At 37.7% G+C, this 288,358-nt stretch overlaps 1 protein-coding gene across 6 annotated transcripts; it reads left to right on the top strand.

The window, feature by feature from the left end:
- Nucleotides 1-68,014: 68,014 nt before the first annotated feature.
- LOC131048585 (protein ILITYHIA) lies at nt 68,015-280,595 on the top strand. 6 transcript variants are annotated; one of them, XM_057982586.2, is made up of 61 exons: nt 68,015-68,176; nt 68,451-68,601; nt 110,016-110,395; nt 110,674-110,805; nt 111,047-111,428; nt 111,712-111,858; nt 111,969-112,153; nt 112,287-112,413; nt 112,672-112,745; nt 112,907-112,983; nt 113,176-113,212; nt 113,313-113,479; nt 114,069-114,252; nt 146,922-146,999; nt 147,853-147,972; nt 148,097-148,156; nt 150,225-150,350; nt 150,495-150,594; nt 150,699-150,877; nt 179,723-180,025; nt 180,160-180,276; nt 180,407-180,508; nt 180,610-180,759; nt 204,127-204,291; nt 204,387-204,563; nt 212,615-212,737; nt 212,908-212,988; nt 213,101-213,217; nt 213,360-213,532; nt 216,189-216,266; nt 216,403-216,550; nt 233,354-233,476; nt 233,582-233,638; nt 233,737-233,847; nt 233,955-234,146; nt 234,241-234,414; nt 238,247-238,357; nt 238,474-238,543; nt 238,623-238,701; nt 238,827-238,929; nt 239,030-239,200; nt 239,422-239,544; nt 239,641-239,754; nt 243,849-243,955; nt 244,095-244,146; nt 244,282-244,388; nt 244,506-244,565; nt 244,682-244,796; nt 249,193-249,303; nt 249,411-249,548; nt 249,746-249,868; nt 250,023-250,094; nt 268,853-268,965; nt 269,088-269,246; nt 269,366-269,462; nt 269,579-269,764; nt 269,850-270,044; nt 270,219-270,398; nt 270,553-270,685; nt 280,078-280,156; nt 280,307-280,595. In XM_057982586.2, exons 2-61 carry the CDS (start codon nt 68,499-68,501, stop codon nt 280,347-280,349), a joined length of 7,890 nt encoding a protein of 2,629 aa, XP_057838569.2. In that variant the 5' UTR covers nt 68,015-68,176; nt 68,451-68,498; the 3' UTR covers nt 280,350-280,595. The 6 variants fall into 6 exon arrangements, with proteins under 6 accessions (XP_057838569.2, XP_059063971.1, XP_057838572.2 ...); XM_057982589.2 differs by having other exon boundaries at nt 68,022-68,176; nt 68,455-68,601; XM_057982588.2 differs by having other exon boundaries at nt 68,022-68,288; nt 68,455-68,601.
- Nucleotides 280,596-288,358: the final 7,763 nt, after the last annotated feature.

The following is a 288,358-nucleotide window of genomic DNA, read 5'->3' as shown; positions in this document are numbered from 1 at the left end:
TCCTCCACTTACAACCACAATTGAAATAAAGTAATTTATTTTAATTAAATTTTATTCTCCCACACCCAGTTGCATTTTCCTACATCTCCCACTTGCCTCCTAAACCCCCTTCCTAAATTCTTCTAGAACCCATCTAATCCTAATCAATTAGCCTAAGTCCTTCAATTATCCCCTTTCCCTAAATTGGAGGATGTCACTTCTCAAATTTGGAGTAAAGTCTTCCAAAGGCATTAAAGCCTTTATGCCTTAAACAAGCTAACTTGTTGAATACCCCCAAATTTGGAAGGACTCTTACAAATTTGTCCCCAAAGTCTTTCAAACCATTAATGGTTAACTAACCCTTTGTGGCATGGTTAGAGACTTTTTGCCTGGCTCAACCCGCATCTAACCCAGGGATCTCATCAAGCATTCATTGATTTGACCATGGTTATCTCCTTAACCCTTGCACAAGAGTTTACCTCTTGGGTAAAAGCTTTTTCCAATGGATAAGCCTAACCTAACCTTAACCCTTACCTCCTAAGGTAACCATGAGGTCTTCTCAAGCATTTAATGCTTCTTACATCTCCTCTCAAGTAGTCTTATGTTGACAATTGTCACCATTTCATTGGTGAGGAATGTAAACATGGATTGATAACTTTCAATCTTGACCATCCATTGCCTTGATTCTCCTATAAATAGAGCTCTCATCCCTCCATTTTATAATCCAAGTCTTTAGCATCATACTTATACTCATTTTTAGCAAGCATATTAGCCTCTCTTTGGAATAGAAATAAATCTAATAATCATTTTAGAAGCATTTCTATCATCTTAGTTAAATCATATAACTAGTATATCATGTTAGGATAGTATTTTTACTAATCTTGTCATCTTATCATCTAGTTTAGTTCATTTGTTAGAACCATGCATAGCTAGGATGCATTCATACTAAATTTGATCTAAAATATGCCTCATTCTTACATTTGTCATCCCTAAGTCACTTTTCTCAGTAATCTGAGAGCAAAGGTATTGGCTTGAGGGATCTTGTGAGATAGAGAACAATGGAACACCCCTTGGGAAGTTGAGCTATTCCTCATAGCTCCATAACTTGCACCAAGAGTCCCATAGGTGTGTGGGCAAGTCTTTGAATAATTTTCATAATTTTAGTTTCATTCAACCACTTTTCCTGCATACATTTCTGGCACCCACCGTGGGGCATATCCCCATTAATCAAATTGGTTTTTGAATATGACCAACTTTGCAGGTACGCAGGAAATGAGAATCAACACGTAGGGAACATCTCTTAGCGCATCTGGTCTACTGTTTAGCGCATTGGACTCATCTCTTAGCATGTAGGAACCCCTCTTTAGTACATAGCATTTTAAATATTGTTTGTAGCTTTCAGTGCCTGAATTTAACAGCCCCGCGCATCTGGCAAACAGTTCAGCACGTCGGGTCTTTTTGATAGCGCATTGCAGGTTTTCTGTAGCGCATCTAGTGCATTCTATAGAGCATCACAGACAGAAAGCAAGAAATAATTTGTAACAAAAACCTCAAATTAGACTTGTGGAAGTCCACGAAACCATCTTTTTTGCTAACTGATTAACTGGTTTTCTGTAGGTGACTAACTGTTTGATTGCAGGTTGGGAGGTTTATTTTTACTTAAGGATTGAAGTAGTTTAATTTTTTTTTACTAACTTTGCTAAGTTAGTTAAAAATTAAAACTTCTTTCATTTCTTATTTAACTAAAACTGAACTCGCCTTTTACTTTGGATACCTAAAAAGAACAACAACAAAGAATATTGTTTGCTTTCTTAGGAGAAAATCTTCATTTTAGGCATCTAAAAAGAACCAACAAAATTTAATTTTTGCAAAGAGCTTTAAAAAGAACCTCACCATCCTTTGGTGTTTAAAAGGATCAATTTTAATTTTGCAAAGTAAAAGAACCTCACTTGTCAAATTTTATTCCAAGTAAAAGAGGGAAATTCTTCCCCTTTGTAGATTTATTTTTGTTGACCAAAGTCAAAATCTTTGCTTTGTTGACCAGGTTTCTTTTCACTAGATTAGACAATCACTGATTTGGGGCAATAAAATAAACACCATGCTTTTATGGAGCAATATCTCCATGTAGACTTTAACAAATCATTGCAAATAAAATGATAAAAAGAACACTTGTGTGCCTTGCTTCGAAAGTGGAAGGTATATGCTCGCCCCTTAACTGGGTGATCAAAAAGCCAAACTACTCTTACGCTTTCAATGTTTTAAAAGCATTTAAATCCTTTAGCAGGCCTGCCCTCCCGAGGAGTTAACAACTCTTAAAGTCATTCTTTGGTTGGTGTGAGGGGAACAACCTAAGTGGGGAACGACTTTGACGCCAAGTGTTCCAACCCACTATAATCAAAAGTGGAAGGTGACGAAAGTCATTTTCAACAGTTGTGCGCAACAATTAGCCTTCCCCCAGTATCTTTACGATACGTAAAGCCTTTATTCTAAAGGTTGGGAAGCCTCCCGAGGAATTTTATCACTGACGACCGAACAGGAAACCTGATTACGAACCTTAGCATTAGAAACTTTGAGCCGAGTCAGTATCCAGCCATTTGCAATATCATAGTGCAAGGGTGGGGAAGAATCCACCCCCAAGATTACTCACCATATATCTCCCAAGATAACTACTCAATTATGAAGCAATTCACTTTGAGTTAATTTCTAGCAAAAGGCAAAAACATGGGTGCCCCCTATGGGGTGACTAGGTTGTTTGAGCTAACGGAGTATCGAGACTAGTGGGCTATGGTATTATCGATGACCCTTGAATAAAGAGTCTGATTGAATTATATTATTTGTAGCAAAACCTGTTAAAACACTGGGGGTTTGAACACATCCTCGTAGAATATACACTCTTTGATTAGACTAAGCAAAATGGTTATCTCTTTTATGTTGTGTTTTCATGTTATACTTTAGAAAATCATCCATCACAGTTGAGAAAAAATTAAAAATCACAGAAAAACCACCAAGACAAAACAACCAGGGTAGTTTAGCGCGTAAGAGAAACATCTTAGCGCTTTGAAACCATCTTTTAGCACGTGCAAGCTCAACATAGCGCATCAGTTTTGAATTCTAGCTCATAAACAATCCCAACATTCAACAGTTCAAACCTTAGTGCTTGTTGAAAACAGTCTAGCGCGTTGGAGCAACAACTTAGCGTGTTGAGATCAAACATTAGCGCGTTGAGGTCAATATTGATAGCGCATTGGTAGGACATATTAGCGCATAACTTTCAAAAACAAATCAAAGCAAACAATCCAAGTTAGCACGTAAAAAGGGAAGCTTAGCGCGTTGAGATCATTCTCTAGCGCATTGGAGACATTTGATAGTGCATTGGGTTCCTGGCTTAGCGCATAGCCGAAACTGAGAAAATAGAGAGCTAAACAAAAACATTTTTTGAAAATTCTAAAAATAGTTTAGGAAGCCTTTTTTCCTCACTTAGACTCCATCAGACAGAAATTCAAAATCAAAGTATCAAAACTACTCCAAAAGCAAGATTTCCTTAGAATAAAGTTGTCAAAAGCCAAAAACTAGTCAAAGGATTAACACATCTTTCCTATCAGAATCAGGTAACACCATCACACGTATCGAAAGGTCCTCCAATCAAACTGATTTTATTCCAAAAACATACTTGTTTCAAACTCAAAGTTATCAAATCGAGTTTCCATATCGGGAGAGCTCTTATTCCATAACATTTGATGTACTTTATCGTGAGGGGGCATCTAAACCTTCATTTTAATAAAAGTAGACTTAAGTTTCCAAACAAGATATCTCGAATCCAAAACAAATCAAAGGAAATCATTGATCACCCATGCATGACTAATCCTCATATTTTGAGAAGAAAGAGTATTTATCACAACACCAAGCCAAGGAAACAACAACCTAGTTCTCACAAACTTGCTAAAAGGAATAGGTTTCTATACATCAATCACCAACTCTTCAAATCTCATCGAACATTCCTCTGTCATATGCGCTTGTATCTTCAAGAAAAAACCAAGGAATTTGATGAAGAACAATTGAGGAGTAGAGCATTCTATCAAAAAGCGGCATTCAGCCAAAGCTTAAATCACGGAGGAAAAATCAATCTGGCTTTCTTCCTAGACATTTGCATTACTTACAACGTACCTCAAGTAGAGCCGCCAACTCCTGAACAAAACATAGAAGAGGAATTCATTCCCTTCATCATAGAAAGTTTCTATTAGATGCCCGCTATCACTCACTCTCAACGAAACAAACAAAGCGAAACACAACCAGAGTCCAGTATGGGGCGAATATTATCAAATCCCTTTGACTATCCAAATCTAGAAGACACAAAGATCACTGAAGAACTCCTTCAGGAATGCCAAGCAAGTGCCTCATTTCAAACACTTATGGAAAGACTCATAGAGGCTAACAAATAAAAATACCTACTCATGCTTGCAAGCAAAGGAGTTAAAATTCCTGAAGACTTTGATACAAACACTTTCAGAACAAGGTCTCGACTCTATACTTATCAAGAACAACAACGAGAAGAGGACACATGCGACCCTAAGCAAAACATACCTGAGCAAAACATCCCTGAGAAAAACATACCGCTACACACACCATTCCAAACTAGAAACAATAAGAGAGAAGAACTCTTCCCTCGGCAAACAAATGCACCCTTGGTTGCTCTTACACAGCAAATGCAAATACAAGACATGCATTTGTTTTTGCATTTGTTGCAAAAACAAATGCAAGACATGCAACAAGGATCAACAGTACAATATTCCTTGAATGAAATTTTTCCTTATCCTTTTGGCAGAAGGTTAAACATGGTACCTTTTCCCCCAAATTCAGACATTCCCAAATTCGACAAATATGATGGGAAAAGCGTGATAACTCAATCATGAATGGATAGTACTAACCCGGTACTGAGAGGGGGGGTGAATCAGTGCAGACAAAAATACAGTCCTAAACCGGTTTGACAATAGACACTTCAAATGACTGGCAAATAGTGACATCGGTTTGAAACAGAGTGCAATCGGTAAAGCAAAGAATGACTGAAACAAGCATTAACCGGTTACTCACTCGGCTTTTCACTCAACTCAAGACTATACCACCATTTCACCCTTATGCATAAACAAGTAATCTATCATAAGACCATAATAACATCTAGTTCAACATGTTTTATTGACAGGCATAAAACACAGAACCATCATATGCTTGACAGACAATAGCAAAGCATCACACATGACACATATTTTTCACATGGAAACCCAACTGGGAAAAACCACGGTGGGGATGAATACCCACAAGTTGTTTTTGAACTCTTTAGAAGTCCGTTATGTTAGAAGCCTTGTCCGGTTAGAGACATTACAATAGGTTATGCTAGGAACCGATCCTGTTAGGGATCACCCGGTTAAGGGATGGCTAGAATACCCAGTTAAGGGTTAAACCATGTTAAAGGTTACCTTGTTAGAGATTTCAAGAACTCAATAGCTAAAGGATTTCAAACTCAATAGCTTTGAATTACCCTATTAAAGGATTTACAGCAAGCCGGTTAAGGCTCCCCTGTTAAGGGATTTTCCAACTGTTGAGGTGGTTAGAGATCAACAGGTATTACAATGATCTGGTAATAACACTCAATGCCAATGCAGATCCGCTCAAGCTCCTCTTCACCTTTTGCACTTACACTCTACAGGTATCACTTCTCTCCTTTTGGTCTGGCAAGAATCACATATCCCTTCTCTTGGATACACACACGCAACTTTTTCCAACAACCTCAGAAAGAGACACAACATCGACCTTATAGGAAAACAGATAGGTCGGTAGCCTAAACCCTAAACCTGTTAGGTTAAGGAATTCAAATGGTTCCATCCTGACCGTTGAGCACACTACATTAAATGCAGCAGTTCTTGATCCAATCTCAAGACATTCTCCATCGTCCATTTCCATCGATTTTATGGCAGCTGATAACCCATCACACATTATCACCGTTTTACAGACTTCTCACATTCCCGAGGTAGATAGGAACAATCTCCTTCATGCAAGATCCTTCATGCGCACAAGGCTTATGTGGCAACATGATCTGTTCTTTGTTACCATGCTAACTCATCACACAAAGTCACCGATTGAGCCACACAAGGCTTGAAGCACTTAAACTGGAAACCCTGAAGTTGAGACTACCAATCAGTACTCATACAACACTTCCATGTGTCGGTTCCCATAACTATATGTCGGTTCATCATGAACAAACACACCGCTTCACTTTGGCACAAATGTCGGTTCACATTGTTCTACCGGTTCTCTCATATGTCGGTTCTCACTTCTTCAACATATTGAAATCAATGACAACATACAATGTCATTATATCCTCATACCGGTTCACATAATGCCAACAAAGTGATCCACATGACCATGTTCAGGAATCTTGTACCATGAGACTGGAATTTGCCCATGATGACACTTATTTAATGAGATTATTCCCAAGAAGCTTGGGAGGGCAAACAATGGAATGGTTATCCAAAATCACACCTCCTGTCAGATCCTTTGATGAATTAGTCAACAAATTTATCACTCAATATTCCTACAGCATTCAACATGCCATCACCATGCTAGATGTCTACAATACCAAACAGAAGAACAACGAAACATTCATGGTGTTCCTTCAATGTTGGTGATGAATGGTCTCGAGATATCCTCAAGATGTGCCTAAAAAGGAAAAGATAGAAATTTTCAACAATAATTTGAATAGCGAGATGAGTTACTTTCTCAAACTCCAATGCATACCATCTTTTGTCAAATTAATTGAAAATGGCATCCAAGTAGAAGAGGCATGTGTTGGCATTTTTTATGTTTATGTTGTGATTGTCATTGATGGACACACACTTGTATTGAGATTCTCTTTATATGTATGAGTTAGAGTACAACTGGTATTTGTTCCAACCGGTATGTTGTATTATAGTCTTTAGACTATTGATGTTTTGCAGAATGTGTTTCCCAGTCTGAAGAGACATGTTGACCTCAAGCGGTACGAGGGATTAAAGTGGCATAACACATTTCTATCAGTCTTCATTTTTGTCAAACTGGCAACCGACATTTTGCATGAACCGGTAATACTTTGTGATGAGTTACCAGCCACCGATTGTTTGATGGTGCTGACACTGTAGCGATGCTTTTTGTGACGTATTACCCAGTATGTCTAGGTTCATTGAACCTAGGAAATTGTAATGTAATCCTATTGGACCGACATGAAATCAGTTTCCTTTAAAAGGACATCATGTCTAGGGTTTTACGTTGTTGTTATTGTTGTTGTGAAAGTTGATATTGTGGCTAGGGTTTAAGGTGGTTGAGGAGTGGGAGAGATTATGAATATGTAGAAGACTGCAGTAATGCTATAGCACATTAAGAGCGAGCTATCAAGGATCTAACCGAGCAGTCTGTGCTATTAGCTAGATCAAACACTTGTTGATTACTCACATCTTTGACAAGTCTGTAGCCCTTAACCGGGTAGGCCCAAAAGCCTCTTATAAATCCTCTAACAAGGTGGTTCACATCTGTGGATCTAAAATCCTCTAGCAAGGTAGTCTTTAATAGGACTTGTCTCCTAACAGAGATTGAGATTCCTAACAAGATTTGTTCTGGTAAAGAACACTGTAAGACCTTACCTGGTCTGACCTTAACCGGTCTGGTTCCTATTCTACAGATAGTGACTTGTGAGTTCCATCTCACCGTGGTTTTTCCCATTTGGGTTTCCACGTCAAAATATCTTGTGTTATGGTGTATGTGCTTCTATGGGTAAATGCATTATTAGCTATTTGGTTTGCATGTTTGTTAACTTTGTTTGTTAAACTGTTTTACCGGTTTACTGCTAGTCTTGCAAAGTGTTTAAGATAGAAGATTTTTGGCATACTAATTCACCCCCCCTCTTAGTATTCATCAATCGGCATCAGAGCCAACCTTTCTATAAGTTTAACCACTTGGAAAGAGATATGGGGGAATACACATTGAGGGAACTTACCCACTGGCTCACTCAGTCTGAGCAAGCCTATGATGATCTTTTGGTCAAATACAAGGAATCTCAAGCAAAAAGAAGAGAACATGCAAAAAAGCTAATGGAGCTATCTGAAAACAGTTTTTCAGATGAAGCAGACATGGAAGCCCTAATTGCTAAAGTAAATAAGTTGAATGAATCAAACTCCAACCTGAGAAAGGAGTTGGAAGGACTGACTATCCGGATGTGTCAAGAGCTTGAGAACCGGAGAAAAGTTGAAGACCTAGTGAAAGAAAGAGATCATGAGATCTCCAAGCTGAAACAAGAGATAAGTGCCCTAAATGCTCAACTCCATGCAAGCACAATGGAAAAGGAAGACATGCAAGGAGAACTGAACACTGCCATCTCTGAGAATGAAAACCTATTGGAAACAAATGCTGCTATTTCCAAAGAACTCTCTGAGTCAAAGGAAATACTTGCCAAGTTCAGCAAGAGTACTGTCAAGCTAGAGCAAAAGCTTGAATCTGCCAAACCGGTCAAGAATACCAATGGACTTGGTTATTCCAGTCATGAGGAAGGTGAGACCTCTAGTACAAATGCTGGAACATCAAAGAAACAACCGACATCAAAGGATAAAGGTAAGCAAAAGTTTAAACCTATTTGTTTCAACTGTCTTAAAGGACATACTACAAATGTGTGTCGGAGTAAGGCTTACAACAATTTTCCTTATTTTCTAAATGATAAGCCTAGATCCTATAGATTTGATGGTAACTGTTATGCATGCAACAAGTATGGGCATAGAGCATCTGAATGCAAGTCTGTTATGAATAACACTGGAAGATATCCTCAGAGGACCCAAAGAGTTGGTCCCGAACCTTTTGTGAACCGAAATCACAACCGGTTTAATGCCTTCAATCATCAGCCAAGAAGCGGTGGTTATCAAGCGGCAACCAGATGGAGAGAAAATTGTATGATCTGTCATGGTCATTGTCATATTGCTGCAACATGCAGAAGGAAGAATGGAAACATGAACAATGCACCTTGGAGAGCACCTGGATTGGTCTGCTATCACTGCAACAAACTGAGTCACATTGCTAGATTCTGCAGATCAAGAAAGAGCATATCTGATGATATACCAGTCACTCTAGAAGGAAACATTGATGTTGACACTGTTCAAGTAGACATGAACAAAATCTGGAAGGAGAAACTAGCAGTGTTACAAGAGGAACCGGTTTCTGCACCTAGTGTGGAAATCACTGAACCGACAAACTGAGCTTCAGAAAAGCTTAAGGGGGAGCAAACGGCAAAATGTTTCTAACCCCCGGTTTACACCGATAAAAGACCTTAACGGGTATGTTATACCTGTCATCTGGCAGAAGACTGGAAACAGTAAAAAGGCAAATTAGGGTTCACACCCTAATGAAGGAGCATTAATAACGGTAGGTGAGGAATATGTATAAAAGCATTTTACAAATCATTTCTCACTATCAGTTTTCGAGCGAAGAAAAGTTTTTCAAAGAGCAGAGCGACGAAAAGGCGATTTGAATAGAGATTTTGAGAAATTGAGAAACCGCAAAGGAGATTCAAATTCAAACTGGAAACGGCCAAGTGGAGAACTCAAAGCGGTGATTTAGCAACCGACAGAGTGTGAAGTGAAGAAGAATCGGCAAGCCCTAATTTCACGTGTTTCAAAAGGTATTTCTCAAGTTCTTAAGATTTCTACCATGGCTTCCGCATCTCATACCAGTTCTAGTGCATCTGTCGAGTCTGCAAATTTTATTCAACGGAAGTCCAAGTATAATGCCCTATCACAAGTTCTGACTAGTGTGATAGTAGAAGAGGGAATTTCTGACTACATAGATTGCAAAATAAAAGACCTAGGGTCTCTAGCTATCCACACCCAATTAGGTTTATTTTGCGGTAAAGATAAGAAGATCAAACCGGAGTTTAATATTTTGGAGAAGAAAAGGCTCCACAATGCTATTTACTTCCTGGAAGATTTCACAGAAGATCATATAAGGATCATTCTGAGCAGAGTCCATGGTGATAAGATGTACCTAGAAAGAACACATGACATCACACCATAGGCAATTCATGCAGTCACCGGATTCTACAACACAGGGGAAGTGCCAGCCCTAAGAACGGTAAGCAAAACTGAAATGGCCAAGCTCACCGATTCAATGAGCGATTCACGAGGCATGACAGTCAATTCTATCAAGGATGATCTGGTGAAGTATGTGTGTATGGTGATTGGATACCGGATATTCTCAGCCAGTAGGATTAACTTTGTATCTGCTACAGCGGTAAATGCCGCTTACCGAATGATAAAGGAGGATGCATCATTTGATCTGTGCACCGGTATGTAGAGACAACTCCTATTGAATCTAAAGGCGATCAAACAGGATAATGCACTTAGGTTCAAATTTGGACAACTACTAGTTGGGTTGTTCTTCTATTTCCAAGGCTACTTCCCAAGAGTAGGAGATGTTCAGTGGTCTAGTGACCAACCAGTAACCAAGTAAATCAAGGAAAGCATTGAAGCACTTGGAACCGGTTACCCTGTTATTCTGAACAAGTATTTTGATGAGTTTAGAAGGAAGATGAGCCAAAGAGTGAGGATATCAGGTGACATCATCAAGAAATATGAAGATGATATCTGCTTCACCATCCAAGTAGATAAATGCATAATGGAGGTTGTTGAGCCTAGACATGAAGAAGTGGAGCCAATGGGCTATGAGGTGATGTATGATATGCTGGAAGCGTATGCCTCTACCCTTATTGCCTCACTGCTTGAACCTAAGGCAAAGAGAACCAGCACCTACCTAGAGAGGTTAGCACCAGTTGAGGAACCACCAGTAATGAAAGAAAAGGAACTGGTAGTGAAGAAGGCAAAGGCAGTGCCTGCAGCATCTGCACCGGTTACTACTGGAACTCCAAAAGTGACCAAGCGGTCACCAGCCAAGAAAAAACCGGAAGCTGCACAAGCTAAAGTGTTATAGAGAAAGAGGAAGACAAGGAACACCTCTCTAGACTCAGAAGAAACCTTGTCTGAGGAAAAGCCAAAGAAAACACGTCAAGCAAAGAGGAAGACAAAGGATGAACCGGCATCATCTGCACCGATAAATATTGATATCTCCTCCTACAAACCTTTGACACATTGTCAAAGAACTATCAAAAACATTAGGGTAAAAGTATTGAATGATTTAATTGATTATTTTGATGACTTTAATGATGATGAAAAGGAGGTGGTGGAAAAAGAAATAATTCAATATTTATGTATTAATGACTGGTCCCCTTCAAAAATTAGATTTGAAACATCGGATTCTTTGTATAAGTCCTTAGACAATAAATGGCGCATTGCCATAGAGAAGGAACAGGAAATAAGAGAAAAAGTTTTTGCTGAACACTTTCTTGATGTATCAAATTCGGAACTGTTCGATGTAATGAATAAATACAAAGTTCTTTTCTTCATGAGAAGAAGAAGACTCTTGTTACTGGAAGGAAAAGGTAAGGAAGTGCTGAAGGATACACACACTCGTGCTCTAGATGCTCTAAAGATGCATTGAGTGGATGAAGCCAACCGGCAAGCTGAGAAAGAACCGGTTATATCCAAACCGAGTGAAGTACTTGATGATGAAGGAAATCCGATTGATGAACAGGTCGACACTATTGATGTCGATGCCCTGGATGAAGAAGATGTTACCCAGAAGATACCATTTGAGGCAATAGGACAAGAGCAACAGGCTAAATAGGAAGCGGCAAAGGAAGAGGCAAAGAAGAGGAAGAAGGATGAAGAAGAGAAGCGAAAAAAGGAAGAAGAAGAGAAGCAAAAAAAGGAAGAAGAAGAGAAGTGGAAAAAGGAAGAAGAAGAAAAGAAGAAAAAGGATGAAGAGGAGAAGAAGAAGAAGAAGAAGGATGAAGAGGAGAAGAAGAAGAAGGATGAAGAGGAGAAAAAGAAGAAAGATGAAGAGGAGAAGAAGAAGAAGGAAGCAGAGAGGAAGAAGAAGATAAGGAACAGAAGAAGAAGAAGGAAGCATAAAAGAAAAAGGCTGAGGAGGACAAGGAAGCAGAGAAGAGGACAGAAGCGGCAAAGAGCACATAGCTGGAGACTCTGAAGGCAACCGGGAGTCAAGCTAAACCAGCTGATCTCACTAGTCCAATTGATCTCCAGTCTGCAAGTGAAACGGATCTAATGTAGAGCATCAAGGTAGCTCAAGAGCGCCTTGAAATCATTCGACGGAAGAAGGAGCAGGATGTAATCCAAGTAGCTGTGGATACACTTACCGGTTTGATACCTGGTACAAATCTTCCAAACACTGATTCATCACTAGCTAGACTTAAGCTCCTATGCACAGTACTAGATGATCAAGTGCAGAGCCTTGAAGAGGCAGCAGAGGCTAATGTCAAGAAGGAGCATCAAAAAGCTCTTAATATAGCTCTGGTGAAGAAGTTGAATGAGCTCCGGACTGAACTGAAGAAAGGACAAAAGGATATAAGGGATGCTCTAGATAAGGGGAATCTGCTACTCAGCAAAATCTGCCAACCCCATCTGTTCTATGATGATGTGCTAGCTCAGAAGCAAAAACTTGAAAAGGACTTGCAGTCCTACTTGAGCACATTCAAGCCGCCTTATGATTCCTTCACAACTTATGGGCAAACCGTTCACCGGTTTCACATCCAGTTAGCAAAAATGGAGCAAGAGATCAGCACTCGGTCTAGAGATTTGCAAGAGCTACAACTGGTTCTACTCCCACGCTTGCAAATTCTTCAGAAGTGCTATCTGAACCTGGATGCCTTAACTGTTACATAGAAAATGAGCACAATTGATGCCATGGAAGAACAGGTCTCCCAGATGCAGACCGAGCAAGAAGTAGCTACCTCCCTACTTGAGTCCCGGTCTTTGTCAATGAAACAATTCTTGCAAGACTTTAAATCTATTTTTGACAAGTATCATTCCTTGTTGTCATAACCTTTTATTTTTTTAATATATCAAATGAAAACAGGGTTGTTAAGTTGTACTTTGTCATTGTTGGTAAAGGGGGAGAAGAATTCTATTGGGTGAAGTATCTGGTAATCAAATTTTGATTATATGCTCAGTATATCTCAATGTTTATGCTTTTTATGCAAAATTGTTATACATTGTACTGTCAAAGGGATAGTGTATATGCTCAGGGGGAGCAATTTTGCTAATGGCATGATTTTGTTGTAAAACACTTAGATGTCAAAATTTTATTTTCCTAAGTGTTGCCATCAATGCCAAAGGGGGATATTGTTGGCATTTTTTATGTTTATGTTGTGATTGTCATTGATGGACACACACTTGCATTCAGATTCTCTTTATATGTATGAGTTAGAGTACAACCGGTATTTGTTCCAACCGGTATGTTGTATTATAGTCTTTAGACTATTGATGTTTTGCAAAATGTGTTTCCCAGTCTGAAGTGACATGTTGACCCCAAGCAGTACGAGGGATTAAAGTGACATAATACATTTCTACCAGTCTTCATTTTTATCAAACCGGCAACCGACATTTTGCATGAACTGGTAATACTTTGTGATGAGTTACCACCCACCGATTGTTTGACGGTGCCGACACTGTAGCGATGCTTTTTGTGACATATTACCTAGTATGTCCTGGTTCATTAAACCTAGGAAATTGTAATGTAATCCTATTGGACCGACATGAAATCAGTTTCCTTTAAAAGTTGATATTGTGGCTAGGGTTTAAGGTGGTTGAGGAGTGGGAGAGATTATGAATGTGTAGAAGACTGAAGTAATGCTATAGCGCATTAAGAACGAGCTATCAAGGATCTAACCGAGTAGTATGTGCTATTAGCTAGATCAAACACTTGTTGATTACTCACATATTTGACAAGTTTGTAGCCCTTAACCGGGTAGGCCCAAAAGCCTCTTGTAAATCCTCTAACAAGGTGGTTCACATCTGTGGATCTAAAATCCTCTAGCAAGGTAGTCTTTAATAGGACTTGTCTCCTAACAGAGATTGAGATTCCTAACAAGATCTGTTCTGGTAAAGAACACTGTAAGACCTTAGCCAGTCTGACCTTAACTGGTCTGGTTCCTATTCTGTAGATAGTGACTTGTGAGTTCCATCTCACCGTGGTTTTTCCCATTTGGGTTTCCACATCAAAATATCTTGTGTTATGGTGTTTGTGCTTCTATGGGTAAATGCATTATTAGCTATTTGGTTTGCATGTTTGTTAATTGGTTTGTCTGTTAAATTGTTTTACCGGTTTACTGCTAGTCTTGCAAAGTGTTTAAGACGGAAGCTTTTTGGCATACTAATTCACCCCCCCACCCCTCTTAGTATTCATCAACATGTGTCAAGAAAGGAACACTGAAATTCTTCAAAGAAGGAACAAATTCATCCAACTCCTATTAAAATAACCAAAACAACAATAACTTAGACAAATCCAAGTTCTAGACTAGAAACAAAAATATTGGAAATGAAGGAGGAAACGAAGCTAATGATGTGAATTCCAAACAACTAGTGTTAGCTTTATCAGGAAATCCTCAGACTACCAAGAATCAAAAGGGTGCTAACCAAGGTACTAACACTTGTGCACCAACTATCAATCAAGATCATCTTAACACAAACAACACCAACAATTCCCAAAACAATAACACCAATCGAGGACCTAATACAAACTCACGAGGTAACACCAACAACTTTCCAAAACGCATCTACACACCATTAGGATAATCATTGGAGTCCACATTTAGAGAGCTCCTGGAAAACAAAATTATCTCCTTACCCGCAATAAACAACTTTCAATCACAAGTCAAACCACCTTGGTGGAATGACTCACACTTTTGTGATTTTCACCGAAACAAAGGACATCCAACAAATGATTGCATGATGCTGAAAAACATTATTCAAGACATGATTGATAGAGGTGATTTAACAGTCGATGGTCTCAAGACAAATGGTGACCATGGTGCCTTTAAGAATCCTCTTCCAAACTACAACAAGGATGGAGCTTCGACCTCAAATGATACACGTGGAGCTCGTATCAATCACATATATAATAACATCATCAATCATATATCAACCGATGACAATCAAGTAAATGTCATTACAATCAAGGACAAACATGAACATGAATCAATCAATGTAACCACCAGAGCTCAAAAATATGTCTTGAAGGGGCATACGCCAGCAGCAAACACCATACCCAAGATTCAATATGACCTGGTCAGTCAACTGCACAAAACTCCTACTCAAATATCTATACTTGAGTTGCTGAAACTTTCACCAAAACACAAGGACATCTTGGAACAAGCACTATTGGAAAAAAATGTACCCCAGGATCTGGATACTGACAAATTCCAAGCCATGGTGGCTCACATGACAGAGCCTCATAATCTCACTTTTTCTGAATGGGATAATATTTCATTGAGCCGTCCACACAATACTCCACTCCACATTGAAGTCTTGGTCTAAAAACATCGAGTCAAAAGAGTATTAATTCGTGGAGGAGCTGGACTCAATATTTGTACCTTAAAATCTATTCGTGTATTAGGCTTCTTTGAGCAGTCTATTGATCCATGGAAAAAGATCACTATCAAAGCATATGATGATGAAGAAAGATCATCCAAAGGAACAGTGGTGTTGCCAATTCAAGTGGGACCAATACAAAGGGACACTATGTGCCAAGTCTTAGACATACCCCTCACATATAATATCTTATTTGGTCAACCTTGGATACATGAAATGCAAGCAGTACCCTCAACTTATCACCAATGTGTTAAGTTCCCATACAATGGACAAGAAATTTCTATATCAGCAGATCATAACCCTTTTCAACATTGTAATGCTATGGGGGCTGCCCAAGACAGTTTGGTTCCACATAACAAAGAAAAACAAATTTCCTCAACACCAAATCTTCAACAAGAAAAGCCTAAATCTCTATCTATGGATTTCAAATAGAAAATGAAAATCAAAGAACAAGGCATGGGAGAATACTCTTTGAAACCCTTATGTTTAATCACCTTGCTAGCATCGCCTAAATCTCATGGGTTACCTTCAGCATCAACACATCAAATAACACAGCCCATCACCAAGTTTGATGGCAAATTTATTCAACTAGGCACACTAGCACATGAATCAGAGGAAAAGGACATCCTTAGTTGGCTATACAAGGATGAGGAAGAAGACAGAGCAGCTACTATGGAAGTACCTATACCAAAATAGTTGTATGGAAAAGGCTACCTAATCATGCAACAAATGGGATACAATGGCAAAGGACCTATCGGCAAGCGTCAGGAAGGTGTCACTGAACCATTAGATCCTCCTTCACAGTTTTCTAAAGACAAAATAGGATTGGGCTATGAACACACTCTACCCTCAAAGAAGACACCAAGTAAATATCAAAAACCTCAGTGGAAAGCAAAGAAGAAATACACGGAGGATTCATGGCAAGAGGCACTATTTGAATCAACAGAAACAATATGAAAGGAATGTGAATACCAAGAAAAAGAGAAACAACATGCGGAGTCAGCCATTCAAGAGGCATCTTGTGCAGAAGTACATCATGTTCAAGAACCTGTTTCAAACAAAGAAGAATCACCTCCTGATAACATCACTACTCCCCAAGGAGAGACAGTATATGAACAGATGCAAAGAGTAGAAGCGGGATCTGATACGGAATTAGAGAAGACTATCAAATTAGTATCAATCATCAAAGACCTGTTTTCACCCTCCAACATACCGGTCCACAACACTGAAAGAATCTGGGATAATACCTCTAAGACTGATTCAAATGAATATGAATGGGGTAGTTGTTCTAATGCTACTGAAGATATTGATGCAAATGCCAGTCATGCACCCCTTTCTTAAGAAGAACAAGGCACAGAGCCTAGACTACTTGAATTTGGTCCATAGAATATCTATGATGCCAAGGAAAACGAGCAGTGACATTACGAGCAAGTTTACATGAAAGATGATACCATCGAAGACCTTGACAAGATCATTAACTTATTTAATATCCCAACCAACCTTGATGATAACTCCATCCTAACACTTATAGCAGCTGAACTCGACCCACCCAATGACTCTTTACCACTCATCTTTTCTAACCTCATAGATTGGGATGAACTTGAAAATCATGACATGCCAATTTTCCCAAATGATGATTCCATTATCCATTACTTATGTATCGTCAACCCGAAAACAGACTCTACCAGTGAACAAAGTAACGACATCTGCAATCAGGGGAGTGCCAAGTCTCTCAATCGCAAAAATGAACAAAATAAAAGATCTACTACTGAAAACCAGTCGATGGTAGCACTAGATCACAAAAAAAGATAAATAAAGGATGCATCTGCAAGTGAAAACCATTTTGAGGCACCTAAAGATGAGAGACTTGACACTCTTCCTGAACATTATTAGGAGCGATCACCCATATTGATTGAGCACACTCAATCAATCAACATTGGTACAACAGAAGCAACCAAAAACATACACCTAGTGGAATCTTTGACAAAGGCAGAAAAACAAGAGTTTATTAAATTCTTTAAAGAAAAGCAAATCAATTTTGCTTGGTCATACGCAGATATGCCTGGGATTGATCCACATCTAATCATGCATCACTTGTCTATTACTCTGGGAGCTAAGCCAGTTAAGAAAAAATTGAGAAAGATGAATCCACATGTAGCACTCATGGTCAAAGCTGAGTTAAAGAAACTATTAGACGTCGGATTTATTCGACCTATCGACTATACTGAATGGATTTCCAACATTGTGCCAGTTTCAAAACCAGATGGCAGTATAAGGATATGCACCGATTTTAGAGATGTCAACAAAGCCTATCCAAAGGATGACTTTCCTTTGCCCAGTATCGACATAATTGTAGACCTCACGGCAGGCCATGCAATGTTATCACTAATGGATGGTTTTTCTGGCTATAATCAAATCAAGATAGCTCCAGAGGATCAAGATAAAACAACATTTACCTGTCCTTGGGGAACGTATTGTTGGAATGTCATGCTTTTTGGCTTAAAGAATGCTAGGGCAACTTATCAACGAGCAATGACAACAATCTTTCATGACATGATGCATACCTTCATGGAGGACTATGTGGATTATTTACTAGCTAAGTCATTTACCCGAGCAGAACATCTGGGCATCTTAGAGAATTTTTTTGAAAGATTGGAGAAATTTCAAGTCAGGCTCAACCCTAAGAAGTGTGTCTTTGGGGTTACATCAGGCAAGTTATTAGGCTACATAGTCTCAGAAAAAGGCATTGAAGTAGATCCAGCAAAGGTACGAGTCATCATGGAGATGCCACCACCTAAGAACATCAACCAACTTAGATCCTTGTAGGGTCGGCTCCAGTCAATTAGGAAATTCATCGCCCAATTAGCAGATAAAATTCTACCATTCAATCATTTGCTACATAAGAATATACCATTCAGATGGGAAGCCAAATGTGCAGAATCATTCTACCAAATCAAGCAATATCTAATGAGCCCACCAGTTCTGGTACCACCCATAGCAGGGAAGCTACTTATTCTCTACATATCAACAATAAACATATCATTGGGGGCACTATTAGGACAAGAAAATCAAGAAAGAAAAGAAAGAGCTATCTATTACATCAGTATAACTTTGAATGGATATGAGCTCAATTATACATTCATTAAGAAGGCTTGTTTAATTGTAGTATTCGCTTCTCAAAAATTTTGACACTACATGATAGCTCACATAATAAATCTAGTAGCAAAAATTGATCCTCTAAAGTACTTACTCAGCAAAGCAGCTCTCACAGGACGATTGGCTAAATGGGTAATGATTCTCAGCGAATTTGATATCCACTACACAAAGCATGGAGCTATCAAAGGACAAGTGATTGCAGATCAATTAGCTGATGCACCACTACCAGATAAAAAACCAATGGAGATCAAATTTCTAGATAGGGACGTTCTTGCTATTAACACCAAGCAATGGACCCTATACTTTGATGGTTCCTACACTCAACATGGCTCAGGTGTCGACATCTTGTTCATCACCCCTGACGGAAACACCATACCAATATCATATAGGCTCATGTTTCCATGCACAAATAACATTGTTGAATATGAGGCACTGGTTACAAGGATCAAAATGGTCATGGAATGGAGAATCACAGAATTGGAAGTCTACAGAGATTCACAACTAGTCATAAATCAAATCAACAATGACTATCAGACGAAAGATGACAAGTTGCTACCATACAAACGAATAGTGGATGATTTCAAACAATATTTTGTACACATCACCTTCAAGCATATACCAAGGTTGGACAACAGAGTAGCCAATGCAATGGCTACTATTGCTTCACTGCTAGAAATTCCAAAACAACAGAGTCGTTTCGAGTTTCTGGTAGAGCAACTGTTTTTCCCAGCGTGTGACAATTTTGAATCCCATGTTATCTATGCCCTAACTGGTTCAGACTCTCTATTATACGGACCAATATATGACTATCTCAAAACCAATACCCTACCCATTTACCTATCTCGAAATAAAAAACGTAACTTTATCCGGCAAGCCACCCGTTACACTCTAACTGCTGATACTCTTTACCATCGAGGTCTAGATGGTACTCTTCTTCGTTGCCTTGATCGTAACGAATTTGACTTTGCTTTACAAGAGCTTCATGAAGGTATCTATGGCACACATTCAAGTGATCCTACTCTTGCTAAAAAACTTCTAAGAATGGGATATTACTAGTCGACAATGGAAAAGGATTCTTATCATTTTGCAAAGAAATGTCCTAAATGCCAAATCCATGGCAATCTTATACATGCACCAGCATAGGAATTGCAGCCATTCACAACATCCTAGCCTTTTTGCCAGTGGGGACTAGACTTAGTAGGCAAAATACACCCTTCATCTTCAAATGGACACAAGTTCATTATCACTGCAACAGAATATTTTACCAAATGGATTGAAGTGGTCCCCATGACCACAGTGACTGGAAAACAAATTGCCTCTTTCATTCTTAATTATCTGATCTAGAGATATGGCATTCCAAGTTCCATCATCACAGATAATGGATGACCTTTCAAAAACCAGGATGTGTGAGAACTATGTGAACGATTCAAAATCCAACATCATTTCTCTACACCTTACTACCCACAATGGAATGGTCAAGCCGAGGCATCCAACAAAACAATATTGAAAATCCTCAAGAAAACAGTGAATGATGTTGGAAAAGATTGGCACATGCAACTCAATCCAACACTTTGGGCATACAAAACTAGCATTCACACACCTACAGGAGCTATGCCATATTCATTGGTGTATGGATCATAAGTAATTTTACCCCTGGAGGTAGAAATCCCATCTCTCAGAGTATCTTTGAAAGGCCTCATTCCAGATGAAGAGTATCGAGTAAACTAACTGCAAGAGCTAGAACTTCTAGATGAAAAGCGACAACATGCCTATACTCACCTCAAAGCATATCAGCAATGCATGTGCCGAAGCTACAATCACAAGGTCATCCCTAGGATTTTTAAAATTGGTGATCTAGTACTCAAAGAAAATCCCAAAAATCAACAGTGTCGGGAAAAGAAAGGAAAGTTTGAACCTAACTAGTTAAGTCCCTATGCCATCATATCAGCCTATGGATCAGGTGCCTATCAGCTAACAACTTCAGAAGGAGATATGCTCGACGAACCAACTAACAACATCCATTCGAAGAAATACTATACTTGACCAGTCTACTGCGCGGAAAAGTAAAAAAAATAAAAAAAAATACAAAAAAAATAAATCAAAAAATCATAAAAGGCAAATAAAAAGGTGCAATAAAAACAACTGGTGAAAACCTAGCAACAAGCACTATTGTAAGAGGATAGCTCCTCTATCTATCTATACTCTCAAACTTTTATATAACTTTTATATCCACAATCAAGCACTACCGGCCATCTCCCAACACTTTATCAAAATAGCATTATCCAAGACATACTTAACGTAGTCACTATCCTGGTTTATCTGAATATCATTTCATCATATCCCACCATGGCTTGGTAATCCCTGTACATATACATGTCGGGAGGTAAATTTAGCTAGGGGCAACATTGATCAACATTCCATCCTAAGTCAACACTCGCAGCAAACCAGGAAAATCAAATCAACACAAACAAATCAACAATCACGAGAACAATACATTGATACACTTAACAGATTCACAACACATGATGGATGATTTTCTGAACTATAAAATGATTTCATCTTGCATAATGTTTTAACTATTTTTGCACTTGAACTTTTTTGAACTATTGGATCCTCTAAATTTTCTCAATAATGCATCGAGCTAGAGAAAGTAATTGGGACTCCAATATTTTTTAGTTTTCTATCTGTGAAGCGATCACTTGTACTATGCAAATACTTGTCTCGAGACGTGATTCAAAGCATATCACTGAAGACATGGTTCCACTTTGCGCATACAACTGGTTTAATCTTGTCTGTTTATACGCAAGCCACACTCAGGTCATCTTGGTTCAATTATACCTCGACGTTTGTGCCATCTTGCAAAATCAAAAATCATGTAAATTTTTCTCAGGTCATTATGGTTCAATTATACCGTTATGCTTCTATAAATTTTCAGCATATCCCAACAGCTCAATGATGATAAACACAAAGAAAGCAACAACATGTGACTATACATGAATGACAAATGAAAGAATGAGGATGATCAATAAGTTGCATATCATTTACAATTAGTTGCATATCATTTCAAAATTAGTAGCATATCATTATCATACATTTCATTTTCAAGATACATCTCACAACATATCATTATCATACATCTCATTTTCAAGATAATCTCACAGCATATCATTATCATACATCTCATTTTCAAGATGCATCTCACAACATATCACTATCATACATCTCATTTTCAAGATACATCTCACATATCATATATAAAGCATCATCACATCATTATCCATCAAATATCAAATCACGTGCATCTATCTAAATATTACATCATCATCATAGAATCATCAAAAATCATATATAAAGCATCATCCATCAAACACATCACATGTGGATCAAAGAAAACGGTGTCGTGTATATATATATCTCAAAAATGATCAAGTATACAAAATATGTCATGTTAGTCCCAAATACAACAAATGATAAAAATACAATAGAGACAAGGTCTCTCAAGTATGACTATCTCCTAAGGGTGACGGTCTCGCGACAGATGTCCCAGCACCTGGATCTCCAAGTGGATCCTGATGAGTCCGCCCGGTCACACCTCTGCTCTCTATCCTCGAAGTTGTCTGCCTGGATCGACTCGATCTCATCACAGTAAAACTAGGAGCTCTGTGCTCCCTGGGAACCAGATCCTCATACAACCGCTGGTAGTACTCAGCCTCCTTGGTTGTATACTGCATCTCCCTCAAAGTGTCTCTCATCGAGCCACCAGCTGCCGCTCTCTCCAGACTATCTGCCCGAGCCTCCGCTCAACCCAAGCGCTCCAAAACTGTATCATGCTCTGTGGTCAGCTGTGTTATTTGACGTTGATGCGCCAATAACTATGTCTACAAATGTTACATTGACAACTACAGGGATCTAATCTAAGCATCCTCTCAGTGAGTGGGAATCCGAATCTGGAGGGGTACCTGTGTCATGGTACCCCTATCCCTCTCCATGTCCTTGGCAATGGTGGGGGTAGAACATCCTATCTCCTCCTATGAGTAGGCCATCTAAAATCATCCATCCCACCCACCGCTACTATAACCTCCCCTTCTCGCCCACCACCCCCAGCTCCAATCGCCAAACCACCCCTACCTCTATCCTCCACGACCCGTTACACTACTCTCTCAACTCGTATCCCTCTATCCACACCAACTCCACCTCTATCTCCTCTCCTCCCCCGATCTCCTCTCCCTCTATCTCCACACTGACCTCGACCACCTCCTCCACCATCACCATCATCACCTCCTCCACCATCCCCACCTCCCTCATTAAACTCCTCTCCCTCCTCTCTCTGTCTCCCTAGTCTCTCGAGCTGCTCATCCTCATCCTCATCAAAAGTAGGAATCATCTCTGCTGGATCAGATATCCCGGCTACAGCGTGAGCCACAAAAAGCACTACGAACTCCTCAATCATCCCCGCATCCACTACTCCGTAGGCATAGTCCCATATTTGGTCAACTAGGTGCATATACTCCTCAACTGCCACAACGCTATCAATGGTGGGTCCCCACTCTGGCATATCCTGCCTCCATTGAGCATATAAGCATGCTCCATGTGGTATCCCCTGCTGTCGTCCATACTGTCACTGAACTCGGCTGTGCAGGAATCTCTCAATAACAAAGGGCATCTGCCCTATCAAAAACTGAGACATGTAGACATAGGCCATCTCCATCCCATCCTCCTCCCACACCTTGCACTCCATATACGGTCTCTAGACAATCGTATCGATATCATCAAGCACCCTCCTCCAATGCTCTAGTTTTCCCAGCTTACGCTAGACAACTATCCTTGTGTATCCATATGCATAGGCTCGTCCAACTGGCCTATCCCTGTATGCAAGTGGCCTCGTTGCGGGAATGTGCTCCCACGCCCATACCTGTAACAACGTAACCCCAGTTGATAGACTGTTATACCCCAAGTATACCACCTGATGTAAGTCCCTATATAGGTGGGCCAACATAGCAAACCCCCATGCAAACCGGCGACCCTGTGTCACCATATCCTCCAAGACCAACCCCCATCCCACTGCCAGTCCCTTCGACCTACGATCGAGACACAAAAAGCCACCTATGAAACCTGCCAGTACTAATGGTAGAGGGGCATAATCCAAGTCAATAAACTCCTGCCAGGGGATCTCATAACCGCAAATCATATCATCCTGCAGAATCTGGCGAAGGGCCTTTGTCTCGCCCTCCTCAGTCTGCTCGTATGGCAATAGTGCATCTACCATGGGAATTCACAAAATCTGGTAGCAATCCTCAAGTGTCACTGTAACCTCACCTGTCGCCAAATGAAAGGTGTTGGTGTCACTATGCCACCTCTCTGCCAAAGTTGTCAATAAACCCTAGTTAATGATATACCGGGGCATCTCTAACAAAGAGGATAATCCACATCTCTCAATGATGTCCTTGTCTGCCTGTGTTAAGCATGGAATCAAAGACCACGGTCTCAAAAATCGCTCTCATGACTGCACAACCCCAAGCCGCTTCTGTCACAAGCAAAACATGTCCAATATCAGTTCCACTATCATATCAAAAATCCATATCAAAACATTATATTCACATCAACTTGAAACATTGAAAAACAAATCAAGTTTCACATTATATCCAATCCATATCAACATCAGATCATATCAACTTGAAACAATGCAAATCAAATCAGGTTATCTATCAAATCCATATCAACTTGAAAAATAAATCAAGTTTCACATCCATATCAACTTGAAAAACAACTCAAGTTTCACATCCATATCAACATCACATCAACATCAACTTGAAACACTGAAAATCGCATCAAGTTCATATCAAACATCCATATCAAAATCCACATCATATCCAATCCATATCAACATCAGATCATATCAACTTGAAACAATGCAAATCAAATCAAGTTATCTATCAAATCCATATCAACTTGAAAAACAAATCAAATTTCACATCCATATCAAAATTCACATCATATCAAATCCATATCAACACCAGATCAACATCAACTTGAAACATTGAAAAACAAATCAAGTTATCTATCAAATCCATATCACAAATCCATATCAAAACACCATATCGGAATTCATATCAGACATTTTATCAAAACAACACACAGCAGGCACGCAGATCGACTATCGCACCTATCGAGGAAAAATTGGCCGACACCTACTTACCCCAACCTATCTTCATTCATCTCAAAAATCCCTCAACAAATCCTAATTTCCACTACATTTTTTGCCTACGCACTAAGAACTTTTTTCTATGCGCCAAGCTGCTACCTATGCGCTAGCCAAATCCCGCCATGTGCTGTCGACTTTACCCTATGCACTAAAAGTCACCTATGCTCTACCCTGTTCTACCCTAGCGCCACCCCTTTCACCCTATGCACTAGAAAACCTATGCGCTATCCTACTCCACCCTTGCACTGTCGATTTTACCCTACGCTCTAGATTTCACCTATGCACTATCCTATTCTACCCATGTGCAACCCTGTTGACCCTATGTGCTAGGTTTCACCTACGCGCTACCCTTTCCCCCCTAAGTGCTAGCCTGTTAGCCCTCTGCGCTAAAAGTCCTAGATGTGTTATCCTAAACTGTGTATGCGCTACCCAACCCAACCCAGATGCTACCCTAGTTTTTAACACTCGACGCACTACTCTTTTTATCGTATGCTCTAGGGTGCAAACCTTACGCGCTAAACCGTTTTATTTTGCGTTGAAAAATGAAAAACATGACCAAAAATGACAAAACAAAAAGCAAAAAGGGGCAAAAATTGATGCCTTACTGGTGGTCCATACGTGGCAGGCCTCCGATACCGACGAACACGCTCGAATCGATGAGAAGCATGGGGAGCTGACATTTTGTCTTTCTCTCCAAATGTCACTTTCTCCAAAGTCAACAAGCACAAATGATACAAATAAAACCACTTTTTACCTTTTCATAGGGTAAACAGAAATTAGGGTTTAGCGGTGGAACATGTAAATTGCTCATGGTCTCGCTTTTAATCCTAACAAACATAATTATCGGGAGATGAATCAAATTAACGCATTCAACATGGACTAAATTTTAAAATGCGATGCAATTTATCAATAATTATCAAAATCAAATCAAATTTTCAATTTTTTTGATTCATCAAGGGGGCATTATCAACATCATTTATCAAATCTGGAGCATGACATGAACATCTTGATACATGACATCACACTAATCATGATCAAATTTTGATGACACGTCAATTTTCTTTGAATCAACATGTGCACACACGTCACTTCAAAGAGGGGCAAAATGTAGACGTATAAAAATGACCATATTCCTAAATGAATATTTAATGTTCATTTTATTCTCATTCCTCTATTTAGTTAAATCTAATTTAATTAAATCGTCCACATTCCTCTATTTGATTAAATAAATTATTCAATTTATTTATTTAAATTTACTTAAACCTTTTACATCATTTAATTGAATAAATCATTTTATTTAATTAAATCCCTTCTCTACTTTTAATTAAATTTACATTTAATTAAATAGTTCACCCCAAATAAATAAATTTAATTTATTTAATCCTCCACATGCAACCACAATTGAAATAAAACAATTTATTTTAATTAAATTGTATTCTCCCTCACCCACTTGCATTTTCCTACATCTCCCACTTGCCTCCTAAACCCCCTTCCTAAATTCTTCTAGAACCCATCTAATCCTAATCAATTAGCTTAAATCCTTCAATTATCCCCTTTCCCTAAATTTGAGGATGTCACTTCTCAAATTTGGAGTAAAGTCTTCCAAAGGCATTAAAGCCTTTATAACAAGCTAACTTGTTGAATACCCCCAAATTTGGAAGGACTCTTACAAATTTGTCCCCAAAGTCTTTCAAACCATTAATGGTTAACTAACCCTTTGTGGCATGGTTAGAGACTTTTTGCCTAACTCAACCCTCATTTAACCCAAGGGTCTCATCAAGCATTCATTTCTTTGACCATGGTTATCTCTTTAACCCTTGCACAAGAGTTTACCTCTTGGCTAAAAGCTTTATCGAATGGATAACCCTAACCTAACCTTAACCTTTACCTCTTAAGGTAACCATGAGGTCTTCTCAAGCATTTAATGCTTCTTAAATCTCCTCTCAAGAAGTCTTATGTTGACAATTGTCACCATTTCATTGGTGAGGAATGTAAACATGGATTGATAACTTTCAATCCTAACCCTTGATAAGATCCTTCAATCCTGACCATCCATTCCCCTTTTTCTCCTATAAATAGAGCCCTCATCCCTCCATTTTAGAATCCAAGTCTTTAGCATCATACTTATACTCATTTTTAGCAAGCATATTAGCCTCTCTTTGGAATAGAAATAAATCTAATAACCATTTTAGAAGCATTTCTATCATCTTAGTTAAATCATATAACTAGTATATCATGTTAGGATAGTATTTTTACTAATCTTGTCATCTTATCATCTAGTTTAGTTCATTTTTTAGAATCATGCATAGATAGGATGCATTCATACTAAATTTGATCTAAAATATCCCTCATTCTTACATTTGTCATCCCCAAGTCACTTTGCTTAGTAATCTGAGAGAAAAGGTATTGGCTTGAGGGATCTTGTGAGATAGAGAAAAATGGAACAACCCTTGGGAAGTTGAGCTATTCCTCATAGCTCCATAACTTTCACCAAGAGTCCCATTGGTGTGTGGGCAAGTCTTTGAATAATTTTCATAATTTCAGTTTCATTGAACCGCTTTTCCCACATACACTGGGAACTGACTTTGTGCATGTGGAGATGCAATTTTCCTCAATTCATTTACACTTGTTGTAGTAAGCACTCTAACAGTGAGCCCTCCTGCAGTGAGAATTCTTGGCAGTGAGCCATCCTTTGTAAAAATCACCTTAATCGGTGTCACCTTAACTGGTGTTATTATATTGAGAATTAGCATTCTCCATGGTTTTTCCCTTTTTGGGTTTTCCACGTATAAAATTGGGTGTTCCATTTGTGGTTGTGTTTTCTTTTTTGATCTACATTTTCTATTTGATGTTGATGTGCTTAATGAAATTGACATATCTATAAATGGTTTAAGTTTTGTAAGAAAGTTTTAGATTTTGTGGGAATATCAATTCACCCCCCTCTCAATATTCTGGTCTCTTCAACCAATCCAAAAATTGGTATTAGAGCTTTGGTCCCTTGCTTGAAAGCTTAACCACTTGAGGGAGATCCTTGTTGGTTGAATCATGGCACCTATGTGTATGATCAGAGAATTTCAGTTGGATGAAAAATTGCAGACAACTCTTGAATATTTGGAAAGTGTTGAATCAAAGAATGAGGAGTTGAAAGAAAATGTGAAAGTAGTGAATGAATGTATGTAGAAGCTGAGAGAGTAAATCCAGGAATACAATTTGAGGCATAAGGAGGTTAACAATCAGTTGAAGAAGCCAAATGAAACTATTAAAGATCTTATGCAAATGATTGAGGAAAAGAATAAGATAGAAGAATCCTTGAAAGAATTAATCAAGATAAAGACTGAAGCATGTGAAAAGCTAGAGCAAGAAGTGAAGAAGCTAAAGGCAGAGAATAAGGTTCTTGATAGCCTAAAGCTCCTAGAAGAATTGATCAACATGTAGAAAGCTCATTTGGACAAGATTGGACTTGGATTTAAGCTTGGTGTGTGTTCAAATCAGAATGACAAAAGAAAAGAAGTTAAAGAAGAAGCTAAAAAGAAATCAGAAGTAGGCAAGACCTAGAATCAGGATACTAATGCAAGAAGGCCACCAATTTTCCAACCTAATGCACAAAGGTACTCATCTTTTAATGGTTATTTTTTTCAATGCACAACAAATTTAGACATAAGGTTGCAAACTACAGAAGCATTCAGTGTTATATTTGCAAGAGGTTTGGTCATAAAGAAAATCACTATAGAAACCATGTTATGAGTCAGAACCATAATCTGGTTGGAGTAAATAAGATGAATTATAACTTTCATGGATCATAAAGCTAACCAATGCAGATCTGAACTTTTCCAATAAATTCAGTGAAAAGGAACATCAGTTGTTTCGAGCACGAGTAGTCCGTACATTATGCTAATCAATATGGTAATGGAAATATGGAGAAACATGTTGAGAAGAATGTAATGAAGAATGATGGATCAAAGAAAAAAAAATTGTTTGGAGAAAGGAGGTGAACAATGAAAGCGAGCCTGGTATATCGGAAACCAGTGCAGGCACCTCTTCCTCTGGTAACTGAGCATATTGTTTTGGCTCAGGGGGAGTTTTACTTTAAAGAAAAATATTTTATTCTTCCCTATCTAAGTCGATCATGTCGTTGATCTAGCATGACTAAGTTAAAGAAGATATCTGCTATTCAAGAGGTTTTTTTGTGACATCATCAACAAGACATTTCTTGGCGGCAAAACCCTAAAGGAGATTTTTGGCAACATAAGTATCGGTATTTAAATTTATTTTTTCATTGTCATACCATTTGTGCTTGGGAGTATTGTGAATAGTTGAAGAGCATCAGAGCAAGAGAGAAGAGAAAACAATCATGTAAGGCAAGATGATCATTGGAGAATCAAACAACACAAAATTTCAAATTGTGGGAAAGGTATCCCTGGATGAATTTGATCTGGAGTTCAGATTAGGAATGTGGAAAACAGCTTGGGTGATGTACAGTTGTAGAGAATCAAGGAGTTGGAGCACAAAGGACTGAATTTGTGGAAAAAATTTTGATGTTGCAGAAGTAATCAGAGTGATCCTTAGTCATGTGCAAAATGACAGCATCATGTTGGATAAACCCTATCCAATCATGAAGGAGATTATCTTGACTATCATTGGTTTGTGTGACAAAGGAGATGTTCTGGCTAAGAAGTCAATAAAGAACAGAGAGGTGGAAACCCTAACCGATGTAAAGGGTGATCAACGAGCTTTAATCATTGACAAAATCATCAATCCTATTGTGAGGTATGTTGCATACGATATTTCCTATAAGGTATATTTCAGGAATAGGGAAGGTGCAACTTTGGCAATTGTTGTGTATATGACACATATGCTCGTGATGGAAGACAAATAATTTGACTTGTGTGAATTATTAAGGGAACTATTGTTAAAAAATATTAAGATGTCAAAAGAGAAGAATTTTCCCTTCCTATTTGGATCATTGCTTGTTTGAGATAGTCATGTATTGTCTGGGATCCCTTCTGGACAAAGAAAATGTCATATGGGAGTCTGGTGTTTTGGTTGCAAGGAAAATCTTTAGATATCTAAACAGTTTAGACAATAAAGGGGAGGCATGCAATGCATATTTCAAATCTTTTTTGGATATGTGGAGTGTTGGTCTGGTATCCCCCTACTACCAGTTCTGCTAGAAGAGGTTCTTCCTCTGGAAAGAGGAATCTATGAGTGTCTAGAATCAAAGAAAAGAAAGAAGGATAAGAAAGAGAAAGATATTGTAATAATTGAGGATCTGAAATCTCCTATAGCTAAAGGAGAATTGGTTGTTGCTGAGCGGGAAGTAAAGGAATCTGATGATGAATCCAATCTGCTAGAAATGATGTAATCAAGAAAATTGAAAAGATGTGGCTGACTTTTGTTGAGTCGAAAAGAACTCAAAATGTTTTGATTAATAATTCAGTACGAAATAGTATCAAAATTGAAGATATCATAAATATACTTTCAGAGTCCCTGTATGAGGTTGTTAAGGAGAAATTATCTGAGCAATTTTTTGAAGCTGAGGTTTCAGAAGAGAAAGGTGTTGATATGTAGATTTTATTGAAGGATTGTGATGATGTGAAGAAATTCCTATCTATATGCATTGACAAGTTGATAGATTGTATCTGCAGTACAAGCAAAATCTACACGTATTGTATCTCACGACCGACAGTTGCAGTAAATCACAAAGCTAAAATTGTTGCCATTGAAGATAAAGTGAGTTCACTGGATAAATATTTCAATTTTCTAAGTGACAAGGATGGCGAGCAGAGGAAAAGAATAAATTCTCTTCAAGTTGAACTCTTGAATTTGCAGAGACAAAGAGAAGATTTTGTAAGTGTTTTCTGGAAAGTGAAAGAAATTGTTGAGGTAAAATTGGAGCACTTTTCAACTTTGCTTGATAGTGCAGTTGAGTATGAGCTCGAACAGATTTTTCCCATGCTATTGATCTGCTAGTAGAGTGCAAGAGCCTATCAGTTAGCATTAAATTGGTTGTGAATTCTTGGGAGGTTCTTCTTCTGAAACTGAAGGAGAAGTACAAGCTAATCTTTCTGAACAAGAGTAATTGAAAGTTCCCTTGGGTTGGTACTCATTTTTGACATTCTTTTTGTGGTTGGAATATATTCATTTTCTTTCTTTTTCATCAAAGGCACCCTTTGTCCTTGATGTCAAAGGGGGAAAAAAGTGTTTGGAGAAAGGCAGGTTTTTTGGAGTTAAGGAGATATATGAGTTAGGAGGAGTTGTGTGCAGATATGTTTCTTTCTTTTGATATGTTTTGCCATCAATGACAAAGGGGGAGATTATTAGACTTCTGTGAATATTGTCATTGTTGTCATTGATGTCAAATCAATTATCTGGTTTGGTCTGGATGGTATATGTAGATTGTTGGCATTTGGCATTATAACAAACAATAAGAAATTGTTGGCATTTCAATAAGGATATTGAGAAGGTTGTTGATGATTATGGATATAACTGCTTAAGGATGATTTACTGTCTTGATATTATTATTTTGCCATTGATGTCAAGAAATTGATTTTCTAATTCAATATGATGTTGCCATATCTTGAGAAGTGTGATTAGAAGAGTATAAAGATGTCGGTAAAAGACATAGAAAGAATATGATGAATAAGGGGATGAATAAGTTATTAAATGGGCAACTATTACCGAGTCAGACAATGATGAGATCATGATGTTTAGATTGTTTTGACATCATACATATGTTGTAAATTGTAAGGTTAATACTATACTATGTTACCGAGCAAAGAACCTAGTCGGTAAACCCTAAGGTTATCGCTATCAGTTAACAAAGGCGGAATGTCTACCGAGTTGTTACCGAGTTGTAACCGAGCTGTAACAAAATGCATTAAATGTTTACGTGCGTTATTTAATGAAGGAAGCTGATGAACTGGCTATGATTAAATGATTGGTATGTCGTGAATGAAGTTTGTTAATGAATCTATGGCAAAGGAAAATCGGCATGAAGATCTACAGCACAGATTGAACCGCATTACCCTAGCACAAGTTCCAAGAAATGTATGCAAGTTCCTAGGCGGGGTAAAACATTTTTCAGATCGAAGGATACATTGAACCTGGACAAGATTGAAGATCTGATGGCTATGATTGAACATGGGAAATGTGATCAAGGAGATTAAGCGGTTAGCTAATTCTTTATAAATAGTGAACTGTTGATAAATAATGTATGCACAGGGATGCTACATAGTGATTATCGAGCACAGAAGCTTGAAGACCTGTTTTGAATAACAGAGTATAGAGCCTAGCAGATGGACTAGATTAGTTCTATGTCTAGATTGTATTGAGCAAATAAGAATCTGCTTTAGCATTTTAGATGTGAAGTTGCAGATGGATTTTTATTACTGTTATTTTGTGAAGTGACAGAAAATCTCTTAACCGAGTGGACTTAACAGTCTTATTTGTAAAACCCTCTAGCAAGGTGACATTTTGATTGAGTGTTTGAAATCCTTTAACAAGGTCGCCTCTAACAAGGTGAAGATCCTAACAAATTTGAGGGAAATCCCTTAACCGGGTCACATCTAGCAATGTGTTTGTAATATTTAACAGGATTTGCTTTTAACTGAGCATACTCTAGAAGAGTATATTTCTTAGTGGGTCTGAAATCCCACAATGGTTTTTCCCTATTTGGGTTTCCACGTTAAATATGGTGTTATGAGGTTTATGATGTTTATATGCTTTTGAGTTTGCATGTTTAGCAGTTTTGGTTATATTACTGAAGTATATGTTATCGAGGTTGAATCTGATGTTTTTATGGAAGATTAAGTTTGTATGATTCACCCCCCCCCCCCCCCTCTCATCTTGTTGACTATTGGATCTATACTTTCATTAAGTATCAGAACTATCAATTGGTATTAGAGCTTTGGACTCCGGAAGAAAAAGTTTAAAGGTACTTGAGGCAAAGATCCAAAGATGTATAAGAGGGATGCACCCAAGCTGAACAAGTCAAGTTTCTCTACATGGCAAAAAAGGATGAAGCTGCACCTATCAGGAGTTGGATAATATGCTATATATTATCTAGAGAATGATTTCATCACATCGAGCACCTATCCATTGACTATGGAAGAGATAAAGGCAAAGCAAAAACATATCCAAGCAATGATTGAAATAACATCTGCATTGACCAATTCAGAGTTTAATGATCTAGAAGGCTACAATGATGCAAAGGCAATGTAGGACAAGCTCATATCTATATATGGCGGTGATGAACATGTTCAAAGAGAAAAAGTAGACAGTTTAAGAGGACAACTTGAATCTATGAGGATGAATGAAGGTGAGAACATAACTCAGTACAGTACAAGACTAAAGGAGATTGTCAATCAAATCAAAGGAGCAGGTGGAACTATTGAAGAAAAGGATATAACAAGTAAGTTGTTAAGAACCCTTCTACCAACTTATGCAATCAGAGTCTCTACAATCAATGAATTGAGGTCTATACCTAATATGCCAGTTTCTTTAGATGCTACTATTGGTAAGCTACATGCATTTGAGTTAAGTAATTTTGATAATAGTGGATCTTCGGTAAATAAAGTTAAATCTGCATTTAGTTCTTTTCATCTTGATGAATCTAATGATTACAATGAAAGAAAGTATAAGTACTCTGAAGGAGATCATAGTGGAGCAAGTGAAAGATTTCGCAAGAACATGGAAGAAGTACACAAACTATATGAGGAAATTAGAAAGCAAGAAGAGTTTGAAGCACTATTAGCCAGAAGGTTACCAAGAGGCAAAGGTAAGTATAAAGGAAAACTACCTTTGAAATGTTTCAATTGTGATAAAATAGGACATATGGCTTCTAACTGTCCTGACAAATATTCTATTGAAAAAGAGAGATTACCGTGATGACAGACAGAAAGATAATCATTACAGAGGACACCGAGACTTTAGAAGAAGAGATAGAAAGACATGCTTGATAGCTGATGAGGAATCCAACGATGATAAATCAGATGAAACTGATATAGAGGAAGTAGTTTATGTGGCTATCAAAGATGGATCAGATGAAGAAAGGTATGAAGAAAAAGCCCTAATATCTCACATAAATACTAATGATTCTTGGATCATAGATAGTGGATGCTCACATCATATGACAGGAGATAAACACAAGTTTGTTATGTTAGAAGATTATGATGGAGGCTATGTAACATTTGGTAATGATGCACCTTGTCCAGTGAAAGGTAAAGGATCCATAACACTTCTTGACAATGCAAGATGCAATGATGTTTATTGGGTTGAAGGTTTGAAATATAATTTGTTGAGTGTAGCACAGCTAAACAATACAGGTTACTGAATAGAATTTCAGAAAGGAATTGTCAAAGTTCATGACAAGAATGGAAAGTTAGTTGCTACCGGGACACAAACAAAAGGTAATACATTTCATCTTGACTCAACTAGAAACAAATGTCTATATGCAAAGATAGATGATACCTGGTTGTGGCATAAAAGGTTTTGTCATGAAAATTTTGATAATCTAATTAAAATAAGCAAGAAGCACCAAGTAAGAGGTCTACTGAGTCTTGAAAAACCTAAGAATGCTATGTGCCAAGGATGCCAGATGGGTAAGATGACAAGATCAAGCTTTACAAGTAAGTCTTACACTTCTAAGGGAATTTTAGATCTTGTGCACACTGATCTTTGTGGTCCTATGAAAGTTCAAAGTTATTATGGTGATAAATATTTCATATTATTTGTGGATGACTATTCAAGGATGATGTCAGTAATGTTTTTAAAAGAAAAATCAGAAGCTTTTCAAATGTTTAAATGGTACAAGGCAAGAGTTGGAAATGAAACAGGAAGACAACTGAAATGTCTTAGATCAGATAGAGGAGGAGATTTCACACCTAATGAGTTCAACTTATTTTGCAATAATCATGGTATTAAAAGACAAGTCTCTGCACCGAGAACTCCACTACAAAATGGAATAGCTGAGAGAAGAAACAAATCTATTGTGGATTGTGCTAGAACACTGATGATTGAAAAGAAAGTACCACAAACATTTTGGAGAGAAGCAATAAGCACAACAGTTTACACCCTAAACCGAGTACAACTGAAGAAAGGTACTTTGAAGACACCATATGAAATCTAGTATGACAAGAAACCTAATGTAAGTTATTTTAAAATCTTTGGAAGTAGATGTTATGTACACAAAGATGATATAAATGGCAAGTTTGATCAGAAAAGTGAAGAAGGAACATTTCTAGGTTATTCTTCTAGAAGAAAAGCATTTAAATGTCTGATCAAATCATCTAACAAAATAGTAGAAAGTGTAAATGTGAAAATTGATGAATTTGCAGAAAGAAATTATGAAGGAAATTCCAAAGAACCAGAAGACTATGATGAATTTGTTTATGTTCAACCGACAAGCCTTATCGAGAAAACTGTTGAAGGAAATGAAGAAGATATCCAGTTACCGAGTGATGAAGAAGATCATATAGAGCCTACCAAGCCTGTATTAGCCAAGTATGTCAGAAGACATCATGCACCAAGTCAGATTATAGGAGATAAGGATGATCCAGTGATGACAAGGAACAAACTGAGACAAAACACATGTTTGATATCTGAATTTGAACCAAGAATAGTGAAAGAGGCATTTAACAGTTAAGATTGGATAAATGCTATGACAGAAGAGATTGATCAAATCAAGAAGAATGACACGTGGACTCTAATCCCAAGACCAAAGGACAAAAATATAATCGGTACAAAGTGGATTTTCAGAAACAAGCTGAATGAAAAAGGTGAGGTCATTCGAAATAAAGGAAGACTAGTTTGCAAAGGTTATGCTCAAGAAGAAGGAATTGATTATGGTGAAACTTTTGCACCTGTGGCTAGACTTGAAGGAGTAAGAACATTGTTGGCATATGCTGCTTTCAAGAATTTCAAGGTATATCAAATGGATGTCAAATCTGCATTTCTGAATGGTATATTAGAAGAAGTTTTTATTGAACAACCCGAATGATTTGTTGAAGACGAGAGTAAAGATCAGGTATGTAAATTGAACAAAGCTTTATATGGTTTGAAACAAGCACCTAGAGCATGGTATGAAAGATTGCACTATTATTTGATAAAGATTGGTTTTATAAGGACAAGTGAGAATAGCAATATGTACATGAAGAATGATGAAAATGGAATACTGATCTCAGCCATATTTGTTGATGATATATTATTTTGTGGAAATGACTCTTTATGCAAGAACTTTAGAAATGAAATGAGCAAAGAATTTGAGATGTCATTAATCGGTGAGATAAAGTGTTTTATAGGTTTACAGATACTGCAAATGAAAAATGAGATTTTCATTACTCAATCCAAGTACATAAGGAAATCTTGAAGAAATTTGGAATGGGGGATTCAAAACCAGTAAGTACTCCTATGACTACCAACTGTAAATTATCAAAGAATGATGAATCTGCATCTATTGATGAGACACTTTACCGATCCATGATTGGAAAGTTACAATATGTTGTTCACAGCAGACCAGACATTGCACATGCAGTGGGTATAGTTGCAAGATTCTCTGCAGATCCTAAGGAAACACACATGACAACAATCAAAAGAATTTTTAGATACTTGAAAGGCACTGAGGATTATGGCTTAGTATATCAGAAAGGAAATGACTTTGATTTAAAAGTTTATACTGATGTTGATTGGGTAGGCAACATTGATGACAGGAAAAGCACAAGTGGAGGAGCTTTCTTTTTAGGAAAAAGACTAGTGAGTTGGCTTAGCAAGAAATAAGGATGTGTTTCACAGTCAACAACTGAAGCTGAATATGTTGTTGCAGCATTGAATTGTACTAATATAGCATGGATCAAACAACTGTTGGATGGTACAAATGAGAAATTTACCGAGCCAGTAACTATATTCTGTGACAATACTAGTACCATTAACATTTCAAAAAATCTTGTTATGCACTCTAAGACAAAGCACATCTCTATCAAATATCATTATCTTATAGAAGAAGCTCAAGAGAAGAAAGTGGTGTTGGAGTATGTTAGCACAAAGGAGCAAATAGCAGATATCTTCACCAAGCCACTACCAAGGGACACTTTTGAATATCTCAGAAGTAAGTTAGGGGTCCTACCCCTATCTTCCATTCACTGACCGAGTTCGGTGAAAGCATCAATTCGATGACTCTACAGAATATCTTTTAGGAGTTGATGTTGATTTACACACTTTAGGATGTTTTCTAAAGGTGCAGGAAACAATACAGGGAACAAGAACTGAAGACAAAATGCTCTGACCGAGACTAAGTTGACACATTACAACAGGAATTCACTTCATACAAGAAGAAATTATGTTTTAGTTCTTTAATTTTTGGCATTGTTGTCAAAGGGGGAGAAGACTGGAGAAGACTAAAGAAAAGAGAAGATTGAGAAGACTGGAGAAAAGAGGAAGAAGTCTAATGTATGGGGGAGAAGTCTGTTGATAAAAGGAGAGCATTTCAACATCTCAGAATCACAGCAATCTGAATCATACTAGGTCAAATCAATCGGTTTTGCCATCAATGCCAAAGGGGGAGATTGTTGGCATTTGGCATTATAAGAGACAATAAGAAATTGTTGGCATTTCAATAAGGATATTGAGAAGGTTGTTGATGATTATGGATATAACTGCTTAAGGATGATTTACTATCTTGATATTATTATTTTGTCATTGATGTCAAGAAATTGATTTTCTAATTCAGTATGATGTTGCCATATCTTGAGAAGTATGATTAGAAGAGTATAAAGTGTTAGGTCCAATATGGAAATCTAATGTACTGAGAGGGGAGGGGTGAATCAGTACTCCAAAACTTTTCTTTAATAATAACCTTACTGTTATGCATAAACAGAATAGTGCAGTAACATAAAATAAAGTTAAAACAAACAGATAACAATCATACATGATTCACTCCATAACACATATATTTTGGTTACGCAGAAACTCTTGGTTAGAGAGAAAAACTGTGGTGGGGATGGCACCCACAACTTCACTACTGCAATAATAAAGATTTCTCGGTTAGAGCTACATTTAGCTATTTCTGATAGCTTACCCTGTTAGGAGTAACAAGATCTATTAGATCTACCTTGCTAAAGGATTTTACAACATTAATCTGAATGTTGCACCTGGTTAGAGGCTTTACAATTTATAGACTTGGTTAGAGTCTTTTACCCTGTTAAAGGTTTCTCTTTCAACTTCACAATATTACAATAAAATCATTACAAATATCTGCAACTTTACATCTGAAATGTTATAGAAGATTCTATGTGCTCAGAATAAGATTACCTTGCTTATAGCATACCTTGGTAACCCATATTGTAACTCGGTAAACCCTTCTGTTTACTCTGTTCTTCGACTGTTCTTTGAAAATCTTCTCGGTGACCTCTATGTCTCTGTAACAGTCTTCCTTCATACATATATGCACACACACATACATACATCCTTCCCATGCTGTATAAATAGATCTCTTAAAACGGTGATCTAATTCATTGCTTCGATCTTACAAACAAGATTCCTCGAATGAATAACTAAACAAAATATTTCATTGGTTGGATTGACCTCGCAATCATACACAATCTTCTAGTGCAATTTCCAATGTAATAATGGTTAGATGTGCCTTGATCTTGTAACACATTTTCATGTACATGTCTAGGTTCAATGTATATGGTAACACGTTTCACTGGGTGAATATCAACTTGGTGTATATCAACTGGGTGTGTTAACTTTACTGATCGGTAGCCATACAAAGATACTTGATAGACAGCTCGGTGAATACTGCGTTTTGTGACTGCTTTCTTCTGTAACCAACTAGACTGTTCATACCGACTTCTCTATGTGTACAGACTGCATGATTCGGTAATGCTAACCACCTAGAATATATAGTATGACTTTGAATACAAAAACTAATGGCAATTTGATAAGTAGTAACAATCTCCCCTTTTGACATTAGTTGAGATGTTTGACAAAAACTACTTTCAAAGTCATAACTCAAAAATCTATATACATTGCAAAATGACTACACTTGACAATATATACAATAATCAATGAAATAGTATATGCAGATATACTCCCCTTATCATTATTTTGTACATAACTCTGAATTTTGCATGCTCGGTTTTGTTCTGTGCTTGTGTGCTCTGCTTGCTCTATATATTATGCTCGGTATACTCCCCTTGTATACAATACTCAAAACTATATTACCAAAATTGTATCACTCTCCAAATATAGTATTACTCCTCCTTTGTCTGGTATTACTCCCCCTATGTAGTATTATAGTATTACTCCCCCTTTTTGACAAACATCAAAACTTAATTTCCATCTGGGGGTGGTAACTGATCAAAAATAGATTTATACTTGTTCCAGGCATCGGTGAGTGCGACTGAGAGTGCATCCTTTACACTTTCCATTAATGAATTTTGTGCTTGAATATCATCTAATAGTGATATTAAGCCATCAAGAGTGCTTCCCTCTTGTGTAGTTGATAGGCATGTAGCTCTGTTGATCTATTCCTGTACTGATGAGAGATGAGGAAGGAATAATGTCTGAAGGGTCATTATATCCATCCTGATCTTATGCTCTTCATTTCTGAGTTCTAACTATTGAGCCATGAGCTATTGAAGCTTGGTATAAAATTTTTGAACTGAATTAGGCTCAGTGGTCAACTTAGTCGAGAGATCGGTGATCTCTTTCTTAGTTGCATCAGTTTTATTCTTGATATCTTTAATGAATAAGGAAAATGTACAAAGTTTCTAAAATAAATAAAGAATATGCTTGAGCTGAGGGGACAACTCAGCAATGAATTTGACAAGCTTTACTTTTCCAATAGCTAGAGCTTTTTGTACCTCTTCAATCATCTTTGTTGTAAGTTCTTTATCTTTTAGCTTGCTTAAGTACTCAGATGCATCAACTCTAGATGTTTCTATTTGAGTAAGGAGTTCATCCAATTGAATGTGGATGGCTGCATCGGTTGACATTGTTGCTGAAGGTAGCATATTTGTGAGTAGTGTCTTCACCTTCTGTAGTACTTTATTCTTCTTTTCAATGGCCAATTGTTTTTCCTGTTCGGCCTTTGCTTTGCATAGTTCACCGAAATCAAGAAGTGCTTGCCCTTTTAATTTTGAGATATCCACATTGGGAAACACTATCGGTTTAGTTAAATCAACTTTGAAACTATGCTTTCTCACCTTCTTCTCTTTATCTTTGGTCAGTTGTACTAAGACAAGTGCTTGTGAGGCTTGCTGACCCTCAGTAGGTTGCTCGATAGATACAACACTTTGGTTGGTTCCTGTAGCCATTGTAGTGTCCTTGGGTGTCTCGTTACTAGGGGTCTCAGCTGTGACATTTTCTGTGCTTGACGGTGCTTGAGACGTCTGATCTTTAGTTGTATCTTCTGCTGCTTCAGACTTGTGAGCTTCAGTGCCTTGTTCTATATCCTTAGGAGCTTCGGTAGAGACAGGTGGCTTGACCGGCGGATAAGGTCGAACTTGTTCTAAAACAGATTCACTAGATACAAGTTTTGCATAGGTAGTGCCTTCAATCATTTCCTGCTCCAGTGCTTCTTCATCCATGACATCTTCATCAATTTGAATAGTGTCAGTTGGGTCTTGCTTCGTAGCATCAGGACCTTGCTCGGTGACATCAGGATCTTGCTCAGTGACATCAAGAATTTCAACTTGAGATTGTTCACCGACATCCTTTAGTTTGAATATTTCCTGCCACTTGGCTTTTGTCTCATTTTCCACATCAATGTATAGCCCATTCATCAATTTTAAGGCTCTTTGTTTGACAAGAAATTTAGAATTGTATGTTGTCAAATGCTCCTTAATTTCTACTACAGACATATTAGGGAATAGATGGACTAGACTTCTTTCTCTTATTTGTCTCTCTGAGTCCATTGCATATTTCCATCTATTATCAATATGTAAGTATAATTCACTCGGAAGTGACTTTACTAGTTCTAATGGAGCTAGCCGAAACTTTAGAAGTGTGCAGATGACAACTTCTTCAATTTGTCGCTTCTCATCATTATTCCTAGTCTCATACTTAACATATCTAAATCCTACAAATCCACCATATTCTTTAAGATTGGCACAAAAAATTTCAACACTATGAATATTTACCTTCTTGCTTTTTACAATCTGAAATTTGTTCGCATCATCAGATTCTGTATCACTAGACTCTTTTGCCAAAATGAGTCTCCGAGTAGATTTCTTGTAGGTTTTAGTTACCTTGGGTACAGTAACACTCTTTTGTTTCTTACTCAGTGATGCAGCTGATGCTCTGGTGTTGGGTCTCTTTGTTGGTGGAGTTGGTAGGGCCTTTGAAATTTCCTGTTTCTTTCTTTTCAAAACTTTACCCTTAGGCAACTCGGTACTTAATGTTATTGCTGCCTCTTGAGCTTCTGATTCCTCTTTGGTAATGGCAAGAGTGCCTTTGATAGGTGTAGAGGAGGATTCTTCTCTGAATTTCTCGGATAAAACCTTTGTCATTTTTGTAGCTTTTCTTGTAGCCTTGGGTACTACAATGCTCATTTTTACTTTTTCCTTCACCTCTTCATGTGTTCCATATCTTAGTTCGGTAGCATGCCTTGGCAATGATAGATAGGCATCAATTTGTTGTTGTGTTATATCATAGTCAATCTCATAACCCATTGGTGGCAAAGATTGAGTCCTTGGTTCAACAACATTCATATAACAATAATCAGTGTCTACCTCAAAACATATATTATCCTTATATTTCTCTACCAGCTGTGGTGGAATCTGGTACCTGTTGTGCATCTTCTCTTGAAATTTGCTGAAATAGTCATCCATGATATCATTAAAGTTATCTCCTAGTTTCTTGATAAAATCATTGATTTGATGGGTGATAGGTCGGTGTAGCTCCCAAACTACTTTGCCGACTGAGGGAAAGAACTTCTCAAAGTAGAAAAACATGCATACAAGAAGTGAACCAAACTTCAGTGTATTTGCCGAGTTGTTCTTCTTCGGCTTCCTTATTGTGTTCAGGTTCTCAAACAGGTTCCTCAGTAGCACTTCACATAAATCTACTTTCATTCCCTTTTTCACTACTTTCTAGGCTAAGTCAACTGTTGCACATGGTACACTGTTCTCCCTTGCAGATTGGAAGAAACAATAACCAATTACTCTAATTGCAAACTTAAGTTCTGCATCAGTGACATTGTTCAATTTCAGTCCTCGATAATCAGATTCTACTCCAGTTAGACTGATTAGCTCCTTTTGTGATATCATTTTCTGTGCTCGTGCATGATCATAGATAGGATACCCAGTGATCACATGAATGATTTCCTTAGTGATTTTGAATGGTTTCTCCTCTAGCCACATAAAATCATCATGTACTCTGCTCAAGACAAACTTAACACACTGGGGTTTGAACACATGGGGATAGGCTAGGGCTTCAGTTAGTCCCTTGATTTTGATATGCTTGTACTTGCTATCCATTTTGCCATCAGTACAAAGTTAATCATATGTGTCACTAATCTCAACATGACTGAGTTCTTCAACATGGCATTTGGTGAAGAATCTAACATCTTCGACTAACAAGACTCGATCAGGGATGAGTGAAAATGCAGTTTTGTCATCCGGTTCAGAGGTGACTTTGGGAGTCAAAGAATACTTCAACGAGGGCTTCTCCACATTTTTGACAACTACAGGATCTTGGATCTTGGGTGCCATTGTAGGTTTCAGGTAAAATTTAGCAAACTATTCTTAGGGTTTATAAATGACTGACGCTTCACACTCGGTAGATAATAGCAATTTAACAAGATCAGAAACCAGCTTAACAGTGTGAATAGATTTGATGTAAATACCTTGAAATTCGCTCTGAATGAAGTTTGATCGCCTTGATTCGCTCTACTCTGCTCTCTTGAAAACTTGGTGAAAAAATAACCGCGAAAATACCTTTAAGTACTCAAAAATACCTTATTGGGCTCCGTGCAAGTTAGGTCAAAACATTAAATGCACTCGGTTCACCTTTTATTGATTTACTCTTTTTTTTCGTTTTAACCGAGTAACCAAATTTCCTTCATTAACCGACTTGACAGGCTTCCTGTATACACCGACTTGACAGGTTTCCTGTAAAGTACTTTGATAGAATTTCAAACTGACTAATTGCATCTTAACTATGCAGATTTTGAATTTTGTACATAATAGAATAGGAACTGTTATGATTTAACCTTTAGAGAATGCAGTCCCTTCATACCTTTTCTGAGTAATTTGGAATAGGTGCACTTAACTCGGTAAGTAAGGTGGTTTCTTCATCTAACATGATTTCCTTCTTTTTCCAAATCATCTTGAATTTTTCTTTTATCTCTTCAGTGTCTCTTCTAGGTTGATCTCTACAATCTCCAGCTAAATGTCCAACTTTGTGACAATGAAAGCATGCCATACCAAGATTTCTCCATGATCTTCGGTTGTTCATTCCAAACCCTATAAAACAGTTGGCACTAATATATCCATATCTTCCACAACATTCACACCATATCCTTGTATTGTAATCCTATGGTACTACTGCATATTGTCGGTAAGGATCTGTGTGAATTCGGTAACCTCTAGTGTCTGCTCGGTGTGGATACCGCATGTAATTCTTTTGCTTAGACCAACACTTCTTGGTACTATGTCCATATCTATTGCAGTTTCTATAAAACCCTTTGAATTTTGCCTTCTGATAGTTGTTAACAGACTTTGTCCTACATTGATTAGATGTGTGACCATATTTATTACAATTGTAACAATACTCATTGGACTTAGTGATAGTCGGTTGCTTACCTTTTTTGATCTGGCATATGTTGGCATTCTAACCTTGATTTCCACAGTAGTAGCAAATAGGCTTCTTCCTTTTGGTGTTATTCCTGTTTCCAGCTTGCTTTGATGATTCTCCTCTCTCGATAGTATGAATCCCTTTCTCGGTTGATTCTTTTCCTTTGTAACTGAGTCTTGCATCTTTGTTGGGTCTTCTTGTATTCAGTTGCTCATCCAACATCTTTGATGCCTCATAACTCTTCTTCAATGTTTCTTTGGATTTCTTCTATGTTTCAAGTTCACCAGTCAACCTTGATACTTCAAGTTTCAATGCTTGATTCTCATCATTCTTTAGAATTGCTTCATGATGTGCATAACCTAGTTGATCTGTCATATTTTGTTGAATCCTAGTTAACCTTATGATTTCATCATTCTTATCAGATACTAAGACTTCAAGTTGTTGTTTCTCTCTTTGTAGATCTCTTGCTTTATCCTCAGCTGTCCTCAATGCATCTAGATTTTCAGTCATCTGTGTACTAAAATGTTCATTGTTCTCTTTTCATTGCTTTTAGTTGATTAGCCAATGCTTTGTTCTTTTCTTTCAATATTCCAATCATTTCTTCAGTCTCTTCAGATATACTGTTCTTAGATGATGTCTCGATTTGTTCAACTAACTCTTGAGAATCCTGCAAGTCATCAGATAATCTTCTTCTTACTTTCAGAGATTTTTGCATTTGCCTTTGCATGTCTGCAATCACTTGATTTGCATGATCCAGCTCTTCTTGTAGATACACAATCCTCCAAGATTGTTTATAGCCTTCCATTGATAAGATCTTTCTCTTTAGGTAGTTAAACCCTTTTCCAAGATAGAAGCTCTGATACCAATTGTTAGGCCCAATATGGAAAGCTAATGTACTGAGAGGGGAGGGGTGAATCAGTACTCCAAAACTTTTCTTTAATAATAACCTTACTGTTATGCATAAACAGAATAGTTTAGTAACATAAAATAAAGTTAAAACAAACAAATAACAATCATACATGATTCACTCCATAACACATATATTTTGGTTACGCAGAAACTCTTGGTTAGAGAGAAAAACTGCGGTGGGGATGGCACCCACAACTTCACTACTGCAATAATAAAGATTGCTCGGTTAGAGCTACATTTAGTTATTTTTGATAGCTTACCCTGTTAGGAGTAACAAGATATGTTAGATCTACCTTGCTAAAGGATTTTACAACATTAATCTGAATGTTGCACTTGGTTAGAGGCTTTACAATTTATAGACTTGGTTAGAGAGTCTTTTACCCTGTTAAAGGTTTCTCTTTCAACTTCACAATATTACAATAAAATCATTACAAATATCTACAACTTTACATCTAAAATGTTATAGCAGATTCTATGTGCTCGGAATAAGATTACCTTGCTTATAGCATACCTCGGTAACCCATATTGTAACTCGGTAAACCCTTTTGTTTACTCTGTTCTTCGACTGTTCTCTGAAAATCTTCTCGGTGACCTCTGTGTCTCTGTAACAGTCTTCCTTCATACATATATGCACACACACATACATACATCCTTCCCATGATGTATAAATAGATCTCTTAAAATAGTGATCTAATTCATTTCTTCGATCTTACCAACAAGATTCCGCGAATGAATAATTAAACAAAATATTTCATTGGTTGGATTGACCTCGCAATCATACACAATCTTCTAGTGCAATTTCCAATGTAATAATGGTTAGATGTGCCTTGATCTTGTAACATGTTTTCATGTGCATGTTCAGGTTCAATGTATCTGGTAACACGTTTCACTCGGTGAATATCAACTCGATGTGTTAACTTTACTGCTCGGTAGCCATACAAAGATACTCAGTAGACAGCTCGGTGAATACTGCGTTTTGTGACTGCTTTCTTCTGTAACTGACTAGACTGTTCATACCGACTTCTCTATGTGTACCGACTGCATGATTCGGTAATGCTAACCGACTAGAACATATAGTATGACTTTGAATACAAAAACTAATGGCAATTTGATAAGTAGTAACATAAAGATGTCGGTAAAAGACACAGAAAGAATATGATGAATAAGGGGATGAATAAGTTATTCAATGGGCAACTATTACTGAGTCAGACAATGATGAGATCATGATGTTTAAATTGTTTTGATATCATACATATGTTGTAAATTGTAAGGTTAATACTATACTATGTTACCGAGCAAAGAACCTAGTCGGTAAACCCTAAGGTTATCGCTATCAGTTAATGAAGGCGGAATGTCTACCGAGTGAAGTTTAGTATTTATCGAGTTGTTACTAAGTTGTAACCGAGCTGTAATAGAATGCATTAAATGTTTACATGCGTTATTTAATGAAGGAAGCTGATGAGCTGGCTATGATTAAATGATTGGTATGTCGTGAATGAAGTTTGTTAATGAATCTATGGCAAAGGAAAATCGGCACGAAGATCTATAGCGCAGATTGAACCGCATTACCCTAGCACAAGTTCCAAGAAATGTATGCAAGTTCCTAGGCAGGGTAAAACATTTTTCAGATCGAAGGATACATTGAACCTGGACAAGATTGAAGATCTGATGGCTATGATTGATCATGGGAAATATGGTCAAGGAGATCAAGCGGTTAGCTAATTGCTTATAAATAGTGAACTGTTGATAAACAATGTATGCGGGCAAATGTATGCACAGGGATGCTACATAGTGATTACCGAGCACAGAAGCTTGAAGACCTGTTTTGAATAACAGAGTATAGAGCCCAGCAGATGGACTAGATTAGTTCTATGTCTAGATTGTATTGAGCAAATAAGAATCTGCTTTAGCATTTTAGATGTGAAGTTGCAGATAGATTTTTATTACTATTATTTTGTGAGGTGACAAAAAATCTCTTAACCAAGTGGACTTAACAACCTTATTTGTAAAACCCTCTAGCAAGGTGACATTCTAATTGAGTGTTTGAAATCCTTTAACAAGGTCGCCTCTAACAAGGTGAAGATCCTAACAGATCTGAGGGAAATCCCTTAACCGGGTCACATCTAGCAATGTGTTTGTAATCTTTAACATGATTTGCTTTTAACCGAGCATACTCTAGAAGAGTATATTTCTTAGTGGGTCTGAAATCCCACAGTGGTTTTTCCCTATTTGGGTTTCCACGTTAAATTTGGTGTTATGAGGTTTATGATGTTTATATGCTTTTGAGTTTGCATGTTTAGCAATTTTGGTTATATTACTGAAGTATATGTTACCGAGGTTGAATCTGATGTTTTTATGGAAGATTAAGTTTGTATGATTCACCCCCCCTCTCATCTTGTTGACTATTGGATCTGTACTTTCATTAAGTATCAGAACTATCAATTCATTGATGTCAAATCAGTTATTTGGTTTGGTCTGGATGGTATATGTAGATGATATATGTAGTTGATATATATGTATATGCAAATGAGGTGTGTAGTTCTGGTATCGCTGTGGGATATGATGCAGTAAGGTGTAGATAATCTTCTGGAGTCATTTCTGGAAGATCCTCATCTTTGAAATCCTGAGTTATGCTTATTGTGGCCCCAATATCTGTTATGCATTTTGGTATCAGCTATTTCGGTTATGTCAGTTGTATTTTTCATGTCTCGTGGTTTGGTATTTGTGGTATGCGTAGCACTTGTGTTTTGGAGTTTGGAGTTTCTATGCTTGGAGTTTTGTGTTTTTGGATCAATATCTATGGGTCCGATTGACCCCTATCCCATTCCGATAACTAAGGTATATGCATCGGTGAATGAATTGTGTAAAGTAAGGGTGGAGAGATCTTGCAAAGGCCGACTTGGTTATCATGCTTATCTTTAAGGCTTTATTGGATAAAGTGTTGATCTGAGCAGTGTATTACTTGGGTTTGGTCAATACATTATCCCGGTGTGTAAAATTTATGGTATACATGGAAGTGTATGAATGTATGGATGTATGACATGGAATGAGTGGTAAGATGTAGTGTGTGAAGTGTAAGTTATAGATAGCAAAGTAGTTGAAGCAGGGTCAGAGTGTAGATAGTGTTGCAGTAATCCTTTCCCGAATCTGTTGCAAGCAACTGATTTGGAAAAGCATTGCGGTAATCCTTCACCGGATCAGTTGTAGGTAATTGTGGTTAGTAGTACAAAGATATTTCACTGGATCTACTATAGGTTTTGTAAGTTGTAATCTGAGCTTAACCCGGAACTGACTTTATGCATGTGGAGATGCAATTTTCCTCAAATCATTTACACTTGTTGTAGCAAGACCACCAGTAGTAAGCCTTTCTGGGTAGTGAGGCGTCCTACAATGAGCATTCTTGGTGTAGACATATAAAAATGACCATATTCCTAAATAAATATTTAATGTTCATTTTATTCTCATTCCTCTATTTAATTAAGTAAATTATTCAATTTATTTAGTTAAATTCACTTAAGCCCTTTATGTCATTTAATTGAATAAATCATTTTATTTAATTAAAATCCTTCTCTCTACTTTTAATTAAATTCACATTTAATTAAATAGTTTACCCCAATTAAATAAATCTAATTTATTTAAATCCCCAACTTGCAACCAAATTGAAATAAAGCAATTTATTTTAATTAATTCTATTTTCCCTCACCCACTTGCATTTTCCTACATCTTCCACTTGCCTCCTAACCCTATTCCTAATTTCTTCTAGAATCTATCTAATCCTAATCAATTAACCTAAACCCATCCATTATCCCCTTTCCCTAAATTTGAGGAGGTCGCTTCTCAAAATTGGAGTAAAGTCTTCAAAAGGCAGTAAAGCCTTTATCCATTCAACAAGCTAACTTGTTGAATGCCCCCAAATTTGGAAGGACTCTTACAAATTTGTCCCCAAAGTCTTCAAACTATTAATGGTTAACTAATTCTTAGTGGCATGGTTAGAGACTTTCTGCCTAACTTAATCTTCATCTAACCCAAGGGTCTCATCAAGCATTTATTGCTTTGACCATGGTTATTCCTTTAACCTTTGCACAAGAGTTTACCCCTTGGGTAAAAGCTTTATCCAATAAATAACCCTAACCTAACCTTAACCCTTACCTCCTATGGTAACCATGAGGTCTTCTCAAGCATTTAATGCTTCTTACATCTCCTCTCAACCAGCCTTATGTTGACAATTGTCACCATTTCATTGGTGAAAATTGAAAACATGGATTGACAATTTTCAAACTTGACCCTTGATTAACTCTTTCAATCCTGACCATCCATTGCCTTATTTTCACTATAAATAGAGCTCTCATTCCTCTATTTTAAAGGATCCATGCAAGCTTTAGTATCTCATTTATGCTCAATTTTATTAACACATCTAGCTTCTCTTTATTATAGGAACAAATCTAATAAGCATTTTAGACTATTTCCTTTATCATTAGCTTAATTCATAAACTAGTATATCATGTTAGGATGGTATTGCTACTAATCTTGTCATCTTATAATCTAGTTTATTGCATTTGTAGAATCATGCATAGATAGGATGCATTTTCATAGCTAAATCAATCATAAAGCATCCCTCGTTCTTGCATTTGTCATCCCTAAGCCACTTTGCTCAATGATCTGAGAGCAAAGGCATTGGCTTGAGGGACCTTGTGAGATAGAGAACCATGGAACCATCCTTGGTAAGTTGATTCATTCTTCATGACTTCATAACTTGTACCAAGAAGTCCTATGGGTGTGTGGACAAGCCTCTTGGAGTTTCATTTTTCACATTTTAAGCTTTATAGCCCCGCTTTTCCCGCATACACTTGGCAATGAGCCATCCTTTATAAAAATCACCTTAACCGATGTCACCTTAACCGGTGTTATTATATTGAGAATTATCATTCTCCATAGTTTTTCCCTTTTTGGGTTTTCCACATATAAAATCCAGTGTTCCATTTGTGGCTGTGTTTTCTTGTTTAGTCTGCATTTGCTATTTGATGTTGATGTGATTAATGAAATTGACATATTAGTAAATGGTTTAAGTTTTGTAAGAAAGTTTTAGATTTTGCGGGAATACTGATTCACCCCCACCTCTCAGTATTCTGGTCCCTTCAACCAATCCAACATGTTGTGTGCAATTGTGTTTGAGGGGGAGTGCCCCAATGTAAATATTGTATGTATCTCCGACACGCTTAAAAAATTACCTTGGACACCTAGGGTATAATTGGAAAATAATTTACTATTAAGATTATTTAAGATTATTTACATTCATGAAGGAAGTAAAGTTGGAAACTTGGTGGTTATGAATATAATTTAACTAATTTGCAACTTAGGTGCAAGGATTGAGCAATGAAGCACCTTTCATGTTTTTAGTGGGTATATGGGTAATTATTTTGGATGTCTATCTTGCTATATGGGTTATTATTGAATAGAGTTACAAGTAAATGATGTCATCTATTATTAATATGGAGTTGATTTTTCCTATACATGACTCATTGAGAGTTATATTCACTGTTCTATAAAAAAATCTTCATTTGGACATGGGAGTTTTCCATTTTACCATGGTTTGATGGTACATTATCAACAAAATAATTTTGGGTATTCCTCTCCCATTTATCTATAAATTAGAGGCATAAGTCAATATTTTCTATTGGAAATGTTGTCCTTGATCTCAAAGGTTGATGTTGTCTAAGTTGTTAGTTGGATATGTCATCATTGATGATAAAGAGTACATCGATGCATTAATATGTTAAATTCAAAGGTTGACTAGGATGAGATTACTAGGATTATGATAAAAAAAAATCAGGCTTTGCCTCTCAATGTTTTATTGTTCACTATGCTTGTTAGCATTCATTACAAAGAAGCACCAACATGTGACCACATATGAAGTTGTTTTCTTTGCATAAACTTTTTAAGGCTTTCTGGACTTGGCCCTTAAGCCTTCATCATTGGTGTTTTATTATTTTGAGGGAAAACATAATCCCAACCCCCCATAAAGTAGGTTATGACATGTTATTGGCAATCAAGCTTCGACATTTAGATTTAAATCTTAAGTTTCTAAGAAAATATGACAATTTAATGTCCAACCTCCAACCACCAATAAGCTAGCAACAATTGGAGGTCAATCCTTTCAAATAAGGGTTAAGATTGAAGATGTTAAGGTGAACCTTCATGCCTCGACCCTCAAAATTATTTTGGACATTTTTTATTGACTTATTTTCCTAAGGGATACTTATGGAAAAAGGAATGTAAAAGAACTAACTTTGACTCTAATGTGTCTTCACTACTTTGATTTTTCAATTTTGGTACGAGGTATGATAGAACCTTGATCACTGATATCCCAATTTTTACAGTCAATTACTTTTTGATAGCCAATTTAGGGATTTAATAAATATTTTTTTAGATTATCTCTATTTGGCAATCATAAACACTTAATCATTTTGAGGTCAACCTCTCTTTGTAACTAAGTTGCAGTTTGGTATATAAAGGAGAAAGCCTCTGGGTAGTTTGTGAATGTGAAGAAAGTGAAAAAAAATCCAAGATCAATCACATGAACAAAATAGGAATAATATGAATCAAGTTATAGAAGAGCAGAGCAAACCCCTATAATAGAGAATATCTTGTAGAAAGAGTAGAATGGTCATTATTTGTTGAATATGCAATGCTAGAATATGAAACATTATATGTGGATTTTCCAATGGAAGGAACATATACAAGACCAAACACATCAGAATGAATAAGATCCAAGACACCACAAGATTTATGAGAACTCGAGTAAAACTTAATGCAGTTTTTTTTCCATAAATGCAATGCTCACAAAAATCAAAGTCAAGATTACAATGATTCAAACCTTCAAAAAGGTTTTTTTTAAAGATCCTTAGGCCCTTTTATCCAATGTGGCCAAGTCTTTGGTGCCATAACATAGTCTTCTCTACAGGTAACTTTGCTTTAGAAGAAAGAGTACCCTTAGGTACCCAAAAGCCATGTCCATCCACTAAAGGTGAAACCCTCAAATCTTTAGACAAAGTATCCACAGGTCTACTTTTTATGGAATTGCTATTACACTAAATGGTGTATGCCTCTAGCTTATACAAAGTGTTGGAATTGACACCTCTAGCAATCACCATAGAACCCTTAATCATTTTACATCCTGCTTTAGAAAACACTATCTGGACACCTACATCTATTAAATTTGTTTACAAATTATACATTTCGTTTTAATTCAGGGATATGCAATACACCGCCAATCCTTTTTATTCTACCATTGGGAAACCTCATCCTAACTTTACAATGACCAACAATATCTAAATGTGAATCATCATCCAAGTACACCTTACCTCCATTAAATTCCCCATATTTAGAAAACCAATCTTTATTGGAAGTCATATGAAAAGATGCACCTGAGTTAATTAACCATACCTCATTATTGACATCAATAGCCAAAGCTGCAACGAACGCATCACCATCTTCCTTCTCGGACTCAGAATCAGAATCATACTTCTTCTTTTCTTCTTTGAAGTCCTAATAGACGTGTCCTAGTATACCGCAATTCCAACAGGTGACTTTGGCCTTTCTAGGATATTTTGATCTCCCTTTGCACCTAGATTTATTACACTTCTCATTCTTCTTGCCTTTTTCCTTAGGTCTTCCACATACAGTTAGGGCTTCCTTCGAACTAATGGATACCTTCCTCTATATCTCATCACCAAGTAGGGCACCTACAACATTTTTAGACTCCAAAACAATAGAAGTACTATCTATAGCCATGACAAGAGAATCCCACAAATCAAGCAAAGAACTAAGTAAGATCTGTCATTTCTCCTACTCATCCATCTTAACACCAACAGATGCCAATTGATCCACCAACATATTAAATTCTTCTAAGTGGTTTGTAACTCGTCCACCCTCTTCCATTCTCAAGAAATACAATTTCTTCCTCAAGAAAATATGATTCAATAAGGATTTCGCTTGATACATTTCACCAAGCTTAGTCCATGTCTTTTGTGTAGAGTTCTATTCATGGACATTGATCAAAACAAAGTCTGACAAGCATAATTTGATTAGACCCTTAGCATTTCGGTCCATAACATCATACTAAGTAGCCACAGTAGGATCTATAGGTCTTGAGACATTCGTATCAACAACAACCATAGGGGCTTCACTTAGTGAACCTAGGTTATAGCATGTGTTCTCGTGGCATACTAAAGAATCCCCCTATTTTAAAAAAAGATTGCCCCCAAACTCCTTTTTTCTCACCCCCTCCCAATACACAACCTGAATTAAGAGCCCCCCTATTTTCACCAGACATTGTATTTTTCATAGCTCGAATTAAAAACCCCCTTATTTTCACCAATAGAAAATATATTGTACCCTCATTTTTGGGATAATAAACCCCCCAATATGAATGCACATGATAATATTGTCTGTCTAGTGAAGCCCCCGTGACAAGAACCCACAAATCTTGATCTATTTTATCAGATCTTCCATCTTCAGCTTCCACATCTCAAAATTACTTCCATTAAATTTCTCCACCTCTATTCTCTCTAATGAAATTTCCATCTAAAAAACCCTACAACAAGATCAAAAAGTGTATTTTGCACAAGCTCCCACTCAAATATGGATTAGTTCAAAAAACCCAACAATCCACAACTGAAACCAAAAGTGATCAGGCTCTGATACCACTTGTAAGGAAGTTAAGTAGTGGAACTACTTCCTATACTAATCTTGAGAGGAGGGTAATGCAAAATTTTTACAGATCGTTACAATAGCTATAGAAACTTAACATAAATAGACATAATATCATGCATACCACAACACAGTAACACAATGATTTACGTGGGGAAAACCCTTTTGAGAGAAAAAAACCCCACACTCCAAAAGTAGCTCAATATATTATTCAACAATCAATAACATATCAAAGTATACTTGCAAGGAAAGCTCTTCATAAGAGTACCACTAATCAGATACTCAGAGGTAACTCAATAGCCATAAGACTCTTACACACAACCTCTATCTCATGCACCTCATATATAGGATATACAATACAAGAAACCGTCAAACAATATTACAAAACCATGGGCTAAAACATCCCAATAAGGTAGAGCTAACCTATGTCCATTCTAGATGCCCTATGAAGTGTCAAAACACACATCACCACATATTTCCTATTACAGGAGTCCAAACTTCTGGAGGCCATAACTTGTGAACCGGGTGTTCAATTGACAAACCGTTTGATGCACCAAAAAGCTCATGAAGTTCTCTATCACCTCGTAACCCGCTACACTAATTATGCCCCACTTTTCAATGTATTTTAGAGTGTCTAAATTCCTCAAACTTAAATTTAAACCTTTCATTGAACCCTTCGAAAATGGAAACTCTAATATCTTCAAAACGATTTGTGATCTTGCGACAAAATTTACTAGCATGCTTATCGAGCCAATCTGAAACTTTGGGGAGAATTTCACACCATTTCGTGCTTAAACAAAAACTTACTATAAATAGTAACCTCATGTAAATGCAAGGTTGAGACACCATTTTCTCGATAGTGTAGGCTTATTATGCCTAATCTCATATTCTCTAGCCAATTGAGCAAGTAAAATTGAAATGAATTGAATTCCTTAGTTTGTAAGAAATTCTCTTGACACGCAATATCTTGTAAATATTTCCTTATGCAAAAATGTAGCTACCTTTGTATACCTAGTAGTCTTTGGGGCTTTGACTTCCGCCCATTTGGTAAGGTAATTATTACAACCCAGTATATAATATTTGGTGTTAAATGTTGGCTCCATTGGACCAATGAAATCAAGGCCCCATTTATCAAATGGTGAAATAACCATGGGGGCTTCACTTAGTAAACTTGGGTTATAGCACATGAATTCATGGCATACTAAAGAATCCCCCTATTTTCAAAAAATATTTCCCTAAACTCCTTTTTTGTCACCCCCTCCCAATACACATCCCAAATTAATGCCCCCCTAATTTCACCAAATATTGTATTATTTCATTGTCGGAATCAACAACCCCCTATTTTCACTGATAGGCAATATATTGCACCCTCATTTTTGGGATATTAAACCCCCCAATATGAATGTACGTGATATAATATTGCCTAGCCAGTGAAGCCTCCATGGAAATCACCAACTATGTTTATAAAGGCATCTCATCACTCCAAGTTGGTCTACCCATCCTCTGACATTGGTCAAATATTCTGGTGTACTGAGCTACATTTTTTCCTATAGAGGGCCTATAGTACCCTATGTTTAGTATCTTCACTATTGTTCTTTTCATTGTGAAATTTCCACCACAAGGCTAATTATGACAAGCCTTGAGATTATGAAATATTTCATCATCCTTGATAAACTTGTGCATAATATTGTTAGGTCATGTGTAGAATAAACAATTAGTTATCCAGGAATAAAGAAAGTTGTGTGGAACCAATTGTCTTTTCTCCTTTGGTGAGAGGTGTAGAGGAATTTTTCTCACAACTGGATAATTAGGTAAGTCTGCATACCAAGGTATGTGTATTGATAATGCAAGGAGCCTAGATATTTAATATTTTTCCTTAGAGTTGATTAGGAGTAATTCCTGCAAATCTAATAGACTTCATCAAAAGGTAACCGAGAGATATCCCCCACTCCAATGAAATTTAGGGCATCCATGCAATCTTCATTCACTCCTGTTGAAAACACCAACTTGAGAGACTCAAGCAAGAGCTTGTTCTATCTAGACTTCTTCAGAAAAAATTGAAATCTTTCCGTATAATATTCAAGAGGTTCATCCTACTTTTGGTGAAATTATGAAAATGTCTTGTCTTTTCATGTCTCCTCCTCTACAATAAAACTGATACTTTTGTAGAAAATTTTCCTTTATTATGTCCCAGCTAGTGATAGATTTTATCACGTGAAATTACACCTTGTTGGATTAGACATAGCATTCCAATGACACAATGGAAAAGACCATGAAGTGTGGGACCTTGCGTGAGGAGGTTAAATTTTTTAACAAGGTATACTTCCTTTTTGATCTAGGTGCAAGTGTTGAACCAACCCAACACTTGCACTTGCACTTATTTCCAGAGAAAAGAAGATGTAGAAATGAAGTGAAGGTGATACACCAAGATGAAAAATGTCTCTCTTTGCCCCAAAATGGCATAATGAATCGAATAAAAAACTAAAGGGATGTACAATCTTAAGTTGCATCTAGCCTTAAACATGAATATGGAGATTAGTGTTCATGAACATTGAGAGGGAATAAAGTTTTTTTATAGACAACACTTACAAATGAAGCTAACAAAGCATACAAGACAGAGAAAATAGTGAACTATACCCCCATCATGAGGGTAAGATACATACGTTACATACACAAGCCAAAGAATGGTAAGAATGATAATCTTAATTCATTCAAAGGCCAAAGATTGAACTTATAGTTGTAAAGATGCAAGAAAGCTTACAAGTTCGCAAGAGAAATGTTAGAGCATAAGGATACCTCAAAACACAAGGACATAAAATTTTACAATGAGATTGATTAGCCTATAAATAACCATCTCATCGACAAGAAGAAACCTACATGAAAGAGGAAAACCTTAATTTTCACACCAAGATCATTTGTGTACGGAGAACATTAGACAAAAGAGACACAAAGGCAATCATATGAGTTTGATAAAATGTGCTAAGATCCATCATCACGCCTTGACAAGGTGATTTTATTAGAAATCATGCATCTAGAAGCAAATTACCCTCAAAATTTATGGGTAGTGCATGGATATTTTATATGGAGACCATCAAGTAGAAAAAAATGAGTATGGATTTGACCTCCACTTGATAGCTCTTTGCAAAATGCATTAAATGTGTCTGTATAGCTCCATGAATTGAAATGAAGTAGCTAAGAGAGTTGGTGAAGCACGTATGTCAAAGAGTGTCGATCATGCCAAACTGAAGTAGCATCAAGCATCAAAGATCGAACATTAGACTTCAAGGATTTCATTGTTCCAAAGTGTTGAGCAAATATAGGACCCCCAAAGTCTAAAGGTTGAAAGGGAGAAGAAGGAGGCAAGAGATGGATCAATGACCAGGCATCGAGCTTCATCTATAACACCTCCAAAGTTGGAATAATTATAGAGAAAGTTAGACCCTTGACCCCCAAAATACTTGGTAATTGGTAGAAGAATATTAGGCACTGGTCTTCAAGGATGCACTTTAACCTCTTCCGAAGTGGAAGGGTCAATGGGTATCCCTAACTCTCAAAGTTTGAAAGGAAGAGAGTGAGCTAATGACAGGGGATCGAGGTTCATGGTTCGGGCATCACCTTGGCTCTTTCCAAAATGGAAAGAGCTAACGTTACCCAAACCCTTATATGCCTAAAATAAAGGATGAAAATAATGGGGAAGGGATTGGACTTCAAGGATTAGGGGTTCAAGGTAATTGTTTTCATCCTTAAGGAAAATGTTAAAATGAACCACTAATCCTTTAAGTACAAAACACTTAGGCAAATGGGAAAGGAGAAAGTGGGGAATGGGATTTGAGGATTTTCTAGGAAAAATGGAAAGAAGAAAGGTGGAGGCCAAATGTCTAATCCTTGATAGAAAAAACACTTAGGAAAAATTCTTGATTCTCTGAGTTGGGCATTTGATCAACTATGGGTAGAGTGGTCCATTGAACATGTATTCGATCGATTCTCACTAATGGTCCATGAAAATGCCATGAAATACCAATTTTAGCATTTATCCCCAATCCCATAAACCATCTTAAGGCAACATCCTTCAAGGTTGTTAGAAAATACTTAAGTGTATGGGCATTAGCTGTATAATCATAACTATGGAACAAGACATAAAATTCAAATAGAAAGGTACCAAGTTTTTTTTTGTGATTAGTCCATGGAAGTTAGGTAGGGTAGACGGGGGTACATTATTTATGGAAATAATACTTTTCTAGTTAGTAATTGAAAACTGAAAAGTGATTGGTTCCACGAGATTTCCTAGCTCCTCATCAACCATTATATAAAGTTATATAAAGTGTGGCTTTGGTTGTTGTGGATGCTTTTGGTGATTGTGATTCCTTAGAGGATATTAAATCTTTTTTTTTTTTTTTTTGTCTCAATGATATCTTCTTATCTCTTCGTAGATGGAAGGAATCTTCCTAAAGCATTCTTTTGCCATCTTATACAACGAAAGTTTTGAGCTTATGGGTTGTCTTCCTATAGTTGTTCGTGAATGATTAAAGTTTAACTTAAAATCTACCATTCTTAATATTGAAAAACAAAAATGAATTAGTGCAGTATGATTTAGCCTAGTGTTGGATAACTTGTGCTCTTGAAAGAGAGGTCACAAGTTCAAATCCCACAAGGGGGTAGGGTATGTACACCTTATCGGCTTTGGCCCATTACCGATAAAAAAAAACAAATTAAACTAATAAAAACAAATAACGATAAAATAAATCTAAACTTGGAGATCTCCTAAACCTTAGCACCATCCCCAACAATGATGCCAAAAATGACTAACTCTTACTAAGTACAGCAGATTGATGTACATAACTCAATGTATGCAAATCAACAAACCAACTAATCTTTTATCAAGTAACTTATTGGATTGGAAAGCTTCGTTTAATTATTAGCTAGGGATGTTCCTTCTTGGATGATGTTGGCACTTTATGTGTAGCCAAAGGTTCCCTAAGTTATCTATCAATTGCATATAAGAAAAAAACTAAATTCAACAAATTAAATAAAACATAAACAATTCTAAAAATAAACCTATCTACACATAATTGGCTATGGGTGATGCAAACTTAACTATGTTATATCTAGGTACTCATAATCCTAGTTTTATCGATACCATCAATAGATTATATCAATTCAATTCAAGAAGAATAACATAACAATTAATCTATCAAACTAACTTAGCAATTTAACTAACATTAACATTAACAATCTAAACTATAAAGAAGATTAGAATACATCAAATGACCCTTGCTTGAGTGTTGTAACCTTTGATCAAAAACTTGTTCTAACTCAAAATGGCATTAACATTCCTTCTCTATTAAATATTCAAAATGGATACATAATGGGTGTTGTGTCGTAAATTGTAATCCCTTTCAATATTACACTCCCTTTTGGGCCCTTGCTCTAGTGTGTTCTTTCTTATATTATTTCAAGCTAATTTGGGGTTTTATCCTATATTAAATTTCAAGGCACTTTATTCCCCTCTTAATGTTGTTAATCCACAAGAATTTACAAATCCAATATTAGGGCCCTATTATCTCGCTTCACACAAAAGCAAGGCCTATTTTGTTGTCATTATCAATTAGCCACAATGATCGACACGTTTTGGCTAAAATTTTGAGAGATTCACATGTTGGCCTTAACATTAAAAAAGTTTGGTCTTAGTTCGTGGAAATAACTATTGTAAGTCAGCCTAAATGCAAAAATACCTTGAGAACCCTATATAAGTCATCGTCTCTATATCTTTTTGAGATACATCTTTCACATCCACAAGTTTCATTCGAGCACTCAATTATTCATTCCTAAGTAGCTTTGAGTACAAGGAGAATTAAGCTCCAACCTTCAAGTATGTTTTCATGATAGAATTTTTTATGATTTATCATGTATTACATCAATGCTTGGATGACTTGTCTAAAGACCATTGCATCATCAATCAATGGTGTAATCATTTTATTTCAGCGCTTCAATTTGATGTGTCTTTCAAATTTAGCCTCTTCCCTACCAATGGTACACTTTCTTTTCATCATTGTTCTAGTGGAGGTTAACACCTACCTAATGTTTGACTTAGGAAAGCCCCTATAGATCCCAACACCATTTTCCTCTTCTTTTATGCATTTGTAGTCTTAGGAATAGATTTCAAACTCTATTGTAGGTATAGGAACATAGAACAAACTGAGATAGAGGCTACCATACCAAATTCAACAAAAAGGCATGGTCTAGGATGCATAACACCCTATTCTCCCTAGTCTATGGAACCTAATACCATTTTCTACGTAATTTCACCTGAAATTTGACAAAAAACTTTAGTTTGGAGTATCTTAAGACCTTGACCCTTGTATGCACTCAGATACTTGTTAGTATAGGGCTCCTATCCATAATCACCAGCCATTTTGAACCCTAATTTTAGACATGGGTTCCTCTCTACATCTCATTTTAAGTTCTTTTCATTTTAGTTCACTCCCAGTTATGCATTTGTCTATTTATGTTGATTATTGCCAATTTTGCATCATTTAACCTAGTTCTGGCATTTACATATCTAAATCATTATCCAATCATCAATACTAAAAAATGAAAAAATCAATCTCAGTACTCAGCTCTCCGAGAGGACTGAAGTTGGGCATAATTAATTATTCCTCTAGTTTGCATTCTAAGCTTAGATCCCATTTTCGTGCATTGCATTTTGGTTGCATAACTTCTAATATTCATTTTCAAATCTTAATTTTGCAAGAATTTTTTAGAAATTCATTGTATACATTGGTTGAAAGTTTCTTTTAATTGTATCATTATGACATGAGTATATTGTTTGATCATAGTGCATTTGATAAATGGAGTTGTTATCTTCTTTTTCTAGTTCAATTTCAAGTTTTGTCCAAGACATTCATGACATTACATTTTGTTCATATGATGATTGTATACACTTAAAAATTGGCTTGAGATAATTAATTAAATACATGTTATTTAATTAATAATTCCTCTACCTATGAATAAATTCCTTAATTTATTTATATGGTTCATAACATTTATTCCTCTTATCCTAAGATCATTTCCACCTCATCTAAATGATTTGTCCTATTATGCCACATCAACATGCATCTCATAAATTAAATATTCCTAAAATATTTAATTGATCAATTATCCTTAACAAATTCAACAAACTAAATGGACACATGGCACTTGCAACAAAATGAGATTTTAAACATTCCTAAATATTTAATTAATCAAATATCTTTAACAAACTTGGAAGAGACACATGGAATCTTCAACCCACTGAGGACACTTGACCTTCCTCTCTCTTCTCCATCCCCCACATAGCATTTGTTTCCTCTTGAGGGATCAAGATACACTTTTCTCTCCAACTTCCTCATCTCCAACCATTCAATTCCTCAAATCAAATCTGAACCGTCCATCTCTGCCACCTAAGACACGAGCCTTAGAAAATCTATAAATAGGCTCTCATTTGCACAAATCAAGCTCTAACCCATTTTTAGAAGCATTTTTAGTCTAATTCCTTTTAGAAGAATTGTTACACTCATCTCATCATTTTAGAATTAAGTTAGCATAATCACTTTTAGCAAGGAATCATATCAACATAAGAATTTAGCATTTTCAATTCATAGCACAACATCATCATTACCTTAGATCAATATAGAAACATTTTAATATCATATAGATCTTAATTGCATATCATCATAGTTCATTATCATATAGTGTAGGAATGAATTTCTTGCATTTCGAATTAGCACTCATTCTCTAGGTTGTCATTTTGAAAGCCAAGTGCATCATAATCTGAGAGAAAGCATAACTTGAAGAATCCTTGGAGATAGAGAACAATGGGACACTACTAGGAAGGCTGAATTTGTATTTCATTTTCTTAATTTGCTTTTCATAATTTGTCTCATTGACGTGTTTAAGGTTTTGAATAGATTGACATATAATTCCTGCACACAATGATAACTTAGCTCTTCCTTCTAACTATAGATATGCTTTTCCCTCTCCCAAAATTGGTCCCACCCATGAAGAGATTTTGGTGCGAAAAGATAATATTAGCACTTATGTCAAAAATCTCTCTCCTATGGAAGAAGCTTTGAGGAATTCTTGTCCCATTTTTCAAACACTCAAATTTTGATCTTTGGTATTAAACCCAGTGTCTGGCTTATCATTTTGATTTACGAGACCAATTTTCACAACTACGCAGCTCATCATTCATGAGATTTTAATATTTACATATTTATAAATGTATGTTTGAAAAATATTAAAATCTCATTATTTAATGCCTTATCATGAATAGATTCTCTTGGATCATAGTTTTTTCGTCCCCTTTGATGTATGGTCAAAGTTTCAAGTTCGAATTCTTTCCCAATTAAAAGTTATGACACGTCTCTGAAAGGTGGCACAAAGAAGTGAAATGAATTTAAATAAAATTAAATAAATTCACTTATTTAAAATAAAAAATAAAAAATGCTGTGCAATCCAAATTCATAACGGACAAACAGTTGTGATTTTGAAAAATCAAACTCAAAAGACTTATGGGAGGTGACGATGTGCGAAACAAAATCACAACTCACAACTAGTTGTGATTTTGAAAAGTCAAACATTAAGAGGTTGTTAAGTGCAAATTATGAATTCAAAGTGGTTATGCATTGTGAAATCGAAATCCACAACTCTTAACCAATTGTGAGTTTTAAAAAGTGAATGTGATGCAACCATAACCGATGAAACCCCTCAAAAGAGTCAATCGACTTATGTAGCAAGAGAGACACAATGAAAGCAACAAGAAAACATAACAAATTTATATAAACATATCATATTCAAGCCATATAACTTCCGGTAATCATCCAATAATCATTAGATTATCATCAAAGAACATCTGGTACTTAACCGGTTACATGTAGGCTTCAAGCTAGAAACAACCCAACCGTGACTCTAAAAATCAACCAGATCACAACATTTGAATCTCAATCCTTATTCAAATTCCTACTTCCTCTACCCTTACAAATGATTACCTAACACCATATTTATACCTGCTGGAACACATCCGGTCGAGCTCAAAAGATTACATTCACCAATGCAGGAAAATGAAACTTGTAATTAGGTCGGCCCTAAGATTTAAGAAATCTTTCTGAAAAATAACAACCAAGTGATGCGGTTCAGCAGGAATGTCGACCACATGCCAAAGAACATTGGACAAGACCCAAGATGGATCCACACACCAAGAATCACGTTGGTAATGAAGGAAAACCAGCCGGTAAGCACAAGAACTGTCCCGGGAACCCAGGTTCAGCCAACTGGAAGCGATAACTGACCAGAAAAGAACCCAAATGAACTAGAAATCTAGATTCAACCACATGAAACCACCAGGAAACTGCAAACAAGATTTGCCACGAAGAAAAAGCAACTACCGGTACATACCGGTAAGCATATTGAAACTACACAAGGAACTAAATAAGAACAAAATTGAAGGAAATATTTTTGGTTGATGCAAGATTGTTCATCGATCGAGGATGCTCCTGCATTAGAATGCGAGAGGTTAAAGATGGTAAAAATCAAATGCAAGTAAGTTATAAAAGGTAAAAAGTGAATGCAAGGTAAGTTGTGAGTTGAGTTGTGAAATGCATTTTCATAGCTCACAACTAGATTGTGAGTTGTGAATTTTGAAAAGTTGCGTTAACTACTTCAAAATTCAATTGGCGTTTTCAAAGTTAATGTCTCCAACCTTTCTTCGCACCCTCTCTACTATTGATAATGCTCTGGTGGATATGATGCATACATAAAATCTTTGACAAAATCCCTCATGGGATATTACTTCATAGAGTACAATGCACTACTTTTTAAATGTAAAATCTACACAAAATATATTTGATTTGAAAAAGGTTTTCTAAGAAACTTTCAAACAAATGCAATTGACAGGCATTGCCAATGTCCTCCATGCCTGCACAATGTGAAAGCCTTTGAACAGGTTATGGACACATATGAATGCATGGTGGGTATGAGATGTTTGTTAGATGTGGGTATGAGATGTTTGTCATATGTTATAAATAGGAATGCTTAAGTCGATATCTAGGCCAACGATGCATTTAAATTGTTTGACAAAATATCTAAAATAAATGTCTTTGCATAAATATAACAAGGTATATCAAATTCATTGATAAAAGTGCTTAAAGGAAATATGGGAGTATGCTATACAATGAACTTGTTGACTAGGCTTTAGTAACTAACAAGCGAATGCCATTGACATGGGTTTTTTCAAATGTGTAAACCTTCACAAATGCATTAAAGCTTCCAAATAAAATATGGACATCCTCCATTACATATAAACTTTTTTGTTCGTTGTTGTAATTGCAACTGCAACAACATGCATACAAAACGTGGAAGCATAGACAAAGCATGGGAATTGTTTGACATAATTTCTCAAGGGGATACCATCTCATTGGATGCCATGATTGCACGACTTCCACTAAAATGATTAAGTTGAAAGGGCTTTGGGGACTCTCAAGCAAATCCAAATAGACAATTGCAAAGACAAACTACACTAAGTTTACCTGCATCCTCTTTGTATGGAAACTTTGAAATAAGGTGTAACATGCACTAAACTATGCAATGTAAATAACAACTTTGAAAGAGAGAGGAAAGGAAGAACTTGCAATTTTTCTTAATATATATCTAATATTAAGCTAAAACAAAATTTGAATTAAACCAGAAAAATTAAAACAAAATAGAGATCTATTCTACGATCATATATATAAATTGGTACAAATGAAAATTTTATTACTTCTAATTAAAAGAGTAGAGATAATAAGAGATTACATTTTTTTAGATGCACATTTTGATTCTTTTACATAACTTTAACAATGATTGGAGGAGAGAAAATATCATCAAGGCACTTTTCCTCCCAACCATGGACTTACTAGTCCCCCATGTTATATCCAATTAGGTTGGCCCGACCCTTTGTAGGGAGGTAATGAGAAGTTGAGCTCATGCCATTTGAGACTGGTGTATAATCGTACACAACTCCTTAGTCTTCATACACTATAGGCTACCCCTAACTAGTATGACCTCTCATTGGGTCAAATATAACTGGATTATTGAATTGACTAATGCTCTTGAATTGAGCATCACCTTGGCCAAAGACTTTCATTTAGTTGCAATCACGCCAAGTGTGAAGTCAATGTTCCATCCCACTCAACGACAACTTGGGTTTAATAACAAGGTTGTTTTCTAAGAATTCTTGTAATGGATGACTATGTAGCTTTTTTGGTAGCAACGAAAAGCATAATAGAAGTCTAACACTTTTTTTTACTAAATGTTACAGTTTTTAAAGAAATAATTATTCAACCATGCAAATCAATATATCTTTCCCTTTGGAGAATTATCACTTAATGGTCTTATTCTAAATCTTTAGCTAAAAATGGAAGGGGTAAGATAGGCTACCGACAACTAGCTCTCATGTACGCATTGTATTGCATAGGAGCTCAGTATGTTTATTTTTATTTTTTATGTATGTCAATCTGCATAAATGTAGTATAAAAGAGTTGCCATACTTCTATCCAACCTTCTCCATACTTAGGTTTATTTAGTTTCCTCCTCTAGAAGCTGCTCTTTTGTTAATTCTAACTCGGTTACATAGAATCAATGATAACTTCCTTAATTCGCTTTTAGAACAATAAGAAACCAAGAGATAACAATTATGAAATAAGTTTCTTAATTAGCAATGCAAAAATAATATGACTCACTCATATTCAACAAACTATACTTATGATGAATATGCAACATTGAATCTTTGAAAACACTTGATGATGAATGCTTCATGGATGCATGAATACTTTAGGTATGTAACAGATCACGTCTAGGTCTAAATGAATTGATAAGATGTCTTTATACAGGGTTCCCTAGGCAATTTACTAATTAGGTTGACCTATAATAGTCATCTATAGCCCCGAGGATCAAATGTTGGTGGGGAGATATAACACCTACCCCATTTCGAATTGGGGCCCCTTTGAGAGGGACCAAGACATTTTGGGGCACCCTAGGCTAGACTAGGGTGTTCCACAACTTGGTCCTTCTATAAAGAGGACCAAAACAATCAGCCAAGGGGGTCGACATCTCATAGTGGGACCTACCAAATGGTGTACATGACATCAAATTGGATAACTAGGCCTAAACGAAACCAGAGAGAGGATGAGGATAGGACACATTAAAATGGAAGCACAAACATGAGGTGTAAATTAGACCAGTGATAGTTTACGATGCTACAATAATATCTCAATTCTCCGATATGAGAAGGGGTTTACAATGCCAAGGCTTTGATACCATGTTGAAATGATAATGAACCCATAATGAAGCTGCAAAATTCAAAGATCAACCAAGAAAGATGCCTTCTACAAGAGAATGTTTGAATAGGATCTTGCATTCAAATATTGAGAAATGATGTAATATGAATGATATATATTACAATGTACAAGCATCTTGCATATATAAGCAAGGTGTGATGATGTAGGGACAACTTCCCTTGGTGCAATCATTAAATGCATGATGCAAATATTAAATGACTTCATAGGGAAGGGTATTAGATATGATCCCAATTTTGTATGGTAATAAGGTATGTGCTAGTATGATATGAAGTTTGGAATGGAGGAAAATAGAAAGGATTCATAGCATCTAATCACAAATAATTTAAGAAGCAAGATCTAATTTCCTTGTTAAAGTATGCTTGTGGGGATATCAATTTTTTTTTTTAAAGGCAACTACTGTGGCCAAGTTATTATGTTATTTTAAAAGATAAAAACCATGAAGATTGATAAGTGGGCCAGGGCTATATGCAAGAGATGAAGAATTGTATAGAGAGAAGAACACACAAATGAAACAAAATCATAAATATATGGGTAGATAGAAGATTAACTTGAACGAATGTCTAAACCTTAATAAAGATACAAAAAATAAATGAATGAAAAGTTTAAAAGAATGATGTAGAGGGAGAAAATAAGTAAGAAGTTGAGTGTCAAAAAATGCACACACTTGCAATTTCACCTTCACTTTTATATCCGCTTTAATGTTAATTCCCTTATGTTTGTGCAAGCTCATTTTTGCCTTTGCATCAACCTTTACCCCTCAAGATGCTTAGGATCCCTTTTTTGCACCAATTTTGTATTAAACTTGTGATTCTATTGCCTCTTGTCATTTTTGAGCATGACTTGTCTAGACACTAATGACCAGTGCAAACATTTGTGCATCGTCCTAGCATCCCATGACATTTTATTGTTCAAAGATCGTTCGATTGTTTTGTCACTTGTCATCCACCCAAGTTAGTGGAAATGGTTTAGAGTGATTTTGAAATGACTCATTTGCTCTTTATTTCCCTCCTCTTATCACTTTTAGATCTATCTTTCACTTAACACAAACTCTCTTGGATGTTCTCTATTGAATTCTCTTGGCTCACTTGCACTCTTTTGCTCATGCACAACTCTCAATAGCTTGCTACACCACTCTCAAGATCTCACAACATTATCTCATAGCTCTCTTGACTTTGTGAAGCTTTTTTGACAATATCTTTCATATATCTTCAAGTAGTTTGAGATTTATCACATCCCTTATCAAATCATTATTTTCTCTATGTATCTTTATCTATCTCTCTATCTCGTTGCCATGGAGGTGGAAACACCAAAACAAGGTTTTGATTGAGGCAAGAACACCAAAACAAGGATTTGGTTTGATTTCTCTATATGTGTGTAGGTATTTCAAGAGCATTCAATCACACAAAGGTTTGCTTGTGGTTATTTATTTTATTTCTTTCAAGTAATCATTTAAATCTTGTAATTTGATTTAGTCCTTACCTTTTCTATTATGTTTCTCACTTTTAGGTTTTGTAGGTTAGTTGGAGCATTAAGTTAGGTTTTTGCATTCTTTGTGCATCTTTTTGTTTGTGGTCCATACGAGATGATAGTGCTATGCGAGGACTTCCATTCATCACATTGGTGTTCTTGGCCAAGACGCTCAAATTTTGATCAAAGACTTTGTTATTTGTGTTTCCTATTTTTAATATTAAAAAGTTTATTTTATTTATCTATTTATAGATATTTTCAACAATTCTTTTCATTTAAGCATTTTAACTAGTTGAGTATATATGAATGTATGTAGTGAAATTGGCTCTTAAAGGAACACAGTTTCTCTTTTGCAAAGTCACATTTCCTCCATTACAAAAACAACAACAATATATTTTAGAGTTCAACTCGACATATGAACATTGTGAAAAATATTATATAAGGGTTGAAATCAAATGAAGGGGAAATATCCTCATTGAACAATTAAGGACTAGCTTCCATGCGCTCAAATATGAGACATGCAAATATATGACACCTAAAGAAAAATGAGAAGAAAAGATTTGTATTTTTTGAATAGTAGTAATGAAACAATATTTCATTCTTAAATACTCAAGATACAAATATTCTCGAACCAAAGATTAAAGAACATTAAAAATTGATTCCATATTAAAATTATTTAAAAAAACAATTTAAAAAAAAATAAAAAAAATAAAACTCAAATCAACAAAAAAAAGATAGTGTTTTCTAAAAATACTACCTCTCTCATACAAGAATTAGTGATCCAATACACATGAAGATAATTAAAATTAAAATCAATTCATTTCATTTCATGCGCAATAATACTATAAATTTTAAGGGACCCATCGTGCACCCAATAGAGTAACTCGGTATCACAAGGACGCCAGCATAAATGAAGAATTCCTTAAATCCATGGCATGGAGACGCTATAAAATCTTTGGAACAATTAGGTTATTTCATTTCATTTCATTCAAGCGTTCTGGGCAAGCCCTAAAACCTCAAACCTGATACTAACAATTCTCTCCCATGTTGTATTAACACAACACATATCTTATAGACATCAGGTTTTTTAAAAAGAAATTTTCTCCTCATTTGTCACTTTTCTTTTCCGATCTGAAGTATAAGCATTTTAAGATTTACAATTAAATCCACATAAAATCTTCAGTTCGATCTAAGGTAAGTTGAAAATAATCCTCGGCAGCATTTTACAGGATTTAATCTTCAATACGAAGGCCTACAGAACACTTTACTTTTTCAAAGGCATTTTTTTTTTCTTTGTTTTTGTGCAAAACATCTGAAAATCAGTAGGCAATTTGAGTAATAAGTGCATTGTTCTAGGCAGATTGATGCGATTATCTTTGAGGGAGGGAAGAGTAGTCTAGCAGCATGGAGGTTTTGCAGGGTGCAAGCCAGGAGGTTTATACTTCTTCAACTAAGCAGAGAATAGCGGTTTTCCGGGACAGTATCATCCCTCTTCTGGATAAGCTAGGTATTTATTCTCTCGCAATATATGATGTTTTAGTTAAATAGCCAAAGTTTTGTAGATCGTCAAGACAAATAATTAAGCGTTAAGGTAAAAGTTTGTCCCCTGAACAGATGCGTGTCTCAAAAATCTTGGCGTATGGTTTGGATGAGAATTGAATTGTATAACTTGCTTGCTTACTACCAAGTTTCTGCATTTAATTGAAAATCGAGACAGGCATTCAGGGCTAAATTTGTGCACTTGGTTATATACTTCGGTTGCTTTCAGAGGTTTGTGAAAAGTTTTGATAGGATGATGCTGTTTATGTGAACTGATTGATTCTTTCCTAAGTCAAAATGCCAGCCACATCCGCCAAGCTGTATTGGTACGCTCAATCTTTCTGTTAGTATCACATTCCTCTTTAGCCGAGAAGCCAGCAACATCCACCAGACTGCATTACATAATTGAGGGACAGCGGTTGGGGTTTGAACTTGGGTCTTCACTGTCATAATTCTACCACGTGAGCATTAGTTCATAGCCTGAAAGCTCATCCCATCCAATTATGATAGACAGATAAATGCGCTAAATAATTAAATTTGTAAATGAGTAACTAAGACATTTAGTTGAGCCAATTTTTTTTATTGCTATAGGGCTGTTCTTTGTCTGTGAGGTATCTGCCCTTCCTTTATAATTTATAACTGTGTATGGAGAAACACGATGGCCCTGGCCATTCTGTGTTTTAATGGCCCGCGAACACAAAGCACATTGCAAATGGTCACATCTCTTCTGTTTTGATGTTCATTAATTTTTTTGTATGTTCAAGTTCCTTACATGTAACTTTAAATTTCACATGTGAATTAGTATATTTTAATTTTAAGATATGTGTAAGATAAATCGTTCTTAACCAATGGGGGTAAATTGTATATACAATTTTTTGTTGGTAATTTAGTGAGGGTTCTATAGGGGGCCCTCTCCCAAAAATCACATGAAATTTGCTGACAGGAAAAATGGTTAAAATGACCACCAAACAAAATCAAACGATAACAAACATGAAGCCCACAGATCAAAAGCCAACCCTCTGCCACCTGAGACCAGTGGCAACTAACAAGCAAAAGGTTTTTACAGAAAAGGAGGTACAGTATTTGATTTCGACACTGCCAGCAACCGATGCTTGTAGCAGTATTCTCTCCCCAGCTTCAACATTAACTACAACCACTCAAGCTTGATCACCTTTAGCAGGCACAAGGGAACGACCCCTCTGCCGAATTCAGAGCAGGGAATTTGATCCCACAAAAGTTGTCTTTCCTTTTTTTGCTTGAATTAGCCTTTTATCATCCCACATTGGCAGCATGAATAAATTGGAAACATCCAAACAACTCCTAGCATGGGTGCCATCAATTATTTCAAAATCATTTAAAATCCAAGCTAAAAGTTTTGACATCCCGCAACTCATGATACAGTGCTAAAATTTATTTATCGACACTGCTCACATTACACATGTGTGCCAGGGTTCGCTGACTTTAACCAAGCAGCGATGACTGGCCATAAACCATAGCACTAGAGCCAAGTAGAAAAAGCCACCACTAAAGCCACCAACAAATCCTACAGGAACGCCTTTCAAACACAAAGAATCCAATAGGAAGATGAAGGGAATGAAACTGGAATATTGGAAAGCCAAATTTCTGAGGCCGTTAATAGGAATTCACCTACAAAGGACTTATATGTGCCAAAGGGAAATGCATTTAAGCAATCATGACACCATCATAAATCAAGCACAAAAAGAAAGCCTCCACCCCATGACATGTCCCCATTTTGAAATAGGACTTAACAATAAATAATAATAGACATAAAATAATAAAAATATAATTAAAATGTAATTAAGTTAATGAATGGTTAAAAGGCATGGAATGAAGAGTTGTCACTCTCTCAAACATGAGATATAAGAGGGAGCAGAGATCATTTGAAAAGGGATAAGGAAGAGAGAATAAATGAAGCATTGGAATCAAGGAAGGATAAATGGAGGAAGAAAGGAATGGGAATTAGATAAGGTTGTGTCTCTTTCAAAGGGCAAGAATTGTGAAGGGTTGTACTATTTCAAAGGGTGCTAGTTGTGAAAGGTTGTGTCTCTTGCCAAGGGGCAGGCATGATGAAGAGATGTTACCTCTCCCTTACATGTGAAGATATAAAGGGAAGAAGGTTCATTTGAGGAAGAGAGGGAAGGGGGATCAATTTGGAGAATAATATATTATTCTCAAAAGTAGCAATGAAAAGTGGCGACTTAATTGTTATGAAATGTGGTGCCTCAATTCCTATGAAAGGTGGTGGCTCTTCCACCAATAAAATCTATAGCAGAGATCATTTAAAGGAAGGGCAGAAAGAAAGAGGGAATAAAATATAAAGGCATTAAAAGCAGATTTACGAGCAGACCTAAAGCATTGAATGAAATCAGATTGAAAATATTAGTAAATATACAGCAGTTCGAATATACTTGTGGGTTTGGGTATGAGTTCTTTATGCACAGCGTGATGAATATTATCTGCTCATGCATGATTAGTAATATGCTATCGCTTACAGCTGTTTATACTATATATCTGACTGTTAATTACTGTTTATAATATGCTGTATGTTTGTGACTGCTTAGGATTCATTATATATCCTGCTTGATTGTTATATTCAGGCATGATAGGGGAAATGAGGGAAAGGAGGGGAACGGCAATGTGGTGTTCTTCTAAGTATGCCACCTCATGGTGGTGACTGAATGGTCCCATGAGGCCAAGGGTGTACTGCCTTTAGGCTTAGAAGGGATGGGCTTCCAGGGCATCCTATTGTAAATATACCTCAATCCTTTGTCATGGTGGATCAACATACTAAAAAGTACAGTCATAGGAAGTGGAACTGGATGACATGATGAAGGGGAATGGTTATAGGACACCTCACTAGGTACACCACCTCATGTGGATGGCAGGGCCATATGAGGCCAAGAGGAATGACATATCTGCTCTTAGGCCTAGGGTAGAGGATCTCTAAGGCACCTTATCGAGTCACCTTATTCTAGCTTCCCTATGGTTGAATTTCTCCAATAAATTAGAGATTTCTTATGATTAAGTTAATGTTCCTAACCCTAGTAGGATTTTAGGGCAAAAACTAGGGCATTTATAAAAGGGGACATTACACCCCAGGTCACCAATCACAAACAAATAATCATCAAGCTAAAAGCTGTTAAATATATCTCAACCTTCATGAACAGTACAAGGCACATTTTAGGAAATGGCCATCCAAAACTTTTATGGCGGCGTAAAATCATAATGTATAACAATTCTTGGCCAAGCTTCTATTCTGTAACTATGAAGAGTTGGAAAAAATGCCCGATCAATTAGAATATTTAATTGTATTTTAGTCACTTATATTTAGTTCCTTGTTTAATGGTCATTTAGCTTTTTAGCTAATTAGCTTTTAAGCTTTATTTAGCATTTAGCTTTTTCTTTTTAGTTAATTAGTTTTTAAGCTTAATTTAGCGTTTAGCTCTTTAATCTTTTACTTTAACGTTATGCTCTAATTATAGAACATCGTTTTGTAACCTCTATATATACGTGTGTATATCGTTCAATGTAATCATCCGATTATTGAATCATTCATTCAATTTATTTTTCATGGTATCAGAGCATGGAAATTAAAATTTCGAAAATTTTTGTTATTAAAATTTTTCGAAGTTTTTATTGAAGAGATTTTTTTAAAATTTTTTGTTTTTTAAAAAAAAGAGTAGATTCTTTTTCTCTTCCTGGGCAGGTTTTTTTTTTTGCAGGTTGAAATTTTTCCTAGGGTTTCTGCAATTTTTGACTAGGGTTTTGACCCTTTAGTTCAAGTCGAAATTTTATTCTGGCCGGAGATTCTTGGTGGGTTTTTTGAGACCTCAACTGGGTCATCGTCAGATTTTTCTGGGTGCATCGTTTTTCGTGCCTAATTTTTGAGCTGTCGGATCTGCATTCTGTTTTCAGATTCTTGGTGGGTTTTTCGAGAGCTTTTTTGGGTTGGTCTCAAATTTTTTTGGGTGCCTTGTTTTCCGCACCTCAAATTTTGTGCCAGCAAATTTGCCTTGGAATTTAAAAACAGTTCACAATTTCTGCTATTTCTGTGGACGTTGAGATTTTTGCTGTTTTTTGGGCACCATTTATGCTGTTTTAAGTGTGCAGAATTTTAATTTTTGGGTTTCTTCCAAACCTTGAAATTCGTGCCTTGGACTTCGTGCCAGAATTCTCCTATAGGGTTTCAGTTTTTTCAGCAGCAGCTTCTATTCTAATTTAAAAAAAAATCAAATTCTTTTGTCTCTTGCTTTCACTTAGTTGACCTCGATCAACCTCGGTTTCCGTGATGGCATCATTAACCAACATCATGTTGGAACATAGTTAGAAGTTCAACGGCCGCAACTACAACACCTGGAAACATCGTATGCTTACCATCTTTGAGTATCGTTGCCTTGATCAACTTGTTTTGGGCAAGGAATCTCGTCCTACAACAGCAGGTGATGATCAAGACAAACATGATGTGAAGAATCAAGAGGCTGTCATGCTTATCAAACTCTCCGTCACAAATGATCAACTCCCACAGGTGCCTTCAGGTAAAACAACAAAAGAGATTTGGGATCTTTTGAAGGATCTTCATGAAACGTTCGACAAGAGCCGAGCTTTCTTTCTGAAGAATATGTTGTTTTCTATCATGATGGATGAGAAGTCATCTATCCAGGCACATCTTACGAAGATCACGGACATCCGTGATCAGTTAGAAGCTATAGGCCAAACCATGGTGGAAGAGGATATGGTAGTGATCACGCTAAAAAGCCTTCCCAGATCCTACGAGCATTTCATTGATACGTTCAATATCTCCTCTACTAGTGTTGATTTGAAGTTTCCTGATCTTTGCAACAAGCTGCTACAACAGGATCGATGGAAGCAACAATTTGGAAGCAGCGCTAGTTCATCCATTGAACAGGCTTTCACAGCCTCAGCTTCGCATAAGTACAAGGGTAAAGCTCATCCTTCCAGCAGAAAGGACAAGGTCAAGGTCAACCTCAACAGTCTTCCAAAAAGAAGAGCTTACAGTGTTCCTACTGTCATATATATGGCCATTTGGTGAAAGATTGCCGGAAATTGATAGCATCCCAGCAATCCAAATAGGGAGGGTCCAAGCAGAAAGCCAATTCTGCCACACATCTTGATCAGAAGGAATCTACCTTCTATGCGTTCATGGCCCAAACCTCCTCCTTTGATGTTCAATCATCAGCCTGGTACATTGACTTTGGAGTCTCTCGGCATTTCACGCATCGTCGGGATTGGTTTACAGAGTACATGCCTTTCACTGATTCAGTGATCTTTGGTGGAGGCGAAGAGTATACTGTTGTCGGCAAGGGCAACCTTCAGATTTCAACTGGTGGGAGGGATTTAATATTCCTCAATTTATACTTTGTACTTGGTATGAAGCTCAATCTACTGTCAGTCAGTCAGATTATGTAGCATTCACCACAACTGGATGTCGTCTTTGGGTTGCACAAGTGCAGCATTGTTGACAGGGAGACTCGCACTACAGTTGCAGTTGGTATTGAGGATCATGGTCTTTATAGACTTGTTGATTCTACTGGTTCTCAGGAGCTCGCCATGGCAGCTAGGAGTACTTTCCATCAACACTCTTTGACATCAGCGATATGGGCATCTCAATGTCCACTATCTCTCTCAGTTGGTTCGAGAGGATCTAGTTGTAGGATTACCTGAGATTCAAACTCAGAATCATGGAGTTTGCGGAGCGTGTCAAGCAACATAGGACTCCGTTTTCAGATGGAGACGCTTGGAGAGCATCCAAGGTCTTGCAACTCGTTCATGCAGACATCTGTGGTCCCATGAACACTCCATCTGTCACTGGATGCAGGTATTTTCTATTATTTGTTGATGATTTCAGTAGACGCATGTGAGTTTATTTTCTTAAGTAGAAATCAGAGGTGCTCACCATGTTTCAAACGTTTAAGGCCTTAGTGGAAAAAGAGTCTAGCTGTTAGATAGTCACTCTTCGGTTCGACAATGGAGGGGAATTTTGTTCTACAGAGTTCGCCAACTTTTGTGCATCACATGGCATTAAGCATCAGCTTACCACACCTTACACCCCATAGCAGAACGGAGTTGTTGAGCATAGGAACTGTACAGTCACTGAGATGGCTCGGTCTATGTTGGAGCGTAGAAATGTTCCAAAACACTTTTGGGCGGAAGCGGTCTTCATTGCAGTCTACCTTCTGAATCGGTCTCCCACAAAGTCCGTTAAGAAGATGACTCCAGAGGAAGCTTGGTCTGGCAGGAAGCCCAAAATTAGTCATTTGAAAGTTTTTGGCTCTACAACTTATGTTTGGATTCCAGATGCCATGCGCACCAAACTGGATCCAAAGAGTCAGAAATTGATGTTCATCGGCTACAGTGACAACCACAAGGCATATCGGCTAGTTGATATAGACACTAATCACCTCATATTCAATCGAGATGTAGTATTTGATGAAGAAAGAGGGCTTTTTCAGCCTTCCTCTCTTGATTTGAGCACTGAGGATCACCCTCCAAAGGCTGTACATATGGGTGTTCGTCTTCCCTTAGCTCCACCTGATGGGAGGGATTTAGTTGACTCTGAAGTTGTGGGGTCTCCCAGGCATGACATTGCACCCTCTGACTTTCCTCGGGATCTTCTCAATCCACATCCAGAGGAGCTTGCTCCAGATATTCCAAGCACTTCATCTTGCAGTAGATGTTGGTACTTCTACTCTCCGGCCTAAGTGGTGGGCCAAGACCATTGGTGATCTTCATGATGATGAGCTCATTGAGGGTAGATCCGTTAGAGGTAAGAGCCAGCAACACACAATTAATTTTGCTCTTATGGCCAACATTCACAGTATTTATGAGCCTCAAACATATACAGAGGCTAAAGGTGTACCTAAATGGGAAAAGGCTATGGCAATAGAGCAACATAGTCTTCTGAAAAACAACACTTGGGTATTGTCCGATCTTCCTCCAGGAAAGAAGCCCATTGGCTGCAAATGGGTGTTTAAAGTCAAGTATAAAGCTGATGGAAGTCTTGATAAGTACAAGGCTCGGTTGGTGGCAAAAGGGTTTTCACAGAAGGAGGGCATCGACTATGAGGAGACATTTGCTCCCACAGCCAAGATGAGTACCATTAGGCTTGTCCTCGATCTCTCAGCTCAATTTGGATGGAAAGTCCATCAAATGGACGTCAAGAGTGCCTTTCTCAATGGTGATTTGTAGGAAGAAGTTTACATGACGCAACCTCCAGGTTTCAAGGTTGCTGGTAAGGAACACCAGGTATGTAGACTAGTCAAAGCACTCTATGGCCTCAAACAGGCTCCTCGTGCATGGTACATCAAAATTGATAAGTACTTGATTGATCAAGGCTTTTAGAGGAGTCCTTCAGATCCCAATTTGTATGTCAAACATACTAGTGATGATATTTTATTTCTAGTAGTCTATGTTGATGATCTCATCATTACTGGCAATGCAGCACATCTGATCATGTAGGTCAAACAGAATTTGTGTCAGCATTTTGATATGACAGATTTGGGACTTCTCCATTATTGTCTCGGTGTAGAGGTTTGGCAAACTGATAGCCACATATTCATTTCTCAGTCAAAGTATGCCAAGAGCCTACTAGATAAGTTTCGAATGCAAGATTGTAAACTTGCATCTACACCTATGGAGATAGGGCTCAAATTATCAGCCAAATCAGATTCACTTGTAGTGGATGAGTCTTCATTCAGGCAACTAGTGGGCAGCCTCATCTATCTCACCGCCACTAGACCTGACATTAGTTATGTTGTGAGCTATATTTCTCGCTTCATGTCAGCCCCAAAAGTTGAACATTGGGTTGTAGCGAAGTGCTTGCTTAGATATGTAAAGGGCACTCCTGATTTTGGCATTCTGTACAACAGAAGCAAAGATCCTAGGCTGGTTGGTTTCACAGACTTTGATTGGGCAGGTTGTGTTGATGACAGAAAGTCAACTTCTGGGTATGTTTTTAGCTTGGGTGTAGGTGCAGTCACATGGACCAGCAAGAAGCAATAGGCAATAGCTCTTTCCTCGACTGAAGCAGAGTATCGGGGAACTGTTAAGGCAGCATGTGAGGCAATTTGGCTTCGTAGGATGCTTGCAGACATACAAATGTCTCAACTAGGACCTACTCCCTTGTTTTGTGATAATCAAGGGGTTCTAAAATTAGCCAAAAATCCAGTCTTCCATGAGTGGACAAAGCATGTGGAGCTTCATTGTCATTTCATCCGCCAGCATGTTGAAGATGGATCAGTGATACCGCAGTACATTCCTACAGAAGATTAGACTGCAGATATCCTCACCAAGTCCTTGAGCCCGGCAAAGTTTCTCAAATTTAGAGGGCAGCTTGGTGTGATAGATAGCATGACCATTAAGGGAGGGTATTAGAATATTTAATTATATTTTGGTCACCTATATTTAGTTCCTTGTTTAATGGTCATTTAGCTTTTTAGTTAATTAGCTTTTAAGCTTTATTTAGCATTTAGCTTTTTCTTTTTAGTTAATTAGCTTTTAAGTTTTATTTAGCTTTCACGCTTAATTTAGCGTTTAGCTCTTTAATCTTTTACTTTAACGTTATGTTCTAATTATAGAACATTGTCTTGTAACCTCTATATATACGTGTGTATATCGTTCAATGTAATCATCCTATTATTGAATCATTCATTCAATTTATTTATCACGATCAACGACCACATTAGCTAGGAAATCTGCATCTGCTACAAAATTCAGATCTCCATAGCTGTTTGTAAATAAAATAGTATAATTTTATTAAAAGACTTACATGGATCTAACACTTCCTCTAGAAAGCATCGATTCTTCCAACTCAGACAAGATCCCTTATTCAGCCCTTTAATCACAATCATAGGGGTACCTTCCATAATTAGATGGTTGCACCCCAGCTAGAAAGTCAATGGAAAACAGTTTCCCATTCTGCCTCATTATTCAAGTTACTGCCAAGAAATAGGGAACCCTCTTCATAAGGCTACCATCTGATCCCCTAACACTACACCAGCCCCAGCTGAACCTGGAATTACTAAACGTGGAATTACCCCTAGAAGTTCTGTCAAATTAAGCATTAGAAACCCAGCTAGGGATTTCCTTCAGGAAGATTTTTTCTCACAGACTGATTATCAACTACCCTATTAACAGGGGAAATTGTTTATGTAAAGTAATATGAATTATTTTGAATAATTAATATATTATATACACACACACGCATGTGTTTCTTGACTTCAACTTTTTCAGTTCCATTTTCTGTTGCATTGTCACTGCCATCGGGTTCAGCAGTTCTCTTTTTTTTGGTAACATAGCTGGGCAATCTTAATCATTGTACTACATTCCTATTTTATTTAAAATCCAACCATTTTGCCATACCACCTTCTTTTTAACTTTAAACATTCATCAAAACAATTTCTCTGCCATAATCACCAAGGTGCAATTTATTTAGGTTTCGAGAACAGGTCCATGTTGCAATAATTACATCATCTTAGTTCTATGTTTACGACGGATTAAACTAGGTGCTGTATGGGCCCAGAGGTTCGATAACTGGTTTTGTTGAACTAAATTACAGTTATTCACAAACTTGATATCGGTCATCTTCTCTTTAATATGTCTTTGTTTTACCATGGTTCAGCAGTATTCCAAGATCAAGATTGACCCTACATTGGATTGAGCACAAGAAGCACATGTTTACCTATCTGAGCAATAGATTTTGGAATAAGACAAACAATGAGATCTCTAAGATAAAAGTTAAAACTTAGGCCAAACAGTTATTTTTCTTGAAAAATTGAATTGTCATGGCATAGTGAGATTTATAAACCAATTCACAATAATCAAACTTGCAAACAAGCTAGCATGGGAAAAAGATACACAAATAATTAGTTAACAATTATAAAAATTAAATTCAGGTTATTTCAGTTCATGACAAACCCATTTGAAAGGCATGAATGGAGACATGAGTTTATGTAATTTCAAGCACTAAATAGTCAAATACATTAATTTAGTAGAATAGAAATAAATAGGCTTTTGCTTTGAATATCCTATAAGTTTTCTGAATCTGTTCAATCACGTTTAATGGCATTAAATATATCAGTAGGAGTAATAAACGCAGGGCATAAGCTTATGAGTGAGAACACCTTGTCCTTGTTCGCTTAATGCATTATACCTACCGCAAGTCATTATCTCAAAATGTTGGCTCTTCTGTCTTAGCTCATAATCCTCTTTTCTGATGTTGAATCAACCTTGTCCAACTAAATGGTACCAATGTTCCTTCCTTCCATTTGTTCATTGAAAGGTAAAAGATAATAGTGTATAGAATCCAAACCATTTGTCATCTTTCATACCAGGTAATTGCGTTTCTTGGAGCTGTTTGCCCTCTCGGGTGAATACTTAAAGCATAAAGTACGTAATGCAGAATAAGAATGCCATCGATATCAGACAAGTATAAGATATGTTATTCCATTCATAATTCGTCTGTTGCAAGTTACATTATGAAGTATATAAAGATACTGAGGGGGTGCGAGCGCCAACTGTCGCACCGCAACTGCCACCCCTCGGTTGCCAACTAACCAAAACAATTACACATAATTAACTAGTCCTATTCCCGTGTACAATAATGCGGCTAACATCATCCCCCCCAAAATGAAAAGTCGTCTCCAGGCGACTTACAACAACATGGAGAATACATGGAGCTCGCAAAACCCCCCAAAAAAACTAAGGGGGTGCAGAAGGCGTCCCTGATGAAGAAGGTGCTGGTGGTGGTGTAATGGTGGACGCCAAGTGCCCACGGAGCTCATATACCTGCTCCGTCCTCCTCTTCAGATCCCGTTCTGCGACCAATTGCTGCTCCATAGCAGTCTTTACCATATAGGCTGCCTCGAGCACCTTCTTATCCTTCTTGTCCACACTTTCCAGTGCATTGACCAACCGAGTCTCCAACAGCTCCCTCGATGCCCTCTCCTCTTCCAACTGTATCAGCAAGGCAGACTTCTCTGCTACTAAAGTGTCCATCGCTGTCTAGGTCTGTGCCATGCTAGCCTCTAGCTCTCGAAACTTGGTGGTCAACTCCTCCCGAGCTGTTACTGCTGCTACCTTCAAAGCCTCAACTGTGGTTGCCTTCTATTGTGACCTTCGAAGCTCCAGATAACCTTCACGGAAGGCTTGCTCTACCTCTCGCACCAATGACTGCATCCGGGTCTCGCCAACCCCCCTCAGTGAGGCGCCAAGCCTCCAGCATCGTCAAGCTCTCCGTGTCAGGCCACCCGGCACACTCAAAACACCTCTCAAACTTAGCTCGGCATCCGGTGCAGGCAAAGGTCAACAACCCCTCCATCCGCTCAACCATGGTCGCATCGGCTTGGAGCGTGGCAGATGACACAAGCCGCTGTGCTCCCAGAGTCATCTCGGTAATAAACTGCTCCAACTTTGCACCCTGCTGACTTCCCACAGGCACCCCCATAGGCACCCCCTCTGCTTTGTACGGACTGGTGACTACCACCGCAGGGGGTGAGGCAACCCTCTGAACCGCCCTGCTGCTCGGAGAACTCCCTTCCTTGAGATCAATGACATCCAAGGAATACATGGTCCGCCCTGGGGATAAAGTGGCCTCTCCCGCAGGTGCCACGGGTGCCATCTGGTAACGGCTCAACCAGGCAGTGAGGTCATCATGAAGAGTGCCTACTTCCGTTATTGCCTCCTGCATACATCCGGGCAACCCTGGCACATCCTGTCTTGTCACATCCGGCACATCGTGGGCCATGGAAGTCTCTGCACTCGCCAAGGTCTCCACCCGTGGTGGTGTCATCGCTATCGTCACCCGAGGCTGCCCGAAGCTAGGAACTGGTACCGTGGTGACGACACTCACTGTCTCGAACGACCGCGACACTGCCAACTGACAAGTCTCCGATAAGCGGGCTAGTGTAAAGTGGACCTGCACCTGCGACGCTAAAGTCTACCCTACTGTACTTGCTGACTCCACTACCCCCTCTTCAGGCAACTGGCTGCCTCTTCTTCCTGCCAAGCGGAAGCTCCCTCCGCTTACCTGGGACGTGTCTGCCGATTCCTCCCTGCCGCTATCTGCATCCTCCTCAGCCTTGGACTCTTCTGTGTCAGACTCCGTATTGGACATGGCGGCCTTCTTTCTTTTTGTGCCCAAACGTGCCTTCGTGCCATGTGCCAAGACGTCCAAGTGTGACCAATAGAATATGGGCGGCTGGTCTGGTGCAACACGCCCCTACGGCTCCAATGGCTGTGAGCCCAGGGTGATCAGCGTGCGGACTGCGTTGAGGAATAATCCGATGGCGTGATGCTGCATGTAGAACTTTTTGTATTGCAGCGTCATGAACTTGTCCATCCTATCCGCCAATAGTGATGCCCAATCGTATACCACTCCATTGTGCAGCCCGTTCATCAACACTATCTGTGCAATGGCTATGTCCGATGCGTGGTTGGCACCTGTGAGGTGACTCTTCACCACCGACAACAGGCATCGCCATACTCCCTTGGCGAAAAATTGTTTCTTCACCCCCCGACTCTTGCCTGCACTCTTGAGGCTATCTTTTTCTCGTTGGGTAAGGTTATCGTGCAACATCAACTGCAGCAGTGTGGCACGATATTCTGGGGATATTTTTTGTGCAGTGTCTATTTTTTTCCCTTTCACCCCCGGTATGCCAAATACCCTAGTGAACTCGCCTGTCGTGAATGACACTGTTATCCTCTGGTGTTGATAATCAAATACCGACTGGTGGCGATGTTTGTCATAGCTGCCAATCATGGCACGCAAAACCACCTCAAAGTCCTTTATAGAAAAAATTGGCATCTGGACGGCCTAGTGTACCTGTGCCTGGCGAAGGCTTTTCTTTATCAGATCATCCTGAGGTGTCTTCGCCCACCAGTTCCGATAGTCTATTCCATTCAAACCCTCAAACACAATATTATCTGCTGTTACCTCATCTTTGTCTTTTGTCGCCAAGGGTTTTGGCCGATGCTTCTTATTTTTCTGACCGCTGCTCATGGCGAGGCTGCCTGCAATACGCACCCCAGATGGCAACACTCGTTTCCCTGTTTGCCCTCCCTGCAATTTGTCTTCTAATGGCTGCAATCGTTTTCGCCAATCTGCCTTGTTCTTATTTTTGTGTCCATTAGTCTCGGATTAATTCTTTAATCTTGCTTTAAAAACCAAATCCGTCTGCCACTTTTCTAAAAAGAATAGGGTTAAATTAATAACCCCGTGCCTCTTCCCGGATTACTGTAGGCGTACGTTGTTTCCTTGCGCGGTTGGCTGCTAGGCGGTGCGACATGTGCGGGTGTGTGCTTGTGCGGGCATGTGCGGGCTGTGCGGCGTGTGCGGGCTGCGAGTCGTGTGCGAGCGTGTGCGGGCGTCGTTTTTGTTTTATTTTGTCGTTGTGGGGGGTTTTATTGTGCGGTGTCTGGTGACCACCTTCGGTGGCATCCACTGCCGGTGGCCCCACCGTCGGTGTGACCACCGCATGGTGGTTCCACCTTCGGTGGTCCCACCGTACGATGGCCCCACTTTTTTAAAATCCGTATGGCACGTTCATCGTACGGTTTTTCCCTTTGTACGATCGTCGTACGACCCTTTTTTTTTAATTTTAATTTTTTTTATCTATCAAGCATCCTGACTGGATGGTCCAGGCTCCCTCCGTTCGTGGTAAACTTTTAATTTCGACCCGTTGACGGCGTCTGGTATCTCTTCCTCGTTGAGCGTCCACAACTTAATCGCTCCGTTGGTATTGACCTCACGTACCTTGAAGGGCCCTAGTCATCGCACTTTGAATTTCCTAGGTTTGATTTCGTTCCTTCCATTGAATTTCAACACCAACTGCCCAGGAGTAAACTTCATTCGCCGAAGATGCTTGTCGTGCCAAACCTTTCGTCTTTGCTGGGCTGTCTCTGTCGCCCACTGAGCCATCATCCTTCGTTCATGCAATTTGTTCAAAGCGTATAGTCTCTCTCTTTTAGGCTTTCCATGTCGCCAAGTCGATTATCGATGGCGATCTGGAGACTCGGCACCATGAATTCAACTGGCACCACGGCTTCTTGTCCATACATTAGTTGGAAGGGAGTCTGTCCAGTAGTTACCTTGTAAGTTGTTCGGTATGCCCAAAGTACTGACGGTAGGCGCTCCTCCCAGTCATCCTTCTCCACTCCGCAAGACTTATAAATCATCGACATGATTATTTTATTGGTCGCCTCGGCCTGCCCATTCGCCTGCGGATAGTAGGGGCTTGATAAGGAGTGGAAAATTTTGAACTCTGTTGTTAGCAATCGGATTATGTGATTTACAAAATGTCCTCCTCTGTCACTCGTCAGTTGGATTGGAATCCCATACCGCGTAATGATGTGTTCATAGATGAATTTTGCTGTATTGACTGCCGAATTGTCCGGTAAGGCTCGTGCCTCCACCCACTTGGTCAAGTATTCTGTTGCCACTACAATGTATCTGCATCGTCGGGCTCTACTTGGTTTTAATGGTCCGATGAAATCCAATCCCCATCTCTCAAACAGTTCTTGGGCATTCGATGGGTTGAGGGGCATAAAATCCCTCTTTAATGGCCGTCTGGCCCGTTGGCATGTATCACAACTCGTCACCCACTCTCTGGCATCATTATGTAGTGTCGGCCACCACAGTCTTGCCAACAGAACTTTCCTGGCCGTGGTGTCGGGCCCCATGTGTCCACTTGTGGGCCCTTCATGTGCTTCCCTTAGGACGCCCTGAATTTCCTCTTCTAGGACGCATCGCCGTAAGATCTGGTCGGGTCCCATTTTTTACAAGAGGCCATTAATGAGTTGGAATGTCCTGCTCCTCAGTACCAGTTTCCTTCTTTCTCCTGGTGGCATCTCCCTCGGAAACCGTGATGTCGACAAGTATTCCCCCACGCTTGCGTGCTAGGCGGGGAGAACCATGATGCGAAATAAGTGAGCGTCTGGAAAATCTTCATTCACTCCTTCGGCTGGTTCTCTTGACTGGATTCTCGACAGCTGGCCAGCTATCACATGGCTCTTCCCGGGTCTTACGATAATGTTGAATGTAAATTCCTGCAGCAATAGCAGCCATCGACTGATTCGTCCTTGGATAATTGGCTTGTTTACCAGGTACATTAATGCTTGGTGGTCCACATAAAATGTGAACGGGGTGGCCAGCAAGTAATGTCAAAATTTCTGGACGGAGTACACCATCCCGAGGGCTTCCCTTTCCGTGGTGCTATAATTTTTCTCTGCCTTCGACAGGAGTCTGCTTGCAAAGTAGACCGGGTGGTCTAGCCTGTGATCGCCAACCTGCGCCAGTGTGGCCCCTATGGCAAAATTGGATGCGTCAACGTGTACGTGGAACTCTTTGTCCTAGTTAGGATATGTTAGGATTGGCGCACCCACCAACCATGACTTCAGTTCTTGGAAGGCCTCTTCTTGAGCCGTCCCCCATGTGTACCGTTCACCTTTCCTTGTCAGCTTGTCCAAAGGGCAGGATACTCGAGCAAAATTTTTGATAAATCGCTTGTAATACCCTATGTGTCCTAGGAAGGATTTGACTCCCGTGACATCTGTCGGTGCCTCCATTTCCACTATCACCCGAATCTTGTCTGGGTCAGTCTTGAGTCCAGCCTTACACACTATGTGTCCTAACAACTTCCCTTGAGGCACCATGAATTTGCATTTTTTGGGATTGAGTGCTAGGCGAGCTCGCTTGCATCTCTCCATGCATTCGCCAAGTGCGGCCAGATGTGTATCTTGGTTACTGTAGATGGACCAGTCGTCAAGGAACGCCCTGAAGTTCCCTACTGACATCTTTTCAAATATGTGAAGGATTATTCGTTGAAATGTCGCTGGTGCGTTGCATAATCCAAACGGCATTCGATTATACGCGTACACGCCATCCTCCACTATGAAGGTGGTTTTTAATTTGTCCTCTTCGGCAATGGATATCTGGTTATACCCAGAAAATCCATCCATAAATGAATAAATTTCATGACCGACCACTTCTTCCAAGATGCTATCCGTAAATGGTATTGGAAACGGGTCTTTTATGGTGACCGTGTTAAGGCATCTGAAATCCACGCAGATTCGGATCTGGTTTGCCTCCTTTTTAAGGGATATCACTATGGGTGACACCCACTCGCTGGTTTGCACTTTAAAAATAATCCCGGCTTCGAGCATACGTTCAATTTCATCATTCACTCTCGCTGCATAGTTTTTATTCATTCTGTACGGCCTCTTCCGTACAGGTATGGCCCCAGGTATGAGTGAAATTTGGTGTACGCACAGTTCTGGCGGCACCCCTTTGAGGTCCTTATACGTCCAAGCGAATACATCCTTGTATTCCATGAATATTTTAAACGTGGCGGCTTTTAGGACTGGATTCTAGTCGTCGCCAACCAGGATGTTCCTTGGCTCTGCTTCCGTGTCGAGGTTTGTAGATTTTACAGACTCTTCGTACCGGATTGGTTTCGTCATGTCAAACCTGTGCGCTGGTACTTCGTTGACTAGGGCATCTCCTTAGGTGTATTCCTCGTACACTGGCGGAAATTCGTTCTCGTTCGGTTCCTCGTCAACCTGCAACATGTTGCACCCATACAGCAGCTCGTAGTCCTCCATTTGCCAATGGAAGAGCCCATTAAGGGAATCGGTCTCGTCCTCGGAACATCCTTGGATTCCCAGGACGCCTTCCTTGTTCGGTTCCCTTCCGTACTTTCCTCCGTCAACTCCGCCCTCGCTGTCTGATTCCGATTCTGACGCGAGTTCTTCACTCACAAGTTGTGTTTTTAGGTTGATAATAAATTTTCTCTCGACTTTCTCCATTGACAACGTGTTACGCTTCCAGTTTTGATTCACTCTGGCTGCCACCAACCACCCTTTGCCTAGAATGGCGTCGTATCCTTTCTTGGCGAGCAGAATCACCACGAAGTCGAGGACAAATGGTTGTGTCCCGATGGTCACTTGTTGTGCCATGAGCGTTCCAAGGGGTTTGATACCATGTTGATCCACTCCTAGTAAGTTGAAGGTTGACGGCCATAGTGTCGGCTTGCCAAGCTGCTTCCAGGTTTCTTCCGGAAGCACATTCACTCCCGTCCCGCCGTTGACAATAGTGTCAGTCAAAATGGTGCCAAGTATTCCCATTTCTACCATCGCCGGGTGCCGGCCACTGTATAGTGTTGGGACCAATGGGTCTGTTGGTGTTCTGCTGGAAACATCCGTATTTCGGGTTGCTTGACTGTGCGGAGTTACTTGCACCGTACGTAGGAGTGCCGTACGTAATTGCAGCATCGTTTCCAGGAGGTCCTTCATCTTCACAGGTACTTCAATTTGTAGCATTTGCTTCAGGATATTTTCCTCTGCCTCAGAGCGGGAAGTACTTACTGCTTCCTGGGTGCTCCCTTGTGCCAACATTTCCTTAGCCACTTCAGCCTTGGCCTCTAGCACCCGCTGCTTCTCCGTGCGAGGGTTCGAGTATGTGGCCTTCTTTGCTTGTGACCATGTGATTGCCAATACCCGTTCCTCCGTCCTGTCAATGTTGAGCAGGTTCACTCCTGACTTTGGGCAAGTTCCATCATCATGGTCTCCAGGCCCACACCATTTGCATAGTTTTTGTGGAGTTTCTTTTGAGGTGCATTCCCTGGCAAAGTGGCCCCATTGATTGCAGGCTCGGCACTGGATCATTGGCCGTCCCTTTGCATCATATTGGATCCAGCTCCTATTATTATTATTGGTTTTCCCCCCTCGCCTGTTGTTCCGATATCCGCCCGATGATGCACTATTGTTGGCGGTTTGCGAAGTTCTGATGGTCGGCTGCTCTTGCGTGAAGAGAACTTGTTGGCTCCTGGTTTTCATATTGTAGGGACATTCCTTTGTCAAATGTCCCGCAATTTGACAAATGTCGCAGAAAGCCTTCTTGGGGCAGGACCCCTTGGTGTGTCCGTCACTCCTACAGTTGGTACACCACACGTCGTTTTCTTCAGTCTTACTTGTACTCCCCTTCATGGCTTTGAATTCTTTCAGCATTCGTTCCATGTCCTTTTGGAGAGCGTGCACCTTTTTACTCGATTCGCCACTGCTGCTGCTTTCCCCGTCAGAGTCTTCATCATTGTCAGATGAATATTTATTACTTTTCTTCTTCTTTGATGTTTTGTATTCGCTCTCTAGGTCCATCGCCCTATTATAGGCATCGTCATATGACGTCGGGGGTACAATTTTCATCTTTTTTCGTAGGGAGGATTTCAATCCTTCAACGAACCATCGTTTCTTCAATCCCTCTGCTAGTTGGCTTTCCATTTTACCCAACAATTCCTTCAGCCTCCTGCTGTATGCCCGTACTGTCTCCTTGGTACCTTGTTTGGTACTGTATATCTCCGTTACAATTTCATTGTCATCACGGAGCAATCGAAACTCCTCCGTGAATTCCTTCTGTAGATTGGCCCACGTGGCCACTTTTTGCTTATCCACATCGGAGTACCAATCTATGGCAACTCCACGTAACGTGGCTAGGAACTGCTGTACCCAGTCATCCTGGTTTGTCACTCCGTTGACGGACCAAATGGTTTCACATGTACGACAGTGCCGTTAGGCAATTTTTGTTTACTCGCCATCCCGGGTCGTCTTCCTAGGGGCGGCTGTGCCTGTGTCTGTGACCCTGCTGCTTCCTCCGGTGGCGTCGGTGGTGTGTCTTGCGTGGGCGACTGGAGGTACAGTGTTTTGCCTGTCATGTGTGGCACCTACACCGGTACGGTTGCCCTCCCCTTCGCTCTCACCCGTGTCCACTCTTGGTTCTCGTTGGTGATCTTCACTTTGTGGTGTAAGGGATAAGTTTCTAAACTGATCCCGAGTCTCTTCGACTAGATTTCGCTGTAACCTTGTTTCTTCCAGAAACTCTTCGTGGCTCCGCGTCCTACGATGCTCTGGGGACGCGTAGAAATTTCCGTCGGCTTCTGCACCCTCCGTGACACCTCCTTGGTTCCCCTTGGGCCACCCTTCGACAAGTCGTCCTTCGGCAAGTTGCCTCAGCCTCCGTCTACGTTCTACTTGCTGCTCCAGAATCAAGGCCCTCTGCGCGGCCTCCCACTTGTCCGTTTCTGCTTTTTTATTTCTATCTTTATTCAATAGGTTTGGCATTAATTGTTGCACATTTCCATAACTCACAATACATAAATCAAAACACGTCTTTATTAATTCATTTGCTCAAATACAACTCGTGTCAATGACACTTTTATTTGAATATAAAAAGTTCAAGGTTCAATTCCCTCCTGGCCTGGCGCCATCCCATTCCGCTTCCCGTCGATTGTTGTCTTCGTACTGTTGCAGGATTTGTTGGCGTCGCTCTTCCTGGGTAGTCTCCTCCAGGCGAGCTTGTTGTGCCAGCGATGCTTGTGCAAGTAACCGAGGAAGATGGTTCATCAGCCGATTTACTGCCGGGCTCACCTCCAACGCTGTCCACATGGCACTGGGTGAGATTTCCGCCTCCGCCGCCTCTCGTCGGACGTAGGTATGGATGGCTACCTGGAGCAAAATTGAAAATTCTCTTGTTGCCGTATCTTCTCCTGTGTAAAGTTTTGTTCGTGCGTCGTCGGCCTCTGGGTTTATTTCACCAACGGGCAGGCCCATCGTGTCCGTGCGCCATCCGCGTCTTCCATTCCCGAGTACGTCTAGGCAGCGGCGCCAAATGTTTGCCCTCTCGGGTGAATACTTAAAGCATAAAGTACGTAATGCAGAATGAGAATGCCATCAATATCAGACAAGTATAAGATATGTTATTCCATTCATAATTCGTCTGTTGCAAGTTACATTCTGAAGTATATAGAGATACCGAGGGGGTGCGAGCGCCAACCGTCGCACCGCAACTGCCACCCCTCGGTTGCCAACTAACCAAAACAATTACACATAATTAACTAGTCCTATTCCCGTGTACAATAATGCAGCTAACAGGAGCTTGTGAGTTCAAATATTTAGAAATGCTGCATGTTTGGCTCTACACTCTCACAGTAAGGCTGTGGAGCTCAAGATCTTGGCTAGTAGAGTCCTCCCACCATACATTTAGAATATATTTTAGAAAGACGTTAAAGTTAAATTGAAACATTTTGATTTAAGGACTTGAAGGTCTAGGCAAATTGGCAAGCTCTTGTTTCTCTCAAACTTTTCTCATGAGGTCGAATTTTGGCTATAAAATCAAAGTGAATTGAAAAATTTCTTTTGTCCATACAAGACAAAGTGTTAGTGCCAATGAGCATGACTGCTAGGTTGGAACCTAAAAGCATTCATTTAACTTAATGAAAATGACTATGAATGGAAACAATGGAAGTGTTAATAATGCTTAGAGAATCATGATTGAGAAGTATTATTTGTGTGGACTACCATATTAATTAAAGCAAAGTTTTAGGGCTCAGACTCAACAAACCAAAATAGGGCTCAGACTCAAGACTCGGCAAAAAACTTAGGATAGGACATGACAAAGAAGAAAAAACCATAGTTTTACAAAAAAAGAAAGAAATTAATGCATTTAGAGAACATAATAGCCTAATTTGATTATCAGTTTGTCATAATTCAAACATTACACATGTCATATGATCTTCAGACACTAAATATTTGAAATTTTATCATTCATACTCACAGTTTCAAACTTTCAAATGTGTAACACCATCGTAAGTTTATAAATGTTTACATATAATGATATGTCAAAATGAGAAAAACAACCAAATACAATCTACATCTTCCTTTTTCTTCTCCTAATGTAATGCAATTTTTTAGGCCTCATACTAGAAAGTACTACGGTATCTAAATGATGATGAATTGTTTCTTCAAAACTGTCTTCGTCCTCCTCCATTGCAGTTAATTATATTGCTCCTCTCTCCAATTTTGCAAGATTTTCTTTGGTAAGGAGGACATCATCATCATTTTGTTTATTGATAATACATTCACCATATGGATCATTATCATCCAAGTCGATGGACTCATGTGAAATGCCCTCCACTTTTCTAGTTTGAAGGCGAAGGTTGTACCAAACGAAGATAAGATCATTGAGGTGCTGTTGGGTTAACCTATTTCTTGTCTTTGTGTGAATGTTCTCAAATAAGCTTCAATTGCGTTCATCCATAAGCACTGCACGGTAGGGACTAAATACAAAAGACTATCTTTTGAAGATTAGGTTTGCCAACACCATAAATCCCCCACCATAAATCTACAAAAAATCATTTAGAAATATATGAACTAAGTAAAAAATTAAAAAAATATAAGAATTAAGTTTTTATTTTTTTCTTGTAGTCTTGAGCTAAATTTTTTCTCTCTTATCAACTCCTTGAGATGATGAAAAGGGTCTCCCCTTCGCACCCTTGTAGACCTTGAATAGATAAAAATTAAAATTAAATCAAATATAGAAATTTAGTTATTATGTATATAAAATGGATGTTTTTAGATAATCAACATTGCCAAATTCATAAATAAGATCAAGGAATGATTAATCGTTTGGGGAGTGTTGACGTGTATTTTGTACACTGCCTAACACAGAATAAAATACCCAAGGGTACCTTATCCTCTCTTGAATAAAGCCTCTGATTGCTGAAGATGTCGCGAAGAAGGATCAATCAAGGTGACTCCAAGGTTCTGTAATGTAGGGTCTCTATGTGTGGATAAGCACCAGTGGTTGTTGTGAATGCTGTTTCATCAAGGGGCCTTACTTTTCCGTTCAGGAACAGATTTTCCTAAAACTAACAAGTTCTCAAAAGGATCAAAAGGTAGGGTTTGCAAGAGATGAATCCTAATCTAATCCTAAGAATGACTCAATGTAGGCTAGACTTGGCAAGATTCGACCAATTTCAGTATTGCCAAGGAATTACAACTCTACTGAGATTGATGCGATCTTCTAGGGTGATTATTGATTTTCAAATCATCAAGAATCATAGACACTACCATAAAGGTACATGTCAATAGTTCAATAATGACTGAAGGTTAAAGCAATCCAAATATCTCCAGTTGACCACACAAGGCGTCCTTACAATCAGTAAGAAGCTAGTGGTTTGGAACGTGAATCTCACCAAAGATCAAGCTCAACACTTAGTCCTTCAAATTTAAACACTACTTCGACTGAGAATGATTCAAGAAAGTAAACAACCATGAAGATAACCACGAGAATTGCAATAAAACACCATAACTTCAATATTTTATTGATCTCAAAGTCAACATAGACAACAATTGCTTGAAATTCTTTCTTCAATGCTCAATCTTGCTACAAAATAACTTTCTTCTCTCCAAAAGCTCTAATTCTAATTCTAATATCTCCTTTCTAATTACAAAATGAAAATGAATGAGGGTATATATATAGCAACCTCAATTACAATGAACGGCCCAGATCAAAAGAAGATCAAAAGAAGATCAACGGCTGAGATTTTGACACCTAAACCCTAATTAGGGTTTTATTACAAAAAGTTCCCCTTTTACTGAACAATATTAAATGCATAGCCAAATATTTAATTGGCACCAAAAATCTAGGAAACATAGACCAATGATAATTAAGGTGCCACATTATCTATAACAACCTCTCTTCTAGAACCTTGTTCCCTTTCCAATGCTCCTTTTTAGCATATGCAGTGAATCTAGACACAATTCCTTCAATCTCTGCAATAGGAATCTCTGGAAGATTCCTCATTCGTTCCTCCAAGTGGATGATCTGATCAAAAGCCTTGAGAAGAGCTACGTCCCATCCAGGCTCGAGTTCTTTGATTTTCTCAATCAGGAGCATAGTGGCGAACATTTGATCTCTTTGCTCATCTGTGATAACATTCTCATCTTTGCAAAAGATGACCTTGACCTTTTCCTCCAACTCTTGAAGATTCACATCTGTCTCATCCTCAATCCTCTTGCCAAGAATAGAACACAACACCTCAAACACCTTGTCCTGAATCGGATGAATGACCTCCTCAACTTGATTGCATTTCGTACTAATGTCTTCGAAAAGAACTTCCTTCATCTGAAGTAGAGTTGACCACTGGAGTAAATTATGAGCTCCTCCATCCATTATCTTTTCTTGTGCTAAGATCTTCCTTGGTGTTTGCCTGATTACTTGCAGAACAGGAATGATAACATCTCTAGTGCGGGCAAAGGCGGCTACTGTTATCATTAGGTTATGAATGATCTCAAGGACCTGGATAGCTCGATGGGTGGTCTGCATCATTCTTGTCGCGAACTCAATGGCAACGGTATGGGATTTGTCAGTCCAAGAGCTCATAAGCTGGACCAAGCTCTTAACTCTTTCTGCCTCACCAACTGATTCAAGGGGAAGTGCTTGCACAGGAGATACTGCTGGATCCTGACGTCCCAAAGGCTGATTGAAATGGCTAAAGTAGCCTCTCCAAGCATCGACCTCTCGCTCAAGCTTTCTATTCTTTTCCATTTCTTCTCTAAGCTTGTCTTTAAGTGCCTCAAATGAATCAGTGGCCTCATCCAGTGTCTGCTCGGCTGTGAGTGGACCAAGCTCAAATGTTTCTACATCATACTCCTCTGCCAGGATTTCACCTTCATATTTGTCCACTGCTGGTGTAGCTATCTGCAATTTTCTGGACCTTGTCTCATCTCTGATCATCTTGGACATCTTGGTAGCCTTCCTTCTCTCTGTCACTTCCTGAGAATTTCCAACAAGGCTTTCTAAATCAATTACATTATCTTCATCTTCGATCACAATCACCCTCGTTAGCCTCTCCTTTAACCAGTCTGGAATGGCGGACCTTGTCTCTCTAACTTGTATTTCTTTAGGCACTGATCCCTCTTCTCGGAGAGGAGATGTCACTTCGTCATCATTCCTGTCTTCATGTAGCTCATTGACCTGGGGAGATTGACTTGATGAACGTTGAGGTGCTTGCCTTTCTTCATGCTTATCATTCTGAACCATTGATTCCATAGATTCCTCAACTTCAAGTACCCTCTTCTCTTGTCCTTGACTTGTCCTCTTTTCATGTCGAGAAGATGTGCCAGATGAGTGATCTCAATGGGCCTCTTGCTTCTTCTTGGAGGGTTCCCTTTTCTCAGGTCTTTCTTTCCTCTTCACGCTTCTAGGATGAGGATTGCCTTCACTTACGCATCTAGGGTGAGGATTGTCTTCACTTGTGCTCTTAGGATGAGGATTGCCTTCGCTTGTGCTTGCTCCTCCTTCCCCTGGCCTTTCCTCCAAAGTAAAAGTCATCGATGTGTTCTGTTCTGTCAACTTTTGATGTTGTATATCCACCCATCTGCGAGTACATGACAAAACTGGGGCCATCAAAGTTCTCAAGTCTGTAATTTCAGGCTCGTTCCAATCTATCTTCACTGTTTTGTCCTCTCGGTCATAAGATGATTGGAGATGTCTGCCACTGTCCTGGGCTTGATCGGCCACTCTGTAAACTTTGCATTTCCTGATGAGATCTAAAGGTAATCTGGAATGCATCTTTCTTTTCACCTCTAAATCACTTGAGAGATTCATCAGAAAGTCCTCTATCTGAAATTCGTGCTTGTACTTTCTACCAACTGTTTCTTCTATATATCCATAAGGATCAAAATTCTCTCTCAAGGCAAAGGATGAAAATGAATATAAGGCCAACTCTTTCTCTGCATCATCCAAGGCTAGAGCATTAGGACATACCTCAACTGAATTCCCTAGTATGATAGGCACAGGAATTCCATTTCCATGCCTGTGTCTGAATGCCTTTGCATAAGCTGCCAACTGCCTAGTCACCTCCAGTAACACTATTCTGTCTGTCGGATATCTTGGCAACATGTATGGTGGTGAAGTACACCCATGAACTCTAATATATGTAAACTTCTGGAATTGGATAAACCAAGCACCATACCTCTTTACAAGTTCTTGTGCATCTTGAGATATTCGGTTGTGAATCCCACCTTGCAATGCCCTGGTGATGTTCGTCGTGAAGGTATCATTAACTAACTTGTAGTTACTTCCCGGTGGATGATGCAAATGAACGTAAGATTCACAAACTCTGACTTCCCCGGGTCCTCTTCCAATCGCTCCTCTGTGAGGTAGTCCTGCATATTCAAAACTCCTGATCAAGGCATATATGATGTACGAGCTCATGTGGAATGACTTGGTAGCCTTCAGTCTTCTCAACTGCACGTCCAAGCAATGGCTAATAATTCTAGCCCAATGAATTGTTCCTTTCCCTTGAACTATCACTTGGATGAAATAGAACATCCACTTCTCAAAATAGAAGGCTTGAGGAGCCCCTGTAACTCGATTGAGTAAAGTTATCAAATCTCTGTACTCCTCCTGGAAGTCGATCCTATGTGGTGTGTTTGGAATCTTGCTCAGGCGAGGACGACTTTTGAGTAACCAATTCTTATTGATGATGCTTAAGCAGGTGTCTGGATCATCTTCGTACATGGATCTAGCTCCTTCCAAGCTTTTGTAAATCATATCTTTATGTTCTGGCAGATGGAGAGCTTCACTGATAGCCTCTTCTAAAAGGTAAGCCAAAGTGTTTCCTTCCTTAGACACGATTGATCTTGATTGTGGGTCATAATGGCGAGCACACTCGATCATCAGCTCATGGCACTGGACTGCTGGAGGGAAGCCGACCGCCTTGATAATGCCACTTTCAATTATTCTCCTTGCGACAGGTGATGGCTTTCCAATATAAGGGACCTCTCGAAACTTCTTCACACTGAAGTTTCCCAAGTTGGTATCTCCAATGTTGCTCCATTTTGACACGATCTTGGTCTCCAATTCTTCATTCCTTTGATCTTCCTTCATGAGAGCTGGACAACTGGTGGATGCTCCTACCTTTGGGGTCGCCATCTTGATACCTACACAACATTTCATAATGAGCAATATACTTTGCAACGTAGAAATATAGACTAGATTTAAGTTTTAAATTTAGGAAACTTCATGATAAATCTTTGAATTATCATTTCCTAAATATGACTACGTAATTTGAAATCCAAAATTTCAAAATTTGGACAAGGGAGATCTCGCGATACCTCTTCTTGAGAACTAACTCTAAAAAACAATGCAAAATTAAGAAATTCGCTAGGCAAAATGAAGATCGAAGTCTTCTAGCAAATGCGCCTCCTTTATCAACTTAATGGTCTTCCTCACGAGCCTCAACTCCACCACCTTTTGGTCTTTAACGCCTTGAGGAAAATTCGCTCCACCTCTAGCCTCCAACAAAGTTCGCACTCCTTCTTAGACCAGATTTCGCACCTCTATTGCTTCTCCAAATCGCATTTGAATAAATGATCGAATGATGGATTAAAATGCTCCAAAATACCTCCCTTATATAGGCGCTCATCATTGCAATTGCCCATAGGCCGACTTGGAAAGTAAACCAAAATAAATAAAAATTAAATAAGAGAAGAGGCCGACTTTGCAAAAAAACATTAAAATAATATCCCCAAGCGCTCCATTTTTAAATTTAATTTAATAATAATTAAATTTAAATGCCTTTGTAATTAAAGATTTCGATTTTTTAAAAGCATAAATTAATTATCAAATGATATGCGCCCTTATTAAATGCCAACTTAATTAAAATATTCCAAGTTTTAGCGAATTTGGCATTTAATGCAATTTGAAGGATATTGGCGCCTAAGTACGGGAAGAATAAGGGATATCAAACAACATCGCTCTGGTCCCTTGGAGAGGGACAGGAGCGAACTTGTCTTGGCTTTGTATTTCTTGCTTTTTACGTTCAAAGTCTTATCTTGGACGTCCAAAATAGCATTCTTACTTGGAATTTTATTGTGACCTTTGGGAGGAGCTTGTTTTAAAACATTTTCGCCCTGGTCCCTTGGTGAGGGACAGGAGCGATCTTACCTTTTGTCCATGGACTTTGTCTTCCAAATTGCCAATTCATGATGTGAGGTAGGCAACGATCATTATCGCTCGTTCTGTGCATGTCTTGCTTGCTTTCTCAAGGCAAAATTGACCCTCTTAGGATTTTCGCCTTGGTCCTCCAGTGAAGGACAGGAGTGATTTTTGTATTTGTGCTTAAGATAGTTGATTTTTAGGGTTGATTCCTTGTTCATCGTCCTTCGAAGGACATTTTTAACTTTGCATATCCTTGCCTTGACGTGGTTTTGGAAGGGAATGGTTGTTTTTTATGAAATCGCCTTGGTCCTTGAGTGAAGGACAAGAGCGCCTTTTAGTTCTTGGTACAAACCCTTGATCGTGTCATCTTTAAATCACTTTCTAAACGTAGAATATCACTCCGCCTTCCATCTTGAGTCTTTGAAACGAAAGTGGCATTCTAAAATTAGGCATACTTGAAGATTTCGCTCTGGTCCCTTGGTGAGGGACAGGAGCGCCTTAGCCATTTTCATCAAGTCTTGTGGTCTTTGCAACTTCGTCCTTCCTTGTAGCACTTTAAATATCATTGCCATCTTGTGCCTTGGCCTGGATTCGTCTAAATTTAGAGGGGAAGACATGATGATGTGTTTTTCGCCCTGGTCCCTAGGAGAGGGACAAGAGCGCTTTGGCCATCATGAGCTCACTTATGTTTTGCAAACTTTCAAAATTATCTTCAATGGATCGATCATGCCTTCCTTCATTCATGTCAAACTTGAAACTCGCTTTACCTTTGCCCAAAATTTGTCTCTTGAGAAAATCGCTCTGGTCCCTTGGAGAGGGACAGGAGCTTCCTTTTGAAAATCGCTCTGGTCCCTGGGAGAGGGACAGGAGCGCCTATTGCAACTTGGGTCGATTTTCTCCATTGTGGCCCATTCAAGTTATATTCAACGAGCAAAACATACTTCCCTTGTCCTCCTCAAATTGCGAAATCACTTAAATCTTGCAAGGATAATGCAAATTTGGAGTTCAAGCTCCGGTCCTTCTGTGAGGGACAGGAGCGCCTTTTGTCCTCAAGGCCAAAAGTTCAACCTTTCATTGCTAACGACTAAGTCTGGATACTCCATTATGCTTGCTTCATCTTTCCTTGCATCCTTGATGCTCCAGTTCGATCAACCAAGGCCAAAAAATGATCTAAGTAAACCATTTCGCCTTGGTCCTTCAGTGAAGGACAGGAGCGATCTCACCCTAAACCTTAAAAGCTTGTCATTTCTGAGTCTTCAAAATCTTCAAAATCTTCAATTCACGTCCGATCATATCCCCTGGCGACCCTGCGCAAAACAATTAAAACAAGTCAGTAACCAAGATGCACCAAATATCATTTTCGCCTTGGTCCCTGGGAGAGGGACAGGAGCGATTTTACCTCTATAAGCCAAAATATCCAAAATTTAGGTCTTGAATCACTTCACAAGGCATAATTAGGTCATTTCCAAGGCCAGGAATCAGTTATCAAGCCATCAAAAATTTGGTCAAAAATTACCCAGACAAAAAAAATGCACAATTCCATCATTAAAATGCTAACACTTAGACAAATTTGAATGTGCCCTTAAAAACTCTGACTGGACCTATCCTGAGACATACCTGACCTTCTTGACAGGCTCATCCTATTTCAAAATTTGCAACCCTCGGGAGGATGCTCAATAACCTTCAAAAACCTGACTAGACTCGGCCTGAAAATATCCAATAGAAACCCCTAAGGCTTAACCCTAGTCTAGACAACTCACTCACTTAATCAAAACCCTAAGAGCAGAGAGAAGAACAGGCGAAACAAAAGCAAAAAGAGGGGGTCCCCATTTTAATGGGGCGATGTGTGAAATGGTCACAACAGGGAGTTAATCGACAAAACAAAGTAGAAGATTTTTTCAAAAAATCGGGAAAAAATCAAGAAAAAATGGGTAAAAAATCGGATTTACAAAAAAAACATAAAAAATTGTAGAAAAACAATTAAAAACTACCTTTTTTTTATATTTAAGGTCATTTCCATAGCATAGAGATATTGTAGGCAAGTAAAATAGACACTTCAACACATGAATTGTAGAAAATAGATACTCATTGTATTAAACTTATAGATACTAATTGTTTAATACTAGAAAGTTAAGCCAGATGAGTATTAAACTTATAGATACGTATGTGTAAATTACACATTCCTGTTTACTTCAGTAGCAGTAGAATTTGTAGTTTATTGGTTGTGTATATGTATGTGTATGGTTGTGTATGTCTGTATGTTTGTGTGTTATATGTATCTAGTATAACACACAGACATACATAAATACGTATAACACACAAACATATAGACATACACATGTATAACACATAAACAAACGTACATACACAGACATACACAAACATATGTATACTAAGTCACAAGGTTCAAATTCAAGTTCGTAAAAAAATTGAAAATAAATTCGTGATTAAAGTTGTCTTATATAAATTTAAATTTTTAAAAATATACATAATATATTCACAAAATTATAATTTATAAATATTAAAGTAAAAAATAATTATAAATATTAAAGTCTAAAATAATTATATTAAGTTGATAAATTTAAAAAATTAATCTAAATATTTAAATTTGTTTAATTATTAAATGTTAATATTTCAAATAAATAAATAAATAAGTAAAATAATACTAAATTTAAATATTTTAAACGATCATTTTAAATTTTTTTTTAATATAAGTAAAATAATATTTATTTTTAATGGACATTGATTATTAAAATATAAAATATATGTTTGAAATGTTTTTAAACTTTATGAAAGCCTAAAAACATCTATAGATAAATCAAAAACTTCCTGAGCAGATTGCAAGCTTGTGGATTTGACATTCAACGTGAGGCTCGATTCACAACAACTCCTCTCACAGCTCACCCACCATTTTTTTGCTATCACGAGTTTGAGAAATTCCGTTTTCAAAAGCCCTAATAAAAACTTTTATTCTTTTCCGTACGAATGTATTGCAAATTTTAACGAATTTTATTTAGTTTTAACCAGTTTTACTGCAAATTTTAACTAATTTCTTCGACCCCAAGCTGAATGAATAACCTACTGCTGCGCGCCACCATAAATAGCAATTTTTGTAGATTTTTTAGGGTTTTCGCAGTAGTTTTCTGTTTTGTGGGCTTTGTGTGATTTTTATTGGATTAAACATGTGTTTTTTTCGTGATTAAAATGTGAAATAATCGTTGACCATTGGTAAAAATCGTTGACCGATTAATTCCGATTTTTTAGGGGAAAAAATCGGCTCCAATCCGACTCTCGATTAATTAGGTATAATCGGGTTTTTTCCCAATTGTTGCTTCTTTGAATAAGATAATAACAAATCTTACCTCCAACTCATCAAGAACTTTGTCTCTCAAATCACGATTAGGTGCCATCTTATCAATGCATGCAATAACACCTGCCATGGCCTCTTTATTAGCCTTAAATATATCAGGGAAGTAGAATTTTGGGTTCAAGAAGTAGGCAAAGGCATGTGTATTAGCTAGTGGAGTTTGTTTGTCCATCTACAATCAATGATGTGCCAAATGATTTTATATTTTCTCTTGTTTCCGCTATAGTAATCTGAAATGGCCTTTTTGGCCCTATCCATGGCCTCATAAATGAAACCCATTGGCATGCCCTCTCCATCCACCATACAAAGAATCCTAACCAAAGGTTCAACCACCTAAAAGAATGAAAACAAATTTTAAATTATTACAAAATTAAACTCTAAAAAACAACAAATAAATTATCTTGTACAAAGTTTATGTTTGTGTTTGTTACTTACCCTGATCAACTCCTCTCCGTTTTTGTTGAATGTGTCATCAAAAACTATACTTACATTCTTCTCCCCATCATTTTTTTTGGTTGAATGGAAACTCCAACCAAGCATCAGACACAAACACTTGCTTGAGATGAGAATGACACCAAGAATGCTTTGCAATGTGAGAAAGTGGCTAGCAAATTGTGTCACTCTACTAAAGAAAGGACCCAAGTATGGTTGTAGTTAAATTTGGTAACATTTTTAGCATTTTCCACCACAATTTTTACCCATCCAATCATCTCAATTTCCTCTAACAAGAAGTCCAAGCAATGTGCAGCACAAGGAGTCCATGAAATTGTAGGATGCCTCTCCATAAGTAGTCTACCTGCAGCTACATATGCAACTGTGTTGTCTGTGATAACTTGGACAACATTCTCAACACCAACCTCTTAGATCACCTTGTCTCATAAGTTGTACAAAGTCTAAGCATTTTTGATTTCACATGAGAGGCATCTATTGATTTTAGGAACACCAATGCACCATTAGAAGCCACTAAAAGGTTCAGGAGAGTCTTATTCCATCCATCTGTGCATCCATCCGATAAGATGCTGCATCCTTTTCTCTGCCAATTTTTTTTTTGATCATCAATCGCAAGATATGTATTTTTTATGGCTTCCTCTAGCTATGGCCCACTAAAATATCAAGCTGTTGGGGTCTTAAACCCCTTACTTGCAACTATCAATGTATTCACTAGACCTTCTCAATATGGGCTGTTCGCCACATTGAAAGGTAAATTATTGTAGGACCAAAAGTTTGCTGCTGCCATCCTAGCCTCCTAATGTTTTTCTATATTCCAACTAGTAGCTTCAAGTGAAGGTTGTGCTCCTGGAACATTGTGTGGAACAAAGTAATTTGGGGCTGATGAAGGAATCTAGCTAGTAGTAGAAAAAGAACCCTCAGGATTCTTACCAAAAGATGAATGTAAATGACAGATGCTTGGACTTGGGCCACCAAGGGGATCTGCTGGCGTAGAAGTGGATACATTGTGACTCATAATTGCTGCTAGTGCTTCCTTTGTCTTTTGCTTTTCTTCTTTTCTCAACTCATACTTAGCAAGAAGGGCCTTCATCTCTCTAACCATCTTCGGAGTAGATGCACCACATATCTCCACATTTGTCCAAGTATTTCGACGAGATGATATTTTAATCTATTAATACCCCCTATCATCCGTTTACTGCATTCAGTACAACTGACCGGTATCCCATACTTCCATGTCGGGTCTCATCTACATGGTCTTGACTTAAATGTTGACATTGCTGTTTCAATGTGAAAAAATTAGAAAAGCAGTAGGGTTTTGCAAAAAATAGCAAAAAATTGATAATCAATCATTTGAAAAAAATAGAAATAAAAAGCAAGCTAAGAATACTAGGAAATAGGTTATAAAGGGAAATGGAAATTTTTTTGCCAGCATTTCCCCCCGTTTTTCAAGATTTTTCTGATTTTCAATTGAAGAAAACAAAAAAAAAAGAGAATAAATATCACTTGTGTTGATTTCGATCTCATATGCTTCTCTTCTTTGCTTCTTCCAACCCTATTTGTTTTGGACAAGAAAACCCAATTTTAAAGCTGTTGGACGTCCCAACTAGATGTGAGAGTTCCGCATTAGGACTCGTGAGTCCGAGTCTCATGCTAGGACTCGGCAAGTTTTCCCAGAGTTTCTCTAAGACTTGACTCACGAGTCTTTGGCGAGTCAACTCAGCGAACCTTAGGACTCAAGTCCTGCGAGTCTTTGGAAAAACTCGCCAAGTCCTCAAACTATGATTATTAAAGAATTTCGATCTTTTAGACTATTCCATTAATGTGCGAGCTTTGAGAAGCGGAATTAATAAAGAATTTTAATGAAGTCACGTATTTTGATGATTGTGTGGGTATGAATTTTAATGCCTGGTGCATTAATTCATATATTACATAAAAATTGTCACAAGAGCATTATAATGCAAGATATATAACTCCACTTTTTCAACAAATAAAACTCAATGCAAGAATTATTTGTATCTCATAGCCCATGTTGTCATCACGACCACAGCCAAAGCTGTCCAAGTACGAACTTGTAAATTTACTAATGATTGGTAAAAGATCAAGCGCTTATGCCAAGGATTGGTTTTTGATCTATGATTTAATACTCTCTTTGTTGGATTGGAATATTTTGCTCCAAGCTATGTGGAATTATGGTTATGCCATATCTAAAACAACCTATCACTATGTAGAGTTGGCATTATTGCATATCATGTGACCATGTTTGTATTTACATAAACACTAGTCTGCTGTTAGGACTGAATGTTTCTCAGTGCTACCATATTCATAAATTTTAGGTTGTTCAATTCATTAGTATGCATACTTAATCATTACAGTCTCGCACAGTCATTGATATGCAAATCTTATTTATTGGTTGTCAGTTTATGTTGTGAGCATGGATTTAATAGATATGCATAGAAGTTTATCTTTCAGATGGCAATGCGTTCAATGGTATGGAAGACTTTTTTTATTTTTATCATACTTGCCCCCTTGATATGACCATATCACTCTCCAAGTGCTTTGAAAGCTTCATTTAAAAAACTATGGCATATGTTTTGACAAATGCTTGCTGAATCCAAAGGTGTCCTGAAAGAAGAATATTTTGAAATCATTGGGTGAAACTAAAGTAGAAAGAAAGAAATTGTTATATTTTCAGATCTGATCAAAGGAAGTCATTGGCACTTTAAACTTTAAAGTATGACAATTTCATAGCAAGTCTAGTATTAAACAAATCCCAAGAGCTGAAGTGTAAAACTAAAGTAATGAAACAACACAAGTAATAGAATGATCCTAAAATGAGTATTTGCTAGGCTAACTGGAAAAGTTGAGCTCTATGATCTATGTACAAATAACCAAGTGAAAGAAAAAGTACTCGAAAGAATGCAAGAAGAGATGTTGACGATGACCAAAGTAGGATGCCGAAATTGACTCTATTCCATGTCAAAGTTTGGAGTAGAAGGATTGACTGTTTCATGCTTTGTCACAAAATGACAAATACAAGTTTTGATGATATACTTAGGAAATTTATTTTAGCAAAGAGGATTTGGCTAATAAACCCTAATGAACTACTCCCACTTACATCATCATTGGCAAACCCTTGGAGGTAGAGAGAATTATTGCTTGGATTGTGGATGAGTGAACCAAATGGTCCTCAATGTCAAAGAGTAGTTGGCCATGAATACTGCAAATATGGAAAGATTGGTGAGACTGGGTGGATCTTTTGAAGGGAGAATGGCGTTTCATTCCATCTTTAGGTGAACCTGCAATAACAAAAAGGTATGATGCCTTTAGTTGGAAGACATTGAAAGAGTGAATGAGGTTGATGGTCTTAAAAGTATCATGTAAGGATTGAAGAATAAAGTAAGATTCTCTCAAATGTTCACCTTTGGTTGGGATAATGAAATAGTTATATCTCTCGTGAATCTCATAGTAGATACTGTTGTTTGTAACTAGGGTTATGTATGGGTTTGGATTGCCTTAAGGCAACATCCGAACCCCCTTTAGGTCCGGGCCCTATCCTAGGGTAACGTGACTCTAATATATGCCCAGCCCAATCCTAAACACACCCCACTTAATTAAATTAGCGCCAAAACCCAAAGGAGGCCGACTTGCAATCAAGGATTAAAATGTGTATAAATAAGAGACATTTGCAAGTCAATAATCATCATTTTGGAATCTTATGCAAATGCGAATTAGCTCTGCTGCTAAGGTGCGAATTCTCCAAGAAGGGTGCGAACTTAACTTCAAGGAAGAGTGTGAACTTATCTAGTTTTGTGCGAAATTGTCCAAGAGGACATAGTGTATTTTGATGCAAGTTTGAAGCATGCGAAGTGACAGATCTGATATGTGAAGATCAGATTGAAGCTAAGTATTGTACTTATGATTTAGAGGAGACTATATAATCTGACCTGTGGGTCTTTCATGCTGGGTTTTTCCTCCTTGGAGGTTTTCCCAGGGTATGCTTGTTTGTCTGCTGTTTTATTTCTGATTTATGTTGGCTTATTAAATACTGCAAATCTGATTACAATCTCGGGCATAATCAATTATGTTGGCTTATTAAAATACTGCAAATCTGATTACAATCTAGGGCATAATCAACTATATAAATCTGATTAACATACCTAGGGTATAAAATTACATGGTATCAGAGCTGAGGTGTCACTAACTTCTGATTTTAGCAAATCAATTATTGCATATAGTTGTTGTTTGTTTTCAGATTAAAAATGTCAGGTTTGAAGGCTGAAGATAGACTTGAGGGAGCCATTGATTTTGCTGCTTGGAAAGTTCGTATTCTATTGATCCTTGAAGAGAATGACCTACTGAAATTTGTAGAAGAAGAAAGGCTGTCTCCTCCAGAAGACGCTGAAGAGCTGAAACTGTTCAAGAAAGATTCCCTCAAGGCTAGAAGGATCATCATTGAGTCCATCAAGAATCATCTTGTCATTGTCATATCAAAGTTTGTATCTGCCAGAGAAATGATCAAATACTTGGAAGGGATGTATGAAGTCAACAATCTCAGCAGGGCCCTTGCTCTAAGACAACAACTTCTTCACATGAAAATGAAAGAAGAAGACTCAATCATAGCTTACTTCATGAAGATCAATGAACTAAAGGACAAGCTAAGCACTCTTGATTGCCAAATCTCAGATAAAGATCTTGTTATGATTGCATTAAATGGTCTACTTGATGAATGGGAACCATTCATTCGTAGCATTGGTGGAAGAGTCGATCGTCCCAACTTTGAGCGTCTTCAATCTGATTGCATCGAAGAGGAATCTCGAATTGAGTTAAGAGGAAAACTCAAGAACTCTCTCAAAGATAATCATGTTCTCTTATCTAAATCTAGGAAAGGTGGTCATTGGAAGAAAGAGAAGAGAAGCAAAGATTTTAGATCCTCCTCCTACGATCCAAGGAAAAAGTCAAGAGATTCCTCTCACATTCGTTGCTTCAGATGTGACAAGTATGGTCACTATGCCAGAGATTGTCAGAATGACCCAAAGGAAAGGGAAGCCAACTTAAATGAAGTTGCCGAACAAAGTGAAGATTACCTTCTTATCTCTGCTCTATCCAGCAATGTTCCTACGGACAGCAATACGTGGATACTTGACAGTGGTGCCTCCAGACACATCTTAGGATTTCGTGAGCATCTCTTAGATCTGATTGAAAAAGACACCAATCTTCATGTAGTAATCGGTGATGATGCTCGATACTCGGTAAAAGGTTCTGGCACTACCTCTTTAAAACTAGACTCTGGTATTTCCTTACAACTCTGTGATATTCTCTTTGTACCTGGTATTAAAAGAAATCTTATTTCCATTTCTGCTTTAGAAGATAAGGGTTTGCAAATAGCATTTTCTGAAGGGAAAGTACTCGCTTGGCCTAAGAAATCTAATTTCAAATCTGCTCGTATTATTGGAAATAGATGTGATAGTTTATATAAGCTTGCAGCTATTCCAATTCAAGCTCTCATTCATGAGACCCCTGAATCATGCGAGCTATGGCATAGAAGATTGGGTCATCTTCACTTTCAAGCTCTTCCCACTCTCGGTAAAATGGTCAAAGGTATGCCTAAACTCAGTTTATCTCATGATGATGCTTGTAAAGGTTGTGCAATGGGTAAGAATGTAAAGAATCCTTTTCATAAAAGCGATAGTAGGGCTAAAGAAAGGTTAGAGCTTATTCATTGAGATTTATGTGGTCCTATGTCTGTAGCATCTCCTAGCGGTTTCCTATATTATGTTATCTTCATAGATGATTTCTCTAGGAAAACATGGATCTATTTTCTTAAATCTAAAGAGTCTGAAGAAGTCCTAAACAGATTTAAAGAATTCAAAGCTTTAGTTGAAAATACTACAGGAAATCGAATTAAATGTTTGAGGTCTGACAATGGAGGTGAATACTCCTCAGGTAGTTTCTATGACTTTTGTGTTAACACAGGAATTAAGAGGGAGTTCTGTGTTCCCTATAACCCTCAGCAAAATGGAGTTGCTGAAAGAAAGAACAGGACCATTGTTGAAGCTGCAAGAGCCATGATCCATGATCAAGACTTGCAACCTTTTCTATGGGCGGAAGCATCCAAAACCGCAGTTTATATTCAAAATAGATGTCCTCATCACGTCCTAAAGGATGTGACACCTGAAGACACCTTTTCAGGAATTCGGAAGCCCTGTGTATGTTCATGTGCCTAAAGAAAAACGAACCAAGTTGGATCCATCTGGGAAGAAAGGCATCCTAGTAGGATACATCGAATCTTCCAAAGCCTTCAGGATCTACATTTCAGGTCAAAGGTATGTTGAGGTAAGTAGAGATGTAACTTTTGAAGAAGATATTGCTTTCAAAAGATCTAAAGGTTCATTAACCAACAATAATGATATGGTGATGGAAAAACAAGATTCAATAGTTGATGCTAACCCTGAGTTACAGGAGGAGTCTACTGACCTTCCAGATCAGGGAGTTCAGAATGACCCATCAGAACCCATGCACTCTACCGATATACCTCAGGATATTGTGATTTGCAAGAAGTGACCACTTTGGGTTAGAAATACGATTCAAGATGCTAAAGGGTTTGCTGCTCCCAGAGGAACCTTTAGAAATAGCAAGAGTTTCCAAAATCACGCCAACTACATTTCTGTGATGTCCATTATAATTGAGTCTGAACCTCACAATATCGAAGAAGCTATGTCCCATCATGCTTGGAAATTAGCCATGGATGAAGAGTATGGGTCTATCATCAAGAATGATGTCTGGGACATTGTACTCAGACCCAAAGGTAAGTCTATTGTTTCCTCTAAATGGTTGTTTACAATTAAACATAATGCTGATGGTAGTATTGAAAAATATAAAGCTAGGTTTGTAGCACGTGGTTTTTCTCAAAAGGAAGGAATAGATTATGAAGAAACCTTTGCCCCTGTTGCTAGATATACTTCCATTAGGTCTATAATAGCTATTGCTGCAGCCAAAGGTTGGGAGCTGCATCAAATGGACGTTAAGACAACCTTCCTTAATGGTGTCATTGAGGAGGAAGTCTATATTGAGCAACCAGAAGGTTATGTAATCCATAAAAGAGATTCTCATGTTTGCAGGTTGAAGAAAGCCTTATATGGGCTCAAACGGGCTCCTCATGCTTGGTATGAAAGAATTGATAAGTACTTGCTAAGTTTAGGATTTTTCAAGAATGATGCTGATGCTAACATTTACTTGAAAGTTTATAATGATGAGATGCTTATTTTAGTTTTGTATGTGGATGATTTATTTCTCACTGGTGAAAGTAAATTAATCATAAGATGTAAAAAGGAATTAGCCTTAGAATTTGAAATGAAGGACTTAGGTCTAATGCATTACTTCCTAGGGTTAGAAGTATGGGAAAGAGCTAATGAAATCTTTTTAAGTCAGGGAAAATACACTATTGATATTTTGAAAAGATTTAGAATGATAGATTGTAAACCTATGCGTACTCCTATGGAATCTAACTTAAAGAAGTTAAGTGTTTCTGCAGCTAACTTTAATTTTGCAGATCCCTTTGAGTACAGGCAGTTGATTGGCTCCTTGATGTACCTAGTCAATACTAGGCCAGATATCTGTTATGCTGTGAATGCTCTCAGTCAGCTCATGAGCTCACCTAAATGTGTTCACCTGGTTGTTGCCAAGCATATTCTAAGATACCTGCATGGCACGATTGGTTATGGGTTGAAGTATTCACTTAATACCCCAATCCTCTTGGAAGGCTACTCAGATTCAGATTGGGCAGGAAGTGTCAAGGATAGGAAAAGTACTTCAGGCATCTGCTTCAACTTGGGCTCCGCAGTGATCTCTTGGGCATGTAGAAAGCAATCTTCGGTAGCATTAAGCACTGCAGAAGCTGAGTACATTGCCGTATCTGTTGCATCCAGGGAAGCAGTGTGGCTTCGTAAGCTCCTCGTTGGACTATTTGGTCAAGCTAGTGATCCTACCACCATTCATTGTGATAATCAAAGCTGTATAAAGATGTCAGTAAATCCTGTATTTCATGATCGGTCCAAACATGTGGAAACGCACTATCATTTCATTCGGGATATGGTGCAGAGAGGCGCCATTCATCTAAAGTACATCAGCACAGATGAATAGATTGCTGACATCCTCACCAAACCTTTATCCAGAGTGAAGTTCGAGTACTTCAGAGATAGACTTGGTGTCATGGAAAACGGAACCCTGATTGAGAGGGAGCTTCAATCTCAGTGACTATTTGTAGCACTTTGAATCGTTCCTTGCTTGTGTGCAAGAATGAATTACATCCAATCTATGCTTGTGTGCTAGACGGATAATTGTAATAATGTAAAGACGCACTGGTGTATTACACTTTCTATGCTTGTGTGCTAGAACCATCCTATGCTTGTGTGCTAGGTGGAAGATGTAATTCTATGCTTGTGTGCTAGATGGAACTTAAAGGTTCAGATTATGTATTCTCCTCCTCCCTAGTTAAGAGGGAGTGTTGTTTGTAACTAGGGTTATGTATGGGTTCGGATGTTGCCTTAACTAGGGTTATGTATGGGTTCGGATTGCCTTAAGGCAACATCCGAACCCCCTTTAGGTCCGGGCCCTATCCTAGGGTAACGTGACTCTAATATATGCCCAGCCCAATCCTAAACACACGCCACTTAATTAAATTAGCGCCAAAACCCAAAGGAGGGCGACTTGCAATCAAGGATTAAAATGTGTATAAATAAGAGACATTTGCAAGTCAATAATCATCATTTTGGAATCTTATGCAAATGCGAATTAGCTCTGCTGCTAAGGTGCGAATTCTCCAAGAAGGGTGCGAACTTAACTTCAAGGAAGAGTGCGAACCTATCTAGTTTTGTGCGAAATTGTCCAAGAGGACATAGTGTATTTTGATGCAAGTTTGAAGCATGCGAAGTGATAGATCTGATATGTGAAGATCAGATTCAAGCTAAGTATTGTACTTATGATTTAGAGGAGAATATATAATCTGACCTGTGGGTCTTTCATGCTGGGTTTTTCCTCCTTGGAGGTTTTCCCAGGGTATGCTTGTTTGTCTACTGTTTTATTTCTGATTTATGTTGGCTTATTAAATACTGCAAATCTGATTACAATCTAGGGCATAATCAATTATGTTGGCTTATTAAAATACTGCAAATCTGATTACAATCTAGGGCATAATCAATTATATAAATCTGATTAACATACCTAGGGTATAAAATTACAGATATGGCATTTAAAAATAAAGTGATACTAAGCTCCTATCTCTTTGTGGAATATGGTGGTCTATCTCAACTTGAAATTGGAGAACAATGATCTACAATTTACAAGAAATGTTGAGCATAGAGAGCCATCTTGGGGTGGAGAAGTGGTGGCATGGGAGAGGTCTAAATGAACATATCTATATATCAACTTCTTCTTGTGAAGAAGTTGATTGAGAGTTTGAAAGTTGTTCTTTATATATGTTCATATATATAAGCTAAATGGTATTTAATGTCAAAATGTAAAAAATATTTCAAAATCGATTATATTAGTGCCGTCTCCCCGTTTCCCCGTCCCCTTGCCCCCCCATCTGGGAAACTCGGGGTAACATATCACAGATGTCTTTGATCTTCATCAAATGTTCTTACAAAGACATCTTCTCATCCATCATGATTGAGAAAAGCGTATTTTTAAAGAAGGTCTTGCCTATATCCGACGTCTCAACAAATCTCGGAGGTGCTTTCAAATCTCCATAGAGGTTTTACCTGTTTTAACCACTGGAAGTATTTCATCTATAACTGATATCTTGATCAGCATGGTGGCTTCTTGTGAACATGATGGATGATTTGCAATGAGAGTGGATAAAACCTGAGCAAATAGTCTCATTAATTGTTCTATGGAATGAACAAGTGATTCCACCCCTTTGTTTGGGTAATTCATCTCAAGCCTTTCCCAGTCTGATGGTTTTCTAGTGCATGATTTTGATTAGCTTTCCTAATTCTACTTGGGTAAATTAAAAAAACAGGTAGCAGGAGAGGAGATCTTTGCAATATGTTGACCTGCATTGTCATAAAGATAACAGACTTGAGAAGCACAGTCATGAAAGTGAGTTTCTAGTAGGGAGGTTTTATCTTGGGAGGAGAATACACCAAAAGGTCCAGGAGTTCATGAAGCCTGTGGTGAGGGTAGATTAGTCGAATAGTAGCACTAAGTTCTTCCTCATTTGTTGGAATTTCTGATATGAACTATTACTTATCCATATCATACATTCTGTGAGTTTGCAGTTGTGAACTATACTGGGTAATATTTAATTGTTTCCGCAGTGTTTCATTTTGTCGCTAGGTGACTCACTATGAATAGTCAATGCAACTGAAGACATATCTCAGCTAGGTGACTGCATAATAAACTTTCCATAGACTGTAAAAGTTTGTTATGCACTTCAAAATCAATAACTGATGGCTAACCACAATTAGTACAGAATAGTCCGAGTAATCAGCAACATATTTCAATATTGAAGCCTATAACAGCCTGTTGTCTAAAGAACATCACAAAGGAAACCAAAAAAGTATTTGATGGCACTTCTGGCTTTTACTTTTTGTATTTCAGAGTGGCATGAATTCTGATGTTCATGTGTTTTTGATTGAATAAATTCTGTCATGCATATGCTTGTCTTATTTCATTTTCCTTAACTTTTTCACATTACCTTTAAGTTTTTGATAAACGTATTCATTGTTGTGAGCTGATTCCGATGAAAATGCAGGAGAGATAAATATTGATTGTGCTACACTATTGGTTGATGTAATTTTAAAGACATTATTTATATATGATGATCGTCCATCTCAAGTAGCTGTGGAGGATGTCATATCAAAGGCTCTAAGAGAACCTGTATTTGTAAAAGCCTTTGCTGGGGCTCTTGTTCAATCTGCAGAGAAACATGTAAAGGCTGGTTTAAATCTAGCATGTTACAAGCTTTTTAGATGGTCCTGTCTGCTGGTTAGATTGAGTCCATCCATTACTACATCAAAGAATGCCTTCACGAGAATTGCTTCTGTACAAGCATCCCTGCTTTGTGTGCTTCTACAGCCATCAATACGCTTACGCAGGGCTACCAAGAGAGTCTTTATTCATCTCCTTAGTGAGGTGAGCTGTGAAATCACACACATTCCTATTTGTAATTCAATCTTCTCTATTTCTGTGCATCATGGATGTTATCTTCAGAAATGATTTCTTCATATTCATAAATCTTCTGGACATCACAGAACTTCTTTTATCTCATTTATTAAGGGTTTATGTCCAAAACAGGTTTTCATTTTGCCAAAGTTGTTTAGGAATGGAATTGTAGGCATGGCATTTATTGCATGCCACTCATTTGCTTACAAACCTATCTTCTTATAATGACAATGTTTTCTTTTTCTCAGGTGCCAAGTTTATTCATACTTTATGTTGGAGAGCTGCAGAATGCAACTATCAAAATGGAATACAGCTCAGGGTTAATTGCAGTGTTATTAGAATATTGTGCAAACATTTCTCCTTTGTTTGAAGAACACAGGGTTGGTATTTGTTTCTAGACTTTGCTTTTTACTAGGTCTTTTACTAGAGGAGTTTCTGAACATTGAATCGTGTTCTTGAAATTGTAAATATTTGAATGCAACAAAAAATGTTTTAAGTAAACAAAGATTGGTATCTATTTACTGTTAGATGGAGAGTTTTTGAAATATACACAGTTATAAAACAAAACTGTGCTACATGGCCATCATTTCCTAATGCTTTTGAGTATTTTTAAATATGCAGACAGGTTTCCGTGAGCTGTACCTCAAAATTGTTCTTAACTCAAGGGAAAGACCTCCAAAGACACTCACTGAAGCTTTTCAACCGCTTTTCAAGCACATGGGGCATGAGGATTTTGGAAAAATAGTGGTGCCAACTTCTATAAAGATGTTGAAGCGCAATCCAGAGCTTTCCCTTGAGGCTGTTGGTGTCCTTCTAAACTTAGTAAATCTTGACTTGAGCAAATATACTGGTGATTTTCTGCCAACAGTTCTACAACAGGCTCGTCACAATGATGAGAACAGAAGGAAGGAGGCTTTGGAGATAATTAAAAATCTAAGCTTGCAGTCCAGTGATCCTGATGCTATAGTTACTATGTTCAATTCCGTAAAAGGAATAATTGGAGGTTAGCAGACTTTAAGATCTTTCTTTATTGTTCCTTTTTTCTATTTATTTACTATTTACTAACCAAAGTAACTCTCACGTGCTTAAAGAAGCTTTAGGTAAACTTAATATCCTTATTTGGGCCTTTTTACTCTTTCTTTTGTATATCTGCTGGACCTAAAGAAACAGGAAACGGATCAGGTCTATGTATGGATGCACTGATAGTTCATACAGTTTTGATGGTCTACAACTGAAGTATTAACTCAATGTAGTTCTATATAATTGCAATGTTACCTTTTTTGCAGGATCGGAAGGGAAATTAGCATTTCCTTATCAAAGAGTTGGAATGTTTAATGCAATCCAAGCTTTATCAAATGCACCTCCTGGCAAAGCCTTAAACACTCTGGCCACCTCTGCATCACTCTTCTTGATTTCCACTTACAAAGAAGATGGTCTATTTCTTACTGATCAATCAATTTTTTGATTCCTGATATTGGCAGGTAGAATTATTCATTGAATTCAGTTGAATCTAATTTACCTGCTACTGGACCCAAATTTGCAGGTAATGAGGATGTTCGTCTCTCACTATTGTCAGCCCTGGGTTCTTGGATTCTAAGATCAACAGAAGGCATTGTAGAGAACGCTGCATCGTTCTTTATTAGTGGACTCAAAGAGAAGGAAGCCCTACGGAGAGGACATCTTCGCAGTATGCGAATGGCATGCAAGAACATGGAAATTTTGATACGGGTAAAGTTTGCTAGCTAAGCTCTTTGGGTTAAATTCTGCATTACAATGATGTTATAGATCAATTTTTAGAGATTTATTACACCTATTCTGGATTTGAGTTTGAAGATATTATATTACTTGATTGTTTGCGTAGATGCAACCCTTGGTAGAGCCATTACTTCAAATTGTTAAAAGTGGTGCTTCAAAGCCTGCACAAAGAGTGGAGGGAATCTATGCTCTGCTTCTTGTGGTAAAGATCGCAGCTGTTAATACAAAAGCTGGTAAGCAATACTTGATGGGAATTTGAAATTTGATAAATTATAGTTCAATTTGTGCCAGATTAATTAAATGAGGTTGTGCGTTGTTAGGGTTATTGTTACTTACTTTACAATATTGGGGAAATAATTCTCTTCTTTATAATGGAGAACCTGAATAGTCTAACCTCTACAGAACTGTATTTAATAATCCATCTCATTTTGTATCAGCTTTATTTTAGTTTTTCGTGCCATAATTATGGAAAAACATCACTTGAATTGCAGATGACATGCTCATAAAAGAGAAGATCTGGCAGTTGATCTTTCAATCAAATTCTTCTCTGATTTCCACTACTGTGGTAGGTTTTTAATTTTGCCCTGTGTATTTGAACCTGCTGTTCAACTTTAAATGTTCAAAAGAATGTTTTATGTTATGGTAACCTTAATATTTAGTCTTCTGTATCATCTTCTCATGTTTCTATTGCTTTTTTCTTGTTCATTGAACTGTATGTCATGCCAGGCTTCAAAATTTGCTGTAGATGATTGTGTGGCTTTTATGGATCTTGTTGAGGTGCTACTTTTGGAGCATTCACAGAGGTTCATATGCATAGAATGCTTAAACTATTTTATGACTTCCTTGAGCTAGATGAATGATTCTTTCTATAAAATCAATGCCTTTTCTATTTGAAGATGAATACTGTGACTTATGACTCATTAAAAATCTTTGATCTGAGTATTGTTTACTTGAAATTGTGAAATGATGCTAACAAATTTCTCTACCATCTCTAGAGTGGCTGAATCCACACAATCAAAACAGCTTTTACAAGTAAGTCTGATGTTGATGCTATTTTTGATTTTTTTGTGTGATTTCAAATCTGGGCAGCATTTACAGTTATTCCTTGCCTGATGTTTTGAGATTTATACAGTTGGCACTCTTTTTTCTCTGTCACCCTTCTTGGGAGGTTCGTCGACTTGCATCCATAGCAGTGAAGCGTGTTCATTCGTCTGTATCAAAAATTTCAGAAGATTTGTTATCTGAATTTCTCGAATGGCTTCCTGTACTGGGAGAACGCCTGGAGTTTGCAAGGACAAGGTATATGCTTGATATTGATTTGTTTCTATAAGGAAATGTTTGATTACTATTTGAAAATTGCGGTGTGAAAGATTCCATTGTATGATGCTTACGCATACTTGAGTGCTGGTTACCTGCAAAAGCATTTACATGGCTTCTGTTAGTGCCATTACATATATTCTTGATAAGAATTGTTATCTAGTAGCAAATGTGTAAATAACTATTTAGAGAGTGATGTAAAGCATTTAAATTATAACATGGACACTTACTTGAAACAGGTGTCATCCTTATCTCAAATGAGGATGAAAGCTTATGTATCAAATATTCTGCAGGACTCCAATTTGTTTTTTAGATTACAAAATGAAAGGGCAACAGGACTCACTGACTTGTCTTTTAAGTTTTCAAAATGAAAGGAGTGTTTTTAAAAATTGCATGCATTGTACATTAACATCTGTTAGAGAATAACAACTTAATTTATGGATTCTCATGTCTGTTATATAAAGAAAATTTAATACTAGGTTGACTTTTCATTCTAAAAAGGTAGGATTTTTTGTCTTATCTTTGTGGTAGCCTATCTTTAAGCTGCACTGACATTATTTTGTTGTTGTAGTGATGCAGAAAATGTGACAGATAGCTTACTACCCATGGTGCCACCAGAAGGGGTTCTAGTAAAGGCTTTGCTTGTCATTGCAGCGCCAGCTCTTGCAAAAATCCCAAGTACATGTGCCCTGCTTTTGTTGTGTTCTCATCATCCATGTGTTACAAGAGGAAGCCGCAAGAATGTAGTGTGGAAGGTGAGGATATTTTGTCCTTGTGCTGAATATAGAAATTTAAATTGGAAAATTTATCATTTTATTCAGATATTTGTGCTCAAATGAGTTTTAAGGCCAGCATTGTATGATAGTACAGTCAAATGTCATTTTCAATGTTAAAGACAAAACCATAATAATATGTGCGGGAAAGATTCTTAATCAGACATCTATTCTATTCATTAAGTACCTGAGATCTCAGATCTTTTACTAGTTAATCCCATATGGATGATCACTATATGCTGGTCGTAATTAAAGCTGGGTTCTCTTGAAAAACTAATTGTGACAGCTGGGTCATGAAGATTTACTTGAATTAAAATTGAGCTGTTTCCTGGAAAATTTTATTATGTAATTATGCACAGTGGGAATACAGTCTGTATAAAGTGAAAAAGGCCAGGGAGCTCTACAATGAATGGTTCACAAGGCATAATACTTGCTGAAGGTTTTTACAAAAGGTAAGATAAGTAGGCTTGATGGTGGGGAAATGATATTGTCAGATGTCCTTCAGTTGGCTGGAATAGTACTGGGATTAGTGACCTCCTCAGGAAGGTTTGAAGCTTCACCTATGTGGGCATCGTGTAGATGCAATGAGTGCCAATTGAACCATTCAAACTCACAAGAAATGGATTCTGTGAAACATCATCTATGATAGGATAGGTCACACAGGTTGAACTGAACTAATGCAGTTGATTCTCTGGATGGTGCAGAAGACAATGATGCTCTGAGTAACTGCTGGTTCTATTTTAGTAAATTGTGTTCTGCAGTGCTGAATATGCTTGTTATGCTTTCATCAGATAGAAAGCAAGTAAAAATAGTTCACTGTAAGTGTTCTGGCATGGGGAATTGCCAAGAGTGTTGGATAAATCTTTTTATTGTTAGAAATTCTATCCATTTTCAAAAATAGGTAAATATATAAATCTGAAAGTGGGTAATGCAAATGTCTAGCGCATACAACTATAGACTGTATATAGAGATAGCATGACAAGTACAATTAAAGCATAACAAAAGCATGTTTATTGGGGTCTATATTAGTTGAGTTTTTTGAGAGAAATTTATCATATATTAATATAACTCATGTCAAATGCAGACAGTTTATTGGCTGAATTTGACACATTTAATTGCCAAATTTCTTTGTATGGTATGGCTTGTATAAATCAGTTCATGGTCGAGGGTATAAAGATAATGTTGGAGTTGATTGTGAACTCCCCACACCCCAGGATCACCTGCAACACAAAAATAACCTCCACAAGAGAGAATGACAAGAATAGCTTGGTTGATTACAGATGCAAGACTGGACTGATTGGATATGAAATGTACATAAGATGCCCTGCTTATAAAGACAAGGTTGAGAGATAAGATTAGACAAGATTATGACATGTGTCTTAATGTTATGTTATGAGACAACTAATTTAACATTTATCAATGACTTAGGAAACAAGAATTAAATGGAAAAAGATAAGATAATCTTATGACACTAACAACTTTTTGGAAAGATCCTCTAGTACATATCTAAACTTAAGCATTTGAATAGGAACTACTGTTGAACTAGTTAGTTAAAATACCTTATTCACATGAACACCCCCTCTTAAGTGCAACTTGGAGAGAAGTAGACTATAATGCAAATGATGCAAAATATGAAGATGACTATGGGTCCCGACTACGAGGCCAGGTTAAGTACCCATTTACATTGCAATCTCTCACAAACAAAGTGAAGAGGAAAACCTAGTGGGACAAAACTCCTCTTCAAAAGAGAGAAAAGATACAAACAAGTGATGATGAATGGAGGAGTCAATGTTACCCTCCATGGATTACAGTCATCACGAATATACAATGAATTATCCCCCAATAGGAAGGAAAGAGAGAGACATGAAACCTTAATCGAAGCAACAAGGATAAGATGATTCTTATGCCGAGAAACACTGGAAACTCTTGATTGATGGAGCAACCTTGGAATCTTAATAAAGCAACAGAAATGGATTGATTGTCCTGCTGCAAAGGAACATTGGAAAACTCTCTATAGAGCAACCTTGGAATTTGATTGAAGCAACAAGAGATTGATGTATGATCTATAGTTGAAATGAAGTGATTTGATCAAAATAGCACTTTCTCAAATGCTAGAATGTCCAAGTAATCCTCTAAGATACTCCTAAGGCAAGAATTGAAATAAAATGTACCGAGGACTGAATTTGGAAAAAGTGGATGGATGGCTTGAAAGGGCTCCTTAATACCTTTCCAATGCTGTAAGTATCATGAAAATCAAAGATTGTGGCAAAAAGTTACGAGCTTAGGAGCTAAAAATAGTGATTTGACTTCAAACAACAATTATTGGCACCAAACTACAAATTATGGAAAATAACCTGCTCCACTAGAAAGTACACTGAGCCATTTTTCTAATAATATCTCATTTTTGGAAAGTGGGGGTATCGTGGCGAAAATTTATGGTCAATTGAAAAAAAATGCCCAATTTGGGCACGAGGGGCCAAATTTTGGGCTCTTGGGCCATCGGTCCTGAGCACCCATGTGATCGTGGCATTAAAACTTCATTTAACAAATATAGCTGACCCATTGCTAGTGGAGTGGCAAGTGAGTGGTGCAATGACAATGTTAGGGCAGCGGGCTGAAGTCATGCCACTTGGGGCATAACCCCCACTTAGTAGTGATATGACTTTGCATTTGTGCTTTCTTGTGACTAAGAGCTCAACCAAAATTATGTCCGATAAAAATTTAAATGAAATTTCTTAATTAATAAAATAAATTCATACCTTGGTGGGATGACATAGTACATAGTGATGCAGGGAATTTGTCTATGTAGAGATCAAATTGCACCTGACAAGATAGTTATTTTGCATTTATTAATTAAATTAATAATCAGAAAAATATCTCATTTTTGGAAAACGGATATCGTGGTGAAAATTTATGACCAATTGAAAAAAATTGCCCAATTTGGGCATGAGGGGCCAAATTTTGGGCTCTTGGGCCATCAGTCCTGAGCACTCATGTGATCGTGGCATTAAAACTTCATTTTAAAAATATAGCTGACCCATTGGCAGTAGAGTGGCGAGTGAGTGGTGCAATGACAATGTTAGGGCAGTGGGCTGAAGTCGCGCCACTTGGGGCATAACCCCCACTTAGTCGTGATATGACTTTGTGTTTGTGCTTTCTTGTGACTAAGAGCTCAACCAAAATGGTGTGCGATGAAAATTTAAATGAAATTTTTTAACTAATAAAATAAATTCATACCTTGGTGGGATGACATAGTACATAGTGATGCAGGGAATTGTCTATGTAAAGATCAAATTGCACCTGACAAGACAGTTATTTTGCATTTGTTAATTAAATTAAAAACCAGAACACAGCTGTATTCTGATTTATAAATTAAAATCAGAATACAACTGTGTTCTGTATTCTGATTTTTAATTTAAAATCAGAATACAACTGTGTTCTGATAGTTGTATTCTGATTAGAATACAGAACACAGTTGTATTCTGATTTTAAATTATAAAATCAGAATACAACTGTGTTCTGGTTTTTAATTTAATTAATAAATGCAAAATAACTGTCTTGTTAGGTGCAATTTGATCTCTGCGTAGACATTGCCATGATGCAGTGCTAGGTATGACCAAGTGTAGACGATTTCGCTAGCCAAAGAATATACCTTTGCAGATGTCGATTCTATGAACATTCACTGGGTACATAGAGTTTATCGACTATTTACACCAATGATTATATGAAACCATACTATATGGATTCTGTAGGACAACAATAATGCTGAAAAAGCGTTTGATGCCCTCAAGCAAAAATCCCAAATTTTGACCATTTGACAATTGATCCTAGGGTTTTTGGGCTTTTCAGATGCAATGGTAGGGTCTACCTCTTGGATTTGGGAACCTTCACCCAACTTGAAACCCTCGTAGATCTAGCTAATGATGTCGGATTTTGACAAAACAAAGGCCAAAACTGACTACCTTCATCCTATAGGGCATCAACTTAGTGTATGTCAATTGTAGCCCCTCTTTGTCAATTATTTGAAAATCTAAAAAGAATATAGTTGAAGGCAAGAGAGAACCTTTCTTCATATTCTTGAGGTGGGTTTTTGTCAGTCTCTTTCAGTTACCATTGATCTTGGCAATATATGTGGTGCAACTAGTGCCCCATAGACTTTTATTATTGTGCAATTTTCGTAGAAGAACCAATCATCATAGTTGTGGTCTATTCTCAATTTAGGATATTGCTCCTTAGGCCTTAGAAATCTCCTTTCTCCGGGGGCCTCCGATCAAGTGGTTGATCCAAGTTTCTGAGCACCTCTCTAACAAAGAATTCTTAAAAAATGGCATAATTTGCCTTATCACACTGCATATCCCAAATATAAGTCCATTCTAGGACTGACATCAATTTCTACTTTGCATCATGAGTGTTAACTCGAAGGGGGGCCTGCCTTTGCACCACTGTAGAGTAGAATATGGAATAGGATAGAGTACCATTTAAAATAGACAATATCATTGTCTTTATTCAGAGAACAAAAGTTTTTATGAATTCCCTTAACAACATAAGTTGCATAATTATATGGTCTATTTTGATCCCAATATTGATTGTTGGCAGCTAACAATATAAAATGGATGGGTATTTGAACTTGTGAATCTACACCCAACACCTAACATAGGGTAAAGTATGTCTTGATGAAGTAGTCTTTGAACTTGTCATAGTTAAAAAGATCAACATCAAGATATGTGAACCTTCTTAATTCTTTGTTCATAGTCTTTGGCCTAAATTTGGTCGACGTTTTACGCTATAACTGCCTTCAATCTGTCATATTCTCTTCTCAAGTCTCCAAAGTCAATAGGCACTTGGGCATTAGGGTTAAAAATTGCCCTTCTATCTAGGTCATAGGCCTTTGCAATGGCCCTAATCAGATCTACATCGTTAAAGACCTTAGGTACTACTAACCTACCCAAACCTAGCCTCCACACATTATAGATAGGCACCTTAACCATACATTTGTTATACCTGTATCTAAATGAAGTAAAACCATGGATTGGGATATCAGGGTTTTTGTGGGATGCTTTCTTGTCAACAAGGCTATTTGAATGAATTCCTATGCCTTGAGCATGTTGGCCCCTCTTAGAAGATCCAAGCAATAGGGCATTATATCCTCATCTAGGCTTCTCTCTACTTCCCTTGATGACTTGACCATGGTGAGAGGACTAGGGGTTTTAAATAAGTAGTATGTAGGGCTAGGTTTTCCTAGCAATTTAAAAAATTAAATTCTTCCAAATGAATTTATAGCCTAACAAGGCTTTGCACACTTATATTGTTGCTAAGAAATATTAAGGAAACCAGAACAACCCTTTTTTTCAAGAGAAAAACAATAGAGGTATAGGAGAATTGAACTTACTCTTTCATTGCCTATGATAACCCTACACAAGACTAGGAAAATCCTTCTGCAAATACTTAGCACAAAAGAGTCCTCCAATGCTCAAGGGAGTGAGAATGGGTGCAATTGAATGAAAAAAGTCGATGCAATCAGATAGATAACATCTAAGTTCGCCACTAACGTCATATGTGCAAAGTAGCTGGTTGCATGTAGCCGTTTCTCAACTTTAGAAGTTTTCCGTTTATCTTGCAAATCAAACGGCTATTGTGACATCCTCGTTCCTTTTGAAAATTTGCATTTATCGGCGACAAGACGTTGCTTTTGGATGAATCAACTTGATCCATGTCATGCGTCATTATTTCGTGCATTCGTGAGAAACAAACCTTTTTCGCACACGTGATGCACTAGAGTTGCGCGATATGCCGCCATGTGGAAAGGATGTCCACATGTGCATAAGGATCCTCCTTGGAAGTGGATAGTGGGGCCCAGGATGACATGGCACCACTATGTAGACCATTGTAGTATTGTGGCCTTAGGAAGAAATAGAATCCTTGAGCCACGGTAGAGGTACTTCTTGTAATACAATTAAAAGGTGCCACTTGGATGCCAACAGGATAAAAGAAGTGTATTGCGCTTTCTCAACTTCATGAGTGAACACACCAAGGGAACTTGTGACAATGTAAATAGCCACAACAAAGACATGGTTAGTAAGGCAATTGCCAAGTCAGCAGCATTAGGCTTTTGCAACTTCAGATATAAGTGAAGGAACATCTTTGTGATAAAGGAAATAGCTGCGATAGACAAGCTTTGCATGTGTATATGACATGTCATCGTTTTGTACACTCGCGACTTTGGAGACTAATAGCTTTTTGGATTTGCAATAGGCAAGCTTTAAGCGATATAATGATAGCAAAGCGACCTATGATGACTAGGCACATGACTTGGAAAACAATAGATCATATCATGGGATCATAAAATGAAGACATTCTTTACAAATTGAATCGCGATGAAAGGAAACACAAGCGATGCAATCACAAGGTTCTAAATAAGCAAAGGTGGGGACCACTTTTACTTAGTTCGACGAAAAAAACTTGTTATATAAAATATATATATTTTAATTGGGAACATTAGTAAACTTGAGAAAAAGGGGCTGGTTAATGTATGACTAAAATGCCTTTACAACACAACTTAAGCTCAAGGTGACTAGTTGAGCAAGTGAACATAGAATTAAAACAAAAAGTAATAGAGCCACACAAGGGTTTAGGGTTTAAGGCAAAGGAAACAAACTAGAGCCTAGGGCAAGCAAAGAAACTCTAAATTTTGAAATAGTACTACCAATAGGTCCATGGAATTTTAGAATGGAGAGACAAGTTCTAAGGATGGGAGGACTAAGGACCTAATTTGGGGACTACAGGGGGATGACAAATGGATGTGACACACATAAGATATAATTAATGCTGTTAGTAATTTATTAATATAATTAATATGAAGTACGATGTATTTATTTTTATAAACATAAAATTATTTGTTTTTATATATTTTAATATTTATATTATATTAGTATTTTCAAATTCCTAATAAATTAAATTTTAATCTATATTTTATCAATATAAATATATATAATTACAATTTGATATGATATATTTATCTATTAAATAATGAATTGAGAATAATAATTTAGTAATAATAAATATATTGTTTTATATTTAAAAAAAATGGTGGCTCTTGACATTTGTTGGAATTAGGGTTTCCCAAAGTTGCTTTGCCTATTTTTATGGTGATGTGTTTGATGGCCCCAAAATGTGTATTGATTAAGCTAATTGAAAGCTCTATGCATTGGATAATGATCCAAACCTATTTGCAAAATCCTTTCCAAGATAGGGTTGATTTCCCCCCCCCCCTTGACTGGTAGTTGGATGTGAATCAGTGGACCTAATTTATCATGTTTTTGATACCTTTGTTGGGTGGCGTGATCCCTTGAAGAGCATGGATCTTCACAAAAAGGTGAAACCAAACAGGGGGGTGGCAATCCATGTCTTTCCTTCTCCGGTGACCTATTCAACTAGGATGCTTTTAGATGTGGCCAAATATCAAATATGGAAATACCGCCAGCTCCACTTTGGAGTCAATCTTAACGGGTCCTAGATTATCATGTTTTTGATACCGTTGTTGGGTGGTGTGATCCCTTGAAGAGCATGGATCTTCACAAAAAGGTGAAACCAAACAGGCAGGTGGCAATCCATGTCTTTCCTTCTTTGGTGACCTAATCAACTAGGATGTTTTTAGATGTGGCCAAATATCAAATATAGAAACACCTCCAGCTCCACTTTGGAGTCAATCTTAACGGATCGTAGTCAGTATTTAAATTTTATATGTTTTTGGAAGGCCCTCCAATGCATAAACCCATTGATTTGATATTTGGAGATGTTAAGAATTTTTTGAAAATGAAGGTTTCTTGTCATGTCCCTGTATCAAATTGATATAATAATATTGGATTGGCAATAATAAATATTGATTAATAATAATATCTATTTTTATATATTTGATCTATTAATAATTGTTTATTTATTTAGTTTAAAAATATTTGGAAGAAATAATCATATCTAATCAATTAATTAGTTAATTGCCCTAAATAGATTGATTTCTAAATTAATGCTAAACTTATGATTACATCCACTAAATATATCTTATTAAGAGGCACTATATTAACTAAAGGTAGCAAATCTACCTATTTAATGATAAGCCACCAATGTGAATACCCCCGATTTGTTATGAGGAGACACATTAAAGGGTAGACTCGTCTCTAGCTTTCAAGGAGACACAACTGTTCGAATTTGGAAAATATATATGAATATTGTCTCATACAAGGAAGGGGGATATTAATAGTCTGCAAGATCGTTCAGATCAGAACTGTTATTAAGTCACAGGCAGTAACATCTTGGTTCTTGGTGTTATGCACGGGGATGTGCTTAACATATGCAACCTGATAATATTCTTATGCAGGATTTAGTAGTAATATTTAATAGTAATATTAATATAGACTATAATACGTAAGATTTAATTTTTTTTTGTAATAGCGAGCTAATTTATTAATAGTATAATAAAAAGTTTTACAAAAACATTCAGCCAAAATCAGGCCGATAACCATCCAAAACTGCTCGTTTCCTGGAACTACCATTGTGCAACCATTAGCTATACCCCTATCAGATACCACTCGAAACCCAGAGCTGAAGCACCATTTTAATCACCAGTACATAGCAGAGGAAGAAAAACCCTCCCTCCAGATACTAATCGCTAGGACACAACAAAACATTTGACACCCAACATACCCCTGTCCAAAGCCGATTACAACAAAACCAAAAAACCTCTATACATAGACTGTGAAAACCCATAGCCAGAAAACCCAATAGGGGAAATACAAAAAACTGCCTTGTACATACCGCGAACCACACCCATTTTCGTAAACACCTGCTGAGCCTTCCCGCATGGCGAAACCACCTTACCACCCCGGGGCCTCCGCACCCGCATGGAATGCCTGATCATCTGCATTTTCTGCCTCGTCCGTCTCCACCACCTCCAGTGCTCGCTGAGCCTCTCTGTTTCGAATGCATGTCTTAATTATGTCCCACCCAATGAGAGCCTCTGCCCTTCTCTCTTCCTTGTCACACTCTGGAGGCCACCGCATGAACGGAATGGGCTCATACCCTTCCTTCCGGCCTTGAATTCTCAATGCCCTCACTCACATCAAAGCCCTCCCTCGACATTGCCCATTCTAGAAGGGCATCCAACCCCTTTAACCACTCTTCCACAATTGAGTTCATAACCCATTTAATGGTGTCAATGGGCTCACCCAAGTTTAACCCACAAGCAATAACCATGCACACGATATCAGTGTTCGTTTTGTACCTATTCTTGAGCTGCAGAAAAATGTCTCCTACCAGAATCTCCACTGCTTGAATAAACTTTGCATCTCCAAACATGAACAGTCTCTTCAATCATCGAGTTGTTACCTTCCCATGGAACTTGACCAGCAAGCGAGAGGTGACGAGGGTGAAATTCGTGTCCATTCTTCACTCACCGCCTTAATCTCTGTCGCACTCAACTGCAAATGCTGCCACCAAGCACTCTGTCTTCCTTATAACGCCACCTCTCACACTCCCTGTCCCATCACTCTAACTCCCCTGCCATGCCATTAATATTTCGCATGCTTCAAAGGACGGCGTCATATATTATCCTGCCATGTAATCTCTCTGAAATCCTCGATGTGTACCTCTCCCACTTCAGAGAATGATGAAGCCCATTTTGATAGTACATCTGCCTCATTATTGCACATTCTTCTTAAGTGGCTCACCTCACATCTCGTTAAGACCTCCAACTCAGCTTTGATGGCCACAATATATTTTTGCAAGTGCCACGTTTGGATCTCACCGCTAATAATGGCATTCACTATAATCAGTGAATCACCTTCAAAGTGGATAGATTGCAAGCCTAGTTGTTTCCCCAATTTGATTGGCCGCCACATTGTTCGTTCCATCTTCAATTCTATTACCCCCCATAGCCACTATATTACCCTCCTGATCCCTCACCCCACACCCAATACCTGAGGGTCCAGGGTTTCCTTTTGAAGCCCTATCAAAATTTACTTTGTACCATCCCTCACTAGGTTTTTTCCATTTCACCTCCTTCTGAGAGTTCTCTTTGGGCCTACCCCTTAACAGGTCGCAAGACAGTCATATTTAATCTCATATACAGTGGCAAATCAGATCTGTTTTCCTCAATAGCCACTAGATAGACTAATAATTAGTGTTCTTGGCAATGGTAGTGTTAATAATTATATAATAGGTAATATAATTTGATTCAATTATTTATGTATACATATATATATAGATATAATGTTTGGTCAGACAAATAACAACATTAGATTGTAAAATCAGAAACAACTCTTAAATAAACATTAAAGAGAAAATGTATATACTATTATTCTTGCTGCTATTATCAATATGTAAGAAGATGGGGATGAGATGCAATAGGTTAAGTCCCAAGATAGGGTGGGGATTAGCGACCCTTAAGCCTTGAGGGTATAGACCCAAGATAGGTAAGGGCTTGGATCTGTAAACTTTGAGGGAAACTATTGTATTTGGTCTCGAAGCGCTTATTATGCAAGTAATTGGTAAATAATTGAATGAATTAAATGAATGATCGAAAGATCATTTAAAGAGTTACGAAACGAATGTTTCTAAAAAGAAACAATCATAAATAGAAACAACTAATATTTACGCTAAATTATTGACCATTAATAATAAATATTAAATATGATATTCTAATACCCTCCCTTAATGGTCAATCTATCAACTACACCAAGTTGCCCCCTAAATTTTACAAACTTGTCTGAGCTCAGAGACTTGGTGAGGATATCTGTTGTCTGATCCGCTGTTGGAAGGTATATCAACTGAACTGATCTGTCTTCAACTTGCTTCCGAATGAAATGACAATGAAGTTCAACATGCTTGTTTCTCTCGTGGAAGACTAGATTCTTGGCCAGTTTGAGCACCCGCCGATTATCACAATAAAGGGGAGTAGGACCTGCAGGAGTCATTTGCATGTTTGAAAGCATCCGTCGAAGCCAAATTGCCTCACAAGTTGTCTTAATTGTTCCTCGATAGTCAACTTTTGTCAAGGAAAGAGCCACCGCCTGCTGCTTCTTGCTAGTCCATGTGACTGCACCAGATCTCACATTGAAGACATACCGAGATGTTGATTTTCTACCATCAATGGAACTTGCCCAATCCGAGTCTATGTAACTAGAGAGTCTAGGATCGTGTACAAAAGTCCAAAATCAAAAGTGCCCTTCACATAACGCAACACACACTTCGCTGCTACCCAATGATCAGCCTTTGGAGCTGTCATGAAGCATGAAATGTAGCTCACTGCAAAACTGAGATTAGGCCTAGTAGCAGTAAGGTAAATGAGACTGCCCAGCAGTTGCCTGAATGCTGATTCATTCACAAGTGAATCTGATTTGGTTGTTAGCTTCAACCTTTTCTCCATAGGTTTGGATGCAGGTTTGCAGTCTTGCATCCGAAACTTGTCTAGCAGACTGCGGGCATACTTTGATTGAGATATGAAGATACTACCTTTAGTCTGCCAAACTTCAACACCTAAGCAATAGTGTAGAAAGTCCCAAGTCTATCATGTCAAAGGATTGGTACAAACTCTGTTTGATCTGATCAATCAAAGTTGCCAAACTACCAATGATAATCAGGTCATCAACATAGACAACAAGAATAAGAATATGATCAACAGTGTTTTTGACATACGGATTAGAATCAGATGGACTCCTTGAAAGAAATAATTTGTAAGGTACTTGTCAATCTTGATGTACCAAGCCCGAGGAGCCTGTTTAAGGCCATAGAGTGCTTTCACAAGTTTGCACACCTGATGTTCTTTTCTAGCAACCTTGAGCCTTGGAGGCTACGTCATGTAGACCTCTTCCTGCAACTCACCATTGAGGAATGCACTCTTAACATCCATCCGATGGACTTTCCAACAAAATTGAGTTGCTAAGGCAAGGACAAGCTGTATGGTACTCATTTTGGCTGTAGGATTAAAAGTCTCCTCATAGTCAATGCCTTCCTTCTGTGAGAAACCTCGAGCAACGAGACGAACTTTGTACTTGTCAAGGGTTTCGTCAGCTTTGTACTTAACTTTGTACACCCATCTGCAGCTAATGGGCTTCTTCCTTGGTGGATGATCAGAGAGTACCCAAGTGTTATTCTTTAGAAGACTTTGGTGTTCAGCTTCCATAGCTTTTTCCCACTCAGGAATCCCTTTAGCCTCAAAATATGTTTGAGGCTCAAAAATACTATGAATGTTGGCCATGAGAGCATAGTTAACTGTATTTTGTTGCTTGCTCTTGTTTCTGGATCTACTCTCGATGAGCTCATCAGGACAAAGGTCACTAATGGTCTTAGCCCATCATTTAGGCCGGAGAGTAGAAAAGCCAAGATCAGATGCAGGAGGGATGACTGGAACTGGAGGTGGAACAGGATTTGGAACAAGTGGAAGTTTAGCATCATCCAGAGGAAATTTAGGTAGTGCATCATCAAATTCAGATTCTGCATCATCCCTCCCATAAGGTGAATCAAATGAAAGACATACGCCTAAATCAGAAGCCTTCAAAGGTTGATCATCAAAATTCTTCTTAGACGAGGAAAGCTGAAAAGGTCCTCATTCTTCATTAAAGACAACATCGCGACTGAAGATAAGCTGACTAGTGTCTACATCAATTAGCCAGTAAGCCTTGTGGTTGTCACTATACCCTATAAACATAAGTTTCTGACTCTTGGAATCCAACTTGGAGCGCTTGGCATCTGAAATCCATACATATGCTAAAGAGCCAAAGACTTTTAGATGACTGATCTTGGGTTTGCGACCAGTCCAGGCTTCCTCAGGAGTCTTCCCCTTAATAGCCTGTGTGGGAGACCGATTAAGGAGATAGACTGTAGTGTATACTGCTTCTGCCCAATATTTCTTAGGAACATTCTTGTGTTTTAACATTGACCTAGCCATTTTAGTGATAGTGCTGTTGTGACGTTCTAGAATGCCGTTCTGCTGAGGAGTGTATGATGTGATTAACTGGCGTTTGATGTTGTGTGTATCATAGAAGTTGGAGAAAGCAGTAGAACAAAAATCCCCCCCATTATCTGACCTAAGAGTGACAATAGGACAGCGAGACTATTTCTACTAAGGCCTTAAACTTCTGAAATACAATAAACACATTTGATTTTTGTCTAAGAAAGTACACTCACATTTTATGACTGAAATCATCAACAAAAAGCAAGAAATACTTGGATCCAGTAATAGAAAGTGTATTCATTGGACCACATACATCAGCATGAACCAACTGCAATATCTTTTGAGGCTCGCCAAGAGTCACCATCCTTAAATGGTCTCCTGTGTTGCTTCCTAGCCCGACAAGCTCTACAAACTCGCTGATTCTAAGTTTGAATTTCAGGTAAGCCACGAACAAGATCCTCTCGAACAAGCTGTGCAAGGTAATGAATGTTTAGGCGACCATACCGTTGTTGCCAGACATTGCTGATAGAAGATGGTTTAGCTGTGAAGGCATTCTCAAGAGAATCACCTGTATCCTCAAGTCTGTATAGACCATGATCCTTGATGTCGATAGCCATAATAGTGCGTGTCACAGGATCAACAATCACTCACTTATGTGAGCTAAATACCACATCAAGTTGACGAGATTGCCGCATAATTTGGCTCATTGAGAGTAGGTTTAGTTTCATGCCAGGAACATAGTATACATTGAGGAATATGAGATTCCTCCCACTGGACTTTATTTGGATGTTGCCCTTGCCAACAACAATATACTCTTCACCTCCTCCAAAAATGAGTGAATTGGTGTAAGGTGAGAAGTCTGTGAACTAATCACGCTGATGAGTGAAATGTCGAGAGGCACCAAAGTCTATGTACCAAGTAGAAGATTTCACATGATTTGCAAGAGGCTTCACAATGAGAGCGTAGAATGCAGATTCTTTCTACGTTGAGTGCTTTGCAACATTGGCCTTAGGCTGAGACCCTTCCTGCTTTCGCTGTTTGGAAGCTATCGGATTTGGACAATCTTTTATCAAGTGGCTATATTTGTGACAATAGTTACATTGCACTTTCTTCTTCTTCGAGCTATCGTGAGATTGATTGGGGCCTTTCTGCTGATATGATTGAGCTTTCCCTTTATCCTTGTGAAAGGATTTGGTTGCGAAGGCTTGTTCTAAGGAGGACGAAGCGACATTGCTACCAAACTGTTGTTTCCAATGGTCTTGCTGCAGAAGTTTGGTGCACAACTTTGCAACTTTCCGTCATGTTTTTTCCAGAACCCTCAAATTTTTTACAGCTTTTGCATGAGTTTTTCGATGACTTAGGGTTTTTCATTGTGTCGGCTAGGGTTGTATGAATCGCGATCAGAATAGACCCGAAGCGGAATGAAGAAGGCACAAAATAGTGTGCAGGCTAGTGTGCAGGCCACAGGTAGACTTTGTGTTGCACCAAAAAAATCATGTATAGCAAAGATGCGAAATTACGTTGCACAAGAAGAGAGAAGAATTGCGGGTTCGCAATCGCAAAAAACCCTTGCGTGAAAAAGAAGAGGTGATTTGATGAAAAATCGCACAAAAGATGCCTAGAAATCCGACGTGGGTCAAAAAAAGCACGAAAAATCGTGCAGATAGCACAGGAGGTCGTGTTTCTTTTTTCAAACAATAAACTGCGATTTTGAATAACCACCACCCTCAGAAGAAACCCTTCTAGTTTTTTTCAGACCCGAAAAATCACAATTCTTCACCCTCGCGCGATTCTCACAGAGGAATTATTTTCGAAAATCATTACTGAAAAGAACTTTTAAAAATTTCTTTTGAAATTTTAGAAAAAATAGAGTTTTTGATCTTTTCGCTTTGATACCATATTACACATGTAATTGGTAAATAATTCAATGAATTGAATGAATGATCGAAAAATCATTTAAAGAGTTACAAAATGAATGTTTCGAAAAAGAAACAATTGTAAAATAGAAACAACTAATATTTACACTAAATTACATAATTGATCATTAATAATAAATATTAAAGATATTATTCTAATGGTGTTTTGGTAACATACATAGACCCTTCTCTCTTAAAACTGAAGTAGTACCAGGGTCTGATATCTATATTAAGAACTATGAATAATGAAACTAATCATCTAATAAGGAAAACAAATAAGCACTTGTTAATAACTAATAAATTGAATAATATTGATTACTGGCTTCATGATTAGTCTCTCAATCAATTTTAGTATATTGAATAGATTAATTATGTTAATCAAATATTGTCTAACATGATTGCAGGATTAAACTGAGTTTTATCTTGATAAAGACATGTTATTGGTAAAGATATAATTCTAACTATGTTACATTTGTTATTTTAATTGAACTTGTGATTTTAGGGCAACATTTAGGATCATCCTGAAAGGGGACATTACACTCTTCTTAGCTAATACCCCATGAATGGAGGTAGTTTAAGATTTGGTATTTTTTTATATCATGATGATGATTGATTGAATACCAATATAATTACTCTTTGCTTTTGTTGACATCTATTTCAGTAACTTAAAAATATTAATTTTTTAATTTTTAAGCATTCAAGTAGTTTGCACTCTTTAAAGCTGCATATCCATTGTATGTTATTTTTTTTTTGATTTAAATTTGTATATGTAAATATTCTATCTCTTTTGTTGTCTCATTTTCTGTTAGTCACCCCCATCTCCCATACCAGCACTAGTCATTTCCTCATGGTACTATGCACCTAAAGGAAGGTTCTAAATTATGTGACTAAGTAGAAAAGTTGTGGCAAACAATAAAGGATTTAAATATTGTGTTAATTTATCTTTTGCTTGACAACAAAAAACATAATAGTTTGTATGGTATAAGCATTCTTCAAATTGTAAGGGGATGCCCTTTGAGATCTAACTAAACCTGAAACTAATTAAGGCAGTAGTTGATTGCCAATAATCAAGGCATGGATGATTCATATTTCAAGCACAAACAAGCATGGCCCCCTACTGGTTAAGAACAGAGGCTAGTATTTGGTTGTCAATGAAGATTTAGATGAAAAACACCCATGGATGTTGACTATTGGTTAAATTTGAGTTCAGCATTCTGTCTTAGCCTTAAGCATTTTAGCCCTCGGGTTGCATATTTTAGACGGCATTATCATGTGAAAATCGCAGCTTTTACATTGGTCTAGATCTGAAACTTGAATGGGCATGAATTGTGAATTTACTGCTGGCTGAGTTGTTATTTTGAATTGGTATGACCAAATGAAAGATTCCAAATGTTACTTATTTCTTTTTGCCTGTCTATTGGTCATGATTTTACAAAATATTTGCAACTTTTTCACCCTCTTTGACAGGTTGGGCCACTGTTTAAGTGTGAAACCCTTATTGTATGATACACTAAATGTCCTGCCCTCCTTGGCATGATTTTATTTTGGTCTCACCATATAAACTATGCACTTTCTGGGTAGCTACGCCAAGGAAATAATGTGACATTCACTTGCTTTTTTCATTTCATTCTTGGCACTTCTTCATGATGTCTTGATGATGTTTTTAAGCTCTTTAGTCATGGCAAATTTTCAGATTTGGATTGCCACTTGGGTATTTTTTGTCTTGGTTCTACCACTCTAGAATGTTGCTTGACTCTAGTTATTTGATCTTTTTCTTAGGTGTGGTTTATGATTGGCCTTGTCATTCTTTATGCATGCTAGGCAGAGTTTTCACTTGATATTGCCACCACATTTAGGTCTGTTTCCCCCCAATTTAGATTGAACTTAAATCTTTGATTGTTTTGCCATGTTTTGCATGCCAATTCATAATGTCTTTTTCACTGGGAAGTAACTGTAGCATGCCTTATCATGTGAACTTCTTCTCTTCTCTTCATGTTTCTAGTTTTAATAATCTGCTTTGTTTTCATCCTTGGGTGTCTTGTTGAAAATGTATCTTCATCTTGCAAAATTTGTTAGTAAACAAGACCTTAACAGAACAATATAACAGACAGACCACATTTATTTTGGTAGTGATACTTGATTGAGAATTACTTGACAAGGAATTGATGGAAAGAGGCTATAAGACTCAGTTTCCTAGGGGTACTGTGTTTGGTACTAACAGGTTTTGTAACACGCTGATTGAAACTATGCAAAGTAAACTACAAGTTTTTTTTTTTTGAACACCAATTAACTGAAAGGAAACTTGATCTTAAACTGAAATCTTGATTTAAACAAAGATCTAGGCTATGAGTGAAAATTGTAGATTCAAATGAAAACTATAACATTTCAAATTAAATGAAATAGAGAGGTTTAGAAGATACATTATTCCAGATGCCAATATTCTGAACTTTCATAACTTAACCATCAGACCAATGAAAAGGGAAAGTATCATCAGGGCGCTTTTCTGCCCTACCACGGACTTACTAGTCTCCTGTGCCATATCCGATTGGATTGGCCTAACCCTTCGCAGGGAGGTAACGGGAACAGTGTTTTAAGACTCGTGGACTCGCCAGAGACTCGCCACGGACTCGCCAGACCATGGGAGCCATGATTCGACTCGCCAAGGACTCGCGAGGCGAGTCCATCTGACTCGCGAGTCTTTCAGATGGATTCGCGCGACCTAGAAAAAAACGTCATGCAAGCTTGAAAAGTGAGTTTTTAATATTTTTTTGCCCTCTTTTGGCATTCTTGATTGGTTATGACAGGTTTGTTCTAGCTACCACTTACAACTCAAGGCTTGAAAAATTGAGCTATATTAGGAGAAATACAAAGAGGAAGATGTAGTCTTCTCTTTAGTTTGTTCATTGTTGTTTTTCACATTTGGAGTTGGACATATCATTATATGTAATTTTGTAAACATTTATAAACTTATGCTGCTATTATACATTTTAGAGTTGAAACTGAGTATGAATGATGAAATTTCAAATTGTTTGCCCTCTCGGGTGAATAGCTTAAAACATAAAGCACGTAATGCAGAATAATAACGCCATAGATATCAGACAAGTATAAGAGATATTATTCCATTCATAATTGTGTGTTACAAGTTACATTCTGAGGTATATAAAGATACCGAGGGGGTGCCAGCGCCAACCGTCGCACCGCAACGACCACCCCTCGGTTGCCAACTAACCAAAACAATTACACATAATTAACTAGTCTTATGTTTGTGTACAATAGTGCCGCTAACATCATCCCCCCCAAAAAGAAAAGTCGTCTCTAGGCGACTAACAACAAAAACGGAGACAATGCAACCTATACAATATATACATCAAAAAAAACTAAGGAGGGGGCTGGGGAAGCGTCCTTGATGTAGAAGGCTGAGACGCCAGTGTCTGGGCCGCCAAGCGGGCGCGGAGCTCATACATCTGTTGAGTACGGGCAGTCACATCTCGCTCCGCCACCAAGACTTTCTCCAAAGCCATCTTCACCATATGCGTGGCTTTGAGCGAGTCTTCTTTGGTATCCGCTGTCGCTGTCATATCGACCAACCGAGTCTGTAACAGGCTCCTCTCGGTAGTGACTGCCTCTAACTCCTGCTGCATGAGGCTCCTCGCACTTTGCTCTGCTGACAGGCGAGTCTCTACCTCCGTCTTCTTTGCGTGGGTCATCTCTACCTGAGCCAACAACTGGGCCCTCTCTGCGGCCCAGGAGGCCTGCTGAGTGGCCACATCCCTCTCCAATGCGACTCTAGCAGCCTCACGGATCTCCGACTCATGTTGGGCATGCCTTAAGGCATAGTAGGCATCCTGGTAGACCTGCTCCATCTCGTGGACAACTGCCGTCACCCGACTCTCCACAACGGGCTGACGCACATGCCAAGCCTGGAGCATCTCCTCCGTCTCAGTAGTCGGCCAACCCTGAGACTCAAAGCATGTAGTAAAGGCTGCGGAACAGCCCACCTGCATAAACCGTAGGGCCCTCTCTAACTCCACCACAACTTGTTGCAATGCGTGCAATTGGGCAGTGGCCACTACTCGCCTACCCCTCGTCACCATGTCTGCTAGATAGGCCTCAATATCCTCCCCCTCCTGCTCCGAAGGCTGTGAGGTCTCTGGCGGAGCTGACACAACCGCATCCTGTTGTGAAGGTACCTCCGCCGCCACCAATGGTGTACCCTCCCCTGGCGTCTGGATGGCAGAGACGACCTCTCTTGCCGCGTGCCCCATTGCTGGCACATGTGTCTCGCCAGAGGAATTGTCCAAGTCGACTACCTCTGCTCTAGTCTCCCGACACGGTGAAAATACAACAGCTCCCTTTGGTTGTGCCAAAGTCATCTGAAATCTCTGTGTGAGCCAACTCTCCATAGCCACGACCGACGGGTCGGCACGCATATCTACGATCGGGGGATGGCCCACTGTCATCGGCTCCTCCAACAAAGACGCCGAAACAATCACCACGGCCTCGGTCCCCACAACGTCCAACCGTACCTGTGGCTCCGTATCCACTACCTCCCTCAGCCCCTGCTCCTCAGTGACTACTACCCGATGCGGTGACTCCTCCGTCCTTGACTCTGCCATGTCCTTCGTAAGTGCCGCCGTGGTTGGGCCTGGTGATGCTACTTGGTGCTGTAGGGGGCCAAGTGTAATTGGCGTGCGGCTTTGTCCAAAGGCCGGAATAAAGGTGCCGCCTACTCCGGATGATGGCATCGGCGTGCCCATCGGTAGCAAGGGTGGGGCAAACAGGACCCGCTCCTCCGTCGCCCTGCTGCTATCATCCTCCTCTTCCGCTTCTGATTCCTCTGTGCTACTGGAATCCCTCCCGCTGTTAGATTCCCCTGAAGCCGAGGCCGTATCTACCGCCCGTTTCCGCTTCGCGGAAGAGTGCCCAATGTCCAAGTGCCTCCAATACATTATTGGAGGCTCACCTGCTGCCAACGGTCCCTGTGGCCGTACCTCCAACTCTGCCTCCGACACTGCTTCCTGTGTGGCCTCCAGGAACAACCCTATAGCATAGTGTGGCATATAGAATGTGCGATGCTGCATCGTCAAAAACTCATACATGCGCTCTGCGAGTAACGCGGCCCAATCATACATGATGCCATTCATCAACCCGTTCATAAGCATAATTTGAGGGAGGGCGATGTCTGATGCCCTACCCGACCCTGTCAATCTGCTCTTGATGACATCCATAATGCACTGCCAGTGGCCCTCTGCAACAAAGGTCTTATGGATTCCCCGACCCTTCGTGGCATTAGCCACGCTGTCCAGCTCTGCTGTCGTCAAGTTCCTGGAGATTAATTTGATCCACCGTTCCTTCTCCTTCCGTTTCATCTTTTTAGCCTTCAATTCTATTTTCTTGCCCTGTCTGCCTGGAATGCCGAATACCCTCGTGAAGTCCCTTGCTTTGAAGGATATGGTAACATCCCTCCCGAGGTATTCAAAAGTGCTGGTGCATGTGTGCCTATCGAAGGTGTCCACCATGAATCGTAGGGCACCCTCATACTCGCGGATAGGAAATACGGGCATCCGAATAGCCCACTCCACTTGTGCCTTTCGGAGGTTTTGCTTCATCATATCATCGTCGGGAGTGTCCTGCCACCATTTCCGACATTCCGACCCATTCAACCCTTCAAAGGTGATGTTCTGGGGTGTTAATGTATTTTTCGCACGTAGGGCAGCCCGTGGTGTTGTCTGCTTTTGCTTCTGTTGGGCACTGGCTTCCATGGTGCTGCCTGCAACACGTACGCCTGATGATAAAACCCTAGTATTGCTATCCTTCTGGCTGCTACTGGAGGAAGCCTGGAGCTGTTTTTTCCAACTTCGTTTCCCTGCTGAATCCATTAATCTCTGGTATAACTGAATTCCGGTTAAAAATCGTACGGTCGTTGGACACCTTCGTAACGACCTTCTCCTCCTTTTTCCCTTGCGTTCCTTCTCCCTTTTTTCATTGCGTGGCTGTGTGGTTTTCTTTATGCTGGTGCGGCGTGTGCGGGGCTGTGGGGGCGCGTCTTTCTTTTTATTTATTGCTTGTTTTAATGTTGCGCGGGGGTTTAATGTTTAGCGGTGTGCGGGCATCCACCGCCGGTGGCCCCACCATCGGTGTGACCACCGCACGGTGGTTCCACCTTGGGTGTGGTCATCGTACGGTGGCCCCACGTGTTCTTTCTTTCTTTTTTTTTGTACGGTACGGTTGTCGTACGGACCGTACTTAACTTTTTTTTTTTTAATCTTTTAAGAGACTAACAAACATCCAGACTGGAGGGTCCAGGTTCCCTTCGTTCGTGATAAACCTTTAATTTTGACCCATTGACGACATCTGGTATCTCCTTCCCGTCGAGTGTCCACAACTTGATCGCCCCGTTGGCATTGACCTCGCGTACCTTGAAGGGCCCTAGCCATCGCAATTTAAATTTTCCTGGTTTGATTTCGTTCTCCCTGTTGAATTTCAACACTAGCTGTCCAGGAGTAAACTTCATTCGTCGAAGGTGCTTGTCGTGCCAGACCTTTCGTCTTTGCTGGGCTGTCTCTGTGGCCCATTGTGCCAGCATTCTTTTTTCGTCCAACTCACTTAAGGCATACAGTCTCTCCCTCAGGGTCTCCATATCCCCGAGTCTGTTCTCTACTGCAATGCGAAGGCTTGGCACCATGAATTCCGCTGGCACCACCGCTTCCTGCCCGTACATGAGTTGGAACGGAGTCTAACCCGTGGTCACTTTGTAAGTCGTTCTGTAGGCCCATAGTACAGAGGGTAACCTCTCCTCCCAATCTTCCTTTTCTACCCCGCAGGACTTGTAAATTACTGATACCAATATTTTGTTTGTGGCCGCCTCCTGGCCATTGGCACGTGGGTAGTACGGGCTCGACAATGAGTGAAAAATCTTGAACTTTGAGGTCAACAGCCGTATAACATGGTTCACGAAGTGGCCCCCTCGGTCACTGGTCAATTGAATAGGTATACCATATCGCGTAATGATTTGTTCGTAAATAAATTTCGCCGTGCTTACTGCCGAGTTATCCGGGAGAGCCCTCGCCTCCACCCTCTTGGTCAAGTATTCTGTTGCAACCACAATGTACCAGCACCGTCGTGTGCGGCTGGCCTTAAGAGGACCTTCAAAGTCGAGTCCCCATCGTTCAAAGAGTTCTTGTGCGTGCGACGGGTTGAGGGGCATGAAGTCCCACTTCAGAGGTTTGCCCGCCCGTTGGCAAGTGTCGCACCCCACGACCCACTCCCTGGCGTCGTGATGTATGGCTGGCCACCACAGTCCTGCTAGAAGCACCTTGCGGGCTGTAGTGTCTGGGCCCATATGTCCACCTACGGGTCCTTCGTGCACCTCCCTTAATACGCTCAAGACTTCTTCCTCCATGACACAACGCCTTAATACCTGGTCCGGCCCCATTTTGTAGAGTAACCCGTTGATGAGCGAAAAAGTCCTGCTCCTTAGTACGAACTTTCTTCGTTCTCCTGGAGGCATACCCTACGGAAATCGGGACGTCGACAGGTACTCTCCAATCTTCTTGTACCACGAAGGGAGTACGGCTTTTTGGAACAAGTGCGCATCCGGAAAATCATCATTTACTCCCTCTGGAGGTTCCCCCGACTTAATCCGGGACAGCTAGTCGGCTATGACATGGCTTCGCCCCGGTCTTTCCACAATTAAAAATGTGAACTCGTGTAGTAGCAATAGCCAACGACTTATCCTCCCCTGGATAATAGGCTTGTTTACCAAGTACATGAGTGCCTGGTGGTCTACGTAAAATGTGAATGGTGTGGCTAGGAGGTAATGACGGAATTTCTATATGACATAGACCATACCGAGGGCTTCACGTTCTATGGTACTGTAGTTCTTTTCCGCCTTCGAGAGCAACCTGCTGGCGAAATAAACAGGGTGGTCCAACCTGTGTCCTCCTACCTGGGCTAATGTAGCCCCGATGGCATAGTTTGAGGCATCCATGTGAACGTGGAATTCCTTATCCCAATTTGGGTATGCCAGTATGGGTGCTCCCATCAACCTTGTCTTCAGCTCTTCAAAGGCCTTGCTCTGTGGCTCTGTCCAGATGTATGGTTCCCCTTTCCGTGTCAACTTATCCAACGGGTGGGACACCTCAGCGAAGTTCTTGATGAACCTCCTGTAGTACCCCACATGAACAAGGAAGGACTTTATCCCCGTGACGTCCGTAGGAGGTTCCATTTCTACTATTACCCGAATCTTGTCCGGGTCTGTTTTCAATCCTTCTTTACACACGTGTCCCAACAATCTTCCCTGTGGTACCATGAATCTACATTTCTTTGGGTTGAGGGCCAACCGTGCCCTTCGACATCTCTCTAGGCACTCCCCGAGGGTTTTATATCCACTATAAATAGACCAATCATCCAGGAAGGCTTTGAAGTTCCCCACCTACATCTTGTTGAAGATGTGCAAGATGATGCGCTGAAAGGTGGCAGGTGCATTGCATAGACCAAAGGGCATTCGGTTGTATGCATTCACACCGTTCTCCACCACGAAGGTTTTTTTCAACTTATCTTCCTCCGCGATGGATATTTGGTTGTACCCAGAGAACCCGTCCATGAAGGAATAGATTTCATGTCCAGCTACTTCCTCCAAGATGCTGTCGGTGAAGGGTATGGGAAACGGGTCTTTAATAGTGATAGCGTTCAGGCACCGGAAGTCTACACAGATCCGGATCTGATTAGCCTCTTTCTTGAGGGAAATCACAATGGGAGACACCCATTCTCTTGTCTGCACTTTGAAGATTATGCTCGCTTCCAACATCCGCTCAATTTCGTCGTTCACCCGTGCAGCATAATTTTTGTTCATTCGGTAAGGCCGCTTCCTCACTGGCTGGGCTCCCGGTACCAATGTTATTCGGTGTACACATAACTCTGGGGGCACGCCCTTCAAGTCCTTGTATGTCCATGCAAAGACATCCTTGTATTCAAGGAAAATTTTGAAGGTTGCGGCCTTCAACACTGGATTTCAGTCATCTCCGACAAGGATGATCTTGTTGTCACTCGTCCCCCCAAGATTTGTCTCCTTTAAATTGGCTTCCTGATATTTAATGGGCTCCCCCTTTGGCAATTGGTGTGTTGGCGTCTCATTCACCGAGGCCTCCCCTTCCTTGTACTCGCCATATTCTGGGGGAAATATATTTGGTTCTTCCTCTATGCTCAATACATTGCATGAGGGTGTAAATAATTCATAATCTCCCATTTGCCAATGGAAGAGGCCATTCAAGGAGTCCCCGTCGTCCCCTGAGCATGCCTCCAGCTCTAACACCCCTTCGTCACTAGGTTCCATGCGGCGTCCGTCTCCGCCCTCCGCCAACTGATCTCCCTCAGTCCGAGTCGGAGGAGGATGCCAACTCCTCACTCACCATCTGCGTACGGAGATCGATTACGTACTTCCTCCCCACGTTTTCCAAGGACAGAGTATTACGCTTCCAGTTATGGTTCGCTTTTGTTGCAATGAGCCACCCACGCCCGAGGATGGCGTCATACCCTTTCTGCTTCAGGGGAATTACTACAAAATCCAGCACGAAGGGCTGCGTGCCAATCATCACTTGCTGGCCCATGAGGGTACCAAGGGGTTTAATCCCATGCTGATCTGCCCCTAGTAGGTTGAACGTGGGGGGCCACAACATAGGCTTTCCCAGTTTTTTCCATGTCGCTTCTGGGAGCACATTTACTCCCGACCCTCCGTCCACAATAGTGTCTGTCAAGGTAGTCCCCAGTATGCCCATTTCTACTACCGCCGGTTGGTGTCCGCTGTTGACTACCAACATCATGGGGTCGACCGTGGGGCTTAGGACCTCCCTTAACGCAGAGTTGGCTGTGGGGCTCACGACCTCCTTCATTTTCACTTGTGAAGGTACAGAGTTTAAGATAGCCATTTTTAGCTGTGGCATGGTCTCTAGGAGGTTTTGAATTCTCACGGGTACCTCCATCTGCAATATTTGTTGTAAGATTTCCTCTTCTCCCCTCGTTCGTAGTGGACTTGCGGTCTGGTGGCTGTTTTGCCTTTGTGCAACCATTTCCTTTGTGATCTCGTCTCTTGCTTCCCGCACCCTCTCGATCTCCGTGCGGGGATTTGGGTATGCACTCTTTTTGGCCTGCGCCCTGGTGATTGCCAATACTTCCCCCTTCGTGGGTTCTATGTTTAGAAGGTTTACACCAGGCTTCGGGCAATTTGCGTCCTCATGGTCACCTGGCCTGCACCATCGGTAGAGGTGCTGAGGGTTGGCTTCCTTTGTGCAATCGTGGGCGAAGTGTCCCCACTGATTGCAGGCCCTACACTAGATCATTGGCCGGCCTTTGGCGTCATATTGGATCCGGTTTCTGTTATTGTTATTATTTCTTCCGCTGCCGCGTCTGTTATCTTGGTATCCTCCAGATGATGCTGTTGTGTTTGTTTGTTGGCTCATACCCGTTGGTGCGAATGTTGTGGCCTGCTCTGTGAACAACACCTGGTTCATTTGCGTATTCTGGGTTTTCATGTTGTATGGGCACTCCTTGGTGGAGTGTCCCATCACCTGGTAAATCTCGCAGAATGCCTTCTTCTGGCAAGTACCCTTTGTGTGCCCCTCCTCTTTGCACTCAGTGCACCATATGTCCCCTTCGGTCCGACCGGTGCTTCTCATTGTTTTGAATTCCCTCCTCATTCGCTCCATGTCTTTCTGGAGCGCTTGCACCCGTTTGCCAGTCTCGCTGTCGCTGCTGCTTTCCTATGACGAGTCATCCTCCTCGGACAAGCTATCCTTCTTCTTTTTCTTCGATGTCTTGGTCTCGCTCTCGAGATCCATCGCTCTATTGTATGCGTCTTCGTATGATGTAGGTGGAACAATTTTCATCTTGTTTCAGAGGGAATGCTTTAGTCCCTCCACGAACCATCGCTTTTTCAACCCATCTGTTGGTTGACTCTCCATTTTTCCCAGTAGTTCCTTCAGCCGCTGACTATAAGCTCGCACTGTCTCGTTCTTATTCTGCTTTGTTCCGTAGATCTCGGCGACTATTTCGTTGTCTTCTCTCAGGAGACGGAACTCTATCCCAAACTCCTTCAGATCGGGCCATGTGCCGACTTTGGCCTTATCCATATCTGAGTACCAGTCTATGGCCACTCCCCTCAAGGTTGCTGGGAATTGTGTTACCCATTCATCTTGATCGGTAACACCGTTTGCTGACCATATGGTTTCGCACGTTCGACAATGGCGAACGGGATCCTCCTTCCCGTCGCCATTGAACTTCGGTAGTTTCTGTTTACCTGCCATTGATGGGGGTCGTCTTCCCTGCGATGGCTGTTGCTGTGTCTGAGCCCCTGCGTCGCTCCCTCCAGCGCTCGTGGTATGTCCTGCGTGGGAGAGTGGTGGTACGGTGTTCTGCCTGCCGTGCGTCGCACCTACAGCTATACGGTTGCCCTCCCCCTCGTTCTCACCCGCACCCACTCCTTGCTCTCCTTGGTGATCCTCACTCCGTGGTGTAAGGGATAAGTTTCTAAACTGATCCCGAGTCTCCTCGACTAGATTTCGCCGTAACCTTGTTTCTTCCAGAAACTCTTCGTGGCTCCGCGCCCTGCGGTGTTCTGGCGACGCGTAGAAATTTCCCTCGGTTTCTGCACCCTCCGTGACACCTCCGTGGTTCCCTTCGGGCCACCCTTCGGCAGGTCATCCTTCAGCAAGTTGCCTAAACCTCCGTCTCCGTTCTACTCGCTGCTCCAAAATCAAGGCCCTCTGCGCGGCCTCCCACTCGTCTGTTTTTGCTTTTTTATTTCTATCTTTATTCAATAGGTTGGGCATTAATTGCCGCACATTTCCATAACTCACAATACATAAATCAAAACACGTCTTTATTAATTCATTTCCTCAAATACAACTCGTGTCAATGACACTTTTATTTGAATATAGAAGATTCAAGGTTCAATTCCTTCCTGGCCTGGCGCCATCCCGTTCTGCTTCCCTATCTTCATACTGTTGAAGGATCTGTTGGCGTCGCTCTTCCTGGGCAATCTCCTCCAGGCGAGCTTGTTGTGCCAGCGATGCCTGTGCAAGCAACTGGGGAAGATGGTTCATCAACTGATTTACTACCGGGCTCACCTCCAACGCTGTCCAAACGACACTTGGTAGGATTTCCGCCTTCGTCGCCTCTCGTCGGACGTAGGTCTGGATGGCTACCTGGAGTAGAATTGAAAATTCTTTCGTTGCGGTGTCTTCTCCTGTGTAAAGTTCTGTTCGCGCGTCGTCGGCCTCTGGGTTTATCTCACCAACGGGTAGGCCCATCGTGTCCGTGCGCCATCCGCGTCTTCCGTTCTCGAGTACGTCTAGGCAACGGCGCCAAATGTTTGCCCTCTCGGGTGAATAGCTTAAAACATAAAGCACGTAATGCAGAATAATAACGCCATAGATATCAGACAAGTATAAGAGATATTATTCCATTCATAATTGTGTGTTACAAGTTACATTCCGAGGTATATAAAGATACCGAGGGGGTGTGAGCGCCAACCGTCGCACCGCAACGACCACCCCTCGGTTGCCAACTAACCAAAACAATTACACATAATTAACTAGTCTTATGTTTGTGTACAATAATGCCGCTAACACAAATATTGCGTGTTTGTAGATCATATGTATTATGACATGTGTAATGTTTCAATTATGGCTCTTATGTTCTCTAAATGCATTAATTTTTTTATGTTTTTTTTGTAAAACTACGGTTTTTTTTTTGCCGAGTCCATGTCAAGTCTTTCGTGAGTCTTTCAAGAGTCCGAATCCGAGTCCAAATTTTTGGTCTGCTGAGTCCGTGGCGAGTCTGAGTTTTAAAACTTTGAATGGGAAGTTGAACTCATGCCATCTGAGACTTGGTATATAATCCTACACAACTCCCTAGTCAGTCATACACTATAGGATACCCCTAACTAGTATGACCTCTAACTTGGGTGTATATCTGGATTATTGAACTGACTGACGCTCTTGGTATGAGCACCACCTTGGCCAAAGGTTTTTAAATAGATGCAATCACACTGAAGTGTGAAGTCAAAGTTCCACCCTTCTTGGCTGCAACTTAAGTTTCTAGAGCATAGGTCTTGAAACAAGTAAGTTTTAACTTATAGTTGACCATATCTGTACTCAGATAGAGACTCATTGCCACACAATAGTGTTACACTAATTCTCATATGAGGTTTTCGTTTTATCTTTCTCATAAATCATTGCATAAAGTATTAGAAAATATAACTAATCCCCTAGATTAGGAAAGGTAAAATGGATTAAGAGCAGCCAACTTCCTATGTACTTTTTAAGTTTTGAATGAATATCATGCATGACATGTCTCTTGTAATGTCCCCTTCTAAAGCATTTTCTATATTGTGTTACATGTCACTCTTCCTATCCCACGAGTAGTGTCATTGGACTTCTACTATTATGTAATGTCCCCTCCTAGGAGGCTGTCAATTCTTGTAACTTAATAATTGTTCTGATCTGATCTGATCGATCATGTCAGTGGATGCTTTTGACTCCTTTCCTTTATATCTCTCAATGTGAGGGAGAGGTCACACCTCTTCATTATGGATGCCCTTTGGCAAGAGACACACCCTTTCACCATTAGCACCCTTTGAAAGAGTGCAACTCTTCATTACTTCTGCCCTTTGAAAGGGACACAGCCTTTCACATTCAGATCTGCATTTCTTATTTAAATCAGATTTGCACTTCTGATTCCCAACTTATCCCCTTCCCAAAATGAGGTTCTCTTCTCCCTTTTATATCCCATGTTTGAGGGAGTTGCAGCTTTTCCTTCCATGTCTTTTGACCATTCATTAACTTAATTAAATTTTAATTATATAATTTTATATTTTAATTTAAATTTTATTTTTATTCTTTTCTATTTTAATATTATTATTAAATTATATTCCAAAGTGGGACTTTACATATCTGCTGTCATTGCAATATCTGAGTGCATTTTTTTTATAATTGAAATGCTAACTGCATTATGGATATTGCTGTTTTGCTCTTACCCTTTTTTCTTTCCTAAGCTAGAGTTTAGTTTCATTCACATACTAGTGAAGGTTAATCTCAGTTGAATAATCAGTCTCACAACTGTAATATTTTTCTGTTTTGGTTAATTCTGAGACAGCTTAAAATAAGAAGATGAATTCTCCATAGTACATGTTTTCCTGGTATGCATGCCCTCAATTCTGAGTGGTATTATTCTGCATACCCTCTAACAGTTATGCTCACGAAATTTTTTTGGTTATAATCCACACACACACGCACGCATACACACACACATATATATTTATTTACATATACGTCTATATACAATCATGTTGTTTCAGGTAGATAAGAATTTATGCCTATATTTCACATTTTCAAATTAAGAAACTAACCCAGCCATACTGTTACTTTCTCAGTGTACATTTTATTTACTGCCAATAAAATTGTTCAGAGCTGTATATTAAAAACACAATGCATCATATTGTTCCAGTTGTCAAGGGTTTTCTCATAGCTGTACAATATAATGCCTTGTCTTCTTAATTTCCAGCCATCAAAGAAGTACTGACAGCCATACCTCATATTGCCTAGTGTAGACATTCTTTTATCAACAAAATGTACACTACAGCCAGACATTATGCCATATGATGTCGGTAAGAATTTCTTTACCAATTGCTAGAAAACAATACCTCAGCATCTTTGAACAATTTACAGAATACATGTATTTTATTTTTCTTTAAAACAAACACTATGAATGCTGCACTAGTAAACCCATGCCATCTTTTATTTTATTTTATTTCTATCTTCAGAATGCTCAACCCTCAGTAATACAGAATAGGGAAAAAATAATGTAACTATTTAACTTATTCTTCTATAATTCTAACTCAGGAAGGAAATAATGATGCATAGCGCGTACGTATAGCATGACCTGGTAAACAGAAGAATGATATGAGTTGTTGTGCCTTTCCTTGCAGATTGAGCAGTCCCACATATTCTCCAATCGATGCCACAAACAGGTTTGAACAAGGCACCACTTCCAGAACTGTCGCCTTTATTCTCCCAAATGAAGGAACTGATAACTATTTGCAGAGCCGTATTTTCAAAACCACAACAAAGCTGAAGAAGCAGTATGTCGTATTTTTTTCCCCAAATAAAAACTATATACCTCACATGACATAAGATAGTTTTAAACAATTTCGCCCTAATTTCTTTCCATTCATGTGAATTTCATTCTAACTCCCCACACCAATTCCATGCCCTTTGCTTGACGGGGAAGTTATGAATCACGCCAAATGCCTTTTTTTTGCCTTTATTCTTTTAGAAGAATCGGGTTTCTATACCTTTCGGTTTGATTCATTCCATTTTGAATGAATCTCCAAAAAAAAATGCATGCCTTGATTATGTCTTCTATGGTGGTTTCCAACAAAAACGTTTTCCTTTTTAACCCCATGGAGATATGTAATGAAATTTCCCTTTAATAGAAATCGATACTTCCACATGAGACTTTATGCCATTGCTTTCAATATAAAGTCTTCATAAATTAAAATAAGATAAGTTTTCAAAGGAAGCTTTTATTCATATAAATAAAAATATATATATTCGAAGTTAAGGATAAATTAAATTAGACTTGCTCAAAACTCATGGCTCCTGATAATGCATTTTATAAAAGACCATATCAAAGATTGGTCAAAATATTTAATACAATATAATACGATAAAAGGGTGTGAAATAATATTCTTTTACATATATATTATATGCGTATTTCTCTATACAAGCACTTGTATGTACGTATTCATTAATGTCCTAGATACATACATATACGTACTTATATATGAAAGTATATGTATCTAATATATATCTATATTAATAATATCATGTATAAATTATATCAAAACATGAGTGATAAAATGATTAAATTTCATAATTAAAATAATTATAAGTTAACTTGGAATCCAATCTACGACTTAGAGTTGTGAAACCCTAAAAACTCCTATACATACCAAATTAGGGTTACTTGACGCGACAAGCTGATGAAAGACATGGTCAACATGAGACGACTTGAATCAACTTATGGTTAGGGTTTCTAGATGGCATGAGTTCTCTTTCCTTACCTCCCGCCCTGATGGTACTTCTCCTCCCTTCTTGGAGGACGACGCACTCTTGCACACACTTGGCCACTTCAAGCATTAACTTGAAATCTTGTCAGAACATTGACATTTCAAAAAAAATATTAGCAAAAGTAAAACATCTTAAATGTCATCATGTTAAATATCAAAACATCAATTTAATAATTATGACATCATTTCATTATACTGAGCACAATTGACATCATTCAATTATACATGAAACATCTAAGACATCATCATTCAATTAAAACATGAAACATCTAGGGCACGATCATTCAATTAAAACATGAAGCATCTAGGGCACGATTTAACATCTCGTAATTTTAGCATAGAACAACTAGGGCACGTATAACATGGCGTAATGTAGCATAAAAATAACTAGGACACAAGTGGGATGTAACAGGTTTGATCTTGAACACCTTTTGAAGAAAAAAGGTTGAATATTAGGCTAAGGTGCATTATAAGGAGTTAACTAGTTCCAATACAACCTCTAAGATGAGTGTATTGCATCTGTGCATTTTGTGAGTTCATTTTCTGAAGATTGGGAATTTCTTATTTTACTCTAACATGGTAATTAGTGCTTTCTTTCAGAATTCTTCCATTTATATTGTTAAATTCGGATCAGATTTATATATATGATACTTTTTTAATTTATATTCACTTAGGTTTAATCTAATACTATATTACAGAATATGATATAGATTACAAATGTCTTGATAAATTTTCAGAATGCAATGTAATATTGAATTATGCACAGTAGTATATATGAATCTGGATTTCCTTTAAACCTGATTACACTATATATATTGAGCTATTCACAGTTTGAATTATATTATTTATGTAACTGTAGATCACAGAATATTCTGCACAATATCACAAACTTAGTGTATTGCAGATCACTCACTTATGCCACAATGATGTCGATTGTACTCTTAATAACAATTAATGCATACTTTATAATATCAACCTCATATATATCTACGGACTTCCTTAAGGGCCGTGTCTCTACACCACGAGACGTGAAGGCAAAAGGACACAAGCCGATAATTGTAATCAGGTTTACTTTCAAACCGATTCAATTATAATATAATCGATTTAGTTAATATGATAACTAATCAGTTAATAATAGATCGATAATCATTGTAATAACAGATGTGACATTAACCGATCATCGATGTGTAATGCAAACAGATAATCGGATACATGCGTCAATGGTAGACATAGCATGGTAAATGGTAACCACAGCTAATCTCCGATAGTAAGTTAAAATACAAATCATGGTTAACTGAAGCAAGTAAGTCGAATCACCAAATGTCTAAGGCCAACAGGCCAATTAGACATTTTGATTAGCTAGGTTTGTCAGATGATTCCGACCGTAGCTATAAATCATCAACGTATATCATCAATTTGAATTGATGTGTGCTTATTTTCAATATTTTAACATGTAAAATGAAAATGAGGTCAATGCACTTAAATTGAAGATTTTCCAAATAATGTGGAAATTTGGGATTTTAACCTGTTAAAATTGCAGTCAAATTTACACATATTTAGCAGGAGATACTGAACAAAATTAAGAGGTGGTTCAGGAATATGTGTGACAAATTTATTGAGATTAAGTTTTTTACCTCTGAAACTCTTGTATGTAATTTCTGTGCAGGTATTGGTTAGAAGTATCAAAAAAAATGGTCTGGATGTTACACAAACACTGGCAACTTATCCAGGAGTTATTTGTGAGGTACACAGAAGTGACAAGATGATTAAGCAATGATTGTAAATTGTTGGATATTTTGTCAGTTTGCATTTCAGTTTATTGCAAATCAAATAACGATTTTACTTCATCAGAAATCTCTTGTTATTTATCATTGTTTGTTTGAATAGGAACTGTATTTCTTAAACCGTCATCCGTGATTGTCAAGAGTAATGAAAATTCACAAGTATGGGTGCTTGATCCGTATTAATTTTGAATACTGCAAAAGATCACGTTGGACATTTTTCATGTCAAATACATGTGTATTACATGGAAGTTCAGATTTGTGAGAAAAATGTACAAATGCTGTGATAGCGATCAGGTTAGACATTTTTTTATGTCAAATACATGTGTATGCATGGAAGTTCACATTTGTGAGAAAAATGTACAAATGCTGTGATAGTGAGTTTACAGAAACAATTTCTAGCACATCATCATATCTCTTCCTATATAGGTATTTGGAGTCTGGAGAATATTATTCTCCTTTAGCATTATGTAGTGTAACATAACCTTTAATGCAAATTAATTAGCACAACAGAATATTATTTTATCTCAGGTGAGGTGTTTTGTACTAGAAATGCCTCTGGGACAGACGACTTGTGCACATGAATCAATTGCCAAGTTGGACAAGTGAAGGCCAAGTGTCCTTACTGTAATTGTTTATCTCTCAGGACTTTTAACCTATTATACTACCCAATTTAAAATAGAGTGTGTTTTCTTATGCATCTGGTTTGAGATTTTTTTTGGGTGCCTTGAAATGTGTTAGGTATTTGTTGAGAGACTAGAGAATACATGTTTTCCAATTTTCTGATAACTTTTTTCTGTAAATCATTGATTACAGATATTATTAGGACCAAGGGGTTTAATGAATTCGGGATGCACGGAATCTCAGGCTGCTATTGCTGCTCTATCAACGGCAATGCAGATCATACCTAATGAAATCTATGCTGAATTTATAAAGGTACCACAAAACTTTTCTGTTGTATCATTCAACAGATGTTTTGACATGTTCTTTGCTTCGCTGCTACAACTTAAACCTGTTAACTTTACATTTGAGTTGAAGATTTCTTTGGTACATATGCCAGAGACTAGAAGAGCTCAGTGAACGAGGCTTGCACGATGGACTTACCGAAACTGATATAAAGGTAAAATTAATATTACATGGCTAATGAAATGGCAGGTTGAAGTTGAAACAAATTCTGTATGCAATATGTATCTGCCATTCTTCCTTTTTTTTATGTGCTGTTTCTTTGTGATAATTTATTTAACAGAGATTTCACAATGTTATCCCTAACTTAAAGAATAATGTGGCAATCTTAAGATTACATGATATTTTGATATAGGTTACATGACATCTTTAATTTATATAACCAATCTTCACACGGAGTAGTTCTGTATGTTTTTCTTTTTTCTTTTCTAATACAGACATTCTCTAACATAAAACAAGGAAGGGTTAACTGCAATTTTGAAAATTTCTTTGAGTCAATTTGGAATTTTCTTCATGCAGATTTATATCACAACACAATATGATTTTACAAGCTATGGAATATTGCTCAATTAGTGTCACTGGTGTTATTTTTTTTTGAAGTTTCACATAATTACAATGTGAAATTCCATTTAAAAAAATGAGTGAATTAAAGGATACCTAGTTAAATGGATGGAAATAGGCATCAAAATAAGTTCAAAAACGAATATGCACTGTAGGAAAGCAGTAAGGTGTTTTAGACTGGTAAATGATTAAATATGCTTATTGTCAATATATGTGAACGGACATTTAAATCAGTAGTTTATCATTCCACTTAATGTAGAAATAATAATGTGAACAATAAATCAATGCTCAATTTTAAATAATAGAGGAATTATTTAGGGGTCTGGCTTACCATATGAATGACTTTGTTGCTGTTTTGCCATAAGGACAGAAAAAAATTAGATCATAATCTTGTTGCCTGACACTGTTGGATGTTGGGGAAGCTGTAGCATAGCATGACTGAGAAGTAAGCAAGATTACCCACTTGAGGATGAAGCTAACCAGGGAAGGCCTATTCTATCAGTTCTGCTATGGCAAAAAAGTTGCCAGTTACCCAGCCAGCAAGCAGAGATTGGTCCTGTTGTCTACCTTTGAGCTAAAAAGACATCGAGCTCTGTGAGATCAGTCCTTTCCTAATCTAGCTTTTGCTATTACAATTCCAATGTGGATACAGTCATGTCGTGGAAAATCACTCACATCACTGCTGAACACCACCCCAAAATCCAGGATGCACTAAACCTGTCAGAAGCCCATCACTTAGCTGTGGCTGCAGCTCGCATGTTTAAAATCAATGCTTGTTGAAATCAAGCAATGTCAACACTGGCTGTTGTGCCACTTAATTTTTCAACAATTAAATTTCTTTTTTGCTGCAAATGTCCATCTGAACTTCTTTTTATCTCCTCTCATGGTCTCTGGTACAGATGCATGAATACCACTGAATTTGTGATGAATTTCTTTTAAAAGTTAGCTAACGCATAGAAACTTATTTTCCAAACAATCTTTTTGGGATTCTCCAAAATTGTCTCTTACCTTTTCAGGACCCATCCTCAACCTATGCTGTGAAATTATGAAGCCCAAATATATCAATTCTGTCCATGTGATCTTTCATAATATGAATGCTTGGAAGCAGAAAATATGTGTTTTCTTAAGTGTCCCATATGAGTTATGATTGCAAACATTTATCTTAAGTGTCCCTCAGCAAGCTTGGTCTTGACAGGTCGATTTTGGATAGGCAAATCTGCTGAAAAGTGTGTTTGAGTAGTGCTCATGAATTGGTTCGATGTGTGAATCCTTTGAAACTTGATGGGGGTCTTTTGATAAATTCAAAAAAGCTTAGGATAAGAATGGAATACAATAAATTTGTATTTATCAAACAAATTTTCTAGTTCAATGAACTTATAGTATTTTTTGCACACAGATATTTATCGAGTTTGAAAACAGCTGTTGGATATGCTGTAATATTGGGAAAAAGAGATTTCGTGATAGGTCTAAAGTGTCCCAAAGTTGAAGTCTTAAATTATTTAAGATTTGCTTTTGGGAAACTTTAATTTCTATTTTCTACTTCTGTAGTTTAATATGTCTTTATTATTTAATTCTATGGGCTGTGGGATCATAACATATGTATACTCATTTTTTAAATAATATTGTATTTTATACTCTTCGTTTCACATGTTTGAAATTTATAGATATTCAACACACAAGAAGGAGTGTTGTCTAGCGAGCAAGGAGTATATGTTGCAGAGGTTGTTACTGATAAAAATATAAAGCAAGCAAAAGGGCGATTCAAATTGTATGATGACCTAGAAAATGGGGTAATGTCCAATGCTCTTCCAAATCTTGATATGTTAACAAAAATAAAATGTTAACTTTTAAGTGCTGCTAGAAAATACTGAATTTTAACTTGTATTTACAGTAATATTATCTTTTAATGACACCTGGTGTAATTTGTTTGACAGGAACCTGTTAAATCTGGGTCTCCTATTCGCCAAACTTCAGTGAAAAGAGAGACAACAAACATGGGGAAAAAGGATATTCCAAAGGCCACAAAAAAGCTTGGTCTGTTATAGTGTACTTCTGCCAATTGTGAGATTGGAATTGAATGTATTTTTTTTTTCTTTTTTGACAAAATCTTCATGTAATAATAATCCTCTCTTATGTAGCAGATGGAGATAAGTCAAAATCTGCAAAGGAAGAGGCACGTGAATTGCAGCTTAAGGAGGAAGCAGCTGTGCGTCTGATGGTCAAGCATATACAAGAAATTCTGTCTCTAATGCTGAGAGCTCTTGGGGAAATTGCTATAGCCAATCCTGTATTTACTCATATGAAGCTACCATTCTTGGTAAGAAATTTAGGCAGGATTTGTGCTGTCTCTTATATTAGTAATCTTTAATGTACTTTTCATTTTGTTATTTGTGGGACTTTAGTTTAGTATCTAAAATACTGCACACTTTTGGAAGCCTTCCAACACTCTTTTATGAGCTTTTTCAATAGAAGATATTATAAAAAATATTTTGGATATACTAAAAGTTAACATAGAAATTATTTATGATCTATGACAAAAATCAGCAGTATCTATTGAGAAACAAGCTGAAACCACTGCCATAAAATCTTTTACAAGTGTTGGCAAATCTCAAGGATTAACATATGATAATTATGTGATTGCATAAAATAAGCAATAAGAATAAAATCAGCAAACTATATGAACATAAAGAAACCCTTTTGAGAAAAAACGCCACATAAGAAATATGTCAAGTATTTAATAAATTCTAAACAAGGAGATACATCCAACACACTGACACTTTCTTCATGTAGACAGCCCTCTAGGAGCACTTATGTACTTAAAAAATAAACTTATGAAATTACCATCTCATTCCTTCATTTTTTAGAGAAATAGGAGAAGAATACCACAACTGGTTTCCGAAAACAATGTACCATCAAACCATAGTAAATGCAAAACTCCCATGTCCAAAATAAAGAGTCTCTTTTGAGAATAGTAAATGTAACTTCTAGTGAGCATTAATAGAAAAAGATGTACTTCATACCAATAACAGATGGCATCTTTGACTTGTCACTCCATAATGGTCCATAATGGCCCATATTCCAAGGTAAGCATCCAAAAGAATCACCCAACTCATATGAGAGCCACCAAAAACATGCAAGAATTGATAAGGTATATCTTGTCTGGTAGATTGATGAAAACATGAGAACTTGTTTTCTTTTTCAAAAGCATAACTTTTATGGAGAAAACATAAGCTAGTTTGACAGTACAAGGCTAAAGGTTATAATAACAACTAACAAAAACTGGATATCATAATATAATAATTGATAGTTCGAATCAAATAACAACAGCCATATATGCAATATGAAGTGGAGTGGCACCATTGTGAGATTTAGTGATAAAAGTGTAATTTCTCAAGTGGGAAAGAACATGAAACAAGTTCATTGTGCCCTTCCCTTGCAGTGACGTGGAGAAGACTTCTCCACATATAATCTTTGAATGCTGCTCAGATCGCCATCTCTATAGGCAACGAACACATCACTCCTCATCCTTCCTTTCTTCTGCTTCTTCATATGCCCAAAAGATGTGCTCCAAGATTACTTTCCAAGCATGTTGGGGATACGTTAAGTGTTAATTTTAAGCAATCGGATGTTAATTTTAAGTAATCAGATTGTAGATGAACAGTAACAGCAAAGAAAACACAAGACAAGACACACCAATACCCTGGGAAAACCTCCCTCTTGGAGGTGAAAAACCCAGCCACCAAAATACAATATGTATACCTTATCAATTCTTAAATGTTATGATCAACATCATTCTTATAAAACCCTAAACTAACTAAGTACCTATCAATTCTTTCATACCAAGCTCTAGGAGCTTGCTTGAGGCCGTAGAGAGCTTTCTTCAGTTTGCACACATGAGTTTCTCTATTATGAATCTCATAACCTTCGGGTTTTTCAACATAGACTTCTTCCTCAATAACACCATTAAGAAAAGCAATCTTTACATCCATCTGATGTAATTTCCAACCTTTGGCTGCAACAATAGCTATAATAGTTCTAATGGATCTAGCAACAGGAGCTAATGTTTCTTCATAATCTATGCCTTCCTTTTGAGGAAAACCACGAGCTACAAATCTAGCTTTATATTTCTCTATACTACCATCAGCAACATGTTTACTTTTAAACAACCATTTGGAAGAAACAATAGACCTACCTTTAGGTCTAGGCACAACATCCCAGACATCATTCTTGATGATGGATTGATACTCTTCGTCTATAGCTAACTTCCATGCTTGTTGGTTCATAGCTTCTTCTATGCTGGATGGTTCAGCCTCAATGATGTTGCACATCATTGCAACATAGTTGGAGAGCTTTTAAGGTCTCTTACTTTCTCTGAAAGTGCCCCTAGGAGCTACAAACTTTTCTGCATCTTGAATTGTGCTTCTAACCAAAAGTGGTCTTTTCTTGCTAACTGTAATATCTCTAAGTCCATCATTTGGAACCAGAGGCTCAGGAGAATCATCATGCTCAATAGGTTTGGGAGGCTCAATAGACTCCCTTTGAATCTCAGGGTTAGTATCAATATCCATAGCTTGATTATCATTAACTTCTTTATCATTATCAATAAGAGAACCTTTAGATTTCTTGAAAGCAATATTTTCTTCAAAGGTGACATTTCTACTTACCTCAATATACCTTTGACCAGGAATGTAGATGCAAAATGCCTTGGAAGATTCACTATATCCAACAAGGATACCTTTCTTCCTAGAAGGCTCTAACTTAGTCCTCTTTTCCTTTGGCACATGAACATAGACAGGACTTCCAAAGATCCTTAGGTGGTTGATATCTGGTTTGACTCCAGTGAAAGCTTCCTCGGGAGTTATGTTCTTCAGGACACGGTGAGGGCATCTATTCTGAATGTACATTGCAGTCTTGGATGCTTCAGCCCATAAGGAGGTCTGCAGGTCCTGATCGTGAATCATAGCTTTGGTAGCTTCAACAATGGCTCTATTCTTTCGTTCAGCTACCTAATGCACAACCTTTGCAAGCATCAACATGAAGTTGATTAAGTTTAGGCATACCTTTAACCATCTTTTCAAGTGAAGGAAGTGCCTGATAGTGAAGATGGCCGAGCCTTCTATGCCACAGTTCGCAAGATTCAGGAGCTTCATGAATGAGTGCTCGAATGGGGTTAGCTGAAAGCTTATACAAACTATCATATCTATTTCCAATAACACGAGCATATTTAATACTAGATTTCTTAGGCCATGCAAGCACTTTACCCTCAGAAAATGCTATTTGATAACCTTTATCACTAAGATGCAAGGACATGCCAGATTCTAAATTTAAAGAAGTGCTACCAAAACCTCTTACTGAATACTGAGCATCATCACCAATTACCACATGAAGGTTGGACTCTTTCTCCATCAAGTCTGAGATATGCTCTCGATATCCCGTGATGTGTTTAGATGCACCACTGTCTATCAACCAAGTGTTACTATCAGTTGGCACATTGCTGGACAATGCAAAAATGAAGAGATAGTCTTCATTATCCTCTGAGTTTGCAACTTCATTCAGGTTGGCCTCTCCTTGCATGGGTGGATTGTGACATTCTTTGGTATAATGTCCAAACTTGTCATATCTGAAGCAACGGACACGTGAAAGATCCCTTGGCTTCTTCCTTGAATCGTAAGCAGGAGGTCTGAAGTCTCTATCTCTTTTGAAGTTGTTCTTCTTCCAATGGCCTCCCTTTCTTCTAACATGTTGGGATGTAAGCACATGTTGATCACCTCCATGAGTTCCTTTATGCATATCTTTGGCAGCAAGGTGTGACTCCTCTTGAATACAATCTGACTGGAGGCGATCGAAGGAAGGAAATTCAGTCTTCCACTTATGCTTTGAATGAAAGGATCCCAAGAGTCAGGAAGACGATTCAAAGCAATCATGACAATATCCTTGTCCACAATCTCGCTTCCAATGGCGCTGAGTTGGTCTTTCAATTCTGAAATCTTCATGAAGAAGGACACGACTGAATCTCCTTTGCTCATTTTGACTGGAAGAAGTTGCTGCCTCAATGTAAGTGTCTGGCTGATGTTGTTGATCTCATATATCCCTTCAAGATGTTTAAACATCTCTTGGTCTGTCTTCAGTTTGGAGATGACTAGAACAAGATGATCCTTCACGGAATCAATAAGGAACTTCTTTGCCTTGAGAGCATTCTTCTTGAATTGGTTTAGTTCTTCTGGATCCGAAGGTTTAGTCAGATCCTTGTCTTCCACAAACTGTAACAGCTCTAATTCTTCAAGAGCAAGGAGGACACGGACCTTCCATGACGTGAAATTGAGGGCACCTTCAAGTCTGTCCTCTACCTTCAGACCTGTAACCATCTTGCAAAACTAAAACAGCAAACTGAAAGTGAAGGGCAACTAATAATCTGATTATTTTGAATGAACCTAAAGCTCCGATACCATGTTAATTTTAAGCAATCAGATGTTAATTTTAAGTAATCAGATTGTAGATGAACAGTAATAGCAAAGAAAACATAAGACAAGACACACCAATACCTTGGGAAAACCTCCCTCTTGGAGGTGAAAAACCCAGCCACCAAAATACAATATGTATTATCTCAAATGTAGGCAATTACAATACAACGAACTTATCTCAGATTGCTGTCCAAACAGCAAGTTAGCAGAACAGTGAAGAATGCAGCTCTTATCAACAACAGATGACTAAAGGAGATCAACAGCAGATGTCTAAGGGAGAATGGATCAGAATTGCACAAGAAGAGACTTCAAAATCTTGACAACTTTGCCTAACAACAGCCTTGAATAAGTTCGCCAATATTGGAGAGCAGATTATATCCGTGGTAGATGATTGATTGAATGACTTCATTGGTTGTTAGTTTTATATCAACCTTTTGGCGCCAAATACCCCCAAGTCGGCTTGCATGTTTATTTAATTATATTACATTGTCATTATACATTCCTCACGTTACACATTTGGGTCTAGCTTAATAATAGATTTATATGAGAGATAATACATATGAATTTTAATTGTCATTGACAACATTAAAATTCAATAATCAGGTATCTGTGCTAGCTATTATTTTCAACATAAAGTACATTGCAAATACATCCATAGGAAATACATAGACAATTAAGTGTTAGAATCAAGGCCCATGGCCTTCTTTGTAATGTCCCCTTCTGGATTTACGCTGGAATTTGCCCACAAAAATGAATATTAATGCTATTATCTGCTGCTCAACAATGGTCTTTCCCTGATATGTATATGTGTTTCTTTTTACTGATTGCTTCAGATGTTTCAATCTACCCTGATGTTCCTTTTCCAATTGATTGCCTGCTTTTAAGTCTGCTATTGCAACTTTCAGATTCAAGTCTTCTGTTGCATATCATCTACAGATGCTATGATTGAATTCCTTTATTTCTTGATGTCCTTTTTTGGATGAATTGCTGTTCCTTTTATATCTCCATTTGTGGGGAGTCACGCCCTTTTATTGTGGGGGAGTCACGTCCTTTCTTTGCAAGGGATACATCCCTTCACAAAGGGTCGCTGGTCCTTTTTCTCTATTTATTTACTGCTAATAATATCGTTTACCCAAACTCAGTCGGCCCATTTAAATAGTTTGCTATTTAATCCTATTAATTATGGTAGGCCATATTAAGTGCTTCTTGTTAATCTTTTATTGAATTATTATCTTCCTAGATCGGTTCCTAATATTGAACCTGGGGGGGTTGGCTCTCTTAAAATAATAGTTGTTATTTTAAGTTTATAATTCTGGGTCGACTTTAGATAGGTTAATATTATTAAATTTAGCAATTAGTTTTATCTTTATTTGGTCGGCCTTAATATTTGGTCCTTGATGAGGTCGGCCTCCTTTAATCTTAAATCCTAAGTTATTGGTTTGGGTATGGGTTGTTAGAAGTACGATTGCCGTTGCACCAAAAGATTGACCCGTTAATGCCCGATGCAACCACTAGACAAATAGAATTCACAAGAGGCGGTTAAGCCATGTCACAAACCCGAGCACTGCGCTGCACAACACAAGGAGACCAAGGGCGCACACCTTTCAACAATCCCCCCACCCTAGCGTAAGCGAGGGGGTTTGAACCTATGATCTAGGCGCTGATACCATTGTTAAGAAGTATGGTTGCTGTTGCACCAAAAGATCGACCTGTTAATGCTCGATACAACCACTAGACTTATAGAATCCACAGGAGGCGGTTAAGCTATGTCACAAACCCGAGCGCTGCACTGCATAGCACAAGGAGAACAAGGGTGCACACCTTGCAACATGAGTATGGGTACAGATTCGCGGGTACGACAAAAAAATGTTTCCTTGGGTACGGGTACGGGTACATCCGTATACACACACACATGTATGTATGTATACATATATTATATATATGTTCAAACATCAAAATTCTTAAAATAAAAATTGTATCAATGTATAATTATAAGAAGAGTGATACTCATGAATCCATAATTGCCAATAAATATCAATAAATATCAAAAATAGAATTTTGATACTCATTCATAATTTGCAAAAATGAAAATACTCAAGTCTCAGGATGCCATTACACAATGAAAATTCAAATTATAATCCATTTTAATATTCATGTTATTCTTCATTAGAAGTATCAAGGTCAATATCAACATTCGGTTCAATTTCATTTGAAGCACAATCAATTGGATTGCCACTACCACTAGCTGTGTCAAGTGCAAAAGCTGGTTCAATTTCATTTTTCAAACATTTGACAAAATGCCAAATCATTAACAACACAAGTATAGAGATTTCACAAAACATAACCAAACAGCTGCTACATCTGTTAAATGTAAATCAACTGAAATCAATCTTAGTAATGCTGATATAAAGTTTACTTACCCCATGTTCATAGTTATAGCTCACAAATGCAATTGAAATGATATTTAATTGCTTGCTTGCTGGCATATTCTGATTAAAAATGCTGTCACAAAGTTATGAGAGTGAAATTGAGGTTTTAATTTATGAAACTATAGAGGAGGACCCATAGAGAACCCAGACACCTAGGAAGAACCCAAGCCGTATATTTTTCAATGTGAGGGTCCCTAAACTAACTCTTGGAGATTTGTCTTATTTATTTAATTTGGTTGACCCAACATTTGCACAATATTGTAGATATCTCTTAATGTGAAGACAAGAACTTTATATATTAATATGAGGATTAGAAACATGACACACATCTATGAACTCAAATGCAATAAATTCGTATCTTTTTGGTTCACTCTAGTTATTGTCATATTCTAGATCAACCAAAAATAAAAATCTCATGATGATAGGAATATGTTTATAATAATCATAGACACTCATTGAGTAGACGTATCAGAAACACATCAGGTTGAACCAAACATAGAGCATACACATGAATATATGCAAACACGGATCATACATGTAAACACATGTTTTGTTAGATCCCTTCTTATTGACTAGAATACATCCATTGATTTATTTTTTTACCTTGTAGGTTGGCAGGATCAAAGAAGAAAGAAAGAAGTATTTGGATCTGGAATAGGCAAGTGCATCAAAGGGTTTGTTATGGGCTAGGAAGGGGGCCTAACCTTGCCTTACTACTCCCATGAGTGAGGAAGGGGGCCTTGTTGAATATTTTGTCATTGATGTCAAAGGTTGATGATCAAGGTTGTATAAATTGTATTTGGATTTGCAATAGGCAAATGCATCAAAGGGTTTGTTATGGGCTAGGAAGGGGGCCTAACCGTGCCTTACTACTCCCATGAGTGAGGAAGGGGGCCTTCTTGAATATTTAGTTGTTGATGTTGAAGGATGATGAGCAAGGTTGTATAAATTTTGGAGGATTACTCAATGTAATATGGAACTATGTTTGGCTTTCTGAAAAGAATCGGATTGAGACGCTTATCAAGCTGCTGATTATTCATTAGATCTTCATCAATTACTTGCTTGAGCCACTTGTTTGTGTGCTTGAGCTGCTTAGTTGTTTGTTTGAGCTGTTTGGGTGTCTGCTTAAGCTATCTAGATGTCTACTTTACTTCCTAACGTAAAGTCTTTTTACCTCAATGGTATCAGAGCAGGTTGCCTTCAGAAATAGAGCTTAAATGCTTGGAGGTTGATCCTGATGGCACACATTGTTGGTAATATTGTCATTGATGTCAAATATAAGAAGACACTGTCAAAAGAATTAGATGAGACTGTTTGACAAGATTGTTGTCCTTGATAATTTAATAGGTGTAATATAGTACTATGAAATAAAAGTTAATATTGTTGAAGACCAGTTTATCTACACTTTAATGCAAGTATTATATTCAATATGTCCCAAGCATGTTGAAAACATGGAAGTCAGAAGATCACTTGTGGCAACTTCTGAGCTTACGTGGATATGCAATGAGTGGATTGATAGATGATGCTCAGACACTTGTTGAACATGCAATTTGAAACTTATAACCATAGGATAATCATAGGCTCTCTTACAATGAGCTCATGAATGAGGAGTCTGCAACTCTAGCTTTGTGTGACCTTGCACCTTGTTTTGGTGAAGGTGATGAAGACGCCATATCACAACAGTTTGGAGTATCTCTTCTGATTGTAAGTCATGATGAGAATGCTTATATTATACAGACCTTTCAGAGATGCCGTTGGGGGAAGAAAGATTCATTAAGACTCATGATTCATTACGAGAAAAACTCAATTCATTTTATTGACCAATCTAATGACAAAGACTGGTCAAGTCTCTGTCGCTAAGAATACAAAGACATGGGAGTGGAAGATGTGTTTGCTGGAGTATATCACAAAAGAAGTGGCACTGGAGTTGCGATATGAAGCATGTGAAAAGGAAGCTTTGTGATTCAAGGTTTGTAATCCTTTCTCTGAATTAGAGAAGATAAAGGCACAGTCGTAGCCAAAGTCCAAACAATGATTATTACATACGAGGATACTGCAGTCACAGCCGAACACATGTATGGTTATCAAAGAAGCTATGGTAAAAGTCACTCCAAAAGCCGAAGGGATTGCATAAAAAATTAAAGTTTATAATAATATGCAGCAATCTGTTCTATGACAGCGATCTGTATATTTATCAGCATGCACTGTGATAGCAGTGATCTGTGTATTAGTTAATAATATAATAAGTGCCAAAGACAGCATGAATATTTTTTTAATGTTGTGTCCACTGGAAACATCAGCGATTAGAAGGAATTATATAAAGGTGACTACAGACAGCCCGATGCCAAAGTTAATGTTTGTGTGTACAAATTTTAATACGTCTCTTCATTCTGATCATGTTCCTACCCACATAGATGGCGGCGACTCTGATATTGTTGCCACGGATTCTATGAAGGATACAGTCTATGCAAGGATGATGAAGTTTGAGTTTGGAACAACAATTATAAAAGAAAAAGCTAACATAACGTTAGAAATATGAGCACCCGGTAATATAATAAAGATTAAATAAAGTAGTCTTTATTGATTTCGGTTGAGATGGTCGATAATAGTTATGAAAATATGGCATCGATAATATTGAATTGATCATGAAGATAACCCGTAGTTATGAAACGATATCATCACAACCTATGGCTTCAAAAAGATGTAACCTTATGATTGGTTACGTGAAAGGTATATATATATAAGGGAGAATGAGCCGCGTGTTGTGAGAAAGATGAAGTATGTGTAAAGTGTGGAGAAGAATGTGAGTGGAGTAGAATGTTTTGAGCAAAGTGATGTGGGTAAATAAAATGCATCTTATACACCAGAAATATGTAAAGAAAATATAAATATGTGCTTCAGGACAATCAAATATACACTTCATATAACAGTTTTGAGAAAGAGAGTAAGAGAAGATTAATATTCAGGATAGAGTGAAAATTATATGCAGATTGATAAAGTAATTGTAAGGGATATTGGAACAAAATCTAAGAACATATGCAGAGACACCAGTCAGTTTGCGAAGCGATTGTGATCAGTAGTGTGGGAGTTTTATGATCATCATTCAACCATATTGGAGGAACTTTAAGGAAGATTATGTGCAGATTGAATAAAATATTGAGAAAGGTTTTATAACAAACTTATTGTCATAATATTAGCAGATTTGAAAAGAAAATATAGTTAGATTTGTGGAGTAAAGTGGTATCCATCATTCGTTGAGAAAACAACGTTGTAAGGTGGAAATTAATATTTGTGAGGTTGGTGCCTCATTTAGGTGGAGTTAGTGCTTCATCCTTGTGGGTTGGGGCTCACTAAATCAGATTTGGGAGTTGGTGCTTCTAGTGGGTTGGTGCTCACAAATTCTCTATTGGGTTGGTGCTTCTAGAGTTAGGGGTTGGTGCCTACACCCAATGTAAAAGAAGAATTGTATAAAAGCATTAATTTTCCATGGTTTTCTCTTGTAAGGGTTAGCACGTATATATCTTGTGTTCTATTTGTGTTCATAGTAGTTAGATCTCATGTGAATAATGATACACAATGAATATGTTTATGAGATAAGTTATATGTTTGTGATTAAAGTTCAAGAAGTAAAAGTTTGTAAATATACCGATTCACCCCTCACCTCCCCCCTAGTATATTCTTGTGCTCTTCACAGATAAGTGCTCTTGAACGTCTTGCTATGAATAGAGCTCCTTTATTTGATGGCTCCAACTATGCATTTCAGAGTGTTTAAATGTGAGCTTATTTGATGTCTCTTGGTTTTGATGTTTGAAATAGCGTGGTGACTGGTTACATGATTCCTTCAAATCCTCTAATGGATGTTGATAGGAAGAAGGCTTTTGAAAACAATGCAAATGTCATGAATGCAATCTTATGTGGTTTGTCTTAGACAAAATTTGTAAAAGTTATGCATTGTCATACAGCTCATGACATTCGGGAGAAACTACGAAAAACATACGAAGGAGATGGCAAGTTTAAGAAAGTAAAACATCAGACCGATAGAAGAATTTTTCAAAGTCTCAAGACGTAGGAAGAGGAAAATGTTGCTGCTTGTTTTCTGCGAGTAGATGAAGTTGTTGACTCTATCAAGGATTTAGGAGAAAAGGTTGAGGAGTCTAGTGTAGTCCAGAAAATTTTAAGGTCTCTTTGCAATTTGATGCAAAGGTTTCAGTGATTGAAGAGATGACATAATTTGATAAGTTGACTGTTGAAAAGCTTCATGATATTCTATCAACCTATGAGATGAGAACAATCTCTAGTTCTTCATCCAAAAGGGAGGCATCCTTAAAAGCTTCGAAGAAAGGAAAAGATAGAGTATGTATCTAGTGAAAGTTTTGATGAAGAATCTGATTCTGAAGAACTGCATTTTATAAGGAAGTTGAAGAAAGGTTTGGGTAAATATAATGGCAAGTTGCCTTTCAAGTGTTTTAACCAGAGTTACAAGACTCGCAGAGTCTAGCATTGACTCGGTGAGTCTCGAGGCCGAGGCCAGAGGACCCCAGGATTGGACTCAGCCTCGACCAAGTTTGGCCGGGTCTACACTTCTATCTGACTCGTTAGACTCACCGAGTCTCGAGGCCAGGACTCACCGAGTCTCGAGGCCAGGACTTTGCCACCTAGCAAGGTTATAAAAAGCCAAAAAAAATTATAATTTATAGTTTATAGTCCTGATGGCTGTCACAATCGATATTTCAAAAAGAAAAAAGAAAATGTTTATAGTTTCTTACTACACAGTGTGATCCCTACTCCTAGCTAGTTTTCTTTAACTTCTTAATTTCAAGGTTGCATGGGTATGGGGTACTCGGAGACGTTGGAGACTGGTACAGGTACCGGTACGGCTATTTTTTCAAAATAGGAGACAGGGGTACTTGGAGACGCCAATTTTTTTAAAAATATAATTTAATAATTTATAGAAAATCTGAAAATATAATGACATTGAACTTTCAAAACAAGAATTAACATTCACTTTGAAGTTTAAGTACACAAATGTGAAATGAGTCAAATCAAAATGTCATACAAATGTCTGAAAATGGGGTTCACGTCAGTGGTTTTTGCTTCTGCCCATGCATCACGTCAAACTTTTTGACTTTTGCACGTGTTATTTAGGGTGGAGACGGGAGGGTTCGTTGACGTGGAGTCTCCTATGTGTAGAGACATCTCCTGACGGGTCTCCGGTACGGGAGACGCGTACCAGTCTCCAGTACGCGTTCTAGGGGGTTGGGTACGGGTACCCATGCAACACAACTTAATTTGTAATCAGTGTGTCAGCAAGATTCCATGTAGCAAACTTGGATGAAGTATACTTGGAATTTCCCACTAATGTTTTAATTCAGATTAAAATATTTATATGCGATTGAAAGAAGAGAAGCACTATGCCCTAAAATGTGGTTGCCTTCTATTAAGATGTTTTTTTGAAATTATGACCAATTTATGACATTTTAGCAACTATGGATCAAGCAAACTGTTCTACAACATTAAAACCCTCCTATTATTATATACATGTTAAGAACTTTTACTCTACACACAACAATGATTTATAGTTCATCAATGGACTTAAAATTATTTGATTGATTCCCAGATTTGACGTTGTGGCAGCTGCATTATCTCCTAAGAGCCTTTCAGATATTTAACACGTGTTTGTTTTAACCTATTACAACAAACTGTTCTAATTGCATTGTATACTTTCCCAATTATAGAACTATCTTCATTACCAATAGAACTATATCCCAATCAACAATGAGCAAAATAGATTTGAAGAGAGTGCATTAATAAACAATATAATAGGTTAGACTTTGCACTGTTTTAGAGCAGCAAAGATTCTAAATTATATGCGTAAATTTAAATAAACAAAACATGCTCATGCAATGACCATACATTCTACATGTACTTGAGATGATTATGAGTTCTCTAGTTAAAATGCTCCTCTGAGCCATAGACTTCTAGGCTCCTCTAGTTACAATGTTCCTCTAAAGTCTAAGGTTCAGAGGAGCATTGTAACTATAAAAATTAATATAGAATGTATTGGCTCCTTTGAGCCTTAGACTTCTAGACTCTAGCTTTTATGTTGATACGTGCTTTGAACTTTTGATGCCATGGATTTCATATTCCATGAATTGTATAGACATTTGACACTATTTATATTTATAATGTGTTATTTAGTTTAGATTATTTCCACCCCAAGCCTAAAATTTGCGTTTATATTTATGTGATGAATGTAAACTTGTGTATGTGTTCATAGTAGTTTCTATTTGATGAGATTATTGCGTTTTTGAGGTTTATTTATTAAAAAATGCATGAAAGAAGTTTAAAATTGTTTAAAATCTTTGAATTTCTTGGGTTTTTCAATTTGCCGAGTCTTGGCCGAGTCTTTGCCGAGTCTGGGCGCCGAGTTTGAGTCCGAGTCAAAAATCAGCTTGCCAAGTCTGAATTGAGTTTGAGAGTTGTAACTCAGGTTTTAATTGTGGCAAGGTAGGACATTTTGTAGCTAAATGTCCACATGTAAAAAGTGAGGACAGCAACCACGGAAACTAGTCTAAGTTCAACAATAAGAAGTACAGGGGAAAAGAAAAGAAGGCTCAAAAATTCAAAAAGATTCTCTATTCAAAGGAGGAAAATGTTTTAGTAGTTGTTAGTGATGAAGAGTCTTTAAGTGATGACATATTGTTCATGGCCATAGAAGAAGCACACATTGAAAACCAAAAAGATGAAGATCATATTGATGAAGAGGAAGGAGAAGTGGATCTTGAACAAGAGCTCTAAGTGAAATCAAGAAACATAGAAAAATTAGAACTTGAAGTTGCTGCTATAAGAAGGGAATGATTAAAGAACCAAGACATCTCAAGCCCTTGGAGATGCAGAGAAGATGATAATTGATTTGAAGATTCAGGTTGAAGAAGCAAAGAAGATAGAAGAAGAAATTAGAAGTCAACTTAAGCTCTAAGAAGAAAACTGTGAGAGACTTGAAGCTGAAATTGTTTCACTTAGAAAATTGGATAAATCTTTGACACAGTTGAATCATGAAAAGGTTGATCAGCAAAGTCCCATGTCTTTGGACAAGGTGTTTGACTCACAAAAATAATCTACTGATAAAGGCGGAGTTGGCCTTGAAGAAGGTCAAAGTTCTAAGTCTACAAAAGAACAAATCAAAAGATCAATGATAACAGCACAAAGGATTCACCTTAAAAAATCAGAAACAATGCTTTCAAAGGCCTCCTATCTCAAGGCAAGCACATACGACCAGGTTTAACAATTCTTTCTTTTATGGTTATTGTTTCTCTTGCAATTATTTTGGACACATGGCAATCAACCGTAGAATGTTTGCAAGAAATGATTTCAGATTTATGAGTAGGAACTCTTTTGCCCCTCCAAGGAATTACAATGTTATATGTTATAAATGTAATAACTTTGGTCACACTGCAAAAGCTTGTAAAAGTGGTATGGCAGATTTCTCAAAGTAGGACCAAAAGGTTGAGAAAAAGGACAAAGCAAAGGAGGTTACTAAGGTTTAGAGAAACAAGGAGAAAAAAGTTTTAGAAGAATCCTTGGTTGTGCAAACAACCTTTCTTGCCCATAATGAAAAGGGTATATGGTATGTTGATAGTGGCTGTTCTAGGTATATGATTGGGGACGAGCAAATTTCTAACTCTCAAAAGGACGAATGGAGGTAAGGTAAGATTTGGTGGTAATTCTTCTGCCAAAGTTGTAGGTAAAGGTACCCTTGTTTTGAATGATGGTGAAACCAAAGTTGAGAATGTGTTTAATGTAGAAAGTCTAAAACATAATTTGTTGAGTGCGAGTCAGTTATGTGATTAAGGACACAATTTGGTTTTCAATTCAGATTGTTTTGAAATTAGTAAAGATGGTAATCATATTGTTGATGCAAGTAGTGTTGCTAACAATCTATACATTCTTGATGATATCAAACTTGAAAACTGCTGTTTGAGTTAGGTGGATGAAAGTTGGCTATGGCATAGGAGGTTGGGACACATGAATTTTGATAGTCTTGTTCAAATCAGCAGGAAGGAAGCTGTCAAAGACATGCCAAAGCTCACTAAACCTTCAGGCATTGTTTGCAAAGAATGTCAACCGGGAAAGCAAACAAGGAAGAGTTTCAAATCAAAAGAGTATTCTAGCACAGATTCTCTTGAGTTGATTCATATTGATTTGTGTGGGCCTACAAGAACTAAGGGTTTGCAAGGTGAGAAGTATTTTATGCTTTTGATTGGTGATTTTTCAAGAATGTCTTGGTTTACATTTTTGAAAGAAATTTTCAGAGGCACTTGAAAAGTTCAAGGCTTTTAAAGCCCCAGTGGAGAATTAGAAGGGTTTAAAAATAAAATGCTTACTTTCAAACAATGGGGGAGAGTTCACTTCAAATGAGTTTGTAAATTTCAGTGAAAAACATGGCATAAAAAGACACCAGTCAGCTGCAAGTACACCTTAACAAAATGGTGTTGTTGAGAGAAAGAACAAATCAGTCCAAGAAATGGCTCGTAGTATGATGAATGAGTCTGAAGTGAAGGATTCTTTTTGGAGAGAGGCCGTGCACATTGTTGTCTACATTTTGAACAAAACTCCATATGAACTGTGGAAAGGTAAGGCTTCTTCAGTTAAATACTTTAGAATTTTTGGTAGTCCTTGTTATAATAAGAGGGATGAAGACAGTCTTGGGAAGTTTGGTTCCAGGGCTGATGAAGGGATTTGTTTAGTACACTTTTCAAAAAGTAAAGCTTATAGAGTTTTTAGTAAAGGGTTACACAAAATTGTTGAATGTGCTAATGTGAAGGTTCATGATGACACTAACATATGTGATAAGATGCAAGATGATGATGGTAATTGTCAAATAGATGAAGAAGAAAGTGTTGTTCAACAAACACCTTCAAATGTACAACATGGAACAGTAGATGCAAATTCTAGAATAGCTGATTTTAATTCTGAAAATGCATCTTCAAGTGTTCAACATGGGACAGCAGATGAAACTACAGAAAATGCACCTACAGTTGACAAAGGTAAGAACACTTTCAAGAGCTTTTTGAAGACTTCATCAAAGTTTGTTCAAAGAAATCATCCTATTGATCATATTTTGCAAGAGGATAGACCAAAAGCCACAAGAAGTGTTAAATATTTTGAAAATGAAGATATCTCCTTGCTGTACATGATTGAGCTTAAAAGTTTTGAGGAGGCAGTTGAAGATAAACATTGGGTGGCAGCCATGGAAGAAGAGCTTGATCTGATTCATAAAAGTGAAATACAAGAACCCAAGGCCCAAATACAAGAACGTGATTGGCACAAAGTGGGTATATAGGAATAAGCTAAGTGAAGATGGTAAAGTGGTGAGGAACAAGGCGAGACTTGTGTGCAAAGGTTGAAGGTATTGACTTCGAAGAAACTTTTGCTCCTGTTGCATGCTTAGAAGCTATTAGAATGTTCTTAGCATTTGCTGCTTATAAAGTTTTTAAAGTTTTTAAATGGATGTTAAATTTGTTTTTTTTAATGGTAATTTGAATGGAGAAGGTTATAGAGAGCAGCCTGATAGGTTTGTTTTATCAAAAAATCAGAACTATGTATGCAGGTTAAAAAAGACTCTTTATGGTCTTAAATAAGCCACACGTGCTTGGTATGCTACACTAGATGGTTATTTGCAGCAGTAGGGATTCAGAAGAGGGATAGTGGACAGCAATTTGTATGTTAAAGAAGTTAACCATATGCTGATTGTTGTAATTTACTTTGATGATCTGATTTTTGGTAGTAATTGTGAAGAAGTGTGTCAAGCTTTTGCTACTTATATGAAAGATTTCAAAATGTCCATGTTGGGTGAGTTTTCCTTCTTTCTTGGCTTGCAAATTCACCAATCAGATAGAGGGATTTTTATTTATCTAACGAAGTATATTAGAGAGATGTTGAAAAAGGTTTAGAATGGATGATTGCAATCTTGTGAGCACTCCAATGGTGACTAGATGCAAGTTAAGCAAATATGGTGAGTCTCCTGATGCTAATTAAACTTTGTATAGGTCTATGATAGGAAGTGTTGATGTGTTTTTTATGCACATGCAAATACAAAATAAAATACCCAAAAATATCTTATCCTCTCTTGAACAAAGTTACTCAAATGCTTAAGACTGGCTTAAGGATCACTTGAGACAACTCCAAGGTTCTTGTATGTCGGGTCACAACTTGTGGATAAGCTCATTGGTTTGATGTGATTATGTTGGAATCACGAGGGGACTTATGTTGAATTGTTGAATGCTTGAATTGCTGGAACTTGATCATTTGATGTAGCAATCTTGTGATGCCTTTTTTATCCTAAACTAGCTTGAGTTTAAAAAAGGACAAAAGGAAAGGGCTGAGGAAGCCTATTCTAATCCTAAAAACGCAAGAAAATGGGTGAATGATTATATGAAATCCTACTGGGTGAGGTCTCACCATCAAACTGAACAATTTGACACAAGCTCAGTGCAGTCTTCTAAGAGATAATTCAAAGATGTTCAAATCATTATCATCAAACATTGATTACCATCCGAGTTAATGCATAAGCAATGGATATATAACTGTTTGAAGTTAAGCTCATATCATTCCAGTTGACCACGCAAGGCACACTTACAATCAACAAGAGGCTAGTGGTATGGACTAAACAGATTCCACACAAATGCATTAAACAAATTCCTCCATTCAATCTAGTCAACATGAAAGCAAATGTGGAGTAGAAACCATGAGACTTGTTGAAATAATACATTTCACCAGAACTTCAATGAAAAGAGTATCTCATTTACAAGTCTTTAACAATAATTTCTTCTTCTCCTAATCTATTCTAACTTCTAACTTCCACTAAACTATTCTTGAGCTACTAACTCTTTTATTACTATCACTACTCTTCTAAACTCTCTATTAACCTTTACAAATGAAGAGCTTGAGGCTTTTATGATGCTCTTAATACAATTCAATGGTATAGATCAATTTGAGATCATCGACCGAGATTTTACAATGAAACCCTAATTAGGGTTTGTTACAACAAACTCAATTTTTGACCAATGGATAACGGGGGTAAGTGCCTCAAAGTTTGTGCCTTCATATGATGAGCCTGGTTCATTGAATCCAGATGTGCTGATGTGGAACTCCTCTAATTGGTGAGTAGTGACGAGGATGATGACTAGGACGCCACATCAACTTGTGCTTGTAGACTTGGTAGATCATCATGAAGGGATGTTGGAAGATATCTCTTGATACTCAACATTAGTCACCTGCTCAAAGCTTGATGTAATGATGATGATGGTAAGTCTGATGTAGCTGAGTCATTCCTCCATCCTCGCCCGTAACTTCTCCTTCGCTCTCCTTTGATCTCTTCATGTCTCCTAGATGTGGTGAGAGTTGAAATTCCTCTTGGGCATTCTTGTGCTTGTAAATGAAGTTTTCTCCTTTGCATGGTGGTGTAGATCTTACAATCTTCTTCCTTTCACTTTGCAATCACCATCCTTGATTTTTTTTGTATTTGCTGATGAAGTTTTCCTTTTGAGCACATCTTTTTGACTTTGACATTGAAATTTCTTCCTTACAACACTTGTTTTGATCCTCCTTTGAAGTGATCCCCTTGATTTTCCTACAAAACAAACAAATGAACATCAAACACACATGACATATAGCCTCTATAATCTCTTAATTTGATATGATTTCTGATTTTATGTGATTTGCAAGTTTGATAAGAGCATGTAGAGAAAATCCGCTCTCATGAAGGAGCACTTGAAGTTGAAGTTGCTCCAAAGAAGGAGCACTTGAAGTTGTTTTCCAAATGAAGTCTCGCTCACTAATGACAATTCAGATGCACTAAATCACACTCAATCAAGGTTGTAGGGGTAAATTCGCTCCAAAGAAGGAGCACTTGAAGTGAAATTTGCTCCAAAAGAGGAGCTCTTGAAGTTATCCTCAAACTTGGCGTTGAACTTGCTTTCACTCATTTCCCTTCATTCTATGGGTTCTAACATTGAGTCTAGAGTGGATGCACATGAAGTTCGCTCCAAAGTGGATGCACATGAAGTTCGCTCCAATTGGGATGCACTTGAAGTTCGCTCCAGAGTGGATGCACATGAAGTTTTCTCCAAAATGGATGCACATGAAGTGACCCTCAAACTTGCATTTCATCATCTTAAACTCAAAATTGTTCTTTTCCAAACATATGAAGATATCAAATCGGCTCAAGACAAAGATTTATAAGCAACTATGCATCTTATCTTGGGCAAATGAGGCAAATTCACTCTCAATTAGGAGCACTTGAAGTGGAAGTTCGCTCCAAAACTCATGCACTTGAAGTTTTCTCCAAAGCTCATGCACTTGAAGTCCGCTCTGAAAGGGGTGCACTTGAAGTGGATTAAAACTTGACACTTAGTGTTTTCTTGCTCATTCTCTTTCATTCCATCTATTTGAGTGTTTCAAATTAGGCTCACGGTGCATTCTAGGATCAATTTTGCTCTCAATCAAGAGCATTTGAAGTGAATTTCGCTTCTACTAGGGAGCAAAGGAAGACGTATGAATGAGCAAAGGAAGACGTATTCGCTCCTGAGAGGGAGCAAAGGAAATCTTCATGTACTTAGTCAAATTTTGCCCTTTCAACCTGCAACTGACCTTTCTTACCTGCTATGCTCAAATTGACATCACTTGACTTCTCCTTTCTAGCATTTTGCTACCGCAGACCTTGACCAATCGAGCTGACAACCACTTACTCATCTCATAACTCTTCATTTTGCACCTCACACAAGGTTATCCACTTGACTCTTGGCTTCTTGACCATCTATACCTCTTCAATGCAAAGGCTAATAGCTAAGGATTCTAACACCACCCTGGAAAGAAAAAAAAGAGTGGGGGTCCCCATCATTTGCAATGGGGCGATGTGTGCATACCTCACAATAGGAAGTTTATTATATGTTACAACTACTAGACTTGGCATTATGCATGTTGTTGGTTATGTTGCTAGATTTTAGGCTACTCCTAAGGATACTCATGTTCATGCAGTTAAAAGGATCTTCAAGTATCTTAAGGATACTATGGATTATGGGTTGTGGTATCCTAAAGGTGATGATTTTACACTCATAGCTTATACAGATGCAGATTGGGGTGGTTCTGTTGATGATAGAAAGATCACAAGTGGAGGTGCATTCCTTCTAGGTAGTTGCCTTGTATCTTGGTTGAGCATAAAGCAAGCTTCTACTTCATTATCTATAGTTGAAGCGAGAGTACATTGCAACAGTGTCTTGTTGTACGCAAGTTCTGTGGATGAAGCAAACATTGAAGGATATTAAGGTAGAGTATGAACATCGTATATCTATCTTTTGTGACAACATGAGTGCTATTAACATTTCTAAGAATCCACTTATGCACTCTAGGACTAAACAAATTCCAATTAAGTATCATTTTATGAGAAAACAAGTTAGTAATCAGCAAGTTAAGATGGAATATGTTTCTACTAAAGAGCAGATTGCAGATTTGTTTACTAAGCCTCTACCAAAGGAACGCTTGAATTCTCGAGGGAGAAGTTGGGAGTGATTTCATTCCACCATTGAATTATTGTTTGGACTTAGGGGGAGTTTTTCATTGTCGTATTATTTTAGTTATGCAGGTTGGTTTCAATCATTGATGTCAAATGAGGAGTAGTAAGTCAGGGGGAGCAACATTGTTTCAAAGCTTTTTTGGTTTACATTGGTTGCAGATGGAGTTGCCATCAATCACAAAGGGGGAGATTGTTGAATATTTTGTCATTGATGTCAAAGGACGATGATCAAGGTTGAATAAATTTTGGAGGATTACTCAAAGTAATAGGGGACTATATTTGGCTTTCTGAAAACAATTGGATTGAAACACTTGTCAAGTTGCTGATTATTCATTAGATTGTCATCAATTAATTGCTTGAGTTACTTGGTTCCGTGCTTGAGCTGCTTAGTTGTATGTTTGAGTTGGTTGGGTGTCTAGTTAAGTTCTCTAGTTGTCTACTTCACTTGTTGACGTGTGCCAAGTCAAACTAATTGACATGTCATCAGGTGTTTTCATTAAAAGCCGACTTCTATGATTTTAAATATGGTGGTGAAGATAAATATGAATCACATATATTAATGATCGTTTGTAACAAAGTCCATATGTGCAATGGATTCCTTTGTAACGTATGAGTTGGGGTAGCTCATTAATGGTTTCAGATTCTTGTGTGTGCAACTATAATTTGGGTAGAGTTTTTTAGAAACTTGTTGATGCATTGAGGTGTGCAGTGTTAATCATTATGGGCGTTGAGCATATTTTTGAAGTGGTGTCTATTGTTGGAGGCAAGGATATTATTTGAAAATGAGGATGTTATTGAGATAGATGTGGATATAGAGTCGATGCTTGTCTTCTTTTGGACGATGTGTTAATGTTATTGCTATTTTTGGGCTGTGAGAATTTCTTTTAAAAACAGAGGCTCCAGCTCACAATTGACCTGGCTGCAGATTTAAAACTATTTTTCTAAAATGTTTAGGTAAGCTCAACAATGTAGTATGGATTGTGTGGAGCCATTTTTGTTAGGAATTTGTTATGCGTTGATAATTTTAATTGTTGGGCGGTGTCATTTTTGGTTTTGGGTTGAGTATGACTAGGGGCTTTTGGAATTCTTCCAAAATGTCACTTTATTGAATAGTCGTGTAAGTGTGAGAAAAATGTAAGGATTGCAGAAATGGTGTGTGTTTGCCATAAATTCAAAAAATGTGAGTATGTGCTATGAGAAAATTTTGGATAGAAGAAAACGTGATAGGTGTGGCTAAGAAATATATCTTCTTTTTGCTGTTAGTGTGCCGTGCTATCCCTATTGAGTCAAGCATGTTATTGAATGGATAGATGCATGAGATTGTGAAATAAAAATAATATCATATAGAGCTACAACAACTATCGGGTGTGTTTTTCTTGGCTCTTGATTGAGCAGTGGATGGAAAATGAGGATGTGTTTTTGAGTTGAAGAATTTTTGGAGGAGCTGTGTGTGTTCTAAAATTTTGCCAAGTTTTAGTGTTTTTGAGTTGGTGCTCAAACTGAGTTTAGTGCCTTAGTTGATTGGAGTTGGTGCTCACTCTTGTATTTTGGGTTGGTGCCCATTTTGTTAATGAAAGCTATTGTGTGTCATGGTTTTTTACCCGAAAGGGTTTTCCACGAGAAAATTGGTGTTTGTATCTTGATGTTTGCGCTCTCTATGTTTTATGAATTTTCATGCTTTTAAAAGTTTTAAAATACTGATTCACCTCCCTACCCTCTCAATATTTTCTATGTGCATTTTAGGCCTAACCCCACCTTGACTTCCATATACTGTTGGAAAGCTGGTTTAGAGGCCTACCTAGAGTTGTAAGTGTTGTGACATTTTCGCACATCACCCCATTGCAAATGTGGACCCCCACATTTTTGCTTGGTAGTGTAGTTGTTTTAGCTTAGTTGTTTAGCTTGGCAGTTATTTTGGTGTCTTTAACCTTTTTCTTGTGATGAGATGTAGTGCTTTTTGATTGTCAGGATGTGATCTAGTCAGCATTTCCTTGTCTTGGACTAGGATTGACAAACAACCTTTAGCTTCCTTTTGTCATTGTCAAAGTGCTTGAGTATTGGATAGGAGTCAAGGTCTTCATTGAGTAAGGATTCACAATGCAACCTTCAAGCAATAAATGGCTAAGTCAATTCACGAGTTCTGTTATGGATGCTCGGGGTGATTGAATAATCCTCAAGCAAATCTGTATCTCAATAGAGGATGATAAGCAAAGATGAGAGATGAGTGAAGGAATGAAATTAGAGTATTCAATTTCCTTGGATTTCTGGAAGGAAATTTATAGATAAAGTCTTCACCAAAGGAAAAATCTGGATCATGATGAGACAAAGTGTGGACTTAATGCTCAAATGAGGTTAGAAGTGAAGTGATTAATCAGCGTTTGACCTTCACAAATCCTTGACTTCAAGGGGAAATGATCAATCTTTCAAGGAATAAGTGAAGCATATGATTTGGGTGAATTAATAATTAGAACGACTATGACAAGGAAATGTCAAGTCACCCTTGCAACAATGTTGTCCTTCACTTAGCGGAACCAATGATTTGGAAAGGTGTGATCAAGTTTATCCTTCGTTTGGAGAATTTCACAACAATGATCACATTCTTCCTTGATTGGCCAAAATCCATGACCATCCTCACATTCTTCCTTGGCTGCCTCAAATCCATGACCTTCATTGCAATCTTCCCTTGCTTGCCAAAATCCCCGGCCATGATGAAGAGTTTCCTTGACATGCCCAAATCCACGACCTAAGTAAAAATTTTCTGACTTCAAACCCACGACATCCTTGGGTTGGGGAAATCCACGACTTGGCAAAGGTAAACACAACATCATGATACTTGATCAAGCAAATGGCTAAGTTTGATGAAGGGTGAAAGGGATTAAGGCAACTACAACTTGGGAGAGGTAAGCAATTTCTTCCTTGGCTAGCCAAAATCCACGACCATAATAGTATTTTCCCCTCACCTCGCAAAATCCATGACCATCCTTGCATTTTTCTCTCACCTCCAAAAATCCACGACCATCCTCAATTTTTCCTTCACCACCCAAAAATCCCCGACCTTCCTTGCATCCTTCCCTCATTGGCCAAAATCCACGGGCAAGGTAGAATTTTTTCCTCACTTGCTAAAAATCCACGCCACAAACATGAGGATAGCAAGGTTGATCGATGAAGAAAAGAAGAAATGATGAACTAACTTGATCCTTGCTTGATGAATGGAGATCAATGTGATATTGAAAGTGAATGGATAGATTAGTGTTGAAATTGGCAAAATTGAGTAATCATCGAATCTTTCCTTTATTTGCTGAAATCCATGGCCAAGGAGTGATTTTTCCTTGACATGCTCAAATCCCTGGAAGTAAGTGATTTCTTCCTTCACCTCCTCAAATCCTCGGCCTAAGTGGCATTTTAACTTGACTGCCTCAAATCCACGGCCAGAGAAGAAATTATCCCTCACTAGCTCAAATCCATGGCCAAGGAAAATGTTATCCTGACTTGAAGAAATCCACAATCAGACTTGCAAAACTGATTAATCAGACCTATAAAGTGGAGAGCAGACTTAATTTGCCTAAAAGAAGACCTAATTCGCACCCTTAAAGCAGACCTAATTTGCAGGGCAGAGCAGAAATAATTTGATTAATGAGTGGATTGGATTGTCTTTGTGATGGAATGCCCTTGCTTTCATTTATATGTGTCTCCTTATTGTATTCTTTGCCCAGCTGACCTAATGTTGCTAAGGAAAAAGAATAATTAAATGACTCAGGCCAACTTCAAGTCTAGCCTCAAGAACACTCAATCAACGCTCAAACCTTGATGGAAAATTCAAAAAATCGAAAGACAAAACAAATGTTGTTGGACCAGCTGACCTGAGTTTACATTCAATCACTTTAATTTCAAACACTTAAATGTGACTATGTCAGCCTAATAAAGGGTTGTGAATTCAAAATTGTGAGAAAGCTTATAAAGCTAAGATCAAACTTGCTCATTTGAGCATTAATGAGCCCAATTCAAAACGAAATTCGAATTACAGACCTGCAAGGGTTTTTCAATGATGAGGGTTTGTTCATACATGTCTGATCCATTGTTTGATTTGTTTTGCAAGGTTGGTAGAAGGAAAGAAGGTAGATTAGAAGGAGGATCTGACCATTAAAATGCATCTACCGACCTGATTAAGGTCAAGGGAGATCAGACTACAGGCAAGCACTTCATTTTTCCATACCATTATGATATGAATTGATAACAGATGCAAGCAGAAGTCAGTGCGAATTGGAAGAGACTCATACTGGATGTTAAGAGGGTATTTCCATTCAAACAACAAAGTGAATTCATATCAATAGCAATGAGGACGGATACTGCCTACCATTGGAACAATGAATGATCATCTTACATACATCAGACCTAAGAAAGAAAATCAATTTGGTGAAGGTGTTTCATCTCCATCACCCTATGCATCAAATGTCAACGATTGAACCTGATTGGAGATCAATTACCAGCCTAAGACAAAGTTAGAATATCCTTTTAAGGGCTAACTAAAAACAACAGTGCTTGGCAAATGTCAGGAGAGGACTTGAACTTTAAAGTGATTTCCTTCAGCATTGAAAGGTTTGATTCAAGGTAACATGAAGAATCAAGGTAGAGGCTCAAATCAAGCATGAGGGTGATTGAAAGGGGGCTTCACCACGTAGAGAGTGATTCAACAATACAAGTGCATCAATACATTCAAGGAAGCAGCTATGATATCAAAGGTTCATTCCAAAGCAAATCAAGAAGAATACTACTTCACCAATAAACACAAGAATGCAAGGGAGGTTAGCATCAACATCATCAACATGAGAGATGGAGCAAATGCAACATGAGGATGATGAAAGTTCAACACTTTTGAAGGTGGACTTAGAAAGAAGAGAACACTTCAGCAAGGCAAGGAAGTAGATTGCTCCATATGATGAACACTACAACACTCACCAACATTGCAAGGGAAGAATGAAGATTCATCATCGCAAGATCAAAATCAACATCATGAAATAGTAACCGCTTGTGATGAGTTACAAGGAGTGAACTGAGGTGGTATTTAGTCATCACCAACCCAATCACATCATTCCAAGTCAAGGTGTCCAGATTCAATGCACTTGACTCATCCAATGAGGAGGATAACTACCACATGTGGAGGCACAAAATTCGATGTAATTTTATCATTGGTCAAACATTAAATGTTATGAAAGGGGTTTAACAAACCCTAATTAGGGTTTCTATCTTTCAATCTTGGCCATTGATGTGGATTTGATCCTAGCCATTCAATTGTATTGAGAGCACTATATAAGGCTCCACTCTCTCATTTGTAAGGGGTTAATAGAATAGTTGATAGCAGATAGCTAGAGTAGAGTAGGAGAAAAGGAGATTGTTGCCAAGACTTTGCTGCAAGAAATATATTATTTTCATTGAAGATATGGTGAATTTCATGTGTTGATTTAGCAATTTGCATGGTCTCTACTTCTCATTCGTTTTAATGTTGATTAGTTGGATGAAAGTTATTGTGGATGATTAATGGTGAAATTCGCATGTTCATACTAGTATTTTGCTGATTGCTAAATACTTTGTGTGGTCAACTAAACTCTTTATATAAGCTCAACTTTGATTGCTACTCAGCCATTGATATACATCACATTGATGGTTTCTATGTTGTTGGTGGTGATTTGAACATCATAAGATTACCTTAGAAGATCGCACTAGCTTTGTGAAGTTGTTCTTTGCATGGCAAAGCAAAGTCTAGTAGAGTTTCATTAAGTCTTTCATAGTCTCTTACATTCTAGGAATAGATTAGTCTCTCTAAACCCTTCCTCCTTTTATCCTTTTTTCATTTGACTTCAAGTTAGGAGAAAAGCATCACATGATTGATACATCCGATACTCAATACCCATTTGTAATTCATGCAAAACGTAAATCCCCCTTGTGATTCCAGCAATATCACATCAAACCATTGAGTTTATCCACATGTCAAGATCTAACATCTGGAACCTTGGAGTCACCTCAAGTGATCACTTAGTTCAGCATTTGAGAGGATTTTGTTCAAGAGAGGATAAGATACCTTGGTATTTTATTCTTTGTATGAAGTGCATAAAAACACATCAACAGTTGGTGTTTTTATTGAATTTTGCTCTTGGTGATTGCTATTGGCCATTGAAATCAGACTTGTTTTTTCACTTCGAGTAATTCTGTTGCATATCATAATAAAGCATACCCAAAATATTGCTCTTGATTAGTTTGCCGAAAAAGGGTCTGCAACAGTCAACTGCAGGTTTGAAACGAAGGTAACAGCCAAGTAGGTAGCTCAAAACTTAGGTTGCAGCTTCTCTAATCTTACTTTCTCTGGCCAAGCAGTTCTCCCAATATTGATATACGACCGAGGCACCCAAAAGTGTAGAAGGCTTCCATAATCCTAGCTGTTTGGCCTATGAATCCTACCCTCCCCAAGATGAGTTGTACAACCTGTTTGTGGACAGGAGTTGCTGATAGTGAACTCACTCAACCTTAAGATTTGCCAGAAAATTGCCTTCTCCACTGCTAATGAAAAAACTATGCAAATCAACACTGGATAGTAGTGGGAATGACCACTCCAAGCTCCAAATTCATGCCCAAATGGTACGACCTAGCAAGGAGGCACCTGACTCAGAAAATCACAACAAAATACTCCAAAACTGAAATTCCTTGATGCTCAAATGAAACCCCTGAGTTTGAGGTTTCCACAACACCTTGGAGAGATCTTTCACTCCTGCAGATGCAAATCCTTCGTGAAGGTTTCCGTCTTCACAAGGAGTAGCTTCAAAACTTAAGGCTCAACCAAAATCCTTGGGAGAAAAGAGAATAAATTCAACATACTTCAAAAATGAACTCCACAGTCTTTTAATAACTCTCTTCATTTTGTATGTCCTAATTAGGGTTATTCCTCTTTTTCCTAGTGCCTCCTTAGCATTCCCATACTTAATTTGTCTTTTTTAATCTCTCTTTAATGTTCCACTTTCTCTCTCCTAAAGGAGGCACACACTTTCTCTATAAAATTTAGTGACCTTATATTATAAAGTTCTCTTTTGAGAAATATTATTTAAGTATTAATTTAACTTTGTAACTTTTTTGCAATATTACAAAATAATGCCTGAATATCCTCCAATCAACTCAAAACATGCTGTCTAAACCTCGAGACAATCAACCCAACATGGTCTCTTATCCATCTTGTTAGTCTACGAGGACTTTTTGATAGACTAACCCTGATAACTGATCTGGCTAGGAAAGGGACATTACAGTTACTAATTTCCTCTCTACTTCTAGAGTTTTCTTAGTCTTAGGGATAGCAACTGTGGTTTATAGTATCACTTTCCAACTTTGATCTTTATCAAGTCCCTATTTCATTGAGAGATTTGTTTACTTCACGTGGCTATTTAAATTTGTACTTGGTTCATATGATTTCTTCTAAATGATATTGTATAGCCTTTCTTGTATGTTAAGGTGAATAGGGTTATATCAGGGATAGATGGAGATGCTTACTCACACCCCAGTTCTTGTCACTAGGACATAGTGTTGTCAGGATTTTCCTTGGCCATCTCTATTCACTGGGGAAATTTGGATGCATACCATTTTTTACTTTAAAAATATACAGAAAGAAGGGCATCAAGGGTGCACATGTATATTATGAAAATTTTAAACACATACTTAATGGAGCTCACTCATCCATTTACTATTACGTCACAATTACTACAATCATATTTGTATTTACAGCTGTCAACTTGAAGAGGAAGGAAAGAAGAGGGATCAAGTATGCATAGTTTCTAACACATTGCTTACACAAATGAAACTCACGGCCTGAAGTTTAAAGCATACCTTGCTTGATGCCAAATATGGCAATTCATTTACAAAATCTCCAAGTGCCTCGAAAGGCATTGAAAGAAAGTTGGAGTCTTGGATACAATAGTTCGCTTGATAGGTTTGAATGTTCTCCATATGGATCTTGTGCTCACACACTCTTTTTTCATTGTGTTCTAAACTTCAAAACATGGCAAACCTATGTCCAACAGGACAACAATTTTGATTGTTTGTTAGTATTCTTGAGTTGTTTAGTCCTATAGACTCATAGAGTAACAAACTGGGCACATTGTATGTTCAATGCCTTTTTTTTTTCTACAACTAAGCACCAATTGTTTTTTTGTTTGTATTACTATTTCTATATTATTGCTTTCAAAAATGATTGTGATAGTTTTCAATAATTCAAGTCCAGGTGGGCACAGGCTTACATCTTATTTGTGGATTGAGATTAACTTTCTTTTTGGTCTTAAATGGAGAAGTTTGATGAAGGTGATGAGAACTGTTACACACCTAGCATGTTTTATTCTTTTGTTCTCCTTGTAAAAATATGTACATATTTGGTAGTCTTTTTGAAGTATACATTTGGGTGTTTGAAAATGTTCTTTTTAAGGTGCTTCTGTTTGCTGTTGCCTGTTATTGTTATAGACATTTGTCTTGAGCTAGGAAATCAAGTCTAACAGCAGCATATGAATGGATTATGTTACTAGGCATAATTTGAACTACATTATGTTCATTTGTTCACATCCTTGGCAGTAACCCAATGAAAGGGTATGCATTAATTTCATCGAATGCTTTAGTTTTTTATGTAGGATGGTGGCATTTTGTTTGCTAATAGAACCTTTGTTTTTAAACAGGAAGATTATGTGATGCCATTGCTAAGTTCACCTATAGTTAACAGTGATGCATTTGTGACCATGGAGAAGTTCGCAAGGTGTGTTGCTCCTCCTGTAAGGCATTTAGCACTTGATATTGCTGCTGCACTGAGAACTCTTGCTACATCAAAGTCATCAGTTGTAGAAGAGCTGGTTTTACCTTCTGATACACCCAATGCACAGGAGAAGAAAGTGCCTGGCATTTTTGAAAGGATTGTTGCTGGTTTGGTAACTGCATGTAAAGATGGACCACTTCCAGCTGATTCTTTTACATTCATTTTTCCGGTAATCTAGTAAATGAGTTCCGAGGTCTATTGCTATATTATGTTTTCTATTCAGAATTTTTTATCCAAATATTGTCCTTTTATGGTTAAAATGATCTACTACTAAACAGATGTAAGAATTTTTATGTGAAATAGATCTTGGAGCAGATTCTCCTATCACCAAAGAAGACAAAAGTCCATGACGATGTTCTATATATATTTTCATTGCATCTGGATCCAGTTGTTCCACTTCCTAGGCTCAGGATGATTACGGTTAGTTGTGCTTTATCTCTGGTATTGAGGTTTTATGTCGATCTTTCTCATGCATTGCATTTTAGAAAGTCAAGAAGTGTGGTACTCTCAGCTGTATTGTTACTAATAACTTTGTGGGCTTTTGTTGTAGGTTCTGTATAATGTTCTTGGAAACATGCCAGCCTACCAAGCAACAGTTGGCCCCATGTTAAATGAGCTTTGCCTTGGAATCCATGCTAGTGAAGTAGCACAGGTATGTATCTAAATATAGTTTTCTTTTTGTGGAGACATATTATTATTGTTGATTTTAATAACATTGTTTATGAAAATATTTAATGTGAATGTTTCTACCAGGCACTTGGTGGAATATATCTGAAACATGCACATGTACGGATTGCTTGCTTGAAAGCAATCAAGTGTGTCCCTGCTGTTTCTAAGGGAGCTGTCCCTGATAATATTGATGTTATCACAAGTATTTGGATTGCTTTACATGATCCTGAAAAGGTCTGACTGATAATACCCTTTATGGTTTTTTCTTTTGATTATAAATAATTTTGAATATAATGTCATATTTCCTTTGCAAAATGGTGCTTAATGCAATTTGTTTCTTGAAGTGAAAGATCAAAAGAAGTTTTTGTATTTATCTGCTTTCTCAATATAATCTCAAGATGTCTATTAAAAGAAAGTCAGTTTCATAAAATATTTAGTCCTCTAAATTTAGAACGCAATGTGACATGCATAGAAGTAGAAATTGTGAATTGCTGGTTTTACCAGTTTTTCTATAAATTGTAGTCAATGTACTTCTACTGATTTTGTCCCACATAATGTGTTAGTCATGAGTTCTAATGATTTTTGAACTTTTTTTTGGATTTTGACTTCAACCCATGATTTTAAAAGTCCAGCTAGGGCTTAAAACCAGCTGCCACTACGCAACCAACTAAAATTTTTTTCTGATTGATTTTGGACATTTGGACTATTTCTCCAGCTATATGTTATTATTTTCAATTGTGTCTCCCACAGGGTCTTAATTCTGTACTACAATGATTTTAGCTGTAATTGTTACTACAATTTTAGTTTATTTAAGTTTGGACTGTGCTGTGTGAAAGGAAGCGAAGTGCAGAATAATGCTTCCAAATGCTTAATCTAAGAAGAGAGTGAATGCAATTTTTTTTAGAAACCCTTTAACTATTACAAATTAGATAAACACATACAAATTTCAGTTTTAAACCAATAAACACATAACACCAGATTTATGTGGGAAAACCCTTTTGGGAAAAAGCCCACACTATAACACAAAACTCAATTGTATTATTTGTAACAACAATTACAATACAAGTGAAGATTCTATGCTCTTCCAAGAGTGCCTACAACAACAGAGAATTCTGGAGAAATTCCGGCAGTGTAATGACGTCTTAGAAAATAATCAACTTATGTCATAAAATCAACTAAGGCATCCACATATATATAGAGCTCAACACAAAGAGGTAGGTGCCCATGGTTTCCAAAACCATTCTCAATGCCTAAGAGGTAAGTTGTGTCATAAACATCTTGCTAATCCCATGACACATTGCACATAGCAACTTCCAAAGCAACAACATCTGTCTCATCCATAACGGTCATCTTGACAAATAAAATGTGAACACAACATAGAAATTACCATGACCAAGAATAGGCACCTTTCTTACACTTCACACCACTTGTCAAAAATGAACTCGATATAAATGCCAGCTGCTAAAAATAATTCGTCCTGACTCTTCCTTCAAACTAGTAACCGTCATAGTCATAATGGAAACTTGTCATAGTCCCAACATAGCATCTTATGACAGTAGTCCTCTAAAAAAATAAGAACTCCAAAAGTTGGTGCCAACTTCCTAGAAAGTAGGAATCCTTGTCATACACTCAACTTCCATGTAGGATGCCATCTTGCTAAAAGGTCCCACAAAGATTACATGACATTAGGAAGTTAGAAACTTGGGATAAAGCAATATATGCAACAGATATTTTAATAATTCAACATGTTAGGACTCTAAGGTTGAGACACCTTAATCCCAACATTGCAGTTTTCGACAAGGTTTTAATTCTCTGCTGCAATGATTTTAGCTATAATCTATATTGCAGTTTTAGTTTATTTATGTTTGGATTGTGCTGTGGAGGTTAAAAGCTAGTGGGACTATATTTTTTGCTTTTGGTCCCAATCTGTTTCCACAGGATCCTAAACAATGGGCATAGGGTCCACAACAGATGAAAATGTAGCTTTTTGATAAACTTGGTAGAAATAAAATTGGTGGAAAACAAGCTCAATCTGCAACTAGAGGATCTAATATGGGATGTTCATTTTGTTTATATATTTTTAAAATTTATCTATTTATTAAGTATAAAATTATCGTTGTTGGTAGGAGATTGGTATTGGTACAAGCAACAAGTAGTGGTACTGGTATGTCATTTTTTGGAAAAAAGTAGACAGGTACATGGAAATGCCATTTTTTTTAATATATATAATACTTTTATCTTTTCTTTTTTGCAAGTTGCTACCATGGGGGTAGCTCTATTTGATTACAATAATATTGGGAAAAAAATCTATATGATGACGAGAATTGAGATATTACATTTCTTGCATAGTTTTACTAATTTTTGTTGTGTCAAATAAAAAGAAGTCCTTCTTTCAGCTCTGGAAGCTGGTCCATTTGCATTGTGGTAAGTAGCGAAGGGTGATAAGCCATAAATCCTCTGAACTCCTCAAGGATTTTGTTCATTAGACCTGTTTTGAGTAGCTGAAAACATTATTGCATCAAAGAGTTCTCCTTCATGATATCTTTGTTGAAAATACCTTCCACATCCCAATTGTTTGACTTTGATCATATTTTGATATTGCCATGAAGAAAGAGTTGCACCGTGAATTGTGAATGCATTTATTTGCAGCTAACTTTCCCCACGTTTTCCTTCTCATGGTGTTGATGGTCATTGGGAACTCTTTGAGGATTATATTTTCATGGATGTGTCTACTCTTGAACTTCATAGCATCAGACTATAATGATGCCATTGACAGCCGAGGTCACACCTTTGTTGAATAGTTTTTGGATTTGCTTTGTTAGCTTTTCACTTATGCACTCGTACTATCTTCCCTCAATTGTTAATCTTTGACCATCTTTGGTGCATGAAGCTTGCACCCATCTTTGTTGCTTTATCTAACAACACTTGCACTTGTCCTCTTCTTAGACAGCTGTGGCTTGACTCCCAAGGCGTATTGCATGAGAAGCAACATTTTTGTCTTCTAAGATAATTTTCCTTGCCATCATTTTTCTTGCTGTAGTGTAGTAAAATGGGGTTCACTAGTCTAAACAGGTAAACTAGGAATCAGACCCATTCACATCAACAGACATTAAAGAATGATCAATAGGTCCTACAGCAAACCCTTAGTAGAGCTAGGCACAATGATTGATTATTCATTTTTGGTGTCTTGATATGATCGAATAAGATAGAATGATAAAATGTAAGAACTAGGTATAAAGATGTAAATTTGACAATAATGAGCATAAACGGTAAGCTATAGAACAAATATGCAAAGTCTGAAGATATATTTGGAAATAGGAATAAAAAAGGAACTTGTGTCTGTAAGTTGAGCTTGAAAATGTCGGTCAATGTGTTCAAACACCACTGACCTGAAGGTGTTTGATGCAAATATCATAAATAGATTCCGGATTAGGATGTCGCACAAATTATCTCCCTGAAATTTTGTCAGAAAAGTGTTGGTACTGGCAACATGTGCCACTGACCTGGGTTTCTTGCTTTTTCAAAGTTTGAATATCTTTGTCTCAATTTGCACTTTATTAATTTGTAATCTGCCTCTGTTAGATCTGAATCCTACACACAAAAAAGAGGCAAATGGTGTTGTGTTGATGATGTAAAATAGAGCTTACCCTTGTAGAACAGAGGCGAGAAACCTTAAGGAAATGCTGAATTGGAATGTTATACCTTTGTTATGAATCTCCTTGCTTTGAAGTCTCATGAAAGGTTGATATTGCTAGGTGGAAGATCATGCATGCCTTCACATAAACTTGATCATGGATGCCATCTTGAATGCTTGAAAATCTGAATATTTGACCTCTCCTTCACTTCCTTGAGAATGCCTGATTGCTTGCTCAATTGAATTGCTTGATGAAAGGTAGATGTTTCAAATCAGTGGGTAAGAATTACTTTTATACTCAACCTCATGAAATTTGTTGAAAATTTCAAAGAATGCTGACATCGGGAGCACTTTCTTGCTCAACATTTAATGACCATTAGAGAGTTCAAATTTGGGCCCCTTTTGGTTGGACTATGGCACTAGGCATCCTAGTCGAGGGGGTCTCCAATCCTCCTGGGCCATGAACTAGATCAGAGAGCTAGAAACAATGTAGAGACCTCGAATTTGGCACTAGTTTGAGTAGAACCAGTCAATCTCGGGGCAAGGAGGGAGAAACACCAAAGTGAGCTTCGAATGAGTATGAAATTGTATGAGGATACAATTTATAATGCTACATTTAGCATCCACTTTAGCGGGAGTATGACTTTACACTCATATTCTTTGTAAAGTACAGGATAGTATCAAAGACTTTCACCAAGACATAAAAAGATAAAAAAACACCAAGCCCCCAAGGACTTAGGATCCCATCAGTCTAAAACATCAAGATAAAAGGAGCAATATGATTAGCACATGGAGCATGCAAGAACAAAGAAGAGATATGGCTTCTACGCCTAGCAAGGAGTTGTTTACTATGAGCCATATGAGAAGAGAAAGAAGAGACATGACTTCTTTTTCTAGTAAGGGCTGCATACTATGATTCATCGATGGGTCAAACCGGTCTAGCAAGGTGTGTTATGCTAATTGATTGTAGAGATTACAAAGAAGAACCTCGGTTTGCCAAATAATCTGACAAAAAGCGACTGCAAAATGGGTGTTGCAGCGTGAACAAAACACAAAGATTACAAAACAAAGCCTTGACTTGCAAAGTAATCCGAAAATGCAACTGCAAAATGGGTGCTGCAGTGTGCACCAAATATATCATGGTGTGTTGAAAGTGTACAAATCAAACTTCTTGGTTTGTGCACAAAGTTTAACATATAGCAAAGTGTTTGCCCTCACGTTAAAGCGATTACGTATGCCTTACCAGGAGAAATTGCTTTAACGTACCATACATACATCAAAAAGAAAAGTATGTAGCAACAATGAAATGCCCCCAAGCATTGGCAAATCAAAGGTGATTGTCACACGACATGAAAGAGAGCACATAAGGGATCCACTATCTGCGGTTAGTATGCACATTTGATAAATCATGTATATCAAGAATGATTGTATTGCATTGACCTCATCCCCAAAAGGTAGTGGAACTACAAGCACTATGGAAGAAGAGCACATAAGATGAACACAGGTCTTTTTGTGGCAACATGTAAGAGACCAAAAAAGATCTCAATGATTTGCATCATCCTTAAGTAGACAACACTTAAAGCACATTTACAAGGAGATCACATTTATGACATGTATACAACATATAGAATTGAGATACAAATAGTGGAATGTGACAACATGGTTGGTCCGTTTGTTGCCTTGTGCCAACGAAGCAACAAGGGTCATCCAATGAGAGCTTAACAAAACACAAAGACATGCCAGGCATCGCATTACAAGGATCACATTACATGCAGGCAAACACAAAAGAGAATCTACTACATGTGTGAGGTAGTCTAGCAAATCATCTGCCTCCTAATTTTGCTTAACATCATTTAGAGATGGTTGACAAGATGCTAAAGGAGCCACAACTAGTACGATAGGTGGAGCTATTGCTAGTGCCAAACAAGGACCATGCTCTAATAATGAATCATGATGTGTGTCACTTGGAGCTAGAGTTAAAGCTTTTGAAAACCTTGAAGATAAGTCATGATTAACTCAACAACTTCGTATATATCTTTTGAATCATTAGTACTCAACACTATTATCAACATCATTATCCAAATTAGTCACACTAGGAGATCTCATGCGGGGAGATCATGAAGAATAATCATTCTGCATAGACAACTTCAACCTTTGGCGAGGGTGATGAAGATAAAGCTCCTATCTAGGATTAGGCGAAGGTTGGGAAAATAGGACCAAGTCAACTACATTTGATTGCTTGGGAGAAGAGTCATTTTGGGAGGCAAGCTCACGAGCCTTGGCATAACATCTTCCTCAGCATTCTCTCGCACTACAATCTCATTTGTTTCAACTTAGAGCTTGTGTGGAAGTGTTGATGTGTGTTTTATGCACATAACATTTCAGAATAAAATACCAAGGTAATTTACCCTCTCTTGAACAAAATCACCTTAGATGCTAAGGGTAAGATCAACTAAAATGATTCCAAGATTTCTACATGTCAGGTCTTGACGAGTGGGTAACTCAATGGTCGATGTGAATTGCCGTGTTCACTTGGGGACTTACACAAATGTTCGGATTGTCTTCTTTGATCATGAAATATGCGGAATAGGTGTGTTGACAACTTAGGATTTAGCAATGTAGTTCTGGACTTAATTCTTACTAAAAAAAAATGGGCAAAAGGAATAGTGTTCAGGAAATCTATTCTAAGCCTAGGAATGTAGGAAATGATGAACAAATTTAGTGGAATCAAACCAGGCAAGGTCTCACAAACATGTATTGACACAAGGTTAGTGCAATCATCTAAGGTATACTTATGGATTTTCAAACTATTACCATCAAACATTGACACCATCCAAGTTGACGCTTGTCAAGGGACGCATAATAAGTGAAGTTAAGCTTACTCAAATTTCTAGTTGACCACATAAGGCGCACTTACCAATGGAAAGAGGCTAGTGGTATGGATTAAGAATTCCACACAAATATGCTCAACAAATCTTTCACTCAATCTAACAAGCATGAAAACAAATTCTAATCGAACTTGGAGGAATTGAGAACCATGAATGTGTTGACGTGTATTTTGTACACAATCATACACAGAATAAAATACCTAAGGCATCTTATCCTCTCTTGAATAAAGTCTCTAACTGCTGAAGATTTGCATGAAGGATCAGTTAGGATGACTCCAATGTTCTGGTTAGTAGGGTCTCTACGTGTGGACAAGCAACAGTGGTATGATGTGATTTGCTGTATCCTCAAGGGGTCTTACGCTCCGAAAGCCTGAAATTTTACTAAACTAAGAAGCTTTTCAAAAAATAACAAAAGGATAGGGTTTTGCAAGAAGTCTAATCTAATCTAACCCTAAGAATGACTTCATGCGGACAAGACTTGGCAAGATTCTACCAACTTCAATTTCGCCATAAAATAACAACTCAATTGAAATTGATGCGATCTTCTAAGGTAACAAAATGATTTTCAACGCATCAAAGATCAAAGACACTACCACGAAGGTACATATCCAAGATACAATAATGATTGAAGTTTAAATGATTCAGGTATTCTCCAGTCGACCACACAAGGCGTTCCTACAATCAGCAAGAAGCTAGTGGTATGGAAAGCGAATCCTACCAAAGATCAAGTCTCACACTATGTCCTTCAAATTAACACACTACTTTGATTGAGCAAGATTCAAATGAATTGAACAACCATGAAGATAACCAAGAAAGTTGCAACAAAACACCATAACTTCAATATTTCATTGATTTCAAAGTCATCATATACAACAATTGTTTGAATTCCTTTCCTCAAACTCAATCTTGCTACAAAAAAAACAAATTGCTTCTAAACTCTAATCTCTCAAATCTCTTGACTATCTCTATTCTCTATTACATTACTATTCTCTTTCCAATGAAATGAAAATGAGGGTATAAATAGCATCCTCAATTACAATGAAAGGTCCAGATTGAAAGTAGATCAACGGTCAAGATCATGACACCTAAACCCTAATTAGGGTTTGTTACAAATGGCCTCCTTTTTACTGAACAATATTAAATGCATAGCCAAATATTAAATTTGGCACAAAAAACCTAGGAGACATAAACCAATGACAAATAAGATGCCATGTCATCTATAACAACCTCTCATCTAGAATCTTATTCCCTTTCCAATGCTCCTTTTTAGCATATGCAATGAATCTTGATACGATTCCTTCGATCTCTGCAATTGGAATCTCGGGAAGATTCTTCATACTTTCCTCCAAATGGATGACCTGATCAAATGCATCTAGAAGAGTTGCGTCCCATGAAGATTCAAGTTCCTTTGTTCTTTCAATCAGGAGCATGGTGGCAAACATCTGATCATATTGCTCGTCTGTGACATAAGCGTCCTTACAAAAGATGACCTTGATTCTATCCTCTAATTCCTGTATATCCACATCTGTCTCGACTTCGATCCTCCTGCCAAGAATGGTACATAGTACCTCAAATACTTTGTCCTGGATCGGGTTGATCACCCCTTCCACTTGGCTACATCTAGTACTGATGTCCTCAAAGAAAACACTCTTCATATGGAGTAAGGTTGATCACTGAAGCAAACTGTGAGGTCCTCCATCCATGATCTTTTCCTGCGCTAAGACCTTCCTTGATGTGTGTCTAATTACTTTCAAGACAGGAATGATAACATCTTTGGTATGAGCGAATGCGGCTACTGTTATCATCAAATTGTGGATTATCTCAAGAACCTGGATAGCTTGATGAATAGTCTTCATCATCCTTGTTATAAACTCTATGGCAACTGTATGAGATTTATCCATCCAAGTACTCGTACGCTGGACCATATTCCTGAATCTTTCTGCCTCATTAATTGATTGAAGGGGAAGTGCCTGTATAGGTGATCTCGCTGGATCCTGACGTCCCAAAGGTTCATTGAGATGACTGAAATATGTCCTCCATGCACCGACCTCTCTCAAGCTTTCTATTCTTCTCCATTTCTTCTCTAAGCTTGTCTTTCAATGCCTCAAATGAATCGGTGGCATCATCTAGTGTCTGCTCAGCTGTGGATGGACCTAGCTCAAATGTCTCTACATCATATTCCTCTGCTAGGATCTCACCTTCGTACTTGTCTACTGCCGGTGTAGCTATCTGTAATTTTCTGGATCCAGTCTCATCTCGAATAATCTTGGACATCCCGGTAGCCTTCCTCTTCTCTGTTACTTCGTGAGAACGTCCAACAAGGCTCTCTAAATCAATTGCATTATCTTCGTCCTCTATCGCGATCACCTTGGTTAATCTTTCCTTCAACCAATCTGGGATGGCCGATCTTGTCTCTTGAACTTGAATTTCCTTATGCACTACTTCTTCTTGTCTGGGAGGAGATGCTATTTCGTTGCCTTCTCTATCTTCATCTAACTCATAATCCTGGAGAGATCCATCTGGTGACCCTTGCAATGCCTGTCCTTCCTCCTGCCTATCATTCTGTACCATCGACTCCATGGATTCTTCTACTTGAAGTGTCCTCTTCTCTTGTCGAGAAGATGTGCCGGATGAACGATCTCGGTTGGCCTCTTGTCTCTTCTTGGAAGATTCTCTCTTTCCAGGTCTCTCTTTCCTCTTCGAGCCTCTTGGATGGAGATTGCCCTCACTGGCACATCGAAGGTTACCTTCACCTGAATTTCTAGGATTAGGATTGCCTTCACTTACACTAGCTCCACCTTCGGCTGGCTTCTCTTCCAAAGTGAAAGTCATAGCTATGCCTTGCTCTCTCAACTTCTGATGCTGCACATCAACCCATCTGCGAGTACAAGACAAGACTGGAGCCATCAAAGCATCTAAATCCACGACCTCGGGCTCATTCCAATCTAACCTTATTGATTTGCTTTCTCGATCATAGGATGACTGGAGATGTCTGCCACTGTCCTGTGCTTGGTCGGCCACTCTGTAAATCTTGCATTTCCTGATGAAATCCAAAGGCAATCTAGAATGCATCTTTCTTTTCACTTCAACATCGTCTAAGAGATTCATCATAAAATCTTCAATCTGAAACTCATGCTTAAACTTCCTACCGACTGTTTCCTCTATATATCCATGTGGATCAAAGCTTTCTCTCAAAGCAAAGAATGAAAAAGAATACAAAGCTAACTCCTTCTCTGCGTCATCCATGGCTAAAGCATTAGGACATACCTCAACCGAATTGCCCAATATGATAGGTACCGGAACTCCATTTCCATGTCTGTGTTTGAATGCCTTCGCATAAGCTGCCAACTGTCTTGTTACCTCAAGTAACACAATTCTGTCTGTCGGATATCTTGGCAACATATATGGAGGTGAAGGACATCCATGAACTCTGATATAAGTAAACTTCGGAAATTGGATAAACCAAGCACCGTACCTCTTTACTAGTTCCTGTGCATCCTGAGATAATCTGTTGTGAATCCCACCTTGCAACGTCCTTGTGATGTTCATCGTGAAGGTATCATTAACTAACTTGTAGTTGCTTCCTGGCGGATGATGCAAGTGGACATAGGAATCACAAACTCTGACCTCGCCGGGTCCTCTTCCAATCACTCCTCTGTGAGGTAGTCCTGCGTACTCGAAGCTCCTGATCAAGGCATAGATGACGTATGAACTCATGTGGAAGGACTTGATAGCTTTGAGTCTCCTCAATTGTACGTCCAAGCAGTGGCTAATCATTCTAGCCCAATGAATTGTTCCTTTACCCTGAACTATCACCTGGATGAAGTAGAACATCCATTTTTCAAAATAAAAAGCTTGAGGTGCACCTGTGAACCGGTTGAGCATTGTAATCAAATCTCTGTACTCCTCCTGGAAATCAATCCTGTGTGGTGTGTTCGGTACCTTACTCAGGCGAGGATGACTCTTGAGTAACCAGTTCTTGTTAATGATGCTTAGACACGCATCTGGATCATCTTCATACATTGACCTGGCTCCTTCTATGCTCTTGTAGACCATATCTCTGTGCTCTGGAAGATGGAAAGCCTCACTTATAGCTTCCTCTGAAAGATAAGCCAAAGTGTTTCCTTCCTTGGACACGATCGTTCTGGATTGAGGATCATAATGACGAGCACACTCGATCATCAATTCATGACATTGTACTGCTGGAGGGAAGCTGGCCGCCTTAATGATGCCACTTTCAATTATCCTCCAGGCGACAGGTGATGGCTTACCAATGTAAGGGACATCTCGAAACTTCTTCGAGCTGAAGTTGCCCAAGTTAGTATCTCCAATGTTGCTCCACTTCGACACGATCTTGGTCTCCACTTCTTCGGTCTTTTGATCTTCCTTCATGAGAGCTGGACGACTGGTGGATGCTCCTGCCTTAGGGGTCGCCATACCTACACAACATTTCACAATAAGTAACTGGATATTGCAATGAATAACATAGATTAGAGAATAGATTTTAGGAAACATCATGATAAGTCTTAGAGTTATCATTTCCTAAAAAACGATCGAGCTAGCTGGAATTCAAAATTTCAAAATTCAAAATTTTAAGCTATGACGATCAACGTTCAAAATCAAAACAATAAAACCAATATCGCCATACCTCACTAGAGAACTAACTCTAGAATGCAAAATGAATAAAATCGCCTAGGCAAAATTGATATTAGATGGCTTCAACGTGATCTCCTCTTCAAATTAGCAACTTCGCCACCTTTGATATGCCCTTGACGTCCTTGGCAAATTCGCCCAAGTGAAACTTCAAGTTCACCTCTCCTTTGGATAGTAGTTTCGCACCACCTTTGATTGGATTCGCACCTTAAAACACAACTCGCACTCTTCCTTTTGTCTTCCTCAAATCGCACTTGAAGGATAAAATGGTAATGTGAAAATAACAATCTTCACCACCCTTTATAAGCGCTCATATCACCAATTCACTTAGGCCGACTTTGTAAAAATAAGGCAATTAAAACGATTTTTTAAATAAAAATAAAAGGCCGACCTCCATAAACCAAGCGCTTCATTTAATTTTTTAATTGATTAATAATTAATTATTAAATGCCTTTATTATTTAAATTGTCAAATTCGATTTTTACAAAGGCAAAAAAATAATTAATAAATATCAAACGCAATATTTAAATGCTAATTAATTGAATCTTTTAATTTATCGAATTTTAGCATTTAAAATAGATTCAAAAATATTTGTTTAAGCGCCAAATTTTGAAGATGAACAATACATACCTCATCGCCCTGGTCCCTGACTGAGGGACAGGAGCGATCCATTAACTTTGTCTTGATCCTTGCATTTTTGACGTTCAAAGTCTTCATCTCCACGTTGAATTTGCCATTTTCGTTGGGTTCTTCGAGCTTGATTGATTTGCTTGTGTGAACGAGTGCCCTTTATGACCATTATCGCCCTGGTCCCTTGGAGAGGGATAGGAGCGATCTAGATGTTTTCACTTAGATCTTGCATCTTTAATCTCCAATTTTCATCATAAGGCGAATAATAACATTATTTCTTCATTCTATGCTTGTTTCACTTGACTTCTACAAGGCGTTTTGATGTTTGGAGGATCATCGCCCTGGTCCCTTGGAGAGGGACAGGAGCGATCCATGTGTTTTCTCCATTTCAAGCTTAAATTGGTAACATCTTAACGTTCACCTCCATTGTATCACCTTCCAAATGATGTTTTTAAACCTTGTGCAACTTTGCCTTGACGTGATCTTCAACTGATAACAAGTGACTTAACAAATATCGCCCTGGTCCCTTGGAGAGGGACAGGAGCAATCCTTGTGTCTTGGTCTAAATTCACCACCTTTCAATCTTTGTTCTTCGTTCATTGCCTTCCAAATAACGTCCTTGATCTTGTTCAACCTTGCTTTGACATGCATTTGAAGGAAGATGAAGGTTTTAATAAAAATCGCTTTGGTCCTTGTCCAAAGGACAGGAGCGATATGGCTTCTTTGTACAAATTGGTATTCATTTGACGTTTAAAACCCTTGTATATCATCTTGTTAAGACGCCTTAGACCTTGTGCGACCTCGCAAAACCTTGACTTGGCATGAATTTTGCATGAATTGGCAAATATAGCAAATATCGCTCTGGTCCCTTGGAGAGGGACAGGAGCGAATTTCAAGGTTTTGAGCTCACCCTTGCCTTCTTCAACTTGCCATTACCTTCATCGGGTAAAACGTAGTCCCTTGATCCCTCTTGGCCGCTTAATACTTGGTAAACTTTCAAAATCTAGGCCTTTATAGGAATTTCGCTTTGGTCCCTGCCTGAGGGACAGGAGCGAACTAGGGTATTTGGTGCAAATCCTTCATTTTAATGGTCTTTGTAACTTCGTTCTTGATTGAGACGCCTTAAAACATCCTCGCCACCTTGTACATCGTTCTTGGAGCGGTTTAAACTTAGCGAAAAGGCAACATAATCACCATATCGCCCTGGTCCCTGACTAAGGGACAGGAGCGAACTTGCTCTTGTAGGCTTCATCTCACTTTGCGAACTTCAAAATTTATCTTCAATGGTCTTGTCATACTTTGTTTCACTCATCCACGCCTTGGAATTCATTGTAACTTGGCAGGAAATTCATCTAAGGCAAAAATCGCTCTGGTCCCTTGGAGAGGGACAGGAGCGAACTTGGGCATTTGGATCCCTTGTTGGTGTTTGGTAATCTTCAATTTGTCTTCAATGGGTTCAATTCACCTCCTATTCTGCCTTCAAACCTAAGACTTGCTTGATCTTTGCCTGAGACATGCATCATGAAGAATTTCGCTCTGGTCCCTGGGAGAGGGACGGGAGCTACAATGGATTTCGCCCTGGTCCCTTGGAGAGGGACAGGAGCGATTTTGCAATTAGGTCCATTTTTCTTCATGTTTGTGCCTTCAAATTATATTCAACGGGTAAAATGCACCTCCTTGGACCTCTTCAAATCGTCAAGTTGTTAAAATCCTGCCAGAACAAAGCAATATTTGATTTTGAGCTCCGGTCCTTCACTGAGGGACAGGAGCGATTTTGACTCCTGGGGCATTTCCGTGTTCATGAAATTCTTCAATTTATATTCAATGGAACGATCACGCCTTTCTTTACCATTTCCATTCAAAAAATCATCTTGATCCTGCAGGGACAGTAAGATTTTTGAAAACGAGCTCCGGTCCTTCACTGAGGGACAGGAGCGATTTTGCTTCTACAGGCCAAAATATCAAGATTTCACAAGTTTAATCACTTCACAAGGCAAAAACAAATCATTTCCAATGCCCGGGATCAAATATCAAAAAACTCAAAATTTGGTCAAAATTACTCATTTGAATAAAATTCACATTTTCATCATTCATACTTAGACAAATTAAGACTCTGCACTCAAAAAATTCAATTGAAAATAAACCATTCTGGCGAATTCATTCCATTCAAAATTGCATCCTGCGAGAGGAAGCTCAAAAAGCTCTCAAGACTGACTGGACTCTGGCCTGGAAAGACAGTAACGGAAACCCTAAGGCTTGACCCTAAATCCAGACAACTGAGAAACTACCAAAACCCTAAAAAGCAAAGCGAAAGGCAAGCAAAAAACGAGCAAAAAGAGGGGGTCCCCATTTTAAATGGGGCGATGTGTGAAATGGTCACAACAGAATGCAAAACAACATTTGAAGAGCAAAATCACCAACAAATTGAACAATAATTTAGATTCAAATAGCTGTAGCATATACCAACAATTCTACAAAAACTCTCTTACAAATGAGAGACAATGAGATATATATAGTCTCATACAAAATGGATGGCCAAGATTAAAACTAAATCTAGGGCCAAGATTAAAACTAAATCTAGGGCCAAGATTAAAACTAAATCAAGGGCCAAGATCATGCCAACAAAACCCTAGAATTGCCCTAATTAGGGTTTACATAAAAAATGGTGCCACCAACATATGGCCCAATAAAAAGATACCTAGTCATCAAATAGGGAATCTTCTAGAAGATTCCTCCCTGCATCTCTCTCTCTCTCTCTCTCCTAGCATACTCCAAGAATCTTGCTGTAAATCAATCACGACCAATGCATCCGAGCAAGCATCCAAAGTGTTCTCCCAATCTGGCATGAGCTTCTGCGAACTATGAACATGAATCAACAAAGAGACCAAATCATCCATTTCACTCTTCTTCAAAGAGTCCAACTGACAAAAATACATAAGTTTCATTTTGTATCTTAATTCGGCTAAGTGTAAACCACTAGTATCACTAACATCAACGTCCAATAACTCCTCAATTGAGGCAAGGATCTTCAATTGAATATCTTGAATTGATCCTTCCATCTTTGTACAACCCAACTGGGCATTCTCATAAGTCAATTTCTTCATGGCCAATGAACAATACCAGCCATGGAAATCGTATTTGTCTCCAATGTGCACAATATTCTCCCTGATCAATGTGGACTTGGGAATCTTCTTCAAAGCTCTGAGGCGTGGAATAGTCCTCTACTGGATAGGTCAAAATTCTTCCCAAACTCCCTCCAAATACTAGATTCTAAACATGAGCCCTGTTGTCCTATCGTATGCCTGGACAAACTGAGTAAGGAAATTATTTGCTTGTTTTCTTGCACTTTCAATCCATTTCTCCACCTCCGAGAGTGTATCTCTTGCTGCCTCATAGTGTGAATGTAGTCCATGATCAACTGCAATAGGGGAAATAAGGGTGGGATTTTCACGCCTTATCCCTGCAATGTACTCTCTAAGTGTGATATTCTCTTCTCTATAGTTCTCCTTCTCTTCAATCTCTCTATTCAACCTTGCGTTGATTGCCCTAAGGTTATCACCAACCTCCTGAAATTCTTGCTCTCTTGTAGTACGGCCATGGGCAACTGAAGTAATATGGAAATCCATAGAAGTAATCACACTTCCAATAGGAACAACCACCTGCACAATCCACATTCCTGTCTCATCTCTGGCTATGACAAAATCTCAGCTCTCTTGGGTTCTTTCTCCTTATTACTCCTAGCTAAGTAGTCATCAATGTTATCAATAGGTTGTAGCTTTGTCATCTTCTTACTCTTTTCCATACTCTTCATCAGCCAATCAGGAATAACGACCATCTCCATACCATCATCGAGACACATCTCTCGATCAAGCCCTCTCAATGCCGAGATAACATCATCATCATCATCAGGATTGCTCCTGGTCAAATCATATACCTCATTTCCCAAACTAACTTCCAAAAGGACAGTAGGGGATCCCGACTGATCATCATTCTCATTCTGTGGAGCAGATGTTGCTGTGGCATGTAAATCCTAGATATTCTCTTGTAGTATCACTGTGTTGTAACATTGTTGGGTCTCCTTGTTCTATTCTGTCATTTCAACTTCCTTAATTGATGAGACACTTAGAGGGGGTGAAGGAATGACAGGCGAAGGAATGATAGTCTTTTGTTTCTTATTTCTTGTTCTTGATTTCCTCAATCTTCTTCCCTTTGGCCTTGACTCTTCCTAGTGTGTTTTTCCTTCTCTTGGGAGCTTGACTCTCTTCATCTGCATGAATCCTGACATCACTGATAGTCCTCTGATCATCCTCGGTAGTAGATTCTTCTGGCTTCATCTTTTCATAAGTGAAGGAAACACCCATATCAACTAACTTATTCATCTGAATATCTACCCATGCACGGGAGAAATTCAAGACCTCTCATCAATATCTTTAAATCTATCTCTTCTGACTCTGACCAATTAGGCAATAAGATTGCCTTCTTCATTTCATTTTCATACTGTGGATGCGTTTGATCTCTGTCATCTAACACCTGATAAGGAATGAGGAAAAGTCCACACTTCCTCATGAAATCCACTGACATCCTGGACCACATTCGTCTCTTCACCGCTTGCTCGTCCATCAGGTTGGCCCAATATTCTTCTATGTCTGCCTTATGGATGAACTTCTCTCCCCTGATCCTTCCAACTTTCTTATCTGGATCAAATCTTTCTCTTTTCTTGAAGGTTGTAAATCGATAGAATGCAAGCTCCTCACTCACAGTGCTGGCGGCTAAGGCAGACTGACAAACCTCCAACGTCTTCCCAACTGAAATAGGGAATGTCATGCCTGTCCTATGCTTCTCTTTCTGAATGGAATCAAATTGTTTTACCACTTCCAACAAGATCATTATGTCAGAAGAATACCTAGGAAGTTTGTAGGGTTCGGATTGAAACCCATGAATCCTAAGGTACGTGAAAGTGGGAAACTGTATATACCACGATCCATATTTCTCTATCAGCTCTGTTGCCTCCTTGGACAACCTCCTGTGGATTCCGCCTTGCAACATCTGCGTGATGTACATTGTGAATACATCATTCTCTCTTATAATCTTCAATTCTATACATGTTCAGCTGTGGATAACACTCATAACTCCTGAATTGTCCTTGCCCATTCCCGACTTCACCTCTGCATATCAATCCTTTGTATGTAACAAATCGTGTAAGCATGTACACCAAGTAGGAAGTCATGGCGAATGACTTGGACGGCTCTACATTCCTTAGCTGAAAGTCCAGATTGTAACTTATGATTCTAGACCAATTTATCAACGTTCCTTTAAGACAATCCTAGATGAAATAGAAAATCCATTTATCGTATATTGCACCCTGCGACATCCCCATCGTTTGGTTAAGCAGGATTACTAAATCACTATATTCCTCTTTGAGATCTGTGCACATGAGTGTCTTAGGAGCCTTGGAATGATGAGACCTAGGCTCGATCATCCACTCCTTGTTCACCATGGTCTTACACGCATCCATCTTCTTTGTATATCGATCTTCAAATTCTTCTTTAGTTATATCCTTCATGTCTGCTCCACGTGGAATTCCAAACACTTCAGCAATCGCGTCCTCAGCAAGGTAGGCAATGACAACGCCCTTAGGGGTCTTGATCATTCGGGAGCGAGGATCATAACATCGTGTACACTCTAGGATAAGCTCACTGCACTGTATGGATTGTGGAAATCCAACGGCTTCAAAAATACCACTCTTCATAATGTTCACATTCGCTGGGGAAGGAATCTGGCTTCCAACTTTGAACATCCACCGTCGCATCAGGTTCAGGTTCAGGAAATGCATATTCGTGTCCGTTATCCCCTTTCATCTGGATGACATCTTGGATTCAGGATAGAATCCAGTCTCAACAATCCTCTGTTGTTCTCTCCTTTCCTTAAGTCCGGACTTCGACATCGCACCTGTACGAAGCTTGAAGGTAGAACTTAAGAAAAATATAATATTTTTAATAAAATTCCCGACTTCTTGATGATTTAGACTAATTGGGGTATGGAAATCAGGGAAAAATGATCCACACTCTAGGTAGATTTCAACAATTTAAATACAAAATGTGACAAGGTAGGGTATGAAAACCCTCATGAAATCAACACCTCCTTATATTTAGAAATTTCATGCAAATCAAAGTGCAAAGGAGTTTACTGGATCAACAGTGATTAAGGAAAGGCGTGAAAGATTGTGTTTTCACACAAAATTATGTGTGAGGACACCTTCCGCAGTCAACAATGGCTGCCAACAAATCTAAAGACAACCTGCAACTAATAAATTAACCTCTCAAAACATGTTGCAATCATTCAAAATATGCACAAATTTGATGAAAATCAATCATGATGATGAAAACGATCAAACCAAGGAACATAGGTATGGCTGGGAAAGTTAAATTTCTTAGGACAAGCAGCCAATAATGAAGTTGCAGACCTGTGACAGCCCTCCAATGGTCTGAGGATTGACTGAAAATGATCTCCAAAATGCCTCCAAGTGTAAATCGTTGAAGTTGTGGTTGGCTGGGCAATAAAATATAAGTCTGAAAATTGATGATCAGCCAACAATGGAGGTTGAACTAGCTGTATTAATGGCGTCAAAACTCAGATCTGATGTAACCACAGCAAATAGGAACAATTGCAGCCACCAAACATGAAGGGAATCCACCAAAGTATGACACCAAACCCTTGCAAAACCAAAATCGAAATTTTCCAGCTATGGCGTCACCTCACACAAGTCTTAAAAATTTCATCAAAGGCATTCCAATCTGCCAACCTAGGTCTGAGAACAGCAAGTAAACAATGGCGGCATCAATGAGAATCGTCCAAGTTGGAGAAAGAAACTCCAAACACACAAATTGCCCCTTTCTACAAAATCGCTACCTCACCAAAAATGGCAAACTTCACCAAAAAATCGTGGCATTCAATCAACAATGGCAGCCACCAAACATGACGCCCAGCTGGAAAAATAAATGGCAATGGGGAAAAATGGCAGCAAGAAGAGTCTTCAATCAGTCACCTCCACTTGACACTTCCTCCAAAATCGCCAACCATGGAGAAAATCGCCTGTGCATAGACACACTTGGCAAACTCAATAAAATGATGCTGGCTCACTCCCTATTTGAACTCGCTTTCATCATCAAATCTCACCACACAAGCAATGTGGGATAAAACACTTGTTCTTATACTTGCTTGGTGAAACCGATTTGCTTCTAGAAGGTTGAAAACATTAAATGCTTATTGCAAATCATTAATTGTTTTTTAAAAATAATCATTGCCTTTGATTAAAAAATAATTAAATGGGGCTCACTTTATTAAATTATTTCAATTTAAAACAAAAATGGGCCAATTGGGTAAAATCAATCCAAGTAAGGATTAAAAAATCCTCACAAAAAATCACTTAAAATCATAAAATATCCCCTTAGGGGAAAATCGATCCTAGTAGGGATAGAAAAATCCCATTGAAAATCATCAAATTTGCATAAAATGAGGTCTAGGGGAAAATCGATCTAGGTGTGGAATGAAAATTCCACTTAAAATTAAGTCATCACACAAAAATACCCCTTTGGTGGAAAAAGGACCCTAGTCTGGATTAAAATCCGGACTCAAAACATTAGAAATCTCTCTCAGTGGAAAATCTACTTGAGTCAGGATTGAGAGTCTGCACAAAAATCCTCAAAACTTGTCAAAAAGACTTGGTGGAAAATCGACCCAGGTGTGGAATCAAGACAACTGTCATCCGCAATCCCATCCATACACCCCGGTGGAAAAATGTGGGTAGTCAGGATAAATCTTGATACTTAGTCAAAATTTAATGCATCTAGGGGAAAAACGACCCTAGTATGGATTCACAGTGGTGGAAAAATCGAGGCAAGTATGGATATCAAGGGAAATCCTTGTCCAGTTTGGATTTTTGAGTGGGGAAAACCATAGGTAGTCAGGAATATGTGGGGAAAAGCACCTCTAGTATTATGGAATTTTGACCTTTTAACCTAGAGAATATGAATTTTCATCCGGAAAATGATGATTTTCCACTCAAATCAACTAGGAAACTTCAAAACTCAATAAAACTCAACTGGACTTGGGCAGATTTACCAAAAAATGGAGCGTAACACAAGGAAATTTATTGGGATAAAGTGTGAAATCAACTGGAATAACTTCCTAGGAGCGAGAAAACAACTCCAAAAGGTCTAAAAATACCTTAGCACTTAAAATCACCGACGAGGACGCTCAAAAACATGCTAACACTCGAAAGGGTCTACACTTAGACAAAACTAGGATCATTAAAAAATCTCAATTTTCATGCGTTTGATCCTATAACTTTAAAAACCCTAAACGACACTAGGCACGACCAAAACTCCGAGACTCGAGGGCAGGAAACACAAAATTGCCCGCTAAGTTGCCAAAACCCTAACCTAAACACACGGAAAGCAGGAAAAGAGGGGGTCCCTGTTAGCAATGGGGCAATGTGTGAAAAGGTCACAACAGGAAGAAGGTGGGGGATTACTCAACATTGTTTCCTTTTCTTCCTTTGCTCTAGGAATGGAAGATACCACACTAGGTGGAGAGATAGAGGATGCTGGGCATTTCTTTCTTTGTCCTTTATAGGATTTGGGAGGTGAAACTGCAGCATATATAAGAGGAATAGAAGTAGGAAGAAGTCCTGGTCCAAGATGTGGAGCTTGAATAGTTATTTCCATTTCATAGATGAAGAATCATTAGAAAGAGCAATCAATAGAATAGTGGCAATTTATAGAATAGTGCACTTACAAAGTTTTTGACCCTATAAACATCTTTTAATGATGCAATGTTAAAATAAAATTTGCCTTTATACAATATCTTTGAAAATTGGAAATACAAGATTTTTTTTTGTAGAATATGAAGCAATTTGATGGCAAAATTGGTAGTTCCAAGCAAAGGTGCCCTTAGTCAACCCTTATCAATCATGATATGCCTGGCCATGATTGAACAACTTCTAATTAGATATCACCTTGTAATGTCCCCAACTTCCGATTGCCCAAATTTTTCCCTAAATTAGTAATAACACAATATAGAATATCATTTTTTTTTTCAATATATACGAGTAACTTCATCTAGTCATTTAATAAACTTAGGAATAGACAAATAAATACATGGATTAATAGCAAATATATTACATAGAATGATAAACATGTCTTTCTACCCATACTCAATCATAATTTAGTTTGGTAGGAAAGCCTTGCGAGGGCGCCTGGAAACTGCTCAACCCAACTAAGCCCAAGAGCGTGCAGCGTCCCACTATGACAACTCACCTCTTGGCCCACAAGAGGCAGGGACATCCCACTATGACAATTCCATCCCTTGGGGTGGCCTACTTAGCTTGGGAGAACCGGTGAACTGCAATTCCCTAACGTACTTCCTTCATTCATTCCTTTGATTGATTACGAGATAAGACACACATATATAAATAATCTAAGAAAACATAATCAAGTGTATATATATATATATATATATATATCAAGCCAATGTAAATCTTGCTAACATCATTATTATATATACATCTATTATCCTTATTCATATATATATATATATAGATATATATATGGTAATTACCTACTACATAAATTATTAACACCACAGCTGCCTATTGTGGCTGTAGAGGCAGACAGATCTGACGCACCACAATAATGAAATTAAATATGACTGTCATACGTATTGCAGTCTATATTAATATTATTATTAAATTCTGCATAATAACATTATCAGGCTTCATATATTAAGCATACGTATTAAGCACATCCCCATGCATACCACCAAGAACAAGGATGTTACTGCCTGTAACTTAATAAAGTTCTGATTTTATCTAATTGATGGTGATCAATCCTTACTAATGAGAATCCTTTCCAATTTTGAAACATAACATACTAATTTAAATTCAGTTTTCAATATCATAAAGATCAAACTAGAATTCTCATGATAGATAAGTTCAGGGTTCACCAGAGTTGCATGGACACGGATACGGATACGGATACAAATACGGGTACGGTATTAGATATGGATACGGCCATTTTTTAAGACCCCCAATATGGATACGGCTGGATACGTCATTCATAAATTATTATAAGTTGATTTAGCAATTTACAATATGCAAAAATAGTAGAGTTCCATTGGAAGATAACCCAAAAAATGGGTCACTAAAATAGAAAAACATTTCATTTTTCTTTCTCATTTGGTGTAGGTCTTCTTTATACCTATTTTTTTTTTATTGAATGCATGAATGAAGTTTTTTTAAATTAAATTTAGGAAGATTTACGTCAAATTTTTTAAAAAATCAAATCACACAGCATTCAGCATGGTTAGCAAATCAAGGTTTTTTGGGCATGTGTGGGTACAGTATCTGATGTGTATCCGGGCCATATTGGATACATATCCGTTTCGGTAACGGATACGGGGATACGGGCGCCCAAGGAGGGACAAAGGAGTTTCCGGCTACTCTGGAGTTCACTAATCAGCAGTGTAGGTCTTAAGAATATCAAAAAGATCAAACTAGAATCACTAAACATTTCAGAAACATTTCAGCATCTAAAAACGCAAACCCTGGATGTACCCACAAGAGATTTGTTTCAGAATCCGATTCTGGTATGTTTCGTACCTGGAGTTGCTCGGAAAACCCCATGATTCAGCAACTTAGAGTTACAACATGCAATCATGCATCATCTACAAGATTCCTTGAGAATTTAATGTGATGATCTTAGCTGTACAGAATGTTTCCACATGCTTTTGCAGGCTAGGATGTCATTGGTATGCCTGGGAGGTCAAGGTGATGGAATAACTAAATGTTTTAGTATCATTGTGGTTAATGGTGGCTAACATCCCTGCAATACTAAAAAATGACTCAGGTATCACCTTGTGGCAGAAAGACTGGCACTTTTTTATCCTTTCATAACAACTTATTCTTGAGTACTTCCTCTAAGATCGAGTGATGATATCTCACAATATTCATCAATTATAAATAATTCCTCTGAGGAATAAATCAGCCTATCAGACTTATGGTTACAAACATTTAACCACACTGGTCATCATTTCTTTGTTTGAGACATATGTCAGATTTTTCAGAGGATCTGATCCTGAAGACAAATTTACCGGATGCAATGTGCCGTGCAAGTACTGAACATATTTTTGATCTTATGCAACTTTTTGGCATCACAAACTTGCTGGTTTGATGAAACAGCCCTTGTCCTAGGAAAGTGTGCAACCCCTTGTAAGATAAAACATATTAGCAAAGTTATTCTGTTCCTCTCAGAGTAATTTCGCCAGTGAAAAATTATCATATAAAAATTATCAGTGAAAGTCTTTTAAAACAAACTTAATATCTGTAGGTTAACTTGTTTCTTCTCTGATTGCGCTATCTGTGTGTGTAAAATGATCTGCTTGTAGTTACTTGCATTGCTCTTTGAGCCCTCTGACAGGCAAATGTGGTCACTTATTTGAGTGTGATCTCCTCACAGAGTTTAGACTATATGCCACTAGTTTGTTGAACTGTTTGCCTTTAAATTGATATATAATGCTAACAGGTATCAATAATACACCTATTCCATTGCATATTCTACAAATACTCAAATGATTGGATGCACACTAGACCTTCTTTTCTGCTGTTCACTTATGGTCTCCAAGCAATTGATTTTCCTCACTAAATGTTTAATGATTTTGAATTGCAATCTGTTTATTTAACTTATAGCAAATTTCTGATAGTAGTAGAAGGTAGTTCTAAAATTTGATGTGGATACTCAGTCAGTCGCAGAAGTAGCAGAGACTCTCTGGGAACGTTGTGCATTTGATTTTGGGACAGACTACTCACGCCTTCTTGCAGCACTTTCCCATGTGAACTTTAATGTTCGGCAGGCTGCTGCAGAAGCTTTGGCTGCAGCCATGGATGAAAGCCCTGATACAATACCGGTAGTCAATGGCTTTTTTTTGTACTGTGCTTATAATTTAATTAAATTATTTGGTACACCGCTTCTTATTTAGCATTTTCAATTTATATTTTGCAGGACACTCTATCATCATTATTCTCCCTCTATGTGCAAGATACTCCTAGTGGACGTGACACTATTGATCCTTCTTGGCCTGGAAGACAGGGAATAGCACTAGCTTTGAATGCAGCAGCTGATATTTTAACAACAAAAGATATTCCCATTGTTATCACTTTCTTGATTTCACGAGCTTTGGTGAGCATTGAGGCTTTTTGTTTATATTTTATTTGTGTGTGGTCTTAATTTGAATAATTTTTTATTTTCATTATTTCTTGCATGATTGAAATAGCCTGGTCTGTTCTAGAAGTAGCATCAGTAGTCTAGTAATTGTATAGGTGAAATCTAGTAAAGGAACTGATTCCCATTGATGATTGATTGAGTTATTTGAATCGCTAAGTTTTCATTGACATGATTTTTGTGACTCTCCCAATGATGGGCAATTCTGTCCTCTTCTGCATACGGTTGTCTGTTTTTCCTCAATAAATTAAAATGCCGTAGATGCATGCTTTCAATTCTTTTTTATTTCTTTTCATGATTTGTTTCATGGGAATGCTCTCATTATCATAATTACTGTCTGCCAGCCCCTCTTGATCAATTATTATTTTTGTTTTCAGTGCTGTCTAGGTTACACTGTATGAATGAATGAATTTGTTAAACTGTCTAGAATGCATGAGCTAATTACTTAGCTCGTCACAAACTGTGCTATCTAGCCCTGCTTTACAAAGCAAATGTATGATGTATCTCTTTAACTTACAGATTAAATGACAGTAAACATCATGAAAACACTTTCATCTGGTACTTTGCATATGACTGGAAATGTTACAATTGACAAACTAGTCTTCAGAGTGTTTTTTAAAATAATTATTTTCTTCAAATCTCGTGTCTTCATTACTTAAATAACAATAGAATTGTATAGAAGTATCATCTTATTTCTTGACTTTTGCCAACAAATGCAAGGTGAGCTAGGATTTTGGCACTCAACACTATTTGCAATTGCTTAAATTGTTTAGAATTGTAATTTTACACATAATGGTTTGCTAATTTTATTCTGAAAGTCTCAAGGCCCCTGTTGTGCATAATCTTACCTAATTGGCTGGATGCATTTGATGAGAAACTGCAGTGATTAGAATAACTAGGCATGCATAGGGGAATACCACATTATAATACTCTGTTTGCCTGAACCAAGTTGTATCTGGGCCTTCTTATAAACCTTGGATACTCTTTCTCTGCATTTCAACCCACAAATCAATTTGTTCTTCAGCCGGTTGAGTGAGAGTAATTTTATGATCAGGAAATGAGGGAATAATATGTTGGCTGGCCTAGCTATAAAAGAATGTTAAGAGCATTTGACACTTAAATATCTTTACTTAGGCATTGATCGGACAATGATAGCTTGCATTCAAAACCATATCGTGGAATTTCTTCCTGCACAATCCCAGTCTGGGAATGTGTCACAAGGAAGCACTTATGTTGGTTGGAGTCTGATGCATTAGATGTGAATGGTTGCAATCTGTGTGAAGGTTTGCATTGGACCAGTTTGAGATCAGTGCATGGCTGCCTTTGCGTCACATTCACTGATCATTATGCCAATGTTCTTTTATTTTGTGTGTACTTTTCACACAATTAGAGCTGTTCTCATCCTCTAACCTTGCTAGTTACATATCATATGTATGCTACAAGTTCAATAATATATGCTGATAAAAGTATTTAGTTCATCAAATAATAATCTATAGTTAAAGTTAATACAAATATGATGTAAAGAACAACAAAAGGGATCCATGTAGAGTTAATTCCCCACATTTTCAAGGTTGTTGCCTAGTTTCTTTGTCATGGATGCTAGCGAGCTCAATTTTCATGCACATCACATTAACTCAAGGCCCTGGGTGACCTTGCCTTCTGTTGGCCCTTATTTAATGCATTGTTTTGCAAGGATGGCTTCCACTAGGTTGGTGATATTAGGGCATTGTCTACTCAAGTTATCGACATTTCCATGAACTGGATCTCAGCTTTGAGTTAGTCTTATCTTGACTGTGCTTGTCTCCTTTCAAAAGTGGGGATGATTAAGAAAGCTTCTATGGATGACATATATCAACAATTTATTCAATTTATTCAGATGTCTCCCCTACAGCCTCAATACTCTAAGATGGCTTTCTGTGGTGAGAATTTTCTTGAGTTTGTTGATTGCACCACCATCTATATTATGTGTCTTTAACATTGTTAGGCTTCTGGCTGCAGGATTCCTTATGGTTAGGTGCATAGATGAAAAACTCGGATTTTGCAATAACTCGGCAAGGCCAAAAATTTTTAAAAACTCGGGACTCGCCAAAACTCGGCAAAAAACTCGGCAAAACTCGGCAACTTTATCGAACATTTGAAAATACATTTTTTTTTAATATATAATTCAAAAACACACATTTACACCAAATTTGTATAACATATATGATTTCCATGATATATAAATCAAATTTTTTTGGTAATACATAGCAACAAATGCAAGTATCATAGCATAAACCAAAAACCAAGTGCAACATATGTATAAGAGTTCAATACATATCAACGTATCATAGTGACAGTCTCATAGAGTTATAGAGTCATAGACCACAAAACAAGAACCTCTGAAATTCTGATTACATATCAAGTTCAAAGTTTGGTATCAATGAAATTATGAAAATAAGAAATCATAAATTGCGTCTACGACTAAAGCTCAAAATAGATCGTGGCCGCTGGGTGGGTGGTGCTGAAGTAGTGGCAACATCCTCAACACTAACAGGTGCCTCTTCTGCATGATCAACCTCCTGCTCCTCCTCACGTGCTGCCACTTCCGCATCCCATTCCTCTCCTGCCCTCTCCAACTCACTCAGCTGCTCATTAGTAAGGAATGGATCCAAATCATTATCAACATCATCAGGAGAAGCAACCCATTCTGCTGCATATGGATCAATGTCATCCAAGTCAAGTGCTTCATGTGAATCTTGCCCTAGCACCTTCTTCTCATGTAATCGAATGTTGTACCGCACATAGACAAGATCATTCAAGCGTTGTTGAGTCAACCTATTGCGCTTTTTTGTGTGGATGTTCTCAAAAACACTCCAGTTGCGCTCACAACCAGAAGCACTACAAGGCTGTGATAATATGCGGATGGCAAGCTTTTGAAGATTAGGCGTTGTGGCACCATAATCTTCCCACCACAAATCTGCAAGGATACAAAATGTGATTTATAACTTGTAAAGATTTCAATAATCTTAAAGAGAGAAAAAAATGGTAAAAATTAAACATATGTTTTTTTTTACCTGGTCGTAAGGTGGCTCTCCTACGTTTGCAATCAGGTGAAGAAAACAATTCCCCTAAGGCCTTCTTATAACTCTGCAACTCATCAAGTATCAGGTCTCGAAGGATCTCATCATCAACTAATCTCCGAATGCATGTGTCAAGGCCAATTCTAACCTCTGCATCTGCTTTGAAACTCGGAGAGTAAAAAAACTTGGGATTCAAGAAGTAGGCAGCAGCATGAATATGTTGGTGGAGTTGATGGTTCCACCTCCGATCAATTATGCGCCATATGGGTTCATACTTGGTCTTGTTTGACCCATACAAGTGTTGAATCGCCTCTTTGGCCTTATCCATGGCCTCATATAGATACCCCATGGAGTTATGATCCCCATCCACCATTCGTAGCACCCTCACCAACGGTTCCGACACCTAGATATAAAAAATCTAACAAAATCAGCAGATTGAAATATTAGAAAATTAAATAATAAATCATCAATTAAAGTTTCAAAACTTACATTGATGATCTCCTCCACCATCTTGGCAAAATTAGTATCAAAAATGGCAATCACAACCTTCTCTGCTTCAGGCTTTGTAGCATAAGGACTCCCCAACCATCTTTCACTCACGAACATCCGCTTCAGGTTGGGCAATGTAGCAAGTATGCTCTGCAAGGTGAGGAAATTGGTAGCAAAGCGTGTGACCCCCGACCGCACAAGATCCTTACCTTCAGTGTGTTCTCTCATAAGATTCAGGACCCATGTGTGATTGTAGATGTATTTGGTGATATTCCTTCCATCTTCAACCACTTTCTTTACCCAACTTAGTTTCCCTATGTCCTCAAGGAGCAAGTCAAGACAATGGGCAGCACAAGGGCTCCAAAATAATGTCGGATGTCTAGCCATTAGAAGTTTGCCGGCTGCCACATATGCAGCTGCATTATCAGTCACAACTTGGATGACATTCTGCACTCCCACATCCATCACCACTTCATCCAACATGTTGCACAAGGTCTCCGCATTCTTCACTTCATTGGAGGCATCAATTGATTTTAAAAATACTAACTGTCCTCCTGAAGCAACTAGAAAGTTGATGAGTGTCCTGTTCCTACCATCTGTCCATCCATCAGAAAGAATGGTGCAGCCATTCTTTTCCCAAATAGTCCTTTGCTCTTCCACTAATGCATGAGTGTTTTGGACCTCATCCTGCAATAACGGTCCACTTACCTCGTAACGGCTTGGGGATTTGAACCCCTTACCTGCCACAGTCAACGCGGTGACCAATTGGTCCCAAGATGGACTAGAAATAGCATTGAACGGAACATCGTTGTAGATAAAAAATCTAGCACACGCCACCTTGGCTTGTTGGTGAGCCTCTTTATTCCATGCAGTGCCAAGCAATCCAGGTTGTGCACCAGGAGTGTTACGTGGAATAAAGAAGTTTTCCATGTTGCTGTCCAAAGTTCCCTTTGCTCGTATCCGTGGCCCAAGGGAAGAACCAGATGTCCCCACATCTGTATGTGACCCCATGGAACTCAAATCTGCCCTTGGGGCTGCCATTGCCTCTGCTGTTCTCTTTTTTGTTGCCTTCCTTTGATCATATGCTTCAAGCGTTGCTATTGCATCTCTCGTAGCCTCTTCAGTACATTCCGTACAGCTTGTGGTATCTCGGCATTGAATTTTTGCAAGGTGATATTTGAACCTATTAATGCCACCTTTTACAATTTTTTTGCAATGGTTGCAAAAAACATCTCCTCGTTTTGGACCTGGTCTCCCATGTTTCCAACAAGGGTCTCTCTTTTTGCCACCAACTTTAACTGTAGGAGCTGAATCCATTTTCTTTCAAAAAGATGTGGAAAAGAACCTAGCAAAAGAGAGGCAACATTTAGAGATAAATAACATTGTTACCAAAAAAAATCACAAACATCCAAAAATTACAATGACTGTATAACTGTATTTTATTTACAGTCAAAATAGATGACTCTCTAAAATTAAAATTTTTAATTGGTTGTGTATTTTTTTAAGTTTTTAACTTCAAATTTAAATTTAAATGAAATACTTTAATACACATTGACATTACACAGTTGACAGTCATTTCAAATGACTATGAGTATTTCACAATTGACTGTGTAATACACAGTCATTAATTACAATGTACATTAATGATTAATGTATTACACAGTCATCAGTCATTTGAAAATGACTATGTATTACACAGTCATTTCAAAATTTCAAATGACCGTGTATTACACAGTCATCAGTCATTTGAAAATGACTGTGTATTACACAGTCATCAGTCATTTGAAATTTTGAAATGACTGTAATGACTGTGTATTACACAGTCATTTGAAAATGACTGTGTAATACACAGTCATTTCTCATTTGAAATGACTGTAATGACTGTGTATTACACAGTCATTTCAAATGACTGATGACTGTGTAATACACAGTCATTTGAAAATGAATGTGTATTACACAGTCATTTGAAATGACTGTGACTGTGTAATGATGACTGTCTAATACACAGTCATTTGAAATGACTGTGACTGTGTAATGATGACTGTGTAATACACAGTCATTTGAAAATTTGAAATGAGTGTGTATTACACAGTCATTTGAAAATTGAAATGACTGTGACTGTGTAATACACAGTCATTTGAAATGACTGTGACTGTGTAATGATGACTGTGTAATACACAGTCATTTGAAAATTTGAAATGACTGTGTATTACACAGTCATTTGAAAATTGAAATGACTGTGATTGTGTAATGATGACTCTGTAATACACAGTCATTTGAAAATTTGAAATGACTGTGTATTACACAGTCATTTGAAATGACTGTGTATTACACAGTCATTTCAAATGACTGATGACTGTGTAATACACAGTCATTTGAAATGACTGTAAATTGTAATTACTAATTACTAATGATTGTGTATTACACAGTCATTTGAAATGACTGTGACTGTGTAATACACAGTCATTTGAAATGACTAAGACTGTGTAATACACAGTCATTTTCAAATGACTGTGTATTACACAGTCTTAGTCATTCGAAATAAAACAATACAAAAAGATACCTGGTTGTGCGTGCAAATGCAAACAATACAGTCATTTTGACTGTGTAATACACAGTCATTTCAAATGACTGTGTATTACACAGTCAAAATGACTGTGTATTCGAAATAAAACAATACAAAAAGATACCTGGTCGTGCGTGCAAATGCAAACAATACAGTCATTTTGACTGTGTAATACACAGTCATTTCAAATGACTGTGTATTACACAGTCAAAATGATTGTGTATTCGAAATGAAACAATACAAAAAGATACCTGGTCGTGCGTGCAAATGCAAACCCTATGCAAATCGCGTGGCGTTTTTTGCCTTCCGGAGTCGCGCGAGCCGCGAAATGGAATAAAGACTTCGGTTTTTTTTTTGCCTGCGACTTAAGTCGCGTTTTTCTCGCATTTTGTGCCGCGTTTCGGGCGGGTTTTGGCCATTAACGGCGATTATTTGCCAAAAAAATCGCGGCGAGTATATAAAAAAATCGCCCCGAGTATTTCCGCGATTAACTCGCGCGGGATTATGGATCGCGATTACTCGCGAGTTTTTGAATTGCTCGCCGAGTTTTTCATCTATGGTTAGGTGAGAGTATGTTCCCATAAGTTGTGTATTTAGACTAGTAACTACATTTCTGATTTATAAGTGCCCATACAATACTAAGTTTGCTGGAAAATAATTGCTTGTACTAAGGCTCAAGAAGCTCACTTGCTACTTTCATTCATTATCCTTGTAACTACACCTTAAACTGACAGGATTTGCAGAGGATTTTGAAATCTACCAGATTAATTACCCATTTGAAGGTTATCCTAGCTGTTGAAGGTGTTAAGTGTCCTCTTGATTCTATAGTTATCCCTGCAGGTCATGATAGATTGGTGATATTGGGTGTTGGAGCTGCTGTTCTTTGGCCTAGGTGGTTTCATAACCCTCCATTCACCCTTGAGAGCCATTCAGATGCATTTAATTACTGTGTTCTCTAGTGCCAGACTGTCAGATTTTGATGTTAGGAGAGTTGCCAAGAGATGTTCTTTGCATCTTCATAGGATTACCAAGACAGAGACACTTACTTCAGGCCATTCTACATGGCATTATCAGATCTTGTATGTAGTCTTTCATGTGATTGTTGAGGATGATGGCCCTTTGTTCATGTCATGCACACACATGGCCTTCCACCCATGATTTCGGTTGGCCTTATCTTTGGCAACATTTCATTGTCTGATATGGTCATTTCTATTGTTTAAAAAAAAATGCTAGTTTTCCAGAGGTTTTGAGTTTTAGCTGTTTGTCCTTCTAGGTGGTTAGAATCTTTTATTTTTGTAGTTCCATCTTGTGGCCTCTTGTTGTTTATAGATGTTTGAGCTCATTTTTCACTCCCTTGTGTTACTGGTATTGTTTGTTCATTCAAGTCCTAATGATCTATTGTTGTGACTTGTAGACAGTAATATAAATTAGAATTCTTTTCTTTCTTGCATTACGCTAAATGGATTATGGGTTGCTGTTACATCCCTGTAAATCCACATTATATAATTATTCTGCCGTTCATATTTTGTGTACAGTATTAGTGGTGAATTTATTAGTCTAGTTTCTGCTGCAATATACCATGGGGTGCATTCGAAGCATGAGAACTTTAGAAGTATCTATTTTTGTGCTGGTTATCCAAAGCTATCTTATGTGGAAAGAAAATGTAAATAAATAGCTGAAACAAGTGACTATCAATGTGGGATTATTTAATTGTTTTGTATGTATGCATAATGATGAATATTTATCAATATGTTTTTAAGTTTAATTGACTTGAAAGTGGCCTGTGTTCACATGTTTAAGAAGTGTAGGATAATTTTGTTTTTAAATTGGTATAATATATCTTTTATGTATGAAGCTTAAAACTAAAATGCCGTTCTTGATGTTTTTTTATTCAGGCTGACTGCAATATGGATGTACGAGGAAGAATGATAGATGCTGGTGTCATAATTATTGATAAGCATGGCAAAGACAATATATCCCTCTTGTTTCCTATTTTTGAAAATTACCTGAACAAAAAGGTAGGACTGGCTTTTGGGTATAAATTTATAATGTTTTTATGACATGTTTAATATTTACTCATATCAGAGAAGAAGATTATTGGTACTTCTCTTGATTCATTTCTGGATTATTTCCAAAGTTTTATTAATTTTCTTTATCATTGGCATGCCTGACACTTTGCATAATTTAGGCTACTGATGAGGAGACATATGACTTGGTTCGTGAAGGAGTTGTTATATTTACAGGAGCACTTGCTAAGCATCTTGCTACAGTACGGTCTTTCTTTTTCTTTGGAATGTTTATCATTGAAACTTTTATTGCTTGAGTAGTTATTGTACTTGTATTACAAACTATGCCTTATTAATGTTGGCTTTGCTGAGCAGGATGATCCAAAAATATCCATAATACTGGAGAAGTTACTGGAAGTATTAAACACCCCATCAGAATCAGTTCAACGTGCAGTATCAAATTGCTTGCCACCTTTGATGAAATCGCAGCAGGTGGACTAGGAGAATCATAGTGATTGAAGTTAATGTATTGAGTTTTTTCAATCAGGGAGGAGGTTGGCTGGTGGAAGGAGGTTTTTCTTAGATGCATCTCATTATTTAGATAACTCTTAACTATTATAATTTTACCTGACAGGAAAATGCTCAAGTTTTAGTTTCAAGGCTCCTAAATCAACTAACACAGAGTGAAAAGTATGGAGAGCGACGTGGAGCAGCTTTTGGCCTTGCGGGTGTTGTCAAGGGATTTGGCATTTCTAGTATTAAGAAGTATGGTATTGTGGATTCATTAAAGGCAGGGTTGGAAGATAGGTATTGTCTTAAAATCTAGGTTCTATAATTTGACAGTGAATATGTGGAGCATGAAATATGGTTTTATTAAATTGTTGTATTCTTTTCTCTTGGTATCCATTAAATGTTGGCTTCTACTTAAGCTAATTTACAAGTTTATTTTACAGTGATTGGTTTTAATATCTATGGAGTCACACTTAAGCACTGTTCTCTGGGGATGCATCCCCCGGGTTTTCATAGAGTTATCTCCTGGAGCATTCTCTACAGGGGGAACCTTTAGGATTTGCTAGGGCAACTCCAATGTGCCTTGAAATATTCTGACCCTGTAATCTCAGTTGTACAGTCTGTTCAATTTTCAGCCATGCCTGCAGCTCCAATGAAAACTACTATGGCCATGAAAGCCATTACTGCTGTTGTTTCTGCCATGAATGCTATTGGAATAAATATAAGGAAACAACTAGAAGGTGGAAAAGAAGAAAAACCTTGAAAATTCAAATGCAGATTGTTTGTGGCAATACTGAAAATGGGAAACAACAAAGAATACCAGGCCCTAACACCACAAATCAATCATTCATCTTTAACCCACAAACGATTACATTCTATGGCTTTATAAAGTCATTCAACTTATTGACTGCCCAAACCACCAACTAAAACTAACTCTTAACTAATAACTAACTAAAAACTAACAATTCTATGTTATGCACCAATAATCCTACACCCCCCTTTAGTGTTGACATAAGGATTTTTTTTGGTGTTGACATAAGGACTTTGACTTTAATTTAATGTTGGTAAATGCTGATTAAGGCAAACGGCATACTTTCTATGTTTTTATCATTTTGTAGTTGAAACTTGCAGTCTTTGGGCATTTTGTTGTCCTTTTTTAATTTTATATAATATATTAATATATCATATGTTGTTCGACTCATGTGAACTCTCAATTCAATTTCAAAATTGTGTATCAATGATCTATAATGTACATGATGAATGCATTATCAATGTTATAATATGAATTATTTGAAATTTCCCTATTTTAAAAATTTTATCCTACTTTATTTATAGCCATACCATGCCATCCCCAAAAATGGCCTCAAAAAATTAAGTCACCAAAATGCATCCTCTTGACTCGTGCCATCCTTGTCTTGAAAACTTGGTTGTATATAGGAAAAAAAATCATGGCTTGTGTGTAAAAAACTTAGTGGTTTTTAATCATAAATGTTTTTTTTGCTGGCCTTTTTCCAGTTTTACCTGTTTATTGAAGACTTGGGCAAGTGAGTCAAATTGGCATGACAAAATTCATGGGTATGTCTAAAACACAAGTGCTTGTGTGTTTTGTTATGAAAGTAATATCTGTTAAAGTTCATTTTTTACTCAAACTAATTTATGAGCTCACTTCCTAAGGACTCAAGAACTGTAATTAAATCTAGTGTGTGAATCCATAGGTGTGGTAAAGCATAGTTCATGTTTTATTACTTGTTTGTAGAGTTTACAATTTTTATGTAAAACCCTGCTATAATTATGATGTAGCAAAATATGTAAATTTGCTGTTAAAAAGTTTTAAACTTGAGTTACGTTAACATAGAAGTGTCTATGCTTGAAGTTGAGATAATCTGTACTATTTTGAACCTTTTAAAGGATTGTATTTTAAAAACCAGTAATGAAATTTAGCTGTAGGATTATGCTGTTACAAACGTACAGTCTGTTTGCTCCCTCACACAATTCCTCTAAATACAAATGGGTTTTTGAATTTCTAAAATTCTTATAGTTGTAGGTGTTATTAAGCTGTATTGTCAGCATTTAAGTTATTTGGAGCCCAGATGCCCATTCCATTCCTTTTGATTGACTCGTTGTGCACAATTTACCTATATTTGTCAGCAGGAAATTTGTATCTTGATTCCAAATAGCATTTCCTGTTGAAGCATAGCTAATAGATAAGAGGTGATAGTCCAATTTTAGGGTTTTAGTGACTCCTTGGCTATATAGCACAGGCAATGTGAACGTTGTAGTCTAAGAGGGTGATTGGTATATCCATTCAAAGGGGAAAGATAGAATTCATTTGTATTCATTTGAGAGGGATTTCAATGAGTAATAGTATAAACAAGTTCACATGTAATCATTATCAAGTACAAGATAAAATAACAATGAGAAACACAGAGGAATGCATAAAACAGGATGCAGAACAGGATAGAATATGCATTCTTTGTTTTGGGAAGAGATACACTAAACAATTATGAGGAGTTTTTCTCATGTTTGTGGCCTTGGACATTCTTGTTAACCGACTAATTCAGGAACTAATTCCTTTCTTCTTCACTGCCCTTTGGAAAATATAGTCTTGTTCTTTACACTTGCCGTTTTGCACAATTCTGATAAAAAATGATTAGGTTTCGTAAACTCTTACAAGTTGTCTTTTTCCCCTCCTACATTTTCCATATTTCGTTTCACATTTGATAACATACACACACAGTTACATTAAACAATGAGTATGAGTATACCAATAAAACCATTAACAAGTTGTAATTTTATTGTGTTGACTTCAATCAACAGAGGGTCATCCTTTCGTAGTTTGAGAAATTGCATATTTGTGAAATACTATTGTCTCATTTTATTTCAAAATTTTTGGTTTGAAATTGGCACTTTATTTGTCAAATTAGTATTTCATGCCATCCAGCTATTTCAACAGGAATTCAGCAAAGGCACGTGAAGGAGCTTTGTTTGGATTTGAATGCCTTTGTGAAAGACTTGGTCGATTATTTGAACCGTGAGTTATTTTCTGATTTTTTTGGTTCATTCAGAGATATTTAATGTAAATGTTGCAATTTCATGGATTAAAGATTTGGTTTTAATTTTTGACTACAAGCAAAAAGAACTGATAGGTTAACATTTTTCATTTTCAGGTATGTTATTCAAATTCTTCCCTTACTGCTGGCATGCTTCTCTGATCAAGTTATTGCCGTTCGTGAGTCTGCTGATTGTGCTGCTCGTGCCATGATGTCTCAGTTAAGTGGGCAAGGGGTGAAGCTTGTACTCCCATCTTTGCTCAAGGTCAGTTAAATTTCTTTATTTGTTAGTAGTGGCCATTTTTCTATATTGATTGGGATACCCTTTTTGCATGCACTTGAGCTCTATCAGCCAAAATATGTTGTGGAATGGAACTCCTCACATTGGCCGTTTTTGGCTGTTTGTTCTGTTTTATCTAGGTAAAACTATTTCTCAAGAAACATTGTTGTTTCTTGAGAAATTGCTACTGTTCTGTGGTACACTTCAATTCTTGTGTCTCTTTCTTGGATTTTACCAATCTTCCACGTGAACCCGTGCTCTCCTTTCTAGGGCCATCTCACATGTTTTGGGGACATGGAGGGAATGTCCCCCATCATGTTTCCTTTTTTCTTAATATTTTAATCTGTGTCTCTGGATAATTCAGATGCTTTTTGGCATCATGAATTAAAAGTTGTCTAAAAGAAGGGGAAAAAAAAGTGAAAACCATACTTGTAGAAGAAGCAAAATAAAAGGGGAGCATTTAGAATCATATATTTTCACAATTATTGCTAATAAGAAAATTAGACATTCATGTTTACAATTTTCATATTTTTATTTTTAATTTAGTGTTCCACGTAATTTTGGATTTCAATTTTCAGTGTTCAATTCTCATTGTTCAATGCAATGTGTAGTCACTTTCCGTTTACATAACATTGACATAGGATGGCAAAGTTGTACATGAAATTTAAATACCTAGATTTTGAAAAGGGAAAACTTGGTAAACTGAAAATGATGTTTGCCATTTATGCGAAATATTGTTAGTAGAGATTAAAAAACACAATAATACATAAAGATTGAGTTTGTTTGATGTTGCTAATCACAAAATTTTATAAAAATTGATCAATGGAATGTGGCTTCAATTTGTAAGGTGTTTTCAGTCTGCCTTTGTTCTTGTATTTGCTTCCTGAAACTGTCAAAATGACCAAAAAACTTTGAAATATTAATGTAAAACTCAGAACTGGTTTTCTGATAACTAGAGGTTTTTATTCAATCACAAGTTATTTCATTATCTTTTCAAATTTAAATTAGTCATGAGTATCTAATTTTTTCAGAAAACTTGGTGAGTATTTTTAGTCAGATGCTTGGGTTTGAATGCTGTGCCATTTGTGGTTTGGAATGGCATGGAGTAGGCTCTAAAGTTGCAATTACTAGCCAGTACTCTCTTAATGAAAGTCATGACAGAGAATGATTATCAAGATGTTCGATATTAATAAAGTAACGAAAGTTTCCTTAAATAAGAATTACAATAGATCTATCCAATAAGGATAAGATCAACAACTAAGAAAAGCTAAAGATAACTAAAAGAAGAAAGAATATTTTTAATGTAACCTAACAACATAATTGACCATTATAACGAAATATTACAATATTATTGTAATACCCTCCCTTAATGGTCAATCTGTCAATTACACCATGCTAAAGCCAAAAACTTGAAATGATCTTGTAACATCCCTAGTAGGAACCTTTAAAATATAGATACTAGAATTGAATAAAATTAGCAATGTATTGATAACTAGGCAATCTTAGAGGAATAGTAAGAAATAGATGAAGATTGCTATAACTCTATATAATTGAAATTCTGAAATAAAGTCTGCTTTGCATTTATAATGAATATGATATTGATCTTAATACAACTCTGATTGCTGTTTCTGATTTATTGTCCTTATAACCATACATTGAATTGTGTATAAATCTGTCTATATAAGATAGATTTATAGGCCTTGAAACTTCAATGCTTTTCGTGATTGATATCCTTATAATCATGTGGTTCTGTTATGACGCCTTTCCTGATTTATGTATTTGAAACATATGCTTCCATTACAGAGAGAACACAATTAGAGAGAGCACCAACTGAGAGCCATAGAGGCACCGACCCCACAGCAAAAGAGAGCTCCAAATTAAATGCCAACCAAAAAGGGAAACTCACAGCTCCTTCAATACTTTGCTAAAAAAAACACCTGTTCTTAGATTTGAATTTTTAAACCTTACACACAGCCAAGCTCTTCTCATATGGTTCTTTGCAACCAGCTCAACAAAACAGTGATATAATTCTATCCAGCAGCAACACAAATAATAACTTGTCTCAATTCACCTGAATCAAAACGTAAGCCAAATCTCCAGCATGGATAACCTTAAAAAAACTCAACTAAGGAACCCGAAGCAAAAATCTGAGAAGAATATTTACCAACAGTACTATGCCAATCTTCCATTTAGCGCACAACTTAAAAATTTGTTGCTTTAAATCCCTTCCATACACATCCAAGGATGCAATGCTAATTCGCATGAACTCTTAATATGAAGACTTCTTAGACGAACCATATACTTTCGGAATATCTTTTTTTAATATAAACTGAAGGCGCCAGAATATCATATTGATTATATTATATTATATTTTACATATAATAACATTATGAGTATTTATATTTAATATTTGACATATTTAGCAGGTGTGAGTTAGTGCATCAATATTTAATAAATATTCATATTGTTTATGGGCTAAATAATTTTTGTTTCATTAAATTAATGCTACACGAGATAAAAATAGCAGTCAAAGGAGTGAGGACGATGTTGCACAAACACCACACAGGTTTGGGAGGCACACATGCATAGACAATTTTAAATGCAAACCTAGCTAGTGACATTGAAATGCTGTGGGACCGGTGTAAACCTAGTTGCACACTTGGACCGGCCCCGGAATTGGACCAAACCCGCATTGGCATTGCAATGTCCCCAAATTTAAAAATACCCAAATTTTGTCCTAATTGAGGTAGAGCAGGGTTTAGAGATACTTGTTACTTTGGTTGAGACCTTGCAAGTAAGTTAGGAAATACACAATCATAATTTATTGAATAGCTCTATTAATTAGAAAATACCAATCATACATATATAAAGCAGAGTCCTAATTGTAGATTAAATTATGCTTGAGAGAATTCAATCATAGGATAGGGTGACGAAGTGGGATACCCCAGAGATTCGCAACCCTAGGCCCAAGGGCAGACCTTATCCCCCTTGGCCTCATGTGACTTGTGCAATCCAAATGAGGTGGAATACCTAGCGAGGTATCCTATCAGTATTTTCCTCAACTTTGCTACCATTATCCTATTCCTTATGATTAACGCATCTATTTACCAAGGTAGGGAGTGTCTACTCCAACTATAATAATAATAACTCTAACTGAAATTTCAATCCGAAGTTTGGACATTCATCTGGTAAAGTTACTATTTTCATGGCTAGTGTTCATTTAGTTATCAACCCAGGGATGTAAAACTTGAAATGGGTCTGCACTATATATGCACTAAGCTCCTTCGATGGCCATTCTGCATTGCTGTAGTAACTAACATTATGTAGAAAGGAAAAGCAAGAATGGAAATCATAGAAGGCTACATGAAAACTTATAAAAACTATGCTGGAATGATCTAATGTAAATAATAGAAATCACTTTGTTCTGGCTTGGCTGCAGGAACAGTCAGTGGATCTATTTCCAGTGGCTACAGGAACAATCCAAGCATGAACTTCTACTGCAACTAAAGAAGAAATAATTTCAATGAACATAAACACAGGATCACTCACCAAGTGGGCCCCCTTGGATGAGTGATATCAAGCTTCTAGCAAAATGCTTTTAACAGATCAGAACAACATATTTTTCATTCATTTCTTCCTGAAAATGATTACATGTTCTAAAAGAAAAACTCCAGAATGCTTGTCAAAATTCTCTGTTCTATTCCTTTCTATTCCGTCTAACCTCTAAGAAAAAGGAAGAGCTTATTATAAAGCAAAGGTCAACTACAATTGACAACTCAAATCATGCCCAGAAGAAGAGGCGGATGATTGACAGATGAAGAAGATGACTAGAGCTTGGCTACAAGAAACGTGGATCTAAACCGAACCACAGTCTTTGCACGCCGTAGCGATATTTTGCGAATTCAATGCCCATTAGAGTTAAACTCCCATAGTGATGTATGGCTGCTCCGGTTATGCCATATCTTGCGCTCGCTCAGCTTCTCTTTAGTTTGATCTCTAGTTATCTCATACGTGATTCTTCATTCCTTAGGCGCGAAAGGAGAACATCCACCGCGGCATCATTTATTATTTACACTAAACAAAAACAACATACAAGGACATGCATACGTATTTTACTTAATTAATACATTCATTAACTCACATATAACATTATCCCAAATAATCCGCATAACAATAGGAAGAAATCACTTGGTTGCAGGAATAAATTGGCATGGTTGCAGGAATAGACCGACAAAGTTCAAACATGATTTCATAAGTTCAGGTTTAACACATGGAATACATATAGTGAATTCACAATACTTCTGATTCTCGCTGTAACCCTTAAATCACCAACAGTGCCCTGACTTGTCCCCCCTGAAGCCAAGTTCCAATAAAATCCATTCATTTTTTCCAGCCTGGACCATCTAGTTGTTTCTTTTGTGAATGCATCATAATTCTGCTCTGTTGGCTGGCATGCCAAGAGTGGCCACATAAGGATCGGAGGTTGAAAGATCAATGGTAGCCAGTTGTTGGCTTTCTCCTTGCCTAACTGTATGTATCTTGGGGCTCTTTGCATGGCTGCATGAAAAATTTGTAGTGAGTAAGGTTCTCCCTGTTTTAAATGTTCGGGTAGATTATTCTAGCGTTGAGTTAACCCTTCCATTGCAGCTGTCCTACCAGTTTGAACCAAATGCTCATATGCTTGATAAACTTCTTCTCTCATTGGAAGCACTATTTTACTAACATCATCTCTTATTAGTAACTTTTGCCAATCATAATAAAGAACCCTTGGTTCTTGTGATTCCCTTCTTAATGGTAATGGACAGTCAAGCTCTAATTTTTCATACTCCCTGGCTTGCGGCCCTATGATAATCTCATTTTGGATCCATGACATTAAAGCTCTGATATGGATATCTCCAATATACAATAAAGGATTCCACTCCCTGTCTGAAGGTACAACATAGTTATGTAAATATAATTCACATAGCAAATTTTTCATAGTAGGTGGAGAGGTTTGATAAGCAGAAAAGAATTCTTCAGGTGTTTCTAAGGAAGGATTAAGGTCCCTAACAATGCGGTTTAATTTGAAGTTCAAATACCGCTCTTTCAAATGTACTGCATAAACTCTTGGAGGTGCCCTACACTGCATCAACTCAGGAACCATATCATAAATTATTTCTACCTTAGCCTCTAATTCCTCAATTCTTTTATCTCTCTTTTCAATCTCTTTTTGTTGTTTATCAATAATCCCTTGCAACCTATCCTTCTCTATTTCCCATTGTCTATAAAATGTTAAAGCAATAGATAAACTACTTAGGGATGGAGGAGGTCTTATAGGTACTACCTTAGATCGTGGGATTTCTTCAATAAACTCCTCATTCTGAGCTGGCATACCTCCCATATTTTCTTGAGGCTGCTGTAGAACATCTTCAACATTTTCTTCAAATTGCAGTGCCACAGAAGCAAGATTTGCTAGTTTATCCTCAACAACATTTTCTTGAATTTCATCCTCCGCAGGGCTTCCTTCTTCCGAAGTTTCTACTGCAATAACCTCTGCTGAATTACCCACAGGTTGAGTTTTCTGTGTCCTCCTTTGTGTTCTTCTCACATATACTTTTGGAATGGCTGCAGGAGCTTTTATTTTTGTCCTACGCCTCTTGGCTGCAGGAGGAATCTGAGTTACCTGTGGCCGGGTAATAAATTCTTCCTCTGTTTCACCCATTTCTAACTCTTTTCCCTTCCTTCACAAAACTGGCGAATCTCTTTGAAGAGAAGTAGAGGGTTGTTCTTCAATTGGTTCCGATTCAATATTTTCTTCCATAATAACTGCGGCTCCTTCAGCAACAAACAAACCCTCATCTTCAACAGGCGGATTATCTACAACATTTTCTTCTTCAACCGGTGGATTATCTGCAACAAGGGCACCATCAACCCTAAATTGTTGTATATCCTCAAATACACCCCATTCCATTTGTGAAACATCTCTCAGGGACTGCTATACAAGTAGCTTAACCAGTCCATAATGGCTAACAGAGCGATTTCCATTCTTTCGCGTCTCCTTAGCACTTGTAGAAATGAGATGGTATAAGAAATTAGGAACATTAACTCGCCGGCCATGCCGCAGATGACTAAGTAACTTAAAATGAGGTGAATGCAGGTTTGAATACCGCCCTTCACATGTAATGTATTTCATAACATACAAAGCTACTTGAGGCCAATGTGCTGGTAGAGAAACCCTTCTAGTTCCTTGTCTATCCACCATTAAGGGTCCATTAGTGGGAGTTGTGAACTCTACCCTGACACTCCTCGCGTCTTTTGATTCCAGAAAGAGTTCTCCTTCCTGCAGCAACCCTGTTACTTCTGCTATTCGCTGCTCCATAGCAATAACCCTCAAACCTTTAATCGTAGCTTCTCCTTCATTAAAGGAATGCATGAATTCTGCAGCAATTTCTTCGTTATAATTCTGATTTTCAAGAAGTAATCCAACCAGCCGTGGTTTCGGAAATAATGCTCACAAAGACCATCTTGCAGCAACCCTTCATGGACCGTTGGCTCATGGCGAATTAGATCACCACCCATCTTTTACTCTGATATTTTTCTCTCTGCAGCTGAACCAGAATATTTGACAGTATTGCTAAAAATGAAATCTCTTTACATATCTTAATTCTGGCGGCAGAATTTATTATTCACGTGCGTGAAATAATAACATAATAAGTAATGATGGGGAGTAGACCAATTTGGGGTACCAAAAAGGACTGATAATTAATCATATTGGAAAACCAACCATAAAGTACCCCCCCCCCCCCCCCCCCCCCAACTTAACCTAGCACGTGTCCACACAAGCTGACAAGATTTCGGGTAGTGGAGTGGATTTAAACAGGATATAATCATAATGAACTAATAAATGCATAATTAAAATAAAATACAATATACACATACCTGCAATTGCATGAAAATGAAGGCGAAATGAAATGAAATGACAGGTAAGAACGTGGGATGGAATGTCGTGGATGGGATTTTATGTACGGAGAAGAATATTCCCATATAAAATGGAAATATTTTATTATGAAACGACAAATATGTTCACTGCAGAGGCTACAGGAACATTATCTTTATTACCTTGCTTAATTGCAACAAGAAGCTCATGAGTTGCTGCAGAATCAGTGTTAGTTGCTGTAGGAACCTTTTCAGTGGCTGCAGAAACCTTTATGTCACTTTGTGGAACAAACTGCTGCACAAACTCTTCTTTAGTAGCTGGCTTATGATATAGTCTTAGTCGGTGCCCATTTAGTAAAAGTTTAAATCGAGCAGGATCAATTGTGGACAAACGGATTGCTCCATTCTGGAAAACTTCTTCTATCTCATAAGGACCTAACCACCTGGTTTGAAGCTTTCCCATAGCATCTTTATATCTGGAATCATAAAGTAGTGCCCAGTCACCAACTTTGAATTTCTTTCCCCTGATATATTTATCATGCCATTTTGCTCTTTGATTTTGAATCAATTCTGTTTGGTGAACAACTATCTTTCTCCATTCATCTAGAGCATTTAATTGCTGAATGCGTTCTTTCTGTGCTTTAGACAATGTCATATTTAATTGCAAAGTTGTTCTCAAAGTTTTATGCTCAAATTCAATAGGCATCATTGCTGTTTTGCTATAAACCATCTCAAAAGGTGTGAAACCAATTGGTGTTTTCCAAGTTGTTCTATATGCCCAAATTGCTTCTGAAAGCCGATGAGACCAATCTTTCTTGTGAACAGACACTATTTTTGTAAGAATAGCCTCAAGCTCTCTATTTGTAACTTCTACCTGTCCATTAGACTGTGGATGATATGGAGTAGATTTCCTGTGTCTTATATTGTATTCATTGACCAAAGCCTTTATCAATATTGAAGTAAATTGAGGTCCTTGGTCAGAGACAATTTCCCTTGGTACTCCATATCTTGTAAATATCTCCTCATAGAGAAACTCAGCCACCTTATTATCTCTTGCATGTGTCATGGCTCTAGCTTCTACCCATTTTGTTACATAGTCTGTACATACCAAGATATAAGATTTGCCATTAGAAGGGGGATCAATTGGGCCAACAAAATCTAATCCCCACTTGTCAAATGGTGCAACTGATATTTTAGGATATAGTGGCATCTCATCAGATTTTGTAGGTTTGCCCATTCGCTGACATTTGTCACATTTCCTTGTGCACTGAGCTGCATCCTTGTGTAATGTGGGCCAATAGTATCCTGTATTAAGTATTTTCAGTGCTGTTCTTTTGGCAGCAAAATGACCTCCACATGGTTCATCATGACATGCATGCAGGATGTCATATGTTTCATCTTCTCTGACACATCTTCGCATGACTTGGTCAGGTCCAGTATAGAATAGACAATCAGCAATCCATGAAAAGTTAAAATTTTTTTCAACTAGCAACCTTTTTTCCTTAGGAGAGAAATAAATTGGCATCTTAGCTGTAGCTAGATAGTTGGCAATATCAGCATACCAAGGAGTGTGAGCCTGTATGAGAAACAAATGTTCATTTAGAAAAGTGTCATCTATTATTGTAGAATCTTCCTGCAATTGAAGATGTGAAAGATAATCTGCAACCACATTATACTTCCCTGGCTTATCAACAACTATGATATCAAATTCTTGCATCAACAATAACCAGCGAGCTAATCTACCAGTGATTGATGGCTTATTCATGAGATATCTAATTGTAGTATGATCTATATGCACAAATATGGGATACCCTGTGATATAGTGTCTAAATTTGTTAAGTGCATATATGACAGCTAGCATTTCCTTTTCAGTAACTGTGTAATTCAATTCAGGTCCCTGCAAATTCTTACTAATATAATATATTGCATTTTCCAATTTGTCAATTCTTTGGCCTAGCATTGCTCCTATTGCATAATCAGATGTATCTGTATGGATTTGGAATGGTAAAGACCAATTTGGCCCCTTAGGAACTGGTGCTTGAGTCAAAACATGCTTAAGCTTTAAGAAAGCTTCATTGCATGCTGGGGTCCATTTAAATTCTGCATCTTTGGTAAGCAGTGAATATAAGGGACTTGCAATTTTATTGAAATCTTTGATAAACCTTCTGTAGTATCCAACATGACCAAGAAAACTTCTCACATCTTTTTGCTTCACAGGGTCATTAATATTCTAAATGACCTCAATCTTTGCTAGATTCACCTGTATGCCTTGTACAAATATATGATGACCAAGGACTATTCCTTCTTCCATCATGATAAAACACTTCTCACTGTTTAAAGACAAATTGTACTCTTCACATCGCTGCAAAACTTTCTTCAAATTACCCAATGCTTGATCAAATTCAAAACCATAAGTTGTGAAGTCATCCATTTAAATTTCCATGATATCTTGAGAAATATAAAAAAAAATACTGATCACTGCTCTTTGAAAAGTGGCTGGAGCATTACACAACCCAAAAGGAAGAACAAAATATGCATACGTGCCCCATGGGCAAGTAAATGTTGTCTTCTCTTGATCCTCTGGGGCTATCTATATCTGATTGTAGCCACTAAATCCATCAAGGAATGAATAATATCTCTTACCAGCAAGAGAATCTAATACCTGATCCACAAATGGCAATGGAAAATGATCTTTTCTTGTTGCTAAATTCAGAGCTCTATAATCAACACATACCCTCCATTTGCCTCCTTTTTAAGGCACTATCACTAGAGGTGATACCCATTGACTGTTAGAGATAGGATAGATAAACCCAGCTTTCAACAATTTCTGTAATTCTTCTTTAACTATCTCCTTCAAGGTAGGATTGACCCTTCTTTGAGGTTGTCTAAGTGGGCAACACTCATCCTTTATGTAAATACGGTGAGTACAAATTGCTGGATCAATCCCACTCATATCCTTGTAATCCCATGCAAAAGCATTTTTATGGAGTTTCAGCAAGTCTACAAGGCCCTCCTTTTGAGTATCTGATAGATCTCTATTGATATTCAAATATTTATTCAATTCCACCTCTATCTTAATAGTAAGATCAATCTGGTTTATATCAGAGAAATGAGAAAAAGATAATTCCTGCGGCAACAGAGTATGCAAAATATCAGTGGCTGCAGGAAAGTCCAAACCTGCAATATTTAGAACCAATTCCTGCAATTTTTGCTCTTCTATAAATTCATTTATCAGTATTTTATAAAGAATTGATTCCTAATCATATAACTGCATGAGTGGTCCTCGATTAATCATCATAAGGTAATTAATAGAGTCAATTTCGTCAAATTCCTCCCCCAAGATAGGCCAAACAGCTTGTTGCTGCTCAAGCTGTGGTTGTGCTGGAGAATACAAGGCTAATGTTTTTGTAGAACTCCCATCTGAAATAGTCATGTCTCTTGATCTACACCCAATATATGCATTACTTGTGGCAAGCCAAGGTCTACCCAAAATGACCGGATATCCTCCCAATGTTGCTTTTGGAGATAGAATCATAAAGTCTGCAGGATATTCCCAGGAATCTAGAATAACTACTACATCCTCTATGATACCGTCAGGTTTCACTTTAGAACCATCAGCAAGTTGGAGAACTGTGGGTGTAGCCCTTAAACTATTGATCTCTAGATGTTTCATTACTTCCCTTGTCATTACATTAATGGCTGCTCCTAAATCAATCAAAACATTCTTTATTTGACTGCCATTAATGACTATACTCACAACAGGACTACTTGGATCAGAATACTTTGGAATTGCAATTTTACCTAACACGATATCAGCCAATTGACCCATAACATGCACTGTTTGTGGATCCTTTTTCTTCCTGCCAGGTTTCTTTAGGCATGCCTCTCTCAATGCCTTACCATATATAGGCACATCCTTTATTGCTTGCAACAATGGAATTTTAACACAAATGTGCTTCAGTTGATCAATAATATCAAAGCTTTGCTGTTGTCCAATGGGAAATTCTTTGTTTTGCAATCTATGGGGAAATGGTGGCAATATTTGACTTTGGGGTATTGTATCTGTTGAATTAGAGATTTTTCGCTCCTCTTGTACCTCATTGATAACTGGATGAGAGGGATTAGGTGAAGTTGTTCCAGATCGGAGGTGTATGCCATCTAGTGATAAAGAATAGGCTGGGTACTGATTAACATCAGCTGAATAAGCTTGTTGTTGTTGCTGAGATTTGATATTTGGATTTGGCAACGATTGAGTAGGCAACTGTGTTGGTTTAGGCGGTGCAGCAGTAGCTGCAAGAGGGGGCATTAAAGAAGGAGGTTGTGGCTGTTGAACAGGAGGCTGATATCCAGAAGATTGGGCTGGCCATGATTGGTTTCCCCTCCATTGAGAGGTAGGTTGCCAATTCCCTTGAAACTAGTTCCCTTGACCTTGAGGTGGATACCAGTTCCCCTGTGGCTGCTGCCACTGTGGAACTTGATTAGCAAATTGTTGCCCTTGGCCTTGTGACCCATACCAATGTGGATAGTTACCAAAATTTTGAGAATATTGTGGTTGCCATTGGTTATTTGGTGCATAAGAATTACCACTATAACCAGAAAAAGAAAGTGGATCGGGTGGCATACCTTGTCTTTGAAAATTTGGTCTTCTTTGAGCAACATAGAAGACTTGCTCGTCCTCACCTTGAACTGGTTTGAAGTCAGGTACTTCCACGTTTGCAACCATCTTACGTCTGCAATCTTTCTTCCGCTGTTTACAATGAGGACAAAATTCTGCAAGGAATGCATCAGCTTCCTCATGCTTCTTCTTAGCTGCCAATGTATCCAACTGGGTAGCCATATTGTTTATAATGTCCTCCTTGAAGTCCTTTAACAGATGACTAAGTTCCAATCTAGAAACTCTAGTTCCAGATGCTGATAATGGTGCCCCTGGCTTAAATCTCCTATTCTTCTTAGATGTAGATTTGGAATAATTCTTGCAAATTTGTCCTATTTCAGCTCAAGTAGATTGTGTAATGTCACCTCCTCCCATAAGATCTAAGGAATTGGTGCATTCATCACTGATACCCCTCAAAAATATCAATTTGAGGGAATCTTCATTCAGAGTACTATGCTTGGACTTCTTGACACTAAACAGAAACCTTTCCAGATAATCTTCAAGACTCTCATCTTCAGTTTGTATCATTCTAAAGATATCATCTCCATGACGATCAGTGCCTCTACAATAATCTTTGTATTTTGCAAGAAACAACCGTTTCATCTCATCCCATGTGTTGATTGTGCTACTACCCAAGCTCATAAACCATCTCAAGGATGACTCCTTCAAAGTGGCAGGAAAAATTTTGAGTCTATGGGCATCTGTAGTATAGTCAAAACTCCTACAGAGAACATCAAACTCAAACAGAAATGTATCCGGATCCTCTGTCACCAACCCATAGAATTTAGGGAGTGAAGATGCTGGAATGTTTGAGGTTAGCATTATCATGTTGATCAGAGATGGGAAACTCGAACGTTGGACCTGGTGGTGGTGGTGGATTATTCCCACTAGGAGGAGGGTTCCTTTGCATTGGACTTGTGGGGGTTGTTACTATAGGAAATTCTTCTTCTTGTGGACCAAAAAGGAACTAAAGACTACCTTCTGGAAATTCAGATTTAGGGTGATTCAAATTTTGTGGGGCTTGGTAAAGTTCAACAAAAGGATTTATATCTGGGAAATTATCTTCTGCATGATTAGGATGAGTGGGCAGAAATCTACCTCTAGGGTCTCTTCTTCTGCTATGCTTGCAGATTCATGAAATTTTCAACCAATTAACTAGAAACTATAATAACCATAAAAGGTTCTTAGTTTGACACCATCCTCGGCAACGGCGCCAAAAATGTCTACTCCAACTATAATAATAATAACTCTAATTGAAATCTCAATCCGAAGTTTGGACATTCATCTGGTAAAGTTACTATTTTCATGGCTAGTGTTCATTTAGTTATCAACCCAGGGACGTAAAACTTGAAATGGGTTTGCACTATATATGCACTAAGCTCCTTCAATGGCTATTCTGCATTGCTGCAGTAACTAACATTATGCAGAAAGGAAAAGCAAGAATGGAAATCATAGAAGGCTACATGAAAACTTATAAAAACTATGCTGGAATGATCTAATGTAAATAATAGAAATCACTCTGTTCTGGCTTGGCTGCAGGAACAGTCAGTGGATCTATTTCCAGTGGCCGCAGGAACAATCCAAGCATGAACTTCTACTGCAACTAAAGAAGAAATAATTTCAATGAACATAAACACAAGATCACTCACCAAGTGGGCCCCCTTGGATGAGTGATATCAAGCTTCCAGCAAAATACTTTTAACAGATCAGAACAACATATTTTTCATTCATTTCTTCCTGAAAATGATTACATGTTCTAAAAGAAAAACTCTAGAATGCTTGTCAAAATTCTCTGCTCTATTCCTTTCTATTCCGTCTAACCTCTAAGAAAAAGGAAGAGCTTATTATAAAGCAAAGGTCAACTACAATGGACAACTCAAATCATGCCCAGAAGAAGAGGCGGATGATTGACAGATGAAGAAGATAACTAGAGCTTGGCTGCAGGAAACGTGGATCTAAACCGAACCACATTCTTTGCACGCTGTAGCGATATTTTGCGAATTCAATGCCCACTAGAGTTAAACTCCCATAGTGATGTATGTCTGCTCCGGTTATGCCATATCTTGCGCTCGCTCGGCTCCTCTTCAATTTGATCTCCAGTTATCTCATACGTGATTCTTCATTCCTTAGGCGCGAAAGGAGAACATCCACCGCGACATCATTTATTATTTGCACTAAACAAAAACAACATACACGGACATGCATACGTATTTTACTTAATTAATACATTCATTAACTCACATATAACATTATCCCAAATAATCTGCATAACAATAGGAACAAATCACTTGGCTGCAGGAATAAATTGGCATGGCTGCAGGAATAGATCGGCAAAGTTCAAACATGATTTCATAAGTTCAGGTTTAACACATGGAATACATATAGTCAATTCACAATACTTTACTACCACAATGCAACCCAAAAGATGTCAAAAACCTAAGAGTTTTGATGGTAAAAACATGACAAAGTATCAACTTATCACGGAGTATGAGACCTCTTTACAATAGGGTGCCCAGGAAGTCCATCCTAATAGGCCCAAAAGCAGCACCCTCTGTACCCCTTTGGCCTCATGGGACTCCTTGGTCTTATACCATGAGGTGGCGTGCCTAGAAGGTGACGCCAACAACGTTCCCCAACTTGCGAACCCCTCTCTTACTATCTTGGTTGTAAATATTTAGAACATATGCAGGTACATATTTTCAGATTGGTGGAGGACCCTAGGTTAAGTAGGTTCAAAATTAGCATTTTGGTTTTGTTTGATGTTCTTCCATGTAATAAGATCATTTAAGACCATGTTATGTGTGTTGGAGTCCATATTAGTTCGCTAGGTGTGTTGGAGTGTCAAGTTGCAAAAGTTGTCAATTTTGCTAAATATTTTCAAAATTGCAAAACATGGAATATGAAGAGTCATAAGTTGTAAATAAGGGAAGTTGGACAGTTGTAACTTTAAAAAAATAGTTGGAATTGGTTGAAAATGTATAAATATGGCCTCCAACTCAAATTTCATGGTTGGAGAAGGTTGGAGGATGATTGACTCAGAAGAAACTTCATTTTTTGGCAAGTTTTATGTTGCATTTTGTGTGTTTTTCTTCTATTACAGTCTGATTGTTTCCTTTGGTACGGCCAAGTACAGTACAATATTGTTGGTGTTTGTTTTATCATTCACCAAACTCAGAATAAAATGTCCAAAGACACTCTATCCTCTCTTGAAAAATCACCGCTTATGCTAAGATTGCGAGAAGACCATATGGCGATTCCAAGGTTTCTTTTGTCAGGTCTTGATGTGTGGATAAGCTCAATGGGCGTTATGATATGCTGGTAATACACAAAGGGACTTATGTTTGGCTTGTTCAATTCACAATGAAGGTTTAGACAATGAAGCTCTATCACTTGGGACTTGGATCATGGAAAAACTGAAAAGGAGACAAGGGTTTAGAAAGTCTAATCTATTCCTAAGAATTCAAGAGACGGTATTGACTAGGTGAACTCAACAGCCACACTTTGCTTTGCCTCACTTAGGACAACTACACAAAGCAGATGCAATCTTCTAGGTATGTGCTTATGATCGGAAGTTAAGCATACACAAAGGAAAGCTCAGACTAACTTTACACAATAAACAAAAATCATTTGTTCATAAAAAGTATGAGCGAAGATTCACCACAAATCAATACTTAATAGATCTTGCATTCGTTTAACATACATGAAATAAAATCTAAACTATTGTGTTGAGGAAATTGAAAACCTTGCTAATCATTTAGATAAAAGAGATTACAAGGCCTAGAAGCACACAAGCAATGTATTATCCAAAATGACCTCTTGCAACTATATTTCAAAAACCTCACACTCTCCAAATGAGAGGAGGAATTCTTATATAGGCACACAAAAGTTTTGAACGACCGAGATAAAACAGTGATCAAGGGCCCAGATCGAATTAACAAAACCCTGCTCTTTAATTTGTGATTGCTTCTTTATAATTGCTGACTTTGAATTATACATATTGCTGCATGATGAACTTGGTTGCTGCTTTATTATTCTTTGCTTTTGATATGAATTGCTTTCTGTATTGCTGTCCATGCTCTCCATGTGCATTATCGTTGTTCCTAAACCATGCATTGCTATCTAATTAAGTGTAATCGCTGCCTTTGTGAATCAATTTCAACTTCGATATTCAATAAACTATTTTAATAGGATCGTCGTTTTTCTTTACTTTTCAACAATACTATCATTGTCATACCTCCGGTGTTCCCACACAGACCTTCGATTCGGTTGCCATTATGGACCTGGCCCATCGAGATGCCTCACCACCCTCTCATAGAAACATCATGTCCTTTTCCATGAATACGCCATCAAGCACTTGCAGCACCCGCCACTTCTTTTGCAAAAACGTAGCAGCTTATCTAAGGCTTTGGGTTTGAATTCTGGGTCGACTTGCACGTCTGATGTGAGCTCTTGACACCATCAATATCGGACTTCCCTGTTGTCTAAACTAAGTACTATCTTTGTAGAAATTCCATTGCCATTCCTAATAGGACAAATTCACCAATCTTCACTTATACCATTCACTGTTTACATGAGTATAATCCTCTTATAATCGCTGTCCTTTCTTTCTGTGCACAAATGCATTGACCAGAATATTTGTTTGGCTCCCATCGCTAATACTGAGTCAGCCTTCAAGGATATTGCTATGTTAGTCTTGTTTATAATAAATAATCTTTATTCATAACTTTAATTTTCTTTGATTAATTAACCACTACCAGCCATTTCTTATTTGTTCATCTCTTTTGATGTGGTCAAACAAATCTGACATTTGCCTTTGAATGCTTCTTTTATATTATCACCTTCTACGTTATTACTGACAATCTGAACTGCTGTTTATGGAATAGACTCTTTTAACATATGAATAGTCTTCTTAATTTGCTTTGACATCAATGACAGTGAATTCCAATGATTTACTTAACCTTGACATTAATGACAACATTTAACTCCTTTGACATCAATGACAACATTTCCAACTCTTAATGCTTGGATGGATGAATGAGAAGAAGCTGCACGTTGAAAGATATAGACTTACTTAGATATTTCAAATGTTTGTGATTGTTATGTGTATGCCTTATTTGTTCAAGTTTTGTTATTCTATAGGATGTCATCGTATGGATTCCCATAATTGGTGCAAGTGTCATCGTATGGATTCCCATAATTTTTATGTTGTTTGTCACCAGGGTTTGGAGGATAAAGCTTGGAGGACTAAACAAGGAAGTGTTCAGCTACTGGGAGCTATGGCTTATTGTGCTCCTCAGCAGTTATCACAATGTCTTCCAAAAATTGTTCCAAAACTTACTGAGGTTTGCAAAGCAAAAGCATCCTCATGGCTATTTTGAACTGCTAGATGTAGACTAAGGTTTTCTGTAATTCGATCTTTATCTAGGTCTTTGTGTTCATTTGTTCAGGTTTTAACAGATACACATCCAAAGGTCCAATCTGCTGGTCAGATGGCTTTGCAACAGGTGATATGCTCGAATTTGGAAATGATATTTATGGTCATTCTTTTTAGTGTTCACTGGTTTGCAATATTGCTTTATTGAGAAACTGGCTGGGTAAACAGGTTGGCAGTGTGATAAAAAATCCAGAAATATCTGCTCTTGTGTCCACATTGCTACTAGGTATTTCAGATCCTAATCAGCATGCAAAATATTCCCTTGACATTATTCTACAGGTAAATTTTTTAGACATTGAACTTACTAAATTATTATTTATGGTTCAGTATTGTTTATGGGCTATCGGCTTCTTCGTAGACCCCTAATTCTTATCATTATGTTGTAGACAACTTTTGTCAATACCATTGATGCACCTGCTCTAGCATTGTTGGTACCTATAGTTCACCGTGGTCTCAGAGAGAGAAGTGCAGATACAAAAAAGAAAGCAGCCCAGATAGTTGGAAACATGTGCTCTTTGGTAACAGAGCCAAAAGATATGCTTCCATACATAGGCTTGCTTCTTCCAGAAGTGAAGAAGGTATTGGTGGGATTTATCTTGGTTTTGCCTCATTTCATGTTTCATATAGACATATTTGCTGTCGTATTATGTAGCTAATTTCATTTCTTGACAGGTACTTGTAGATCCTATACCAGAAGTACGTGCAGTTGCGGCTAGAGCTATTGGGTCCCTCATCATGGGAATGGGTGAAGAGAACTTCCCAGATCTAGTACCATGGTTATTAGAGACCGTGAAATCAGACAACAGTAATGTTGAGCGATTGGGAGCTGCACAGGGCTTGAGTGAGGTAATTTAAGCTAAATCATTTTTGGAGAATATTTGATGAGAAAAAAAGTCTTAATCCTTTGCTTAAAGCTTAGGAGGATGATGCTTTTTAGAAAACTTACATGGTACTTACATTTGAATTTGAGGAAATGATATGCGGGTTTAAATATGGATCAGCGAAACCTGCTAGGCGCAATTCGCAATTTCAAAATCTCTTTTTAGAACCTTGATGAATTTCTTTTCTATTGACAATTTTGGAGGAAATTCACAAAGATACTTCCATACCTAAATTTGGTGGGAATGCACGTCATGTTCTGCAGATGCACAAGTTTTCTTATGGTGCAGCTTTATCATCAGGCATGGGAGCCAGTTTTATTAGCTCAATGACTGTTAACTGTATCTTTTCCTGATATGTGATGAAGTAGTTTCTTTATGAAAGATGACAAGATTTGAATAGTTTCATGTGAAATGTATATATATCTATAAGCATCTGAACAATAGTTTCCAAGGTTAAGTGACTCAAAATGTTTGACATGTTTCGAGGTTAGCTGAATAGTCCTGCCAACTGTCAAGGGATAGTACAGGCCCACAGGGTATGAAAGTGCATATTAGTAGAAGAAAATTTCTGAAAATGTCTTATGCTAAACCATTGATTAATAAATTAGATAAACAGTTATGGTGCAAAAAATCACAGTAATTCTTAGTTTTAGAAGTTTGAACGAGTAATTTACCGAAGTTAAATATGTACAGTTAATGTTTCAGCTTACTTTCAGGTCACCACCAAGTGAGACATCAATTTGGTATACTCCAAGGTGAGAGATCTTTTGATTGCATCTTGAAGATTGAAGGCTCCAATGCCCTGGCGAAACCCTTCAGTGGCTTTGCTATTCCTGCAAAAAGAGCCCTGATCCTCATCTCAGACACATCAGGAACTTTGACAACGATCGTCTAAAATTATTCTATGTAGTGCTCCACTGCTCCATGGGGTTTTAGCTATGCTAATTTTTGAAAGCACCATGACATGGAATTCTAATGTACTTCCCCTTTGATAGGTGTTTTTGGAATTCTAGGAGCTTTCTAATGTTGCATGACTTGCACCATCTTTTCCATTGTGTCTTTGAGTGTATGAGATATTTCTCTCTGACCCACTCTCAAATTGATCAATGTTTTAAACATTGCTTTAGCCTTTTCTTCTTTTGTTGAATTGTGCTTCCCTCTTTCTACCATATGTAATTCTTGTCTCTTATGTCAACTTTGATACACCATTTTTTCCATTTTTCTAAATTGCATCAAACCTTGTTCACCAGGTTGCAAGGATCAATGTTCTAATAGCACTGTAATAGCCCCAGATGGAATATTATGCAATATTTGATCAAATAGCACATGCTTCATACATTTCAACACTTTGTAATAGAATCTTTTTTGTCACAAATCAGAATTACCAAAGTGAATATTAGATTTCTAGGAATGAAATGTATTTTATCAATGAAATACAAAGCCTCACGAACTATATGCAACAGCCCATACAATTCATTACTTTTTCCTTATTCAGTAAATACGCAAGAACAATTCTGAAATTGTAAATCTCCACTAGTTTGTAGAGAAATAATAACAGCAATACATCGTGCTGTTGCAGAGGCCAACATTCCTAGAATGGTGCTGAAGTAACCCTTGAAATGTCCTCAAGGAATGGTGTCAAGGAATGGTGTGATAATGGCTGCCTAGGGATCAGAAAATAGGTGCAATGGAAGCCTCCAAAAAAATAAAATACAATGCTGTGATAGCCACCCCAATTTGCAAGGATTGTTGTTGATGGAGGCTGCCTTAAACTAGAAATATGGTGCCATGAAAGCTGCCCAATTGCTGCAGAAATTGGCTCTATGTCAGCTGCCACAAACAATGATTTATGCCAAATGGACAACTCCATTCCAGTATACAAGTTTGAAGCTCAAACTCAGTCTTTAGGTGGGATTGCATAAATTTGAATCAGGGGTTTTCATCTGCTAATTTAGTGGAGCAAATTAGGGGGTTGCTGTCCTCCAATCTCCAGTAATAGATTAATATTATGTCCAATCTATTCGAGGGAATTGGATAATAAACAAGCATACATCCTTTGGTTAGTAGCCTTGCTTATATAGACCCTTGAGTGCCCATATTTTTCGTTCCAAAAAGAAACCTTTTCAAATGATCAAGTGCTTCTTCCAATGCCACTTAGTAGGATTACATAAAAAACATAACTCACTTAAAGGTTATGAAAACATTCTCAGCATTATATTCCTAATTCCGCAGGAAATGGGAAATGGGCTTATGGCTCATCATGGAACCTATATGTAAAGGTGACATGACAGATTCAACAATGAAGATATTGGATTGAGAGAAGAATGAAGCACTGCATAATGTGTACAGGCCCAGTTATAAGGTTACAATGAGAATTTGTACGGGAAAGTTTAATCAACACTTTTATATAAACACTGAACAGCAATAATTATTTTTATATAAACCTATAGTTATACAATTATATATAATAGAAGTTAGAAGTAGAATTTGATGTATTTGGGATTTTAATTGAATTTATTGTCTATTTATTTGGGTATCAAAAACAATTTTTTCTGTTATTGTTTCATATCTCCATGGAAATTTGACGAGTTTTGCCATTTATTGATGAGGAAATTAATACAAGACAAGTTTAATGACTACATTGAAGCAGCACATATTCGATAGGATTATTCTGCAAAGTGTTTGAAAGCACTGGTGCCAGGATAGGGAGTGAAACATATCTCTTGCCGTAACAGAACTGAGAGGAAGGCTTCAAGCATGGACCTTCAAACTGAATTCTGGAATCTTTTCTCCACATGCTCTCCCTTTCAGGGGAACTAAACTTAGAAAGAGCATCTATGGTTTTATGGAAAATCATGATCTTAGTTTTTACTAAGGCTAACTAACAGCTGGCTGGCTAAGCTTATAAAAGCCAACAAAGGTACTGAACTATATCTGAAACTGTTAGGGGAATGTTAAAAGATGATTACATCATCAGCAAAAAGTAGAATGGTAAAGTAGAATCTCCTCATAAACAAAGAGTAGAATATCATTCGAACTTTGATGTATCATGCAATGTTTTCAAGAAAAATCTTTAAACTTGCAATATAATTTCAAAACATGTTACCCTAAACTATGGTACATGCTCCTGCGTTTTATGTATGTGCTTTCTCTCATAAGTTTTGTGAGGGCTGGAACATTCTTGGATAAAAGAAGTTTAAAATAGTTACTGAGCCTTGTGTGCTTGGATGCTTGGATGCTTGAGACATGTGAGTTCATGCTCACAGATCAGTAGTTGGTACCAGATCCAGTTTGTTGTGCTGTATTATTATAAGATTTTTGGCAGGTGATAATGTAAAAGCTTTAGGTTAAATTTTCTGTCATTAGTAGCAGAAAATAATCATGATGGTGGAATACACTCAGCTTTATTTTACAGGTCATAATTTTCAATGCTAAATAGTTGATATATTCTCAAATTTTCTTTGTTTTCTATCTATGCAACCTAGTTTTTATGAGCTGCTTTTCATATTTCTCGATGCAGAACCTTTTTACGTGCTTCTGTCTACCTATACAATTATAAATTTGATCACAATGTAAGAGAGATATGTGCCTATGGGAAGCATCTTCTCCATCACATCTTCCCGTTGAGTTTAAATTGTGTTTCAGATTTGATGTCAAACTAATCTTCAATATACCCACATGATGTATGGAAAATAACTGCTCATGCTATTTAAAGTTTCTTTTCCCTCTGTATAGTAACAAACTTCATTAGTAAGTTCTTGTCAAGGACTAAAATTTCTACTGATTTTATGTTTCAGGTCTTAGCTGCTTTAGGTAAGGAATATTTTGACTCTCTTTTCCCAGATATCATTCGAAATTGTTCCCATCAAAAGGCTGCTGTTCGAGATGGCCATCTCACTCTCTTCAAGGTAACTTTGCTTCCATTTTCAGATACTTGGTAGTTGGTATCATGTTATGGGATATAGTATAATTTATAAGCAGAAACTTCAGTGATGCATTAGTTTGTAATTATTTTTGTGTACAGTTTCTTCCGAGATCTCTGGGACCAATGTTTCAAAGTTATTTGCCACGCGTATTGCCAGCCATATTAGATGGTACTTAACTGAACTTTTTTTTTTCCCTTTAGGACCAGTTATTTATGATTTGATACTAAAATTCTAGTCCTGATTACAGGTCTTGCAGATGAGAATGAATCTGTACGTGATGCAGCTTTGAGTGCTGGACATGTTCTAGTTGAGAATTATGCTACCACGTATGCAATTCTTTGTCAGTTTTGAGTTTCATTAGAGGATTCTGACATTTGTTTAATAACAAAATTTTCATGCTAAAATGGCTAAAAATGTTTGGAAGCAATTAATCAATTTCATTCAAATTCAGGTCTTTACCACTTTTACTTCCAGCGGTGGAAGATGGCATATACAATGATAATTGGCGTATTCGTCAGAGTTCTGTTGAACTTTTGGGTGATCTTCTCTTTAAGGTATGTTAGTTCGAAATGTTGTAATATCTTTTTTTAACTTTTATTTGCAACATGTACTGTTTGCTTATGATGATGATATGTCTTGGTTTCTTGAAATTAGGTTGCAGGAACATCTGGTAAAGCACTTCTAGAGGGTGGCAGTGATGATGAAGGTGCAAGCACTGAGGCTCATGGGCGTGCAATAATTGATGTCCTTGGAAGAGAAAAGCGGAATGAAGTTCTTGCAGCAGTTTATATGGTTCGTTCTGATGTGAGCTTGACCGTGAGACAGGTAGGTTTTCTTAGTTATAAATTTTTTATCATTAACTATTTATTCTGGGATCATGTGTGTAACAGTGAATCACAAAATATTTTCTGTTATTTTGAATTTATGGAGGGTTGCAGGTTTTAAAATATGTGTTTTGTGCGATAGTGTATTACCAATAAATTTTCTTTTAGTGTTGCTGATGAGTAAATGATAACTAAAAGTTCAAATTTCCTTTTTGGTTTTAGACTGCATTGCATGTGTGGAAGACTGTTGTTGCGAATACTCCCAAGACACTCAAAGAAATCATGCCAGTTTTGATGAATACACTAATTACTTCATTAGCATCTACTTCGTCAGAGAGGCGACAGGTTTGCTTGCTTTTATTTATTGTTTCTTACATTTCGCAGTTGAGTTCTTGCTTGATAGGATGTATGATATGTACTGATATTTGTAATCTATGTCAGGTTGCAGGCAGGTCACTTGGAGAGCTTGTTCGGAAACTAGGAGAGAGGGTGTTACCATCTATCATTCCAATTTTGGCCCAAGGCCTGAAAGATTCGAATGCTAGCAGAAGACAAGTGAGTTGAGATCTTATGTATTGAGTATTGGATATGCTCTTTAGCATTTCATTTGCTTGTTGACAAAACTATTAAAGAGCTTATCCCATTTGACAAAACTATGCAATATATTGATATCATACTTTTTGGATATTAGTTTTAATTGTGTGATGTTTATGTTATTCTGTATTTGGGAGTTGAGGGTAAAAGAGGCAACACCTTTTGATTTTAGCAGGATGTAAGAAGATCTTAATTTTTGTATGGCTGCTGTTTGAAATAGATTTGACCACTTTAACACAAGTGATGCATAATCTAGTCTAAGAAATACTGTTTTATGAGTGCATATAAAAGCATGTGATTCAATCAAAAGAAAAATACCTTTTGCAAGTGGGTTGCTGATGAAATTTTGTAATCAAATTATTTAATATATAACTAGCTACTCTAATTAATACTGAAAAGTTGTGTCCCAGCACGTTCATAATTTTATACCCATATTAGCATTCCATTTACATGACATCAACATTTTGTGGTGAAAGTATAAATGGAATTCAATTACCCTGGTTTTATATTGGAAAGGCTGGGGAGCTTAAAAGCAAAGTGGTCAAATTAGAGAAAACAAGTACTTTTTTTATTTCATGCCATATATAGTGTGTAAAGATTAAAAAAGATATATATTTTTGAATATTCTACTCACCAAAAACTTCATAGGATTAAATTAACTATATTATTCACCGAAGAGGGTTTAGGTGTAAACAATTGATGGGCCCTAAAATAGTAAGATGTTATGTTCTGGTACATGACGTAATTGTCGAAAATTTACTTTTTACACAAAATCTATTCAAAGGAAAACTTAAAGAAAGAATGAAAGAAACTATTTTAATGTCCATGAATGACCAAGAATTGGTCAAAGTGACTGGAGCATACATTTGTCACAATAATAAAGAACTAGGGAAAAAGTGGGGGATCTATGCTCAAAGAAAATGCAACAAAGCAAGAAAACTGGAAAATACAAGAAGTAGACACATGGGATTAACCTAAAATAGTAACCTTCAAACAAGTAGTAAACAGAAGTCATCAGGTGTCTGTATCAGAATGCCCTAACACTAGAAAATATCCTATTGCTATAAAATTTTGGGAGTCTATCTATGCTCTATCAACAAGAAACTTGAGATAAGAGGAGCATTTGGAAGGTCAATTCATCACATGTTATATGGACTATTATAAATCAGTAGGAATATTTGTGACGTAGCTTTTACAGTAAAATTTAACAAGATCAAGTAGCATCTGCAAAGTTTTCCACGTATCTTGTCTAAATAACAGTTGGTTTTGTAGATTCTTATTCAGGCTGACCCATCAGTTGTAATTAAGGAAATCTTGTGCTTGAACCTGAAACTGTTCTTGAAAACTGTACAAGGAATTTGCGTTCTAGAAAAATCATCGAGTATTAAAACAAGTAGAAGAATTTATTAGAAAATGAAATAGGGCTGGACCACTGAAATTATTTGCCCAAAAAATTGTCAAAAAACTTGTGAGTTTGATAGGAAAACTTGCCAGGTGGGAAGAAAGAGGCCTTTTATTTTTTATTTCTAATTTTTTATTATTTCTCATTTACACAATTGTTTCTTTGACAACATTGCATTAATAATTATAGATTCTAGAAGGATCAATTAATGAACAATGCCACATGCCATGAAGGACCGTGGTCCTTAAGGCCTTAATTTGGGCTTGGAGGCAGGGCCCCTCCCCTTTGACCTTGCCCTCTATTGTGACAGGAGCTCTATTTCCATGAGGGATCATTGTCCCTCAACCCCACTGGGGGCCGTGAAATATACCACTCTATTCTGGATATTTAATTTCTGTTTTTTTTGTTTTTGTTTTTCTGTGTTTTCTGATTTTTTTTGTGTTTTTGCAATTTCTTTTTTTTGGGTATTGTTGCATATAAATGGAAATGAAAGCTGAAAACTGAAATTGAACAATTCCTAAAACTGTGAGGATAATTACTTCATCAAACTGAAATTTCATTTGCATTTAATTTAAATTTTGAACATACCCCAGTGAATGCCTAGGGTTGTCAGACAACTTTTGACTCCAAATGTCCAGTTGGAAGATATGTTGCTGATGAGTGATGGACGGCCAATTATCAGAAATGGTGCGGCATTGTTTAGGGTCTGAAAATGAACTGAATTTGCAGACCCATCTGCCATGTTGCCCTAGGAAAGGTATGGCCTGGTTTTTGGAGGTAGTATGGCTAGCGATGATGATTCCAATAATTTGATCTCCAATCTAAACCCTTCGATCTGCTCTTTTTCAATCACATGAAATTCTGATCAGACTTTGATGAATTTGGATCCAATGAGGTGCAATTATAACCCTTGAATGAGATTATGAATCTGAGTGCTCTTAAGTGATCTTTCACACCTGCAAACACTGTTCTCTTTGAGGAATTCTGTCCTCAAAAAGCTATGGCTTTCACAAATAGCAAACCCTTGCTTCAGCTTTCATAAAATTTGCAAGCAAGAATGAATAATGAAGCTCTCAAATGAGCTTTTATATTTCCTCAAAAACCCACGCGCCTCTTGGCCTTTTTAATCATTTAATTTATTTGCTTTGATGTTTTATTAAAATTCTGCAAAGTTGGCACCCACTTTTGGCTTATAAAAAAATCATTTTATGAAATGACTTTTAAATAATCATTTTGATCCCTTTATATCATCATAACATAAAGTCATTTAATATAATTGAACTTTATTAAAGTCGATGCTTGATAAGACATTAATAAATTAATTTAAACCATTAAATCTTGATAAATGTAAAATACCAATTCATGAGGCCAATCCTGCCAACTTTCCAAATATAACCATGATACCCACTGTTAATCCTGTGACTTCCTATAAATAGTAAGTGTGATCCCAACGTCTGAGTGATTTACCAAAAATAGTGTGTATCAAAGATACCTGAATGATCCCAGGAAGGCATGCCACAAATAAACTGGGACACTGAGCTGAAGATTACTGCAATAAGCACCTGAAAGGGTCAGCTGAAGCCATAGAACCCCCTCAGAAGGGTCCCCTAACCACCATGTTAGCCTATGGGGACCAGAGTCGTAGGCTAATCTCTAGGAATGACTGATACAATGGAGGGGACATTATAGGCTGCCACCCACATAGCTCTGCTATGGTTGAGAAAACAAAACAAAACTTTGTTTTGGATCCCATGTTTTCTATGGATGAAACTTGTAAATATACCGATATGTATTTATCTTTATAATCATACAACACTATGGTGTGTATTGAACTTGTTTTGTGATTAATAAATGAAGGGAAAACTACTTATGATTTCTGTAAAATTGGTTTTCGTTTTTTTAAGATTATTTTATAAATTTATGTGTTTTTTTAATGTGAACATTTGCTAAATTTTTTGAGTTGCAAGTCCTGGTCAAATTTTAGGTCTTCTTTGAATTATGTGATTAACTATTCAAACAAATACTAAGAAGGTGTGTCCCATTACAATTATACTGATAAAAAGGTTGAACCTCGTAGATTGGTATAATGATATCAGTTAAATATGCTCTTTAGGATAACTCCATTCGCTATCATTTATAAGCATGAGCCCTTAAAATGGTCTTAAAAGGTAAGATACATGCTTAAGGAAAAATTGCAATGTGCCTGCACCTGTAGTAACAAGCTCACCGACAATTGCAGTGAGGATTTAAGAAGACAACACCACCTTTCTATATCTTCAACAGGTTCAACCGTACCAGCAAACTTCATAAACAAGATATGTTGAAACTTGAAAGTTCATCATACAAGTATCTTATGCATTGAATTTATATTCACATGTTTCACACAAGTGTTCTTTTCCAATCTAGATAACATTTTGGGCTTATTCTTTGGAAAACAATCGAAAACTATGATCTTAAGGGGCTTCATTTAGGAATTTGGTTGACTATGTCTTGGTTATCTCATACATTCATCAAATCAAACCATATAAGGATCAAGAAGGAGCTATGGCATTTTGTGGAGTGTTTTGGATGTATTTTAAACAATAACAGTGTCGAATCATTGATATGCAAACTTATTAGCTTTAGAAGTATAATTCATAAATGGCTTTTGCAGGGTGTATGCATCGGGCTGAGTGAAGTGATGGGTAGTGCTGGAAGGCAGCAACTTATGACATTCATGGGAGATCTTATACCAACTATTAGAACAGCACTATGTGACAGGTATATGATTGTAAGATGCCTAGTTCCAAATTTTTTGGTTGTTCATGTCCTCATATTGATGTTCCATCTTTGCAAGTAAATCATGAATGGTTACTTTCTAACATCAAGGTTTTCTCAATTTACCTTCTCTGAAAAATAGTGCTTCAGAAGTGCGTGAAGCTGCAGGGTTGGCTTTCAGCACTCTTTACAAGGTAGTAAGCTTTCATATTAAGAGTGTGTGTTATTCATTTACATTGTTACATAGATGTAGAAAAGCAATATTCTTTCACCAAAGCCTCACGGAATCATAATTGACATTTGAAACTCTTGATATTATTGTCTTGCAGAGTGCAGGTCTGCAAGCTATTGATGAAATTGTCCCAACACTTTTGCATGCTTTAGAAGACGAAGAAACTTCTGACACTGCATTGGACGGTCTGAAACAAATTTTGAGGTGACTTACTTGATACATGAAGCTACCATGCTAATGTGTGTTTATATTAGATATAATTTATTTTTAGCGTTTTCTTTTCTTTTACATTGTAAGGATCATGTGTTCCTTTTTCTTCAGTGTACGAACTACAGCAGTTCTTCCACATATATTACCAAAGCTGGTGCATCCTCCCCTCTCGTAAGTTATGATATCATTCTGGGTAATGGATATATGTAATGAATTGCTCTTCCTTTCCAAACTGCATGTGCTCTGTATATACTATTTTATCAATGACTAATACCTTTTTCATGCAGTGCTTTCAATGCTCATGCTCTGGGGGCCTTAGCAGAGGTTGCTGGTCCTGGTCTTGACTCACACCTGGGAACAGTTTTACCTCCTCTAATTGCTGCTATGGATGATTGTGATGAGGTAAATTTGTAGAACATGGTAATTATGATCAATTGCATCAGTGTCCATTTATTGAATTTTTGTGTAATCCCATCTTCTTAAAGAGTATATAACCATGCAATAAGGCGTGGATATTCAAATATCATATGACACAGAGAAGTGCAATTTCAGTGTCTTTTAAGTTATTTGATTTTTTTTGTTGTTTTGGTATTTTAACATGTGAAGAGCCTGTTTTAATGACTTTTTTATTTGGCCCGATAGACTTTTAATCTCTAGTTACTGCAGACTTTTACTCTAAAAACCATGATACTTTCCAATTGATAAGAGTATTTAATAATTATTGAACTATGTTGACTTGTGAATGCTAGATAATATACATATCCGTAGTTATATGTGAAAATGTGTTGGAATTGTGTGGTTATTGTTATGTAGAGTGTTTCTGTGTACTAAATGTTATTGCAAAAAAAAAAGTCAAAACTCCCTGTGGATTTCCTGCAATCTTTCGACTGCAGAGACAACAACAGTTCCAGCAGCCAAAGGAAACAAAGTGCAGAGTTGACGTTCAAGTGATGAGGTGTCTATCGAATGACACCTTGAAGACTCCTATAAATAGCAGACTTCTTCACGCATGGGATACCTTCACCATAACCATTGTCATTAGTTTTTGGTGCATTTTTGTTATGGTTATTTAAATCCCTCGTTATGATTGGTTAGATAGTTTCATTAGGACTCTACTTTCTTTTATTCTTTTCTCTATTTAATAACTCGTTTCCTATATACTATGAATGAATGAGTGCTTAGGAACTGTTTGTTAGGGACTATAAATAGATTTGTCGCTACATCTATGGATGTCCAAGGAGTACATTATAGATTTCCCTTGGTACGACAAATAAGAACTATATCCTCTAAAACCGATGGATAGAGTATGAAAAGTGAAAATGGAGAGTAAGATTTATAGCTTAGGTGTTGAATGAGCAAACCATCCCAATTTTTAGGTCCATGGATGACAGATATTGGCAAATTTAGTTGCTTGGCAATCTTTGAATAAATCAAGTCCATGCTATTGCCATCTATCATGAAGTCCAGTGGTTTCCCTTACAAACACATTGCTGAATGGAATAGTTGCTCTGCATAAGTTTCATCCGCAATCAGTTGTGAAGTGCATCCATCTCAGTTTAGCAAAATTTATTTTGAATTATGGAGAGTTTTTCAAAGGTCATATTGAAGTTGCTACAATCTAGATTTGAGGTCATTTGGAGCACTTTTGAAGGGTTATTGTGAAATTAGGGTTTTTGCCAAATTTGCTTTAAAGGTTACAAATCAACAAATTTTTTTGTAATTTTTGGAGTTTTGATCATGGACATATTGTGGTTGGTACAATCTAGATTTGATGTCATTTGGAGCATATTTGAGGAATTTATTGCAAAATTAGGTATTCCATCAAATTTGCACTTAAGTCTGCAAATCAATGAATTTTTTGGAGATTTTTTCTAGCAATTGAGATCTAGGATATGGTAAGTCATAGTAAAAATTTCAGATTTTTTCTATTTGTTTTTAGTAAGTTATTGTGGAAATTATTTGGGTGACATGATGGAGGGGGCTTCAACAAGAGGCAAAAAGTTCACTCTTGGAAAGACTCTTGACAAGGATGATCCGATATTGAAGGAGATGGATATCATAACCAATGAAAACATGAGCAAGATGAAGGAGGAAATCAAGGGAGAAACCAACAAGATGAAAGAAGAAATCTTGTCAAAAATTGAAGTTGAGATGAGATCTCAAGGCTTTGGTTGAACAAATATTTTCTAGCCAAAATTTTGGAGATTGTGAAGACATGGAGCCACACAAGAATAACTTGAATGAAGATTGTGTCCTAAGGGGCATGATGATTTTGAGTTTTAATCAAATCTAAAGATGGATCGCCACCCAAATAATTCTATGGCTAGATACTTCACACCTAAAATGGGTATTTGCAAGTTTGATGGCAAGGGCCCAACTAATTGGCTTTGCCAAATCAAACAATTTTTTGATCTTCATCATGTCCCATGTCAACAGAAGGTTGCAATAACATCCTTATATTTGGAACCATATCAACTTATTTGGTATCGTTAGCTATGTGAAGAGAAGCGAACAAAGGGATGTGTTGTCACATGGTTGGTTTTCCAAGAACTCGCTAAGCATGATGGTGACAATCTTATTTGATAGATACTTTAGTCAACTCACCCAACTAAAGCAACTAGCTTTAATCAAGGATTATACTCGTCAATTCCAAAATTTGTCTCTAAGAGTGGAGCATGTTATAGTGAAAAGCTTGAAGGATTTTTTATAGGAGGTTTAAAGGACCACATCAAATATGAGGTACATATGTTTGACCTGTATTTTATGCCACTGGCAATGATTATGGCAAGGTAGGTAGCGGAAATTTTTTGGCTAACAAGAGGGAGGAATTCATTAGCAAGGAGGTACATATGTTTGACCCGTATTTTATGTCCCTAGCAATGATTATGGCAAGGTAGGTAGAGGAAATTTTTTGGCTGCGAAGAGGGAAGAATTCCTTAGCAAGGGAGATTGGAATATCCTTGCATTGTCATTTCTTCATCCTATGAGATTGACATCTCAATATATGGAAGAAAAAGAGCCAAAAGTTTATGTCTCAATTGTGATAGAAAATACGATAAATGATGTAAATGTGTTGAGAAGAAATTGTTTACATCAAGGGCACCTATGATGAAGAAAAGGATGAACAAGAGATAGTAATGGTGGTAGAAGACTTAGAAAATGTCCAATCATTTATCTGTTGTCATGCATCATTAGTCATCAGCACCCTGCAATTGCCCAAGTTGAGGGATTTCCTTAATCAGTAGAAGGTAATAATATTGATTGACTCATGGAGTACTCATAACTGAATCAACAATGAGTTGGCAACTCATTTGAATTGTTTTTGTTTACTCGAGGATAGAATTTCAGGTTATGATTGCAGATGGAGGTATAGTCAGTTGTTTGAGGAAATGCCAAAGTATTAAACTCACCATGGGAAATCAGTTCCTTGATTGTCCTACGTTTGGTATTCTCATGGCTAGAGTAGACGTTTTTTTGGGAGTTCAATGGCTTACTACCTTCGAAACAATTGAGATTACCTTCCAAGAGTTTTTCATGCAGTTTCACTTGGAAGGTAAAACATTTGAACCAAAAGGGTTGCATGATACTAACTATCAATCCATGACTTGGCAACATGTGGGAGCATTGTGCTCATTCAAGGATAGAAGATGATGTTGCCCAAAGCCAAGTCCAAAAGCCTGATGAAACAATCTCCTTGGACACTTGGCGATTGAGAAAGTGTTTAGAGATCCAAAGATCTTGTCGTAACAGATGGGTGAATGAGGTCTAGTTTTTGATCTTGGGATGTGTGTCTGTCATGTCATAACTTGGTATCAAAAAGGTGTAGGTGGATGTGATGGGTAAATAAATTCCAATTGTTGATCTAGCTTCATGGCTATGTGGCAACATTTCATGTATTTATTGATCCAAAAGCTTAATTCTGATCCAATGTTCGAATGCCTGATCAAAGAGTCAGCTAAGGCTTGGATTGCTTTTTTGGGACTAGAAGTCATCGGCCAAATAGGTAAGTCCAATAGCCCTAACAAAGAAAAATTCTTGATCACTTGTTTTGCAGATAGGTGTTTACTGGCTAAGATGGTAATTACAGTGCTCCAATCAAAGAACGAATGCATCATTTGATCGCTTGCTTGGAGATAAAAAGGAGTCCACACCCTAGTGAAGTGTGATTGTGTGATCTTTCCTGACTTTCTACTCACATGAATATGAATATGAATATGAAGTTGGCAAAGAGTGCACAAAAACCTGCACAGAAAACTACATAAGTGAAACAAAAATTTGTTAGTTTAGTGCAGGATTGCTTGTGAGCAGAGATTCATCAGCATCATTCGTCCTGTTGTTAGGTGTTAATAACTGATGGCCAATAAACTGTTGTAAGTTTCTATCCATAGTATCAAACTATATGGCTGTAAGTAGTCATTTCATGCTGGATCTGATGTTGAACGCCTCAAAAGAAAAGCATTAATACATCTGTCATAGGAGGCAATAGTTGGCAATTTTTCTTTTTTCTTTCTCCTTCCTCAACTTAGTATGCAATGGAGGTTTGGTTTTTTCCTTTTCATTTTCTGTTTCTTGAACTCAGTCTTCAATGATTAATGTTTCTTTTTCCTACAATCAGATATGTTAAGTTGGACTGTCAAATGTGAGAATTGCTATTTTATATTATTGTCATGATCTTCACAAGGATGAGATTAGATAATGGAATATGTTGTTTGAAATGTATAAGTTCGTAGGCACTACTTTTAAGAGATGAGACATAATGTTTGAATCTTTAAGCTAATATTAATCATTTTATATTTAGGAGGTGGCAACCATGGCTAAGAAGGCATCTGAAACTGTTGTCATGGCTATTGATGAAGATGGCCTTGACTCTTTAATATCAGAGCTTCTTAAAAGTTTGGGAGATAATCAGGTTGGGTTATTGTTACACAGAATTTACTATTTTTCTTTTTCCCATACTGTTGATATTTTTTGGTGAATTGTTAGCTTACTTGTGTGTTTTGTTTCTTTCTTTCTTAGGCCTCTGTCAGAAGGGGCTCGGCATATCTTACTGGTTTCTTCTTTAAGAACAGCAAGCTAGACTTAATTGACGAGTCTCCAAATCTAGTTACCACACTGATTGTTATGTTGACAGATCCAGATTCTTCCACTGTTCAGGTATGTAGATGGGTTGATAATTCATCTGTTATTCTTGAAGCTTGGGTTTCTTCTTTGCAACAGTTAGGCATTAGTGCTATGCTTCTTTGAAGCCATTTTCTTTTGTTTCACGTGCCCACACTTTAATATTGGCAACCTGCTGTGTGATTTTCACATTTGATCTGTGTGACATTTGTTTCCTGGTGTTTTAACTTCAGGTGTCATGGGAGGCACTGGGATCTGTAATAGGGTCACTGCCAAAAGAAATCCTTCCAACATATGTAAAAATAGTCCGTGATGCAGTATCAACTGCAAGAGACAAGGAACGGAGAAAAAGAAAAGTAAGTTCAAACTTTTAATGTGGATTGGCAAGTTCTTTTTGATTTATTTCATTAAGTATATCAGGAAAATCATGTAGTCTATGGAGTATGGATATATATTTCCTTGCTATTTTTATGCTGTCTCTCAATAATTTATTTCTTCTCTCTTTCTCAGGGTGGGCCGATACTTATTCCAGGTCTTTGCCTGCCAAAAGCTCTTCAGCCCATCCTTCCTGTTTTTTTGCAAGTATGGCATCTCATCCAACTCTTAATTCTCTGTAGTAGGCAAAATATTTTAACGGTGCATCTGAACTTGAAATAAATGTAGGGATTTGATGAGATTAATTTCTTTGAATAAACATATGCTAAAAGTGTGGTAAATTTCTACAAAGAAGTTAATGGCTCTTTTTAATATTGAACCACTGCTTGGAAATCTATAATTTATAAAACAACGTTACTGTCAAATATCTTTGTCCTGGACTATGTCTGCTAAGCATGTTTTGGAGTATTCATTTGAGCCCTTTGTGCATGCATCTAATTATAATAAAAGCTAGGTTGCTACTCGTTTTACTGTGTTGTGTTCTTTGTGTTCAGCTATATGGCCATGGCCTTGGCCATGCATTTTGTTCTTATATTCTTGCTTTCGTTGAATTCTACCTGTCTTATTTTGTTGCACAATGAAAATATTCTTTTAGTGGCCTTGTGTTTCCTTGCCCTTAAGTTGCCGGTACAGGTGTGGGCAATTTTTTTTGCCCTTGGGTACATGGGTTTGGGTACATCTGTACACACACACAATACACATACATTTGATAGTTTAGATTCTTAGAAGCAATATGGGCATATAATTGCCAGATCCAGAACTTGAAACCTATAATACAGATACAAATAATAAAATAAAAAAGAATAATAAATAATTCTTTATATTTAAATTCAAGTTTTTTAATATATTTTCAATTAATTATATAAGCAAACATTTATATAAATTCCATTGAAAAGGAAATAAAAGGAAATCTATATAAATATCTATTTATATTATTAATTGAAAATATATTAAAAACTTTAAAACTTAAATTTAAAGAAAAATAACTTAAAACTTTAATATATATATGTTCACAATTAATTTTAAAATCAATATTTAACATTTAATTAAAAATATAAAATTACATTAAAGAAGATAAATATAAACTATTAATATATGTAATAAATAAGTACATGGTAGTATTAACACAAAAGTTTAAGGTTTGATGATAAAAACTAAAGTTATTCTTCATACCGTCGTCGTGCTGGCGGAGGGGAAAATACATGAACAGGTTGAAAGAGAAATTGCAGACAAAACAACTCCCAGGAATGCCCAAGGAAAATCGTGCAGGTTGGAAGAAGAGTTGCAGGCAAAAGAACAGAAGATTTGGCAGTTTTATTTTTTTAAACCAAAATGCAATGAAACTGGCATGTCTGGGGCATTACATGGGTGCACCCAGGCGTACCTCTGGGCGAACCCGGTGCAGGTGTGCCAAGCAAACTGCACGTACTCAGTAATGTAGGTTTCTTCCCACCTGGATAGCTGTTCAGTGGCAGTAGGTCAGGTTGAAAGTTCTGATGGAGCCATAGCAGTTCAACATGATCCATGCTAAATGGTCTGTAGCCATATCATCTGGAATTTTAGAATTAGTTGCATTGCATTGGTCCTTCTTACTTATAATGCATGGTGGGGATAGTCTTGCTCTTTGATTTCAAATGTAAAGTTTAGCCACTAGTTAGCTTGACTGATGGCTAGTCAATTGGGTTGTTAAGAATTCTTTCTAATGTTGTTGTTCATCAACTTCTATTATTAGAACTGCTTCTATAGTTTTTTTGACATTTTCTGTGCTGGCTGTGGAAATATGAGATTGCAAAATTTATTGGTCTTTAATACGTTATTCACTCTTAGGAAATGATAGCCATGGCAAATGGTTTTGAAACTGATTCCTTCCCTTCTCTCTTGTCTTCATAGGGCCAAAAATATGGTCCCATGAACATGCACTTATAATATTGTTTAAAGGATGAGTAAACGAAAAATCTTTGTTGTAGATATTTGGCTATAGAACTGTCTACTTCTCCCACACCTCTTGCTCCGGTAGTTGTAAGGGATGGTGTAGAGGCATATTTGCACCCCTTCACAACTGTTATCATCTAATTAAAAGATATAACTTACATCTGCTAACTGTTCACTTTCTACAGAAGAGGTTTTTCATCATCCTTTGTCTCTTGATTGCTTCACAAGCTAGATATTGAAATCTTGACTGGTTACACCTAGGTAGATTAAGGATCCCTTCACCACTTTTTATGCCAAGAGGTGTAACTGAACTGGCAGCAAGAGGTGGATTTTATTGGCATGAGTATGTTTATGAAAACCTTGTAACAAGGAAATGAAACATTACATAGCTGATCTTTAACAAAGAAATGAATGATAAAAGAGCTACAAACTACTTGCTTAAGCTTCAGTTCTACTATAAACAGTCAGCCACAACCATCAACTTCTAAACCCTAAGGAGCACTTGTTCTATGAAATCAATAGACATATAGTGACCCGGGAGACAAAACAATGCAAGCGATTGAGATTCATAGTGCTACACCACTTTCCCCCACTCTGCTGCAATCCCGAGCTTGTCTAACCTCAAACACTCTTCAACTAAGGAACATTTTTGTTTCTTGATTGACCCTCAATTGCTAATGCACTGACTTACATCGTCCAACAAGAGGAAATAATTTTTCCCCATGAACAACCACCCCAAATATTTGCATGGGGGAGATGCTATATTAAATTCCAAAATGTGAGCAATTCTACTTTGCTTTCTAGGCAAAGTATTAAAGAATTGTTTTTAGATGTATCTTTGTTTATGTATTGCCTCAAGGAAACGGCTTAAAGATTTACACTTCCTTTCCGGACTAAAACTTCTTTCCTTTCTGGATTACCAAACAATATTGTGTCATCTACAACTTGCCTATGAGTGAAAGAATCTAGGAGGGGATGTTGAAATATCCCTAGCTTTCATATTTTATAATTAACTGGCCAAGTATATCAGCAATTAAAATGAAGAGATATGGAGGCCGACATATCACCTTGATTTGGACTGCATATAGTTTCAAATAACGTGAAGAAGTTGAGGAAATACAACTTCAAAGATCCCAAGAACACCTGCATGCAAATACCTATCACAAGAGAAGAATGGAGGCACATAGAGCAAAAAGGCATAAATGTTCTGAAGAAGAAAATTATCATTCAGAGAGGGAATCAATTGAATGAACAAGTACAATACAATCCTTATAAAAGGATAATAGCAACCCTAAAGGTGTGCAACCCTAAATATGTGCAACCCTAAAGAAACCCTAAAGGGATAATGTGTATTTAATAATTAGAATAATTATTAAATACTTACAATATTTATTAAATGCCTAAGTTTAGCTTAAGCGTAGAGTTTAATAGACTAATAATTAAATAAATAATTATTAGCTAATACAAGATAACTCTAACACCCCCCCTTAAGATGAACTTAGGGAGTAGCTAAAAAACTAAATGCATGAAGCAAAAAATGCAACTACATGAAGAAGGCAAAAATTTTTGGGTCCCGGAAACAAGCCCTGATGAGGTACCCAATCACAACCAAATCTCTATGAACTGGAGAAATAGAGAAAACCACATGGGAAAAAAACTCTACTCCAAAAAGAGATGGAAAAGCAATAAGAACACCACTGAAGCATGAAAAAGATGCAAACACTGTCGAAGAGTAACTGCTGATTTGAAGAACCTCCACTGAAATAGAACATGACCAGGTAGAAAAGACTGTAATCTGCATGAGTGCCCTCAAATGACACTACTCGAATCAGATGGCAAACAAAGGCGAACAACTGAAATCGAAGATACAGATGGCATGAGAAACCAAAGCTTGAAGAGCTGATCAATCGAACCAAGGAAGCATTAGAACCAACAGGACAAACCTCCCCATAATGCTGAAAAGGGAGAGGGACAGGTACACTGAAAAGAACGGTCGACAAGAATTGCATGACGAAGAACTAGGAACATCGAAGGTGCAGAGAAAGTACAAAGTGTTGTGGAAGGAACACTCACTTGACACACATCATGAGGTGAATGTCGTGGAAGGAACACTCACGTGACAAATGTAGATGGCAAACAAAGGCAAACATCAACCTCCCCATGGCACTTTATAAGTAGTGCATGTACAATAAGGCACAAGATGTGCAATATCCCAAGTATATAATGCATGGTGGCACTTTATCTCAGTGTGTTTGCATAAATAAAATGCTACAATGATAAGAAGACTGGAAACAAAAAGAACAGCCAAAAACGAGACATCCTACTCAGAGAAAGAGATCCCAGGACCTGAAATATCCAAGATATTCACCAGAGTGCTGAAAAGCAAAAAACTGAATAAAATATTCCTAGAGTAGGAGCTGGAAAGAAAACTCATATGACTGGAAAGTACACAGAACAAGCTTTCCAACAATATAAAGTTTTCGAAAAACGGAGTTCGGATGCTCAAGTTATGTCTCCTGGAGTGCCAAAAAGAACCTCTGGCTTTGATAGCAAAAAACGCCATCAAAAAAGAAAAATCAAAAGCTCAAACCTCCAGATCCGAGTAGAGTTCAAAAAGAGCTTTTCGGCACCTATTCGTTTTCAAAAAACCGACTCCGTTTGCCCAAGTTATGGCAAAAAAACTAATATGCTGTCAAAACCCTTCAAGGGAAAAAAAAACAGGGCCCCCTTGGTGGCAGGGAGGTGGCGCACTGGCTGGGCGGTGGCCGAGCGCAATGCTGCGGGCGGAAGGCGGGTTGGGTGGTGCAGAGGGCAGCGGCAGTCGGGTTGAAGGCGGCCGCGGGTTTGGGGGCGACGACAGCAGTGGGTCCCGGGCTGGCGGCCAACACTAGGCGCTGTGAGCGGCGGCGGGGGGCAGCGACGACGAGGATGCCGGGCGGCCACGGCGGCTGAGGCAGCTGGGACCACCATGGTGACCACTGGCGGCTTCCTGTGGGTAGGTGGCTCTTGAAGGGCTGGCCCTAACGGTGAACAAACCGTCAGCGGCCAGTGGGGGCAGAACGACCTAGGCAAGCCGTTAAACTGCCGAAAAAAGTGTTTTTAATTTTTTTTTTTGATTTTTGCCTTGGAAAACGTGCTCGAAACAAGGCAAAATAAAAAAAATTCCCAGAGCTAAAGTTGTCCAAATTGGACAAATTATATATGAAAATGGGGGTATTCGAGTGTTCATTGCTCAATGGTGAGGTCCTTTTGAGCTCAAAATGCCCCAAAACAAAAAAGATACCCCAGATCCAAACTAAAACCTCTGAAAAAAAAACTGAAACCCTTGCCTCTAGAGAAAATATTCTAAAAAGAAATCAGAGACAAGTAGCAGCAGATGAAAGGCTTTGATACCATGAAGAAGTTGAGGAAATACTACTTCAGAGATCCCAAGAATACCTGCATGCAAATACCTGTCACAAGAGAAGAATGGAGGCACATAGAGCAAAAAGGCATAAATGTTCTGAAGAAGAAAATTATCATTCAGAGAGGGAATCAATTGAATGAACAAGTACAATACAATCCTTATAAAAGGATAATAGCAACCCTAAATATGTGCAACCCTAAAGAAACCCTAAAGGGATAATGTGTATTTAATAATAATTATTAAATACCTACAATATTTATTAAATGCCTAAGTTTAGCTTATGCGTAGAGTTTAATAGACTAATAATTAAATAAATAATTACTAGCTAATACAAGATAACTCTAACATAACGTACCATAGACCCTTTAACTAAAACTGATAACCATATTGAAAAATAAATTGAATGAATGATTCAATAATCGGATAATTAAATTGAACGATATACACACGTATATATAGAGGTTACAAGATGATGTTCTATAATTAGAATATAATGTTAAAGTAAAAGATTAAAGAGATAAATGCTAAATTAAGCATAAAAGCTAAATTAAGCTTAAAAGCTAATTACATAACGAAAAGCTAACTTAACAAGCTAAATAAGTCGACTAAAAAGCTAAATAACTAAATAAGTCGACAACTAAGATGACTGCTAAAAATAGAAGATGACCATTATAGAAGGTATTAATATTATTTTAACACCCTCCCTAATGGTCATCGTACTCGATACCCTACAGAGGACACTGCAGGTGTTATGATCACAAATGCAAAGACCATCTGCTGCTACAGAGACCCTCTTAGGATCTGCAAAATGTAAATGACCAAGAGTACCAAAAGCCATCTAAGCAAATGTAGCCTTCACACGTGAATTAGAGATCTGGCACACACCAATTACTGAAAAGCCTGAAACCATGATTTTGAGGAAAAAATTAGCAAACCGTTTTGCAGAAGAGTACAACTCCAAAATTGACTGCAAGATACCACCGTTGTAGATGTTTGCCCTGGCAGGTGCAACCCAAACTGACTGCAACAAAGTCATCAAAAATCGATCAAAACCAGAGAACTTCGCGAATCACAAATCCCACATGAACTTCACGTATTACAGATGATTTTTGAGGAAAAATCGTAAAAACCAGCAAACAATGTTTGAAGAAAAAATTATGTAAACCAAGAAATCCCACGCAAGCTTTGCGGATGACAGATAATAATTTTCAAGGAAAAGATTCAAAACCTTGCAAACAATTTTTGAGGAAAAAAATGTGAAAACCAACCCATGATGTTTTGTGGAAAAAATCAGAAAACTGACCAAACAGGAAATTTTCTTATCACAAAGCATAGAAGGCTGACTCCTCTCCAGAATGCTCTACAACATGAGCCTTCTCTTGTTCCTGAGACCCTCCCAGCCTAGATTGCATGGATGCCTGCAATTTCCTACTATCTTTCTTCATATGGCCAAACAGGTGACAGTAGTTACACTGTACACTTTTCTTCTTTGAAGATTGCGTATATTGACCTTGCCCCTTCTGTTGGAAGGACTGACCTTTACCCTTGTTCTTATCCAAAACTTCAGCTGTGAAGGCTTGTTCAGTGGACGAACTAGCGTTGCTTCCAAACTGCTGCTTCCATCGATCTTGCTATAGAAGCTTATTGTAGAGATCAGGAAACTTCAGATCAACACTAGTAGATGAGATATTGAGAGTATCAATGAAATGCTCGTAGGATTTGGGAAGGCTTTTCAGCGTGATCACTACCATATCCTCTTCCACCATGGTTCGGCCTATAGCTTCCAACTGGTCACGGATCTCTTTGATCTTCGTGAGATGTGCCTGGATAGATGACTTCTCATCCATCATGATAGAAAACAACATATTCTTCAGAAAGAAAGCTCGGCTCTTGTCGGAAGTTTCATGAAGATCCTTCAAGAGATCCCAAATCTCTTTTGCTGTTTTACCTGAAGGCACTTGTGGGAATTGATCATCTGTGACAGAGAGTTTGATAAGCATGACAACCTCTCGATTCTTCACATCATGTTTGTCTTGATCATCACCTGTTGTCTAAGTCACCAGGTTCGAATTCGAATTCGAAGTTCGACAGCTTTGAAATTTGAATGAAGTTCGATGCAGAAAAAATTCGAAATGTATAAAATTCGAAATGTATAAAATTCGAATTAAATTCGCCATATGTAATTTTTTAAATTTTTTTTTAATAAATATATGTATTATATCTATAAATTTGCGTAAATAGTTTAACATTGATAAATAGATTTGAAATCATTACAAAAAGATGACACATTTATAAAATATAAACCGTAGGAAACATATGCTTTCACTATTGCAAAGATGTTCTTTTGTCAAAAAGGTACAATAACAGTCAAAAACTTTAGAACTTTAAAATAACTCTAAGTCATCAAGAGCACTTGGCTGGGATGCCAAATCATCATCATCTGTATCACTACTTAGTTCATCATCTGCAAAGTCAGGCTCATCTGCATCTGGCATTGCTATGCCTTCAAGAGTTTGTTGTAAAGAAGTGTTCTTTGCTGATTTGTTCATCAGCAATTTCAAATTGCTGCGAACATAGACAAGATCTCCCAACTTTCCAGTCAGCAATTTGTTCTTCCTCTTTTTGGAATGGATGTGGTCAAAGCAACTCCAGTTCCTCTCACAAGCTGATGAACTTGCTCCCTGACTCAAAATTCGAATAGCAAACTCTTGCAGTTCAAGAGCTGATGATCCATAAGAGATCCACCATCTATATCCAGGCATACGTGGCGAGTCATATTTGGCTTCTGCTCCTCCAAACATCCCTTCTCCTCTCTTGTATTGCCAACTTTGATCTCTGATTAGTGCTGCAATTTCTGGATTTGGTACATACCTGCTAATGGCTTGGTAAAGCCCTGCCATGATTTCATTATCACCCCTTCTATCAATAGAAAACAACTTAGGCTCCAAAAAGCAAGTTGCTGCATGTAAAGGTGTGTGCATCATTTTCCATCTGCAATCAACTGTCTCCCATATCTGCATATATTCTGCTTCGTCATTATTTAGTGCTTTTTGAATAGATTCCTTACACCGGTCCATGCTTTCATAAAGCATGCCAAGGCAAGGAGTGTCACCATCAACCATACGAAGCACATCAACAATTGGTTCACATACAAGCAAAACTTTTGCTGCACTTTCCCAGAAATTGCTGTTTAGGATGATTTGCTCTATGTTCTTCCCCTTGGGGCCTTTAGAAAGCATTGAACTTTCCCACTGATTGGAACATATAACAGACCTCAAAGCTGCTTTTTCTTCAACCACTCTTTTCAAAGTGATATAATATGAAGCAATCTTGTTTCACAAGGCCTCAACAATTCCTTTGATGCATGCTGCCTATAAATACTCAATGTGAGACGATGATTCCGTATGAAATTTGTAATTGCTCTCCCTCTATGAATAGCTTCATTTACCCATGAGAATTTAGCCAAGTCATGAAGCAACAAATCGAGACAATGGGCTGCACATGGGCTCCAATATATCTGTGGGTACTTCTCTACAATCAGCCTCCCAGCTCCCACACAATTTGCTGCACTATCAGTTACCACTTGAACCACATTTTCCATCCCTACTTCAAGAATGGCTTCCTCTAATATTTGAAAAATATACTCTGAAGTTTTCTTGTGGTTCATGGTGTCAATGACTTTCAAAAACACAACACCTTCAGGACAAGACACCAAAACATTAATCAATGGCCTTTGACACATATCTGACCATCCATCACTCAATACAGTGCAACCTGTTTCCTTCCAAGTGGCTTTGACATCAGCTAATTTTTCAGTCACTCTATCTTTTGACCTCTGCAAAAGAGTTGTCCTGATAGCCTCTGAACCTGGGGGTGTGTACCCTTTGCCAAACTCTGCAATTTTCTGAACTGCATTACGGAAATGAGGATTTCTCGCAACATTGAATGGAATAGCACTTGTGTAAAACAAATCAGCAACTGCATCATCCACCTGTTGTTTCTCTACTGGTTTCCAAAAGTTGTTCAGTGTTCCACTCTGTTTTGGTACACTCGCCGCTTCAGATTGCACAGAAGAGGAAGACATAGAAGATGTGAATCTAGATATATCTCCTTCAATTCTCTGTTTCTTTTGTGCCTTCTTCATTTTGCCTACCGTTGAAGCAGCCAACTCTTTCTCTAGAATAGCTTTAAGTTCTGGAGTCGAACCTATGCATGCTTGAACACCTCCACCTGGACCCCCTGTATTAGCAAGGAAGTGGTCCCTAAGCCTTGTTAAAGTTCCAATAATATTTGCCTGACATATGTTACATTTGATGTGAGTTCCATTTCGGGTCACATGCTTCCATGCCTCAGAAGTTGATTTGGGAGGAGCCATTAAATGAAAATCTGCATGTTTGGAAAGAAAAATTAAAAAACACACTACTTTTATTTCAACCTTTAAAAAATATATAATAAAATATATAATATTAAACAATATAATAAAAAACCATTAATATAAAATTATAAATTATATAATAATAATATTAAACAACATTATAAAAAATAAACATTATAAATTTATAAATAAACATTATAAAGTATAAACTATTAATTAACCTAAAAAAATATTAAATAAACAACATTATTAAATAATAAACCTAAAAAAATATTAAATAAACAACATTATAAATTTATAAACATTTAATAAACAACATTATAAACATTATAAATAAATAATAAACCTAAAAAAATATTAAATAAACAACATTATTAAATAAATAATAATAAAATTTATAACAAACATTATTAAATTGTTTATAAAAATATTAAACCTAAAAAAAATAAAAAAAAAATAAAAATATATAATATAATATTACAAACTATTAATATAAAATCATAAATTTTTAAACATTAACATTATAAACATTATAAATAAAAAAAATAAATAATAAACTTAAAAAAAATGGCGGCCTACTTGTGTAGGTCGCGGATAGGTCAATTCTTGCCGGTGGCGTTGCGGACTGCAGGTGGCGTCGTGGATTGGTGGTGGCGTCGTGGACTGGTGGCGGCCGAGCAACTCCTGCGGCCGGGCAGATTGGGCTCCTTTGGCAACTTGTGTGGGTGTGATTGCAACTCCTGCGGCCGCCCTTTTATAAAATCCGCGACGAAACCCTAAAATGCAAACCAAAAAAAATATAAAACACTTTATCACAAACCCTAATTTCTTTTTTGAATTTAATCGAATTTAATCAATTTTTTGCATAGTTTTTCAAGTTCGCCGAATTTCGAACTTCAAGGTTCAAATTTGGTCGAACCTGGTGACTTAGCCTGTTGTTGTAGGACGAGATTCCTTGCCCAAAACAAGCTGATCAAGGCAACGATACTCAAAGATCGATAACATGCATTGTTTCTAGGTGTTGTAGTTGAGGCCGTTGAACTTCTGATTGTGTTCCAACATGATGTTGGTCAAAGATGCCATCACAGAAACTGAGGTTGAATGTGGTCAACCTAGTGAAGGCATAAAGAACGAGACAAAAGAATCTGATTAAAAATCAGAATAGAAGCAGCAGCAAACCCTAGATGGAAGAAAAATAATCAACAATAAAAAAATGACAGCTCCCAAGGAACAAATCTAGGCACAAAACTCAAGGCAAAAATCTGGCACGAAACCCAAGGCATGTAATTCTGGAAAGAAACAGAATATTTTTCTACAAATCTGAAATCTGTATTTTTCTTTTTCTCTGAAAAAAATCAGAAAAGAAAATAATTTGCAAAAAAATAATAATATCTGATTTGTAAAAAAACAAAAAACCCTAGGCGTTGCCAAAACCCTAGGTGCTGGCGAAAAACTAGAAACCTGCAGCCCAGAAAAACGCGTGTATCCAAACGTGCAGAACTTGCGGAAAAATATCACGGTCTTGTGAAAATTGCATACTGAAAAGTTTGCACAAATCAAAAGTTGTGAAATAACTCTTCACCTTTCAAACAATCTCCACTCAGTAAACACAGATCCGCGGTTATCACGTAAATCGTGAAATGTGCAAATTGCGTCTCTAAAACAAACCCGCCTAGAAAAGAAAATTGTGAGAAGGGCACAAATCGCGTGTGGGTAGCAAAAATCCGCCCAGAAAGCACGTCGACCCTGCAAAAATCCCACGAACCAACCCGAGCCCGCGTTTTTGTAGAAGCCGATGAAAAACAAAAACCTTGCACAAAGTCGCTGTGAATTTGACAGTCCCGAAGTTTGGGATTTTTACAGGTGTGAAAACCTCTATAAAAAAACACGAACCCTGCAAATAAAAATTCCGAATCCTTCAAAAAATCCTTGAAACCCTAGAACGAAAATACGCAAAAAAAAATCTTCCAGCAAACCCTAGCTGCAAAAATTTTCTTGGATCCAATTTGCCTAGAAAAAAAACATGAGAAAAATTTCACTAAAAAAAATTTCAATAAGAAATTATTTTAGATTTACAAATTTTCTACAACATTTTAAATCCTGCTCTGATACCATGAAAATTAAATTGAATGAATGATTCAATAATCGGATAATTACATTGAACGATGTACACACGTATATATAATTAGAACATACTGTTAAAGTAAAAGGTTAAATTAAGCGTAACGCTAAATTAAGCGTAAAAGCTAAATTAAGCTTAAAAGCTAATTACATAATAAAAAGCTAACTTAATAAGCTAAATAAGTCGACTAAAAAGCTAAATAGCTAAATAAGTCGACAACTAAGATGACTGCTAAAAATAGAAGATGACCATTATAGAAGGTATTAATATTATTTTAACACATATACCATCAATGGCTTTATCCAATGTTTGTCAAAACCCATACGCTTCCAGCACGTCACTTAAGAAGTGCAAAGACACTATATTATTCTTGTCAACATCTAATTTATCACCATACTTAAGTTTTTACCATATGTATGCATAGATAGATAAATGATGTTCTTTTTAAAAATTTTACAAAAGATATAGTTTAAATATTTAATAGTTAATGCAAAAGATATAAAATTTAATTTGTAATGCCCCCTTCTTAATTTGCCTTAAAATCACAATTGCAACAAATTACGGTTAGGGATTCATTTTACCAAATAAATCTCTCTTTAATAATGTGATCCTGGATTTTAATCCTGCAATCATGACATGAACACACACACACGCACACGCACACACACACAAATACACAACCTTAGGGCTAGATAATATTGTAGACATTATTCTTGAATAAATCTCAGTCATGGAAGACACGGTAGGGTGCCCTAAGATGGCTGTTCTCCCTTGGAGATCTTTGTGTTCATTAACAGTCCCTCAATGTAGGGATTGGAAGGATAATGGCAATAGGGTGCCCTTACCTGTTCTCTCCCTTTCACAGTGCCATAGGGTGCCCTAATAGCTGTTCTCTCCCTAATGGTCACCGTAATAGGGTGCCCTATGCTGCTCTCCCTAATTGCAGATTCCTTCCTTACCCTATGTGATGGATTATCGTAATCATATTAAATGCATAGATGTTCAGATCAGATAATTGAATTTGCATACACTTGATACAATCATACATCATATCATAGATGAAAAACTCGGCGAGCAATTCAAAAACTCGCGAGTAATCGCGATCCATAATCCCGCGCGAGTTAATCGCGGAAATACTCGGGGCGATTTTTTTATATACTCGCCGCGATTTTTTTGGCAAATAATCGCCGTTAATGGCCAAAACCCGCCCGAAACGCGGCACAAAATGCGAGAAAAACGCGACTTAAGTCGCAGGCAAAAAAAAAACCGAAGTCTTTATTCCATTTCGCGGCTCGCGCGACTCCGGAAGGCAAAAAACGCCACGCGATTTGCATAGGGTTTGCATTTGCACGCACGACCAGGTATCTTTTTGTATTGTTTCATTTTGAATACACAGTCATTTTGACTGTGTAATACACAGTCATTTGAAATGACTGTGTATTACACAGTCAAAATGACTGTATTGTTTGCATTTGCACGCACGACCAGGTATCTTTTTGTATTGTTTTATTTCGAATACACAGTCATTTTGACTGTGTAATACACAGTTATTTGAAATGACTGTGTATTACACAGTCAAAATGACTGTATTGTTTGCATTTGCACGCACGACCAGGAATCTTTTTGTATTGTTTTATTTCGAATACACAGTCATTTTGACTGTGTAATACACAGTCATTTGAAATGACTGTGTATTACACAGTCAAAATGACTGTATTGTTTGCATTTGCACGCACAACCAGGTATCTTTTTGTATTGTTTTATTTCGAATGACTAAGACTGTGTAATACACAGTCATTTGAAAATGACTGTGTATTACACAGTCTTAGTCATTTCAAATGACTGTGTATTACACAGTCACAGTCATTTCAAATGACTGTGTAATACACAATCATTAGTAATTAGTAATTACAATTTACAGTCATTTCAAATGACTGTGTATTACACAGTCATCAGTCATTTGAAATGACTGTGTAATACACAGTCATTTGAAAATGACTGTGTATTACACAGTCACAGTCATTTCAAATGACTGTGTAATACACAGTCATTTCAAATTTTCAAATGACTGTGTATTACACAGTCATCATTACACAATCACAGTCATTTCAATTTTCAAATGACTGTGTAATACACAGTCATTTCAAATTTTCAAATGACTGTGTATTACACAGTCATCATTACACAGTCACAGTCATTTCAAATGACTGTGTATTACACAGTCACAGTCATTTCAATTTTCAAATGACTGTGTAATACACACTCATTTCAAATTTTCAAATGACTGTGTATTACACAGTCATCATTACACAGTCACAGTCATTTCAAATGACTGTGTAATACACATTCATTTTCAAATGACTGTGTATTACACAGTCATCAGTCATTTGAAATGACTGTGTAATACACAGTCATTTCCAAATGACTGTCTATTACACAGTCATTTTCAAATGACTGTGTAATACACAGTCATTACAGTCATTTCAAATGAGAAATGATTGTGTATTACACAGTCATTTTCAAATGACTGTGTAATACACAGTCATTACAGTCATTTCAAAATTTCAAATGACTGATGACTGTGTAATACACAGTCATTTTCAAATGACTGATGACTGTGTAATACACGGTCATTTGAAATTTTGAAATGACTGTGTAATACATAGTCATTTTCAAATGACTGATGACTGTGTAATACATTAATCATTAATGTACATTGTAATTAATGACTGTGTATTACACAGTCAATTGTGAAATACTCATAGTCATTTGAAATGACTGTCAACTGTGTAATGTCAATGTGTATTAAAGTATTTCATTTAAATTTAAATTTGAAGTTAAAAACTTAAAAAAATACACAACCAATTAAAAATTTTAATTTTAGAGAGTCATCTATTTTGACTGTAAATAAAATACAGTTATACAGTCATTGTAATTTTTGGATGTTTGTGATTTTTTTTGGTAACAATGTTATTTATCTCTAAATGTTGCCTCTCTTTTGCTAGGTTCTTTTCCACATCTTTTTGAAAGAAAATGGATTCAGCTCCTACAGTTAAAGTTGGTGGCAAAAAGAGAGACCCTTGTTGGAAACATGGGAGACCAGGTCCAAAACGAGGAGATGTTTTTTGCAACCATTGCAAAAAAATTGTAAAAGGTGGCATTAATAGGTTCAAATATCACCTTGCAAAAATTCAATGCCGAGATACCACAAGCTGTACGGAATGTACTGAAGAGGCTACGAGAGATGCAATAGCAACGCTTGAAGCATATGATCAAAGGAAGGCAACAAAAAAGAGAACAGCAGAGGCAATGGCAGCCCCAAGGGCAGATTTGAGTTCCATGGGGTCACATACAGATGTGGGGACATCTGGTTCTTCCCTTGGGCCACGGATACGAGCAAAGGGAACTTTGGACAGCAACATGGAAAACTTCTTTATTCCACGTAACACTCCTGGTGCACAACCTGGATTGCTTGGCACTGCATGGAATAAAGAGGCTCACCAACAAGCCAAGGTGGCGTGTGCTAGATTTTTTATCTACAACGATGTTCCGTTCAATGCTATTTCTAGTCCATCTTGGGACCAATTGGTCACCGCGTTGACTGTGGCAGGTAAGGGGTTCAAATCCCCAAGCCGTTACGAGGTAAGTGGACCGTTATTGCAGGATGAGGTCCAAAACACTCATGCATTAGTGGAAGAGCAAAGGACTATTTGGGAAAAGAATGGCTGCACCATTCTTTCTGATGGATGGACAGATGGTAGGAACAGGACACTCATCAACTTTCTAGTTGCTTCAGGAGGACAGTTAGTATTTTTAAAATCAATTGATGCCTCCAATGAAGTGAAGAATGCGGAGACCTTGTGCAACATGTTGGATGAAGTGGTGATGGATGTGGGAGTGCAGAATGTCATCCAAGTTGTGACTGATAATGCAGCTGCATATGTGGCAGCCGGCAAACTTCTAATGGCTAGACATCCGACATTATTTTGGAGCCCTTGTGCTGCCCATTGTCTTGACTTGCTCCTTGAGGACATAGGGAAACTAAGTTGGGTAAAGAAAGTGGTTGAAGATGGAAGGAATATCACCAAATACATCTACAATCACACATGGGTCCTGAATCTTATGAGAGAACACACTGAAGGTAAGGATCTTGTGCGGTCGGGGGTCACACGCTTTGCTACCAATTTCCTCACCTTGCAGAGCATACTTGCTACATTGCCCAACCTGAAGCGGATGTTCGTGAGTGAAAGATGGTTGGGGAGTCCTTATGCTACAAAGCCTGAAGCAGAGAAGGTTGTGATTGCCATTTTTGATACTAATTTTGCCAAGATGGTGGAGGAGATCATCAATGTAAGTTTTGAAACTTTAATTGATGATTTATTATTTAATTTTCTAATATTTCAATCTGCTGATTTTGTTAGATTTTTTATATCTAGGTGTCGGAACCGTTGGTGAGGGTGCTACGAATGGTGGATGGGGATCATAACTCCATGGGGTATCTATATGAGGCCATGGATAAGGCCAAAGAGGCGATTCAACACTTGTATGGGTCAAACAAGACCAAGTATGAACCCATATGGCGCATAATTGATCGGAGGTGGAACCATCAACTCCACCAACATATTCATGCTGCTGCCTACTTCTTGAATCCCAAGTTTTTTTACTCTCCGAGTTTCAAAGCAGATGCAGAGGTTAGAATTGGCCTTGACACATGCATTCGGAGATTAGTTGATGATGAGATCCTTCGAGACCTGATACTTGATGAGTTGCAGAGTTATAAGAAGGCCTTAGGGGAATTGTTTTCTTCACCTGATTGCAAACGTAGGAGAGCCACCTTACGACCAGGTAAAAAAAAACATATGTTTAATTTTTACCATTTTTTTCTCTCTTTAAGATTATTGAAATCTTTACAAGTTATAAATCACATTTTGTATCCTTGCAGATTTGTGGTGGGAAGATTATGGTGCCACAACGCCTAATCTTCAAAAGCTTGCCATCCGCATATTATCACAGCCTTGTAGTGCTTCTGGTTGTGAGCGCAACTGGAGTGTTTTTGAGAACATCCACACAAAAAAGCGCAATAGGTTGACTCAACAACGCTTGAATGATCTTGTCTATGTGCGGTACAACATTCGATTACATGAGAAGAAGGTGCTAGGGCAAGATTCACATGAAGCACTTGACTTGGATGACATTGATCCATATGCAACAGAATGGGTTGCTTCTCCTGATGATGTTGATAATGATTTGGATCCATTCCTTACTAATGAGCAGCTGAGTGAGTTGGAGAGGGCAGGAGAGGAATGGGATGCGGAAGTGGCAGCACGTGAGGAGGAGCAGGAGGTTGATCATGCAGAAGAGGCACCTGTTAGTGTTGAGGATGTTGCCACTACTTCAGCACCACCCACCCAGCGGCCACGATCTATTTTGAGCTTTAGTCGTAGACGCAATTTATGATTTCTTATTTTCATAATTTCATTGATACCAAACTTTGAACTTGATATGTAATCAGAATTTCAGAGGTTCTTGTTTTGTGGTCTATGACTCTATAACTCTATGAGACTGTCACTATGATACGTTGATATGTATTGAACTCTTATACATATGTTGCACTTGGTTTTTGGTTTATGCTATGATACTTGCATTTGTTGCTATGTATTACCAAAAAAATTTGATTTATATATCATGGAAATCATATATGTTATACAAATTTGGTGTAAATGTGTGTTTTTGAATTATATATAAAAAAAAAATGTATTTTCAAATGTTCGATAAAGTTGCCGAGTTTTGCCGAGTTTTTTGCCGAGTTTTGGCGAGTCCCGAGTTTTTAAAATTTTTTGGCCTTGCCGAGTTATTGCAAAATCCGAGTTTTTCATCTATGCATCATATATTCATGTTTATATATATAGGAATGTGGATAAATATTGTATTCATTTCTGCCTATACAGTAATTGTAATATATCAATCTGTCTGTTGATTTGGAGGAAATTCCGCTGGTGCTGGATCTGCTTCCTGCAAATGTATGATACCTGCTGTATTTGAAGTTATATTTCTGTTTTAGCCAATGTTGGGGTGTATGATTGTTAACTTTCTGAAGTTTTTATTTCCCAATTGATTGATTATTTTCTGATGCTTCTTTCTCTGCTGTGACTTCTTATTTTATATCCCATCACTGAATGGATGTGTCACTTGGTACAGATCTTTCCCTTGAAAAGTGGCGTCTTTCTTAATGTCTTAATTGCTGCTTTCCTGATTAACTTGTTACTTTAACCAACTGTTGGGGAGACTAAATCATTGCCTAAGTAATTGCACTTGTTGCCCTTTCTTAATATGTGGTGATTAATTCATGTAAAATCCTTAACACGGTTTTGTTATTTTCTGAACCAAATGCATGTGATGTCCTCCTATCATTTCATTCAATGTGTATTCGCTGGAGGGGGCATGACATAATTGTAAGTATTTATATATAAATTAATAATTTCAACTAACTGCTGTTCTTTCTGGAGCAGAGGTTTCACATCAGATTTATCCTTTTGTCTTTGATTTCTCTCACATTGGAATCTTGATTTTTTACTTGGCTATCTGTAATTTTGTTTGGACTCGAGGAATATTTAATTTTGGACTATTGATAAAGGAGTATCTTACTCATATCTTCCATTTATAACATTATTTTGCTTCCACTTAAAAAACTAGTTAGTTTTGCTTTACATGCTTATACTTGGGGATATATATGGTTGTTTTTTTGTGCATAAAAATACGTTATGCAATCCTCAAATTTTAATTATAAGGTGGGATGAAAAATAATAAATCAATCACAATATTTTGAAATTTCTTTTGCACTTTGGTAGAATCTCATATGGCAAGTGCAAATGATGCATAAAACATTTAAGAAGACTGAAATACTCAAATGTCTGAGAATATCCAGTACCATGTTCTTGACCAATGTAAACCCTTGCAAAAAGATTTTTTCGTTCTTAAACAGGTCATGTTTCTGATCTTATCTAGTCTCAAGTTTTAGAGTAGTCCTTTCTTTCTAGTTTAAACTCTTAACAATTTACTTCATGAAACAGGGTTTGATGAGCGGCTCAGCTGAATTGAGAGAACAAGCAGCTGAGGGTTTAGGGGAGCTAATAGATGTGACTAGTGAAAACGCATTGAAGCCTTTTGTTGTTCCAATAACGGGGTATAGCAGTTTGCGTGGTTGAGCATTGCTTTTATTTGTTGTTTTATAGTATCATGGTTTGTCAGAAGACGAGGAAATTAATTTGCTCATTAATTAATCCTGAATTATATGAATGCGTGCAGGCCTCTCATTCGAATCATTGGAGACAGGTTCCCTTGGCAAGTCAAAAGTGCCATTTTATCTACATTGGGTATTCTAATAAGCAAGGGTGGAATAGCGCTCAAGCCTTTTCTTCCACAGCTTCAAACAACTTTCATCAAGTGCTTGCAGGACAATACAAGGTTCTTCAAATGTTCTTAACATGATGTTCTTTTTGGAACCTTTAGTTCCTGTACTTCTCTGGAGCTTGTGGATCATTTATTTCTATAAGGTCTTTTAACTTGTTGCTGAAAACGTTTAGGATTGTGCGTTCAAGTTCAGCTCTGGCACTGGGAAAGCTTAGTGCACTAAGCACCCGTGTTGATACTTTGGTCAATGACCTTCTTTCAAATTTGCAGGTAAAGTTAACTTATAATCTATTGAATCTGATGCTTCAAAGTGTAAAGTTTTCTTTTTGTTCAATTGAAAATTTGGAAAACATTTCAGATTTAGTAAAGGGTTGGTCATTGGGCAGGTGGCATCTGAGGGTGGAGTTAAGGAGGCCACATTGGTTGCACTTCAAGGTGTACTCAAGTATGCTGGAAAAAGTATCTCTGGGTCTGTAATTAGTCGTGTTATCATAGTGCTTAAAGAATTTTTACGTTTGGATGAAGATCAGATCAGGGTTTCTTCTGCAAAAGCGATTGGTACTGTTTCTCAGGTGCACTATTTGTTACTTTACCAGATTTAAAATTTATATCATGTTCAGTTGTAATGTGGACACTAAGTAGAGCCATTTTTGACAGTATTTGGAAGATGGAGAACTGTCTGGCTTATTGGCTGAGCTGTCAGTTCCAGTTCCATCAGAGTCATGGGCTGTTCGACATGGAACAATTCTTAGTTTGTCATCGATGTTTAGACTCAGTGCTGCTCGTATATGTGCTTCAGAGGCATTCCCCACAGTTGTTGATTGTCTTAAAAATAAATTGAAGGATGATAAGGTATGAGTTTGACTAGCATAGTTAATTTTACTCCATGTTGTTTCAGGTCAGAAGTAGAAATTTCTTACTTTATGGATCTCTTTCCAGAAATTCATTTGTCTCTGAAGTATTGATTTGATTTCCTTACAATTTATGTTTTGACAACAAAACAATTTCTCTGATGCCTTTAAGCAGGTTCCTGTTCGTGAAAGTGCAACAAAGGCTCTAGGATATCTTCTGTCATATGAAGCACAGGCTCACTATTCAGGCCCTTATGGTTTTTCTGAACTTTTGCCCTTCTTGGTATCCTGTTTGCGTGATGACTCCAGTGATGTGCGCAGAAGAGCACTAGGAAGTCTCAAGTCTGTTGCCAAGGTGATCTAAGCAATCCAGAATTTATCAGATGGATTTTGCTAGGGCTGTTACAAACTATTATTTGACCATGCTCCTTTTTAATTTATCTTTCATAAGTTGGCTGTTGATCTTTTTAGTATGGTCCTCTAGTAAAGACGGAATTGTATTTTAGCAGGTAGATGTCACAGTAGCTGCTGCATATCTACCAACCTTGGGACCGGTAATTGCTGAATCTCTGAAGGATGGAAGTACTCCTGTCCGTCTTGCTGCAGAACGCTGTGCTCTCCATGTTTTCCAGCTTACAAAAGGTTTTCACCCTAGAAACAATTTTATATCACATTTTGAATCTTGGTATCTTTACTAATTGTATGCCATGTAAGAATTGGATGTTGTCACACAAATATCCCTTCAATTTTATTTAAAATAATGGTTTATGGTTTTCTATAAGAACAATTTACAAAAGTGGGAGATCCTTAGGTCATCCCTTGAAGAGACACGTCCCCCTGTTTTCTATTATTTTCCCCTCATTGTTGGTGTGAATGTGATTTCTCTTCTAAGTTCTTTTCACACCTGGTTGGTTAAGTTCTTTTCACATATGACTCCATTTCATTTATCCCACATTGGTTGTACATTTGCTTCTCTTGGTGGTGTATCCTATATATACTATTCACCCTGTTGTGACCTAATCACACATCACCCCATTCAAAATGGGGACCCCCTACTTTTTAGGCCCTCTCGGTCTTTTGGTTTTGGTTTTTGGGTCTTTTGGTGGCAGTCTCATTAGTCTCTCTGAGTTTGTAAGTGAGTGGGGTCATTTTGATCAAGTTTGCTTTTCGTTTGAGCTAATTTGGCTAAGTTTGGGGTTTGTTTTGTTAATTTTAGGGTTTCTGCCTTTAGTCCTAGATTTTAGGGGTTTCTTTTACGGTTTCGAAAAAATTGAATGTAGAATTGGAATCATGACCCTTCAAGGAACCTCCCAGTAAAATTTGAGCAAATTTTGAGCAACTTTCTATTTTTAGAAAGTTCCTATTTTTTAGGGATTTTATTGCTTCTCAGAATGTCTTCATTTTGCCAAAAATCAAACTTACTATTTTTAGTAATTTCTATTTTTAGTAAGTTTCTATTTATAGTAAGTCATCCTGCGTCCCGTTTTGGGCTCTAACTTTGATATTTTGAAAAGTTTCTACTCTTGGAAAGTCTATCTATAGCAGGACAATTCAGGTAGACACTGAAGACTGAGTATTCCTGAAAATCTATCCAAATCTAGAAAGTCAAAAAGCAGACAGAGCGAGCCAAAAAAATGGCTAAGCACGGGAATCAGTCCAGAAATGGAAAGCTTGAAGATCATCTAAGTTTGAAAGATCACCTCCAATCCTGAAGTGGCATTCTAATTCGGAAACATCAAAATCATTTGTCTGGACAATGGAAGACCAAAGTTCCTTCATCTTTGCAAAACAACGCCCAAGAGGGAGTCATGGTGCTAAACCAAGGGCATTAGGAAAAATCCAAAAGGAAAGAAAATCCACCACCAAGGCTAAATAGCGCCCATACCTAGGGAGGGGTGCTAAAGTTACATCACCATGGAAGAATGAAAAAAGCGTAATTTCCTTGCTCATGTGAGAATAGCGCCTAAAGGTTAACAAGGGCGCCAAATTAGGTTGCTCATGGAAATCCCAAAATTCCATGCTCATGGGCATAAAGTTTTGGAGGGGCGCTAAAGTGGAGTTATCAAGGAAAACTCCAAAACATCAAAATTCCATGACAAGATAAAAATTCCACCCAAGCAGGAGGTTAGGCGCTAAAATGGTGTAGTCATGGAAAATGAAGCAGATTCCAAATTCCCTCACACATGGAAAATAGCGCCTAAGACATGAGTAAGGCACCAAACAGAGGTGATGAAGGAAGATTGCAAAATGGTGAAATTCCTCCTCAAGGTCAAATTTGTGCCTAGGAGTCAACAAGGGCGCTAGGGAGAGGCCTTCATGAAAAACTTGTCGTCATCAAAATTCCTTGCATAATGGAAATTAGCACTCAAGAAGTGGATAGGGCGCCAAAAGGGGGGCAAGGCATGGAAAACATGAAAAAAGGGAATTTCCTTGCCTTGGTGAAAATTGCGTCTAGGGAAGGTAGAAGGGTGCCAAATGCATAGTGCCTTAGAAAACTTCAAATTTGATGAATTCCTCCTCCGAGTCAAAATTCCATCCATGCCAGAGGAAGGATTCCAAAATCAAATGGCTAAGAATGAATGATGAAATTCCACCACTTAGTGGATTCCACGCCCAAGGATGGAACTCTCCAAGACAAAAGGGAAAACAAGGGTCAGGAATGGAATGAAAAAGCAAAAATCCCCTCGGGAATTTTTGCCTAATATCCATTTTTTAGACACCAAACCTCGTCAAAATTCGAAATGTTTTGCAGATTTGGACTCGTGAGAGAATTCACTCTCTCCTACACCTGTGTCCTAATTTTCAGGAAAGTTTCTAAAAAATAGGAGATGGTGGAAAAGCATTGAAAATTCCCTCTGAAGCTAGAAAGTCGAGCCAAGTGGATGAATAGGTGAATCTCGAAGGAATCTTCTAATTTCCCTCTAAAATTTGAAAAAATGGCAAGTAATGAGATGGCGAGGGAATATTCTAAATTATGACATGCAACTCAATGCAATAAAGGAAGGTTCCATTTGCATGGCGTAGTGAAAGGGAAAGTATGATGCGTAATTTATGCAATTACCAAATTGGATTCCTCCTAACTTAGCTCGACGTTGAAGAAACTATATATAAGCATGAAGGTACAATTCTTTTCTCACATCCGAGTTTCAAGAAAGAAGAGTTGGAGAGAAGGTGAAGAAAGTCATACTTAGAAAAATTTTCACTCTTTTCAAGAAGCTTTTCTGGGATGTCAGAATCAGGCAAGGCGAGTACCATCACCAGGCAGGCACAGATAAAAAAAGAGCTGAAGGGATTCCTTTCGGAATCCAAGATGGTGTCTAGGTGGAAGGAGATCGGTGATACAAATTTAGGAACATTTAACTTGGTGGCTTTCAGGATGAGGATGTTCAGACTTGATTCTGGAATGTGCAAAATACTACATTCCGGAAAGGAGGACAATTTCAACATCAAGTGGCAAGTTGCTAGCCACCTTGACTCCGGAATCAATTGGTGAAGCCTTCAGAATTCCTTCACATCATTCGATGACTTACCGGACTATGAATGGAGCTAAGGCAATATATGATGCAGGTCTTGACAGATGTGCGAAAACTATCAACAAGCATTGGTTGCAAAAACCTAGGACCTAGGCCACACATCTCTAAAATGCCTAAGACGCTCACCATTTTCGAATTCAAGGAGTATGTGGACCTGATAATGATGTTAAGTAGGATAATGGGACGTTCACATATCGTGAATTTTGAGCTATGGATGTTTTTCTAGATTGGCGAAGTCATGAATGCCAATGGGTTGGTGGATCGGGACAGATTAATCAGCCACTTCGTGCATGAGCAGCTGAAAGATTTGAAAGAAAAGAAGTCCCAGTCCTTCTACATGAGCTCCTATGTAATTTACATGCTTGCAAGGATGGGAGGCCTTGATGGTCTGCTTGGAAAAGGCGTTATGGGCTGCGGACCGGCACAACTGAAAGTTCATGAGAATTATCCTCAGTTGCACATCTACAATACTAATTCTTTCAAGCTGGCGAATGACGCTTTCACTACGTACCTGACTAGATTCATACAGAATGAGCTCCACACGAGAGTGTCGCCAAAAGCTAGGGCATTGGTTCAAAAATTTGGAGCCATGTTCTTGCAATTTCCAAAGTTCACATATGTCAGGACACAGGGTTTTGCTTTCCAGCCATATAAATTGCCACAGTATCCATTTGACAAACTGATACTGTTAGAACTTATGAGGCAGTTGACAGCTTATGACCAAATTTAGAAGAAGAAAAAGAAGTTGTCTATTGAATTCTCAATCGTCCTTGGGGACTATGTGGAAGTGTGCCCGAACTTGGCAGTAGATGAGAAGGCAACTGAAGAATTGGCATTGTTTCGCTTGGCATATTATGTTGAGACATGGACCAGCTAGGACTTGAACCTAGGGCCTTCCATACGCTGCTGGAGTGCTCTACCACTAAGCTACTGGCCCATCTTGGACCAGTCCATCGTCGGTTCGAGTGTTGCTTATTTCCAACACCAACACCCCCCTTAAGCCACACCTCTCGTGTGCTTGGGGCTCCTAGCCTGGACCTGGCTTTGATACCATGTTGAGACATGGACCAGCTAGGACTTGAACCTAGGACCTTCCATACGCTGTTGGAGTGCTCTACCACTGAGCTACTGGCCCCTCTTGGACCAGTCCATCGTCGGTCCAGGTGTGGCTTATTTCCAACACCAACATATTACACCACCAGGTCTCACTACGATCCATATTGTAAGATCAAGTAGGTTGCTGGAGTGAAATTTTTACACAAGTTTCACCTAGAAGACTACTGGGAAGATGCAAGGGACGATTTTGATGCCAGAAAGAAGATGTTTTCTAGGCTGCCCTTGCAAACAATCACAAGAGGTGAAGTAATGTAGGTGCTGGATCAAGTGAAGGAAGATTCGGACTTGGTGGAACCAGAATTCGAAAAGGTGATAGATCGACCTATACAACTCCCAAATTGGTCAGAACCATAAATTGATGATCTGGATATTTTGGCTAGACCGGTTCTGAAATTTCATAAACATTGGATTGATCGACATAGAAGAAGGCTGAAAGAAGGAAATGTCCACCTAACTTTTCAATTAATGGGAAATCTGGATTTCCATAACGAGGCTACAGAGGGATCTTCACAGGCCCAAGGTGGAGAAGGAGAAGTTTAACAAAGGGAGGCTGATCTTGGAAAAGGAAGGAATGTTCCGACAAGGCCACGAATGGTGAAAAGGAAGAATGTTCAGCGGGAAGACCAACAAGAAGTCTGTGAGGAAGCTTAGCAAGAAATTCAGCAGGAATAACCACCATAGAAAAGAGCAAGGGTGGAAAGGATGTAGTCGCCGACTAGTTTTTCCAGTGTGCGGGAGGTAGAAATGTTCTCATAGGAAAATTTAGCAGATCCACCTCAAGGTAACATCCCAGATAGCGCTCCAGGACAAGATATTCTCAGCGTCTGTGCTTCACATAGACCCAATCAGCTAGGAGGTCAGAGACAAGGAAATCCTCCTCATCAGGAAGAACCTTGCCAAGATTGTTTCGTGGAAGCCATCCTTGGGGAGATGGATGAAATATCACAGGAGCATGAGTAGATGGGAATTCATAGTCACTTCGGAACTGTATGTGATTAGGTGTGAAATTTGAGAAATCTATTGTATTTATCTATTATCCTACTTGGGGATATTTCAATGGGCTAGTCAAAGTGACTCCATCAGCCATCTTCAATATGAAAACCTGAAGCTTTAGAGAAAATATTGCATTTACATTTGTTTTTTGCTCAATATATTGCATTTAAATTATTATAGATTTCCTTAGATGATTTTGTCGAATTTAATTGATGTAAATTAGAATCAAGTAGAGCAAGACTAATAATGGCTTGTGGCTTTATTAATAATCTTTTCTCCAAATATGTTATTTAAATTATTGTAGATTTCCTTAGATGATTTTGCTGGATTTAAATGATGCAAATTACAATTACGTAGAGAGACTAATAATGGGTTTTGGTTTTATTAAAAAAATAATAATCCTTGCTCAACCAATCCAGTAATATATTGGCATTTGTAAGCGGTTTCTCATTTCTATTTATTATTCCCCACAAGTTCTTTTGCATCATTTGCATTTGAAATTTTGCTTTCTAGGTATGGAAGTTAAGACCAAGATACTTATCTAATTGAAATTTTTTTTATCAGTAAACGGCCAAGCCAAAGATTGATATTAAATGAAAAGTTCAGAGATACAAAATATTAACGGTCTTATAGCCTTTTTGGGCTTCCAATTCTTAGATGTAATCGACCTCAATCCACAGATAATCAGAAAGTTCAACATAAACTTAAACACCTAGTCTACATCGGAAGTCCATAGATTTCGGCATTATAGATTGATGCAAATTTTCATCAAAAAACTGAACAAATTCAAAAATGCAAGCAACTTCGTATCTTTTTCTTGCTTTAGGCCACTCCTAAGATGGTGACCCAAGGTGAGAGCCAGATTGAGGTGTGCCACGATCACCATGCCCTCGTTTTCCATGGCCATGCACTCTGCCAGACCCCTACCATGACCAGAACCACGACCGTTTGAATCGCCGCTCTATCGACTGCCGCTTCCTTGGCCACCCTGCAGATGAATTAAGATGTTGCTAGTACGAGAGGGGGTCTCTTCTTCTTCTTTGGGGATGAGAAGGCCATTTAGAATAGCAAAATCTTTGATTTCTTCCTCCTCTTTGTCTTAAGCGTAATTTGGTGAACACTTCCATTTAAGAAAAATATCAACCACAACAGCAAATGCTCTATGTTTCATCAGTGCAGGACCCTTAAGGTCTAGGAGAAAAGGATAGAAGGTGAGTGTTTCTTCAGAATCTGAAACTGCAACTAAATCACAAGGCCGAGGACGGCCAGTCTCGAGAACAACATACCCTAAAACTTTGCCTAAGCCCACCAGCAACCCCAGACCAAAGAGGTGGTTGGTCAACTCTTTCACCTCAAGCTTAGGCACTTGAATATCGAGAAGAGAAGCCACGAATCTTGAAGAAATTTGAGTATTGTCCCTATAATACTCATTTCTTTCAAGATGAGCTCTTCCTAGAATCAATTTGACCGCGAAAATGACCAAGGCATCCGTGTGTGAAGAATCCTCTTCAATCTCTGATCCGAAATTTCCTTGAAGTTTGCTTGTCTGTTTGGGCTCGCTAAGGAAACCGGAGTGTCAACACCAAAGCAAGAAAGAGGGTCTGGAAAAGCCCTGATGATGAATTTAGGTGAGCTAGCCATTATTGGTTATCCAAAACAAGAGATATTTGGCTTTCTCAACTCAAAACCGAACCTCTGGTATTGAGAACTCGGCCAAGACAGAGAGGAAGAAGCAAGAAAAGTGGCCAAATTGAATTGCCAGAGTGATGTGATTGCTAGAATTAAGAGCCGACCAATATCCCGGATATCTATCTGCCACATTGAATGTGTTTTGCCTTGAAGAAAGTTTCCGGCCTGTTAAGTAAAGGTTGGATTTGATTTGTTTGCCAAATGGCCAAGGAAAAAGCATTTTTAAATAATTGCGGAATAAAAACTCTGCGGTTGAAAAGGCACTTGCTTGAAACGTTGGAGATATGATGAGCTCATTTATTGCCACCAGTACTTGCCTTCAAAACTACCAGTAGAGGATAACTTCAATGATACACAAATCCTTCGTAAATGGTGAAGGCCTCGCCAATTTGATCTTCCATTTTGTTGGGTTTAATCAGCTTTAATTTTTAGAAATGACACGATGTCAGAACAGCTAAAATTTCTGACATAATTCAAGCATTAGCAAGAAAAAGGCTTTCCTTGTTTGATAAGACCAAGTGCAAAGTTGTCTTAACTACTAACTCCTGAATCCACCGGCCATAACTTGAAGCATGATGTGTTAGCAGTGAGGGTAGGTTTCTCTGTAGGCAACCATTAGGATCCATGCAACGGATCCAAAATTCAAGTCCAAATTCAAAATTAGATTAATCTTTTGCATCTCTTGATCAAGCAACTTGTGAGACCGTTTGGGGATTTGAATTCAAATTTGAGATTGCGGGAAACCTCTGCCATTAGTTTAGCTTAGGCAGATTAGCAGTGCATAGAAATAAACCTTTTGAAAGTGAGGTTAAGTTCTGTTGTTCTCCTGTAGAGAAGAAGAGCATTGGTTCTTGTGAATTATGAGTTCATCCACCCACCAAGAAAGGTCCAACCCTTCTGCTGCTAATTTGGAGAGCGAATCTGCCTCTGAGTTTGCCACTCTGTAAATGTGCCTGCAAGAGAAATTTTCAAATAAGTCCAAAGTTGATAAAATCTTATCCAACAAAGCTTGCAACCTCCAATTAGGAGTTCATGCAATTCTGATTGCATTGATAACAATAGCAGAATCCCCTTTGACTTTAATGCATTTAATGCCTCTCTTTGAGCATTCAATAAGACCTGTTAAAATGGCATTGGATTCAGCAACATTGTTAGTGCCAGGAGAGATGGGAATAGCAATGTTTGCCTTTAACAGGTCCATTGTGATCCCTGATTATGCATCTAACTTCTGAAGGGGCCGGATTGCCTTTTGAGGCTCCATCGAAGTTTAATTTTAACCATCCAATCTTAGGTGGAGACCAATCTGCAAGAATTCTTGCACTATCCTTCTTCCCCATGTATGGAGGAACCTTAATGCCATTCCATTTAAATCTCATTCTGCTATCCCAGTCTGTGAAATCTTTATTGGTATTGGAATTGAGAGCTAGTTATGTTCTCCACAATTGAGGTTTCTATGGAATTTAGGACTGACTCTACCTTCCTAGCTTTATTATCAAACATCCTCCTATTACGCTCTTTCCAGAAAATATTTAAATTATTATCTAATTGAATCATTATCTCCTTATAACAAAAATTCCTTAGAAAATTCCAAAAAATATTTAAACCCTAGTTAAATTTTTGAACTCAGAATACCTGCAAATTGTGCCCTAGCCACGACTAAAATTGTGACTTCTTGTGGCAGCCATCAGAATTTTCAGTGCTGATGCCCTAGCTACATGATAAACAATAGAAAATAAAAAAAATTATGCCCTAATTGCTGTACTCATGAAAATCCCTGAAATTCACAACTGAAATTTATGAAAAATCCATGAATATTCCTGAAAATTGTGATTCATTGTTGGCCGTGATTTTTCTGAAAAGAGCCACAAATTTTTTGATGGAATTTCTGCCATTCATCTTGAAAACTGTTGGAGAAAAAACCTTTAACCTCCTTTTATGAGCTAAAAAAAAGTGATTTTAGCTGCTTGTTTGTGTTTTTTGGCGTATTTTTTGTGTGCCCTCATGATATATCTGTCTTGCAATTTGGTATCTGTGATCAATGATTCTCTTGTGACATGATTTTTGTAATTTAAAAAAATGGCTGTGATTTTGATTAATTTGGGTGCAATCTGACGAAATCTTTGTTTTCTGTAACCTGTTGGACTTGATTTTTTATAGGATTGCGTGTTTTGATACTATCTTCCAAAAACTAGAATAAAATATTATTCTATTAGATATTGGAGTAACAATTACATGAGGGTCATCTCCTTATAATAAAGAGTTTGAAAGATGTAACTAATGAAAACAAACGTGACACTTGTTCTAGCTTCTAAATGTTAAAAATAGCAATACTAACAAACCACTTTAAGTCAATATGGTGACTTTATTATAAAGGTAAGCCTTATATTCTAACAGAATGTATGCTGTTAGTAGAAAATTTTGAAAAATATAAAAAATATAATTATTGCTGGTGTATTTTGTGTCTTTTACTAGTGCATTTAGTAGGGTTTACAAGAGAGGCATTTAGTTTCTGCAATAAAAGTAAGTCTTTACTTTAGCCATGTTATTTTGGGTGAGGTAGAATTGTTGGCAAAATTCTTTTCTATGATATGAGCTTTTCGATCTTAGGTAACCTTCTTGAAGCCCTTTTCTTCTTTACATGGTTTCCTGGTTATTTGGCATTTGAAAGTGAGATTCATTGATACATGCATGCCAAATGTTCAGGTACAGAGAATGTTCAAGCTGCACAAAAATATATTACTGGCCTTGATGCTAGACGTATAGCAAAGCAACCAGAAATAAGGTATACAGGTTTTGATATAATGCCTCTTTCTGAGTATATAATTATCCTGTTGAATAAGGTCTCTATTTGAACTTGCTTGGCAATAAATATGCAATTTAATTACCAGGAACAAACAGTTTTTCTAAAACGCATTTTAACCTGGATTTGCAGTGATGGAAGTGAAGATAGTGAAGATGACGTATCAACCATTTGATGTAAACATGAACTATAGTACTTCATCAGTTTATTTATTTTTTTGAAATAATGGCATCTATTCTATATCTGAAAACTAAGAGGGGTTAGCATTAGCGGCTTTTGGAGAAGTCAGGAACAGTTCTTAATTCCAGTTGTAATTTTTCTCTGTACCATATTTGGTTATAAATATCGTTCCCATGGTGTTTAAGTATTTGCATTTTTGGATTACTTGCATTGTCTTATCATAATGATTTAGATTCAATTTTGGCAGTTGTCTGGCTGACAAGTTGCTCTCTTTATAGACTTGTTTTATGGTATATATTAATGAACTGTAAATTTCTTTTCCTCATGAACATGTGTCGTGTCCTGCCTATGAGTAGTACGCGACTTCTTTTTATTTCAAAATCAAAGTACTGTTGTGATCGGATTCACAATGTGTTATAACTTATAAGTTATATAATTTAGTCTTTTTTGTTGTTATCATTTAGCTGTGTAAATCATTGCCTTTTAAGCTTAATGCCAAGGACTGACAGAGTATCCATCGCATTAAATTACACAATCATTAGATATTAAAAAAGTGTCTTCCTATGTTTCACATAATTTATTAATCTATTTCAAAGGTGAAATAGGTTAACGAGAATTACAAAATGAGTGCTTACAGTGCAACTTTCTATTCATGACATATTTCTTGCTTGGTTTCTTTCTTTTTGTATCACTTTGAATGTTTTATTAAAACTGTAATGAATTCTTTCTATAGTACAAGTCATTTTTTTGTTCATCTATCCGATTTACTTCTGGCAGATGAAGTTTGCAGACTTTTTACATGATGCTATAGTTTGTTACGCTTAGAGGTGTCTTCTACGGTCACAGCACGGATGGAATGAGTCTGTGTACATAAAAAAGAAATGCTTTGTATGCATTGTAGTTACAATTGAAATGGAAAAGTCGCATGGTAGTGGAAGATGAAGAAGTTCATGTGTAAGATAAAACAGTTAGTCACTCTATGCTGTAATATGGACGCATCCTATATTTTGAACTCTGAAGCCATTTGGACGTGGAATGTACTGGAAGCGCCCTATGCAGAATGCTTTGCTCATCGAGGATCTATGTAGCTAAATGCAGTGCACGAGCAGTTGCTGAGGCACTCTGTCTCACAGTTTTTTCTGTCTGTGCAGAGTATGATTAAGCGTAGTGTGTAGTTCATTTGAAGAAAATACTACCAGAAGAGTTTTGCAGATAAACAATTTTAGCACAATGCCTCTTTATTCTTTGTTTGGTGTAAGTAGTGCTCAAGCAATTCCTTTTTTTGGCTCTAGATTTCACGTTGGATCCATTGGCTGGATTCACTTTTAGCCCAAGGAAAGGCAGTACTTTTTTATTTAAGTTCATTTTGTCAATGAAGAGCTCAGCAGTAGTAGAAAAAAAAAGGTATTTTGGCAATTAGGTTGAAAATCACTTTTTTTTGGTTAGATTTTATTGTTTATTTTATTATAAATTTTGAACGCTGCAGGTTTGAATGCATTACTCGTAGTACCTTTAATCCATGCAAGTTAGAGCATCTTGTAATCTATTAGCTGAGATACAGGTCATAATCCACGTTTTTAAAACAAGCCATGTAAACTGGATCTGTCATCAAAATATTCCGTCAGGACTACTGTTTATTTTCTCATTGTGATGCATATCGACATCTTCTACAAAGAATGATTCATGTGTTGACAAGATTACATAATACAACTCTGTAGAGTTCGCATTTATTTTTTCGGTTGCGGGTTTTACATATGTTTAGTCCTCATATTAATATTCAATATCGTGACTCAAGGATGATTTATACCGACATTGATAATGAACCAAACTCAAACATGCATGAGACAGAGAAGCAAGGACGCGATATTCCTTGATATATTATATGCATCGTGTATGTTTTGTGAACTGTGTATTCAACGACTTTTCTCTTTCAAGGAGGTCGCTGGTTGTAATCCGCCATGCTCAGTTTTTTTTTTTATATGTACTTATCTAAAGTTTAAGAATTCAATGTAATAGATATTATAATGGGAGTGAAAAGAATGTTGTTTTTCATGGCTTTGCGAGGTGGATGACCATGACCCAAGCCGAGGCCCTGAAGAAAACGCATGGTGTGCTGTCAGTTTATTAGGAAACGATTTCAGAAATTGAGGAAGACGTATTGTTCTACAATTCTGCGTCAAGGATAATGTCATTGAACAGTGTATGGGCATTCAAAGTTTTCTTTAGACTCTTGTTTGCCTTCCTAGATACAAACAGAGAAAATAGAAAGCCATTTTGTCCCATCTAGAAAATGATTTAAGAAAAAAAACCCATTTGCTGAGAACGCCATTTTTTTTTGACAGATATTCATTTCCTGTCCAGACATTCATTTCCCGTTTAGTCTTTGTGAACATTGTTCGCGTAGCCTTCAATAAATCAAATGTTTGGAAAATACAATCGTTTCCCTGTCTACATTATAATTACGAGCGCTGTTTGAGTTATAAATGGGTTCGGTGAGCATTTACCATGGAAGAGATTTTTGGAAAAGAAAAAAGTCTTTAATACTATTAAATATTTTTTATACAGTTAAATTTCTGTTTCAGTTAAAATAGTGTTTTGTTTATTAATTTCTTCTGTATTTTGTGTAATAATAATTTCAGGCATGTTTCATTGACATTTGTATTCTACATTCTTAAGAAGAGTAATTAATCAATTAATCATTTTGAAATTTCGAAATTTACAATTATTTTCAGTAAGCTGATTTTTGGTTTATTTATACTAAATTGGATTCTAATAGTAAGTCTCATGATTTGTTAATATTTATGAATGTTAAATATTTTCAAATTCAACTAGTCTAACTTTTATTAAGATATTTTTTGGCATCCTCTACATATATTATTAATACATAAATGTGTTAGGAAATAAAGTTGATAAATCAGTTTTTGTTTCTTTTGGGCCTTTGATCAAATGATTAGTTCCACCCAAAATGACCCTTATTGGGGCTCAAATATAACTAATGATTTTCTCTCAAGAGCAAATATGGATTTTCTTGTTGCAATCTATTTAGTTTCATTCATAGCAGCAACAGATTAAATCAGTTAATCAAAGGTATAAAAATCTAAATATTTAAAAATAAAAAAGAAAAAGAAAAATTATTTTATTTATTTATTTTCAAAGCATTTGAATAACATAAAGATATGTGGAGAGAATATTAGCTGGAAGTTTTGCAATGGTTAATAAATAATATTTTGATAAGTAATAATGTATAGTTTTTGATTACGGGAAAACAAGTTTTGAAGGGACTTGAAACCCTATACAAAACAGGTTTTAGAAGGACTTGAAACTTGAACCTTAAGATAAGCCTGAAAGTCCACCCAATGAACCAGAACACAAATGAGACACGACAAAACCATACAAAAGATGGGGGACAACACAAGGACCCCCAACAAGAACCAACAGGTTGCAAAAACCTAAGACCAGCAAGCAACCCCAACCCTACCAGGACAAATCAAGAATTTGATCTACACTTGTGGGATTGAAGGGTCAAATCAAAAGAGGACTGTGACGGTTTAGATTTCTTATTTTTTAACGGCAATCCATCCCTCCTCAACCCTAGTAACAGTCCTTTGCCTAGAAGACAGGTCCAGAATAGAGGATCTCCCACCACCAAGAAGAACAGAGGCATCATCCAAAGAGGCAGGGACAACAGAAATCTGAGAATTAGAAGGATCAGACAAAGATCTAGCAGCAATCTAGAAAGCAGGAAGGTCATCCACCAAAGAAGAAGATCCAACATCCTTCAAACGATCAATTGAGATGCCACCATAAGCATCCACACACACTTGAGGCGAAACAACACCAAAATCATGAGCAACAACCAGAGGCGCAACATCACCCACATCGGCCTTAGGAACTTGCGCAACCACGTGGGAGTAGCTTTTCTTTCGAACAAAGTAGTGTTCAAAAGAGGTACCCTTCCACTAAGAAACAAATCTTTTTTTTTCTTTTTATTTGACTCACACCGTGCAACAACATGCTCAGTCTGGAAGCAATTTTGAAATCTGAAGGGGATACCCTCAAAGTCGAGTGGTTGGACCCAAGATCCCAAAAAAGAGTCAATCTTGATCTCAGTTGGGAGCCCTTTAGAAACATCAATCTTAACCAAAATCCGAGCATAAGTAGAATGATATATATAGTAAGAATCCTTATCAATCATTAGGAAGCTGCCTAAAGCCTCCCCCACTTCCTCTACTAGAGTCCTCGTCCATAGATGAAGGGGAAGGTTAGGGAGCCTAACTTAAATAGGAATCTTATTAAATAAGTCAGTAGATGGGCTAAAATCCGAGAACCAGGGTTTAACCATCAAAACAAATTTATCCTCCTAGTTGAAAGGATTGTTACATAAAATTTTCGATCTATCCTCTGCACGTTCAAATTTAGCAATGAAAAAACCCTTGGCTAAAGGATAAATGTTTACTGTACCCTTTAAGATCGGTTCCCAGCTTTGGGAAATCCAAGTGTGCAATTGAGGAAGGCTTAGCCAAAAGCCTCGAAACTTGCAAATCAGTCCATGATACTCAAACACAGAGGAGTTGTGGATGATCTCCTTTTCAGTGTCAACAGACACCCTGAAAGGCAAGGGGTTGCACACGGGAACAGCCGCAGGCACCAAGCTACGGGCAGCCCGATCCGCAACAAAGGGCATTGAATGCACTCGAAACACCACCGTCCGCAACATTAACGACAAGAGCATGATCAATCTCAGCCACAGTATCCGCCTCTAGGGCAATGGACCTGCAGACATGAAAAGGTTCAGCCATAGGGGCAAACTTCTTCTTCACCCTAGCATTGGTACCCCCAGGAGGCGTAGCAAACACAACACCCACCCCCAAAGAGGGAATAGCCTGTGCAGAAGGTGGTAGTCGAGCATTCGAAGTGGGAGGAGAAGCTGAACCACCCACCTTGGCACGAACAAAAGACCCCGCAGATCCCCCATTCGCAGTACGCCGAGGGGATTCAACAACTCTGACACCAAGGGAACGAACGGGAGCCACAAGCAGGGCACCAACAACACCAGGGGATCGAGCAGGAGGCAAGACGACAACAACCGACATTAGGACATCGATAGACGATATCGCGATTAAAATAAGTAAGTAATAATGTATAGTTGACTATGTAATGACATTTATTTTCGAGTAGTTGTCGACGGTTTTCGACGATTGGCAATCTAATTAACCATTGTGTAATATATATGTATTTCATTGTGTCTCAGAAACTAGTATTGATTTTACATTCTAAAATAAATGATACATCTTTCTGATCATATTCTCGTGTTAATGTTTTTATGTTATTGTATGATGTGAGTGCTATTAAATTTTTACTTTGCGCAATATAAACTAGTTCCCTTTGAGAATAAACATTTCGACATCATTGTTGATACAAACTTGGAGATCTAAGTTGTAGAGAGCTAACATGGTGATAGACAGTTTTGGAATATAATTGGCTAACCGTTGAACTAGGAGGAACAAAAAATAATCGACAAAGAGGAAGAGATAGTTGAGGATAGTGGCATAGAACCTAGTGTACCTATGGGAAATATCTGTCAACTAGTACGTTTGAAGGGAGGCTCTCCAATGAGAGGTCCCTAAGATCGTCATTTGTAACAACTTGATAGTGAACTAACTAGTTTGTACAATGTGTCAGATGAAGACTTCAAGAGCAAGTCTACATAAAGTGGCCCGTTCGTACAATCGGTATGTGATGAAGCTGGCAGATGAAAACTTGGGAATGAGGTTGGCAAAATATTTGAAAATAATCTGCACCGTATTGAGAATTCAATCTATAGTAGAGGGACTAAGAATAGGTGGGCTTGAGCCGAAGACCTCGAGGAGTCTAGAATCGAGGAAGGTAACCAAGGTATAAAGGATGCAAACAGGGGATATGTAGGCTCACATGCAGTTGAGAGTACAAGTGAAGCAACTGAATGTTGAGAGCAAAATAGTCAAATCTGATACTGGGCACATGCTGCACATTGTTTGGGGACGATGGTAAGGCCCTGTTGAGTCCAAGTGTGGACATGCTAAAATTTCCCAAGTTCTTTAGTAGCGGATCAAAGGATCGCACAAGACATTACAAGACATGTGAAATGATATGGTTGGAAAGCAACTAGGATGACATGGACTACTCGTTAAGGTCATTTATTGCAACATTAAGGGGAGTAGCGATTGACAAGCTTTTAGAGTTGGAAGAGAAACACACAGAATCATGGGATAGCTTGAATAAGGTAGGAGGAAATGAAAGGTCTTGAGGGATGACAATAAAATTTTGGCTGAAATTTGTAACACCAAACAACGGAAGCACAAAAATGTGCAACCTTATAATTGTAGGCTCAAGGAGTTGGAGGGACAAATGGAAAATTAACCAATTGATGGGTTGAGGAAATGGTGGTTCATTGAGGGATTGGTCCCCTTGATAAGGACAAAGATGAAGGTAGTGCCCCTGTCCTCGCATACCATGTTAACAATTGAGTGAGGGATATTGAAAACAAAAGTAAAACATCATGGGAAAGAAAAAAACAAGTGGGGATGAGAGCATGCAGGATAATAGCAGTGGCAACAAGTCGAAAAAAATACAAGTCCTTAGATAGAATATGCTACTAATGGAGTTAAAGGTTGAGAAGGAAGGGCCAAAGGAGAACAAGGAAATGTGGTACAATGACTATAAAGTCAGAGGTCACACAAAAATGACCTGTTTGAAGAAACTATTTTGCGACAACTGTCAAGTACTAAGACATTTCATCAAGCAGAATAGTCGACCTAATCCAAATTATGGCTTTGGAGTACAATACCTGGTGTATAACCTTCGGTATTGACAATTTGAATACAAGAACAAAATTTGAAAAGAATTATTGCAAGCCAAAAAGTTAGTTCATTCCATTCGAAAATCCTCTATATACAAAGTTCATGAGATCCCAAGGGTCACCAAAATCCCCTTGGAATTGAAAATGAACAAGTCTGGAATGTTTATTACAGTTAAAAAACCAAAAACTAACAAAAATATCAAAAAACTATATAAAAATTTAGTCCAACTTCGAAAAGTCATAACTTTTCTCTCAGGACTCCAAACTATGAATTGTTTTCACCATTGGAAAGATCTTTATGGATTTGCCTATGCCAACATCCATAAAAGACCATCCAAAGTTTTGAGGGCTAAAAATGCTTCGAAGACCTCCAAAAATGCCATTTACTAAAACATAGAAAAATACCAAAAAATTATATTTTTGATATTTTCCATCACTGCTTGTTTTCTGATCACACCACTAAAACCACCTGCCAGCTCTAATGCATCACCAAGCAAGAGAATACTAACTACTATAATAATAACAATGACCCATGAATGTAGAATACAATACAATGCAAAGGGGAGGCCAATGATCCAATGCCATAAAAGTAATGAATGGGGTAACTTCACTCTAGAGCGCTAAATTGATCAACACAATGCAGACATGTTGTGTAAGTGGTGTGGACCCGAGAAGGACGAAGATGTTGACTGCCCAAAACAAAAAGATGTAAATATGTTGGCTATGGAAGAGCCACATGAAGTGCTAGTGATCACTAGGTTGCAAAGAAAGAAACCAATATATGGAGATCCCCATATAGAGAAGGGAAGACTTTAGGAAGCCAAAGTTGACGTGGAACATGCAATGGTGGATGAAATAATATCCTCAAATGAAGTAGCCAATACTCCATTAAGGTTGGAGTTTGAAATCTTGAACAAAGATAGGTACTACAAACCACAATACTTGTAAGGGTAATTAGCTTTCTACAATCTATGTCATGATTGAAAATGATGATCATGAATGTAGTAAGTGATGATAGAGTTGGCAAGGAACAATGCAAGCCATAGAAGGAACTAATGGTGAAGCCGTCAAGTAGCTTGGTTGTCGATCCCATGTTGCTGACAGTGAGCATTGGGAGGAAGTCAGCCGTTGTTGAGATGGAGATGGAAGAAAGATGATAAAAACTA

The sequence above is a fragment of the Cryptomeria japonica genome, chromosome 7 (assembly GCF_030272615.1).
Source record: "Cryptomeria japonica chromosome 7, Sugi_1.0, whole genome shotgun sequence".
Classification (NCBI taxonomy): Eukaryota; Viridiplantae; Streptophyta; class Pinopsida; order Cupressales; family Cupressaceae; genus Cryptomeria; species Cryptomeria japonica.
This window is presented reverse-complemented; position numbering and strand designations above follow the sequence as displayed.

Coding starts and splice junctions, on each gene's coding strand:
- LOC131048585 (XM_057982586.2), top strand. CDS start 68,499: ATGGAGGTTTTGCAGGGTGCAAGCCAGGAGGTTTATACTTCTTCAACT. Junction 111,429..111,711: donor CGTAAAAGGAATAATTGGAG/GTTAGCAGACTT, acceptor CCTTTTTTGCAG/GATCGGAAGGGAAATTAGCA. Junction 112,414..112,671: donor AGCTGTTAATACAAAAGCTG/GTAAGCAATACT, acceptor CTTGAATTGCAG/ATGACATGCTCATAAAAGAG.